General features: G+C 44.9%; 1 protein-coding gene and 4 pseudogenes across 7 annotated transcripts; 3 read left to right on the forward strand and 2 right to left on the reverse strand.

Moving 5' to 3' along the window:
- The first annotated feature begins 8,526 nt into the window (after positions 1 to 8,526).
- On the forward strand, positions 8,527 to 236,234 carry LDB2 (LIM domain binding 2). 7 transcript variants are annotated; one of them, XM_066631799.1, is made up of 9 exons: positions 8,527 to 8,755; positions 99,332 to 99,434; positions 169,759 to 169,931; positions 182,325 to 182,447; positions 184,044 to 184,127; positions 221,560 to 221,683; positions 223,798 to 223,949; positions 227,461 to 227,603; positions 232,861 to 232,942. In XM_066631799.1, the coding sequence occupies exons 1-8, from the start codon at positions 8,624 to 8,626 to the stop codon at positions 227,563 to 227,565; spliced, it is 996 nt and encodes a 331-aa protein (XP_066487896.1). In that variant the 5' UTR covers positions 8,527 to 8,623; the 3' UTR covers positions 227,566 to 227,603; positions 232,861 to 232,942. The 7 variants fall into 7 exon arrangements, with proteins under 7 accessions (XP_066487896.1, XP_066487898.1, XP_066487897.1 ...); XM_066631801.1 differs by having other exon boundaries at positions 223,798 to 223,943; XM_066631800.1 differs by having other exon boundaries at positions 223,801 to 223,949.
- On the reverse strand, positions 115,602 to 115,722 carry LOC136656679 (5S ribosomal RNA; annotated as a pseudogene).
- On the forward strand, positions 147,247 to 147,363 carry LOC136656419 (5S ribosomal RNA; annotated as a pseudogene).
- Positions 184,786 to 184,902, reverse strand: LOC136656157 (5S ribosomal RNA; annotated as a pseudogene).
- A 48,100-nt stretch (positions 236,235 to 284,334) lies between the features above and the next one.
- On the forward strand, positions 284,335 to 284,452 carry LOC136656696 (5S ribosomal RNA; annotated as a pseudogene).
- Positions 284,453 to 288,358: the final 3,906 nt, after the last annotated feature.

Below are 288,358 nucleotides of genomic sequence, written 5' to 3' on the forward strand. Positions count from 1 at the left end.
TAATGGACTAATCAAACAGAATACCGAGTGGTGGAGAGCTGAGGTGGTGCTGCTGTACTTGAAAGGGCTGCTGCCTTAGGAACTGGGCGGAGAGACCCTGCAGCCCCCCAGGCAAGCTACCCCTTTTTGCTGGTGCAGGGGTACAGTGGTAGTTTTTGCAGACTGCTAGACTGAGCTGTGGTTAAGCTGGGGGAACTAATTAAAGTGGGCATAAGTTACTTAGGCAAAGTGTGAGACAGGAATTTGGCAAAACAGAGACCTCTGGCTGCTTCTTGATGTGCACTGGATATAGTGTTAGCTGTTTTGGTGCTACTACTCCAGAATTGGGCTGCCCATGGGCACTAGGAAGCTCTGGATTGGGCAGCCTGTGCGGTATAAATCAAGTCAGTGTTTCCTTCTATGGTGGAGGTTTCAGTGCTTTCAGACTTAACATTCTCGACTGTGGGATGTTTTGCACCAAATAACTTGTTGAGAGCCTGAGGCCAGTTCTATCTACTATATCACTGAATTATTTGGATGAGAATTTCCAAGGGGTTGCTAGCTGGCTGCTTCTGCTAAATCTTTCATTTGCAGCGAGGATTGTATTGGCCTGGTACTAGAAGTCAGCAGCAATTTGAAAATGAAGGTGATCAAGTTAGCAGAGGTTCAAGGAACTGACAAATCAATGTATAAGATACACCTCAGAAATGGATCTATAGATCTGGTTGAATTGAGAAGGGAAAAATGATTTAATTTATTTCATACTGGAACTTGCACTGTACATTTTAAAGAAATATTTTTGTAATGTCTGAAAAAAACAGTGAAATAACTTGTGTTGTTTTTTTTTTAAATGATAGACATCAGGTAACCACAGGAAACCCTAATTTTGTTTCACTGATTCTAATACAAAGCAAGCTAGCTAAAAGCTACTTGAACTGAAAATGGCATGTTCTTGTTTCTTTACACATTGTGTGACCCTGCTAGAAATATACTCTAGGAAGCCTCTGGAAATGGGAGTAAGGTGTTCCTCAGTGGAATTTTTCTTCCCCTTATATTCATAAGTCAGCAGTTAACATCTATAACTTCAGGGGTTGATATTTTCACAAGTTCCACTTTTAATATCTGTGTCTGGTTACTGTAAGTAAAATACTAACAGTGCAAGCCTATGTTTGTCTTCTCAGAAGTAATGTCCCACTGCATACAATAGGACTTACTCCCAGGAAAATGTGTATAGAATTGCAGACTGAAGACCTAAAAAGTTACAATTTGGCACCTAGACAATGCAAATTCTGCATTGAGAAAAAGTGAGTTTTGTCAGTTATGCAAAATGAATGCACTGGGTTGCGTTCATAGGTCAGGGACATGCAGTGCCTCACCTGACCCAGTGCCACACGTGAGCCAAGCCACCCAACTCCAATTGCATCTGAAGGTGTTTGCACATGGACACTCCAGCCCTCACAACAACTCCAAAAGACCTCAGAAAGGTATTTCCAGTGTCATGAAAAGAACCGTGTAATGCAATAACCTTTCTAAGGTCTTCTGGAGACCTCAGAAGGCGTTCTGAGGGCCAGAGAGGCTGCACATGGCCTCTCCGGTCCTCAGAATACCTCCGGAGTGGTTGCATCCAGAGGTGACCCCAAAATGACATAACTTCCAGAGGTGTTGTCATTTCCAAGTCACAGGGCTCAGTGGCCCTTGAGTCTGATCAGCACAATCTGTTACCACACTTTCCCGTGCCTGGTGCAATTCCAAGAACTTTCAGGAGGCACAGATTGCAAACTTGCACCCTTTCCCCATGTGCAAATGGAAGTATTTCAGTTTGCAGAATAACACCTTAGGATACAATCCTTTATTTGATATAATTGATCTTGAATGTTGTTCTTTCCCCTTTTAATATGATTTGGCATATTTTATAGTACAACTCGGTACAGTCTGCTCAAAAATAAAGCCCATTGAGTTCAATGAGACCTTACTCCCTGGTGTGTGTATATGATTTTCACCTGACAGTCCAATCCTATCAGTCCCCCCTTCCATTTCCCCCATTATATGAAGTGAAATAATCAAAGAAGCAAGATCTTCTTTACTGTAATTGATGGAGGTCTCAACTATTGTGGTTCCTCCCTTGCAGTTTTCTGAACAAACTGCAAGACCCACCTACACAGAGGCCAATTTGATGCAGGGCTCTTCTGAACTGCCATTGTTCGGCCGCTGAACGTTTTGTCGTGTTTTTATCTTACGAACAATAGTTTTCTATATATAGTTTTATATGCACTTCTCTGTAAACTTCCTTAATCCTGGGGAAAGGCAATGCAGAAACATTTTAAATACATCAATAATGGATTTGTGATTGCCTACTTTCTCATTCGATCCTAGCCTTTAATAGAATAGAATCTGGGTCTTTTGATGATTACCCTGTTGGTGGCATTCCCTAGGATAGTGATTTTTTTCAACCATTTTCATTTCATGGCACACTGACAAGGTGCTAAAATTTGCAGGGCACACCGTTGGTTTTGTGACAATTGACAAGGCACATCACATTGCAGGTAGGGGGGGAGGCTACATCCCAAATAGCCCTACTAATGAATAACTCTCCCCCAAATTCTCATGGCACACCTGCGGACCATGCAGTGTGCTGTGGAACACCGGTTGAAAATGGTCAACTTAGAAGAATGGGAAGATGGAGAGGGGGATCTTCAGGTTTCAAAGGTTCAGTGGCAAAAGCAAAATTCACAACATGTTTTAATGATCTGCTCTTAAATATGTACAGTATATAGAAAAACACGCACACACTGTATTTGAAGGGCATTTGTTTGGGCAATTTTTACTATGGTCTCATAATCACCACCAGATCTATATATCTGAAGAATACCCATGTATCATGTGAATCACAGTGATTTCCCTGCCCCTGTTGTCCTTAAATGTTACCCTTGGCCCAATGACTGAAGAAGATATTGTCTGTGTACAAGACCGCCCTATATGTTTTACAAGATATTGATGTACTATTATATTAATGTATTTCTTGAAAGCATTATTCATTCAGTACAATGTGCCAAGCAGCTTGAGCACATTCACTTGGAAGGATGTCCACTGTGGGTGTTTCCTCTTGAGCAAGGGTGCATAATAAGTGCATAAGATGTACTTGCTTTAAGGTGCATTGAATTGCTAAAAGGAGTATATGAGTTGCTATTTATATGGGAAAAATAAATTTGATTGAAACTCATGAAAGACTGTTTAGGAGAACATAGAAAATAAGAGCACCCTTTTAATCCAGACAGGTGAACCTTGGTGTTTAATATTAAAAATGACAAGCACTTGCATACTTAAAGGAACATTTAGTTAGGGTTACCTTGGTGTTGCCACAGGATTGGAATGAAGCTGACCAGGAAAATTATAATCAGATAGGAGACCCCATATCCAAACATTACTTGGATGAATTCAGCAACATAGCAGGATTATTTAAATGAAGATATTCCTGTCCTAGCATAAGGGAACATGAATTATACTGGATATTGTAACTGAAATAAAATCAGCAGATAGCACATCATTGAAGTATTGACAGATAGGAAGTGTTTATTTATTACCCCTTGATTGTATCCTTCCTCCAAGGAGCTCAGGTGGATATAATATGGCTTTCCTTCACCATCCCATTCTATCCTCACAACTTCCCCCTGCTATAGTTTAGGGCAGGCTGATATAGAGGGACTGGCCTAAGGTCTGGAAAGCGCTTCCACAGTCTTAACACAGCATCTATCCACTATGCCCCATGCTTTGTAGGTCAAACAGGAGTCCATACAGATGACCATTAAAATCCCTCTTACCACTTGGTAATGTTATGCAATCAACCAAGCTATAAGGCTGGGGTGGCCCAATCTCCTTTGGTCTGCAATGCCCCCCACATGGCTCCCAAAAGTGACTGGTGATATTATCACCAGTTACTACAGGATTCTAGATGTGCAATGGAGCTTCAAACTGCAGTTAAAGCAGTGGTTCCCAACCTTTAGGAGCTCATGGACCACTAAGGCAAAAATTGGAATCACCATGGACCACATGCAGCTGTGGGTGGTCTGGTCTCTGCCATCTCTGGTGGTTTTATCTTCCAAGCACTGCCCTATAGACTTAGAGAGGACAGAGAGTGGACTGCCCACAGCCACAGCTACCACTTAAGTGGTTGTAGCAGTGGGCAGTCTCCACCCTCTTTGGTGGCCTGTGGGAGATTGCTTGCTCGGCAAGACACTGGAAGTGATCAAAGGTGATTTTTTTCCTGAGGACCACTTCTCAGGGTCTTGTGCACCACCTGTGATCCACAGACCACAGGTTGGGAACCAGTGGGTTAGACTCAGGGCGGATGGGCCTTTCAAAGTGTGCAAAAACCATGTGCTGGAGCTCAGCCCACAGGGCTGAGCCTCTTACTGCTGCTTGGCTCCACTGTGGGTCTCACTGTCTGCCTGCTGGTGGCCCACAATGTCCCAGGGTGTTGGGATATATAGTTTGGGAACCGATCTAGATTGATCATAGACTCTCCCAAATGTCACTTTCTAACATTTCTAATTTTATACTTTCCTTGTTGCCCCAAATAGTTTATACATGTCCCCTTGTTCCTACGAGAGTAGAGCCCTCTCCCGATATGGAGTCTGTTGGTAAGTTCCCAACTGCAATACACAAGCATGTGCTTTTTCATCTCTTTCTTAACAGCCCTGTGACTTTCTATACCTCTTAGACTCAAACATAAATTCCTAATTTGCAACCTTGTTTTAACTTTGGTTCCTGTTGATGAACACCACCAACCCTTGCCACCATCTGTTTCCACTAATGGTCTCCATTACTGTATTCACCTACGCCGATTTTGCACATTCGACATACGGTCTTGTGTTTTCCAGAAGCGTCACAGTTCAAAGCTGATGAGTGAGATGCATCACATATACTGTTAATTCCAACACTGACCCTTTGATAATACATTTTGCGTGCGAGAGAGAGCCAGCCAAATGGCTAGAGAGGTCTTTCAGCTCTTGGCTGGGAATAGTGGTTGTGACTTATCTTCTGACTATCACAGGGGGAGCTTTTCACATTGCTGCTGGGTCTTGTGGATTTTCCCAGCTCCAAAGTACGATTGGGTTTTGTTGGGACTTTGTTGCCTGTGCTGCCACTGAAGAGTGAAGGAGAGTTGCATTAGCACAGTACAACAAACCCCTGGATTCTGGATTGCATCCTTCATTGTCTTGTTTCATATGAATTCCTAGCAAAGAATCTGTTTTCATATTTTATACATACATTAGTTCAGTAGCTCCCAAACTGGTGGGAGCACAGCAACTGAAAATAACTGAGAAACTTTGAGGTACTGTGGCTCCGTTTCTAGGATGGGTGCCTGTAGTTGCAAATTGTCATTCCCTCTGGCTCTGCTGGTGGAGAAAGGAAGAGATGGTAGAAGAAGAGGGACAGACAATTCGTTACTACAAACACTTGCCCTAGAAACAGAGCCGCAGAACCTGGAAGAGTCTCCCAGAAGCTCGCAGTGACATCACAAGAGGTCAAGATCATAGAGAAGACCATAGAGGTCAGTGTGCCATTTGAAGAAAACCACTGAAAATAACTGCTCTAGAATGTTCAGATGAATGTGCTACCATGTAAATAGTTTGCAACCTGTAGCCCTAAAAGCAATTGTTTGTTTGATTCTTCCTCATTGTGTTGCCTACAATTCTTGTCTGTTAGAACTGTTGGGAATTCAAGCAGTGCTTCCTAAACTTTGCAGACCAACAACCCCCTCCCCCTGCCCCCAATGTAGGAGCTGTCTGTGAAATAGGGCTCTAGTCCTTGAGAACGTTGGGGTCAAACATGATGGAAAGACTCGCCACAGCTCTTGAAAGAACGGCAGAGTCAGAGTTTATATCTAGCAGCCAGACATGTCACTGAGGACTGAAGACTTGCATTTGATTCAATGAATGGTGTAGTGTAGTGCAGTATAATGGCCAAGAAGCATAGCAGCTATGAATTAGGAAGGCTGTTTAGGATGCCCTAAATATAAGCTGTGCCAGGAACACAATAGGTAGCTGGAGGCTGGAATCCTATGCATGTTTACTTGAGAACAAATGCCACTGAACACCTGGGACTTGATTTTGAGTAGACACACTTAGGATTGGGTTGCTAGACAAGCCACACTCTTGGTTTTGGTCTTCAGTTGGCAATAGGGAAGAATATGGTGTAGTGGTTCAGGAGTTAGACCTAGAAGGTCCAGGTTCAAATCCCTGCTCAACCGTGAAACTTTCTGAGCAACCTTGGGCCAGTCTCTCTCTCTCTCTCTCTCTCTCTCTCTCTCTCTCTCTCTCTCTCTGCCTCACAGGGTTGATGTAAGGCCACAAAGGAGGGGAGGAACTGTGTTCCATGGAGGTACACCAGTATAAAAATGTGGGGAAAATAAACAATACTTACCCACCTTGTAGGACTGTTGTAGAGTTTCCTGTGATAATATGGTATATCCAAAGTGCTTCTAAATGTTCAGAGCAACTTATAAGTAGTTGGTTAGTGTGGCGGCTGAGGAACAGAGCTGGAAATCCAAACTTCTCTGTTTGAACCAAGCCTTTTTCCTTCAGCTGCAATATGGAGACAACACTTTTTAGACCTTCCAGGCTGCTGTTTTAAGAACCCCAATGCGATAGTGCACCGTGAAGTTCTTTGCACATCCAGAAACCGCTATACAAATGTTTATAATTATTTCCAATGGATGGTTTCCATGGTTGTGTCTGCTAGAACCGAGGAAAACAACATGTGCTCTCAAGTTCTGGGGGTGGGGGGGAACGAATGTCGACCTTTCTGACAGTGCTGGTGAAATAAAGCTGTTCCATTGGGTTTGTTACCATTTTTTAACCGAAGAGAAATGCTAGCATGGCCTCCCCTCCAAGTCCAGATCCCACTTTTGCATATTCATTTGTGATTCCCAGAGAAGTTTATGTGATTTGTGTTGGGACTGGAGTTCTTCACTGTGGGGGTGATATTAATCAGATTGGTCCCAGTTTCTTAGTGAATGGGCTGACAATTCACCCAGCCCAGAGGCAGTGGAAGATAAAGAAATACCCCCCCCCCCCCGCCAACAAACTTTTAACTACCTGGGCTTTTTTCCCTGTAGGTTGGGAGAATCCACCTCCCTGGAGGGGGCCCTGAGACTTTTGCAAGTTTAAAAGTTCCCTCAGTGAACTGAGCAAAGGATCACCAATGCAATCAGTGGACAAAAGGCAGTGATCTATTAGGGCAGCGATTCTCAACCTTTTTCATCTCGTGGCACACTATCAAGGCGCTAACATTGTCAAGGCACACCATCAGGTTTTTGACCATTGACAAGGCACAGCCTGCTGCCAGTGGGGGGCTCAAATTCCCCATTGGCCTACTAATAAATGATCTTCCCCCAAATTCCTATGCTGCACCTGTGGAACACACTCTTGGCACCAGTGTGCCACAGTACAGTGATTGAAAATGTCCATGTTAGGGTCTTCCTTTGTTTTATGTTTCACTGTTTAATGTTAACATGGATGTTTTGAATACTTTGTTTGAAGTTTTTTCTTATTCTTCTCACCTGCTACAATACATTGTACATTTATTATAAGAACATAAGAAGAGCCCCACTGGATCAATCCAAAGGCTCATCTAGTCCAACTACCTGTATCTCACAGTGGCCCACCAAATGCTTCAGGGTCTTCAACCCAAGACAACAAGACACAACCTGAGACCTGCTGCCCTCCCCTGTACCTGGCACTCGGAGGTAGCCTGCCTCTAAAACCAGGGGCTTGCCCATACCTCTCATGACTCGTAACTCGTGATGGACGTTTCCTCCAGAAATGTGTCCAATCCCCTTCTGAAGGCATCTAGGCTGGATGCCATCACTACTTCCTGCGGCAAGGAGTTCCACAGCCTAACTACAGGCTGGGTAAAGACACATTTTCCTTTGTCTGTCCAAACTCTCCCAACACTCAGTTTTAGCAGATGCCCCTATGGAGCTTCGTAAGCTGCACTTGGCTTGGGGAAAAGTGGGACAGAAATTTTCTCAAATAAATAAAGTGGGGCTGACTGGATGTACTGTGTGTGTGTGTGTGTGTGTGTGTGTGTGTTTGTTTGTTTGGTGGATGGTGGTTGGGGGTGGGGTGGCTGGGTGGCTGGCAGGTTCAGAAGCACGAGAAGCACTGATGTGCTCCACACCAGCTAGTTCCTACGGGTGGGGGAAAAAAAAAATCAGAATCAAACCCCCAGCCCTGAGCCCATCTCTTAGCCTTCTGGGAGGAAAAAAAACTGAATCTCTCTCTCTCTCTCTCCATGCAGATCAGTGCGGTCAGGAAATGACCCCCTTCCCCCCCCCAACTGCCCCTTTAAAAAAAACAAGCACTGGAGCCTGAAGCCATTCAGCCTCTCTCCCTCTCCATCAGCCTGCCCCCTCCCTGTCTGTAGCTCGCTACAGAGGGCTCCAGCAGCAGTTCCCAGCCAGCGCTGCTGCTGCTGCCTCCCCTCCCTCTCTCCCTCCCTCCCCCCCCCGCCTCTCTCCCTCCCTCCCTGGCTGTGCTGCTTTACTTTGTAACAGTGGAAGGCAACACTCAGCCCATGTGCTCTTCTGGATGGAGGCTGGCGCGAGCCGTCTGTGCGCCTTGATCCTCTGCAAGCAGGCAAGATGTCCAGCACACCACATGACCCCTTCTATTCTTCGCCTTTTGGCCCCTTCTATCGCAGGCACACACCGTACATGGTGCAACCGGAGTACCGAATCTATGAAATGAACAAGAGGCTGCAGTCTCGCACGGAGGTGAGTGCCCTGCGCCTTCTTCTCTCTCCCTCTCTACCCCCCCACCTCCACCCACTAGGCATGTTCAAGCTGCATCCCCCCCCCCCATCCAAAGCGTCCCATGAACGCGATGCACCCATAACATGCAAGCATGAGCATCCCACTTCGCTTGGGACTGTGATTGGGGACTGCCTGCTTCCCTCCCATTGCCATACAACTCTAGACTGCTGGGGGGAGGGAAACAAAAAACATTGTTTTAATTGCATTAATTAATGCAGCATTCATGCAACTGATTTCAGGAGCACTGATTTCATGCTAGGGATCTCTGGCTTTTTTGGGGGGGGGTCACTATTTCCAAGGGATTGTTTGCAGTCAAGAAATGTGTGAATGTGTAGAGAGGCTTCAGTTTGAGCTGGAGGGGGGCGGCAGGGAAAGATTTAAGGCTCCCCCCTCCCTTCTTCCTATTGTCAACACTGAGCAAAGAAGCCTAGAGTTGGTCAAACTTATTGCAAGGGCTGCCTTGTGTTCAGATCTCCTCCAGAAATGAAATGTCCCTTCTTTCCAGCGAAAGGGACAGGAAAACGTGTCAATTTCACCCCCGCAGAATGGAAACTGTCACCACTGTTGTGTCTTTGGTGGGGAGAATGCACTCAACTGGTTTTGCTGTACAGTTTGTGTGTATGTGTGAGGCTGAGTGCAGACAGGGCTGACTCTAGAACGTGTGAACTGGTGGTGGTGGTGGGGAAACAGGACAGAAATACTGGGCTGAAATTCCATCTCAGCATCCACTTGCAATCTGATGATTGAATCCATGGTGGGGGGAGCATAGAGCTGAAAAGTGTGTGGTCCTTTTCAGCAGTTCACATACTTTTTGGCTCTCTCAAGTAGTTTCTCTTGATGGGGGCAGTTGGAGAAGCAGAAATCTGGAGTGGTGTTGGAGGAATCGGAGTTTTGGAGGAGTGAAAATATCTCCAGTTTCAGTGAAAAAAGGGGGGGGGGTGTTTTGTGAGATCCACTCAGGGGATGGGGGCCTCAAGGGTGCCCAAAGTTGTCCTAACAGAAGCACACCTTTCAGTTGTCAAGCACTGCTATAGGCTTGAATGTCTGGGATCTAGTTAACCAGCTGTGACCTGCTTTCTGATTGGCGAATGGGGAAACAGCCACTGAGCTTCAAGAAGCTTTAATGCTGCTTTCAGTGTGTATGTTTAAAAAAAAAAAACAAAACCACCACCCAAAACTCTTTCTCTGTTCAGTTTTGAAAACTTGTGTGTAATAGCCATCATCCTAAGGAGGCTTGCTGCTCCCACAGTGAAGTTCACACAGTTGTTTTTTTTTGTGGGGTGGGGGGTGTAGCTTGCAGGAACTCATACTTCGAAGAGGTTCAAAGCCCTTGCACATGATTGCAATTATTATCATGGGGTGTGCCTACATGCAAAAGTGATTTGCATTTTAGAATTGCCACTGCATTTTGGCTCCAATGCAGTTTTTCTGGGTGATTTCTGCTCAGGTGAGATGGAAAAAGAATTTGGATGGAAGCAGAAGAAATTATGTTGGAGACACTTCCTTGGGGTGCTGGTGCACCCTAGGTGGGGTTGTAAAACTCTCTTGCCGGGTAACGATGTTTTGCAATTTGTGGCATTTTAAAGTCCTAAGGGTTTTTTTTCCTGCTTGCAATACCTTTGTTTCTGAGCAGACTGCTTCTGTTTCTAGTCTCTCCAGAGTAGTGTGACAAAATAGCAGAGCCTGTGAGTATGTGCAGAGTGCTGTTCCAACACAAGCCCTAACCATTAGTCTCCCCTGGTGGAAGACTTTTTTGTTTTTTTGACCGAACTTGTGAAAAGCTGTCCCCCCCCCCCCAAACTAATTTGTGCGTCTTGTTCTGGATTCAGGCTCTGGCCTGCTTAATTTGTTTGCTGTTTACATGTTGCTCTGTTGGGTGTGCCACTTTGTCCTTGGAATGACGAGAGCTCATCCGAATTTCCTCTGTCTTTTGCAGACTTCTCAAAGTTTGCTGGCCTCCTTCTTCCCAAATGTGGGATTTGAGGTTTACCACTATCTCCGTTCCCATACTCCTGCCAGTAGAAAGAAAGCAGCACAAAAAAAATCCCAGCATGCCATTTCACTGTAAACACACATACAAAATCAGATTGGTTACATCCAAGAAGTGGAGAGATAGGACCAGATGTGTACAGGTGGGTTCACACCCAGCCTATTGGGATGACTTCATATTCCATATTATAAATGTGGAGAAAGGAATACCTTTTACATAATCCTTTAAAGTTTTCTCTGGCACTTTTTAAGACATGTCATAATCCTACAAGATTCTTTTCCTAGTCAAGAAGTCAGGAGAGTTTTCAAAACAATATATTCGAGTTTTTTTAAAAACACAATTTTTAAAATTATACTTTCATAGGATTGCTCTGAAAATTACCGTCATACTCATATCTTCCAGTTTGAGGACTGGAAGAGATTTGGGGTGAGAAAAGAAATATTTGTCTTCTAAAAATCAGTATCTGCATGTTATTGCAAAACTAGAAATTAATTAGCATGTGGCATTTGTCTTTTGTGAACTTCTCAGAAATGCGGGATGTTCATTTAAGGAAGAGAGCTTTGGCAGTTAATTTGAGCCCAGCCCTGGAAACCATTTTTTAATGCCAGAGCACTGTGACACACTAGCAGAGTGTTTCTGAGTATGCGTAGAGTGCCATTCCAACCCAGGTCATAACCAAAACCAGCAAAAACACTTCTGTGATTGGAAATAAAGATGTCCAAGTGGAATTGAGCCCTTGTTCCTCTAGTTTTGGTAATTAATTACAGGCCGACTTAAATAATACGAAATGAGATCCCAGTAATGAGAATTAAGTGTTTAATAATTCCAGATGCATGGTGTCCAAATGATCAGTTTGTTAGAATTGCTGTTGCTTTGGATTTCCTAAGCAGGCAGTCTTTTTTAGAAATTTCATGCTGCTGTACTATGTCACTGACTTCTAAATTGTCACATACAAGCTGCCCATCGCAACTTTCCGAATAAGAGCCAATCTCATACATTAAACAACAGACAATCCAAGTTGGCCACTGAGTGGTCACTCAGTAAGGATACTCCTGCAGTCTCAGTTGTCTGGGTGTGCTTGCACAATATCTTACTTTTTTCAAACTCCTATTTCACACATGCATTTTTATCAACCTTGGGTGTACCCTAAAGAGCTTTTCTTTACATGTACTCCTAAATGTGAAAAGTGTGGCAAGATCCTGTGTGGCTTTTCTCTCACATTTTTAATCCTTTTTTGAGTGGATTTGGGGAAATCATGAATAATAGTTCCTAAATATTAATTGCCAGGGCAAGAGCTCAGGTGCAACATATTGGCTGACAGGCTGAGTGGTAGAATCTGTACTTCTCTGGTTTGAGTCCCACCTCCTCCATTAGCTCACTAGGGGCCAAATCCTGTCGGGCCTGTGCTGGCCCTGTGCCGGTGCTCAGTATGGCAAACATGCCATAAGGCACGCCTGTGACACCCTGTACCAGTCTGGAACTGGTTCAGTGCAAGCCTGTGCTGAACCAGTGGCGGATGGAAGACTGCTACCCGTAGCTCGTGGTGATGGAGCAATAAGGTGGGGGGGCAGGGACTGGAGGGGTTTGGAGATGGTGGCAGGCCTTGCCACCATATCCTAGACACCCCCCCCGGCCCAGGAGACCTAATATGGGTCTCCTTGAATCTGCGCCCGCTCAATAGCAGAGACCCATCAGGGCGGCCTGCCCATTGCACGGGATAAAGGAGTGTAAGCTCCCTTACCTGAGTAGCCCTGGTGCTACTTTCCAGCCCCATGGCATGCAGCGGTACCCATTTTGGCGCCGCTACAGCCCTGGTGCTGGGAAGCACAGGATTGGGCTATAGGCGACCTTGAGCAAGTTACTGACTTTCAAGAACACCATTTGCAATATGGGGATGATAATACCGATCTACCCTATAGGGTTGTTATAAATGAACTTTTTGGAACTCTCAAATACTTGCATGTATGTGAATGTATTAATAAGGGTAACATAATAATTAGTTTGAGTTAATCATGCTGGGTTTGCGGCAATAGAAAAAGTTCCTTGGGACACATTGGCTTATATCTTGGTGGTGATAACTGTATTTTTCTCTGTCTTCAAGGTTTTTTTCCTAAAACAGGTGTGGCAAAATGCGTTGTGATGTAGCAGTAAGCTTGCCTTCTATGAAGTTTGGTGGACTTGTGTCACTCTGAAATGACAGACTATCTCTTTAGGGCAAGACCTCTTGCAGGGCGCTTGGCCTGCCTTTTGGGTAGCAAAGTTTAATTTACGTATTTTGGGAGATCAGTATGTTAGCAATGTGTAGTATACACTCTTGCACAAAGCATCTGAAAACAAATAAGTTTGCGATTGGAGAAAAGAGGACCAAGTAGATATGGTTAATCTTGTTTCTGCTTTCCTTAGGATTTATTTTTGTTAAATACAGTAGCAATCAAAACACAGTGATCTTCTTTACAGCTAACAAGGTATTTAGATTTTTGTTGTTGGTTTGTGCTTATGCTCCATTTGTCTAAATAATTTAGACTTTTCTGTACTTAATATAACTTGAGGAATGATCTCTCCTAGTGTTACAAAGTTGATTCCTGTGCTGTACATGTTCTTTCTGCCTTTTACATAATGGGGGCAAACAAGCTTTTTCAGGTAGATTTGATCTTATGGTTTCTATAAAAATAGTGACAAATATAAGAGCAGTAGGGAGAGCAAAAAATATTTTTAAAAGGAATGTATGTGCCTGCAGTGGGGCAGGAGAGCTCCAGTCTCTCCCCCACACCCTTGGAGTCTTCCAATGTACTGTTATGCCCTTAGGGCAGCCATTTTCAACCACTGTGCTGTGGCACACTGGTGTGCCGCGAGTCGTCCACAGGTGTGCCACAGGAATTTGGTGGAAGGTCATTTATTAATAGGGCCAATGGGAGATGTGAGCCCCCACTGGCAGCATGGTGTGCCTTGTCAGTTGTCAAAAACCTAGTAATGTGCCTTGACCATTTTAGTGCCTTGTCAGTGTGCCATGAGATGAAAAAGGTTGAAAATCACTGCCTTAGGGGCTGAGCAGGGTTGTGAACCATGTTTCAGAGTTTCTTCTGGCTTGAAGTTTCAGTGTTTTAGCTTCAGCTTTCTGAGCAGGGGCTAGAATCATGGACTGATGAGCTGGAAGAAGTGAACAAGCTTTCTCCCAAAGGGTCCATCCTCAGCCTTTCTACCAATCTGTGATTAAAATGCTGCCTTTTCCCAGCAAGTTCCTTCAGTATGTTTTTCTGTGGAAGCAAGAATACAATACAGGCATCACCATCAATACATTTTAGAATTTAGAGACATTGGAAAATGTGCGGTGATGATGACCTTCTTTGACTTTTGACCTTCGTTTACATATATAACAAAAAATAAAATCTTCAGGCACCACAAGGTTCTGCCATTGCTCCCCAGACACACCGCTGGGATCCCAGTTTCTACCTTTTAATCACGTGTCCATGATATACTAATTCATTGTGGTTCTTTGTGCTTGGCGGCTTCTTTGCTGTTGCTAAATAGGTGCAGGGTTCCTAATCTGGATTGGGACCACAGCCTGTGTGAGGAGCAGGGCCTCTGAGAGGAATTTCATCAGGGAGTACAAAGTTTCTTTTGGGCTCCTGTGCAAAGGGGGGGGGGGGTCAGACAGAGCGGAGGAGGGTGCAGACAGCTGGAAAAGTCTTCGGAGCCAGGTCTACCCACCCATGTGGCATCGGCAGCTAGATAAAGTAATGCAGAAAACCAAACACACACCTAAGTCTCTCTAAAATCTTCTGAATAGAGAAAATCATGCAGAAAATTATCATCATCATATTTAGGCTCACACTAGAATGGAAAAGTGTCCTGCGCAGGCCAAAACTTGCTTCTGCAGCAGCTGTAGTCCTCCAGCTGTGTCTCTGAGCTCCTATACATTTCTTCATGGTAAGCAGATCCACAAGCCAAAGAGCTACTGTAGCAGGCCAGTGTCCTCCCAGATCTGACACTGTGTTAAGGAGTGCCATGTATGCATTCCTTGACCCAGCACACAGGGCTTGCCAGTAGCTGCCAGTATCCCCAGCAGTGGAGTAGCTAATATAATTGTGTCGCCTGGTGCCAAATTCAAAATGTTGCCCCGGAAGTGATGTCACAACCGGAAGTGACATCACGCCCAGGCTTTTTAAAAAGTGAAAATTGGGAGGAACCCAGCTCCTCTCCCCAGCAGCTCGCCACCCACTTGCTCTGCTGCCTCCCCTCAGTCAGTGGCATAACTAAGGCATCCATCTGCTACCTGGGGTCAAAGATCTTGTAGCCCCCCCTGCATGACAAAATCAAATTTATTTAAGTAAATAAAAAGTTATTGGTTCCATGCTGTATCATCTCATTGGCACTCAGAACAATCAGTCTCATAGGTCAGGTTGGAGTTAAGCAAATCCACTTTTTGTTCCACAAGGCAGTTGTGTTTTCATTTTCTGGTTAATTGGTCATAACTTTTGCTAGAATAAGGATATTCCAGTGCCGTTTGTTGCATTGCATTCCGCATTAAATTACCTTTCCAATGTTATATAACATGATGGTATTATTCATACATACCAAGATTTTCAGTTTTGGTCACTAGTGTCAAGCTCAGCTTGTTGCCCCCCCTAAAGCGTGATGCCCGGTGCAACTGCTACCCCTGCACCCCCTTAGCTTTGCCACTGATCCACAGTGTCCTGTGTGATCAACAAGTCTGAGTAGATAGGAAAATGTAGGATCTCAGGAAATTTCTGGGCCCCCTCCTTTGGCTCCTGTTTGACTCCTTTGGCCCTGTTTGACTATGGGCCCAGGTACAAATTACCCCCTTTACCCCCTCTCCTGGTGAGGAGGACTTAAAACGCTTTGCGTACTACAGTCCCAGGGCCATGGTGAATTTGACTCATTGTAGGATCTGAATGCTTCTGGTCACATCCAGAGGTCTCCTATGGCCCAGACCCACGGATTTGGTCATCTGCAGGTTTCAGGATTCGTGGGAGTTCCACAGATGCTGAGGGCCAACCTGTGTGTGTGTGTGTGTGAGTGTGAGTGAGTGAGAGGTATCTAGACCAAGACCATGGGATTAAAACCCCTCTCCCCACACGCCATGGACAGGATTCGTGGGAGTTCCGCAGATGCTGAGGGCCAACCTCTCTCTCTCTCTCTCTCTCTCTCTCTCTCTCTCTCTCTGTGTGAGTGAGTGAGTGAGTGAGTGAGTGAGAGGTATCTAGACCAAGACCATGGGATTAAAACCCCTCTCCCCACACACCATGGACCCAAACTGAACTGGGAGATCTGGGGCTTCTTTCTAGATAGATAAATAAATGCAAGGGCCAGTGCTGTGCTCTGGTAACTTAGCAATCTTAGGGTGGATGTGAAGTCTTACCAATCAACAGACACTTCATGAGGCTTCTTCACAGGGTCTGCAAAATTGTCTTCTTGCTAGTAACTGACCACTGAATGTGGTCATAGTATCCTCATGAAGTTGCCTGATAATATAAAATATAGGGAATTGGTTGCATGTGAATGTGTATAGGAATAATAGTCTAGATCAGTAATTTTCAACCACTGTGCTGTGGCATATTGCTATGCCCTGAATGGTCCTTAGGTGTGCTGTGGGAGTTTGGGAGAGAGTCATTTATTAGTAGGGCCATTGGGGGATGTGAGGGCCCCACCAGCGGTGTGGTGTGCCTTGACAATTTTAGCACCTTAGCAGTGTACCGTGAGATGCAAAAGATTGATAATCACTGGTGTAGATCAGTGTGTCTAATCATGCAATATGAAGACTCGCCTGGATTTTTTTTTCCTGTCTTGGGCAAGAACTTCATGTTCTGCCTCAACTCTGGTGACTTTGAAACCTGGCTGCTGCTTCTTCTGGGCAAATAGCTGTAACCCCATATTCTGGAAATATAAAATCGGCAGGTTTACTCCATCCAGCCATTACTGCTTCTTTGAAACCTGTACGCTTCTTCCAAAGCAGAGATTGGGAAAAGGCAGAGAAACAGAGTGGAACACCATTGGAGTAAGTGATGAACTTTAGATGTGTTGCACTGGGCTGATGGTGCATAGAGGCCAAACTGAATGTCGGCGGAAATTTCACCCTTTTAAAGCTGAGTTTTGTCATCTGTTGGTAAAACAACTTTTAAACTAAGGAGGATGATCTTGGGAGGTTCAGGTTGTGCTAGAGACTGGAGTGAGTAAACCTTCACATTTTATATGTCCAAAGGATGGGGTGTACAGTTATTTTTTGGGCTTCCTTTACCTAAGCAGCCCTGAGTGTGCATTGGGACTATGTCACACCTTTCAGAGCCTGCTCCAAGTCCACATAAAACCTCCTAAATGCCATCATTAGGTTTTGCAAATTGCAGACGGTTGGAGTAAGTCCAACACGCACCCCCTTCCCCTCTCTCGTTTTTGCTTACCATGTAGCCTGATGAAGAGTTCTGTAGGACCACAAAGCTTGCTCTGTGTTGCTTTCAGGTGAGTCCTATAAATGCAGTACCCTACTTTGGATTGTGGATTTTTCCAAATTCCCTTCAGTATGTGACAGTCGCTCAAAGACAGAAGCTTCTTCTTTTTAAGGCCATTGGGAATTTTCAAAAAAGGCATGTGGTTCATACAGCTTCACAGCCTGACCAGTTAGACCACACTTTACGCTATGGGAAATTACATCCCAGATATGTTGCTTGTATCTATTCTGTGTGGTATGTTGAAATAGAACAGATAATCTACAAAATACAATCAGGGCCCAATCCTATCCCACATTCCAGCACTGATGCAGCTGTAATGCAGCCCTGAGGTAAAGGGGGCATTTGCTCTTGTACCTTGAGGAGTCCTCTGTGGCTCTGTGCCCCCCCGCCCCCCACAGGATGCAGGGCACACCCTGTTTGTCATGACTGCACCAGTGCTGAAAAGTTGGATAGGGTTGGGACCTAAACCCAGGTTAGGTTCCAGGGTTCCGTGTGTAAATCAAAATATCTTGTTCTTGCCAACCCAGAGCTGTTGTTCCTCTGCAAAAGCACCACCGGAGGATGCGTTGTGCCTGTCCGAAAGTGGTGATGCAGCCATCCATTAACTCAGATGTCCATCACTCAGGAGCTAGTGTATACAAATTAATTTTTTGTGACAAGTAGCAATATTACAGGTGAAGCCTCTTTATCCCATGTTTGTCACCCATGAATTTGACTCGGCACAGGTGCCGGACCTGCACTGGAGGACCACACTGACCTCCTCGACATGATGGGAGGTGCCTTCTGGGAGGCTTTCTGAGACCCAGCAAGGCTCTTTACTGCCTCTGTGGGCCTCAGAACACCTCCAGATGTGTCCGAAAGGCACACAGGTCTGTCAGGTCTGGAGATCCTCTGATGTCCTCCACCTGTGGATCACATTATCCATGGTTTATGCGCAGGGAGTCCAGGAACCGATCCCCTGTGAATACCAAGGGCCAACATGTATTCATCAACATTAACTCAAGATATTGCCAGAGCAAGTCCACGCTTGGGCAATCATACCTGAACCTAGATAGACAGACTGTGTTCTCCATCCCAGGGTCCAGTTGCTGCAGCTGGGAACCTGAAGATTCACAGGTAGGAAGTACTGCAAAGACAGAAGGCCAGATGCTTATATTTATACTGTTCCATACCAGTGCAGAGGTTTCACAGTCTCCAGAAGTCAGAATGGTGGATGTTGCACAACCCGATTCCTTTCTGTGCTTCCTTGCGGAGACCTGACTACGCACAGTCCCAGTTAATTTGCCAAGCTAGGTCCTGCCTCTCCTGTGACTATGAGCTCCCTGGTATAAGTCCTAGAGTTGCTGGTCAGGTATTGATTTGCTGTTGAAACCTCTGCTAAAAAAAGACTGTTGAAAATAATGTTTTTTGTTCCTTCTCCTCCCATCACTTTCAGTTCCTCCAATGGGTATAAGGAAATAATCCTTTTCTCCTTGTTCTCTGCTTTTGGAAACCATATCAGTCTTTTGTATGATACCAGACTTGCTCACAAAGCAGCTTGGGTAATGCAAATGACAAACTTTGGAGGCTGACTGCATGGAGATTCAAATTATTTAATTTGATTTCAGATACCTTTAAATGCTTTAAGTAGGAGAATGAAGCATTAGAAAACAGGGCTCTGAGGTGGCACCTCTGTTTTGATGTTATGGTTGCCATTAAACATACAAATTATTGAGAAGAAATAGAGCCACTTACAGGACTGTACAGGTTGGTCCTCTTTATTCACATTCGGAGCACGTTGATGCCGAACTCACCTGGGTTCTAAACCTGCAATGAACCTGCCTCACTATACCTTAAAAAAGTGCCCCTTTAAATTGTTTTTTAAAGCACATTTGTTACCAGTGCAGTCTCTGGCGATTAGAACATCTATATCCGGGTCAATCTGAGGTTGCCACCCCCTCCCTTGGCCGCCTCAGAATGCAACATGGTAGTGTTAATCACTCCCATGTTGCATTGTTCAGTGCACCATGGCCAAGGGAGGGGTGGCTTGCCTTGGCGTGCCTTGAAAAGAGCCATTCTAATCTCTGGAGACAGAGCAGCAGGTAGGCGGTTAAGGTAAGGATTTTTAAAAGGGACACTTTTGGGGGCGCAGATTTGATTATCTGTGGTTTTTGCCATCTGTGGGGCTTCTGGACTGGAACGCCCCCAGATACAGAGGTTAGACTATACTTCAATTTATATTTCTTTACTGCTTTTCAACAAAAACGTCCCAAAGTACCGTAGATACTCGCCTATAACGCGTGAAATTTTTGCCAAGTAATCAAGCTCCAGTTATCACTTTGCCTTATCTCCGGGTCAATCAGAGGGCAGAGCTTTTCAACTCTGAAAAGTTTCCTTTCTTGCTCAAGTTTTCTTTCTTGGCCATTAGGAAAAAGAAAGAAAAAGAAGTTTTCTTTCTTGGCCATTAGAAGCAATGCAGAAATTAGTTTCTATAGTAACTTCGCTGGGAAATTCCAGCCAAGGTTAACCTTTTATTCTCCTCTGTTCCATTTTGCAAAAGCTGTTCCAGCTGATTCTTTTTTGCAAAGGCAGAGATCTGTTTTTTTTAACACCAGGATGGGATCCTCCTTCCCATTGGAAGCAAAGTCCCAGGCTACAATTCAATGCACCATTATTTAAGAATAACTCCCATGGAAAGCAGTGGGTCTACTTCTGAGTAAAAAGCGTTGCAAATATATGCAGCTGCATCTCTCTGCTGTGAATTGAATTGCACACTCCCAGTTATGTGTTATGGGTTGTATGTAGAGCTTCTGGCTTAACACACCAGACACCTTAAAGGTGGATTTGATTCATGGATCTCCTGCAGTGGTTCCCAACCTTTTTCAGTTGCATATCCCTTGGCAGCCCATTTCCATAAATTGTACCCTTCATATTAGCAAAATGTTTGTAATTAATAATACAAGCCCTCATCTCCTCTCTATGAAAGCCCAGACTTCATGTATTTATCACAGTGTTTTCACTTTTTATCTGTTTGAAGAACAAAAGACTCTGCCTTTGCACTGTTTTGCACCAGAAGTGTGCTGAGAAATTCTGGGTGATTGATCACTTTCCATATTATGTTTCAGCTTTTTTACTGTGCTGGTTTTCAATCACTGGTTCATACATGAATTGATGACCAAAAACTAGCTATTGGTGGGGCTTTCACAGCCAACTAGCTACCTTCCTTCCTGCCTTACTGGCCCTGCAAAGCATTCTGGAGCAGGACCTGCCTTTTTCTGCCATTATGCCATTCTTTTTCAAGTACCCCTAAAGGTCTTGTTGAGTGTCCCTGGGACTACATGAATCCCAGGTTGGGAACCACCGTTCTTCTGGTATGTTGTTTACATGGCACGGATAATGTTTACAAAAAGGTGGTGAAGACCAGAATTTAAAAAGAATAAAAATGTATTTTATGATTTTACTAGGTTTTTAATAAATTAGACTGTACAGTTCTTAGGTAACAATTAGTGGTAGGTTATTTTTCAGGATCTGGCCTCGGGTAAAATCAGTCAAACTATAGTCAGACACCCCCCTGAGTTTAACCCCCAACTTATCCAAGGTTCATAGAAAATTTCATGATTTTTTTGCTCACAACCTGCCCTCAGCTTATCTGTGAGATCAACTTATAGGCGAGTGTCTGCGATAGTTTGCAAAGCGAAAGAAATGAAAAGATTGGGACAATCTTTTGGGACAAAGGGGCTCACTGTCTAAAGAAAGTCAAAAGGGAGATACAGTCAATTTTTATTATCTGCTGGGGTTAGGTTCCTGGAAAAAAAAGCGAATATGGAAACCGTGGTTACAGAATTATTAATCCTATGGGAAGAATGGGATTAGGTTCCCGTGGACCATCTATGCCGGAGATGTCAAATTCGTTTCATACAGAGGACTGAAGTTAGCATTTGTGGTGCCTGCTGAGGGCCGGAAGTGAAATCATTAAGTAGAAAGTAACATTATTAAGCAAAATTGGCCAGAAATAAGCACTTTGTTCTCACATAGAAACTCATTCACTGCAAATCACAGAAGAGAAAATGTGCAAATCTTGTTCATATTCTCAAGATATGAGAGATAGAATTATCACTCTGGGAGAACCCAGTTATAACAGGGACCAGAGAAATTGCTTATGGAGGCTGTGTTTGATCTGCAGGCTTTGTTTGACGCCCTTGTTGTATACCATATGGTATATAGCGAAGTATAGTGCAAATACCTTTAGAATGGCTGCTGTGGATAGCTGCAAATGACCGCCTCGGATAGCCGAGATTGGACAACGGAATGGCATGAGGTGACTTGCACTTTTGTTCCCATGGATAAGTGAATTTGTGGTGACGGCATGTGCAGGTAGCGATAATTGACTGTACCATCAAACAGCTGCTAGAAAGATGTTATGCTGAGTTTGGAATGAACAGGGAAGGTTGCACTCCCCTTGCTGAATTTTAAGAGAACTACCCTATGAGAGGTGCCTTTTTGCCCAGTTTAGCAGAGGCTATTCACAACTGGTAACCCTAGAAGTAGTTGCCCCTTAAACAAATGGTATATGTTCCTGACTTTCTCCTGTTTCTCCTGGTCAGGCAATTTCTTAAAAATGTGATTAGTTTACTAATTAATTTGATTGAACATCAGTTGCTGGTTCTTTCCTTTTTTGGGTGGGTGGGTGGGATGGAAACCCCTTATCCATAGCTTGAAAATATGCGACTTTCATTTCAGAAGTGGAATCCCATAGAGATTCACAGCATCCCTAGATGGCACTCAAAAGGGCAGAATTCAGACTGTTTATGGAATTCTGTTTGAAAAATCTGTATTCTTGGTCAGAGTCTTTTGCAGCTACCTTTCCAATTTGATCATTTTTCAGTAACAACTCTCTGTAGCCCTAGACAAGACCACATTCATTTGGTTAGGGTTATGACATTGTTTTTCTTCTTTCATTTAAAATTGCAGGCTTTTTTCCCTAGCAAGTCTCGACTTGTAGTTTGCACATTACCATATTTTATCTCTTTAATCAATGGGAGTTTATTGATCTCAGTTGGACTGCTCCAGCAAGAGTTATATTTACTTTCCATCTGAAAATGAGCAAGTTTGAAACGTCCGTAAATTCTTTCCTACTATATTCAGAGTTTTTAAAAAAAATAAATAAAACTCAGTTGTACAAAGAAGACCAGCTTCATAGACCCAAACATAGCGGAGTATTGCTTTTCTCATTAATGCACCATGTTCAAGTTTGAACTCATTCCTTCAAAAGCTGGTAAATAAGAGCACCAAATGTACACATTCTAACAATTTCAGAATGCACCAGTGTGTTTTTCAAACTTTTTGACCTCCCCTTTTTGAATTCACTTACCTAATAGCGTTCCAACATATATGCAGCTTGTACCCATATATGCAGCATGAAAGAGAGGAGATTTTGGACATCGGGAAGAAATTCTTGATGGGTAAAGGCAATTTGGGAGTGGAACGGATTGCCAAGGAAGCTGGTGGATTCTCTCTCCCTGAAGATGTTCAAGCAGAGGTTTGACAGGCACCTACTGGAGATACTGCAGGACATTGTTCCTCAACCAGTTGTACAGGTACCACCAGTGGTACTTAAGTTGGTGTCTGGTGGTACTTGAAGGACCCCTGCACACCTGCTGCCTGGCAGTGAGACCAGGAACACGATGTAACAAAACGGCGGGAGGAGACTTGCAGCCCAATCCTATCCACACTTTCTTGGGAGTAAGCCCCACAGACTCTAATGAGACTTACTTCTGAGTAGACATGCATAGGATTGGGCTCTTGGCTGGGTGGGCAGAGCTCCAAAGCATGCTTTTCTGCGCTCAGAAAAGCCCTCCCATCCGTTCGGAGCTTCTTACTGATTTTTGTCGTGTCGCATCTGACCTCCCAACCCAGAAGTAACCGGTGATATCATCACCAGTTACTTCTGCTAGCACTCTGAATAGGTGGACCATGTGAAGTGGTACAAAGGAGGACAAACTCTGAGAAACATTGCTTTAGGAGGCTTTCCTGCTACAGGCAGGGGGGTTGGACTAGAAGATCTTGTGGGTTTCTTCCAATTTTATGACCCTGTGATGAAAAAACCAGGCAGGATGTCTATGAATCCCCTTGTCATATCCTTTATTATTTGAAGGGCAGTCAAATTCTAAGAATAGCATTGCTCAGATTTCACAAAAGGTATTGAAAGTTGGCAGTTCTAATGTCTTTTGGTACAGTCAGGTGTGTGGGTGTGTGCAGCAGATCCGCCCAGCGCATTTGAGTGTCTGTTGCGCTCAGCCCTTGTGCTTTCAGTCAAAGAAATGCACCTGATGCTGGAATGCCACCTTTTTTGATCAGTCGACCATAGTATTTTGTATCTAGCAAAACAGCATCCTTTCCCTTGATTGTACATTCATTACCATTGCGATTGCTGTGTGGAATGAGGCAGCAGGAAGCCTATTTGTTTGTATGGAGCTGGTGGCGAAGAAATGGAGCTGTGAATCGAGACTTCCCCAGTCTGGAGTTTCATCCTTTTTGCTTAAACCATCATTTGCTTCAAAATGAAGTTTACCTGGTGTTGATAAAAAAAAAACTGATGTGTGTTTCCCATGGCCGCAAGCTGCGAGAGAGTCCAGCAGCTGCGCTCTAGGTTTGGTTTTCCTTTGAATGAGAGAGTCTTTGGGTTTGTTCGTAATATTTTCTTTATTTGCAAATATACAATGGGAATGTAATGGAAGCAAAGACACTTCCTCCTGATTGCTTTATGCCTGGAGTGTATGTACCTGAGGCCTGTTTCGGATCTCTTCAAGTGAGGGAGGAGAGGAGAGGAAGAAGGTGTGTAACAAATAGAACCAGTGCTAATAACATAGTGTTGGCCAAACTGCAGCTCATGAACCACATGCTGTTGAGCTCCTTTTTGCAGTTATTATTATTACTATTATTATTATTATTGATAATAATAATAATAATAATAATAACAACAACAACAACATTTATATACTGTTTTTAGCAACAAAAAAAAAGTTCACAGAGTGGTTCAGAGAAAATCAAATAACTTAATGGCTCCCTGTTCCGAAAGGACTCACAATCTTAAAAGATGCAGAGGAACACCAGCAAATAGCCCCTAGAAAAGACACTGTGCTGGGGTGAAGAGGGACAGTTATTCTCCCCTTGCTAAGTATAGGAGGAACTAGTTGTTTGCAACCTTCAGTCTCGAAAGACTCTGGTATCGCACTCTGAATGGTGGTTCTGGAACAGCGTCTAGTGTGGCTGAAAAGGCCGATTCGGGAGTGACAATCTCTTCCACACTCGGAGCAAGTGTAGTGTGTCCCTGGTCTGTCTCCCTGGCTATGGGCCTTCCTTCTTTGCCTCTTTGCCTCAGTCTGTTGGCAAAGTTTCTCTTCAAACTGCGAAAGGCCATGCTGCACAGCCTGCCTCCAAGCGGGCTGCTCAGAGGCCAGGGTTTCCCACTTGTTGAGATCCACTCCTAAGGCCTTCAGATCCCTCTTGCAGATGTCCTTGTATTGCAGCTGTGGTCTACCTGTAGGGCGCTTTCCTTGCACGAGTTCTCCATAGAGGAGATCCTTTGGGATCCGGCCATCATCCATTCTCACAACATGTCCGAACCAACGCAGGCGTCTCTGTTTCAACAGTGAATACATGCTAGGGATTCCAGCTCGTTCCAGGACTATGTTGTTTGGAAGTTTGTCCTGCCAGGTGATGCCGAGGATGCATCGGAGGCAGCGCATGTGGAAAGCGTTCAGTTTCCTCTCCTGTTGTGAGCGAACACCACTTGGAAAAGTGCCTCTTGCCCAGTTAGTAGGGGACTACATGTCGGACCTCATCCATGTATTTTTAATCCATGGATTTGACTCAACACAGGTCCCTGACTACCACCGAGGCCCACTTGAACCCTCCAAACGTGCTCTGGTCGCATCTGGAGGGTGTTCTGAGAGCCAGGGAGGCCACATGGAGCCCCTCAGAAGGCTTTCCAAGGCCTCTGGAGTGCCTTGAAATGTCACTTCTGGTTTTCTCCAAAAAACCAGAAATGACGCCAGGGAGGCTGTGCCAGGGAGGCCTCTTTGGTCATCAAAACACTCTCAGGTCATGACTAGAGCACAGCTGCAGCTGCATTAAGAGGGTTGGGTGCACTTACCTTTGGACTTGTTTATCCGTGGGTTTTGGCATCCATGGGTGTTCCAAATCCTGAGGTACCATTTGATTAAAATGTAAGTTTAATGTTCATGGTAAGTAAATACATTTAAGAATTTAAATACTTCTTAGATATTGTGGCTCTCAGACATCTGCAGTTGATCGTATATGGCTGTTAGGTTAAGCAAGTTTGGCCACCCCCTGACATAGTCACTCTGAACAAGCCCTTGGTTCTCTGTCAGTGTGACTGTGACATCAGAGCCTGTCTTCTGAACTTCTTCCAACAAAATCCATGCAATCGGTGGCCTGGTTGGCTCTCAACTGCTTTTCTTCTTTTCTGCATGCAATTAAGACTGCAGATTAAAATTGAAATAAAGTAAATGAAAGCATGACATTCGGTTGTGTGGGCAAAGACGGTTGGAGAATATTGAGCAAACAAAGAGTTGCTTGTTGTGGTTTGTGCCCCTCCAAGTATTCTGCTCAGACCCCCAGGTCTTCTGGGGATCACTTTGCTAACAAATTGCTCCAAGGACTAAGTGTGGTGCTCACTCAAAACAGAGAGATTTTGTTGCAACTTGAACTTCTCTCCATCATACCTTGCAGTTGGAATAAAATGTATCACATGTTTGCCCAGCAGGCCACTGGCGAAAACCAAGGGAAAAAACAAGAGCTTGTAAAAAACAAAATAAAAGATGTATTCATATAGTCACAGAAACTTATTATCAATTCATGGCCATTCTGTGGGCTGAAAGAAGTGAAATCTATCAGGTATGCTAATTATTCTGAACTGGTTTTTAAGTGGCGAGTTTCAGCTTTGGACCTCACAGGCCAGTGACTAGGGGTGGCCCAAGGTTTCCTTTTTGTCTTGCCCTGTGCTTTGAGATCTGTTACATATCCTGCAACATGTAGTTGGAATTTGAAGAAAAACTTCTCGGTTTCCAAATTTGCATACTTAGTCCAGCAGCCACATTCAAAAAGGGCTCTAGTCAATGAGTTACGGTAAGGTGAAAGCTAGCAGAACATCATTGCTACCAGATGTTTGGTGCATATCTGGAGCCCACCATCGGAGTTGAGGCAACGCTTGGAACTTGTGCAGTTTCTTCTGTCTCACGTAATGTTTAAGCGTCCAGTGGCTATAGCTGAGTTTCCTGCAGGGAGACAAAGACTGTGCATTTGGAAAGAGGCTGGTTGTTAGTGCCATCTGCTCACATATTATGTCATGTCTCTGTCTCACCACGATGCCACAGATAACCAACTCACAGGCCTATCTCCCCCCCTCACCCCCCCAAAAACCCTGAAACATTTTTTAGTTGCCAAGGATGTTTGAATGAATTGCGATATTTTCAGGCTGCTGAATCCAAAAATGTCATTGGTTTTGCCCATTTGGCTCTAGTTTTGGGGATACGGCATAGCCACCTTATATGCCAATTCAAGAAGCTTCCTTATGAGGAAGCTGACACCATGGCTTCCTCATGAGGAAACTGCTTGAATCGACATATGAGGTGGTTTACTGTACCCACAAAGCTAGAGACAGTTGGGCAAAACCAATGCCATTTTTGGATTCAGCATCCCAAAAGTACTCAGGAATAGGTCTAACTTTTAAGACAACAATATGTGTGTGTATCCAATGCAGTTCTATGTATACTGCTGTAAATTAGCCCTGGATCTATCTATAGGCGCCTACCTCAGTTAAAGCTTAGGTTAAAAAAAGAAAAAGAGTGATAACTCACAAAACTTTCTGTGTATTATTTACAAAGTAGCATCCTTGCCCCCGAAAAATGATTGTATATCATGGAGGTTATTATGATCTAATTCTTGACAGTGGGGTGGGAAGGAGACAAGGGAAGGGGATAGGGAAGGTAAAGCAAGGGATATAAGCAGTATTGGCTCTATTGTTGAGTTGAATAAAGTCGTCCTCATGGGGAAAGAAAAAGTTCTCCTATATTAGTTAAATTGCATTTTGTTGTACAATTGGATCACTGACAGTCCAGAGTCTTGCTTTTAACCAGTGGATTAATCATCTGATTCAATAACACTGTATCTTGATATTTATGACATTTATAGGCTGTTCCAAGTAAGATAATTGACAATTAATTTGTTTGCAAAATCACCCTGAGCATACAATCTGTTACATATATAATTTACAATAAAACTACCAGAACTGAACAGAGTGCATACCTCTTACAGAGGAGTACCGCAACTGAGAATACCATTTCTAACCTATGGTGAACAACAAAAAGCATTGTTTTCTTTCACCAATTCATTGATTACTGCTTTTGACACTGAACTTAATAGGAGAGGAAGGGTTGCATCAGAAGGGATTGAGGTTTGTTTGTGGATCTGTAACACAATCCCAATATTATAACTGGTACAGCAACTTAACAAAAAATGTGCACTTGTGATAAAAAGACAAAGCTTGGCAGTGGACTAGTGGTAAATTTTGAAGTGCAGGAGCTTGTCTTCACATCCCATTAAGACTAATAAACAAAAAAAAAATTCAACTTTAAACTTCTTCATTGCCAATAGTTCCCAAACTGTGGGTTTGTAGCCTACCAATGGCTCAGAAGGCATTTTGCTGCATGCTTTAAAAATACTTTTTAAACATGTTTGAAGTGGCTTCCTGTGAGGGGGGCGGAAGGGTCTGGAACAGAACCCCCACAGATACTGGGGCATGTCTGTACTTGACAGTCTACAGAAACTTTTTTACACTTTTCTTATTCTGTTTGTCTTCTCCACAAACCTATGACGTAGTTCAGTGTTTCTCAACCAATGCTACAGGTACCACCAGTAGTACTTGAGGTATCCGGTGGTACACACGGGACCCCTGAGCACCTGCTACCCGGCAGCGAGGCCAGGAATGTGATGCAGCAAACAGCAGTAGGCGAGTCGGTTTGACAAGCAGAGCTCCAGGGCATGCTTTTCCACACTCAAAAAACCCCTTCCATCCAACCTGAGCCTCTTACCAGTGTATGTCACATTGCATCTGGCTTCCCAACCCTGACGTAAGTGGCAATGATGTCATCACCAGTTAAATAGGTGGACCATGTGAAGTGGTACGGCAGAGGACAAATGTTGAGAAACACTGCTGTAGTTTAACTTAAAAGTGGTGGTGACCAATTGAGTTTTTCTGGCACAGATGTAGATATATTCATTCTGCTCTCTCGCTCTCTCTCTCTCTCTCTCTCTCTCTCTCTCTCTCTCTCTCTCTCTCTCTGGCTCTTCCATTATGTGTCATCAGATTCGTCTTTTTCCCCCCTTGATGGAGACTTTTTGCCTTTAACAAGCCAGGAAGAAATTCAACAGGTGCAGCTTTCCCCATTCTTACATCTCCCAGCTGGGCAAGCGGCACCTGTTAAAAACGTCTTCATTTTATGCTGATGTTAAACGGCTGAAGGGAAAGTCTTTTGTCACTCAATCTGTTTTTTTTTGTTCACATGCTATGAAATATTCCAAGCATTTATTAGTGTGATTAAGTGGTGACGGATTCAAGATACACATTTTAATCAGAGTTGATTCTGTAAATAAACAGTGCTGATTAGTGCATTGTTATATGCAATAAGTGCAAATCTTCTGAATCTAGTAATACATTTAATGCACTGATGGCACAATCTAAGCATGCCTAATCAGAATTATTAAAGAATTATTATTATACAACTAAGGGCGCAATCCTAACCCCTTATGTCAGTGCTTTCCAGCATTGCGGTGCCAATGGGACATGTGCTGCATCCTGCAGTTGGATGTCACTCACAGAGGCTTCCTCAAAGTAAGGGAATGTTTGTTCCCTTACCTCAAAGCTGCATTGCCCTTATGTCAGTGCTGGAAAGAACTGACATAAGGGGTTAGAACTGCACCCTAAGAAAGGATGTGCTCCCAAATAAACATACTTGAATGTTCCATCAAAGCCATTGGGATTTCATCAATGGGATCAGTGTATAAGGCCACAATCCTGGACACAGTTACCTGGAAGGAAGTCCCACTGAACTCAGTGGGAGAACACCTGATTGTATGTCAGGTACACCTATGTCATCAGTCAGCTCAGTTATTCTGAATGTTGAGGACCAAACTAATCAATACATGGGAGTTCCCCTACCTCTACCTCTTCATCATTTTCAGAAAGTAGCCAGAAGGAATTCCCTTGCAGAATCAGCCCATAGCAAGGAGGGCTGAGCTAATCCTTTGTTCCCATACGGATTGCCCAACTACAATCAAACTCCTTGGATCTGCTGCTAGTCACAGAGGGTAAAATATACAGTCAAGTTTTTTTTTTCCATGGCCATTAGCCGATTGGGGATGGTTGGTGAATGCTTACACCCACTCTACTCTTGCCTGGAACTGCAAGCAGAATAATCAGCAAGTACAGTAAGACAGGTTGGACATTGGTATCCATGGGGGATCCATTCCCATGGATACAAAAACCTGGGATAATGGAATCCCCACGTGGGGTTCAACAGGACCAGAACCAGGGAACATCATCACCAGCACCAGAGGTCATTCACTAAACTGAGTGTCGGAAGAGTTAGAACACACACACACAAATGTTTCTTTACCAAGTGAGTAATTAGTCGGTGGAACTCCTTGCTAGAGGATGTGGTGATGGCGTCTGGCCTAGATGACTTTAAAAGGGGAGTTCTAGAAGAAAAGTCGGTCACATGTTAACAAGCTGTGAAGGGCTTATGCAACCTCCTGGTTTTAGAAATAGGCTACCTCCAAATGACAGGCCTCTGATGGGCCACTGTGAGATACAGGAAGCAGGACTAGATGGACCTTTGACCTGATCCAGCAGGGCTCTCCTTATGCTCTTAGGACCTCCAGACGTGCCTTGCAGTCGCATCCAGAAGGTCATCTGTGGGTCCTCCAGACGAGGGTTTGGAAGCCACAGTGGGTTAAATCTGCGGGTTTGGAATCCCCCGATAGAGAGGACCAACTGTCCATCACTTCCTTTGGTGCTGTTTCACGATAGTGCTGTTCATCCTGGGTTGATTGAAAAAAGGCAAAAAAGTGGTTGGCTGTTCAGAGCAGCATTGCAACCACTCTGAGTGCTCATCAGTGGGGATGGCTTGACACCCCATCAGGTGTGCTACTTGCACCCCCTGGCCCTGCCTTAGCTACACTCTAGGGTTGGTCCTAGAGGATGGGACAGTTACTATAGCCCCAAGTTGTTTTGGGAACCCCCTAAGGCAGTGGTTTCCAAACTATTTTGACTCGCAGCTCAAGTCGAAACTCCCAAGCACATTTTAATATAAAATTACATACATGATATGCCAATAAAGGTTTCAGAACAGAACAGAAATTACATACATGTAAGCCTACAAATAAACAAACAGAATCCTAAAAAAATACATGTTGCATGTATATTTACGTATTTGCCTTTTTGATTTTTTCCTGAGAAATCAATGTTTATGATGTTCTATAATTTAACATATTGTGTAATTCAAGTGCAATTAAAAAAGTCCCAAAATATAAGAAGTATAAAGAAAGACCGCTGATCTTTTAAGAATTCAGAAGAAAATTAAAATTGTTGCTGTTCTCTATAAAACCTGCAATGTGGTGTTAGGTGTCCATTGCAATGTGTTGTTGTATTTGACAAGCCAAGTGTAGGTTACCTTGGAGCGAGGAACAATTGGTCCAATCTTCTTAAAGCCAGCCCTGGTGGGAATGACTCATAGAAGCAATGCAGGCTTTCCTGATTCATCTCCCTGGCATGCAGTGGTGTATTTCCTGTGTTTGTGGATCCCAATAACTTTACTCTTAAGGTGCCTAATTAAGGGCCCAATGCTATCCAGTTTTCCAGTGCCAATGGGGCACGCGCTGCATCCTGTGGTGGGGAGGCAGTCACAGAGGCCTCCTTAAGATAAGGGAATGTTTGTTCCCTTACCTCGGAGTCCCATTGTGGCTGCACCTGTGCTGGAAAGTTGGATAGGATTGGGCTCTATGGTAACCAACTCATGGTCGCATGTTTGAGGGCCCAAAGTCCTGATGTTGGTTGCCCAGAGCTTCTTGAAGGACTGATGTGGTGCAAATTTGACCAATACTATCAAGAATATTTATATACAGGTGGGGCCTCGTTATCTGCGGGTATGACTCGGTGTGGGTGCCGAACCTACACTGGAGGGCCTCACCTGACCTCCCGGATGCGACTGGAAGCATCTTTGGGTTTTGGTATCCTCGGTGTCTCCTGGAATGGATCCCCCGTGGATACTGAATTCCAACCTGTACTGCTTTTCAACAGAAGTAGTTCACAAAGTGGTTTACATAGTAAAATAAATTGGTATAATGTCGACATAGCCGTGACCAAAAATATGAGACAGAAAGCCTCTTCTGAGGTCTTTTGTTCTCCTTCTTTTGCTCTCTCTAAACAAACAAAAACCCTTATGTATGAAGAAACTCATATGTACACATGCATGTTTATGTCCATGTACCTTTCATTACAGTATCAATTAGAAAATGCCCTTTATCTGATTGTTTTCCTACAAGATACTGCCTTGAAATATTGTTCCAGTGCACCAGGAGCATTCCGATTGAGCAGAGTGAACGTACTGTAATGTCTGTCGCCAGGCCTCGCTTAGTCAACCCTGTACCGGATCTCTTTTATCTAAGGAACCCCTGGATTTTAGCTGTGAACACAGTGCTATCAAGTGATCTTCGGAGAGATAAAACAGCTTAATTCTTGCAGAGGGGAAACAGGATAATGTGATAAATGCTAAACACTTCACTGATAGCGACAACCATAGTAGTGACTTACAGCTCTTTTTCCCCCATCGGTGACACAATCGAGTGCAAATGGGAAAAAGACGCTTAGCTCATTACACAGACGGCGTGCGAGGGCAGCTCTCCTTGCTACAGCTGCAATGCAGGCATGTGTGTGTTAGTATTAATTTCGTTCATTGCATTGCTTCTCTGCAACAGTGGAAAAAGGAGGGAGTGACTCATTAAAAAGAGTCCTGATATAATTATACATACAATCCCTTCAATATTGATGAGGGATTCTGGGGGATCCCTGATGAGGGATGAGGGAGTGTTTGATCTGATGAGGGAGTGTTTTTGGGGGGAGCACACTTCCCTCCTGCCTACACCCACACACGTAGACTGGAGGCTGATTTTGGGGTAAATGACAGAAGCGATCCTGAATTCTATGATCTGCTCCGGAGTTTTGGCAGAGCAGAGGGTGTTCTTTCCACTTTCCCCTAAAACACACTGGACTGAAACCAAGTGGTTTCACCCATCCCTAGTTCAGCTCATTGAACAAAATGGTTTTAAACCAGTGGCATAGCCAGAGGGGGTGCAAAGCACTAAGTTTTGCAGGGAGCCTCACTGCGGTGTGCAAGCAACCCCTCTCCCTCCTCTTCAGAGCTGTTCTGGGCCATGGGAGCAAAACAGAGGCTCTGAAGGGGAAAGTGGAAAGAACACCCTCTGCTCTGCCAAAACTCCGGAGCAGATCATAGAATTCAGGATCTTGGTTTCCTAAGGCAGCCAAGAGGGAAGGAAGCCTTCTCTCTGATACTCTGCACCTGTTGCAATGTTGGGAGAGTTAAGACAGACAGAAGAAAATATTTCTTTACTCAGCATGTAGTTTGTCTGTGGAACTCCTTGCCACAGGATGTGGTGATGGCATCTCATCTAGATGGGATTAAGAGGGAATTGGACAAATTTCTGGAGGAAAAGTCCATCATGGGTTACAAGCCATGATGGGTATGTGCAGCCTTCAGATTTTAGAGGTAGACTACTTCAGAATGCCAGATACAGGGGAGGGCACCAGGACTCAAGTTGTATCTTGCTGTTTTTGTGTGTTCCCTGAGGCATCTGGTGGGCCACTGTGAGATACAGGAAGCTGGACTAGATGTGCCTTTGGCTTGATCCAGCAGGGCTCTTCTTATGTTCTTAACACCTTTATCTTGTCTTAGTTACATTTCAGTTTGTCAGTTCACATCCAGACTCTGAATAAAGTTTTTAGTGCTTCCACTATCTGATTTCTAGCTGGCATTTGTATGTGCTGATAAAATGACACACAAAAACAATATTGAAGGGATTGTATGTATAATTATATCAGGACTCTTTTTAATGAGTGTTTATCTGCATCACTAAAAGTCCAAAGTCCAGCTGAAATGTCTGCGTGACTTCCTCTTTGCCGACGATGCAGCTGTCACTGATGCAGCTGTCACTACCCACTCTGCCAAAGATCTCCAGCAGCTCATGGATCGTTTTAGCAAGGCCTGCCAAGATTTTGGACTGACAATCAGCCTGAAGAAAACACAGGTCATGGTTCAGGATGTGGACTCACCTCCCTGCATTACAATCTCTGAGCATGAACTGGAGGTTGTCCATGACTTTGTGTACCTTGGCTCAACGATCTCCGACACTCATTCTCTCGATACCGAGCTAAACAAGCACATCGGTAAAGCAGCTACCACGTTTTCCAGACTCACAAAGAGAGTCTGGTCCAACAAGAAGCTGACGGAACATACCAAGATCCAGGTCTACAGAGCTTGCGTCCTGAGTACACTTCTGTACTGCAGCGAGTCATGGACTCTTCGCTCACAACAGGAGAGGAAACTGAGCGCTTTCCACATGCGCTGCCTCTGACGCATCCTCGGCATCACCTGGCAGGACAAAGTTCCAAACAACACATTCCTGGAACGTGCTGGAATCCCTAGCATGTATTCACTGCTGAAACAGAGACGCCTGCGTTGGCTTGGTCATGTCGTGAGAATGGATGATGGCCGGATCCCAAAGGATCTCCTCTATGGAGAACTCGTGCAAGGAAAGCACCCTACAGGTAGACCACAGCTGCGATACAAGGACATCTGCAAGAGGGATCTGAAGGCCTTAGGGATGGACCTCAACAAGTGGGAAACCCTGGCCTCTGAGCGGCCCGCTTGGAGGCAGGCTGTGCAGCATGGCGTTTCCCAGTTTGAAGAGACACTTTGCCAACAGTCTGAGGCTAAGAGGCAAAGAAGGAAGGCCCATAGCCAGGGAGACAGACCAGGGACAGACTGCACTTGCTCCCGGTGTGGAAGGGATTGTCACTCCCGGATTGGCCTTTTCAGCCACACTAGACGCTGTGCCAGAACCACCTTTCAGAGCGCGATACCATAGTCTTTCGAGACTGAAGGTTGCCAATACAATCTGCATCACTGCATGTTCGTAAAACCACACAAAAAATTTTTGATATAAGTATAGAGACATATGCATCAGGATTCCTTGTGGTGGTGTTTTATTGATGCTCAAATGAGTGCTAATATACAGGAATCTGCCTTGTACCGATTCATCTGGTCCATCTCACACTGGATTTTCATTGCTGGCAGTAGCTCTCGGAGGTTTCGGTCAGGAATTTTGTTCTGCCCATATTTCTTTCTAGATTTTTTTTGTCTAGCAGATTGCAATGGAGGAGCTGCCCCCTCCTCCCTGTCAGAGCCTTTCAGATTTTCCAGTCACCATTTCCTGTCACCATTTCAGATGGTGGAATGCCTCTATTTTGCTCCACCACCTGAATGGCTCTGAAGGTGAGGGGCTGCTTGCGCTCCGTGGTGAGGCTCCATGTAATACGTAGTGCTTTGCACCCCCTCTAGCTATGGCACTGCCTCACTCTTGCCCTCTATGAATTGAGGGTGGATGCTAAAACACACGCAACACCCCCTTGCATTGGTGCAATGCAAGGAAGGGAATCTGTGACGGACAAGTGATCTTTCAGGGAAACCCTCCATTACTGAGCTTCTCATCAAGGAACTCCTGATAAGAGTTTCCTCAAACCCCCGGTGGCAAACTTGCTGTGTGTGGCATGCTGTTTGATTTTGCCTCTGTGTAGGCTTCCTTGGGTAGCGCATTAAGATGAGCTCTCCTTCTGTGAATTATTTTTATGGAACTTTTAAAAATATATAGGCAGTTATGGTGAACAAACAAGAAAATATTCTGTGATCTATGAAGAAATGTTCTAAGTTCATAGCTATCCTAATAGCACTGCAGTCTGGGAATGCTCGTACCATCTTGTTTCAGCCTGCTCTGCATGGCATGTTTGCTCAGACATGATCTTTTTCCATCAGGGATAAAATTGTCAAACAACTTTTGCCAGTTCCAAAATAATAAACCAGAGATTGTCGTAGGAAATGTTTGAAAAAGGAAATGGCTTTTGGAAGTGCCAACGTTTTAATGCCGCAGTTCTGCTTCGCCAGAATAAACTCTTCATCTTCTTCTAAGCATCGCAGCTCAGGCTTTAATTAATTGCTGCACCAGGTTTCAAAAAACTGAAGTTTTAAATTCATCAGTTTGGGGATGAAGACACCCAAATGCTTCAGGTTTGCGTTACTTGTAGAGAAACCATGTTTTCCTTGTGATCTGTTTGAGGAGTATTTAAAAAAAATACTTTGGAGTTATGTCATAATTGCCTTACACCAGTGGTTCTCACACTTTTAGCATTGGGATCCACTTTTTAGAATCTGTCAGGACCTACCGTAAGTGATGCCATGACCGGAAGTGACATCATCAAGCAGGAAAGTTTTAACAGTTCTAGGCTGTAATCCTACCCACACTTACCCAGGAGTAAGTCCCATTGACTATCATTATTCAAAGAATATACATAGTAGCTTGTTAAAAGTACAGGTCTGTAACGTTTCCCCAAATGCAGTCACATACCTTGGTAGCATCAAGTCTAATATTTTAAAAATAGAATATTGAAATGAATGGGGACCCACCTGAAATTGGCTTGTGACCCATCTAGTGGGTCCCAACCCACAGTTTGAGAAACACTGCCTTACAAACGAGCAACTGCACCCAAGTCCTGGAGTTCTTGTGTCAGCTCTAAAATTTCAGCCTTAAGGATTAGACAAGAGGAATATTGAATAATATAGAACAGCATTTCTCAAACTGTGGTTCAGGACCCACTAGGTGGGTTCTGAGCCAATTTCAATTGGGTCTCCATTCAGTTCAATGTGAATTTTATTTTTAATATATTAGATTTGATTATGGTTGTAATGTTGGGGAAATGTTACAGTTCTGTACTTTTAACAAGCTACTATGTATATGCTTTGAACAATGGTAGTCAATGGGGCTTACTCCCGGGTAAGTGTGGATAGGACTGCAGCCTTTGGGATGTTTGGGGAATTGTTTTTTGAAACAGATCAACAACTGTTTGTGAGGGTTGGGAGGATTCTTCTTTATTTTAAATACATTTTTAAACTTATGTTTATTGTAAACTTTTAATTTTCTTAATTGATTTGGTTTGATTTTTGTCATATGGGGAGTATTAAAAATTTTCATGCTTGATAATGTCACTTCTGGCCATGACGTCACTTCCAGGTTAATGACATCACTTCTGGTGTGTCCTGATTGTCATTCTAAAAAGTGGTCCTGGTGCTAAAACGTTTGAAAACCACTGATATATATTACTGGTAAACAATTACCTGATTGGCTCGGTATGAAGGGCTTCTGCTGCAGTCTGCACCAAAAATGGTGAAAAGAAATGGAGAGAGGGAATTGGAGATAAGATTTCCCTTTTGCCTGCTCTGCTTGATTTGTGGTATTTTTGTTTTTGTGCCCTTGGTCACCTTTAATCAACCTTTATTTTAAAGTCTTGTATCGTATTTTCATTGTGTACAATTCCTGTTTGGGTCCCGGTGGCCTTGGTTCATAGAAGCTCCAACCCATGGTCACAGGATGCCTGTAGGAGTTTCCAGATCAAGGATACGTCCCCTACTGAACTTGCTGAGTCTTTCTGCATCCTCTTCCTGTCCCATGTATCTTTTTCTTTTCCCTTTGACGACAATATGTAGACTGAAGTCAGAACTTTTGTCATTAGTTTTTACTTTTTCCTTTGCAAGTTCCTCCGTCACTTAATGTTAGCAATGAAAGGAAGGGTGGATCGCTCAATCTGTGTTCTTTTCCTCTTGTTTCCCCTCTCATTTAAAATGTACCCCCCCCATTTCCTCAAACGTCCATGAGAAAGAGGAAATTTGAGTGTCAGGCTTGCTGGATCTGGGAGCAAATTGTAAATATGCATATAGTATGTAGTTTATTTGCGCCCTATGCAGAAACCACTGTCTTTCAGCTTCAGCAGTGCTCCCCCAGTGCTAACTATCCTAGTGTAGGAATAATAATACTGAACTACTATATAGAACATAAGAAAAGCCCACTAGATCAGGCTGAAGGCCCTTCCTGTATCTCTCAATGGCCCTCCAGTTGCCTCAAGGAGCACACAAGACCACAGGATACCAGTATTTTGTACTCTCTTGCATCTGCTATTCAGAGATAGTCTACTTCATGAACCAGATTGTATATATCCATCATGGCTTATAACTTTGTGATGGACTTTTTCCTCTGAAAATCTGTCCAATCCCCTTTGAAAAAGCATCTAGGCCAGATGCCATACCACAACCTGTGGCAAGGGGTTCCACAGATAAATTACATGCTGGGTTAAGAAATGTTTTCTTTTGTCTGTACTAAACTCTCCAACTGGTCAACTTCAGTGAATGTCTCTTGGTTGTGTGAGAGGGAAAAGAACATCCCTCTACCCATCCCCTGCATAATTTTGTACATCTCAATCCTGTCTCTTCCCCCCCCCCCCACCACCACCAGGTAGTTTTTTCTAGTCTGAAGAGCCATTATAACAGTTATAATGATTGCTGGAAAAGTGTACAGAAAGAGCTTTGAACATTCTCTGGGAAACACAACATAAATGCTAATTAGAGGCGTAGTCCGGTATCTGCGGATTTGGTATCCACGGTTTCAGTTATCCATGGTTCTGTGGATACCAGGGATGCCCTTTCAAAAGATAAAGAAAGTGAAGTGGAACATTAAAAATAGCTGTGTTTAACTTAGGACAGGGGTGCTCACACTTTTTCGGCTCGAGAGCTACTTTGAAACCCAGCAAGGCCCAGAGATCTACCAGAGTTTTTTTTACAATGTTCGCGCCATCATAACATATAACATTTATGTGTACAATGTATGTTGGTGTACCTTGAGCCCCACTGAGTATAACAGGACTTACTCCTGAGTAGACATGCCTAGGATTAGGCTTTGAGGCTGCAATCCTAGCCACACTTACCTGGGAGTAAGCCCCATTGAGTACAATGGGCCTTACTCCTGGCGTTTCCTCCCAGAGGCACCTGAAGGGGGGGGTCGGCACTCCGCGATCTACTCATTTTGCCTCGCGATCTACCGGTAGATTGCGATCCACCTATTGAGCACCCCTGACTTAAGACTTCAGCCTCCGCCTGGTCACTCTGAGGCTCCTTCTTTCCCCCAATGTCGCCTCAGAATGCATCAGAACCAGGAAGAGAATGCATCTTCTTCTGGGGGTGATGGTGGTCCAGAAAAGAACCCCCGTGGATGCCAGGACACATCTGTATTCTGAATCCTATGCTTGGGAAAGAACTCACAGGCAGAACTGGCTGCAAAGACTCTGGTTGCCACTTGTGCAAGTGAGAGGCGCTCTCTCTCTCTCTCTCTCTCTCTCTCTCTCTCTCTCTCTCATTGGAATAGCTTCTTGGCAGTTCTGCCATGCAAGTGGCCCCATTAAAAACTCCATCACTGTGTACCATCCGTCCATCTCCTATTCAAGAGCACAGGAGTGTCATCCTACTGTGAAAAGTTGCCCCTTGGTATATTGAGATTTTGTCTCCTTGATGGAAGAGAGAAAGCTTCTGCTTGAGTTTTATCCCTGGCTAGGAAGCCCAACTGTGCATCTGTATGTTGTTCTCAAGCTTGTTTCTCTTAGCCTCAGGATATTGCAGAATACAGAACTCAAGAGAGAATATGTGATTCAGCTCAAAATGCAGTGTCAAAAGAAATCCCACGAGCTTCTTTTATCAGCCTTGATTTGTAGGGCGTTAGAATCAGTTAAAAGTTACTCTGACTTGGATCTGCATAACCACCTGGGTGATAAATGAACTTGTTGTGTTCAATATTAACACAACGTGTTCACATTTTCCCACAATGGAGCCGATTCTATGCACAAAGATGCATTGGTGATAACTTCTGGTTTGTATTTTCTCCCCTGTATCCTGATTCAGGTAATCCTTCTGATTTATGGGTGGTTTGATATCAGTCATTTCATATATATTCTTTTCTTTGGTTACTCCCAAGTAGAGATACAGTAGTCCCTTGATGTCTGCAGGAATTCAGTCCCAGCCCCCCTCTCCCACGGTGGATACAGTAATCCCCTTTTAAAAAGTTTAAACAGTAAAAATAAGTAAGAAAATAGTCTTCCCTACCTTCTTGCTGCAAAATTGCCCTCCCAGAAGCCATTTTGGTGTGAGCCGTGACCAAGGGAGGAGGTTGTGTGACCCAGAAGAGGCTTCTGGGAGTGCAGAAGACTACCCTGCAGATGGCACAATTTTGTGGCACGAAGGTTGGGAAAGCTATTTTCTTACTGATTTTTACTTTTTAAAATGGTTTTAAAAGGGGACCCAGGTATCTGTGGCATCCACAGATAGTGAATCCACACATACTGGACCCACAGGTTCACTATCAGTGGGTTCACTATAAATGGAATTTCCCCTTTCCTGGGTCCTTTAACAACTAAATTCTGAGCTGTCCAGTGCACTGGGCTGCCACGTCATCCTGGGTATACCGAGCAGCTACCTTGGGGGAATGGGACATTTGTCCCCTTCCCTCGTGTAAGGAAAGTAGCCCCACAATGGGGTTACTCGACTCTGCGCTGCTATTTAGCAGGCACAGAGTAACAGAGTCCCGTGTTGGGCCACAAGGCACTGAGCCAATGCCCTCATTGGCTGGGTGGAATGTGTCGCAGGTGTGCCTTATGGCACATTTGTGACACTGTGTGCCGTCGCAGAGCTGGCAAGCAAAGGTCAGAATCAGGCCCTTACTCCCCAAAGTCACTTTCTCTTAGCAGTGTAACTTCTCTGGTCATTGATTTTTACTGCCTTCTAGATGTGAAGATGGGAATAAGTGTTGGAGTTGGGATGGGAATTGTCAAGAGGTGGAGGTGGATTGATATAACAAAGGCTCTCAAAAGTTATTTCTAAATATAAAGTTAAGACACATAGCATGAAGCCTGTATGTTGACATATTTGCGGCCATGAAACAGATATCATATCTGCTCCTCAGTGGAAAGAGGATGCTGCAGGAAGAATTGTGACACGATGCGATAGTGTACTTTGAATTTAGAAAAATAACAGAAAAGCAAAAGGAGAACAATATGTTGCTCTTTGGGCCATCAGGAAACATCAACAATGCTCCCACCTTTTTCCTGTGACTTACCCAAAGTTCCTTCCAGGCGACATGAATAACTGATAATACTTTGACCTGAACTGAATGCCAAGTGGAAATTCATTTTTTTTTAAGAAATTACGTTTATATCTAATCAACACCAGATTCTGACAACACCCTTCCCATTTGTATGTAGCCTGCAAAGGAAACCTCTCTTTCCAACTCACCAGCTCATTTTGTTTTATCCTTCTTTTCCAAGAATGCAACAGGTGGTTTTATTTTTTTACATTTTCTCCGGTGGCGTACCTGGGGGGGGTCTATGCGTGCAAGTGCTCCTGGGTGGCATGGCTGGGGGGGTGACATCACCCCAAGGGCAGCTTGTACCCGCTTCCTCCCTGTCCAGAGGTGTTCTGAGGGCTGCAGGGAGGCAGCATTTTGCAGCCCTCACCCCAGCTGGCACAGGGGCCAGAACCCACACTGATTTCCCTCCACTTTTCAGCATGTCCTCACAAACAACTAACAGCCGAATCCTCTGCGTGTTTACTCAGAAGCGAGTCCCACTTTGCTAACAAAGGCTTACTCTTAAGTAAGTGGACACAGAATTGCCATCAAATTACCATAAAATTAAGTTGAAAAAAATTATCATCTTGACTTCCGCCCAGTAAGCATAGGATGGCATATATGGGGGTCATCTCGTAGATTTATCCCCACAGTAGCCCAGTACAGTAAGGGTGCAATCCTGAGGTGGACTTTGGCCAGTGCAAGTCCCTTGTGCTGACCCGGGAGTGTCGTGAAGGTGCTGTAAAGCACTTTTGCACTACTTGTTGGGGAGATAAGTTAGAAAAGACAAAAGAAAATATTTCTTTACTCAGCGTGTGGTTGGTCTGTGGAACTCTTTGCCACAGGATGTGGTGATGGCATCTGGCTTGGATGCCTTTAAAAGGGGATTGGACAAGTTTCTAGAGGAAATATCCATTACGGGGTACAAGCCATGATGTGTATGCGCAACCTCCTGATTTTAGAAATGGGTTATGTCAGAATGCCAGATGCAAGGGAGGGCACCAGGATGAGGTTTCTTGTTATCTGGTGTGCTCCCTGGGGCATTTGGTGGGCCACTGTGAGATACAGGAAGCTGGACTAGATGGGCCTATGGCCTGATCCAGTGGGGCTGTTCCTATGTTCTTATGTTCTCCCTGGGTCTCCACTGGCCCCAGAGAGAAGGTGAGTTGTGTTGGCTGAACTAAGCCAATGCAGGAATCTGGAGGACATGGGGAGGGTGGGGAGGAGGCGAGAGGGAGGGGTTTCGCGCCAGGGAGGGCGGGCAGCAGGCAATCCCAGGGGCAGGCAGGCGGGGAGCGGGAGGTGGGACCAGGATCCAGCACTTATGCTGGATCCTGATCCCATTCCCAGGCAGCACAACACAGCTCCAGGCTGCTTGGATCTGCGCCACCTCGTCAGGTGGCGCAGATCCGAGTAGACCCGTTGCGGCCACTGCAGCACAGTGTGGGGTAAGGGGAAACATTTCCCCTTGCCTCAGGCTGCACTACTTTTGGTCCCAAACTTGTGCTGGATGCAGTGCAGGTCCAATGGCCTGCCTGTTTCCAGTGCAAGTTAGGATTGCGCCCGAAGTCTGAGAGTTTAAAAAACTTTGAATGAAATGTGTTTGTGTTTTCACCACCAAGTTCTACATTGTACCACCCTGTAAGAAGAAACATTAAAATGTGGATATTTTTGTTAGCATATAGGCAGACACCTTAGTTTAGTGTGACATGGTCTTCACTTTTGTATAATAATAATAATAATAATAATAATAATAATAATAATAATAATAATAATAATTAATAACAGGTATTTATATACCGCCTTTCTTGGTCTTTATTCAAGACTTTATTCAAGGCGGTTTACATAGGCAGGCTTTTTATTTAAATCCCTTATTAAATAGGGATTTTTACAATTGAAAGAAGGTTCTTTCTTTCAAGAACCACTACATTCAAGGTGTTTCATTCCGATCTGGCTTCACATTCTGGCCTCCATCCTCCCACGCTCAGAGCAGATGGAATAACTCGGCTCAGCTTGTCAGCTGCTTCAAGGTCGCACGGTGCCGGTGGCCTCGAACTGGCGACCTTGTGGATGTTATCTTCAGGCAGACGGAGGCTCTACCCTCTAGACCAGACCTCCTGTCTAACTTTTTTATACCAAAGGAAATTCCAACATAAGCACCACCTTTTGTTTCACTGGAGCTATCTAGCAAGCATGAAGTGTCACTTTTTGAATGGGTTGTTTCAGAATAGCAAACCGCCCATGACCTTTTCCCATCATCATCTTGCTTGCTCTGGTATAGGCTGGATCCATCAGTGACTGGTGTGCAGGGCTGGCAGCTCTTATGCCACTGTAGAAGCATTTACCATGGTGGAACATGAGTTCTGCAGTCATAAATGCCCAATAGAATAGACCTGTTAGACCAGTGGTTTTCAACCTTTTTCACCTTACGGCACACTGACAAGGTGCTGAAAAGGTCAGGGAACACCATTAGTTTGTTGACAACTGACAAGTCACATTGCGCTGCCAGTGGGGGGGGGGGGCTCACATCCCCTAGTGATCCTACTAATAAATGATCCCCCTCCAAACTCCAGTGGGACACCTGTGAACCATTTGCGGTACATCAATGTGCTACAGCACAGTGGTTAAAAATGCTGTGTTGGACAGTCGCTCCCTAGTGGCAGTACTGGAAAAATAATACTTATTTTGCAAAGTTGTCTTAATTACTATATTGAGGCAATATATGTGAAGCCCTTTGCACATTCAGATAGTGTTGTAGAGATGTTATGTACATAATATGTATTATTATGGGTCAGTCCTCTGTATCCAAATAGCCACAGGTGGGCTTTCTTTTCCTCCAGTGCAATTTTATCTGTGAACTTTTGCTTATGATGGAGAGAAGGCAGTTCACGATCACATTAAAAATAAATAAATTTGCTGTAAGATATCTAAAAATTAGTGGCCCATGTTTACTTGTAAGTGGTCCATTGACTTCAGTGGATTTTTTTTTTTCTACTAAAAAGCCAATCTGTGCTCATGCCAGACATCTCTTTCGGTACAGGAAATGAGAGACAGGTGGGGTTAGAGTAGTGGAAGGCTGGTGGGGGTGTATGCTTAATGTTTTGCTCCTCTACCATTTCCCTGCCCCAAACTATGTTTGATCCCAAACCTTGCAGCATATCATTTGGCACCCAGGGCGCATAAATTTTTGGCAACCCCCATGGCAAAATAATTTTCAGTAATAGTCATGACATGAAGAAGAAGAATAGCCAGAGAAGAAGTGCAGACAGAGAACATTTTCTTTTATTGAACTTTGTGCGTATGTGTATAGCTCGTATACACATATATAGTATATAGTATACAGACACAATATAGTATACACATACACATACTATAGTATACATAGTAACTTTGTAAATTTGTATATTAATATGTCTATATTTCTAAATTTATATAATAGTTCTATATTTTGTTCCCAGAATCCCTGTAGATACTGAAATCCACAGATGTTTGAATTCTCAGATTTGGGCCCCCTGAACACCACTGAAATAAGGTTCTGGTCACATCTGGAGCCCTTCTATGGTCTGCAGTCTCCACTAAAGTCTGGGAGGCCTTCAGTAGAATCCAGCCATGGGTTTGGATGATGGTCTAGAGGTTTTGAATTCATGGTTATGGAGGGCCCACTGTATAAGCATGCCAATATGATTGAAAAATAAGTTTAAAAAATGTTTTCTTCATGAAAGAAGTATATACATCTTGGGGCGGCCTCTCAGACACCCCCTTGAAGCCCCCCCCTTTGTACGCCGGTCTCCAAACCCCGCAGGGTACAAGCTGCTTGCAGGAATATCTTGGAGCAAGACAATGGCAGGTGGGGAAACTTTTAAGCCACCTGTTCCCCTCTGCTTCATCTTCATCCTGATTACACTCTTTAGAACTGGCTTTTCCGATACAAAAAAGGACTGTATCCAGCTAACTACAGTGAGCGTGTAGCCCTAAGTGTGTTTAGATTTACAGTCTTGTGACCTGATCCATTTATGTTTGTTCTAAGAAATCAGAGGGCATAAAAGGATAATGTGAAGCAAGGTGTGTGTTTCAAGAGCGAGTTCTAAGGGGTGAGGTTTTTGAAATGCCTAATAGTTGAAAAGTACGAGAACCCCCCCTCCCTCGAAAAGCAAGAACCTGTCCCAGTGCGGCTGAAATAAAGAGATGCTAATTGAAGCATACTCCCTTCAGCTATCAATATAAAAGTCATCAAAGGGAATCTGTTTTATTTAGACATCTGGAAAATGTACTTTGACAAAGATTCACTTGATGACTGTCAGTGGCTTATAAAGAAATTTTCAAATCAAAAGTTTCTTTAAACCTGTCAGCATAAATCATATCTTCTTTATGACATGTGGCTCTTCCCGTGGTACGTTTTGGATTGTCTAGTCAATATATTTGCATCACAATACAAAGGATTACTTCTGAAATGAATGTCTTGCCATTAATGCAGAACAATAACTTAGAACTGCCAATTTCAGTGGCTGTGCAAAGCCAAGGAAGGTAACATGGTGTGTCTCTTGTTTTCTCAGATTCATTTCATTTTATGTTCTCCATGGTGGTGGTGGTGGTGGTTTGGGGCTACCATTTTATATTACCTTGGTTATCATTATTTGTAAAGATCGTAATAGTGCATGTGCTATGCTTATCATTTATCAGTGTTTATTTGATAACATGCAGCAGAAATAAATCACCGCAGACACCTGCCCATAAGTCGATCTCACAGATAAATCGAGGGCAGGTTTTGAGGCAAGAATAATAGAATTTTCTATGAACCTTGGATAAGTTGGGGTCATGAACTTAGGGGGGGTGTCTGATTATAGTTTTGTCTGATTTTACCCTAGGCCAGATCCTGAAAAAATAACCTACCAGTAATTGTCTCCTACCTACCAATAACCTACCAATAACTACCAACCTACCAATAACAGTCTCTACTTTATTAAAAATATAGTAAAAGATCGTAAGATTCATTTTTATTCATAAACTTTTAAATTCTAGTCTTCACCATCTTTTTGTAAACACTATCAGAGAGTAAATGCACTGTAAACAACATACTAATAGAACAGTGGTTCCCAACCTAGGGTTCATGTACCCCCAGGGGCACTCAACAGGACCTTTAGGGGTACTTGAAAGAGAATGGAATAATGGCAGTGCTCCAGAATGCCTTGCAGGGCCAGCAAGGGAGGTAGCTAGTTGACTGTGAAAGACCCACCAATAGCTAATTTTGGGGATCAATTCATGTATGAACCAGTGACTGAAAACCAGCACAGGAAAAAAACTAAAACATAAAAAATTTATCACTCAGTGATCTATCACTCAGAATTTCAGTTGCACATAACTGAAACCCTATTTACTCAGAAGCAGACCCATTGCTTTCCCTGGGTGTTATTCATAAGTAATGGTGCTCTGAATTGTAGCTTGTGATACATTTGATGGGAGGGTTTCCACTTTCAGGGAAGGTGCATTCTGCAGCTGGAACAAGCCCACCCTCACCTGGTCTGAGGGCTGTTTCCTCCCCTTGATTTACAGCAGGATCAAGGCTGTCGGGGGGGGGGTTCACTCTTAAAGAAGTGGGGTGATTCTGGAGAGCGGGTTCAGCTTTGCTCTCTGTCTTGGGGGGATGTGGGAATGGAAACTGTTGTCTGCTGCTCTAGTCAGTTTCCTGGTCAGTTTCCCTGATCTTGTGGCTTGTAAATAGGGGACAGAGAAAGAGGGACAGTGGGGAAGGGAGAAGAGAAGGGGGGCACAGTGGGTGAGGAGAAGGGGGAGAAAACAGTTCAACAGAGTGAAGCCTGGGGGGGGGAAGAGAGGGGCTGGGGCTGAAGGGCAGAGAGAAGCAGGCAGTGCAGGAGTGGGGGCCGGCAGGAGGGAGGGAGGCTGTGTGGGGGGCTCCCCTCCTCCCTCTCTCTTGGAAGAAGCAGATGCAGAGCTGCATGAAGAAGCAGCCCTCTCTCCCCATTTTCAAGCCTTTCCTGGGAGTAAGCCCCATTGAAAATAATGGAACTTACTTCTGAGTAGGCATGCACAGGCTTGGGCTCAAAGGCTGCCATCCTATGCACTTTCCTGGGAGTAAGCCCCATTGACAACACACATGGGATGCACTCCAGGCTCCTGCTCCCTCGCTCCCCCTTGCGAAGACTAGCGGGGGGGGGGCAGAGGAGGAGGAAGTCAGAGCTGAGGAGACCAGGCTCGGGGAGCCTGAGTGGGCAGGACTGCAGTGCCCAGGAGCAGGAAGAGGAGGGAGCAGCAGGCGAGCTGAGCAGCTCCGTCAGGCTCCTCACTTGAGCTTCGGAGTCGAGCACTTCCCCAGCAGCACCACTGCTGCCCCGCAGCATGCCTGAAACCGCTCTGACCCTGAGTGGCCCCGCAGATAAGGCGAAGGGTTGATTCAGGAGCGATCTGCTCGGACAAATTTTTCGCCCTATAGGCGAGTATCTACGGTAGGTGTACAGCTGCTGCCAGTGGAACTGCATGTCTGGTGACCGACACAATACTCCCAATTTTTGTTTGCCACTGAAAGGCAAATGGGGGAAGATTTAAGTACGCCCTCCTGCTCACCACATCTCTCATGCAAATCTCCCCCCCCCCCAATTCTACTTTGCACATTGTTGTCAAATACGGTTTTGGTTGGCAAATACGGATCTCAGAATCCCATGTGACTCACCAGACGTATCATTCCACTCTTGGACCCAGGATCCACGTTTCGTTCTAACTGGGCTGTTCACAGTCATCTACTGTGGTGCTAGACAGCTAAGATGTCACACTAGACCAGGGGTGTCAAACTCTTTTCATACAGTGAGCTGACTAGGATTCATGACCTACTGATGACCAGAAGTGATGTCATTAAGCAGGAAGTTCAGTAGGTCATGATCAGGAACAAGCGCTTTCTTCTCACGTGGGAACTCATGAGCTGCAAGTGGCAGAAGAGAAAATATGCAAATTTTGATCATATTTTCGATATATGGGAGAGCCCAATTATAATGGGGGGAGCCCTTTCAGCCATGACACCTCAGCAGCTAAGAGCAGCTGGCGATGGTGGTGGAAGAGACCAAGGGCTATATAAAGAGCTTCTGTGAGCCACATCCCGCCCACGGGTCTTATGCTTGACATGCCTGCACTTGACTGTTGAATTAAGTCTGCTGCCATAAATTTGAATACTGCTTGAGTGAACTGTTGCGGAGACCGGGGAAGAAGGGGAAACTGAGGCTAGAGTTGCAGCCAAGATTGTATGACATGGTGTGTGGATGAGAGGGCAACCTGCTCTCAAGCCTCCGCTGTCTGTTTGCCATGGAGAGCGGGAAGGTCCATCTCTTTCTCAGGAGATCAGTAACAGGTTGCTGCGTACGTGCTTTGCCTCGTAATGAGACTGAAGTGTGGACTGGCCCAGAGACAATAATGAATGCTAGTTTGGAGGAACATGCTTGATGATGATGATGATGTAGTTGGAAGCAATGCTCAGTGCTAGGGAGAAGCATCTTACATTTATCATGTCTCTTCCTTTTTAATGGCCAGGCCAGACGATTATAATGTTCCCTGACTATTCGAAATGCATTTTTATAAGTTATGGGTGAGAAGTTTTCATTCTTTTCCTTCCCCCAAAATAGCTTGCAAGAGGGAGAGATATTTTTGCCAATCTAATCACTTGATAGTGATTGCTGTTTCTCGCCTAGCTCTCATCCAAATTCTTTCTGCATGCAAATTCTCTAGCATTTTGATGGTGTCATTGCTGTAACTAGAAAGGTTTCGACTATGAAAGAAAAAGAAAATACTCAATGCTTGTTCTGCGGCATGGAGAGTCAACTGTAGAACATCTTAAGTCTTTATTTATACGCTGCCCAGAGTATCATGATCATCACCACCCCATATTCCAGTTCACTATCAATCTCCCCCTCCAGTATGGGTGGAATTCTGGGTGTGTTCTAGAATCTAGAGCATTCTAGATTGCAAGGGACCATTGCCACCAGAATAGTCCCAATCCAATGAACACAGGCTCCCTAAAAAACACTCAAGAAGGAAGTCCCCCCCTCCAAGTTGACAAGGAAAAATGTATTGAGCCCTATAGAAAGTGAAACTGAGCCATATATGCATGTTTACGCATGAGTAGGCAAACATGCGACAGCTCTCATCGAAGACCAGGTGAAGACCAGTTGCAAGGCCACTGGAATGGTCCCAATTCGATGAACATGGAACTCAACAAATGCTCCAGATGGTGGTAAACTCCCACCTTAGTAAAAAGGATAAAAATAGAGGCTTGAGTGACTGATAAAGTGAAAAAGTATTGTAAAATTAGGTGGGTCCTGATAGAGTGTTGTTTTCAAAAGGGGGTCCCAGTGCTAAAAAGTTTGGGAACCACCTGCTGTATACAGGTGTTTGTCACTAAATGACAGGGATATGTTCTCTGATCCTTGTTATGCGATTAGGTCATTAAGTGAACATTCAGTCCAATCTATTGCCTTTGTTGTGTAAACAGACACTCCCTGCCAGACATTAGCTGGCTGCACAGGCTCCTGGAAATAGACTGCCTCTTCCTTGCATTAAGAGCCTCTCTTGTATAAACAGACTCTCTGCTGCAGGCTATGGGAGACGCGATTGCCTCATTAAGAGCATCTTTATTGTGCTTTGACCACCGTCATATATGCAGTCTGTTGTTAAGTGAACGCTTAAGCCTGTACTTTATACACCAAACAGACTCTATACAGACCTTTGCTTGCTCATCTCCAGCTACTCTGCACAAACTATTTGGAAGGAACTTTGTGAATGTTAGGTAAACCTCTGTCGCAGACTATATTACCATATTCTAGTTCCCACAAGGATCACTGGTGATTTAGTGGGATGGGCGGAGTTTTAGCGACTTACCTGCAACAGGGCTAGCTGGGATTACAACTCTTTCACCTTTGCTGCAATCATGTTACCAGGCTCATCTCTCTTGATGTAGGCATTAGAGAAGAGCACGCAATGGTCAAGCCTTTTCTCTGATGCCCACGACTTAGTATATCCTCTGAAGGTACAGCTAAAGTGGGCGGCAGAGGGAATGGGTCCTGAGTGGCATATGGCAAGGGAACCCTATATAAGCTGCCCTAAGTCTGCAGCACACAATTAGATAGGATTGCGCTGTTAGTTCCCAGTGTGTGTGCTCAGACGTCCCATTGTGTCACAGGAAAATGTATATAGGATTACAGCCCAAATCCTGCCAAACTCAGTGGAACTTCATTTGCGGTAGACAAACATAGGATTGTGCAGTAAGAAAAGGAGATCAGGGTACAGGTGGACCCCCGATCCCTGAAGCCTCTTCCTATTTGCACGGAGGCCCTTTCTCTTTGCCCAGGCTTGCATTGCAATGCAGAATGTGTAGTGTCTTATATACCTTTGGAGCCCAACAATATGTTAAGAAATATCATGAGATAGATATAGCCTTCCTGGGTGGAATTGAAGGGGGGGGAGAAACTGCATGTTAGAATGAAATTGCATATTTGGGGGGGGGGATTCATTCCCTGGACAGCTGGTGTGTCATGGTGGAAGGTGCCCTAGAACAGTTTCCCTAGATGAGATAGCTTTTTATGAATAATGAGTTTTTAGCATAGAACAGGGGTGTCCAAAGTTTTTGGCAGGAGGGCCACATCATCTCTCTGACACTGTGTCAGGGGCCGGGGGGAAAAAGAATTAATTTACATTTAAAATTTGAATAAATTTACATAAGTTTACATAAATGAATATATTAAAGATGAACTTATATGAATGAATGAAGGTCTTGCAATAGCTCAAGGCCTATAAAAGGCCTTGCACAAAGCAAGGCTGGCCTTTCCTTTGCTGCCGCTACTGCATCACAGACGTGAAACAAGAAACAGTGGAAGGAGCCCTCATCCCACAGCTCACGTGAGAGGTCAAACAGTCGCGCTCACGCTGAGAGCAGTTGTGTCCGGTCAGTGTGGGCTGTAACAAATCTCTGGAGGGCCAGAGTCTCATTGGAGACTGTGGGCTCCCTGAGGGCCACATTGAGAGGCCTCGAGGGCCACAAGTGGCCCCAGGGCCAGGGTTTGGGCACCCCTGGCATAGAAGAAAGTCTCAAACATATGATTTTTCCCCACTTGTATTTTGAAATGGACAGGACCTGAAAGTACTCTATCCTGGTATTTCTTTATATTCTGCCTTTATAAGGGTCTTGGTTAAGTTAGGAAACATGCTACACACATGTGCTATGAACATGCTATTCATACTCCTTCCTATATTCCACCATTTAGCCCTGGTAGTAAAAGCTCACTCCTGGGGTTAGCCTGGTGAATTAGGAGGGAAGACCTGAGCTGTGACTATAGGGGGGGACGTTGTGTTGGGAGGGGGGAAGAACCAGATTTGTGAGTAATTTCTGGAGGGAAAAATGAAGACTAGATGATTATGTGAAGGTGATCCATATTGTGTGTGCTGTAGTTGTAATTTCCTGGCTATGGAAGGCAGGCACCAATGCTTCATTCTAAAGAGAGCTTTGCAGGATCTTTAGTCTGTACAGGAGGTGTACTACCTTTCACTGACTGATTCGGGCTAGTCCAGGGTTTCTCGAACTGTATGTCACAACCCACTTGATGGGTCGCGACTCAGTATCTGGTGGGTCCTGGGATGGGCTCACCCACCCGACTGTGCGTCTGATTGGTTCCAGACTGGATGCAATTGGAGGTGTACTGGCCTCTGAAGGCCTCCACAGGCTTCCAGAAGCAACCGGAAAGTCACTTCCGGTATACTTGCAAGTTCATGGAAGTGACATGAACTTCGAGGCCTGTGGAGGCCTGGAGCCAGAGAAGGAGGTTGGTCACAGTGCCCTTCCCAGTAGAACATGTTGGTCGTGGCAGGGGAAGTTTGAGAACCCCTTGGCTAATTACTTCTTATAGGCCTCAGTGTTTCCCAGCTGTAAAATGGAACCAGTGGCATAACTTCTGTCTATGTTATGTATTCAACTTACTGTCTACTTGTGACTTGTAGAACCGCTTTTTCATCTGGAGCCATCTGATTCTGTGTACCTTTGAGCCTGGGTGGTATTGATTTGACCGTTACTCTCCAGTTCTGGGTTCCTGGACTCACCCCCTAGCCTCCCTCTCTCATGCATGGGAATATCCCTGCTGTCACTGGTGAAATGTTGGCAGGCATGAACTGTGTGTTTTGGTTTTGTTTTAATAGATTTTACAGACCTCTCAAATCCTTCTGCTAACCTTTCCATACCTCACTGGCTGTGTTGATCGAGCCATGAACCCAATACGGCTTAATACAATATTTAATCAATCCCGAATTGTGGTTGGTTTCTTCTTTTTCAGTTAGAAAGTCTACTTTCTCCCTTTCCTCAGTCCATTTGCCTTCATAGTCCCATGTTCGGTATTTGCTTTTCTACGGACAGAATGTGGACGCTTCAATGAAACCTGCTTTCTTAACTGATTGTATTTTTTATAAAAAAAAGCCCCCAACCAAAAACCCACACCCGGTTAAGCACACTGCATTGTAGATGGTATATAGAACAAAAGTCTGTTGTTGTTTTTTTTGCACTGTTGGTTGGGAAGCTGAGATTAAATTTTAAAATATGCTGGCTAAGCCAGGTCTGTTTGCACAAAGCAGTCTGCAAGAGAAGACTGCACAACAGAGGGAAGCAAGAGAGAGGAATTTTAGTGCATGCAGTTGATATTGCCCCTTGCATAACAATTCACCTGCCTTTGCAACTGCTGAATATTCATATTCCCACAATAAGGCTGTCCAAGTGTGAGATGCCATTAAGCCCTCTAGCGTTTTATCAGTGTAGGTAAGTTTTTCTTTTTTTTATTACCTCTTCTCATCATAAAATAACAGCACCATCCTATCCTTGAATTATGCCTTTTGGAGAGGGATAGAGTCTTGGGGGAACATGACTGAGACATACAAAATTATGCAGGGGATGGATAAGGGGAATAGAGGGATGTTCTGGTGTACACAACACCAGAAGTAGGAGACACTCACTAAAATTGGGTGTCGGGAGAGTTAGAACAGACAAAAGAAAATATTTCTTTAACCAGTGTGCAATCAGTCTGTGGAACTGTGGAACTCCTTGACACAGGATGTGGTGATGGCCTCTGGTCTAGATGTCTTTAAAAGGGAACTGGACAAATTTCTAGAGGAAAAGTCCATCACAGGTTACAACCTGTGGTGGGTATGTGCAACCTTCTGGTTTTGGAAGTAGGCTACCTCAGAATGCCAAGTGCATGGGAGTGGCACCAAGATGTAGGTATTTTGTTGTCTTGTGTGGCTCCCTGAGGCATCTGGTGGGCCACTGTGAGATTCAGGAAGCTGGACTAGATGGGCTTTTGGCCTGATCCAGTGGGACTCTTCTTATGTTTTTATGCTTCTAAATCAATTTTTCCATAGAGATGCCAATGTAAGGGACTATCACTCTGTTATTGCTCTATTTGCATTTAGAGAGCTCCTGGTCCAATTTTTGACCTCTTTAAAGGAGAGAAAAATTCCTGTCTGAAATCTTAGAGGGTTGCTGCCCATTCTTTGTTGTTTACACTGAGCTTGATGGTCCAATGTCTGACGAGCATATGGTAGCTGTCTCTATAAACAATGACCAGCATTTATACAGTGCTGTTGAACCTTCAAAACACTTCATGTACATTGTCATGTTGTAATCCTCACAACAACCCTGTAAGTAAGGCCATTATTATTATTATTATTATTATTATTATTATTATTATTATTATTATTATTATTATTGCCATTTTGGCAGTTGAGAGGCTTCTCAGAGGCAATGGCTTACCTAAGGCAAGCAAATGAAGTTGCAGCAAGAGTGAGACTTGGGTTGGAGGATTTCTGATTTTATGTACACTAACGGAGACAAAAGAGAATGTCAGTTGTGCATCAGAAGTATCCTAACTGTGTTGGCCAATCCCTTAAAAAACTGATGGGGGAAACCAGCACCACAAAAATTCCAAAGGAACGTGCAGAAGGTATGAAGTTAAGGTATAAAAGAGTTGCCCATGGACTGATCTTGGTAGATAGCGATTGGTAAATCTGAGTTGAGAATGATTATTGTGAAGCTTCTAAAAGTTCCCACTGCTCAAATAGATTGCTCCTTCCCTGAAGCTGTTCTGCTGAACAAAATCTGTGTCTTGCTGCTGCTCAGTCAAGAGCACTGTGTTAGGCTGCAGGGACAGAGCTGATGAGAAGCTGCAGCAGTGTCACTCTGCCTGCCCTGCTGCTCTCTCTAAGCCTCTGAGAAAGATTATAATCACCTACCATCCTGAAAAAAGAAAAGAACCCCATACTGAAAATCAGGGCATAGTTTAATGCTCTTTTTAAATTATCTGTAACCGTCTACAAGGACTCTTGTGAGCCATTGCATAGGTTGATCTCGGGGCTGATGCCCTTTTTACCCCACCTGCCCTTCTAACAATACCATGTCTGTGTGAGAAGAAGAGAGATCTGAAGTACTCCATGTGGCCTTTAATCACTGGAGTCTGTTGAGCCTGTGTTAAGTTTTTTTTAAGGGACTGGCCAACACAGTTAGGATACTTCTGATGCACAACTGACATTCTCTTTTGTCTCTGCTAGTTTTTGTAAAGACGAACATCAGGGCTTGTGCTGCTGAACATGTCCACAGCTTCTTGCCACTCTCTTTCTCTTCTCTACGGATTTCCACCGCCCCCGCCCTCTCCTGCAGTTGCTAGCTAATCATCCAGCAAAGCCCAGTTAAACAGCATCACAGCAAAAGCTACGAGGAGAAAATGTGCAAATCCCGTTCTGGCAAGCGTTAGTGAACCTGATGACATAACCATAGACATGATAGATAGACAAGCATGCTTCATGCAGATAGGGTCTCTGGCAGGAGTGGAGGATCTGGTAGGGATGAGTTCTGAGTGGGACTGGAGGAGGGAAGAGGCAGGAGCTGTACATTTAGGAAGACATGATTATGTTCTGCCTTTGAGATAGAGAGAGAGAGAAACCAATTCCAGCAGTAAAGAAAAGCTCAGACCAGAATGCAGATTATCCACTCTGTGTCAGGGACCTCAGAATAGGAACATGAAGTCTAAAGATGAAGCCCAGCAAGATGCAGCGTGTGATCTACTGGGACTGTGCCTGTAAATCTTCTGATTTTATACTGGTGAATGTACAAAGCAAGCCAAAGGTTTTGCAAAGAATGAGATTGGCAGTGTCAGGGACAAGTTTCTGGGGAGGTCCTGGGATACAGCCTGCCTCTGATGTTGCATAATGCCAAGGGTTCAGACGTTGGCTCAACCAGGTGGCATCTCTGAGGCCCTTAGCCTCTGTGCCTCTGACTCCAAATAAGCACACCTTACTCTACTCCAAGGATGCAACACATGTCTACTTGAGAACAACCTTGAGGTTTCTTTGAAGGAATCAGGGTATTGCTGCTGTGAAGGTAACGGTGGAAACAATCCTCATGAAGCCTGATTTTAATAATGTGTTTACTCCAAAATAAAGGTTGCCAAGTTCCCTGGGACTTACTCCAGCTTAATGTGTATTGGATTGCAGCCTCAGAGTTCATTTTGTCTATCTGTCTAATGTAGAAGCCACATGATGGGTTCTCCTTCCTGTCTGTCATAATTGAAGGCATCTCCCTAGTTCCTGATGTCAATCACTTTGTTAATATAGTTAACTGAAGGCTTCAGTGAGCCTTAGCCTGCAGAGACCTTTCATAATCTCAGCCTTTGCACCTTTTGCTTGACTTGTTGACACTTTAGTTCCTTGCTGGCTTTTACTGAAATTAATGAAAAATCCTATCACTTAATATAGCATTGCTTTAATTCTGTTGGCAGTTCTGTGTTCATTTTTCCAGGACATTCCTGCTGGATTTGTAACTCCCAATTTTTTTTCCTTTTAAATGTGTTTTCCTTTTTGGTTCCACTTTTTATTTTTTGAAAGCCAAATTGCAGCCGTCATTAAGCCGTTGGAATAGAAGTTGGAACACAGGAGTGCCAAATTACAACCTGTCATTTTGTGTTTTTGGAGGCCTAACTTTTCATTCTTCTTTCCGAAAAAAATCTGAAACTAAATCATTGGTGCTGGTGAGCTCAGCAAGATGCATGTCTGTTCTAATGTGTTCTAGTCAATATAATTTCACTCGGCTAATTGAAATGCTTCACTTATACTGTCTCTGGAATGCTGGATAGTGATGAGCTCTGGAAACTCTTACTACAAGTTAAAATGCACTTACTAGGAGTTAAAATCCCCTGGCCATGTGGGATGAGGCAAGCTCCAGCTGGCCTGGCAGCCCACCAATTTGCTTATGAGTTTTCTCTTCCAGCTGGGAGATGAAATTGGGAGATAGCCTTATCCTCCGACTCTTATAGTTACAACTTCACTTTCAGTATATTTATTTAATTAATTTATTTAGGAATTTTATATACTGCCTTTCTCTGTATTTTACATGGAACTCAAGGCGGTTTACATACGCAGGCTATTCATAAACCCCCCTTTTTTTTCCAAATGGGTTTTTGCAAGTGTTGTTCTTGAGAAGAAGTTTCAGAACCCTCAATCACATCAGATGTTTCCATCAGACATAGGTAGGCAACCTTCAGTCTCGAAAGACTATGGTATCGCGCTCTGAAAGGTGGTTCTGGAACAGCGTCTAGTGTGGCTGAAAAGGCCAATTCGGGAGTGACAATCCCTTCCATACTGGGAGCAAGTGCAGTCTGTCCCTGGTCAGAGGCCAGGGTTTCCCACTTGTTGAGGTCCACTCCTAAGGCCTTTAGATCCCTCTTGCAGATGTCCTTGTATCGCAGCTGTAGTCTACCTGTAGGGCCCTTTCCCTGCACGAGTTCTCCATAGAGGAGATCCTTTGGGATCCGGCCATCATCAATTCTCACGACATGACCGAGCCAACACAGGCATCTCTGTTTCAGCAGTGCATACATGCTGGGGATTCCAGCACGTTCCAGGACTGTGCTGTTTGGAACTTTGTCCTGCCAGGTGATGCCGAGGATGCATCGGAGGCAGCGCATGTGGAAAGCGTTCAGTTTCCTCTCCTGTTGTGAGTGAAGAGTCCATGACTCACTGCAGTACAGAAGTATACTCAGGACGCAAGCTCTGTAGACCTGGATCTTGGTATGTTCCATCATCATCCTGGCTGTTCTCTGCGCTGTCCAAGCTTTCACAGAAGCCACACTTCACCCTTGGTGGGTTCTCAAGATCCATCTGTGACTCCCCTGCATTCCACAGTTTCTCACAATGCCTTCACAGTGCATTATCTCACAGTGTCTTTGCAAGGTACGTCAGCAGCTTTCCAGCCTCCCTTCCAAGGCAGGAACCCAGGCTGATCCTGCTTCGCTCCTTCAGACAGGGCACTGGCTCAACCTCCAGACCAAACCTCCTGCTTTTGTTTCTGCCGTTATATCTTGTTGTCTTATTGGTATCATATTTGAGGTTATGCTTTTAATTTTGATGTCCTTTTGCTACTTTGGGCATCCTGAGACAGAAAATGTGAGTGCTTTGGTTTTTAAAAAAAACAAATTGATGGAATATGAATCCAGAGTAAATCCATGGAATATGCTTCCATGGGGTTGTCACTTCATAGTCACCCATTCCCTGAACTTAACAATGTGCTCAAGTGCTTTAGCTTTTCTGCATAGGGTAGCAGTTACCAAGACCACAGTCAAAATAAGTGAGGTTTGACATGCAGAAGTCTTCTGACTTTAGAAATGGGTTATGTCAGAATGCCAGATGCAAGGGAGGGCACCAGGATGAGGTTTCTTGTTATCTGGTGTGCTCCCTGGGGCATTTGGCGGGCCGCTGTGAGATACAGGAAGCTGGACTAGATGGGCCTATGGCCTGATCCAGTGGGGCTGTTCTTATGTTCTTATGTTCTGAGAAATTTTGCTTCATTTGTTAAGAAATTAAGAATAATAAGAAATATATTTTTGAATGAGGGATACTGAGTATAATAGTCATTTTCTTTTTAAAATAAAAAAATTCAGCAAGCAATAAGAGAAGCTTCTTAAACTGGAAGAGTTAGAAGTGTGCTTCGTAGATGTGTCCAGACAGCCAAAAGTTTGTAGACTTATTTCTGAAGGTGACTCTGGTAATTTAAGTCTGCTGCAGACTTGATAAATTGGAATGTTTGCTATCCAACATTTCCAGAAATCCATACTTTATGATTTTCAGTCTTTTCTGTCGCACGGCACACTGACAAGGTACTAAAATTGTCAAGGCACACCATCACTTTTTTTGACAATTGACAAGGCAGACCATGTTGTTGGTGGAGGGGGGGCTCACATCCCCAATGGTCCTACTAAGAAATGACCCACCTCCAAACTCCTGTGGCGCACCTGCAGCCAATTTAAGATCATAAGAACAGCCCTGCTACTTCAGGCCATAGGCCCATCTAGTCCAGTTTCCTGTATCTCACAGTGGCCCACCAAATGCCCCAGGGAGCACACAAGACAACAAGAGACCTGCATCCTGGTGCACTCCCTTGCATCTGGCATTCTGTGATAACCCACTTCTAAAATCAGGAGGTTGCACAGACCCATCCCAGCCTGTAACCTGTGATGAACTTTTCCTCCAGAAATTTGTCCAATCCCCTTTTAAAGGCATCTAGGCCAGATGCCATCACCACATCCTGTGGCAAGGAGTTCCACAGACTAACTATACGCTGAGTAAAGGAATGTTTTCTTTAGTCTGTCCTAACTCTCCCAACACTCAGTTTGAGAGGATGTCCTCTGGTTCTGGTATTGTGTGAAAGGGAAAAGAGCATCTCTCTATCCACTCTATCCTTCCCATGCATAATTTTTAATGTCTCAATTTGCGGCACACCAGTGTGCCATGGCACAGTGGTTGAAAATGGTGCTCTATGACATTAACACTTTCTATGCACTATGAGAGAAGTGGGCTAGTTACAACGCACTTAGTCCTCTTTGATTTCTGATGTCTCTGCCCAAATTCCTTTTGTTTCTGTTCTGATTTAGATTCTTTGTTATTCAGTTTAATCTCCTCCTTCCACCCCTGTTCAAAGACGTGTGCAAAGGGGCTGTGTGGAATCTCTAATTGTACTATTAGGCTGAGTGCAAAACACCAGGAAATTGTATTCAATTGCGGTTACATTGAGAGCTAAATATTGAATGGAGCAGAGCCGATTTGGGTGCAAATACAGTGGTGCCTCGCATAATGAAATTAATCCGTTCCGCAAGTCCTTTCGTTATGCGAATTTTTCGTTATGCGAATTGCGTTTTCCCATAGGAATGCATTGAAATTTAATTAATGCGTTCCTATGGGCAAGAAAAGTCAGAACAAAGTCAAATTTGGTTTACAAAGTGTTTATTAAGTGCTCTTTAAAGGCATACATACTGTACTGAGGATTTCAAAAATTTCAAGCACAAAACTTCAACTTTTTAATTTTAAAAATTCGTTATGCGAAGCACGGTCATAAAAAAAATTTGTTATGCGAAGCACGGCCATAGAAAATTCGTCTTGCGAGTCACCGGACAAAATTGCAAAAAAGCTTTCGTTATGTGGGTTTTTCGGTGCGCGGGGCATTCGTTATGCGAGGCACCACTGTATTCTATTTTACCATTAATTGTACCTTGCTATTAAAAACTCTAGGTAATTAGTCAACCTCATAACCTCAATTATGAATCTCAATTAAAAACCTAAAACCTCAGTTTGGCTGTACTTGTCGTAACAGGCGACTAAAAAGCTACTGGGTAGATGGCACTCGTTAGCCTGGGAAGGCAGGTCATCTGAGAGAAGGAAAACTCTGATCCCAAACCTCCACTGCCTTGTGGCTACATCCAGTTATGGAAAAGGCTTCGGGAGTCAACCTCGAGGCAAAATTCGGAGCCGGAGTCCCTGAGGCAGTTCATGGTTGAACACAGTCACGTTCTGGCAACTCCTGCGATGCCGCTGGAACCAATCGTATTGGCCTCTGCCTTTCCATTGGACCATTCCAGCGACGTGGAGAGGGGGAATTTGCTGCATGGGAAACAGTCTATCCTTGTACTTTACACAGGCTTCGCACACTGGAGAGGACACTCTGTTCCAGAACCACAATTCAGAGCGCAATACCATAGTCTTCTGAGACTGAAGGATGCCAACATAACCTCAATAATAAAAAAAGAGGGAGAGAGCCTATTACTGTGTGTTATTAATAATTACTCAATGCCTGGATCATATTTGATAAAATTAGAACTGTAACTACAGTCTCTCAGCAGGGGGTTCTGTGTAAATAAAACAGAGCAGTGTTGAGGAAGCAGGTGTGGAGACATTTCTGCAAATCCTAATCATAATGGAACCTTTTTGTCTAATTAAAAATATGTTATCAATTAAGCGTCTTCAGGAATGAGTTGGGAATCAAGCGTGGGCTAATGAATTCTGGAGAGGCTAAAGAGTTTGATCACAAGCGTGAATCTGCTTTTGCCCTATTAACTCTCTTGACAGTCTGCTATTAACATGGACCTCCTCTTCTGAACCTCTGCCTGACTTCTGGTTTGAGGTCCCTCTTTCAAATGCCCCTTTCCTCTTACGTCCCAAAACATAAAATTCTAATCCAGGACAGTCCAACTTCAGGTAGCCAGGTGGGCCACATGACTCTTGCGTGACCCCCGAGCTATGCCATACCAAAAGTAATTGGCAGTGATGTCATCGCGAATTATTTTTGTGTTTTGAACCACTGAAGTCATTTGGTAGGCTTCGGACGCAAGTGGTGATGGTGGGTGCAGTGGGGCTTTCAGTTAGACACGGATGTTATTGATTGATTTAAGGGATTTTTATACTGCTTTTCTGATACTCAAAGTGGTGTGCAACAGAACGCATCATATTAAAACAACAAAATACAATTTACAAATAAAATTTACAATTTACTAGATTTTTACCCCACTTTCTCTCCCTGCCAGGCACTCAAAGCTGCTTCCAAAAAATTATCAAAAAAAAATGCATATATAAACATTAAAATGTCATAAAAAATAAATAAAAGACCTAAAAAAACTCATCAAAGCCCGGACTAGGATTAAAAACCAGCCACAAACAGTAAAATGATAAAAAAGCAGCCCACTAAACAGCTTAAAAACCACCATATTAAAAGCCCTAAACCTGGAAGGGCTAAAAAGAAGCGTCTTTAGGCCATGAATAAATGTGTTAAGAGATCTGAGTGTGAATTTAACTGAATTGGGGGCTAAAATGCAATTTATGCATAAAGACATCAGAAGAGTCAAGTCATAGGTCTATCTCACTGTTTATCAATGTTTCTTTCCTGCTGTACCACTTTGCATGGTTCACGTATTGGAAATGCCACTGGAAGCAACTGGTGATGACGTAATCACCGGTTACTTTTGGGTTGTTGTTGTGTTTTTTTTGGACATTTACATCCCTTTCATTTGCACCCCAGGGCACCTAACAATAGAAGGGAAAAAGGGGACATTTCTCCCCTTACCCCAAAGTAAGCCCCACCATCCACAACAAGTCAACTCGGACCTGCACTGGCGATATTGCATTGATCTATGCAGGCAGATAAGGACTAGGAAAGGGGGTTTGGATACGGTTCAAGTCCAGCAAGGGGAGTAGACTTTCCCTGTGTTGTGGACGCTTACCTCCAGTTAAGAGAACAAAGAGGATTGCAACTGCCTCCCCCTACAGGATCTATGGTAGCCTTTTGTGGGGGAAGGAATGGTAAGAATTGGACTCTTAAAACCTTATTTAATGTGTGCATTAAGGGGAAGTTCAGATTAACTATCCCAGTATGAGCACGTGGTCTGTCTACACCTGTCCTTTTTCTAAATATAATGGATCTATCTGATTGTTGTCTGAACAAACCCCAGAATAAGAAGGGTTGACAGAAGCAAAAGAACAAATTCATGTTTCATTATGATCACTTGAAAAAAAAAACAAAAACACATTTGGTGGGATATCCAGTAACAGAATTGGTTCTGAAAGAGATAAGCCCAGTGGACACTTCACTGCTGAGCTGATGGAGGGGAGGGGTGTCCTCCCTGTCTTTCTCCTTCTTATGTAGGCAGGTGGAATGGCTGCTAGAGAACACAGTTTTGGGAGGGGTGAGCCAAATGTCAAGTGTCCCAGGCCAGTGTGGTAGAGAGATCCTTATTGCCTCCAGTAGCATAGCTGGGGGGGAGTGATGGCAATGTGTAGGTCTTTACTGAACCAATCACCATTTCCTGTGTGTTGCTGTCGCTGCCTGGAATGGCTCCAGCTGCAAGAGGGAGGGGCCTCTTCCAGGTACATTTGTGGTGCCTGCACTATTTACCCTTTTGACCCCCCCCCAGCTACACTACTGGTTGCTTCATTCTGTTCCGTTCTCCTCCCCGTGATTTTTTTTCACATATGGTGTGACTAAACTATTGCACAAAATAGTGGATGACTTCTGTTTCTGTTGCACAGACATTCTTTAACTGGAAGTCACAGAGCCTTGAATCTGAGCCGAATGTTCCTAATCTTAAAATGAGACGTACCCATTGATTTCTAGTGGGTGGAAGCAGCCTGGCCCACTGAGAGAAATTGAACAGAACCCCATCTGGAGGAGTTCCATTTGGAAAGCCTGTCCGGCTGCTCATTTAGATCATGAACTGTTTGTCAATGCTGACAATTAGCGAGCTAAAGATTCCATTGACCACACAACAAGAATCGATAGACCCGGTTCTTGTTAAGTTATTTACTGCAGAGTGTATTAAAGCTTGTAAGTTTCCCATAAATCCTTTAAAGCTCCCCTGCTGTGATCTGTGATACGCTACGTATTGACACATCAATAAATCCTTTTGACATGGCTGATATGTGAAAATCAATACCAGTTTATCAGCAATTCCCATGTAGTCTTTCCTGACACACCAGCACAAGGTTTATAATCATACCCCAGTGGTACGAGGACAAATCTGCTTTTAAATACACACATGTGTACCTTGATTAACCGACTTTCATTTAAAAGTACAAATGACCACTGAAGGAAAATACAAAACCACAGTGTTACTTCTGGTTTTTATGGGATGAAGGAATCTTTTGCATCCCTTTAATCCAGAGCTGGTTTTGCAGAAGTGTGACTTTAACAACAAACACCAACCCCCCCAATTGCTCATCTGTACCTTGAGGTTGGCAGCACTGAAGGGATGGCTTTGGTGCAATGGCTGCCTGCTGCTAACTCCAGCTTGAGGATGTGCCATGTTTTAAAGAAATATTTTATTCGGCCGCTACTGTCAAATTGATGGCATACCTGCTATTGTGATATTTGTTTGTTCGGTTATGTGGACTGTGATGCTTTAATGTTCATTGATATCCTGCCATCTCGTCAAGTTGCGCAGGGAAACATGTGGGCTTATCCTATCTTTGACCTCACAACAACCCTGCAAGGTAGGTTAGGCTGAGAGATTGCGACTGACCCAGGATCACACATTGTGCTTCATGGCGGTGTTCTGGTTTAAACTGGAGTTTCCACACCTCGACTTTGTAAGAAAATATTTCTTAAGCCAACATGTAATTAATCTGTGGAACTCCTTGCCACAGGATATGGTGATGGTGGCTAGCCTAGATGCATTTAAAAGGGAATTGGACAAATTTCTGGAAGAAAGATCCCTCACAGGTTATAAGCCATGATAGGTATGTGCAGTCTCCTGGTTCTAGAAGTAGGCTACCTCAGAATGCCAAATGCAAGGAAGTGGCAACAGGATGCAGGTCTCTTGTTGCCTTTTGCTCCCTGAGGTACTCCACTGTGGGTCACTGTGAGAATCAGGAAGCTGGACTAGATGGGTCTTTGGCCTGATCCAGTGGGGCTCTTCTTTCTTCTTATGTTCTTAAAGTAGGTTGGACTGAGGGACTAACCTACCTTATAAGGTTGTCAGCCAGCAAGTATAGGATTGGTACATGAATTAATGATGCCTATACAAAAACCTGGAGAGTTAAATAGAGGTACTCAGTTATTAAGAGCCTCCCTTTGGCTGCATACTTACCTAGGAACAAATCCCATTGAACTTGCAGCCCAATCCTGAGCTGCCCAGCTTGTGGGGCTGCCACGGCGCCGAAAATGGTGGCATCCTAAACACACCGGGCATCCCTCAGGGGAAGTAGCCCTGCAATGGTTTTACTTGATTCTGCGGTGGTTCTTGAGCTGGTGCAGAATCAAGGAGTCAAGTGTTGGGCTGTGCAACCCAAGACTCAGGATCCAGTGGAGCTGAGTTCCACCGGTTCATCCCCCCTTCTGCCTTGCTACCTCCCTCTGCCACTCCTCCTCCCTTCTATCCCCCCACCTCCCCTCACCCTGGAAGGCCTCCACCCGTCTCCACCCATGCCCCACTCACCTCTTTGCCAGTTGGGGATTCAGGTGAGCTGCTGGGTGGAGGACTGCGGGCCCAGCACTGGGCTAACTCCAGCTCTGGACCCACAGTAAGGCTCAGTAAGACAGTGTGTACTGGTGGTAAGCTGGTGTGCTAGGCTCTGGATCGGGCCCTTAGTAGGGCTTACTGCTAGGTAAACTTGTACAGAATTGAACTGTATGAGCCTAACAGGCAATCAAGGCATCAGATCACCATCCAGTTTGAAAAGTGTGCTGAAACTCATTGGAAACACAGCTGGTCCACCCATGATCAAATACACGTATTTGTGTCAGGTGGCAGATGGGGGCCCGAGCAGAGGTGTGGCAAACAGATGCCTGCCACTTCCCTCACTCCACCCCTGAGGATGGATGTCGTAGCACAGTGGTGCGCTGCAAATGGTTTGTGGGTTTGCTCCAGGAGTTTGGGAGAGGATCATCTATTGGTTGAACCACTAGGGGATGTGAGCCCTCTATAGGCAGTGCTGCGTGCCTTGTCCAAAAACTGCTGGCGTGCCTTGAGATTTTCAGCACTCTGTCAGTGCCCTGTGAGATGAAAAAGATTTTTAAAATGGCTGGTTTAACTAGTCCAGTGGTTCTCATACTCTCCAGGAGTAAGTGCTGGTGGGGTGGAGGCTGGGGTGGGGGAATGTCCTGATGGCAGTGCAGCGATCGTGGCGCTGCGGACACCCAGGTGCATTTACACATACCTAGGGGGCCTATGCAGCCCCCCAAAGAGTCCTGGAGGCTCGCCGCCCCCTCCGCAAGCCTTCCCTCTGCTGCAGAGGGATTTGCGGTCAGAGTTCCAGAGTGTGGAGTTTCCGAAACCTGAAGTGGGCTCCGACTGCAAATCAGAGCCCGCAGCAGCAGAGGGGAGCCCGCGGAGGGGGCTGCAGGCCTCCAGGACCCTCCGGGGGGCTGCACATTCCCCCCCCAGGTATGTGTAAATGCACCTGGGTGCCCGCGGTGCTGTGATTGCTGTGTCACCCTTGGGACACTCATTTATGGGTCACTCCCCTTAAGGGGAAAGTGACCTGTTTTGGTTCCAATGGTGGGTCTCGACCCATCACTTTGAGAACCGCTGAACTAGTCTATTCTTCTGGAGAGAGCTGAATTATTTACCTGGCTCTTGAGTTTTTCCAAGACTGTTTGGAAATGTTCATCTCTCACGCTACTGACAAATAAACAAGTGTTCACAGTGCTAATGAACACAAGGCAGATGCCATTTCTTACCATGTTAGCCTCTAAGGTTAAGCCAAGCCAGTCATTTAAATTAGCAGCCTTTTTGTTTTTTTCAGTGCTTGACTCCACAGTTCCTAGTGCTGCTTTTCCAAGTAGCTGTCCTTCCTGAAATCCCAGCTTCTGTGCAGACCCCAAATAAAGGTCCTCTTGTATCTCATTAGTTTATCATGGGTCTCAAGGTGCAATAAGAGATTCTTTAGTGTGTGTGCATGGTGTTGCAAACTGAGAAGATAGATAAGGAGAAGCAGTTGGAATGACATCCCCCTGAACAAGTGGAGAGCAGCTATTGCTGAATGAAAAACAAGTTAGCTCTTGGCCACAGATAACCCAAGCTGACTCTGATCTTGACAGTTTGACAGGGTGGCTCACCTAAGGGCGCACACCTTTGTTGGTTCTTCCATTGATTCAAGGGTGAGGGTTATGTTAAGAGTCACTGGAGCCACACCTGTGCCCGCCCGAAGAGTCATGACAGTGTTTTGTCAGAGAAATAATACATTTCTCCCTCTGAGGACCAGCTCACACAAGTATGTTGGCATGCTGAAACTATAGATTAAATGTAGAATTCAGCATTTGACTATGAAAAGGAATACAGGTGTACCCTGGCATCTATGGCTCTGGCAGTGATTTAAGTTACCCATGAACTAGAAGCACTTAGATCTTCTAAGGTCCATGTGGCAGAAAACCTCTGCAGCCGGAGCACCTGCAGCAAGGTGGAGCACGCGCTCGTGCTCTCTCTCTCTCTCTCTCTCTCTCTCTGTCTCTCACACACACACACACACACACACACACACACACAGCTTTGGTAGCAACAGAGGGGATTGCTTTAAAAAACCCAGGGAGTGTTTGCCGAATTCCCCCCCCCCCATGGTCCAGCCCCGGATGCCCCAAAACAGCTCCCAGCAAGGCTACATTCCTCTCCACACTTTCCTGGGAGTTAGCTAGGCCCATTGACTGGAATTGGACTTACTTCTGAGTAGAAACGCTTAGGACTGGACTCTCGAAAGGTCAGCATCCCACCTGTGAAAGAAGCAGGGGCAGCTGGCAAAGGGGAGGGCTGAGAATGGAGGGGAAGGCAGGAGGGGGAAGAGAGGGGATTGCTTTAAAAATCCCAGGGAGTGTTTGCCTAATTCCCCCCCCCCCCCCATGGTGCAGGCTCTCCTGCTCCAGCCAACACCAACAAAATGATCCACACTTTCCTGGGAGTAAGCCCCATTGACTACAGTGGGAATTACTTCTGAGTAGGCAGGCATAGGACTGGACTCTTTAAAGGTCAGCATCCCACCTGTGAAAGAAGCAGAAGCGGGAGGGCTGAGTACAGAGTGGAGGGCATTGATGACAGCTGCCTTAGTTTCCTTCCATCCAAAAGTGTCAGGATGCAGCCTATTTGTGTAACTCTATGGGATTTAGCCCACAAATTTTTTGTTAATCATGCCGAGTCACGGAACGGAACTAACGCGGATAAATAGGCTCCACCGGTATGTGAAAATAGAGGTGTCACTTCAGATTTTAATTTGCGACAGTATGGACTGAATTTTTTTTCTGGGCGGGGCAAGTATTCTTAGTAAGGTTTAAAACCCTTTTTATATACTCATGATAACATTGCCAAGAAAGAGGCATATTTTAAGGGCAGCTATGAGTATTCAAACTTTTTTTTAAAGTCCTTCAAAATAACTGTAGCCATGCTATCAACACAGACTGCAATCCTATCTACATTTACTTGGGAGTAAGCCCCATTGACTACAATGGGACTTACTTCTAAGTAGACATGCACAGGATTGGGCTCACAGTCATCCTTTTCAAATAAAAATGAAAAGGAATTTGTGCTGTGGTATGGGAATATAATGCCTAAGTCTGTTTGATTGTTTCTAGAAATAGTTGCTCTGCTTATACTATCTATGCTATAGTATAGTCTCTGGTAGTCTGAAATATGCAGGAAGAAAACACCCCCTCCCAGCCTTCGCTAAGTGAAGTTCCTGTGTTTCAGGGTACAAGAATTGCTTTCGCAAACAGTACCTAAGGGCTGTTGCCAATGCTCTACTAACTCATGTCTCCTCTAATCCTCCCATAATGCTGCATGTTGACTCTTGTTATTATAGCATGAACAGACTGCACATTTAGTTCAGACATGCTCTCTGATGTTAAAATGGAGAACATTTTTTAATGTTTAATGTTTTAACATTTCTCCTTTTTTAACGGAGAAAAGCAAGTGAAATGTTCTAGGGATGCTTGGAAAATTCTTCCCACCCCAATTTCTTCCTGTGTTTTGGATGTTCTGAATGACCGAATCTGGCTTCCAGAATGTGTCCAAACTACCATGTCTCTGATTTCTAGGCTTTGTTAAGACCTCCACACATGCACAGTTTGTGTCAGTTCCATCCCACATTACTGAGTTGCACAAGTGCATGTATGTACCTCAGAATTCCTTTTAGCACTGTGATACAGTCAGTGCACATGTGCACAAGTAACTTGTAAGAGCAAAAGGATGCACACTGAAAACTGCAGCAAAGTGTGCGTGAACCAGGGATGTGCAAATTCACTACAGCTAGAGTTGAGTTCTGAATCCACAAGTTGACTCATGCACAAGTCTTAATGGGCAACTGTGGGGACACTTCCAGAGCATTTTTGGGACTCTATTTGACTTGGGTCCCGAGTCTTTTTGATACATGTGTCAGGCACAGCTATGTGGAAAAAATGAAGCTCCTGGTGTGTGTGTGTATGTTGGAGTCCCCATTTAATTATGTCCCCATTCCATCTGTAAACGGGGCAGGAGGGGGTAGGACAGACTGCATGAGAGCAGCAAGCTGGAGAAGCAGCGGTAAGCAGGGCAGAAGCAGCAAGTGGAAGGAGGTTCATGTGCAGCAGCTCGGAGGCTTACCAGTATGACCCAATCCTTTGCAGCTCTACTCAGAAGTAGTTCCATTGTGGCCAGTCATTCAATGAGTCCGCTGAAAACATTCCATGGGTTTCTGTTGGATGGCTAGGAACCGCTGCCACCCACCTTCTCCCGTCACTCGTCCAGGGAAAAACCTTCATCCAGTGATCATTGGTTCCTTCAGAGATGGACAAGAGAGCCTGGTCCACCTCCCACTTCTCCTGCTCAATGCAAAACCAAAAACATTAACCTTTCCCTGCCTTGTGGCTGGAACTTCCCTGCTACTCACCTGATCTGAATGTTGGCCCCACAAGGTCTTTTGTGCCGTCCAAAAAAAGTAAGCAAACACAGGGCGCAATCCTAACCCCTTATGTCAGTGCTTTCCAGCACTGGCATAGTGGTGCCAGTGGGACATGCGCTGCATCCTGCAGTTGGGTGTCACTGACGGAGCCCTCCTCAAAGTAAGGGAATGTTTGTTCCCTTACCTAAGAGCTGCATTGCCCTTATGTCGGTGCTTTCCAGCACTGACATAAAGGGTTAGGATTGCGCCCACGCCTAGACACAGACTCAAGTCTGCATGCATGGGGACTCAGTGCCGAGTCCGTGGCCTCAGACTTGAGTTAGTGCCAGAGTCATTGACATACATGACTCTACTGTACACAAGTCAGCAAAACACATGGACTCGAATCACCTGATTTGAGTTCCTATCCCTGGTATGAACCAATTGTAAAATTAGTTTTAAGAAGAAAACCAAGTTAGTATGGTTGATATTTTCTTTGGAGGTCCAGGTGCAACCGCCATTTCCCCAAAGTTTCATCAAATTGTGCACAATGCCCTTCACCAATATTATCTTGGTGTAAAGTCTGTTTATGTCATGTTAAGCAAGTAAACATATCAAATCTCGTTGACTTTTGAAAGGAATATACTGCCGAACAGAAGCGAGACCTTTCAGGTAGCTATTTGAAGAGCTGACAACTTGATGGTTACCAGCTAGAACAAAATTTTACCCCCACTTTTTAAAGCACAATTAATGTTTTCAAAAGAGAAAGGGAGGCAGGCAGGCAGGGAAATCGGCATTAAAGGCCCATTAAGAGCTTGGTTAAGCCCACAAAAGCCAGAAAATTCAAAGATCAAGTTTGTAATTCTGTCTTTAATTCTTCTTCTTGCAATTATAGACTTCATCTCAGGAGACCATAGAGCAGTAGGTGAGCTTGCCTAACCTGTAATTTCTGTTACCCTGGCATAATGGGGTGAGAGAAGGACAGACTTGACTTTGAAATTCCTTGCTTTTGTGGACTTGAGGCAGGCAACCAGTACTATTAAAATGCACTTCAAGCCATTCTGCTTCTGTGTGTGTGTGTGTGTTTTGGAAACAATCCACCACATCCATGCACCAGTTATTATTTACTGAACTATCAGCAAGGTAGATGGACTCATTAAGCTTTTCCTTATGAGCACTGATAGCAGGGACCTTTTTATTTTAATAACCTGTTGCAAAATGAAAATAATATATACTTAGAGAGGCATGGCATTCAATAGCTGCCCAACTGTGCCATTATGCATAGCTGCGCATTAGATGCATTGAAATAGCAAGCACGTTGCTCTTAATAACCTTTGCTTCTCTCGTGATTACACAGTTAACTTTCTCTTTGTTCTGTTCCCAATTATATATAAAGTGTTGGATTATGAGGTTCTGGGTTCAGATTTCAGTTCTGCTATGAAACCATTATCCCCTAAACATTCATCAGGAAGAAATTCTGAATGGTCAGGGTGGTTTGGCAATGGACAGATTCCCTAGGCAGGTGGTGGAGTCTCCCTCACTGGAAATCTTCAAGCAGAGGCTCAATAGGGATGTGCTGGAGAGGTTCTAAGAGGATTTCCTGCTACAGGCAGGGGGTTGGACTAGATAACCTTGTAGGTACCTTCCAACTTTATGATTCTATGACTAACCTGGGAGTAAGTGCCACTGGAAAAAATGGGACTTACAGCCCAATCCTATACATTTTTTACTTGGAAGTAATTGCCCTTGGGCAGGCCATTCTGCTTCAGATTGTCCTCTGTATAGCAGGAGTTTGTTGAGACTGTGGCACAGAATTAAAAGGATGAGAGGAAAAAAATAAATATGTATCCTGTTTATTTCACATGTATATCTTGACTTTCTTCTGGGGATCTCAAGGCAGTAATGTGCAACCTCCTTAGGCAGTCTCTCATCCAGTCACCAGCCAGGTAATATCTGCTTAGCTGCTACATGGTGGTTGTATCATGTGCCTTCAGACCCTCCTGTGGCTATTTAAGGCCCCTGATACAGGAGAAAGTAATGCAGACAAAATTGGTGAATATTGAGCCTCCTTCAAGCAGTCAGGGAGTGAGTGATGGAATAGGAAGATGATGAGGGGACTTCCTAACTGGTACATTCCATGCCTGGTATATTTCATACATGTTATGCAGAGAACATAAAGTCTCAAGTGTACCATCGGGATTAAGAGATCAAGCGGTGAACTTGAACTGGGTGATCAGTAATTCAATATTGCTTCTGCCATGAACACACTAGGTGACCTTAGGCACTTTATAGATCTCCGTTTTTGTCCAGCCACCTGTAGTAACAGTGCCGTTACTAGTATGTAGTATTGTCCAGCCACCTGTAGTAAACAGTGCCGGCCCAAGTGAAGGGCTGGATTGCACCCTTAGAGATTGATTGCGCTTGTTGATTTATCGTGTGAATGTATTCTTGCTTTTTTGACTGGCTGTTTTAAAGCACTTTTGAATGTTATAAAGAAATATGGTATAAAATTAACCTTGACTTGGCTTTGATATAAAAATGGGAGGTCTTTGAATTTGCATTGTGTGTCCAAGTTCACTTTCTAAGAGGTGTCCATTTGACTATTCTGACTGAGGACCCAATCCTATCCAACTTTGCAGCACTGATGCAGCCATAATGCAGCCCCGACATAAGGGAAATTATGTTCCCTTGCCTTGAGACGATCTCTGGAACTCTCCCCCCCCCCACACTACAGGATGCAATGTTGGCATGGATGCATTGGCGCTGGAAAACTGGATTAGGATTGGAGCCTGACTCTCCTTGTACCAGCTATAATTGAAGATGTACTCATTGCAAATTGATTCAATGAACCCAACTCCAAAATTTGAACCATACATGTTAGTTTATATGCTTATTGACAACAGTTCTTTCACCATAAATCAAAGTCAAACAGAATAGATAGTTCCCTGGGTCCTTGTGGGCCAATGACTTAGTAAAAATTGTTGTGAGGCAGTAATTTCTGTGGCTTTATTTCAAGGGTGGCTGTTTCCCAAAGCAGATTAAATCAGAGAAGATAAAATTGTTGCTTCTTTTTCCGCTGAGTCATAATTTTGTGGTGAATGAGCTTCTCATGATCTGTATTTGACTGGATTGAAAATAAATACCCCCCCCCCCCCAAAAAAAAAAAACCAAAACAAAACCAGGGAGTAGCTCACTTCATTTCTGAGCTGATTGGAATTTGGCATCCGAACTCACTGGTCCTCCCCAGCCCCAAAGCTGTCACTTGCAGTAAGGATGAGGGCAGCTTCCAAGACTTCATTCAGTAACAGTTCTGGGGCAAGAGGTGACCTACTGGTGTTACACAGCACCCTCTTGACTCAAAATCATTTTTATACCACCCTTTCCCCAAGGTGCTCAGGGTGGTGTAAATGGTTCCTCTGCTCCTTTTGTCCTTGGAACAACAACCCTTTGAGGTAGGTGAGGCTGAAAGATAATGACTGGCCCAGCGTCGCCCAGAAAGCGTCATGGCTGAGCGGGGATTTGAATCTGGATCTTCCAGGTCTAGCACTCAGATCACTACACCATCCTGGTCCTTCAGCAGCAAGCAGCAAGTCCTTCAGCAGCAAGTTGCTTCAGAAGCAAGTTGCTTCTACCAGGCATTTTCAGAGCTGAGGCCTCATTCTCTTTCCTCCATTGAAATCAATGGAGACATCAATGTGTCTTTCAGTAGGGAAATTTAATCTGCTTTGAAGAAGCATTCAGGTGTTTCTAACACTCTGCTAGAATCTCCAAAACTGGTTTCCAGGCTTTAATGGGAGAAACCTCACCATCATCCCTAGTCCTAACAGTTTTGCTGATTCCCCTGCTGAGCCCCCCCCATTTTTGAGACTAAGCAATCAATATGTCTTCTTGATTGTTTGAGATACAAGAGTGGAAGAAAGCCATTTTTTAAACATTAAAAACATGCAAATGCTAGCCAATGTAGCTCTTTGGTAGGATTTACAGATTGAGGAAATGCAAATGTTGATTTAAGTGTTTATTCGAGCTTGTGCTTGAAATTGGGGCCCCGTGATTAATTGTTTTCCTGAGCCAAAGTTGTGTTTAGCTTCAAATGGCAAGTCTTCTCCAAGTTCATGCTACACTTGTGTGGAGTTTGGCAGAAGGTGTTAAAGAAATACTGCTAATATTAAGGGGAAGCTTCTTTCCCAGAGCACCCAGCAAACTGCCGTCCAGCAGGCTGACTAACTGCCTGCAAATAATTAGACCAGGGTGTTGGGAAAATAATATCTAAAATCTCAAGTAGGCTTGGGTGTTTATAAATCAACACCAGCTGTTCCTGTTTGTACAATAGTTTGTTTTTTAAAAAATAAAAAAATTAAAAGGAATCACAAAATTGATTTGGTGTTATATGTGCCCAAGTTTCATTCAGCTGCAAATACTGAACAGACAAAATGCCAAAGCAAAAAAGAGTGAGAGAGAGAGAGAGAGAAGTGCGAGTCTAATCACAGATATTCTAGCAGACTGATCTGTCTCTCCGTTAATTTCGTTACTAATATATAGCGTGAGACGCTTCACCAGCAAAGCCAATGAGAGTGTCAGGCTAGTGGGATTCTGAATACAAGCACTTTGGCACCAGAACTGTGCAAATTGATGTAGAGTGCTGGTGGGTAGTCCAGTCCTAACTAAATGCCCCCATACCAATGTAGTGGGACCAGCATGGGCTCTGTTGCATCCTGCAGGAGAGTTCTAGCTCCTGGAGATCCCTTCAAGGTAAGGGAATATTTGTCCGTCTGCCCCAGGAACCGCAATGGGGCACCCTGGACCTGCACCAGTGATGTCACTGGCGCAAGTTCAACTTGATTCATGTCACTGGATAAGGCCAGTGGGGAGGGGTGGGATTGGTGATGCCAGCACATGCCATATATCTGCCATTGATCTGCTCTCTCCCTGTTCTGTTACACCCCATATCTGAACTTCCTGCCAGCGTGTGCACCTTTCGCACCATCGTAAAGGGCTTTTGCAATAGTGGGAAGCCTTGCCACTTGGCATGTTCTGCGTGCCGCGTGTGATCTGCCGGCATGCCACTTGGATAGGATTGGGGACTAAGAGTCTGAATGGTAAATTGGAAAGTTCCCAGCTCACTTCAGTGGCACTTTCATTATACAGTGGGCCCTACTTATCTGTGGTTTTGGCATCTGTAGATTTGATCCAATAGAATCTGCGGGGCCCAAAAACTGGAAGCGCCTGTCAGAAGGCTCTGGCGGGCTTTCTGTGGTGTGGCAGACCTAACACAGACACTTCCAGTTTTGGGGCTCCACAGATTCCATTATCTGCAGGGGGTCTCGGAACAGATCTCCCATGGATACCGAGGGCCAACTATACATGCCCCCGATTTGGTTGTAGTAACCTATCTTGGGGACTATGCTTGGGATTACCGTTATGTATTGCCTTGGATATTTGGTCATAACTTCTGAGGAGGAGGAGCCAACAGTGGAAGAACAGACATATCCCCAGGAGCTCCTGGGAGACAATTTGTTTTCCCCCAAATACTGCAGGTTTGAAGAAGACCTGAAGATCTTTGTTAGGAGAGACAAGATCTTCATCGGTGCAGGTATCTGGGAAACTGAAAGCCCAACCGGGGGGGGGGGCTTTCTTCTCAGAGGAATCTAACAGTTTGTGACAGTATTGAGGGAGGTGCAGTGATCTGCAATCAAGCTACTGGCTCCATGCTGAGATGCCATATGGAGGGGGAAAAAAGCGTGACGTGTAAAGTTTAAGCAGGAAATTTAAGATAAGCAAGTGTTAATATTGTCCCCGGCACTGATTGACTGATTTGGCTAAAAGCCCTGGATAAATTGGAGGTGTTAACGAGAGATTTTTTTAAGGAGGTTGAAAGTGCTCTTTTGCTCTGTCGTGGAATAAATTGGTGGTGGATTATAATTACAACTATAACTTGAGTGTGAACTAAAATCCAGAATTATTCTTGGACATAATTGGATATAAATATAATTCTCATTAGATTTGAAAGAGCTTTGTTCTCTCTGCACCAGAGACAGTGAGACTGTTTTTTTTTTTTTTTCCTCTCCGTTAACTGCACTGGACTGTTATCTGCAAGAGGTATGTAAGGAATGCAGATGGCAGAGTAGTAATGAGTGGTGGAAGTGAGGAGAATAATATGTTCTGGACATCTAGTGGACTAGAGAGAAATTGCAAAATGGACTCTGTTCCAGAAATGTGGATACAAAAAATCTTGATTATTATGGAGAGATTGCTTGTTATGGAGCGACAACAGCTGAATTGGTCCTTGCAGATTCAAGCCAGTCTGGAGACTCTTTCCCAACAGATAGATGTCTGTAAGGAACAATTGGAAGATGTGAAGAAACAAGCAGAAGATAAACAAGGGAGTGAAAAAGCGGACAAGGAGGAAAATCAACAGAATGATCAACAGGATGAAGAAGAGGCGCTGATGGAGATTAAGAAAGATAAGATGGACATAGTAACAGACTGCACAAATCACAAAATTTGTTGGAACAAGGAGAAAATATATCCCAGTTAACTGGAAGAATGAACACACCCTATATATGAAAGTGTGGATTTAACAGATTCTGTTATAGAGATAAATTATTAAAGATATTACAGGAGAAAAAATGGAAAGTAAGAAAGAAAAAGAAACTTGAGGGGTAATCTGAGGGTTAAAGAAAATTGGAGGATTTATTCAACTAATAAGGATGGTCCAAATTTATTTGAAGGAAAAAAAAAAGAATACGTATGAAATTGATAAATATGAATTGAAATGTATTTTAAAAATATAGCTGGAAATGTAAACGTGTGGAAGAATTGTTTTATATGTGATTATTATGTCAAAGAAAAAAGTGTAATTAGATTGGAGAATTAGATTGGAGTTGAAATAGCTGAGGTGATAATTTTGGTAATTAGATTATTTTAATATTAATGAGCAATTGAAGTTAGTTTACGCTTGGTAGAAAGTGAATATTTAGAAAATATAGTATAGCGCATTAGGGAAAATTTATTGTATATTATATAAATAAATGGATATATCAATAAGAGGTAGAAATAGATGATTAAGTAGATTAGGAGATATAGTGTGATTAATTAGTAATGGTATATGGTATTTAGCACTCCTAAATGCATGTTATATGTTTGTATGTTTGTGTGTGTGAATAAAAAAAAATTAAAAAAAAATATGTAGTCGTAACTTCTGTGGGCTAGATTTTGGATCTAGTTCTGAGGTACATTCTGCCAAGAAGCCATGACTGGGGGGATGGGGGACCCTTCCCCTTTTAGTGAATCTGGGCCTGCAGATCCTGGTGTGGTACGCTCACTCACTCACTCTTCCCCACCTGTATCCTTCTGCAATTTGTTTTTCTTGCTACTTTGGTCCTTCCAGTTGGCAGACCAGCATTCTAGGCCTGATCCGAAATGGGTCCTCTAAACCAGGGGTGTCCAAACGTTTTGGCAGGAGGGCCACATCATCTCTCTGACACTGTGTCGGGGGCCGGGGAAAAAAGAATTAATTTACGTTTAAAATTTGAATAAATTTACATACATTTGAATAAATTTGAATAAATTTACATACATGAATTTATTAGAAATGGAACTTATATGACTGAATGAAGGTCTTGCAGTAGCTGAAGGCCTATAAAAGGCCTTGCACAAAACAAGGCCAGCTTTCCTTCGCTGCCACTGCTGCATCACAGACGTGCAACAGCAAGTAGTGGAAGGAGCTCTCATCCCACAGCTCAGGTGAGAGGTCGAACAGTCGTCCTCTTGCTGACAGTAGTTGCATCGGGCCAGCATGGGCTCCAACAAGTCTCTGGAAGGCCAGAGGCTCATGGAGACTGGGGGCTCCCTGAGGGCCTGATTGGGAGCCCCCGAGGGCCGCAAGTGGCCCCTGGGCCAGAATTTGGGCACCACTGCTCTAAACCTTAGTGATTTTGGGCTCGGAATGGATCATGCCGCAATCAGCTCATTTTAAATTTGGGCCCATTTTGAGGTATGAACTTTCTGGGTGGTTTTAGACAAGCCAGTGCCTTTCAATCTCACCATTCCTATCTGCTATATGAAGATAACATTGCTGCCATACGTTACTGTGTCATTGTAAGGAATGGTGAAATTATGCTCCAGTGTGCTTTGGGTACTCAATCTTTGAGTAGCAGTAGCCGTGAATGGGAAATACATTTCTATAAGGTCTGGTGTAAATGGCATCTAATATTTGTAAAGTTGAGATACTTTCTTTGGAGTGATTCACTTCCTTCAGCTGTTCTCCCAGGGGACATCCATCTAGCCAATTCGGTCTTCACCTTTTGCAGTCTAGAGAAGACCAACCAATATATGGCATGTGTAATGAAATTAATGTCGGGATACCGTTTTATCAATTTCTGCAAATTAGGGATTTTAAAAATGCATTTAGTAGACAGATGGTGTTTATTTGAACAATACTCTAACAATTACCGTCCTTTGGGTTCGAATCTTTCAAGTCCTGATGATTCACTAATGAAAAGTAAAGAACAATGAGTTCTTGCTATCAATATTCAAACAGCAGAATCTCAGTGGCTATTTAAATGTATACACAATCTTTGAGTAGCTGTAGCAGTGAATGGAAAATACATTTCTATAAGGTCTGGTGTAAATGATATCTAATATTTGTAAAGTTGAGAGATATTCATCTGAATATAACCCACTGGAAACATAGGATGAGAGATGCTAGTTTTTACGACTGTTGGTGATCACTCTTAGGGTGGGAGGTGGCAAATGTAAAAAAAAAATCACAAATAATATGTTTTACTGGTGTTGTAGTTGTACTTCTGGGATATATGGAAGATCTAATGCAGGGGTCTCTAAACCTTTTGGCCGAAGGGCCACATCAAATATCTGGCATGGTGTTGAGGGCCGGAAAAAAAAATTCAATATAAAATTTAAATAAATACATTAGAGATAGATCTTAGATGAATGAATGAATGAATGAATGAATGAATGAATGAATGAACGGGCTCAAATGTCCAGGATTTCTCCAAGCACCAACACAGCCTAAGAAATAAAGCACACACACTTATTGGACCCCCATTCCTCCACCCCACAAGCACAACTCTGGTTGTGTTTGGTCAACTGGGCCAGAGGCTCTCAGGGGATCAGAGGCTGGCTGCAGGCCAGATAGAGGTTCTCTGCTGGCCACATCTGGCCCCAGGGCCGGGGTTTGGAGACTCCTGATCTAATGGAAGAAGATGGTGGGGAAGTGGTGTAGGAATATTTTACGTGCTGCTTGAACAGAGATGGCAACTGAACAAAAGACTTGTCAAACTCCTGAAAGTACTGAAACATTGCCGAAATTGCAGCCTATGGTTGTGGTTGAATTAACAAAATTTATGGACCTTGTGAGACTTTGTGGAGGGAAACTAAGAGTGAGCGACTTGCCTGGGAACAGTTTCTTTCACATTGGAATTCATTCTTAGGTTGTTGGCTAACTTGATGAGGTGTTTTGAGGGATGTGAATTGCACTGGGTGACATTAAATGGAAGTTGTAGCTCTGTTTTTGTGCACTAAACTTTTTTTTCTTTGGAGATGTTTCTGACAAGTTGCATGGTTTTGTCTTTGCTTTTTTCTTTTTTGGCACCAAAAAAGTGCCGGAGGGCTATTCCTCATTTGCTATTTGGCAGGCTTCTAGTTAGGAGGGGAGAACCAGGGCCCCAGTGAAAAGTTTTTTCAGAACACGGTATTTATGCACCCGTAAGTGTCAAGAGGTCAGTCAGAAAAAATGTGTCTCTTTGTATTACCCGTCTGGCGCTTTCTATCAAAGCTTAAAGGAAGGACAGTCAATCTTCCTTTCCCCATCTCCCCCCCCCCCCCAAAAAAAAAAAAATTAAAAAAAATAAAACTGACTTTGCCTTTATGGCTGTAAATTGCCAAAAACTAGTTTGTGAACAGGTATAGAGTATAGTATATAGTATTCCACTGCATTGAGGTGGGAAATATTTTTGTATTATTTTAAATGACACTTTATTGACTACACTTGAGCTGGAGTTTTATGGCAGTTGTGTTTCTTTGGCTATAACCTTTTATAGAATACAGATATTTCAGGGTGGTTTGAGTCTTTGCATTCTGCATTAAATTATTCACTGAGCAATATATAACATGAAGGTATTATTTGGCAAGACCAAGATTTTCACGATTTTGGCCAGTAGTGGTGTCACCCCCCCCAGGGTGTCACCGGTGTAGTTCTAGTGATGCCACTGCTCACTAACACTGTGTATTGGCAGTTGGCAGAGAAAGGACCTAGCCCTGCTCTTCTTCTTCCTTTGCTGCACTAAGCACTCTGTGTATTTGGGTGCTTGCCTGAGTCAGCTAGTGTGTGAGGCTGCTCAAGGCTTCCTTGTGCAGGGCTGGGGCACAGGGAATGGTGGAGCATGGCTGCCTTCTTGGATGAAAGAGGAAAACACATGGATGAAGTTTGAAACACTGTTAAAATTTGAAAGCATCCAAAGAGCAAAGTGACGGAAGTCAAGAGGACCAAAATCAGGATATGTCTGTACAGTGCACCCTTTTTAAACGCGGGGATCCGTTCCAGAACCCCCTGATGGGTTTGCACATCCGTGGATATGCATACCCATGGCCGCTTTCAGTTTGATGAGCAAACTGTATCAGTTCAAACTGGTTTGATACCGAATCCATGGATACTAGTGGAGTACATGCAAAGACCAAAATCATTTCAGGGCTTGATAAATGTTGTCTGGTGTTGGTAGCCAACCAAAATGTGTGATTGTCAAGGGAAATTCATCTCTCTCTGAAAAGGGATGGGCTTTACTCACGGGGTTGCATGCTTCAAGCGCTTCCAGCGTGCAGCAAGGGGAATGATCCAAGGCATCCCTCCTCCAGCTCATCCATGTCATACGGCACTTCTTTACCATAAAGCCCCTCAGAAGTGCGGTATTTGATAGGAAAATCTCACTTAGGTGCTCATCCTTGACAATGCTTGCCAGGGCAAGCAAATGTTGGACACCTGATTTTGCTCCCCTTAATATAATAATGTACAGCTGATTATTAGTGAGTCATGACGCAGGGAACAATTTTTGCTCATTTTGTAATAATGTCATTCTCTGCCCAATCCGATCCTCCATGATTGACTCCAATGCAGTCATGCTGGTGGAACTCACACTGCATCCCGTGGTAGGGAGACAACTGAACAGGCAGCAGGAGGTAAGTAAAAAATGTTTTAGGCTGCTCCAGCCGTTTTACTGGCATTTGTCCGAGGGGCAGGGCAAGCTGGGAAAGAGAGGATAAGATCTGGTGCACACTGATGCCACCAAGATCTGCCCCGATCCTCTCTGCCCATGTCATACCCCTGCCACCAACTTAAATGCACCAACAGAAGCTTCTAGAGTGATTGCTGTGTGTGCTGTCAGCTCGTTTGTGGCACTGGCCCGGAAGCAGCCCAGCTTTTCTGTCACCATAAAGGACCTTGCTCTTGCCTGTGTTTGTTTTGCCTGTGCAAGTCCCACTTGTGTTTCGCTTTCCTCATATGTTACATCCTTCAGTAGGGTGTAACAGTAGCATAGCTAAGCCGGGGCCAGTGGATGCATTGCCTCCTCATGACGAAGTGGTGGTTTTCTGTATTTTGTGTACCTTGGCTCAACGATCTCCAACACTCTTTCTCTCGATACCGAGCTAAACAAGCACATCGGTAAAGCAGCTACCACGTTTTCCAGTCTCACAAAGAGAGTCTGGTCCAACAAGAAGCTGACGGAACATACCAAGATCCAGGTCTACAGAGCTTGCGTCCTGAGTACACTTCTGTACTGCAGCGAGTCATGGACTCTCCGCTCACAACAGGAGAGGAAACTGAACGCTTTCCACATGCGCTGCCTCCGACGCATCCTTGGCATCACCTGGCAGGACAAAGTTCCAAACAACACAGTCCTGGAACATGCTGGAATCCCTAGCATGTATTCACTGCTGAAACAGAGACGCCTGCGTTGGCTTGGTCATGTCGTGAGAATGGATGATGGCCGGATCCCAAAGGATCTCCTCTATGGAGAACTCGTGCAAGGAAAGCGCCCTACAGGTAGACCACAGCTGCGATACAAGGACATCTGCAAGAGGGATCTGAAGGCCTTAGGGATGAACCTCAACAAGTGGGAAACCCTGGCCTCTGAGCGGCCCGCTTGGAGGCAGGCTGTGCAGCATGGCCTTTCCCAGTTTGAAGAGACACTTTGCCAACAGTCTGAGGCTAAGAGGCAAAGAAGGAAGGCCCATAGCCAGGGAGACAGACCAGGGACAGACTGCACTTGCTTCCGGTGTGGAAGGGATTGTCACTCCCGGATTGGCCTTTTCAGCCACACTAGACGCTGTGCCGGAACCACCTTTCAGAGCACGATACCATAGTCTTTCGAGACTGAAGGTTGCCATTACAATACTGGGGGGTTGACAGCAGTTACCAGAAGTGCACTGCAAATGGCATTAGATCACCCCTCCCACCTGCCCTTGTTTCTGTCCAGCTCCAAATGGAGCCATTGCCTGGGCCTTGCGTGCACGGAGAAGGAGGTGACGTGATGATGTGGGGGGCATCTCTGTGTCACCCAGCCCTGGGCACCCCCAGCTACGCTACTGGGGTGTGAAGGAATGTCAAACAAAAAGTATTATCCAGGAGAAGTGACCAAGGGCACTCCATCAAAACCGAAGAAGCAGGAGGTTTGCAGCCCAACGAAGACAACTACTGTGATGAAAAGATATTTAAAATTTCACTAGATGTTTATAAACCCCGAAGTGAAGTCTCAGCAGAGCGTGAAAGCGTTAGGATTTTTTTTTTTTTTATCCTCTTTAACTCTGTGAACTCTCAGTATCTATCATCTGGATTGTGTAAATGCTCAGCCTCAAAAGGGTCCTTTCCTGGGTGACTTTCCTAACAATGTGTGATCCACGTTTACATTATTTTATCAGCCTGGATCCTGTTTTCCATGCTGTCTGGCACCGGAGGTGAGAAGTAACCGGTCTTTTCAGTGAGTCATTGCTTGTGTTGCCACTAGATGAGAAAGTGAAGGAGTTTTGAGCATTTCAGCCGTGGTGACAACTGCTAAGTGGACACTTGTTATGAGACAGCTGTGTTTGTGTAGGGTTTTAGCATACTCATTAAATCATAGTTTTCTCTAATTGCTTCTGTGGCAGCCAAAACTCCACTGGATGGAATGTGAGAGCAAATGGATTTGTGTCACACGCCACCGTCTTAGTGTTTGTTTTGTTAAATGGGAATGCCCTCTGGGGACTTCCATAAAATTTTCAAGAGTTTGTAATGGGTTATAGAGTATATAACAGCTGGCTCTGTGTGAGAACCCTTCTCTGATGGCATTGACTTTATTATTATGGATCCATGCAGTTAAGTTGACAGTATAATGAGCCGGGGCACCATTTAGTGAGGGCAAGGGTGGCTGTGGCCCCCACTCTTCCTGCTTTCAGATGATATGTGATTATTCCTCAGGAGCAACTATATTTCCGGCCAATTCACCAGTTCTACACGCTGAGTGACTCTTGTTATAAATAAAACTTAGCTGAAAGGACTCATGGATTTTTGCTAACATGGTGGGCAGTGTCAAAAGATAAAAGATTTTTTATTTTTTTTTGGTAATGATTTTCAGCACTTCTTGCAAAAACATTTGCCTGTTTTGTTCCAATTGTCTTTTCTTGCCTTGCTCTTGATTGACTTTGCTTGTGGGACCGTGGTGTCGTTAAGTAATCGGATCTGATTGGATGACTGAAACCTCACTCAGTGTGTGTGATCCCTGATTGAACTGTGAATCAGGAACTGATCAGGAACTGTGATTCCGGGGTTATGATCTCACACCTGGAAGAAACGGTAAATGTGTCCGAAGTGACAGGTTTGTAAACTATTCTCATGCATGTCTGTCTGTCTGTCTGTCTGTCTGTCTGCCTGTCTGTCTATATGCACCGTGGCTGAGTAGTTAAAGACACTGGACTGTCAACTGGGGTGTCAGCAGCCCAGGAGTTTGAGACCCTGGTACTGTGGAACACGGTGAGCTCCTGCAGCTCGAAAGCATGTAAATGCAAATAGGTACCACTTTGGTGGGAGGGTAACAGCGTTCCATGCACTTTGGTGTCTATTCATGCCGGTCACATGACCATGGAAGATGTCTTCAGACAACTGGCTCTCTCGGCTTGGAGACAGAAATGAGCACCGCCCCCTAGAGTCAGACATGACTGTGCGGGGAAACCTTTACCTTTTGCCTTATATATATGTGCATTCTGTGCTAACATAAATACAGTTCTATGCCCTGACAGTCCTCATCCTGGGTTTAAAAAAATCTAAATTTTGCAATCTGTACACATTACATAAATGAATCAAATTTGGATGAGCCACAGGAAGCTGATCTAGATGGGCCTTGGACCTGATCCAGCGGGGCTCTTCTTATGTTCTTAAATTTGAATAACTTTGGGCCCAATCCCAACTTTCCAGCACAGATGCAGCTACAGTGCAGCCTCGTTGTAAGGGAACAAAATTCCCTTACCTTGAGGAGGTCTCTATGAATGCCCCCCTCATAAGAACATAAGAACAGCCCCACTGGATCAGGCCATAGGCCCATCTAGTCCAGCTTCCTGTATCTCACAGCGGCCCACCAAATGCCCCAGGGAGCACACCAGATAACAAGAGACCTCGTCCTGGTGCTCTCCCCTACATCTGGCATTCTGACTTAACCCATTCCTAAAATCAGGAGGTTGCGCATACACATCATGGCTTGTACCCCATAATGGATTTTTCCTCCAGAAACTCGTCCAATCCCCTCTTAAAGGCGTCTAGGCTAGACGCCAGCACCACATCCTGTGGCAAGGAGTTCCACAGACTGACCACGCGCTGAGTAAAGAAATATTTTCTTTTGTCTGTCCTAACCCGCCCAACACTCAATTTTAGTGGATGTCCCCTGGTTCTGGTATTATGTGAGAGTGTAAAGAGCATCTCCCTATCCACTCTGTCCATCCCCTGCATAATTTTGTATGTCTCAATCATGTCCCCCCTCAAGCGTCTCTTTTCTAGGCTGAAGAGGCCCAAACGCCGTAGCCTTTCCTCATAAGGAAGGTGCCCCAGCCCCGTAATCAGCTTAGTCGCTCTCTTTTGCACCTTTTCCATTTCCACTATGTCTTTTTTGAGATGCGGCGACCAGAACTGGACACAATACTCCAGGTGTGGCCTTACCATCGATTTGTACAACGGCATTATAATATTAGCCGTTTTGTTCTCAATACCCTTCCTAATGATCCCAAGCATAGAATTGGCCTTCTTCACTGCCGCCGCACATTGGGTCGACACTTTCATCGACCTGTCCACCACCACCCCAAGATCTCTCTCCTGATCTGTCACAGACAGCTCAGAACCCATCAGCCTATATCTAAAGTTTTGATTTTTTGCCCCAATGTGCATGACTTTACACTTACTGACATTGAAGCGCATCTGCCATTTTGCTGCCCATTCTGCCAGTCTGGAGAGATCCTTCTGGAGCTCCTCACAATCACTTCTGGTCTTTACCACTTGGAAAAGTTTGGTGTCGTCTGCAAACTTAGCCACTTCGCTGCTCAACCCTGTCTCCAGGTCATTTATGAAGAGGTTGAAAAGCACCGGTCCCAGGACAGATCCTTGGGGCACACCGCTTTTCACCTCTCTCCATTGTGAAAATTGCCCATTGACACCCACTCTCTGCTTCCTGGCCTCCAACCAGTTCTCAATCCACGAGAGGACCTGTCCTCTAATTCCCTGACTGTGGAGTTTTTTCAGTAGCCTTTGGTGAGGGACCGTGTCAAACGCCTTCTGAAAGTCCAGATATATAATGTCCACGGGTTCTCCCGCATCCACATGCCTATTGACCTTTTCAAAGAATTCTATAAGGTTTGTGAGGCAAGACTTACCCTTACAGAAGCCATGCTGACTCTCCCTCAGCAAGGCCTGTTCGTCTATGTGTTTTGAGATCCTATCTTTGATGAGGCATTCCACCATCTTACCCGGTATAGATGTTAGGCTGACCGGCCTATAGTTTCCCGGGTCCCCCCTCTTTCCCTTTTTAAAAATAGGCGTGACATTTGCTATCCTCCAATCTTCTGGTACCGTGGCTGTTTTGAGGGACAAGTTGCATACCTTAGTCAAGAGATCTGCAACTTCATTCTTCAATTCCTTAATAACCCTTGGGTGTATGCCATCAGGGCCCGGTGACTTATTGATCTTTAATTTATCAATGAGGTCTGAAACATCTTCTCTTTTAACCTCTATCTGACTTAACTCCTCGGTTAGGAGGGGCCGTTTGGGCAGCGGTATCTGCCCGAGGTCTTCTGCCGTGAAGACAGATGCAAAGAACTCATTTAATTTCTCTGCCATCTCTAAGTCTCCTTTTATCTCCCCTTTCCCTCCCTCACCATCCAGAGGGCCAACCGCTTCTCTGGCGGGTTTCCTGCTTCTAACATATTTGAAGAAGCTTTTATTATTCCCCTTAATGTTGCTGGCCATGCGTTCCTCATAGTCTCGCTTGGCCTCCCCTATCACCTTCTTACATTTCTTTTGCCACAGTTTATGTTCCTTTTTATTCTCTTCATTAGGGCAAGACTTCCATTTACGGAAGGAAGCTTCCTTGCCCTTCACAGCCTCTCTAACTTGGCTGGTTAGCCATGCGGGCACTCTCCTGGATTTAGTGGAACCCTTCTTTCTTTGCGGTATACACCTCTGCTGGGCCTCTATTACTGTTGTTTTAAGCAGCCTCCATGCACTCTGGAGAGACTGGACTCTTTTTACCCTCCCTTTCAACCTCCTTCTAACCAGCCTCCTCATTTGAGGGAAGTCCGCCCGTCGGAAGTCAAGGGTTTTTGTTAGAGATTTGCCTGGTATTCTTCCCCCAACATGCACGTCAAAACGGATCGCAGCATGATCACTGTTCCCCAATGGCTCAGTAACGTTTACATCTCTAAGCAGGTCCTGCGTACCGCACAAAATTAAATCCAGAGTCACCTGTCCTCTGGTGGGCTCCTTGACTAGCTGATCTAAGCCACAGTCATTTAGCACGTCAAGAAATCCGGTTTCCTTATCGTGACCAGAACACAAATTGACCCAGTCAATATGAGGATAATTGAAGTCCCCCATGATTACAACCCTGTCCTTCCTTGTCACCTCCCTGATCTGTTTCCTCATTTCAAGGTCCCCATCAGATTTCTGGTCTGGAGGACGATAGCACACCCCCAGTATTACATCGCTGCACAAGCCTGGTAATTTAACCCACAGAGATTCTACGGTGGAGTCGGACCCACCTTCAATCTCTACTTTGCTGGATTCTATCCCTTCCTTAACATAAAGGGCCACCCCACCTCCAACACGCCCCTGCCTGTCCCTCCTGTAGAGTTTATAGCCCGGGACTGCGGTATCCCACTGATTCTCCGCATTCCACCAGGTTTCCGTTATGCCCACTATGTCAATATTTTCCCTTGTCACCAGACATTCCAGTTCTCCCACCTTTGCTCGTAGACTTCGGGCATTCGCATAAAAGCATTTATACACGGAATGCCCCAGGATGGGCTGCTTATTCGCTCCTTTGTCCCCGCATCCTCTCATTGTGCCAAACCGTTTATCACATCCCATCACCCTACCTTTCCCAATTTCTTCTCCTACCCTGCCTTTGTCTTGTTGTTCTCTAACCTCCCCATCCTCATCCCATAGGGATGAGGAGTCCCGAACCGGATGCCCCTCGGCTCCTGTCGGCCTTCCCCCAGGGATCAGTTTAAAAGCTGCTCTGCCACCTTTTTAATGTTATGCGCCAGCAGTCTGGTTCCATTCTGGTTCAAATGGAGCCCGTCCCTCTTGTACAGGCCCCGCTTGTCCCAAAACGTTCCCCAGTGCCTAACGAATCTAAACCCCTCCTCCCTACACCACCGTCTCATCCACGCATTGAGACCCCTGATCTCCGCCTGCCTAGCTGGCCCTGCGCCTGGAACAGGTAGCACTTCAGAGAACGCTACCTTTGAGGTCCTGGCTTTCAGCTTCCTGCCTAAAAGCCTAAATTTGGCCTCCAGGACCTCCCAGCTACACTTGCCCACATCGTTGGTGCCGACATGCACCACAGCCGCTACCTCTCCCCCAGCACTGTCTACTAGCCTGTCTAGACGAGAAGTGATGTCCGCAACCTTCGCACCAGGCAGGCAAGTCACCATGCGGTCCTCACATCCGTCGCAAACCCCCCTCTCTATGTTTCTAATAATCGAATCCCCCACTACAAGAAGCCCCCGACCCCCCTCCCACCGAGGAGTATCCCGAGTGCGCTCGGATACGGGCCCATCCCCTGGAGAAGGGATCCCCCCTAGGGGATTGTTTCCCTCCTCTCCAGGATGACGTCCTCCAGTCCCGAGACTTCCCACCCGGGCAGCCGAGGAGCTGCACGCCTGAGGTTGGGACGAAGCCTGATCGTCCCCGGAAGTCTCCCCACGGTCCTCCTCTGGCTGCCTGCGCTTCTCCAGGTCGGCCACCAAGGCTTCAAGGGAGCGGACGCGTTCCCTGAGAGCCTGGAGCTCCTTGCACCGAGGACACACCCATGACTTATGCCCCAGAGGCATATAATCATACATGTGGCACTCGATGCAGAACACTGGATAGCCCCCACCCTGCTGCTGGCTGTCTGACTGCATAGCTTTTTTGTTGTTGTTGTTTTATTTAGGGGTCCTTTTAAAAACCGTACACTGGATAGCAGCCCTCTTCTCAAGGGAAGAGGAAGGGCAGCGTATGGGGCCCTGGCCTCCTCGCCCTGCTGCTGAACTCGCCCAGATGCTAAACTCTTGTGCCTTACCTGGCACTTGGTTCCCAGAGGCCACATGCGTCTGCAGAGAGCCTCACGCGATGGCCCGCCTAGCTTTATACTCCTGGCTGGCTCTTCCCCCCTCCTTCCTTCCTGATTGAAAGGGGGCTGGCCTTCCCAGGTGAGTTTACAAAAGCTCAGGAAGGCAAATGGCTGCTGATGGGCGTGACCTACTCTGCAGGCTCCTGAATGGACTGCTTGGATTAGCCTACTGGGGCTCTTAATGGGTTGGGAATTGGCCCTTCCTAGGTCCTTTCCCTCCTAGTTCTGTTCTCTTAGGCTGGACTGTTTTTGTAACCTCAAGCTAGTTTTTATTTGGGTTTGTTTAATTATTTATTGCTCTCTAGATCCTGTGTCCCAATTTACTGACCTGTTTAGGTTATGTTCTAACTTAGATTAGGTTTAACCTGGGTTAAGTATAGGTTTAATTTAAACAAGTAGAAAACCTGCTTTTCACTTTATCCTCCTCCCTTCCTTCGATTAAGTGCTACCTTAGGTGCAGCTAACTTTCAACTTTGATTTAAATGCCTGACCCTTGGGCTCTTACTCACGAGTAGGACTCTGCTCTTACTCACGAGTAGGACTCTGCTCCTGCTCACGAGTAGCCCTATGTACCTCCCTTAGGTGCTAACTTTCAATTTTGATTTAAGGTTGCTTTAAAGGTAAGATTAAGGTTAGAAGACAGGGAGTTAGAAAGACAAAGCGTTAGAATGAGTACACTTACCTCCTCCTCCTGCTCCTCCTCCTCTCCTTCTCCAAAACTCAGAGGTCTCCTTGCCTTCTCCTCGCCCAGATGCTAAACTCTTGTGCCTTACCTGGCACTTAGTTCCCAGAGGCACTTGGTTCCCAGAGGCCACACGCGTCTGCAGAGAGCCTCACGCGATGGCCCGCCTAGCTTTGGCCCTCCCATTACAGGATGCAACACAATCTCCATTGCCATGGTTTCATCAGCATTCAAAAGTTGGATAGGATTGGGCCATTTATGTAGTGTAATTGATTTTGGTTTTCCATATAAAGAGAGATTAGGGTCTGAAAGCCCTCTAGTTACCCCTGGAAATCTTATTTATTTCCTACCATGCTTCTGAAATTTCAGTAGACATTGTTCATGCATTTTTGAGCACCTGTGAAAAGCCACAAGTTGGTCTTGTCTAAAAAATGCACAACATGAGAATCTTGGGATTTCCATGCTTAGTACTCTCTTCTGTGTGGTTTTCATGCTCCCTGTTTTGCTGTGATGTGTAAAGTGGCCCTCAGTTGCTATTCAATAAAGTAAAAGTAAGTTTTGTGGCTCTGGCTTTTTGAGGAGATGTTGCGTTAAGCCTACATCTGTTCTTTAGCATCTGCTTGCAACGATTTAGTCTTGATGTTGGAAACATGTTGTATCTTAAGGTAAGGCTGTCTACTGTCCATTATAATGATCAGAGCTGCCTTAGTGAGTGTGAATTGTATAGGCTGCAAATGGGGCTAGGAGGTTCCTTTGAGAAGCCAAGGCAGGCTGGAAATTAAAATCAGACCCTGCTCATGTGTCCCACTGTGTGTCATGGGAAGTTGTGAAAGGCCCACTTTTATCACTGTGTTAATTTGTCAGTAAAAGTGGCAGGTTGTATGTGTTCACAACTGTTTGTTAATGCTTCTCAGCACGGGAGCTTGCTGAACACAATGGGTGATACTGGCTTACAGGCACAAGAAATGGAGTCACACCTGAGCAAATTGAACTCTCAGTGGCTGCCTCGCTGCACAGACGGGATTGTACTGCATTTTTCAATTTGATCTGTGCAGTGGAGGTGATCGCACTATGGAGCAGGGAAAGGTATTGCTGTGACTGTGGGTTTTATGATAATAGTAGGCTAAATGGGAAAGGTTTGATTGGTGCCGGAAGGATGATTTTGTTCGTGTTTTGTTTTGTTTTGTTTGTTTGAATTTATGTTCCAAAGTGTAGTGTGCAAAAGAGCTCTCATTTTTTAGATATTTTTCCAAATTTGAATTCTTTTGCAACAAGCTTTTGTTCACACGTAAAGCTCTTAGAATACTCTGCTTGACATGCTTGTCGCTTTTAGGTCAATTGCAACACTGAATTGCAAAATCTAACCCATGTTGCTGTTCTGCTTTCGGATTGTACACAGAGCATGTTTCTAGTGCTAGATTTCTACAGTGAAGGGAATTTGATGTTTCTTTGGAGTAGTTTTAAAAATACTTTTAATAACTTCTTTCTTGCTAGTGATTTCCTCAGCTGTTACATGAATCTAAACACCTGTTGAGATACTCAGAGCCCAATCCTGAGCTCTTTAGTGCCAGCAGTACTAGTGGAGTATTGAAATGTGCTGTAAGGCACACCTGCAATTCTGTACAAGTCAGCACTGGCACCAGCCCAGCGCCAGTCAGTGCTGAGCCCAATGCTTGCTGGATGCTGCCTGGAGCTAGGTAAGAGCCCCAGGTGACAGTGAGGGCCTAGGGGCCAGGGAGGAGGTGTTCTAGGGCAGGGTGGGGGAGAAACATGGCAGGAGGGGGGCAGGACCAACAGATCTCTGCTCTGCTGGATCCTGAACTCCATGTTGAACCGGAAGGCAGAATTGAAAAGCCCTATTGTGGGGTTTGGCGCTTTTTCAAAAGTCCCCTTCCCCCCAAGAGACCTCTGACAGGTGCAATTGGATGCAGGATGCATGGGGCCTTTAGGACCGAGCTGCCCTCACTAATAACAGCAGTGCAAACTCACTAGGGAGCGACTCCATGGTGTGCTTCTAGATGATCTACATACATGATGAGTATATGATGAGTATATGATGGGCAGGAGGTCTGGTCTAGAGGGTAGAGCCTCCATTTGCCTGAAGATTAACATCCACAAGGTCGCCAGTTCGAGGCCACTGGCACCGTGCGACCTTGAAGCAGCTGGCAACCTGCAGCTGAGCTGTTCCATCTGCTCAGAGCGTGGGAGGATGGAGGCCAGAATGTTAAACCAGATCGGAGTGTAACACCTTGAATGTGGTGGTTCTTGAAAGAGAGAACCTTCTTTCAATTTGTAAAAATCCCTGCGTGGATTTAATAAGCCTGCCTGTGTAAACCGCCTTGAATAAAGTCTTGAATAAAGACCAAGAAAGGCGGTATATAAAAACTGTATATTATTATTATTATTATTATTATTATTATTATGAGTGCCACCATCTTGACTGCCTGTGTTATTTATGGCCTTTAGGAAGCACTTCACCCAAGATGGCAGCACCCATCCTGTAGACTTTCTAGGAGGCAATATGAATGTTCCCTGAAAGTAGGAAAGTCTCACACACCCAGAGCAAGCACTCACAGAAAAGAAAGACAGAGACAATCACCAGGTGTGCAAGAGTTTGACTTCACTCAAGACAATGACAAGGGAAAGATAGTGATAATTTGATGGGGTTTTGGCAAGGTTGTACTCCCTGGATCAAAGTGTCCAGCTGGGTGGGTTCACTTGTATGCATAGACACTTGACTGGTGCCTAGGTTGATGCCGCTCTTGAAAAAGGGATCAAAATGAGAGGTTTGGAAGAAGAAAGGAATTGGAATGTAGGAGGTTTTAATAGAAACTAATCAAAAGGGAAATTGAGGAAAGGCAGCCATTTCATGCTGACCTTGGCTGGCCCTGGGCATGGGCTGGCTTCAGGCTTGTGGAATCTACTTTTTACTTGATTCCCAGAGATCCACCCTTTGCAGTCAGGCGCAAAATAGTTGTGTTGGGAAGCAGAGCCAGAAGCAGAATGATGGTTCAGAGCAGCAGGTTCTAAACCAGGATGCTCAGATCTGGCATCCTGGAAAAGCTGTCCCAGCACAGCGCTTTCTGTTCCACATTGCAGCCTCTGTTCATAGCGCCCGATCTTCCCTCAGCCTTTCGCCGGCTAGCCGCTTTGTATGTTGTCACCCCAGACCCCTCTGCGCCCCGATCTTTCAGGGAGCGTGGCTGGCTGGCCCAAGGCTGGGGGAACATTGGGCACGACAAACTGAGGCTGCAGCACTGAATGGACAATGTCATGTGGGGACAGCTTTTCCTGAATGCCGTGGTCTGAGGTTTGGAGACTGCTGGTTTGGAGGACTGAAATCAGTTATCTGCTCCCCCCCCCCCCCCCGGTGAACCACACACTGGGATGACCTGCACAAAGAAGAGGAAAAAAATGAGTTACTATTGATTAGGAATTTAGTGATTAGAAATTCAAATAACCTAATGGTGGGGAGGGAAAGACTATGTTTCTATTGCTACTGTTGGCAACTCTTTTTGATATTTATTGCAAATCATCCAGTGAGCCCACTTGTTCTCACCCCTGCTCTAGGATATGAGCAGATACAAATAGCTTTCCTGTTATTTTGACTCTGTGCTTTCTTGTAATGCTGGACATGGCATCCTGTTTGGTTTTTAAAGTTGCATCTTATTCCTTTATGCCACATATTTAAGTGGGGGAAAAAAAATATAAATTTACAGATTATCAGATCGCAGCTCCCTCCCGTAGTTTTGCCAGCTCAGTCCTTCCTTCCTCAGTTTGCATGTTTGTGAATAATAATGAAATAATAAATTGCTTCATTTCACAAGGGAATGGGTGTGCTGGATCATAACCTGGTATGCTAGATTTGATCCAATATAGTAACCCAGGCTGTTACTGGTTTTGAGTCGCAGATAATTTGTTTTCTTTCCTGTTCCCTTGCCACCCACAGTGACAGGGAGTGGTGATGTTCCATGTTTTTCTTCCCATGGCACACTGACCTCTGTGGTCTTCTTTATGGTCTTTGCCTCGTGGAATCATTTCTGGCTTCCGGGAGACTCTCCTGGATTCTGCGGCTCTGTTTCTAGGGCATCTGTCTATAGCAGAGGTGTCCAAACTTTTGGGCAGGAGGGCCACATTATCTCTCTGACACTGTGTCAGGGACTGAATTAATTTACATTTCAAATTTGAATAAATTTACATAAATGAATATATTAGATATGGAACTTGTATGAATGAATAAAGGTCTTGCAATAGCTTAAGGTCTATAAAAGTCCTTGCACAAAGCAAGGCTGGCCTTTCCTTTGCTGCCACTGCTGCATGACAGATGTGAAACGGCAAGCAGTGGAGGGAACCCTCATCCCCCAGCTCATGTCATCTTCACGCTGAGAACAGTTGCATTGGGCCAGCAAGGGCTCCAGCAAGTCTCCAGAGGGCCAGAGGCTCATTGGAGACTGGGGGCTCACTGCAGGCCAGTTTGTGAGTCCCTAAGGGCCGATAGTAACACCCCTGCTCTATAGTAACAAATCGTCTGTTTTTCAGCAATTTTCAGCTGCTGTGCTCCATACTCCCATGGCACACCTGTGGACCTTTTGCTGCACACCAATGTGCTGTAGCACACTGGCTGCAAAACTCTGCTCTGGAAGCATGGCTGGTATTGTTCTCCAGCCACTGCACTTTTTCAGGGTTGTTGGAAAACATGGGCCTGTCTGTCAGTAGCATAGCTAGAGGAGACAAAATGGTAAGTAACCCATTCATCATGGGTTACAAGTCATGGTAGGTATGTGCAAGCTCCTGGTTTTAGAGGTCTGCTACCTTGGATTGCCAGATGCAGGGGAGGGCACCAGGACGCAGGTTGTGTCTTGTTGCCTTGTGTGTTCCCTAAAGCATTTGGTGGGTCACTGTGAGATACAGGAAGTTGGACTATATGGCCTGATCCAGCGGGGCTCTTCTTATGTTCTTAAGTATTGCAGGCACCGCAATGCGCCATGCAAGTGATCCCTCCCACTCACCATCAGAGCCATCCTGGGTATTGAAGGCAATACTCAAGAGATGCCATTTGGTTCGGTGAGCGCCTGCACATTGCCGTTGCTTCTGGAATGGCTCCAACAGGGAGTGGGAGGGGCCGCTTACACGGTGCATTGAGATGTACTGTTTTGCCCACCTCTAGATACGCTACTGTTGTCTGTGCTTTCGTAAAATATAAACGTAGTCCTCAGTACCCCATGAAAAGGTAGACCTGCTGCCAAAATAGCCACTTTGTTTGAAATTATCTGCCCCTCCCCTGCCAATAACGCTGATTGAATATGAGTTCAGATGTGTATTCCCCCCCCCCACCCCGTTCACCTCTGCCAGCAAAAAACAGTTCTGTGGAGTAGGGAAAGCACTGAGCATCGTGCTCAGGAGAAACTCCACACAGGGCTGGCATTTTTGGCATCAGCCCTGTGTTTCTTAAGGCATGCAGTTCCACCTAAGTGGATCTAGCAAAACAGCTTGACTACATTTCCCTGTTGCATTTCAGAGAGTCTTGCCATTTAGAGGCTCTCCTCCTTTAAAGACACTTAGCTAATCAAACATAAGTGGGAGTCAACCATGAGAAGGGCATGAATCAATTTGTGCCTCTTTCTGAGCCTCCCTGATGCACAGTGTTTTCCACCCTGCCAGTTTATCATGTGGAGAGGAGAGCGAGAGTTTCAGAAATAGGAGCCATTATGACCTCACATGTGTGGAGCACTGCAGCATTGGCCGGGACTGACTAGGGTGATGCAACCTGATGGATTGCCTGCAATAAGATTAATTGCTCCTGGAAAGGAGTTTGCTCCAAGCACTTGAGTTGTTCTGAAGATTAGAGCGAAGTTATTGGGGCTGGAGTATATTTTTTGGTTAGAGCAGCCATTTTCAACCACTGTGCCATGGCACACTGGTGTGCCGCGAATGGTCTCCAGGTGTGCTGCGGGAGTTTGGTGGAGGGTCATTTATTAATAGGATCATTGGGGATATGAGTCCCCCACCAACAGAAAGGTGTGCCTTGTCAATTGTCCAAAAACTGATGGTGTGCCTTGACAATTTTAGTACCTTATTGGTGTGCCATGAGACAAAAAAGGTTGAAAATCACTGAGTTAGAGGGTATCAGCCTAGTTCTATACAGCAGTGGTTCTTAAACTTTTAGCACTGGGACCCACGTTTTAGAATGAGAATCTCTGAGGACCCACCAGAAGCATGTGAGGTGAGAATCTGCAAGGACCCACCAGAATGTCATGACCGGATGTGACATCATCAAGCAGGAAAAATTTTGACAATCCTAGGCTGCAATCCTACCCACATTTACCCAGGAGTAACTCTCCTTGTTAAAAGCATTTACATATAAGTCTGTTAAAAGTACAGACCTGTCACATTTCGCCAAATGCAGTCACATACCATTGTAGCATCAAGTCTAGTATATGAAAAATAAAATATTGAAATGAATGGGGACCCACCTGAAATGGGCTCGTGACCCACCTAGTGGGTCCCGATGGATAATTTGAGAAACACTGCTATACAATTTGCTCAAAAATAAGTCCCACTGAGGCAGTAAGAATTGCCTTGCTGAATCAGACTAAAAATCCTTCTAGTTCGTAAGTCTCTTTCTAAGAATTAACAGCCAGGTGCCTCTGGATAGTTTATAAGGTGGGCAGGATGAAGGCAACAACCCTCCCCTATTTTTTCCTTACCATCTGATATTGAGAGGTATAGTGCCTTTGAACATGGAGGCTCCATTTAGCTGTGGGGCAGCCTAATCCTGAGCTTCCCGGCAAACTGGGCTGCCACGATGCCTAAATGACTGCCACAGCATCCTGCTGGCAGTGTGCCAGGCAGCTGCCGCCGGCTTCTCTGGGGAAGGGGACATTTGTCCCCTTCCCTTGCATAAGGAAAGGAGCCCCACAGTGGGGCTACTCGACTCTGCACCCGCTATTTAGCCAGCACAGAGTAATGGAGTTCCGTATTGGGCTGAGACGCTTGACGCAAGGCTCCAGATCCGGCAGAGCTGAACTCTGCCAGTCCCGCCTCCTCCTGCCCCACTCCCCCTGCTCTCCCCCTGGCTTGGAACACCTCCCCCTACACCTCCACTTACCTCTCTGCCGCCTGGAGCTCCCACGGAACACCTGGCAGTGGTCACCTGTTCTCCACCCAGCGCTTGGCTCAGCCTGGGTGGAGCTCAGCACCCGCTTTGGCTTTGGAGAATATGTCACTGGTGTACCCACTGGCATGTTTGTGACACTGCATGCCGGCGCTGAGCCAGTGCACGAAGGTCAGGAGAGGGCCTTTAGGGCCCAATCTTGTTGTAGCCTGGCGCTGGATGTTGCAAATGTGTCGTAAGACACATCTGCAATACCCAGAGAGGAGTAAGCACCGGCCTTGCTCTGCCATATCCTATCCTCCATGTCAGGCTGTGAAGCCTGACACAGAGGTTCTCAAGTCTGTCTGGCAAAATAGCTGGCGCAGACTTGAGAAGCCCAATTGTGGGGCTTGGAGCTTTCCCTGGGGGAAGGGGATGAAAGTCCTCTTCTCCTGAGACCTCCAGTGGTCCCGGTGGTGCGATTAGTTTCTTAGCTCTCGGGTTCAGTCTGAGCCCAGGAGAGGCCATGAATGGAGAGAGCGCCTCCAGAGAGGTGCATGGGGGAAGCATGGACCCAATCATGGATAACTGAATCCGTGGATATGGGATCTGCGGATGCAGGGGGGCCATACTTACTTACTTGCAATTTATACCGTTTTATCTCCCTAGGGGGCATTCAAAGCTCTTGCAAAACTTTCGAGATGAGTCATTGGAATGACGGGGAATTTGTGATCCAGAGATATGTGAAACAGCGAATATAGGTTCTGCAGATACAAGGGGCGCCTGTACATTATGAATAATCTGGAGTTCACCAAAGCCACAGTGATAGTGACCGGATTTGTAAGACTGTTGGCCCAGCAGCACGAGAGAGATCTGTGTCATGTACGGAAGCCTCTCCCCAGGCTGCACAAACTAGATTCACTTTCACTTATTTTCTTTTTAAAAGCTTGTATATTGCCCTTTCCCCTTGGGAATCAGGACTGTATCAAGAGAAGACTTATCAAAATGTCACAAATAACATTCAAACCACCATGAACAATCAAACCCAACTGAAGCAGCAATGAAAACCAAAACGCTAAATTGAAATTTTTGATGTGGATGTATGGGATTTACATCCCATACAAAGCCACCAGTTTCTTCCCATGACTAATTCAGTATTGGGACCCAAATATTTCTTACTGAGAAAGCTATCTTTACACTTACCTTAAGCAGTAATTGCAACAAAACTAAAAAATAAGGAGGGGGAAGGTATATTGCATTTTGATATTTTATTGCACCTGTGGACCAATTAAACGGCAAGGTATGAGCAATTCTGTCTTATATAGCCTTCAGACATTTAGGAATATGGTAACAAGGAAATCCAGTATTTCTCTGAATACCCTCTTAAAAAATTTTTTTCCCTGGAGAATGTTCCTGATAGAAAGTAGGAGAAAAAATTAATGCCAACTTCTGTGGCACTTTTTTTTTTTTTAAACATTCGAAAAAAAAAAAAGACACTCCAGAATCTAAAGACTAATAGATGTCAAGGATCACTGGTCACTTCTCCTTTCCCGAACCTGCTGTCAAGTTCCCTCTGCTCGTTTCTTCCTTTTGTCCTTTTGCTTTAAATGTATTTTTTAAAAGTACTTTTCAAAGTATTAATTTTTGGTCCATTATTTCAATGTTGGAGAGCATGAGTGTGCGATGTGAAAGGAGGGTTGCCATGGTAAAATCTCATTATTGCTGAATTGGAAAATAATTACTCTGCCAAAAAAATCCCAGGTAACCTGTCAGTGCATGAGTTAAGGATGCCTGGGGGCAGCCTTGACTCTTTTTGTTGGAAAAAGGAATTTTAAAAAAATCATTTTTCCCTCCTTGTTATTATACTTTCCCCTCCTCCCCCCCATCACACCTTGGTTTCCTCCACCATTTGGTTACCAATGCCATTTAGCCCACCAGCTAACATCAGAACATGTGATTTTAATTGGGAATACGTATTCATGATCGCGCTTCACATTTATGCATGCAACTGGATTTGGTTTTTGTTTTCTTGATTTGAAAGTATGCAGAAAACATCTGATTAAAAATCTTGGATCGCGTTCAAGCTGTAATAGAAATTGGATGTTTATACCTATCCGTACAGAGAATCTATAATTTAATTTCTACTCTTTCCAGCCAGTGGGACTTTTGGATCTGAATGACGGAAAGAAATATACGACTTGCTTTGAGTTCCATTTCCCTTCAATTTCTCAAAGCCCAGTCAGACTGACTTGTCTGAGTCCTAGGAAGTTCCAGGTCTTTCAAAGTAACTTCCTGAAAGACTGAAAACACTTTTCAAAGCATGATTCAGTATCTGGCAGTCCCTGGGTCAAATTTAGGTCCCCTTGGAATAATCTGTCCAAACCTAGAGATGAAACAGGATGTGAAGGAGTACCATTGGGGGTGACAGAACTTAGTAGCAGGTGTTTTGTAGTGGTGGAGCATAGGATCTTCCTTGGCTCACTGTCTCCTCATCCCCTTCTCCGGCAAAACCCGTTGCCAATCAGGACATTAAAATACAGTGTACCCTTCTTATCTACAGGTATTGTGCTCACGTATTTCAGTATCTGCAGATGCCAAACCTGCAGCTGGAGAGCCTCAGAGGACCTCTCGAACTTTATAGGAAGTGCCTCCCGGTTGTGTTCAGAAGATGTTCTGAGGCCCTCAAGCTGCACATTTATTTATCCATGCAATTCAGTATCCGCTGAGAGCTCTCCTTACTGCCATTTGTCCGTTGCTTAGGAAGTAATATACTGTAGATGGTTCAGTGATCTATTAACAAATTTATCAAAGCCGTTGGCAATCATGAGAGTGACAACAGTTAAGTGTGGCCTCCTTTGTCATGATTCGTCTGTGCTTGGGGTGGAATTCTGAACGGAGTTGGTGGGTGGCAGTGCTCTCCTGTTTGGCATTTGGCTGCAGAATCCTGTGAGATTAACTCATGCGCGACATGAGACAGAAGCGGGTGAAGAATGCAGAGGATGGTGTTGGGGGTATTCATTCCAAGAAACAAGGCTGGTCTAGGTTATTGTGATCAGCAGAATCCGTTGTATATTTGGCCACTTGGATGCTTGCTTTGGCCCTGGCACCAGCTTGTGTGTATGTGATGATGTGATGTCTGCACTGTTTTGAGCAACCCTTCTATGCTAGAAGCATCTAGAACAGCAATTTTCAACCTTTTTCGCACGGTCTTGAGGTTATGGGATGGTTCAGACAATATGTCTGACTGGCCTCACCATCCCATAAAGAGGACTGTGTGTTCCTCTTCTCCACACAGTATCCTGTCCTGCTTCACATAGTTGCATTGGTGTGGTGGGGAGTGCAGAGCATCCTAACTGCCTTGAACTATATGGTAGCATTTAAATCACATGGTGAGGGACAGTTTGGGTTCCCCCCCCCCCATGCAATTATGCAGCAATAGGATGCTGGACTGAGAAGTGAAAGAAGCTTGTGCACACAAACCCCCCCCCCCCCCCATTGATCTAGCAGGCTGAACAGGGAATGTTGTTGGTGGAGGAAGGAGGGAAATGGGTCATAACAAGTAACCTCATTATAACCTCATTATCCACAGATTTTTCGCCTGCGTTTTTATCTCAATGCGATGAGAAGGGCCCTTTAAATTAAAGGAAAACAGTTGTTTAATGTGAGAGAGGGCAGCCAGCTGACAATCCATCAATCATTCTCTCTCCAGGCACTTAGAACAACTTCACTCCAAGGCAAGCGACCCCTTCCTTCCCCCTGAGCATGTGAAAGATAATAATCACTTTGCATTCTTTCCCAGCACTGCTCTCTGGGTGAAGGAAGGAGTGCTGGCTCAGAGTGAAGCCTTTCTAAGCACCTGGAGAGGGACCGATTGATGGATTGTCTACCTAATGACTCCGTCTTACATCACAAAGGTCAGCAAGGCTGTTTTTAAATTGCCCAGCAAAGGGACATTATTTTTTAAATGGATTTGCTTTAATGCAATTTTTCCACCCACGTGAGTTCTGGGAACAGAACCCTCTCGAATAACTAGACTCAACCTGTCTAGATAACAAGACAGCGGTGTACTGATGTCTGTGTGATATTCATATTATTATCTGTGGGAGTTCCTTTCCGGGAACCCCCCACAGATACTGGCAGGGCGGCACAGGGACCAATTGGATGACAGTTTGATATTAGAGAGTTGTGTTGCGTATTTTTGGTATGGCATGTCTTTGAAACACCCCAGGCCCATACCAAAATATCAGAACTAGTTTTAATAATCTTCCAGCATTGAAAACGTTTCCCAAAATTGAATATGAAATCTGATTTCTGAGTATTGAGCCTTCTAGGGGACCGGTTAGCGATTTAACAAATGACAACGTAAAACTGATTTATTTTCTTCGTTTTGAATGAATGAATGTTTTATTCCCTCTTAGGACAGTGACAACCTCTGGTGGGATGCCTTTGCAACGGAATTTTTTGAAGATGATGGAACCTTAACTCTTTCATTTTGTTTGGAAGATGGACCAAAGCGATACAGTAAGGGACAAATGTATTAATAACTTTCTATCTTTGCTTCTAAAATAGGTTCAGATGATAGCTTAAGGAAGGCACTGCCATGATAAGCTATTCAATAGAAGACAGGGGTGTTGAGGTGGGTAGAATGTTGGACTTGGATTAGGGATCCCTGAATTCAAATTCCTGTTCAGCTGTGAAACTTCTGCATGCAAAAAAGTCAAATTAATTGCTTTCAAGCCCTGTTCATTTTCGGAGCTCTTGTTGTGATTCATTTTACTTTGCTGCATTCATTTCAGGACTAATTTGGAGGGAAACAGTTCACATTTAGAATCTCATTTATTTTTGAATTTGGTGGATAATTCTTGTTTGTTTTTGTTTTTGCTATACTGACGGCTGTCGGTTTTTTTTTCCCTCATGCTCAAGAATATGGCCATCGCAGAATAAGGGCAAGGGCAACTAAGCACAGGTCCAATCACTGAGCTATGGATGAAATTTATCCTGCACATCCCTGATCTTGTCTGATCTTGGAAGCTAAGCAGGGTCAGGCCTGGTTAGTACTTGGATGGGAGACCTCTTGGGAATACCGGGTGCTGTAGGCTTATACCATAGTCTTTCGAGAATGAAGGCTGCCAACCAGTTCTGGGTTGCTTAATGCTTAAATTTGTTGCACTGTATATTAGGATCCTGGTTTTCTACCAGTAACATTTGGGCAGCAAAATCCTATTCCAGACTGGGCTGCCAGCAGAGGCAATTTGCAACTGTGGAACAGAGTTCCGCTGTCACAAAATGGCTGGTGACGGCGCTCGGAGTGCTCTGTCGGTGGCCATTTTTGAAGTGCTTCCGCAAGAACCAGGTGAGCTGCTAGAGCAGATAAGTCAGCAGTGAAGGTGGGGAAAGGGGTAAAACTGGGTAGAGTGGGAGGACGAATGGGGGTAGGAAGGCCTCAGGAGGGGGTGGACCCAGCTACAGTGGTGCATGCTGGATCGTTCTTATCACACTGATCTACAGGTTGGAGCGCACTTCCAGAAGTGCACTTGGACCTGTAGTTCATAGCAATAAGAAGCTTGGGGGAGACTTTCAGAGGGTCCCAGACCCTCTCTGAGGCCCGCGGATGCCCCCAGGTAGGGAGACAAGCCCCTGTGTCTCCATGGTACTGCGATCATTGTGACGCTGTAGGGACGCATCCCCCCTAGTCCTCGCCCCCGCCAACACTTACCAATGGTTCTCGAACTCCTGGAGAGTTGCTGCTGCCCTACAAAGCCTCCTGATTCCCCCCCCCCTTTGCTGGATATAGCATGCTCCTTTTGGGCACAGAAGGGGGAAAGGATAGGATTGGGTCCAAAGTGATTAACAGACTATCCCGCCCATGCCAAAAGCAAGTGAAAAATCAAGTAACATGATCATAGAACAATACGAAAAGCAGCAACGCCTAGAAACAAAGTGATAACCCGTGGAATTGATGAAGAGCTAGTTTCACACAGTCCTGGCTCCTAATGCCTGACAAAAGTAGAGTTGCTATATTTTGGACCAGTCAGAGTTTCCAGACTGCCTTCAAGGTAAACAGCATTAGAGTAATCGAGTTGAGTGATCAAATACATTCCTGGTCACTGCTGCCATCTTTGCACCAGAAGCAAATCCAGGCGTACGTTGAACCGTTCCCTCCTGTAAGAGAAGTGTCACCTCATTGGAAGTCATCATTTCCCCTAAAACTTAGTAAGAAGAAGCGCCCACCATCAGCACCTCTGCCTTGTCTGAACTGAGCTCCCCCCATTACTAGAGGTGGGGGGAAAAAAAGTGATAATGAAATAAAAACAAATAACACTGTTTTCTGCACTTCTCATTTTTGTAAAGAAAAAATAAGCAGAAAAACCTCTCTTAAGAAAATAAAATAAAACCATTTTATTTGGTGCATGGGGGGGTACAATAGGAAGTGCATGGGTAATGTGGCTGCATCTGCTGACACTATATCGCCTATATCTTCCACCTCGTACACTTTTAAAGCAATTATAGTTTATAATTAGTGTCAATTTTGAATGTGCCACTGCAATCTTCAATAATACTGCTTTCTGCACTTCTAACTTTTGGAAAGTACCAAATTGGCAAAAAAATAAAGCCGTCTTCTCCCACCTCTGCCCATTACCAAAGTTCCTTAAAAGCAGGACAGCCCCCATAATGACTTTGGCGTAGATCACTGACTCACTGACTCGGGAGGGATCTCACCATCATTTCACCTCTCATCAGGGCTCTGGTTTACAAACCTGAACTCACCACGCTGAGCAGCTTGTAGAGCCACTAGAAAATAGTTGTGACAACGGGAATATCCTTTCCTGCTTGACAAATTCTTTCTTGTGTAGTTGTGTTTTGCAGAAGAGCAGCCCCGTCCGATCTAACTGGACACTAATTGCTTTTCTACTGATACATCTGCGCCTGTTAGACTGATAACATAACTAGCAAATTTGATATCTGACAAGTTGACTCAAACTAATTGGGACAGATCAGCCGTTTCCACTTTTGCTAGAGGCTGTAATTTAAGGGCCTGTACAGAGTCGTCACTTGCTTTGAAAGGCAAGAAATAGTAATTCTGTCAACAATGATCCCTTAAACGGTGTTCAAAGTAGCTTTTTCCTTTTTGCTCCTCTGGAAAGAGGCAGGCACTTGTCAAATAAACACCTAGAGAGAACTGATAAAATGAATTAAATGTGTGTGGGTGATATAGTGATGATCAGTCACTACAAGGAAATAAGAATCTTCCAAGACATTTAGCTGAAAGCACAGAGGTGTTCCACTGGTGTGTGTGTGTGTGTGTGTGTGTGTGTGTGTGTGTGTGTGAGAGAGAGAGGGGGGGCAACCAGGATTGCTATAACTGAATGGATTGGAACTCTTTCTCATGAAACTCAATGTTCCCTTCCATGGTTTACGTTGTGAATTATAACTAAGAGGATTGTTCAGTCAAACCAATTGATCAGTAGGTTAAAAAAAATTTACAATGGAAGAAACAAAGCCACCTTTTAATAATTTGAAAAAGAGGTTCTTTTAAACATGTGCCATTCTGCTAAATGTCTCTTCCATAAATAACCCTGTTTATTATAAAATAATAAGAGCAAAGCTACATGTGATGATTAAAACATTACTAGCCTTGACAGTTTTAGTCAGTGGTTCTCAATACTTTTTAGCAGCAGGACCCAGTTTTTAGAATGACAATCTGTTGGGACCCACCGGAAGTGATGTCATTTACGTGGAACTATGTCATGGCTGGAAGTGACAGCAGCAGGAAAACACCCTATACGACAAAATCAAATTTAATTAAGTAAGTAAGGGCATAGTCCTCACCAACTTTCCAGCACTGAGGTAAATGCAATGCAACTCCAAGGTAAGGGAACAAAAATTGCCTTACCTTGAGGAGGCCTCCGTGACTGTTCCCCAATTGTAGGATGCAGCACATGCCCCATTGACATAGCTATGCCAGTGCTGAAAAGTTGATTAGAATAGCGCCCTAGGTAAATTAAAGGTTTACAATAAGTATAAGTTAAAAATATATATATTTCAAACAAAAAAGAACCCTCCTAACTCTCCAAAGCAGTTGCTGATTTGTTTAAAAAAAATTCTCTGATCATCGCAAAGCCTGAAATTCTATCTAAATTTACCTGGGAGTAAGCCGCATTAACTATCATTGTTAAAATGACATACATAGTAGCCTGTACAGATCTGTAACATTTCCCCAAATGAGTTCCCCATTTTCCCATGATAGCATCAAGTCGAATATATTAAAAAACAAAATACACATTGAAATGAATGGGGAACCTGCAATTGGCTCCTAACCCACAGTTTAAGAAACACTGGTCTTCATTAATAGCAGCCAGGTCAGGATTTCTGTGGATCAACTGGCAGATGGTAGGGGAGTTTAACTTGACTTCCAGGCTTGGTCCCAATCTACGCCATGTACCCCCCCCAAAAAAAAATCTGGCTTCTGATTACCCAGGAAGATCCTATTGCTATAAGTATGTGCTTCCCCGCCCCCCCCCCAAGATACATGGCAGCCAGATGCCTCCCCGAATCACAGAACTTGACACTGTGCTGGGGGTAGGATTTAAAGACCCCTTCCCCATCATCATGGTATCAACTGATGAGGGACCATAATTCAGCTGGTATTGATTAAAGAGAAATTAAACCTCTTAGGGCGTTGTCACTTGTGTTTGACCCTAATTTAATGCAAATATTTAAAAGTCTATCCTTAGGTATTCTTAAGACTGAATCATCTGTCATGAATTAAAGACAAGACTGAATTTTTCTCTTGCCTTTCCCTCCGCCTAACTTGCATTCCAGTTGATAGCATAAAAAAGTCTTAGATAGGTAGACTTAAGCTTTAACCTAGTAGTTCCCAAAACACTAGCACCTTAGGGTGTCACAGCGCACTCACAGGGGTGTCGCAGGATGTCTCTGTCCACCTCTCCTACCAACTCTCCCACGCACCACCATCTTGGATCTTGCAAGATCTCACAAAATTTGGACACTGCCATCTTGGATCTTGCAACAACTTGTGAGATCCAAGATAGCAGCGCCCGGTTGAGCCAGGAAGAAGAAGCTATGGGGGCACTGTGAGCCTGGCAAGTTTGGGAATCACTGCTGAGTAATTTGCTCAGCCTTACAAAGTTGTTTGCAGAAGTTACTAACCTGCAAAAACGACAGTGGACTTCAAGAAGCAAAGAATCCAATCTCTTCTCATTTAGAATTGTTCACCTGCCTGGTCACTTGTCCTTAATCTTCACTCACCACAAGCAACCAGAAGAGTTCAGGGCTTCCCTCATTATCTGCAGGGGTTTAGTTCCTGGAACCCCAATAGATACTAAAATCCGCAGATGTTGGAACTGGAGGATTTCAGGGGGCCAGTCTGAGGGATGAAAAGCACAAATTTCAGTTTCTGGCCAAAAACCAGAAGTTGTGTTTTTCAGCCTTCTGGAAGACTTACAGACAACTTTGGTCAGGTTTGGAAGACTACAGGTCGCCCACTCCGCAGGTTTGGTACCCGTGGTATTCAATTCTGCGTGTACCAAACCCACAGATAATGAGAGCTGACCTGTACTTACAAACCTGGATATATCTTATCATTTATCAGAGAACCAGCAAGTGATTCATGCTCAAATAAAAAAAAAATCTGCTTTGTCACATAATCCTCTGTAGTGGAACTTCTTGCTGAACTTCCAGTCTCAGTAGGTGTAGTTGACAACCTCCTTGTTGGTATTCAGCTTACACTGAAAGCCTGATTATTTCAGCCAGCTTAATTGATTTTGGGCACAATCCTAAGCCCTTATGTCAGTGCTTTCCAGCACTGGCATAGCGGTGCCAATGGGACATGTGCTGCATCCTGCAGTTGGGTGTCACTCACGGAGGCCTCCTCAAAGAAAGGGAATGTTTGTTCCCTTACCTCAGAGCTGCATTGCCCTTATGTCAGGGGTTAGGATTGCACTCTTCATTTGCTTTTGTAGTGCTTCCTCTTTTGGGGGTATTTTTAGTTTTTTTTTTCACTGCTGTTTTGACTTTCTTTTCACTTTTTGTTGCATTCAAGTTATATTAAAACTGCCTTTATTTTATTCCCTCCTTTTTTTCTGATTTGGTTGCTGTTTTGGAATTTGTTGTTTTAGGATGATTCGGTTGTTGCTGTGCTTTTAATCACTGGGGTTTGTTTGTTGTAAACTGCCATACAGAAGAAGAGCTATGTATGTATTTATTCACAAATTTATACCCCACTTTATTTCCCTATTGGGCATTCAAAGAGGCTATCTGCTTTTAAAAATAAATAGCTTTTAAAAATAAATAGAAATGCATTAAATTTTGCAAGTTGGTTTGGGCACTTGCGGAGGTATACATTTGGGGAAAAGTATATTTTTTGTCTTGAAGTTGGGTACCAAATCAGTTCAGTAGTGGATTCTCATGTTAATTTTAGGGAAATCACTCCTTTAACCCCCACAGATTCACTATCATAGAATGGGAACAATGGTGACCCACTTTGAGGGATTGCGAGGATAAAGGAGATGAGATAAGGATGTAGCCTAAGCTTGGGGATGAGCTGTAGATCTGAATAAATATATGTAATATAATCAGTGTCACCTGAGTACATTGGTGGTTCATTCATTGCACTCCTTTAATCGTTCAGAGCAATAATTAGCATATATGTCATAAAAGACGATGAGGTGGGGAGAGAGAATTTGCAACTTATCACCATAATAAAGCAGATCATTTTCACAGTTGTAGAAGAACAGAATTGCCTCTCTGTTAAGAGCCTTTGTAATCGCTGTACCAGGAGTAAATACTAGACTCTGATCCGTTGTTGACCGGCTTCTTTGTTTCTCGGAGACAAAATATTTCCAGAACAGAGAAGAGGAGCCCGTTTGATTGACAGTCCTTAGCAGAGTCTCCCCGGCTGCTATGCTGACAGTGTGGTGGTGTGCATTTTGCTGATGTGGTGGAGGCTGACAGCTGATTGACAGCCCAAGACTGTGGAGACAGGGGAAAAGATGAAGCATGCTCAGTAAGAATAATGTGCAGTGTTTATTCAGCACTGCAGAGAAGGGGGGAACTGGGTGGTTAACTCTTTCAGGACCAGGTGGCAGAAAAGAACACATGTCCCCAAAGCAGTAGAAATGGAGGTTTGCTTTTCTGATTGTGATTTATAGTCAAAGCTGCAGCCATCTCAGTGGAACACAAGCTAAATTACACAAACTGCAAAAATGTTATTGCCGAAGCTCCTGTCCAACATTTTCTGAGACAGCTGAACAGGTGCTGTGGCAAATAAGGCATATTTTCTTTCTGTTAATGTCTTTGTTAATAATAAGTTAATGAATATTTTGCTTTATGCTTCATAAGCCAGAAATTGGAACTAGCCAGTCACAGGGACAATACTTTGGGCCTGTAGCTCTCATATAAAGTCAACTACCCTTTTAATAGTGGGAAAGGGTCTTCTGTGACTTCTTCCCCACAGACCTAGAACATTCTTTTGTGTTTGACCTGGTGGCTGTGCGGTTGAGAGTGGGCCAAAGCAAAGATGTCGTTGAAAGAGGGTGAAAGTCTTCTGCGGACAGCCAGCTTCTGATCTGGATGCTTTTAAGAGGGTCCAGGAGGACTAATTGACCTTTTCTGCCTTCTTGATCCAAGGAGACTTCCTTGACCATTGTGGCCGCTGGTTGGCTGGTTAGGTCTTTTGACCAGAACTGGTCGGGGTGGTGTCAGTGATTCCCGAGCTCAGTCTTGAGCAGCGTTGCTAGAAGAGTCAACTGGAGAAAGTCAATTACCTTTAAAGCTCCTGTTTCAGCAGGAAAAAAGGGAACAATGGCACTTCTTGCTCAGTCTGTCCCTGGCCTTGTTGCCCACCCTCGCTCTAAAATACCTACTTAATCCCCATGTTGGCTAAATTGCTTCCTGTTGCTTGGGGCAATTGAAGTGGGTGACAAATCCCTACCTTTCACAGTGCTGTCCAGTGGCATTCTCAGAGGAAAGGCTCAGCACTAAGTTTTGCAGGGTGCCTCAATGCACCATATAAGCTGCCCTTCCCCTTCCGTTCAGAGCCATTCCAGTGGCAAGAGCAAAGTGGAGGAGATGCCCCGCATTGCTCTTATTGTGTGGAATGGCTCTAACAGTGGAGAAGGGGGCTGCTTACAGAATGTGTTGAGGCACCCTTAAAACAGCGCTGTGCCTCCCCTCTGGGAACGCCACTAGTGCTGTCCTTAGCTGAGTGTAGCTGCACCATTGTAAAGTGGATAGGTGCCCCTGATGCCCTGGTCATTTACATCACTGTCCGCTTCATGTAGGTTTGCATGACACTATTTGTAACTTCCTCCACTAGGAGGATGTATGGGCAGAGATTCCTCACCCACCTCAATCACCTTTCTTCAGATGACTGATCAGGCAACCCTAATCTCCGCCACACACCTCTCAGTTCACCAGTTCACGGCTTGTTGCTAGCTCAAGTTTTGACAACATGGTATCTATAAGAACGTAAGACAAGCCCTGCTGGATCAGGCCCAATGCCCATCTAGTCTGGCTTCCTATATCTCACAACTGCCCACCAGATGCCTCAGGGTGTGCACACAAGACCACAAGATACTTGCATTTCACTGCCACCTCCCTGCATCTAGCCTTCTATTTGCGCTCACACCCCCCAGCAAAGACACCAGATTGCAAGTGGGTTTAATTTGTGCTACTTTATTAAACACAGTGACCAATTTTTAATGTATGAAACCTACTGAATATACTTTCCATAAGAACATAAGAACAGCCCCACTGGATCAGGCCATAGGCCCATCTAGTCCAGCTTCTTGTATCTCACAGCGGCCCACCAAATGCCCCAGGGAGCACACCAGATAACAAGAGACCTGCAAGGCTTCCTGGGAATTGTAGTTAAGAACATAAGAACAGCCCCACTGGCTCAGGCCATAGGCCCATCTAGTCCAGCTTCCTGTATCTCACAGCGGCCCACCAAATGCCCCAGGGAGCACATCAGATAACAAGGGACCTGCATCCTGGTGCCCTCCCTTGGACTGGCATTCTGACATAGCCCATTTCTAAAATCAGGAGGTTGCACATACACATCATGGCTTGTAACCCGTAATGGATATTTCCTCCAGAAACTTGTCCAATCCCCTTTTAAAGGCGTCCAGGCCAGTCACCATCACCACATCCTGTGGCAAAGAGTTCCACAGACCAACTACACACTGAGTAAAGAAATATTTTCTTTTGTCTGTTCTAACTCTCCCAACACTCAATTTTAGTGGATGTCCCCTGGTTCTGGTGTTATGTGAGAGTGTAAAGAGCATCTCCCTATCCACTCTGTCCATCCCCTGCATAATTTTGTATGTCTCAATCATGTCCCCCCTCAGGCGTCTCTTTTCTAGGCTGAAGAGGCCCAAACGCTGTAGCCTTTGCTCATGAGGAAGGTGCCCCAGCCCCGTAATCATCTTAGTCGCTCTCTTTTGCACCTTTTCCATTTCCACTATGTCTTTTTTGAGATGCGGCGACCAGAACTGGACACAATACTCCAGGTGTGGCCTTACCATCGATTTGTACAACGGCATTATAATATTAGCTCTTTTGTTCTCAATACCTTTCCTAATGATCCCAAGCATAGAATTGGCCTTCTTCACTGCCGCCGCACATTGGGTGGACACTTTCATCGTCCTGTCCACCACCACCCCAAGATCTCTCTCCTGACCTGTCACAGACAGCTCAGAACCCATCAGCCTATATCTAAAGTTTTGATTTTTTGCCCCAATGTGCATGACTTTACACTTACTGACATTGAAGCGCATCTGCCATTTTGTTGCCCATTCTGCCAGTCTGGAGAGATCCTTCTGGAGCTCCTCACAATCACTTCTGGTCTTCCCTCCCTTGCCAGTCTGGAGTGGGTGGGAAAAAAAAAACAACTACCATCTATGGCCAATTCAGATTAAAGAAAAGAATTCCTAAATGGCTGTTGTAATGCGTGACCAGCTGATCATAAACAGCTACCTGTTCATCCACTCTAAAGAACTGCTGAGTAGAGACAGAGAAAGCCTTCATTTGGGAAAACATCTTAAAACCAAAAGGCAATTTTCAAACCTTGATCATTTATGATTGCAGGCAAATGTGGAAGGTGAATCACTGAAGTTTAGTTACGACAACAAATGGTGCATGTTTACCGTGATGTTTGGTTCAGATGAATCGGTCTGATCTGTTTTATCTATCAGATTACCGATTATAAACCTTCTGTCTGCAGCCAAAGAGCCGCCTCTTGATAATTTCATGTATATTACCCAGTCTGGGGTTATCAGAAAGGCCAGGTGTTGTCAGGGTCATGCAGGCAGCAGGGGGAGGAGTCATTGTGCAACACAATTCATTGATACTCAGTAACTTTGGTGTAGTGTGAGCATAAATCATTTGTTTTATAGCTGATGCTGTAAAAGGCACAATCAGAGGGCCTCCACCATACTTTGCATATTATACTGCATGATTTAGCTTCTGGTTGCTAACAGCATTCCCAAAGCCATAGAATGCCATAGCATTCCCATGAAGTATATTTTGCTTCTCTTTTCCCTGCTCACACTGTGCACCAAGTGTTAAATACACTCTCTGTAGTAGCTTGATAGTACATCTGCTGCTCTTGTTACTGTAAAGAAGTGCTGAGCAGAGGGTCCACTCTGTCACTTGGCATGTCCTCTGCTTTGCTCTCACTGCCCAGAATGGCGCTGAAACGGGGGGGACGGGGACACTTGCTTGGTGCATTCAGGCACTTGCAGAACTTAGCGCTGTGACTTTCCTCTAGCTATGCCTGCTACTCATGATCACTACCTACCAAATTTTCCACACTTCTGTGTTAGGCATGTTAGGAGTCTTCCTTTTGCCAGCAACAGTTTAGCAGTTGCCAACATGTTACTAATCAGTGATCCATTTTCATGCGGTACACAGCCTGTTCTATCCTTTAAAAGAAACAAGTCAAAGCCAGCTTCTCTCTTGTTAATTGGTTCTTTGTTTTACTTTTTTCTCAAACCCCCAGACCTTCCTGCGTATACAGTATGTAGGAGGAAACCCTGCATGTGAGTTTTACTCCTATTCTCTTCATATTCTTGCCCGGCTTCCACTGAGTTCCTAATTACATGCATTGCGACTGTGCTATACAGTATTTGATCTTGTAGCTCATTCCCATCCTATGAATGAGCCCTCTGTAAATAGATAATAAAATCTAGTGAGAGGACACTGGGTCCATCCTGTAAATTGGATCACAGTCCAGCCGTGGTGAAGTCATGGTATATTGGTTCTCCATTCAAATCCCTGACAGGTTTGCTGCTGCACCCTGTTATTGCCCAGATTTGTGCCACTTTAAGAGCCCAATCTACCTGGGCTGAGAGTTAGAGGCACTCCTCTTCTGCGGGCACTGGCTATCATAAAGCCAGTTGTAACAGGTGCTCTGGCAGTGCAAGGTGCTGCTGGGGTGCCAACAGGAAGGCCAGAGCCTTTCCACACACTCCAGAGCAGTGCCAAGGTTATGATGATGGAGGTAAGGTGATAGAGAGATGGGAGGGGGTGTGGCGGGCAAATTGGGGTGGCAATGGGGGCCAGGATGGGCAGATCTGGAACCGGGACAGGTTTGGCGGCAGTGGTAGCCAGTTAATCCTGACTCCCTTCCTGGACCTGATCCCTGGCACAAGTCCACTTTTTGGAACCCTAAAGTCATTTTCAGGACACTTTTCTGCAGCTGCAAATATGTACTTTTTTTTTTTTTTTTTGCTTTGGAAAGCTGAAATGACAATATCTGTGGCAGCCCTATTTTTGTGAGTGTCTGAGGAAAGCCGGCTTCCAGGGCTGCTTTTCTGTGTGATCTGAAGCTTCTCTTTCTTATTGTGTACACCCCGCAACGGTCCATTAATCTCAGGGAATGGAAACCAATACCGTCTGCCAGTCTCGACGGCGCAGAGACTGGGGCTACCCTGGGCAAACCAGGGGCGTATTCCAGGTCTGCCAAGAATTACTCATAAGAACATAAGAACAGCCCCACTGGATCAGGCCATAGGCCCATCCAGTCCAGCTTCCTGTATCTCACAGCGGCCCACCAAATGCCCCAGGGAGCACACCAGATAAATCACCAGCCATCTGCCGTGCTTTTTGTACCTGCTTACCTTGTCAGGAAAAAAAAAATCATTGCCAGCCTCTACCATTCACGTTCTGTTCCTTTTGTGTCACACTCGCCTAGTTCTTCAGTGGAAAATTACATTTGCCCACAGTAATAAATTGCCACAGTTTCTAAGCTGAGGCTCTTCTCTGTACCTATTCATTTCTGCAAAGTCCCAATAATTAAACATCACTCAATAATTACTACATGGCAGAATAATTTCTCCTTTTCTACATGTTGAGATTATTTTCTTTGTGTTTCCATTTTTTCCCCCTGTTCCCCCTCTCTTATTTTTTTTTTGCCATGTTTGGAGATAATTGCTGAGCCTTGTGTGTTCTGCACTGTATGTGGAAAGCTGGAATCTTTGAAAGCCATGAAAAAGAAAAGCCGAGTCTTTCTGACCTTGTACTGTTTCAGCAGTTGCCTCTTGTAATCATATTACAAATCCATCTCTAGTGTTTATTTGTCTGATGCCTACTTTTAGAGCCTTCCATCCAACCGAATCAGAGCATGCCAAGGTATTAGGAAACAATTAAGGGTGGTTGCTTAATTGTTAATTAAGCTTAATTAAGCCTGGCTGCTCCTGTTCTCACAACCATTTCCAGCATCATTTTTTCTCTCTGCGTAATCCAGGTTTGTCCTGGAATGTGTATACAGTACAGGTTGGACCCTGGTATCCGCGGATACCGGGATCCAAATTTAAAACAAAAAAGGTGCCAAAATTCAATGTTTTTATCTTTCTGCAGCCAAACCATGCAGTTTCCAAGAATATAAGCTGATTTTAAGACTGAAAGACCCACTTCTTGGTCAGCGTGGTGGTTAATTTGTTCTCCGAGGCTTGCCCCAGCATGCATCACAAATGTGGGAGAAGGCTGGAACCTCCCTGCAACACAGAAGTGAGTCTTTCAGTCTTAAAAACAATCTTGGAAACAGTATGGTATTGCCCCAAAAACATTTGAGACTATATGATTGCTCTATATGACCAATAATACACTGGCACCTATGTTCCCCTCCTCCCAGGATACCCAAACAGTAAAGAGCTATTTATTTAACCGCATACATTTTAGTTAAATTATATTTGCAGCTACAGCCAGATGCCCAAGGGCTTCACTGTAGTTCATCATACATTTTTGTTTATTTACATCTCGGATAGTTGGCTTGACAGATCAGTGTTTAGAGCATGCATGACTTTTTAACATTTTGAATACCCTTTTATCTGATACATTTCAACTTCAAATAGTACAGAAATGCATACCCATTTTTACTAGTATGACAGCCCAATCCTAACCCATGCTGGAACAGGCAGGCTAACTGGCCTGCCCCTTAGCCAGTGCGGATTTGAGGTTGACTATGGTGCAACCCGGGGCAAGGGGAATCAAATTTCCCCTTACCCTGGGTAACGTGGCAATGGCCCAAATGGGGCTACTGAGAGCTGCGCCTTCTCTTTAGCTGGCACAGATTCGAGAAGCTTGACGCTAGGCCGGGCCTCCAGGGAGTGGGGCACTTAAGCCAGATCCTGGCACCACCACCCTCTTGGGCCCAGACTGTCCACTGACCTACGCACCACCCATTTCCCCCCACCGCAGATTTCCCCAGTTCTTCCCTCCCCAGACCCCTGCGCCAGCATCTTGCTACTGGCACAAACTCGCTGGGCTTGGTCCAGCGTGGGGAGGCTGGTGCGTGTCCTTGCACCAGCTCCTTGAATCTCAAGGAGGTGCAAATGTGTCTTATGGCATGTTTGCGACACTCCTGGGCTGGCACAAGCGACTTGCATCGGCCCAAGAGTGACCCAGGATTGCGCCCTGATTTCTTCTGATGACTCCGCATAAAATGTGTTGCTTCATCAAAAGATAGCTTATCTCTCAAGAATGACAACTGTTTGTTAAAATTATGGTTTAGAATTTTTTACAGTGTTCTGTAGTTTGGTGTATGAAAAATGAACACAAATACGATCTTCCTCACAGAAAGTTTACACAGGATCACTGTTCATATCCGAATTTACACAGATATTATAAGAATATAGGTAGGTTAGGAACAGAGTTATCAGAGGAAAGCAAGCAAATGGTAGACAGTGCTTAGTAAGTAGGCTAGACTTGATACCTATTATATAAAGCTGCCTATTATCAATCATTTTTATGGTCATTGCAGAAAAGCAAAGTGGCAAAGAGGGAGTTTGTAGAAAAAGAGCGGAGTGGTATTGTGGATGTTGTTTAAAGGGAGTGTCTCCCATTTAGAGGATGCAGTTTGCAGTGCTGTTCATTGCAATTTTTAGCTGCTGCTGCTGGTACAGATATTACAAAAATACAGTGTACTCCCAGTATCTGTGGATCTGAAATCTGCAGTTTTGGCTCCCTGCAGATGCTGTGGATACTGGAGGAAAACCACTTCTGGTTTGCTTGTCAAACTAGAAGTATCTTTTTGAGGCCTTAGAAAACCTCAGGTCACGCCCAGAAGGCATTTCTGGTCATGTCCTGATGTCCTCTGAGAGCGCCCCCTGCAGATCTTAATATCCACTGAGGGTTTAGGAATGGATCCCCTGTGGATACCTAGATCCAATCTATACACAAGCCCCATGGAGATGTTCAAAACGGGAACTAATGAATACTTGGGTGGCAAGTATTCTTGGGGTGGCATTGAGATCAACCAGGTTGGTCACTGGCCAAGGCCCTTGCCCTTCAGAGACGGCCCACCCAGCTGGGCTGATCCCTGATGCCTTAGTGCTGGTGGCAGCAATACTGCCCAATGCATCATCAGAGCGGTGGCCAGGAGGCCCTTAGGTGTCATGGCACACGGTTTGGGAACCACCATCTTTAAGGCAAAAGAATCATAGGTAAAAGGGCTGGGGGAAACCCCTGCCCTGCCAGGCAGTATTGAGCTAGATGGCCTGATGCCTTTCTGGAAAAGGCAGCAATATGTGTGGACCTATAGTTTTCAATTGATTTTAACCCCCCCCCCCCACACACACACACCCACACCTCAGTGTCTTGTTACCAGTTCTAATTCCATGGAAACAAGTGGGATAGGAATAACCAAATGAAGACAAATTGAAAGAAATACCCAGTTATCTTGGTCTTTGTTTTCACCACTATGGGGGGAGAGGCACACAAATTGCTAATCAAAACTAGTCCATGATTAGCCAGGTTCTCAAAGCACTCTGCTGATGGAATCACCAGCACAGAACCTTCATCAGCAGGGCCAGCTGAGAAATGATGTATAGGCTAGTAGTAGATGATGGTCAATGATGGTGAAGTAATAAAAAAGGACCCTTGCACAATAAACCTATTGCCAAACATACTGTGAGGGTAGAAGGTCAATGGAGTTTAATTTGTTTCATTGTAAGATGGGAAGTTTTATGTACAGGAGATGAATTGATTGCATTAAAAGACATTTTAGTGTGTGATGCAACTGGTAGCAAAATTAAGCCACAGCTATGCAAAAAATAATCATATTAGCAGGGATCATGCTCATGCCATTATTTAAGCCTTGTTATAACAAGCAGGAGCTACTTCAAGATTTCAGTGACCTTGAAACCGTTTGCAATGGAACTGTTGCCAGAGCCCAGCTCCACTGATTCCTTCAGAGAACTGCTGGTGTTCAGAACACCGTGTGTTCTGGATTGCTGCTAGATTTGCATCGCCTTCTCTGTAAAATAAAGGTGATTGTAATTATGCAGCATTTGTTGTTGTGTATAAAAATGATGCCCGCCCTCCCTCCCCTTCGTATCATGGCACAGTCCCTGATCTGACTGCACTGAGAAATTCATTGTGTAGGCTTGCAATGGTGGAGGGGAATTAGTGAGATTGTGTGGGCAAAGCCATTCAAATGACATCAAACTCACCTTTTCCTACGGTTTTTGAACAATAAATTCTAATGTTACCCAAGTAAAGGAATTAGGAGCCTGGGGTGGAAAAAAAAAATATGCCTTTTGAAAGACTGTTTTCCAGCATTCGTATCCACTGCTCTTAGCAAGAAACACTACTTTCTGGCCTCATGCAAAGCAATAGTTTGAGTCTTTTTGTAATATTTCTTTTCCTTTGTAACATAATTTTGAAGCTTTGCTAGTTTTTCACTTTGGGAAAATGCACCCCTGGATCTGCCAAGTACAATAGTGGCACTGGTAGCCAGCAGACAAGAGGTTCGCCGGAAGTTAGCTATAGTGCAGGGGTCTCCGAACCCCGGCCTGGAGGCCAGACCCACGGCCAGTCTCTGATCCCCTGAGAGACTCTAGCCCAGTTGACCAAACACAACCGGAGTTGTGCTTGTGGGATGGGGGAATGGGGGTCCATTTAAGTGTGTGCTTTATTTCTTAGGCTGTGTTGGTGCTTGGAAAAATCCTGGGCATTTGAACCCATTCATTTATCTAAGTACCATCTCTAATGTATTTATTTAAATTTCATTATTTGATTATTTGATTTTTTTTTCCCGACCCTCGACACTGTACCAGATACATTTTGGCCCTTTGGCTGAAAAGTTTAGAGACCCCTGCTATAGTGAAAGATGAGTCAATACTTTGAGTCTCGAAAGTATTTTCAGTCTCGAAAGACTATGATATAAGCCTACAGCACCCGGTATTCCCCGGCGGTCTCCCATCCAAGTACTAACCAGGCCTGACCCTGCTTAGCTTCCAAGATCAGACAAGATCAGGCATGTGCAGGGTAACAGTTGGCCTTAAGCATGCTCATGTGGTATGTAGTGTGCAACCACTTATGTGCAACACAAGTGAGAGGGCTGTGTAAAGCAGAGCCAGAATAAGAATTATTACTAAGAAAGCCTGTTGTGCTTTTTTGGGGTTAAGTGCTCATGGAAAGGATGTCTTTGAAAACGCCTGGAGAATTGGAATTTTATATACAGTTTGATTACCCCTTATCCGAAGTGCCTGGGACCGGAAGTGTTCCAGGTTTTGGATTTTTGGGGATTTTAGAAATTTTGCTTAATCATAATGCTACCCACCACTGTTAAATAACTGAGAGGCTTGTCCTTCCTGTCACCCTCTGAAAGGTCCCCACATTGAGCTCACTTGGCTCTGCTGCTCATGCTGCCTTCTGGGTTGCAGCCACTTGACACGGTGGGTTTCCTTAGCTGGGTAGCACTAGCCAGCACCTGAACAAAAAGTTACAGATTCTGGAGTATTTTAGTTTTTGGAATTCCAGATAAGTGGTAATAAGTCTGTAATACTAACTATCCTGAGTTTGCCCATACAAAATACCCTCTCTGTTGAAGGTGAATGTGTCTCTCTTTTTTATTCGTATCATAGTGGATGGCTGACATTGCTGCAAGCTAGGGGTAGGCAAACCCCGGCCCCGGGGCCATTTGTGGCCCTCGGGGTCCCCCAATCTGGGCCACAGGGAGCCCCCACTCTCAAATGAGGCCTGTCAGAGACTGTTGGAGCCCGTGCTGACCAGTGATTGCCGGTCACAACCGTAAGACACGAGCTGCGGGCGGAGTTAGAGCAAGACCTTTTATAATCTCTATGTAGTTTCTGCTTTTCCCTGGGCATTATTTTAACCCCCCCCCGCCCCCCACCCAATTGCTTCTGAAAAACTTATGTCTCCATGTGTTTCTGGTTTGGTCTGAATGTTATCTTGGTCTGTATGTTTTCACTGTGCAAGAGGTCTGTGGCACACAGTTCGTAGTTCTCATGTGGTTCTACATGCCTGCATTATAGTTCTCATGTGCATTATAAATAAGCTCTGTAAAATTCATTCATTCATATGCGTTCCATCTCTAATGTATTCATTGATGTAAATTTATGTAAATAATTCAAATTTGAAATGTAAATTGATCCCCCCCCCCGACACAGTGTCGGAGAGATGATGTGGCCTTCCTGCTGAAATGTTTGCCCACCTCTGCTGTAAACTGTTCCTTTCTTAAAGTATATTACATATGCACAAATAAGCCTGTCTTCTGGTTTTTTACCATTCGCCCCTGTAATGCACCTGCATCTCCATAGATGCCGTTAGAATGACCTACTGGGTCCTCTGCTGTTCATCTCCTGTTAGTGTTCTTACCGTTGCCTCCTGTAGCATTCCTCTAGCAGCTATGAGTCTAGGTCAGTGATTTTCAACCTTTTTCATCTCACGGCACACTGACAAGGCACTAATATGGTCAAGGCACACCACCAGGTTTTTGTCAATTGACAAGGCACACCATGCTGCCAGTGGGGGGCTCACATCTCTCATTGGCCCTATTAATAAATGACCTTTCCCCAAATTCCTGTGGCACACCTGTGGACCACTCGTGGCACACCAGTGTGCCACGGCACAGTGGTTGAAAATGGTTGATCTAGGTTCTCGCTATCTGCTTGTGGTTCTAAAGCAGAAGGAAGAAGAATCTTCTTTTTACAAAGCATTTGCGAATGAAGAGAGAAGAGTCATAAACGTGATGGAGGGGATTTAATTAGGGTTTGCTGCTATTCATGGTTTCAGGTATCTGCAATAGCAGCAGGAACCTACCTCCTGCAGATACAAGGGGGGGATGACGCCTGCTTTTTATTCATTGATTCATAACATTTTTAAAGTCTGTGGAACCCAAGGGGAGTGGCTTCCTTCTTCAACACTTCAGTGATGGCAGTGGTTGTTTTTTATCCAGAACCACCCATACACATAGTGCTTTATGAATAATGACACGTTCCTGCCCTGAAGGGCTTGCTTCTATATTGATACAAAGAGACAACAGAGTAATGGAAGGGAAACTGAGGCAGAAGCAGGGATAAAGAAGGAGGAAGTATGCCATTGCTTCAGTTACTTGTACTTCTTATTCAGAGTAGGGATTAATCCCAAATTACCTGTAGCAAAATACAAATTAATTGGATATCCTGCAGAATTCAAGTGCCAAAGGTAAAATATTTTATAGGTAGCTTCTAATGTTCATCAGTGTTCCTGACTACATCTTATTAAAGAACCAGCCAGTTCCCATTTCAGCACATGAACCTTCTCAGGTTTTGTTTTTTTTAAATCGCAAAACCTCCTATTTTAGTAGAAGAATCAGAACGTTCTCTTTTTGTTCCAAGTGCAGGATTACAAAAAGTATCATAGAGAGTTGCTTTAAATATATTTTAAAACACCCAGCCATTCTTGTCTAGTAGCAGCTGTGGGAATTAAGACTGGAAGGTTAATTTTTGAGTACCTTTCTATGTTTTCTACATTGGCAATTTTAGTAGGATGTTTTGCTGGTGATGGTAAACTCAACAACATTTTAGCAATTAAAGGAGATGTTTTGGTATACAAAACTACTCATTACTTCATCAGTGTTATTTATTGTAATGTCTTGATTGGTGGGGAAATTATAACAGTCATCAGTTTCATATTGTTGGCTGTACGTCGGTAACTGTTTTAACTTAATGCCAAAATAGTTGCATGAATTTATTCCATGGATTACAGGCATCTAATCTCCCATTTTAAGTATCTGTAGAAAGGATCTTGTTTTTCTATGCTTGGAAGTGGAAATTTGAAATCGTTGCTTAATAAAAAAGCTTAGGGCAATATTTCCAGCAGCATAAAATAGCCCTTGTTCACATAACCCTTTGGAGAGCGTATTCGCGGTGTGCTAGAAGTTTCTTCAGGTACTCTGCTGGAGTTGGATCAGATCTGATCCTCTTGTTGGTATCTGACCCCGGGGAGATGATTTCACCACTTTGATTTCATGTGGAGAAAATACTGCTCTCTTATGGTCAGAACAGAGGCTTAGAAAATTTGGAAGTCAGGGATTTTCTGCAACATGGTAAAATAACAGCTCTTCTCATGTGAGATGCATGCAAGCAGCACAGGATATGTAGGTAACATAGCAGCATACAAACTGGTCATTACAGGACAGTGCTTCTCAACCTTTGTCCTCTGCTGTGCGACTTCATATGGTCCACCTGGTCAAAGTACCACCGGAAGGAACTGGCAATGACATCATTGCCAGTTACTTCTGGGATGGGAGGGCAGATGCAAGGCGACACACACCAGTAAGAGACTCAGGGTGGGCAAGAGTGCAGATAAGCTTGCTTTGGAACCTTCTACCACTGTTTGTTGGGTCATGTTCCTGGTCTTGCTGCCAGGCAATAGGGATCCAGGGGTCCTGTGAGTACCACCAGACACCACCTCATATACCACTTGTGGTATCCATACCACTGGTTGTTCGTAATCCTTTCCTACCAAATATTCCCATCAAATATCACTTCAGATTCTGGGGGTTTCGAATTAAGGGAACATTTTACCAGGGTGGAATGGATAATGTTGAAATCCACAGTTCCTTTTGGATTTCTGTTTCCAGAACTTGTAGTGCAACTGATGATAAATGGACTCGCAGGGAGGAAGCCAATCTATTAAACTAACTTCTGTGGTCATGTAGAAAAGAAGAAAGACAGAAAAATAGAGTAAAACATTTTCCTCTCCCAAGCTGTTTGGGTCTTTGTTTGTTTATTTATATTCCACAGTGAAGCTCTTCAAGGGAAATGTAAAATATAAGATAGTTTATATAATTTGGAAAGAGGAGCTTTTAAATTAAAAAAAAAAAAAAAGCTTTATAATTTTTGATTTTTTTTTTTTAAAAGTCCATCCCTATTGGAGTGCTGGTGCACTTTTACAGCAAGGGAAAACGGAGACAAAATACATAGCCACGTGTACTATGTGAAGATAAATTTGTTTTGAATTATGAGCATGTGACACCTTGAAAACTTTTAAAAGTAGCCAAAAATGTACAGCCCCGTGTGTTGGAAATGTGGATCTGAATCAGAAATATTTCTATCACGTGTGGGAGACTTGCAGATTTGCACGAAACCATTGGAAACCATTAAGGAAAATAAGTTGATAGTTTTTTAAGGTTTTGGATCTAGAGATATTTTTTATTTTTACTAGAAACAGATGGGAACATAAGATAAATGCTGCCCAATGTGATTTTTCTGCATGCAAAGTATTGGGGAAGGCCTGAAATTCTAGAAATAGAAGAATGGGGAAATAAACTACATGAAATTGTTATTTTAGCAACATGAGCAGCCCAATCCTGTGCTGTTCTCTGCCAGCATTCCAGCCTCACCAGTGGTGTTGGGCTGTAAGGCACTCCGGCGGTGAAGCCTCTGCCGGTGGATGTTTCTCTGAAACACTGGATGGTAAATTTTCCCTCCAGGTGGCAGGGAGGCTTTTCCGGGAGGGAGGGAGGGAGGTTGGGAAGGGGCAGAACAGGGGGAGCAGAACTGGGACTGGGGCAAGGACAGCAGCAGTTTGCCATAGCATCCTATACCTCCTTCTGAGCTGTGGAGACCGACATGGGTCTTCTGTGCCCACTAAATAGTGGGTGCAGATCTGAGTACACCCATTGGGGCTGACTGGGCTTACCACAGGGTAAGGGTACCGATGTTCCCTTTCCCCGAGGAGACCTCTGGGAGTTTCCATGGCCCTACTGGATACAGCAGTGGCCATTTCGGTGCCGCTGTTTTCCTGGGCACTGGAGAAGCATAGGATTGGGCCCTAACGCTTGCGCTCTCTCTCTCTCTCTCTCGCTCTCTCTCTCTCTCTCTCTGTGGGGGAGACCAGATAAACAGTTCTTTTTTGAAAAATAGAAAATGTTGATTATTTATAGGAAGAATGAGACCAGTGTTGATAAGGTGACTCTGAGCTGCTGTGACTGTTGTATAGCAGAAGAATACAAAGAAATAGAAATAAAGTAGCTATTATTTAAATATACAAATATATACACACCTGCGATCGTGCACGTGTTGTATCTGTGGGGTTTTAAACTTTTTTTTATGTAATGGGAATGGAATTTTCTTAAAGCTCCTGAGGATAAAATACGTATTTATTGTTGTTTTTGCCGCAAGAGTACATGAGCACTCTAGTGTGAATGTTAAAAAAAAAAAAAAAATTAAGGACAGATTCCTTGGAAGACAAAAAAAAATGCCTTCCTGTTTATCTGTTTAAAATTTGTGGTTTCTGCAGGGTTGCACCAGCACTCTGGTCAAAGGAATTTGAGGCTTCTTAATGTAATTTTTAATTTGTTGTTATTTTACTGTGTGCTGGAGCTTTGTCTTTTAACGCCAAAATTAGGAAAGATAAATATGGAAAATGTTTTCTAGGGCTGTAGATTTTTTTAATTAAAAAAAAAATATTAGTGCTTTTGTTTTCCTCCGTGCTAGAACATTCATCTATTTGCAGAAAGGAAAGAAAAATAAAACCAAGAAAAAAATCCAAATATCTAAAATGTGCAGCCAGCGATGTGTGTGTGTGGGGGGGGGGGGGGAGATGCGCCAACCTCCCGTTATCGACAACTTGAAATGTTCTTTTCTTGCTGAGTCATAGCCTGGGTGGAAGCCAAGTCCTAATAGAACTGTGGAAGAATGATGGAGAACTGGGGGAATCTGCTCTTCGCTAATGAAAACCTGGCTTTTTCCATAAAGCTTTCACTGCAGGCCATGCTTGGCCATGCTTTTTAAAGGCTATGGTGCTTTCTAAAGTACAGTACAGAGTTTTATTTGGCTGCTTAATTGTTGTTTTTTTTAAGTGCAGCATCATTACTTGATCATGTTATCTGATCCAGATGGCAAGAAAGGTGTCATCTTTCCCTCACGTGCTGTGGAACCCCCCCACCCCCCACTATTTGCTCTAGGACATAAACTGCCCCAGTTGGTTCTCATTATCGTCTGGGGTTAGGTTCCTGGAAACTCCCATCGGATCACAAATCCGCAGATAGCAAATCATTGATCCTATGGGATCATTTGGGTTAGGGAGCGGTGCCAGCAGGGGACCTGCTAATAACTAACCTGCCATCAGGAGGCCCTTGGGGTGGCAGCGGAGACTCTCAGGATGCAGCAGAGACCTTCAAAATGGAGCCCGCGAGTAGCGCGGCACCCTTGAAAAAGGCTGTGAATCTTCAAAATGAATCTTCAAAATAGTTCAGATAGTTTCTCCGCCGGCATTCCTAGGGCCATTTATAGGTCTGCACCTGATTTACGGCACCAATTTGTAGCTCTCTTCTGCATTCTGAAGGTCTCTGCTGGTATTCTGAGTGCAGTGGAGACCTTTAAGTAGTGCCCATGAATAGCATTAGTCTGGTACCAATACTGAATGCTGCAGATAGCCAAAAACAGCTTGCAAATCATGAGAGTCATGTGGCAATTCTGCTCCCCGTGGTTAAGTGAATCCATGGGTAGCAAGTCCGTGAATAGAGAGAACTATTTGCACACGAAGCCGCTTCCCTTATGGGGAAAATAATAGCTTGGGAGCACAATTTTGAGGAGGTCTTTGGGTGATGCAAGTGTCTTGCACTGGCCCAGGAGTGTCACAAATGGACCATAGAGAACAAGTAAATTATCCTCTCCCAAACTCTGGCTGCACACCTGTGTACATAAGAACAGCCCCAATGGATCAGGCCATAGGCCCATCTAGTCCAGCTTCCTGTATCTCACAGCGGCCCACCAAATGCCCCAGGGAGCGCACCAGATAACAAGAGACCTGCATCCTGGTGCCCTCCCTTGCATCTGGCATTCTGACATAACCCATTTCTAAAATCAGGAGGTTGCGTATACACATCGTGGCTTGTACCCCGTAATGGATTTTTCCTCCAGAAACTTGTCCAATCCCCTTTTAAAGGCGTCCAGGCCAGTCACCATCACCACATCCTGTGGCAAGGAGTTCCACAGACCGACCACGCGCTGAGTAAAGAAATATTTTCTTTTGTCTGTCCTAACCCGCCCAACACTCAATTTTAGTGGATGTCCCCTGGTTCTGGTGTTATGTGAGAGTGTAAAGAGCATCTCCCTATCCACTCTGTCCATTCCCTGCATAATTTTGTATGTCTCAATCATGGCCCCCCTCAGGTGTACCTTTTGCTGCGGCACATTAGTTGAAAATAGCTGTCCTAGCTACTTCATTGCAGCTGGATCAGACAGTTGGGGGGAAAAATAGGAAAGTTTGCAAATAATCAGGAACCCATTGTGTAGAGAGAAAGGGGAGATATGAAATACAAAATATATTCTTGAAATAAACAAACGCAGGCTTTAAATCAGTGGTTCTCCAACTTTTAGCACCGGGATTTACTTTTTAGAATGACAATATGTTGAGACCCACTGGAAGTAATGTCATGACTGGAGGTGACATCATCCTGAAGGAAAATTTTTAACAATCCTAGGTTGCAATCCCACCCACTCTTACCTAGGAGTAAGTCCCTTTCACTATCATTGGTGAAAGTAGTAGCCTGTTAAAAGTACAGAGCTGGAACATTTCCCTAGATGCAGTTGTATAGCACGGTAGCATCAAGTCTAATATATTAAAAATAAAACACTGAAATGAATGGGGTCCCACCTGAAATTGGCTTATGAACCGTCTAGTGGGTCCCCTAGATGGGGTCCCCTAGATCGCTTTTTAAGTGATACGTGTAGCTTCACACACAGATTCTCATCTATAGAAAATTTTCTCTTTAAAAACAAAAAAAAGGGGGGGGAACTTATGACATTTGTGCTGGGTGGATGTAAATTTCTAATAGGGTATGCATCAGGCATATGTTTTTCCGTTCATTTTAAAGGGGAACATGCCTACCTGTCAAAGCGAGGAAAGCAGAAGATGGGTTTGTCATTCAGGCTAATTGGACTTGTGTACCTCCATCCTTTTCTCCATGTTCTGCAAGGTGTTCTGCAGGCAGGAGTTTACTGGAAATTAACCTAACAAGTGTGAATTACCTTGCCAAGATTCTTGTCTTCCTCTCGCAGTGCTCCTGCAGCCTGAATCTAATTCACCTCTCTTATCGCTTCCTATTAAGCTGATGTCACTTTTATTCTATTCGGTTATTCATTTCTTTGAAACGAGCCCATAAAAATAACGGAAGGCCCTGTTGAGCTGCTGCTGATAAAACGTTTTGGAATCGTGTGTTTAATCTCGCCCCGACTTACGTTTGATATTTTTCTCCTTACTGGATCACACCAGCTGTTTGTGATCCAGTACAAGTTATAGATACAAGTTATCTATATATGTCCTTATTTTGACTCTGAATTCTTTAACAGCTGGGATTTGGGTGGTGGTGGTGGTGGTGGTGGTGGTGGTGAAATGCTTGTTTCTCTTAAAAGGCAAACACAGTAGATTGATCATCTTTTACTACTGAAGACTTAGCCGCCACCTGTAACCGGCCAGGCCAGCTTGGCTTGCTGCCACCATGACAGCCAAAGCTGCTACAGAGTCCCCTCCATCATGGTCCGAGCTGGGCAAGAAGACAAATGTCTCCTTACCCCGAGGAGGCCTCCAGCCTGCAAAACAATAAATACAATGAAAGCATATCACTCACAAAAGATTACAAAGTTGAAAAATACAAATTTTTTTTTATATAATTACAAAATTAGCAGTGCAAATGTCCAAATTGAAAGCACAGCACAATCCCCCAGTGGGCATAAAACCAATCAGTGAAAGCAGCATCACAACATCTAGTTATCTGGCTTTTAAAAACCATTTTACTATATTTCTGGAAGATGCTCAGACTTTGATAAATCTCCACTTGGAGAAAATTTTATAATTTATTGACTGCTGCTAAGAATGTCTTTGAAAGGGCATCTTGAAGAGGAGGGGGTAAATAAATTGGACAGCCTTTTCAGCCACACTAGACGCTGTGCCAGAACCACCTTTCAGAGCGCGATACCATAGTCTTTCGAGACTGAAGGTTGCCAATACAAAATAAATTGGAGCTCGTTGATTGGCCAAAATTCAGGGTGGTAAGTGCATGTGACATTAGAGATGGCCTGGTTAGTCACAAGTACAGACAACAAAATGCACCAGAAGAATTGTCATTTAACTGCACCAGTGGGCTAGTGTTGGTGTACATAAGTTTACTGCAAACTTGACTTAAAATTAGCTAGAGCAAAACCTTTTGAGCTGCACTTCCAACCACTGCTCATCCTCCCAGAATTGTTTCTGGCAGACAAAACTCTGACATCACAGAAGTACTAAAACAGGACTTTCTCCAACTTCTTGGTCCTTGTACTGATCAAGATTTTCTGGTGTGCTTATTTGTTTTGATGGACAGGAAAATGTTGGACTGTCTTGTGCTAAGAAAGTGTATGCCAGTTGAATTCTCTTCCAGTTCCCCAATACCCCTGGGCTTTATGGTTCCAGGGTTCTACCGTATTATGTTCAATAAATGTGTAGATAGGAAACTGAATTCCTTTTGGGTTCAGGTTGCCTGCTATATTTCCTCCAAGGCAGCAATTTTCAACCTTTTTCATCTCGGGGCACACTGACCAAGTGCTTGAATTGTAAAAGCACACCATCCATTTTTTTGATAATTGACAAGGCAAACCATGCTGCTGGTGAGGGGCTCACATTCCCCAATGGCCCTACTAATAAATGACCCACCTCCAAACCCTGTAGCACATCTGTAGACAATTTGTGGCATACCAATGTGCCATGACATACTGGCTGAAAGTGGCTGCTCTAAGAGGTCTGTACCACTGCGCTGACCCCTTCTTCCGGCACAAGGCATTATGACTGTTCCACGACCCCATCCTCCAACGTTTGGTGATGACATCGCGCATCATCGCTGAATTCTAGGTTGCCGAGCTCTGTGATGTGCGGTAATACTAGTTGCCAGGTTTTAAAAATTGGTGAGTTTACATCTCAAATGACGGCAGTTAGATAATACATTTTCTCAAATCATTATCATGAAGCTCGAATTTCTGCTACCCAAAAATCCATTGCTGATTTATCGTTCTGTGATTTTGCCCCTGGTCTCTCCAATGGATCTTGCTCAAAGGATTCCAGGGTGCCCACAAAACTGACTGAAGATCACATTGATGTGCTGTCAGTGTGCGTGGCGGCTGGATTGTCAAGAAGCAGATGAACACAAATATTTGCCTTGGCTATTCACTGCCTTACCGACTCTTTAGGCAGTGTGAAAAATCAATGCAAATGCCAGAGGTCTTTACTCATTGTTATTTTAGGAAATTCCCAGTCCAAACAGCCATAAGAGTTGGCGTTTGCTGAGCAGTGAGGTTTTTGCCATCCCTTGGAAAGTCTGGCCTCCCTGGGGAGAAATGAAGGTATTAGACACATTAACTGCTTTTTAGATACACCAGCTTTCACACGCTTATGTGCGTGTGTGTGTACCCAAGTCGGCCTGTTTATCAGCTTTATTGCAGAGGTTTCATTTGATTTGTGCAGGGATAATAAGGAGAGGCCAGTGAGCTGATTTTTATAGTCTGTTCCTAGCTTAAACAAAGATCTGGGATTTTGAGGATAAAGACGGACTGAAATACGGTAGATTATGCGGCTTTAGTTTGGCAAAGATTCATTTAATTTCTCTCCACGCTGCACAGTGCCCCTCCTCCCCGTCACTGCCGCTCCAGATAAGAATGGCGGTGAAGGAATTTCAGAACTGTCGGGCTGGGCTCTGCACAGTCCAGAACTCTCTGTGCCTCAGTGTAATGTCACAATTGTGGCAGTCCAATTTGCCCTTGACCACTGTGGATAGTATGAGTTCTGTTGTTTGACATAAGCCTTTTGGTTAATGGACAGTCCATTTCTGGGACACGCCAAAAGGACAGCCCTTTTCCATTTTATAACGTAAAACAGACATTTATACAGGTGCAGCCTATTTATCCTCGGATTTTTTTATCTGCGGATTTGTCCCAACGCCAATGGGGTGGGGGAACCAAAAGTCACACACATCTTTGCCTCCTTTGCCCTGCGCTGGTGTCTTGCTCCATTTCCAGGCAGCCCAAAACACTGCAAAAAGGCTCTGCCTCGCCTAGGCAGGGAAATAGCCCTGGAGCCCTGGAAGAGGTTCCCCTTGCAAAGGAACAGTAACACTCCTGGAGCCCCTGAGCCAGCAAAGAGGCTGAAGAGGGGAAGGGGGGGCGAAAATCTCTGTAACCAGAACACGTGCAGCAAGGTGGAGCTCTCTCTCTCTCACTCACTCACTCACACTCACACAGGGGCAGGTGTGGTAGCAACAGAGGGGATTGCTTTAAAAAACCCAGGGAGTGTTTGCCAAATTCCCCCCCCCCATTGAGATGATGCAGGCAATCACCGACACAAGCAACCCCCCCCATGGTGCAGGCTATCATGGACACAAGAAAGCCTTCCCACCAAGCAAAGCATGAGATATAGCCTACAATCCTCTCCACACTTTCCTGGGAGTAAGCCCCATTGACTACAAAGGGGCTTACTTCTGAGTAGAAATGCATAGGGCTGGACTCTTAAAAGCTCAGCTGGCAACGGGGAGGGCAGAGTACAGAGCGGAGGGGAGGGGATCGATAATAGCTGCCTTAGTTTTCTTCCATCTGGAAGTGTCAGGCTGCAGTGTATTTGCATAACTCTATGGAATTTAGCACAACGTGTTTTTTGTTAATCGCGCCGAGTCACAGAACAGAACTAACGCGGATAAATAGGCTCCACCTGTAGTCTGTGGCCTTCCCCCCCCCCATCCCAGCATGTCACCCTTCCTCATCATGGCCCAATTGCTAGCCTCTGAAAACAAAACTGATGCACAGCTTATTCTGTCTTTATTTCAAGATGATCCGTTTATTTATTGTTCATGTTTTTATGCCACCCTTCCTCCTAGGAGCTCAGGGTGGTGCACATGGATCCTCCTACCTCTTTGTCCTTACAACAACCCTGTGAGGTAGGTGAGGCTGAGAGATAGTGACTCGCCAAGGTCACCCAGGAAGCTTCATGGCTGAGCAGGATTTGAACCTGGCTCTTCTAGGTCTAAGTCTGACTCCTGAACCACTACACCATCCTGGCTAATTTCTAAAATCCAGTGCTCTTCCCCCTTGACCACTGCATCCCTGATGGCGGTGAGTGTTCCATCTGAATTGGGAGTATGTAAGAGCTACAAGCACCTATTGAATTGGGCTTGTGTCCTGACTAGAAAGAAGCAGTCTCTTCCCATGAAAAATAAGTCAACTCCCTCCATGCTACTTTTAAAAGATTAGTGAACTTTAAACACATTTCATTTACTTTTATGTAACTCAGGGCCCAATTCTATCCCCCAACAGCCATTAGCATGCAGCACTACTGATACAGCATGCACTGAATCCTTGGGGGGAGCATCCAGATTGCCCAGAAGAGGTAAGTAAAAATCTTTGTTACTTAGCCCCCCGTAGGCCATCTGGGTCCCTTGGTTTTATGCCAGCTATTTAGCTGGTGTAAGATGGGGGAGATTCAGGGGGCAGCTTGTGGTGGGGAAAAGGGAATAGGATCTTTATGTAACCTATTGCCTCTGACGTCCTTCCCCTCCTGCCTCGAACTGGCCCAGGCCCCCCTGAACTGCCCTTGCTGCTGACCTTCCTACTCTAGTGGGGGCATCTGCAAGCTGCTGCTGCACATGTGGGGTCTCCAACCATTAGCACTGCCAGCCCCAGCATGCATGGCAGCAGTGGGTTTCTCACATTGTTGCGATCTGCCATCGCGAACCCCAGATGTGATTGGGCGGCTGGTGGCTGGGCATTTCTGCCCTGTAGCATTACAACATGTAGAAGTTCTTCTACTCTTGGTGAATTTTACCGCTTAACAGAGATGCAGATGTGGGCTAAACACGCACTTCAATATGTGGTAAATGGGTGAGCTGTGTGCACTCCAGTTTAGGGTCGATCGCATGGTTACACGCTGTGTTGAGGATGCTCAACTGACATTTCAACAGTACTGAAGCCAATTGCCATTTTATTGCATTTGAAATCAATCAGGATTAAGACCTTTTTTTGTGTGCTCGACACAGATGGGTTATGTCATCTAGGGATAAGAGCATGAGACCTGTCTCCCATACTGTGTGGTCAGAGTAACAGCATATGAAGCTGCCTTGTCCTATGGAACAATCCTGACCTACCTTTACGCTGGCAGAGCAAATGCTCCACCAATGTGCGCTGTAGCAAACGTGCCATAAAGCACATGGTGACAGTGCACCATCTAGGCCCACTGGTGGGAAGGCCTGTGCCTTCCCACCTGCTCCAGTGCAGGGAGCAGTGTGCGTTGGAGCAGGTAAGTTCCCACCAGGCAGCACAGAGGTGGGGGATGCAATGGGGAGGGCGGTGGGCGATGGGCTGGGGGTGGGTAGATCAGGAGGGGTATGCCAGTGCACACCTCCCTTCCCAGCGGGGGGAGAAAAACGGCTCTGTTTTGCTCCCCCTGTGCGGAAGGGAGGGGCCGCTTGCCCGCCCCGCTGAGCGCCCCCCACTGGACTGGGCAGTCTGCCCCCCTCCAGCTACGCCACTGATCCCCCTTCGTGGACCTGATCCACTAAAAAAGGGCAATGCGGACTTGCAACAAATCTTCCCTTACCTCTGGGAGACTTTCTACCTCCTAAATTTCCCTCTGGGTGCAGAATGAGCTATGCTGGTGCTACTGCTTTGGTGTGGGGGAATTTGCACTGGACTGGGCTGCCCGTCAGGCCGTTGGTCCGTCTAACTCAGGAACGTCTAGGACCAACAGCAGTGTTATCTCCTGTCCTTCAAAGTGAGCTGAACCTACTCATGAGCAAATACGCACACGCCGCTCTTTTTTGTTTTCATAGGGCTCAATACATTTTCCTTGTCAGCGATCAGCTTGCCAGTTTCGCGACCCATCCAAAACCGGGTCACGACCCACTAGTGGGTCTCGACTCAGTTTGTGAACTGCTGTTCTTGAGTTTCTTAGAAAGAAAGAAAAACTTGTTACATGAGTTGGCGCCTGCAGGACAGATATACCCTGCCTCGTTTTGTGCCTGTGGAATATTTTAATTCAGTCTGGCTTTGTTTGTTGTTTGTTTTTAAACGTAATGCCTTTGGGCTTGTATCTCCTTCCTTTTGATGAAGCTTATGAATACAAAACCATTTGAAAGCTGTGTTTTTATTGTATCGTAGTGACATTTAATTTTTAATGCTGCCGTTTACAGTGTGAAGTGAGCGTTTACGGTGTCCTAGTGTACGTTGATGTGACAAGGGTTTGCTGTTAACGTTAAATGTTTAAACATAATATTTGCACTTTCAAATGATCTCCATTGCTGTGAGAACGCTCGACGGTAAGTACAAGCCGAAATAATTCAATTTTAAGTATTGCCGAACGAAGCCAAGCACCGCTGCAAATTTGAACTCATTATGCAGATATTATTTGAAGGTTAAAAAGCACAGTTTATTTACATTATCCTTCCTTAATTTTATTTATTGTTGCACAGTTCAGAGCATCTGTGAGGAAAAACTGTCAATGCTATGACAATATGTACTTGATTTCTGGTTGGAACTGTTTGGAACCCTTCAAACAGCTTTCCTGTGAAATCATTGAGATGACAAGGCTCCAGAAACAGTGAGAAAAGGCTGCTTCTGACATTATTTTTATTAACGCTTCCAATTCAAGAGTGTTTTTTAAGCAAATATTATAGACAACCAGCCGACCAGTGGAAAGACAGAAATAGGATTGGATAGGTGGGTGGAGTGAAACAAGGGTTGGGAAGGGTGTATTTGTACCCACCCATGCTGGGAGCCCAACCTCAATGAGACCTTCTCCAAAGGGGAGGAGATGGTACCAAATGTGTCCCCCGGGTCTCAGCTAAGGAGGCCAAAATTTTGCTGCTTTTGCTGAGAAATGATGGGTACAGTGCAATGTCCTAATCCATGGGCTTGACACCTTCAGATTTTAAGCCCTCATGAGTGCCTTCATAGGGCCTCCCAGACATGACCGAAACCACTTCCAATTCGCATTTGCAACTTTAGGTCATGTCCATAACGTTCTGTGCCATAGGGAGGCCCCATTGGCCACCCCTCCTCTCTTCCTCCCTCTGCCTTTCACTCCTTCTTGCCCATCACATGCCCCTCCACCAGCTTACATAGCCTGGCACAATTTCCACACCTCTAGAAAGAGCCTTGTGCTGCCGAAATATTCGTTTCGGCAGTGTGAGGCCCAGATAGGACTGGGCCAACAGCCTCTGCCTGCTAACTGCTAGTGGGACAGCTCTGTGAATAGGCCACTTGCCTTAGCCTTTCAGCCCATCCCTGTAACCCAGACTTTGCTGGATAGCTCCCCTGCTGATCCTGGCCTCATCCTGGCTAGTTCCTACTCTGACTGTCCTGACCTTAGTGGAGAGGTAGCACAGTTCAAGCTTGTGGCCAGCATCATTTTCATCTGTCCTAATAGGAAGACCCACCTCCTTTGGACCAGGGATTGGTTATCTCTGGGCCAACTCACAGGCTCCATCAGTTCAGTCTGGAATCCCTGCTGGCCAGGTGACTTCAGCAGCAGGTGGATGGAAGTGGAGGGAATTAGGTTCATTCTTTTGCCATGGACAGATCACTACTTGATAGGGTTTAGGCTGGTTCCTCTTCTAAACCTCCTGCTGTTCATATCCTTTGCGTTACTCAGGATGGGTGAAAATGGACAGTTTAACATCAATATAATAGTTATTCAGAACACTTCGAAATATACACTGATATATGCCATTGCTACAATCAACACAGATAACGTATATCCATTTAGTCAAACTGCAGATCATGAATGTATGTCCCAAATACAACTAATTAAACAAGTAGAAAACTCACAGCATGTGTACCTTATTTATATAGATGTCCATCAGGTGAGAGAACCAAGTTCTCAATCTCAGTTATTTCCCTGGCCAGCAACATCTTGTTAAACAGGGGCTCTATTCTGAATTTAACAAGGACAAAGGAGAGCAGAAACATTGCCTCCCCTCCGTCTTTCTCACATTGGGGGACTCCCGCTCTGTGCTATGACGTGTTGTGTGCCAGAGGATTATATCTTATCCTCCATGTTATTTAGCATCTACATGAAACTGCTAGGGGAGACCTTTGGGGGATTTGGAGTTGGCTGCCGTCAATACACAGATGACACCCAGCTCACTCTCTCCACCTCATCTAATACATGAGTAGCTGTTGAAACCCTGGACCGATGCCTGAGACCAGTAGGTGTCTGGATGGGGGTTAACAAGCCAGAATTGGATGGGGACAAAACAGAGGCTGTCTTGATCAGGAGTTTTGTGACATCAGGAACCCATCTGGATCCATAAGCCTCTGAAGCCATCTGAACTCAGTACAGTAGCTGGGGTTGGCATACAGAGGTGTTGGCAACCTTCAGTCTCGAAAGACTATGGTATCGCACTCTGAAAGGTGGTTCTGGAACAGCGTCTAGTGTGGCTGAAAAGGCCGATTCAGGAGTGACAATCCCTTCCGCACCGGGAGCAAGTGCAGTCTGTTCCTGGTCTTTCTCCCTGGCTATGGGCCTTCCTTCTTTGCCTCTTTGCCTCAGACTGTTGGCCAAGTGTCTCTTCAAACTGGGAAAGGCCATGCTGCACAGCCTGCCTCCAAGCGGGCCGCTCAGAGGCCAGGGTTTCCCACTTGTTGAGGTCTACTCCTAAGGCCTTCAGATCCCTCTTGCAGATGTCCTTGTATTGCAGCTGTGGTCTACCTGTAGGGCGCTTTCCTTGCACGAGTTCACCATAGAGGAGATCCTTTGGGATCCGGCCATCATCCATTCTCACAATATGACCGAGCCAACGCAGGCGTCTCTGTTTCAGTAGTGCATACATGCTAGTGTTGCCTCCCGTAGCTATGCTACTGTCCAAAATGATTCCCCATTCTTGCAGATGTAAGGGTGTGTGTTACCAGCCTAAACCCTATCAAGTAGTGATCTGTCCATGGCAAAAGAATGCACATAATCCCCTCCACTTCCATCCACCTGCTGCTGAAGTCACCTGGCCAGCAGGGATTCCAGATTGAACTGATGGAGCCTGTGAGTTGGCCCAGAGAAATAAACAATCCCTGGTCCAAAGGAGGTGGGTCTTCCTATTAGGACAGATGAAAATGATGCTGGCCGCAAGCTTGAATTGTGCTACCTCTCCACTAATTCGTTGCTGCGCTTCTTCTGTTCCAGTGAAAAGCAGAGTGACAGTTTGTAAGCCCTCTGCAGAAGTCAACTAGCTGGCGAGGGGTGGGGAAGATTCTAGGCCACACATTTTAGAGGTTCCACCAGGACAAATTTGTTGGCCAGGCTGAGTGATATTCCTCCATGGTGCCCCAGCCTTCCTGTCCTCCATCTCGTCTTTCTCCCCACAAGCAGAGTACTGATAGCAAAGCTCCGAATATCCAAGCGAGGCGGGGTGTCTATTACTGATCTCAGCTCTGATACCGAGGTTAAGAGCCAAGAGCATATGTATGTTCATGTATGTGCAGACCTTTTGAGCAGTGTACAGCGAGAAGATCCTTGAGCATTGTGAAATGGGTGTGGGGGGTGGGTTGGCAGTGATCTTTGGTGTGAAAATGGGCTTATATTATATTGGTGCAAGGTTGATTCAAGGGGGTGTTGAGCAATGGTATCTGCCTTGGGGTGCCCACACAGGCTCATCTAGGAAAGTGAAGGTCAATACAAGAGACATTGCATGCCCCAGACTACTTCCAGGATAAGGGGACTCATTAAGGAGTGCCCCCCACAAAGTTCCCCCCCCCCAAAACCAGGTGTTTCGTAGCACCAACTTGCAGGTACAACTGGAAAAATGAAATCAGATCATGATGTAACTTCTCAAACAAAGCTATTTCACAATTTAGGGCTTTCCTTCTTCAAGACATTTCCAAGGATCGATCGATCAATCAATAAATCAACCAGTTTTCTTCTCCAGCACTCTTGAATCAGCTATGAATCTTCAGCCTTGTAGGAAGTTATGATCAAGCTATATAAGCATTCTTAGCCTTTTAAAAAAAATGTTTAAAATAAATAAATAAATAAGAGAGATCAGAGTGAAATAATTTAGTAACCCACAGAATTCATTTTGTTTAATTTATGCTAATCACAGCCTATTGGTGGTTCTGGCAGATAAAATAAAGCCGGTGGAGAGATTGCGCTGAATAAGCTGCAACAATTAACCCTAGAAATTATCACTGGGAAAGTGGGTTCAGCTTTGCTCCTGTAAATAATATGCCCCACAAATGCTGTTAATTGTGGGTGATTAAAGTATTGATTAAATGCTTAGCGTGGAAATTATATGTACAGTATATAATTACGTGTATGTATATGTTTAATCTAAGGTATGTATTTACTTGAATGCATAGCTGTGTATATATAGCAATAATTCCATCTGTTTGGATTGGAAACCTATCATAATCTGTAAACGAATTAATTTGTTCTGCATGCTTCGTGAAGAAAAAAAATAGTTAGCTTTGGCATACTGGTAGTCGACAATAGCCAAAAATCGCAGAGAGAGAAAGAGAGCTAATAAAATGTTGCTTACTGTGTATTTTTATCCCATCCTAAGAATGATGTAAGTAAGATTCTCCAGCCTCCCTGCCTTTTAACTTCAGAACTGTCTTGTATGAGGTAGACTAGGCTGAGATTGACAGCCCCATATGAGTTCATAGGAGTTTAATCCAAGTTCTTATTGATCTGTCCTAATATTCAGTTGACTGACAGTGCAATCCTAACTTGCACTAGAAACAGGCAGGCCAGCGGGCCTGCGCTGTATCCAGCGCAAGTTTCGGGCACTTAGTGGCTCAAACCTGGGCAAGAGGAATCCCCTTTCCCTGGGGAGAGCCACTGCAGCTCCAATGGGGCTACTCAGATCGGAGCCACCTCCAGAAGTAGTGCAAATTCGAGCAACCTGGGGCTAGCGCAGGCTGCCCGGGAACAGGGTTAGGATCCGGCATAACAGCCGAATTCTGGCTCCGCCTCCCACTCCCTAGCCACCTGCCCATGGGACTGTCTGCCCTTCCCAGCCCCAAAACACCTCCTCCCCACCCTCCCATTCCCCTCCATTGGCCGACTTAAACTCATCACCCTGGAGCCCGTGATGGTGCAGTTTGCCTGGTGCAAGTCCCTTGTGCCGGCTTAACTGCCTCCAGGGTGGTGCTTTATGGCACTTTTGCAACACCCCAGGGCCAGTGCAAGGGACTTGCACTGGCCTAACTTCCAGTTAGGATTGTGCCCTAAATCACTCTGAATCCCAGGAAACCCTCAGGCAGGGGTTACATCTGGAATGGGTTCCTTCACCTCCCTCACTAACCTAACCTCTTTCTGAGCTTTAACCTTCAGGAAACCCAGTCCTAACCTGTGCTGGCACAATCAGGCCGTACGACCTGCACTGTATCCAGCACAGTTTAGGAGGCAGCTGGAAGTCTCTTCAGGGTAAGGGGATATATTTTTCCCCTTACCCCAGGTAACGTCCCAGCCACCACTATGGAACTTCTCAGATCTGCACCAGCTATATAGCTGGCACAAATCCACAATGCCCTGGGAGGGGGGTTAGGACGCGGAGAAGTCCTGCTCTGCCAATCCTGCCCCCATTCTGATCCACGCACTCTGCCCCTGTCCAAAATGCCCCCTCCTCACCTCCAAAACACCCTTCTGCCACCCTCCCCATACACCTGCATCACCCAGTGCTGCTCCTGGTTGCAGTGCTGGCATGCTGGTGCAGGCTGTTGGGGCAGCACTGCCCCACACTTGATCACTGCCCTCGCAAGTAGTTGCAAACGCACTTTACAGCATGTTTGCAACAGTCTGAGCGTGTGCAGGGATCGCTGCACTGGCTCAACCGGCAGTTAGGAACGTGCTGTGACTCTGTGACTACTCCCTATGCTGTTATGTTCTTGTAATAATTTTTGTCAACGTTATCTTCCTTTCACTTCCTATACATGTGCCCTCTTATGCACCACCTTCTGAGAAAGCTCCTTGTGAAGACAGTTTGATATCTTGAGGCACCTATTCTTCCTGATCAGGATCATTTGAGATTACACTTTCATTTCTTCCCTTTTAGGGAATTCCTATTCATCCAAGGCCCCTTTCTCTATGAGGGTTTCTGCCTTAGGAATTTCAACCAGTATTGTCTTTCCAAAGTTAACTTTCCTAAAGTCCAGTATGCATATCTGACCCCATTCAGTCCTCCCCTCATCTCTGTATCCCAAGAGATAATGTCACTCACTTATAAGTTTCCCACCAGCTTCACCTTGTCAACGGCGGTTTCTTTTCACTGGTGAGGATAAGTTCTAAGACAGCTGGTTCCTAGATTCCCCCTTGCCAACCAGCCTCCACTGGAAGTAACCTGCGCACTGATTTCTTTCACCTTCCAGCCGAGACCCTCGTCTTCCATCAGCATTTGTCTGAGGATGTTACCTAAGAGTAAATCCCACTGAGTTGTATCGTACTTCCGTATTCATAGGCTTGTGCTCTCAACTGCTGTCCAGTGCTTGATTACTAGTTTAGGCTATTAAATGAGTCTTAAATCCTTGCCAATCTTATAAACAATTTGTTCAGTCTTTCTAAACATTTGCAAGTCAAAGGCAGAAGACTGTAAATTCTTTCCACTGTGGAAACCCCCATAGCTATTTTTCCCTTTCAGGCAGAATTTAAAAAAAAATAAATTAAAAAGGAATGGAAAATTCCAAACCAACAAGAGCTTCTTTTTTTCCTCTTTCTCTCTCTCTTTTTTTTTTTCTGGAGTGATGTGCTTGGGGAAAAAACTGTGCTGTTTTTTTCCAAGGCAAAAAGAAAAAAAAATTAAAGTTGTATGAATATCATAAATATTGCATGCGCAGGGTACCTGTAGTGTTCCAGTTTCTGAGGGTATTTTTTAAATTAACCCTTTTGTCCATCTCAGAATTTTGGCACTGAGTACATATAAATATTCACAGGCTGGGACTGAGGGATATCCTGTTTGAAAGATGCATTAGTTTGCATGAGGGGGAAAAAAAATACGTATACTTTGTTTATAGATTCTTCTTGCAGTGCAGAATCTTGACACTTTTCAAACAGATATTAATTAAACTTTACAATACAATACCTGAACCTCTCCTTTATATACCAGAGTTATTATTATTTTATATATATGTGTGTGTGTTGGCATCCTTCAGTCTCGGAAGACTATGGTGTCATGCTCTGAATGGTGGTTCTGGAACAGAGTGTCCTCTCCAGTGCGCGAAGCCTGGGTAAAGTAGATATGGAGGATAGACTGTTTCCCATGCAGGAAATTCCTCCTCTCCACGCCGCTGAAATGGTCCAATGGAAAGGCAGAAGCCAATACGGTTGGTTCCAGCAGCGTCGCAGGAGTTGCCAGAACGTGACTGTGTTCAGCCATGAACTGCCTCAGGGACTCCGGCTCCGGATTTTGCCTCGAGGTTGACTCCTGAAGCCTTTTCCATAACTGGATGTAGCCACAAGGCAGTGGAGGTTTGGGATCAGAGTTTCCTTCTCTTAGATGAGCTGCCTTCCCAGGCTAAGGAGTCCTATCTACCCGGTGGCTGTTTAGTCACCTCTTACGACAAGTACAGCCAAACTGAGAGCCTATTCTTATCCCCAGCCCCCAGGGGGATAAGAAGAACCATGTTTCAGCCATGAGAACAGCTGTACGGGGGCCCAGCGACGGCGGCAAACCTGTAGTAGTTACTGGCCGCCATCTTGGCGTCTTCACAGGCGTCTTCACAGGCGTTCCATCTTGGCGTCTTCATATATATATATATATATATATATATATATATATATATATATATATATATATATATATATATATATATATACCGTTAATAATAATAATATTAGTAGGATAGGACTCTTTTGAATCTACTCTGGTAAACAGAGCCCCATGTGGTGTTCAGATGCTCTCTGGGTACTAGTCCCATGCTAATATTTCTAGTATCATAATGAGATACTCTGAAATGTGGCTAGAAATGGTAACATTTTGGAACAACTTCTAGCTGTTCTCTCACGGTAGCCCACTATCTTTTGTAGAGGCCATAAAAGTACCAAACAAAAATTGGTAAAATAATCTGGATTTTTGTTTTAACTTGGCCGTGTTCTGAACCCAAACTTGGATTTTGGTTAGAGGCAGCTAGAGGATGTGCAAAGCTCTAAGTTTTGCTGAGAGCCTCACCGCAGTGTGCAAGTACCTTTGGAGCCATTCCGGGTGGGGGAGCAAAATGGAGGCGTTCACCTGGAATGGCCAGAATGGCTCCAAGGGGAGGGGGAGGAACCCCTTGAACACTGCCGTGATGCTCCCTGCAAAACTTAGTGCTTTGCACCCACTTTAGCTATGCCACTGTCTAGAGACAGACAATATTTTTTAAGATTACAGAAGGTAGTTAAATAGTCTTCTCATTGCCCAGAGCATGCAACATATTTCATTTGTTCCACCATCATATTTGCCCAAAAGAGGTGCGGCAGGATTTTGAAATGCTTCAAAATCTTGCACAACGTATTTGGCCAGAAATGATAGTGAGACATGTGCGCATGACATGCTCAGTAATGGTTCCATCAAGCTAGTTTCCATACTCTGAGAAACTTGGTTCTTTCTGTTCTCTTTAGATATGCTGTCAGAGCTGACTTTCCGTGGGTTTGTCTCACTGTGCTGCTGTAATATTTAAAGGCCCAGAGCCACATAGCTGGAGGCAAACAGGAAAGGTGTTGCCATAGAACTGTCAATGAAATGATTCTTTGAGTAGGCAGGTAGTTTATACCCCATGTACAAAAAGAAGAGGAGGAAGAGACACTGTTTACCAAATTACAAGGACCAGGCAGTAAAAGAGTTAGTATTATGCAGTGTACTTTAGGTACTTTTCAGTGCTGTCTCTCTACTTAAGGTATACATACTTCTTGATGTTACCACTTCATGCATCTGATGAAGTTGGTACCTCATGCACAAAAACCTGTGCCACAATCAAACATGTTGATTTTTAAGGTATCATAAGACTCCTGACATATTTAACTGCAGGATAATGCTGCAGTTCCCAAACTGTTCTGGAGTTTGGGAGCCACAATAAGTCTTTGCAGGGGAGGGGGGAACGCAGCGATGCGCAAGGCTACCCCAGCCATGGAGAATCTACCAATAAAGATGGCAACCCAAGTCTGGTTTCACAATCGCAAACTGGAAGTGGGTCGCAGTAGTTATTTTTAGATTCTGCGCTACTTGGGGAGCCCTGCGAATGCTTCCGCAGGGCTCCCTGTACCCCTGGGAGGCTGCTACTCCTTCCAGTGAGTAAAAAGAAAACCCCATGTGCCCCGGCAGCAAGCACAATCCTGGGGATCACATTGCTGCATTCCCCCCTTCCTGTCCCTTAAAGGGGCAGGTGCAGACATCTTCAGGCTGTGGTGTTGCAGCACCCCAGTTTGAGAGCCTCTGGGATAATGTGTGTATCTCTCTGGAATTTTCAAGCACACACATCTGAAATCATGACTATAGCAGGCAGCTTAATCCTAACTAGCGCTGGTGCAGCCAGCTGCACCTATGCTGTATCCAGTGCTAGTTGGGAGTTGGCTCGAGGTCTCCTCAGAGTAAGGGGATATTTTCCCCCTTACCTTAAATAATGTCCCAGCCTGCCTTTTGGGGTTACTTGGATTTAGCTGGTGGAATAGCTGGTGGAAGTCTGTGCTTCTCCATGTAACACGGGCAGACCTGCGGCAGGGGTGAGAATATGGAGGAGGAGGAGAAAGTTATGAAGGTGAGTTTGAACAAAACCTTTGTTAATTTGTGCATTTTTATCTCATTTGATATTTTTAATGCTGACAAGGTTGTTTTTTGTTGAGGAGGAGAAGACTGTTTTGCTTTTTGTCCCACAATCCACTCTGTGTCACCCCTTAAAAGACATTCCTTTTGTACCTCTTCCGACAACCATTTTCCCCATTTACTAATTCTGCTCTCACTTCCTCTAACAGAGGGCGAGACGAGCGCTTGCAAAGCTGAACGTGTGGCATTTGCAGAATGATTCCTTTTCCTCGAAATGTCTCCACTGATACTGTATGAAGCTCATATCCATATGTCCTGACTATCTGCTAACAGCAGAACCCTGCTACAGTTGCTGCCTAAGCAGTTTCTGCCTTTTTTTTTTAATAAGGAGAAAGCAAGGCTTGCAGCTCATTCCCCCAGAAGTATAGTTATACGGGGTGGGGGAAGCAAACAAGGGCACAGATTAAATTCTTTTAACTCCTTTGCTGCCTTGCTTCTTTCCTCCCATCTTTCCGGTTTAAGTTTATAATTTAATTTTCAGTCATTTGCGCCTGGAAGCCTTTTCCATCCAATTCCTCTCCCTCTTGCCTCCACCAACCATCAAGTAGTAGCTATCAAAAGTGACTCTGGTATCTCACTATATTTTCTGCGCATAGCCAATAACTGATTTTAAACTGGGTTCTTTTTTTTCCAGAAGGCTCCAATGTGCCATGCAGAAGGAGAGGGTGGTGAGAATCTTGTCTGGCACGAGCCCTGTTTGGAAGTTTTCTAAAACTGAAAGAATATACAGTGGACCCTAGGTTTCTGCAAGGGATCTGTTCCAGGACGCCCCCCCCCCCGCAAATAGTGAATTTTTCAGATAATGAAATGGGAGGGAGGACATGCCAGCAAACTAGAAGTGCTTTACAATCATGTTCAGCAGGCCTGTTGAGACCGAGGGGAGACCACTGTGATTTCTCCCTGCACCTCAGAAGACCTTCAGGACGCAACTGGAAGCCACTTCCAATTGCATCCAGGAGGTCCTTTGAGACCCTCCAGCCATGTCCTTGGCATCCAAATCTGCATGGGCCAAGCCCATAAATAAGGAGGTCCCACTGTATATAAGTTAGAGCAAAGCTTGCTGCTACCCTACCTGCCTCCAAGTGTTTATTTTTTCATGCAGTAACGTCCAAATAAGGCTTCAGAGTTTGTATGGAATAAAGCCTTGCACAGTAGCCTGTGTCACACTATTAAAAGAGGGAGTAAATATTTATTGGAGCTTAGCTCATAGACAGCTGGAGAGAGGAGGCATGCCATCAATATTTATTAACAGGAAGTAAGCATGAAAAAGCCTGTTCCTGTTCTTGAAGTTGTTGGAGAGAAAAACTTTGTGGGTGTTTTCACCTTTTTTCATGTCCACATTAAAATTCACCGATGGACAAGAAAGTTCTGAATTCGGGGCACAATCCTGTAGAACAGGGGTGCTCAATAGGTGGATCGCGATCTACCGGTAGATCGCGAGGCAAAATGAGTAGATCGCGGAGTGCCGACCCCCCCCACCCTTCAGGTGCCTCTGGGAGGAAATACCGGGAGTAAGGCCCATTGTACTCAATGGGGCTTACTCCCAGGTAAGTGTGGCTAGGATTGCAGCCTCACAGCCTAATCCTAGGCATGTCTAGTCAGGAGTAAGTCCTGTTATACTCAGTGGGGCTCAAGGTACACCAACATACATTGTACACTTAAATGTTATATGTTATGATGGCGCGAACATTGTAAAAAAAACTCTGGTAGATCTCCGGGCCTTGCTGGGTTTCAAAGTAGCTCTCGAGCCAAAAAAATGTGAGCACCCCTGCTGTAGAAGGTTCTCCTGCGGAAGTCCCACTGAAATGCAGATCACTTCTGTGCTCTTGCACAGCTCCGATTCATTTTAATGGGTCTCATGCAGGTGATCTTCCAATTCAGACCATCAGTGGCCCTTTGGTATTCATGGGAGATCTGTTCCTGGTCCCCCCGCGAATACTGATTTCAGTGGGCAATTGAATCTGCAGGGAAGGCCTCAAGGACCTCCTGGAAGTGTGTTTTGGTCCACAGCATGATCCAGAAGTACCTCCTGGATTGCACCCATGTTGAGGGAAATCTGCGAATGCCAAACCTGTGGATAAGGAGGCTTACTGAAATGAGCTCATGAAGCAGGAGGAGGAATCGTGTCCACTGGCCCTGCACTTAATGTTCATGCTAACCTGTGAGCCGTATAAGAAGAGTTTTACTTTATAGAACTTCATCTGTTTGTGTCTCCACTTATCTAGACAGGGACCGGCTGCCTCAGTTCTAGACAACACCTTGCACACCTTTAAATAGATTTTTATATACAAATGGATCTCTCTCCCAGTCTGGCTGGGGTGACAAACCGGACCTTCATCTGATTTTGAGCACTCCCCGTACAATCAGAGACGTAAGCCAATTGTGGAAGCAGGTCACAGTATCTAAATGGAAATGAAATGAACTACAGTATCATCCTATAATTGCCTGCCCTATGAAACACATTACAGATCATAAGGACTTAAGTCCCAACCTCACCTAGTTAGAGGGGAGCTGATCAGGATTTGTTCTCTTTCCAGCCAAACGCTGAAACATTGAAAAGAGCCATTTCCTTCAAAATTGTAATTGGGAAAATTAACTGCAGGCCAAGAATGTAGAATAAAGGTGACTGCAAAAATTGGCATGTTACAATAATTTTTCATGGAGTGAAAGATTGTGTGACCCTGTTCAGGCATGACATTTAAACTTGGTTAACTCAAATCCAGTTGCATTGTCTTGACCTAAAATGTAAAGTTGCTGTAATATAAAAAGAACAAGTGAACTAGATTTCTGATTTCCAAATGAAACCCTGTGACCATTGCTGTGACATTATCCATCCAACTGTTCCTCAAAAAGTCCCAAGATTCATACTCTGTAGTTTTGCAATCCCTGCCTCAACAGGTTCATTCATCTGGGATGTACACAACTTTGGTTTTGTGTAAAAATTTGAATTTTTAAACGTGGCTTGCTGCTGCCATTAATTTGGTTGCTGTTATTTGAACAGAACCACCACAGCCCGTCCTATACTGGATTGCGCTGTCAGGGGCAGGGTGCTATGGTAGTGGAATATTTTTCCGCTGGCATCAAATGGAGGCCAATGGAGTGTGCCGCATTCATGGCACATTCATGGCTGCATTGGTGGCCATGTTGAGATCGCTGCCAGAAGAGGCGGTAGTGCTTCCCAGATGTTGCCCACATGCCTGCCAGAGACAGTAAGGTGGTGGCAAGGAGGAGGAGAGACCAGGCAGGGAGGGGGGTGGAAGGAGGAGGAGGAGGAGTTGGGTTCAGCGGCAGTGGCGTGTGCTGGATCCTATTCCCTCCATCAGCAGTCTCCCTGCCCCCTTTCTCTCCTCTGATTTGGGATAGGTCTAAGGAAACCCATTGCAGAGCAGAAGGCTTACAGAGGGGTAAGGGGAAATAATTACCATATTTTTCGCTCCATAAGACGCACGTGACCATAAGACGCACCTAGTTTTTAGAGGAGGAAAACTTACTTTTAAAGTAAGCCTGCCCTCCCCCTGTGGAGCCTGTGCAAATGAGGACCTTGCCCCCGGTGCGGACCTTGCCCCCAGTATTCGCTCCATAAGACGCACACACTTCCCCCCCCACTTTTTTGGGGGGAAAAAGTGCGTCTTATGGAGCGAAAAATACGGCAAGTTATTTCTGCCCAACTTTGCATATATGCAACAGGAACCAAATGTGTACACCTGTGGGCTGGGCAAAAATGGGTTAAAAAACAGTGAACCGACAAAAAATTTAAGAAAAAAAAAGACTCAGGATAGTCAAACGAAAGTGCAGAAGCAAAGTATCATGTAAGATCATGTGTTTGAATCTAAAATTGGGCAGATGACAGGCTGTGGGGAAGGGAGATGAGAAATCTTCCATTAAGGAACATTTCAGAGTTTTCAACTATTTCTGTTCTAGGGTGAGCAGTAAATCAAAATACTGTGCTTTCCTTGCATACCTGCCGAATTGGTACAAGCAAATCTTACTTAGGATAAAAGGTGGTCTATATAAGGAAAAAGCCCAGGCCTGCATTGCAAATTGCAACATTTTTCTCAGGGATGTGCAACTAGTAAGCAAACACAAGATAAGTCATGAGAAGGCGCATAATGGAGATTCTTTAGTGATCGCTCAAGCTGGGAGAAGAACACGCAGTTACTTTTGGGGTTAGTTCTTACTTAGGGTAGTTCCCAGTTGTGCACTTGTGGTTCTGTTTGGTGGCTGGCTTGAAACTAGGCACCTGTTGTGTTGAAGTACCGTGCGTACACGGGACTCCCCGCATGTCCGCACTTGGTTTCTCAGCATAAATGCTTCCTTGATATGTGTCTGGTGCTCCTGAAGCATTTATATTAGATACAAGACTTTGAGCTCTCTACAGCCAATTCTGTGATGGTTTTGAAACGTAATAATTTTAAGTAGCCCTACATGGTTCTATATAGCAAATGCTCATAGAGTCCATATATCCTATTGTCTCTCCTTCTATCCAAGAGAAATTCTAGGTGTTTTCTTCTCTCGTACGGACGGGGCAGTTCATTCAAAGTGTCATTTGCAGGTGCTGATAAACCTTAATGCACCAGAAAAGCCAAGAACAACAACAACAACAGTATTTATATACCGCTTTTCAACAAAAGTTCACAAAGCGGTTTACAGAGAAAATCAAATATCTAATGGCTCCCTGTCCCAAAAGGGCTCACAATCTAAAAAGATGCAAAACAACACCAGCAGGCAGCCACAAGAACAGACAGTGCTGGGGTGAGGTGGGCCAGTTACTCTCCCCCTGCTAAATAAAAGAGGAGCACCCACTTGAAAGGACCAGGACGTTGTGAATGCACCATATCCTTTATCCCATGGGACTAGTTGGAGAGTAACAGCGCAATCCTAACTAAATTCTCCTGCACCAGTGCAGTGGCGTATGCTACATCCTGCAGGGGAATTTTGGTTGGTGGTTTGCCCTAAGGTAGACCCCAGCAGCTGCTATGGGTCAACTTGGACCTATGCCAGCAGTATCGCTGGCACAAGTCCAAGTTGATCTGTGTTGATCAATCAGGCTTGGGGAGGGGATAGGATACCGCATGGGCTAGCACCACCAATTCCACTGCCTTCCCAGGCCTGGTTCGCCCACCTAACCCCTGCTCCATCACTGCCTTCACCCACCCTGATACTGGTCTTACCTGCTCCGGACTTTCGAGACTGAAGGTTGCCAACCTGCTCCGGACAGCAGTCCTTAGTGCGCTGGAGCCAGTGGGAAGGCTCCGAAAGTGGCAAGTGAGTCTTTTCTACCTTAACCACAACTGGTTAAAGAAAGAACATTTTTAAAACTCTGAGGATAGCATATCAGGCATTGTGTGGAAATGTTTGTCGAAAGGTAGTCTATTTACTGAAGCGGAAATTCTTGCAATCAGTCCCTTGTGGCCAGTTCAGGCTTGTAGCCCAAGCCAAGCATGTTCTGCCCCCCCCCCCCAGTACTTTTTCAAAGGCAGGCCATGGTAGGTGATGTGCAGCTCCCTAAGGCATTGTAGCTGGGGTTGCAGACAACGGATTAGATCCTCAGCCCATTTAAGTCAGCACAGATCTATCAGCTGCAGTGAAGCCAAGCCGACTGACACTCGCCAAGGGAGTGCCCTCATTATTTCTAGGATGCAGACAAGCTGCCTGCTGAAAACCTTTCCTAGGCCCTGAGACGAGATGAAACGCATGGTCTCCCTTTGCTTCTTTATCCCTGAGTTTCTGGAGTTTCTACCCCTGAATGATGCACGGAGGTACCTTTTGGTATTTCTTGATAGGAAAGGAGGCAGGAGTAAAACCAGAGGAAGGTTTTTAAAAGATTAAAAAAAAAAAAAGTTTTCAAAGTATTGACAACATATGTACATACAGGTCCTTCCTTCTCATGCGTGGTTTGATCGTCTGCAGATTTGATTCAACAGCCACTGTGGACGAGAAGCAGCCTGCCAATCCCTGGAGAAGGTGGAAAAAGTGTCCCTTTAAATCCTTGGTTTAAAAATGGCTTTTCTTACCATTATAGGGCACAATCCTAACCCCTTATGCCAGCACTGACATCAGGGCAATGCAGCTCTGAGGTAAGGAACAAACATTCCCGTACTTTGAGGAGGCCTCCGTGAGTGGCACCCAACTGCAGGATGCAGCACATGTCCCATTGGCACAGCTATGCCAGTGCTGGAAAGAACTGACATAAGGGGTTAGGATTGCACCCGTAGAGTGTTAGGCAGGCAGACTCCAACAATTAGAACTGCTGTTACCGGGTTGTGCTACAGTCATGACCCCCCTCCCTTGGTTGCCCCAGAATGACTTAATCACTTCCTCATTTTATTCTTCAGCAAACCTGGACCAAGGAAGGGGGTTGCTTGCCTCGGCACAAGATAAAATAGCAATTCTAGTCTGCCTGCCTCTCTGCAGCATTAAGAAAAGTGGTTTTTAAATCATGATTTTAAAGGGACACAGTTTTTTTTTTTTCATTTTTTAAGCAGATTTGATCTCACGTGGCTTTTAGCATTCGCAGGGGAACCCTTGCGGGTGCTGAGGTCCAACATACAACTTACAATAACAAACTTGGGAGCAAAAAAATAGAATGAAAAATTAGACAAAACGACAATGTTCCTAAAACATAACCCAGACTCTCGTAAAAAAGTGGGGCGCATATCAGAGCGAAACACAACACAAAAATTTCCTCCCCCAGAGACTCATTCAGAAACCTGCAGCGACTAATCATTTCACAAAATAAATGTCATTTTGAGTGTCTCAGGTCATGTATTCAAAGACTTTGTGACATCTGTAGATTTCGGAAATTATCGTTATCGCATTTTTAATTACAGCAGTACCTTGACTTTCATCCCCTTGACTTTAATCACTTTGCTCTTTCACCTGTTTTCAGTTATAACCGCACTTCAAACTTTGTCCTTGCGCTTTCCTCTTTTGCCTGATTTCATCCAACCTTCCACGATGTTTGTAGATGTCCCGATGTTTATTTTTCTTTTATTTATGTTTGTTTAGGTTTTGCACACAGTCTCATGTGTTACGCTGTTATGTACGTTTTTTGCCAGCCAAAATAAATTTGCAAGCTAAATAAGGCCATTCATCCATTTTTGACTTTCATCCATGCTCTGGTTCCTAACCAGATGAAAATGCAAGGTACTGTGTACAAATAGCTATATGTGTGTTTGTTAGAACTTGCAGGGTTCTAAATTGCATGGAAGACTTCAATGTTGTCCTCCTCATACAGGTGAAGTGTGTTGACAGGGGAAGGGCAACACCAGTGCTTGCCAAACTGTGAGCAGTGGTTCCCCAGGGAGCCCCAAAAACCAAGCAGGGGAGCTGCAGAGTTCTCACGAAAACCACAACAATGTGATTAAAACAAAAACAAAAACAGTCTTGTGGCACTTGAAAGATGAACCAAGCCAGAGCGCGCAAAGTGTGTGTAGGCAAAGTTTGAGAGTGAGGAAAAGAAGGCCACTCCTTTTCAATGCAAGTGATGTCTAAACCACGGGATGGATTCTGTGCTTTCAGATTCCCATTAGTTCTCTTGATGTTAGTGAGTAGCTTTCATGTATTCAAACATACCCGTATGCTGTATGTACTAACAAATGGAGAGTTTGGGGGCGCAATCCTAACTTGTGCTGGAACAGGCAGGCTGAGTTGCCATATCCAGCACAAGGTAGGGGCAGGCTGGCGTGCAACTTGGGGTAAGGGGTGTTTTACCCCGTGTCGTGTGCCGGACAGCCCTATGGGGCTACTCAGATCTGTGCCTGTGATCTTACAGGTGCAGATCCAAGCGACTGTTACCCTGCACATGCCTGATCTCGTCTGATCTCAGAAGCTAAGCAGGGTCAGGCCTGGTTAGTACTTGGATGGGAGACCGCCTGGGAATACCGGGTGCTGTAGGCATATACCATAGTCTTTCGAGACTGAAGGTTGCCAACCAAATCCAAGCGACCCATGTAATGTTGTTTGGGCCGGGGATGGGGAACCTGTGCTGCCGCAGCCAGTCCTACCCCCTTGCCAGACCTGATCTGCCTCCCAATCTGCCATCCCCCCCCCCGCAACCAAAAACACCCCCGCCTTCATTCTGCCTTCTCCCACCCTCTGCACCAGCCTTCCCTGGTCAGCACAAACTCTTCTCCAGGGCTGGATTCAGCTCTGGTAAACCTGTGTGCTGGCTCAGCCTTCTCCTGAGTAGGTGTCGTCTGCAAATTTAGCCACCTCACTGCTCAACCCTGTCTCCAGGTCATTTATGAAGAGGTTGAAAAGCACCGGTCCCAGGACAGATCCTTGGGGCACACTGCTTTTCACCTCTCTCCATTGTGAAAATTGCCCATTGACACCCACTCTCTGCTTCCTGGCCTCCAACCAGTTCTCAATCCATGAGAGGACCTGTCCTCTAATTCCCTGACTGTGGAGTTTTTTCAGTAGCCTTTGGTGAGGGACCGTGCTGAACACCTTCTGAAAGTCCAGACATATAATGTCCACGGGTTCTCCCACATCCACATGCCTGTTGACCTTTTCAAAGAATTCTATAAGGTTTGTGAGGCAAGACTTACCCTTACAGAAGCCATGCTGATTCTCCCTCAGAAAGGCCTGTTCGTCTATGTGTTTTGAGATCCTATCTTTGATGAGGCATTCCACCATCTTACCCGGTATGGATGTTAGGCTGACCAGCCTATAGTTTCCCGGGTCCCCCCTCTTTCCCTTTTTAAAAATAGGCGTGACATTTGCTATCCTCCAATCTTCTGGCACCGTGGACGTTTTGAGGGACAAGTTGCATACCTTAGTCAAGAGATCTGCAACTTCATTCTTCAATTCCTTAATAACTCTTGGTTGGATGCCATCAGGGCCTGGTGACTTATTGATCTTTAATTTATCAATGAGGTCTGAAACATCTTCTCTTTTAACCTCTATCTGACTTAACTCCTCGGTTAGGAGGGGCCGTTTGGGCAGCGGTATCTGCCCGAGGTCTTCTTTAGATATACAAACTAAACTTCTTTAGATATACAAAACTGTAGATATAGGCTGATGGGTTCTGAGCTGTCTGAGACAGATCAGGAGAGAGATCTTGGGGTGGTGGTGGACAGGTCGATGAAAGTGTCGACCCAATGTGCGGCGTCAGTGAAGAAGGCCAATTCTATGCTTGGGATCATTAGGAAGGGTATTGAGAACAAAACGGCTAATATTATAATGCCGTTGTACAAATCGATGGTAAGGCCACACCTGGAGTATTGTGTCCAGTTCTGGTTGCCGCATCTCAAAAAAGACATAGTGGAAATGGAAAAGGTGCAAAAGAGAGTGACTAAGATGATTAAGGGGCTTGGGCACCTTCCTTATGAGGAAAGTCTACGGCGTTTGGGCCTCTTCAGCCTAGAAAAGAGACGCCTGAGGGGGGACATGATTGAGACATACAAAATTATGCAGGGGATAAACAGAGTGGATAGGGACATGCTCTTTACACTCTCACATAATACCAGAACCAGGGGACATCCACTAAAATTGAGTGTTGGGCGGGTTAGGACTGACAAAAGCAAATATTTCTTTACTCAGCATGTGGTCGGTCTGTGGAACTCCTTGCCACAGGATGTGGTGCTGGTGTCTAGCCTAGACGCCTTTAAAAGAGGATTGGACAAGTTTCTGTAGGAAAAATCCATTACGGGGTACAAGCCATGATGTGTATGCGCAACCTCCTGATTTTAGAAATGGGTTATGTCAGAATGCCAGATGCAAGGGAGGGCACCAGGATGCAGGTCTCTTGTTATCTGGTGTGCTCCCTGGGGCATTTGGTGGGCCGCTGTGAGATACAGGAAGCTGGACTAGATGGGCCTATGGCCTGATCCAGTAGGGCTGTTCTTATGTTCTTACGAGTAGATGTGAATAATGCTTTATAGCACATTCGCAACACTCAGTAGCCTGCGGAAGGAACTCACGCTGGCTCGGGAGTGAGCTAGGATTGCTCTGCCTGAGGATTACTTTGGCTGAATGGCAGCCCAGGAATGTAATAAGCAGATAAAACAGGTACGACTATTATTAGAGCTGTGATTTTTCTATGATAATGAAATGAAAGCATATGACACCATGTTGTAGACTTCTGATTTTTGTACAAAACATGCAAACAAACAAAAAATCCCAATATCTGCAAAAAGTCTGAACGGGGTGTGTGTGTGCACGGGTGATGTCTGTGGCTGCATCTGCTGACACTATACCACCTATATCACCTGCCTAGTATACTTTTAAAGTAGTTATCCTTTGTAATTACAATTTATAAAAATGTGCCCTTGGAATAAAAACAGAGAACACCACTTTTTGTGTGTGTGTCAAAAAGCAAAATCTGTGAAAAAAATTGAAAAGCACACTTCTAGATATGATCCATGTTGCCCTCCTAAGCCAAGCACTGAGGAGGAGAGCCCTGCTTTACATCAACATAAATTAGTTTCATGCATGAAAGCAGCAACTAGGATGTGTTATGGCAAGTATTGGAAGAGTTCGAATAGCCTAACTGTGAAGGAATTGGAATCTAAGCTGTATGAGTTTACCAGAATGGCAAAGTTAATTACATTAGAGTCATAGGAGAGAGGCACACTCAGGAGATGGCTGTCAGTGTTGGCAATGGCTAATTGTCTTTTGGCATAATAAGGTATATTGCTCCAAAGCTGTAACTTCTGTATTTGTTGTTGGCATCCTTCAGTCTCGGAAGACTATGGTATCGCACTCTGAATGGTGGTTCTGGAACAGTGTCCTCTCCAGTGTGCGAAGCCTGGGTAAAGTAGGTATGGAGGATAGGCTGTTACCTATACAGCAAATCCCCCCTCTCAACATCGCTGAAATGGTCCAATGGAAAGGCAGAAGCCAATATGGTTGGTTCCAGCGGCATCGCAGGAGTTGCCGGAATGTGACTGTGTTCAACCATGAACTGCCTCAGGGACTCCGGCTTTGGATTTTGCCTCGAGGTTGACTCCTGAAGCCTTTTCTGTAACTGGATGTAGCCACAAGGCAGTGGAGGTTTGGGATCAGAGTTTTCCTTCTCTCAGATAAGCTGCCTTCCCAGGCTGACGAGTCCCATCTACTTATGTATTTAACTTCCTGGTTGGCAACCTTCAGTCTTGAAAGACTATGGTATAAGCCTACAGCACCCAGTATTCCCAGGCAGTCTCCCAGCAAAGTACTAACCAAGCCTGACCCTGCTTAGCTTCCGAGATCAGACGAGATTGGGCATGTGTTATTATGTTATATTCTGTAACAGTGTTGATCCAGCTGAGAACACCTTTCTGTTCTTCTGGACAAGGATACTTTAAATATTAAGTATATAAATGATTGTTTGAAGTGGTGACCTGCAAGATGCAGGCCCAGGCAACCCACAAGCAGGACATAGAGCAGGAGTGGAGACCACTTTAAGACCACATGCAGCTTTTTGGAGTACCGGTTGGGGTCTCTTACATATTTCTCTACAAATACTAAATTATTAATTATTAACAGTATTTATATATCACTTTTCAACAATAAGTTCATAAAGCGGTTTACAGAGCAAAATCAAATAACGTGGCTCTAACTAACTAATAAATCTATCTATTGTTTCATGATATAATGCCAAAAGTCAGGGTATTGTATCAATAACTTACAACCCAATCCTAACCAACTTTCCAGCACTGGTGCAACTTGATCAGTGCTGGTTAGATTTCGGTTAGATAAGTTGGTTAGGTTTGGGCTGTTAGCTTCACTACTGTCAGTTGCAACTTGGTAACTGGTGAACTGGCAACTGCCCAGTGACTCCCACCACAGGCCTGAGGGCTTCTTAGGGAAAGAACTGTAATGTATTAAAATAAAAATGTATGCCTTTTCTAGTTAAGGTCAATAATAGTGAAATTATACAAGTAAAATGAACAAGTGTAATCACGGAGGCTTCTGTAACTGGAGTTACCACCTAAAGAAAGATTCGTTTTTCAAGTTCTAAGGCTACAATCACAAAATCTAGATCCTATCCCAACATTTTGCCCTATTTCTGTACAGCAGTGTTTTTCAAACTGTGCGTCGGGACCCACTAGGTGGGTTGCGAGCCAATTTCAGGTGGGTCCCCATTCATTTCAATATTTTATTTTTAATATGTTAGACTTGATCCTACCATGGGTTCTGACTGCATTTGGGAAATGTTTCAGACCTGTACTTTTAACAGGCTACTATGGATATGCTTTTAACAATGATAGTAAATGGAACTTAATCCTGGGTTGGATTTCAGCCTAGGACTGTTAAAAATTTTCCTGCTTGATGATGTCACTTCCAGTCATGACATCACTTCCGGTGGTCCTGACAGATTTTCATTCTAAAAAGTGGGTCCCGGTGCTAAATGAGTGAGGACCACTGCTGTAGAGCTTTCTCAAGGGAATAAAATAAAACTAAAAAGTAGTTAGCTGACACTTAGAACTACTGAACTCAGGATAGGATCTATACTTCATGATTGTAGCTGTAGAACTTGAAAATGAATCTTTCTTTGGGTGGTAAACAAATGACAGCTTCCAGTAGAAAGTGGACCTCACCCATGGCGTAGGGTCAGCAGCTCTCCCCCACTCAAAATCTCCCCCTAAGTGTTTCCATGTGGGATCATGGCAGCTGAGCCCCAGGTTTTCCTAGAGAAAACCAATGAGTTTGTTCCATTTTGGTCTGGCTCCTCATCAGACTATGACAGTGGTTCCTAAACCTTTTTGACTGGTGGCTCCATTAACCAACTGGGCTATTTGTCGTGGTTGCCCATTAGGGCCACAACTTTGCCAATGCCCAGGGTGTCAAACTCATTTCATAAAGTGGGCCGAATAACATTCCTGGTGCCTACTGAAGGCCCGAAGTGACACCATTAGGCAGGAAGTGACATCATTAAGCAGATGATGGCCATGAATAAGCGCTTTGTTCTCACATAGAAACTTATAAGGTGCAAGTGACGAAAGAGAATATGTGCAAATCTTGTTCATAATGTTAAGATATGAGACAGCCCAGTTATCATGCTGGGAGAACCCTGCTATAATGGGAGCCGGATAAATTGCTTCCGAGGGCTGCCCACAGACCTTATGTTTGACACCCATGGCCTATACATTGGGCCTATACATTGTATAGGGCAGCAAATATTAGATTGGTTTCTGCAGCTCCCTGGAGACTGCAGCCAAGGTTTGGGAACCACTGAGCTGTGGAGTAGAAGCTCCCTTGATAATTTGGTTTCTTGTACCTTTTCCAGCCTAGACTTGGCATGGCAGTTGATGGGAGATTATTGACATTAACTAGAATCTTTTGTTCCAAAAACCTCAAATATATAACTGAATAACAATCTCCTGCTGGACTGGGGTTAGAACCAATTTTATCTTGGTATGGCAAAATTGTAAGCAGTTCTAAGCATGGGGTTCAGATGCCAATGTGCTGATGTTACTGTGAGACTGTTGCTGCCTGAATATCTGCCTGTTATGCTTACTCAAGCAATTAGTCCATAAATAAGCAGATTTATTTATGAGTACCGTAAGTCCCAGGTACTTTCACCTCCAAAGGAGGGGTTGCATAGCAAGTATGCCCTGCTGTGAACTTTCCATCACGGTAGTTTTTTTAAAGATGAAAAATAACATTGATAGAAATTCTACAAACTGTCAATGATATCATTGACTGAAGTGCATCTGAAAAATTAACTTGGAATGGTGGTTCCCAAACTGTGCGTCAGGACCCACCAGTGGGTCGCGTCGTGATTTTTGGTGAGTCGTGAAACTGACAAGCTGACAGCTGGCAAAATGTAGTGAGCCCTATGGAAACAGAAAGTGAGCCACATGTGTGTGTTTACTCATGAGTAGGCAACCGTGCCTCGGTTAACTTTGAATGGCAGAACGAGGGGAACACAATGCCACCAGAATGGTCCTGATTCAATGAATGCAGGGCCCAACACTCTTGAGAAGGAATAAACGCCCTCCAAGCCAACAAGGAAAATATATTGAGCCCTGTGGAAAGTAAGACTGAGCCACGTTTGTATATTTACTCATGAGCAAGCAACTATGCCTTAGCTCTTATTGAAAGCCAGGCAAAGAGGAACACAAAATCACAAGAATGGTTCTGATCTGATGAACGTAGAGCTCAATAAACTCTCCAAAATGTGGTTGCCTCCCCCAGTATAATAAAAAGGATAGAGGCTTGAGCAGCTGGTAAAGTGAAACCGTTTTCTTTTTAGTTTCATAAAGCTAGGTGGGTCCTGATCACTGGCGTACTTGAGGGGAGCAAGGGTTGCAGATGCCTCAGGTGGCATGCTAGAAGGGGTGCCAGCACTGCACCTTCCACTCCCCCATGCTGTGCCGAAGGCTTTCCAAAGGCCTTATAAGGGCCTAATATGTCATCTCCAGTTTTTGTCTGAAAACTGGAAGTGGTGGTTAAAGACCCTCCGAAGAGCAACCAAGATGAGAGCCAGGGTGGTGTAGTGGTTTGGGAGGTGGACTTAGACCTGGATGATCCAGGTTCAAATCCTCCCTCAGTCACAAAGCTTCCTGGGTGACCTTGGGCCAGTCACTTTCTCTCAGCCTCACCTACCTCACAGGGTTGTTGTGAGGACAAGAAAGAGGGGAGGAGCAGCTGTGTAAACAACCCCAAGCTCTTTGAAGGAAGGGTGGTATAAAAATGTGAAAAATAAAATAAAAAATAAGATGCAACGATTGGGGGGGGTGGCATTCTGTGGTCCTGGCCCCGAACAGCACAAGGGCCAGGATTGTAAATCGCTTGTTAGAGTATCATTTTAAAAAGTGGGTCCCAGTGCTAAAAGTTTTGGGAACCACTGGCTTTGAATTATTCCTGTATTGTAGGGAAGGGAAGGACTCCAGTTTTTGTGTCCCGTGCTGAATGCAAGCAGGTTTATTAAGTTTATTAAGTTTATTTAAGGTTTATTATTTAAGTTTATTTAAGGTTTATTAAGAATACAAGTCAGGTTTATTAAGAAATCATTTGAAGACCTCCATCTCTGTGAATGGGAAGGAATGATCCATGCATAATCATTTACAGAATGACCTATTTGATTACAATAGCGTTTTTTGGACCCGGCAAAACTGGGATTGAAAGCATCAATCGCTTGAGTGGCACCGTTTTTGGGGTGATTTATTAATCATTGATTTGTAATGTGCTTTGTTAACTGGTTTGGAATTGGGGAATTGCCCTGTAAAAGAGCAGTGCAGTGCCAATAATATAACTAGAAACAATGTACTGTATATAGGCAACTGAAATTATGTGAAGTCTTGAATTGGGCAGTGGCTGTCACATTCCAAGGCCAAGACATTGTTCACTTGGAGATAAAGAGGGTCCCTTCTCTTTATCTGAACCAAAGCACCCCTTATAAGTCACGCAGCAATTTGTTTTTTATCCTTCAAGTGGCATGAAATGAGGCACTTGGGTAGGGGGCTACTGACCTACTGTTGGGGAAAGATAACTAATGTTGGGTTATCTGGACAAGAGCTTTCCAGGCAGACTGAAAACTAGCAATTGATGTTCTTGGTTTATTTTGAGCTTTATTCCTGCTGCATTTCACCTTGCAAGCCCACTTTATTCTACAAAGGCAAGTGTACCTTGGCAGTGATGGAGAGTCTTAACTCTCACCACTAATGGGTGGCTAAAGAATTTATGGGTGGTTGGAAAATCAGTGAGGTGGACCTATTATGGGAAATGAAGACAACTCCTGCAGGAGAAGGGCCAGATGATTGTTTTCCATGCCTTTTGTAGTATGAACTATAAAAAAAATTCAGCAGGCTGTCCATTCCGGTTGCATCTAGGAGGCTTTGTAAGACCCTCCAAGGCCACGCACTCCTGCATTTGGCCTTTGCTGGCCTCAGAAGGCCACCTGAAGGCTTTTAAAGTGAACTTCTGGTTTTTGAAGTACATTTTTAAAGCCTCTGGGCAGCATTCTGCGGCCCACAGAGGCTATGTGAGGTCTCTATGGGCCTCAGACGGGCTGGAGCCATATTCCAGTCGTGTTTGGAAGGTGCAGGTGGCCCAAACCTGCAAATCAAACATCCGCGGACTTCATTATCCTCAGGGGTTCCAGGAATTGAACCCACGCAGTTAAGGGCCACCCTGTATGTAGCATTTGTAGTATTAATAATTTGTCATATGAATAGGGAAATTGTAATTCAATTATTTGTGATGCTGTTACATAAAAGTCCTTTTTCTTTTGTAGTTATTTGCTGTGTAACATATTATTAATGAAATATTACTATTGGGGGGAATCCTAAAGCATTTCTGTGTTATCCAGTGGTTCCCAAATTTATTGGGGTCACAGCACCCCTGCAGCCTCTTCTTACCAGCTCAGTCCATTGCTGCCATCTTGGATCATTCAAAATTTTGAGTATTCCAAGATGGTGGTGCCCAAATCTTGCAAGATTTGGGCACTGCCATCTTGGATCTCACAAGATTTTGCACAATCCAAATTGGTGATGCCCAGGAGAGTTAGTAGGAGGGGCAATCAGGGACATCCAGTGGCGCACCGGCAAGTGCACCGTGGCATACAGTTTGGGAGCCACTGGTGTAATCTCCCATCCAGATGAGGACGGCCAGCTGTATAGCCAAAAGATACCTTAGCATTGTTTCCTTTAAAAACATGTGATCAATTGACTTCAACCACAAAAGCAAACACTTCTGTCTCACTGATCAGTGAGCTATAATGTTTCTGTTCACATGCTGTAGAATGGGTCTTCAACCTTAACTTTTCTGCAGAATTCTCTGAACAGACTTTGAGAGAATTTGCAAAGAGTTAGCTTAGCAGCAGACTTACGTGATTTGACCCAATGAAAAATCAAACCACACTTTTTTATTCATTGCAGTTCAAGTCGCTTTCAGCTATTTGTGGGACTGATTGCCAGTCTTAGAAGAAATACAGTTTATACCTAGCAAATGTTTCAGGCATCTTGTATTATTGATTTGTGATGAAAAAGAATCTATCATTATGTGTAAGGTACCACTGAGAGTAGTTGAAAGTTTGCTTGCATTTTTAGTGCATTTTAAAGAGACTGGACTGATTTTAGAGAGAGAGAAAAATTGTGCATGGGAAGGATGAAAAGGATAGAAAGATGCTCTTTTCTCTCACACACAACACCAGAACCAGGGGATATCCACTAAAATTGAGTGTTGGGAAAGTTAGGACAGACAAAAGTAAATATATCTTTACGCAGTGTGTGGTTGGTCTGTGGAACTCGTTGCCACAGGATGTGGTGACGGCATCTGGCCTGGATGCCTTTAAAAGGGGATTGGACAAGTTTGTGGAGGAAAACTCCATTATGGGTTACAAGCCATGATGTGTATGTGCAACCTCCTGATTTTAGAAATGGGCTATGTCAGAATGCCAGCTGCAAGGGAGGACACCAGGAGGCAGGTTGTGTCTGTTGTCTGGTGTGCTCCCTGGGGCATTTAGTGGGCCGCTGTGAGATACAGGAAGCTGGACTAGGTGGGCCTATGGCCTGATCCACTGGGGCTGTTATGTTCTTATATCAAAATTTTTTACAGTCACATCTAGCTGTATGTCACTCAAGGAAAGGGTTTAACATTCAGCATATTTTGACTGGGTGGGCTGGGATCTGGTTTTATAGGGACAGCATTTCTGTCTAGTTACACAACCTTGACTGTTTGGGCCTCCTTCCTTACTTGTCTTGAGAACTTCAGGGAAGTTTCTGTTCAGGATAACCAGAACATCACCTGAGGTGAGGCAGGTGGCAATAATCAGGACTTCATTTGTGGTGGCACCCTTCCTGTGGAATTCCTCTGCAAGGGAGGTGTCTGACCAGCTTGGTAGGCATCTACAGCAAAGTGGTGAAAATATATACAAGCGGGCCCCTATATCCGCAGATCCGGTATCCACGGATTCAGATCTGTGGATCCAGATCTGGAGGCCTTCTCGGTGTGCCCATTACAAGTACCTTTTATTTTTGTAGTTGCACTCTTGCTAAACTGAAGAACTGGGTGTTCAGGCAACCAGCCTGCATGCTAGAGGGTGACTAACTGAGCAGAAGCAGGAACTCCTGCTTCCTGTTAAAATTCAGGTAGTTTCCTCTGTAGGTTGATTCACTACATGTTCATTTCTTCAGTTTAGCAAAAATATAAAGGAAAAAGCACTTGTGCAGCTACTACAAAAATAAATGGTACTTGTAATGGGTGTGGGGGATGCTATTTATATAGCATTCCCCCACATCAGTGGTTTCCAGTAGCCATTGGTGGGCAGGAAAGCATCCCCATGGATACCAGGGCCCAATTTTTAATTTGATTGGAGGTTGATGACATTTTAAAGCTTCGGTGGGTTGGGGTCTTATTATCATGCCGTCTGATTTTAATATTGTCATTGTTTTACAGTTGTACATGATTTGCTAGATCCCACTAGAGCAGTGTTTCTCAACCAGTGGTATGGGCACCACCAGTGGTACTTGAGGTGGTGTGTGGTGGTACTCACAGGACCCCTGAACCCCTGCTGCCTGGCAGTGAGACCAGGAACACAATGTAATGAACAGTGGTAGGAGGCTCAGCTCAGGGGTCAGAGTTCAAAAACATGTTTTTCCATGCTCGAAAAAGCCCTTCTGTCCATCCCGAGCCTCTTGCTGGTGTTTGTTGAATCACATCTGGTCTCCCAACGCCAGTTTGGGAGTTGCCATCCCCAGTTACTTCTGGTGGTGCTTCAAATAGGTGGACCGTGTGAAGTGGTACGGCAGAGGACAAATCTTGAGAAACACTGGCACTGGAGCCAATTTCAGCCAGTTAGCAACAATCTAACTTATGCATTTTAGAATATAAAAATGTGAAATAAATATCTTTGAATTAAAGGTTTTCAACCTGAAAAAGGCAGGAAAGTGTACTTTCAAGATGTGTTTAGTTTTTGACCTTTCACACGAACTAGGATTCTGTTGAACAGTTTCAAAGGAATGGCCACATTCTGCGCCTTTTTTTTTTTTTACCTACTCCAGACTGGTGAAGGAGGGAAGGTATATTCAGCTTGTTTCATGCATCAAAAATTGTTCACTGTGTTTAATAAAGTAGCACGAGTTAAACCCAGTTGCAGTCTGGTGTCTGCTGGGGGTTGTGAGTGTAAATGGAATGCTAGACTCAGAGGGGTGGCAGCGAGATACAAGTATCTTGTGATCTTGTGTGTGCTCCCTGAGTCATCTGGTAGGCTGCTGTGAAATACAGGAAGCTGGACTAGATGGGCCCTGGGCCTGATCCAGCAGGGCTCTTCTTATGTTCTTATGCGGTTGGAACTACACATTTCACAGGACATCTGGCCAGAGCCAAAAATGACATCCTTGTGTCACATTTTCAACAGGCACATATAGAACCACTTATTGGGTGCCCCTAACAACAAGTGAAGAAATACAACACATAATGGGAGACTATGGTCCTGTCACTGTCGCGAACAAGTGGGGCCAGTCAGACAATTTAAATAGCGTCCAAACTGGCCCTATCATCCCACCAAGTGGTAAGGAGAATTTTTCCCACGTGTCAGGTGGGAAAAGAATAATCTCTAGTCACCCAGTGAGTTCTTCAGCCAAGGATATTTTGTTTTACCCCAGGGGTGTCAAACCAGTTTCACGCAGCAGGCCGAATAGCATTCATGATGCCTGCTGAAGGCTGGAAGTGATGCCTTTAAGCAGAAGGTGATGTCATTAAGCAGGTCATGACCAGAGATAAACAATTTTTTCCCCAGTTAGGAACTCATTAGCTTCAAATGACAGAAGAGAAAATACGCAATATTGATTGTATTTTCAAGATATGGTCCAATTATCATGTGGGCCACTCCTTGAGCAATGACACCTGGGCAGCTGAGAGCCCGGGGGCCAGTTAGAGAGCTTCCAAGGGCAGCATATGGCCCCCCAGTCCTTATGGTTGACACCCTTGTTTTCAAATTAAGATTTTGACACATATTCAAGTAGCAATTTTTGTTGTTACAATATTAAATACAGTTCAGCCTTTCATAATGCACGGTGAGCCCGTTAACAAACTAGCCCCGGGAGACTATTAAAAATGACAAAGACGTGGTCTGGGGCTAGCTGTACACACTGTGTCCAGATGTAGAGGGAGGTATTGCTATATTTATAGGTGGCTGAAGGGCCGCATGTGCAGCCTGAGTAATAGCGAGCCATCTTCCATCAGTCTTTATGGCCCCCGGGTGCTCCTGTTCAAGCTGTGTGTCGCAGCCAATCGCGGCACATACTTCAAGCAAATTTTCACAGTTCTTTGGCTCAAACTGCTGGCAGCTTTCCTAAAGACTCCGAGGAAATAATTCCACAAAGTGGCATAAATTAATGTGACTAATTAACATGATGTTAATTATTTGTAAATTGTATGTTTGGATACACATTACTTGAGAGGCATATGTTACATTCAATGTTTACCGAAACAAGTGACTGCTAATCGCATCTCCTGAGCGTTCTTTTTCAACACAGTCAGCAAACGGAGGCTTTCTCGGGAACTCAAATGGGGCCCCAAGGGAAAGAATGGATTGTAGTACGTAATGAAATGAACAACTAGCAAGTTACCTTTTGTAGGTAACAGTAAAATTTACAGAGGAGTTTGCATAGACAAAGGCAAATTGGGATATATATCCTTGGTGAGTGCTTTTGTGCAATCTTGGTTCCCCACACAGCCAAGCAATAGGAGGTTCTAGCAGCTACAGAATCCGTTTACCTGTGAGAAGTACAGGTGGGGCCTCTTCATCTGTGAATTCAGCATCCATGGATTTGTCTGACCACACATTCCAAACCCCCAGATTGCTCCACTGAAGACGTCCAAGACATGATCGGACTCTTGTTCCGGTCCTGTCTGGGAGGTTTCCCAGAGGCTGTGCACGGACTCGTCAAGGCTCAAAAGGCCACCCAAAGCCTTTTTGCAGCGAATCCTGGTTTTGGGGGAAAAAACAGAAATCTGCTCCGGGTGTGACTGGATTTCATTATCCACGGCTTTTGGTATCCACGTGGGGGGAGGGTCTGGGAACGGAACCCCCACGGATAAGGAGGCACCATCTGTATTTGTTTTTAACTTTATGACTTTTATATTCTGCTTTCCCACAAGGTGCTCAATGAAATGTAAAAGAAAGCCAGGGTGGTGTAGTGCAGGAGTGGCCAACTTTTCAACTTTATGGCTCCTGGACCTTCAACCATTGTGCAGAAGAAGAAATTTCAGCAGGTGCAACTTGTTATCTCACAGATGGCAAGCAGCACCTGCTGAAACTCCCTTTTCTACACAGTTATTAAAGGACCAGGAGCCCTAAAGTTGAAAGGTTGGCCACCCCTGGTCAGGTGTAGTGGTTCAGCAGCTGGACTTAGACCTGGAGGATCCAGGTTGAAATCTGCCATGAAGCTTCCTGAATGATCTTGAGCCAGTCAATCTCAGTCAATCTCACAGGGTTATTATGAAGGGGAAGACTAAAGGAGAGGAGGAATTATGTACATTAGCTCCAGCTCCTTGGAGGAAGGACGGGCAGTATAAAAAGGTGAAAAATAAACAGATTCAGTAGAACCACTTGGACAAGGAAGTCTTGGCCATGCAATGAAAATGCAGAGCAGTTCTAAAAAATTGAAACAGTCTGGGCTTCTGTCAAAATTCAGCCCTGATTCTCTTTGCTTTTGGTGAAGTCCAGTGACAATCTAGTTATATGCAGAAACTTTTTGAAAAATTCTGCTAGTTTCAGTGAAACTTTTCCTTCTGAAATTCTTCAGATTCTTTTCTCCTTGAATAGTAAGTTTTATTTTGTATTTTCAGCATATCTACTTGACCTTTAGAAAACAAAACAAAACACCAGTGCACTCTTTACAGCTAGAAGCATTTTGTGATCTATGCCATTCGTTAAGGACACACTACCAGATTGTATTCTCATAAGTAGCTCTTTCAAAATAAGAGTTTCCAAAGTGCTTGTAACAAATCTCAGGGGTGTTGTCTTTTAATGGGTCCCCTCGATGTAAACAGAACAGCTGGATAGAATCTGCCTGCCATATTTAATAACATCTCAGTAGGAACTCTAATGTAGTCTACAGGTTTAACAGTGGGACGCCTAACAATATGTGTGTACAGTTTACACTGCTTTGGTTTCTAATATAGTTTAATGATTCACATTTGTTTGTGGCTATTTTTGTATCTCTTAGCATCCTAAGCAATCTTTTTGCAACTAACTTGAACTGGGACCGTGTATTTTTCAGCTGACATGAGGTCGGTTGTTTATTGAATTTGTTCTAGCTTACTGTTCTTTCTGGACTGTGTCATGGAGTGCCGGGGGGGGGGGGGTATCAAGTGAAATTTCCTCCCTACACAGGGAATGCTAGCATATTAGGTAGAAGAAGATTCTACCTAACTCTCAGAAGAAGAGATTCAGCTTAGCCTTCTTACTGACCTCCTACCTTTTTGCATGCAGGGAATTTTTTATCTGGCAAATATCAAGACATGTAATCCTCTTCCTGTGGTCTGAAGTAGTGTTGTCAAGGAAAGACTGTGCACCACTGGTGTACCTGGGGGGGGGGTGTCAAAGGGGACAAATATCTTGGGGCGCCTTTCCTGCTAGGGTGGTGGCACCTTTTTTGCCCCGTTCCTGCAGGCATGGATGCTTCAGCCCCCATATGGAGGCCTTCAGAGGGCCTTTAAACCCCACATCCAGTTTTTGGACAAAAGCCTGAACTGATGTTTTAGACCCCTAGAAGGCCTTTTGAGGACCAGGGAAACTTCCAGAAGTATAGTTTGCTTTGTTACAGTGCATAGCACTGGTTATCCTGGCCCCTGTGCTGCCCGGGGCCAGGACAACATAATGCCGCTCCCCCCATGAGGAGAATGCCACCCCTGCATGGAGGCCTTCCGAGGGCTGCAGGAGGCCACACATGGTTTCCATGGCACTCTGAAGGCCTTCTAAGGCCACTGGGAGGCCTTTAGACCCCACTTCTGGTTGAAGAATAATGGAGACCAAAGGACTGATAAGAGGCTGCTAGGGCAATAAGGGCATGCTGTTTGCTTTTGGGACAGTTTGCAGGTGCTGTCTTGAAGATTAGCAGCTTTTGTTGGGGTGCTTGAGAGGTCAAAATAAAACATGACCCCTAATGTTAGTCTCCAGGTTCTTCTCCTTGTCCCAGTGTCCTTTCACACCTATTCTCATAATCCTGCCTTGATGGTTTGTCTGCTAGGCTGCCTCACTGACCTGTCCTGCCCAGCCTGATTGGAAAAATTAGAGGGGTTCTCTCCCATCGGGCTGCTTGCTAGAAATACCAACCAAGAATTAGTGTTTTTCAAACTGTGTGTCGGGACCCACTAGGTGGGTCATGAGCTAATTTTAGGTGGGTCCCCATTCATTTCAGTATTTTATTTTTAGTATAGTAGACTTGATCCTACCATGGGATGTGACAGCATTTGGGGAAATGTGACACATCTGTACTTTTAACAGGCTAATGTGTATATACTTTTAACAATGATAGTCAACGCGGGAAGCTTGGCTAGGACTGCAGCCTTGGATTGTCAAAAATTTTCCTGCTTGATGATGTCACTTACGGCCATGACATAACTTCCAGATTAATGACATCACTTCTGGTGGGTCATGACAGATTGTCATTCTAAAAAGTGTGTCCTGGTGCTACAGAGTTTGAGAACCACTGGCCTAGATTGTTCCTAGAGTAGCTTCTGTGTTTGGATTCCCAGACTATGCAGCGTTCTTGGAATTTAATGTATCTTGGGGGTTTTTAAATTTGTGTTTCCTGGACAAGATTTGGCTTAAGGTTCTGTGACTGAGTTCAACCAGCATGTCCTGGACAATCTAACTTTAGCCAGTATGCTTGCAGTGTGAAAAATGCACCATGAAAGGAACTTTTTTGCATTTAACCTGCTGCAGGAAAGGTTTGGTGGCAACCTATACTAGACCTGTGTAGGTGAGAGCTGAGAGGGAGGCGTTCCGGGGGGGGGGATGGGAGTTATACTGGATCCAAGCCTTTTTCCCGGGCAACGCAGTGCAGCTCCAGGCTGCTCCATTCTGCTCAAATCTACGTCATCTCATCAGGTGGTGTAGATCTGAGTAGACCCATTGGGGCTGCCGCCGCTTTATCTTAGTAAGGGAAAAGTTTTCCCTTGCCTCAGGCTGAGTTACAGTCAACCCCAACCTTATGCTGGGTACAGCGCAGGCCTCTTGCTGACAGTCTCTGCTGACCTCTAGATTGGTTTACTGTCCATCACTGCACTTTATGGGGGAACTGCCTTTGAAAGGTATTCAGAAGCTGCAAGTACAGCATATGCTGTTTAACTGGTGCCAAGTGGCCAGATCACACAACACCAGTTCTCAGGGTATTGCACAAGTTGGGGTTATAATGTGCTTCAAGAGATGTTCTCCAGCTTCCTAGGAAAGACATCAGACAGGCATGAAGAACTATTATGAAGTTTATTAGTTTTAATGTGCACATGGGCCCAGAGCAGCCATTTTCAACCACTGTGCTGTGGCACACTGGTGTACCGTGAGTAGTCCACAGGTGTGCCACAGGAATTTGGGGGAAGGTCATAGGGCCAATGGGAGATGTGAGCCCCCACTGGCAGCATGGTGTGCCTTGTCAATTGTCAACAACCTGGTGGTGTGCCTTGACCATTTTAGTGCCTTGTCAGTGTGCCTTGTCAGTGTGAGATGAAAAAGGTTGAAAATCACTGGCCCAGAGGCTTCTGACTGCTACTGACTGGCAGTGATTTTAAAATCATAGAATGTTAGAGACCTTTTGCGACACACCAATGTGCCTCAACACACCGGTTGAGAATTGCTGCTATAATGTGTACATGTAACATCTAATTGCTGCTATAACCACGACCTGCTGCCCATGGTATTTGTTGAACTGCTGCTATAGACTAACCACTCGTAAACTAAATGAAAATGTTGCCCATTTGCTTTATCATATAGACCAGTGGTTCTCGAATGTTTCAGAACTGGAACCCGTATTTTAGAATGACAATCTATTGGAACCCGCTGGAAATTATATCATCAACCTGGAAGTGATGTCATGGCTGGAAGTGACATCATCAATTGAGGCTTCAAACCTAAGGCTCAATCAGCCAAAGGTTCCATTACACAGTGCACTCATGCTGTTGTTTGATATCAGTCGGAATTCAAACATTCCAGCTCGAAAGTCAAAGCAGAACGCAGACTTGAACCCTTGGAACCACACAGCCTTGCCCCCTTCCCAGTGCACCATCTTGCCACCTGCTCAGGGCAAAGTCCCATGCCTCTCTCCCACTGGGACCCTGGCCTGCCCAGCAGCTCTGTACCCTGTATTTTCAGCTCTGTACTTTCAATGGCAGCTGAACTAGGTGCTATGCGACCCAGCTGTAATTGGCTCGTGACCCACCCAGTTTGAGAAACACTGAAGACCCTTCTTAAGAAAGTGGCAGGTATCTTTTATTTCATTAAGGGGTGAAAAAACCATCAGTTCAACAACAACAACAACAGTATTTATATATCGCTTTTCAACAAAAAGTTCACAAAGCGGTTTACAGAGAAAATCAAATATCTAATGGCTCCCTGTCCCAAAAGGGCTCACAATCTAAAAAGATGCAACACCAGCAGACAGCCACTAGAATAGACACTGCCGGGGTGAGGTGGGCCAGTTACTCTTCCCCTGCTAAATAAAAGAGGAGCACCCACTTGAAAAAGTGCCTCTTAACCAGTTAGCAGGGGTTAGCAGGGGTTCAAGTGTTTCATGTTACATGTATTATTGTTATTCCCCATTCATAATTTAGCGCCCATCCTACCTATCCAATTTTCCAGTTCTGGTGCTGTTGTACCAGAGGGGTGTGTGCTGCATTCTGTGGTGGAGGGGCAGTCACTGGGGCCTTCTCAAGGTATGAGAACATGTGTTCCCTTACCATGGGACTGCATTGTGGCTACACTGGGGCTGGAAAGTTGGATAGGATTGGGCCCTTAGTGGGGAATTCTTTTTCCCCTTCACAGTATAGCAGGATTCTTACAACTTTCTATCTGAATTTCTCCCCAGATTTGGGAGTTCCATATGACCTGGCCTTGTTTGCAGAATGGCAGCAGTGCCTTTGCGATCTACCATAGCTCAGTTTTTGGACTTAGGGATTTTGTTTGGATGTCTGCACGTGCATCGCTTGGTTAAACCACAGCACTAAAAGGAATCCTGACTGTATAAAGACTCCTTTTTGCAGTCCGATTTAATCAATGCGCTTATGCGCTGGTGCGCATCGGTAACTGGAAAAGAGGGGGAAGGCACAAACTGCAAACTGTGACCAATTGTGCATGTGCCAATTTTGAAATTAGTTTTAGAAATTCCCCAAGTTAAACTGGAAGGCAGGTGGCAGGCAGAACACGGGCAGAGAAAACTCACAGAAAAGTAAAATTTGTTCCCTTTTAGTCATAGTCCCTTATTGTTTATAGTTTTATTTCTGTCATTTGGTCGCTCTTTCTGACCATGTATATTTTTATCCTGGGAGCTTTGTTTAAATGAGCAAGTCTCATGGGATAAAGTTCAAGCAGGATATAATTGGGCATATTAAATTCAAATTTATATTTCAGATTCATTCCAGGCTTATTATTTGATGGTGAGAAATTGTTTGCTGAAATCAAACTTAAGTAATCTTTGCCAACTGCCGTGTTTGACTGTGGGAACAAAGTATGTGTGTGTGTGGTGCCTTTTTCATAATCCTTCTGTTTCAATTTTCCACATCCTAGGCAAAACCATCTCTGCAACATCAGTGAAAACAATTAACTGCTGGTTGATGAATGATTGCCCCCTTTTCCCATCACACCACAGGACATTATAAGAGACATCGTAGGCACTTTGAAATTCATTCCCGCGTTCCTCAAAGGAAGAGGATGACAAATGTAATAACACTTTGGGGAATATCAAAGCCTTGCTGTTGCATTTTAGAATTCAGCCTATCAGAGACATGAAACATTGACACAGTGATATGGTCCAGCGATATACCTCTTATTCATCGTCAGATATGTTGCTCTTGTTTTCCTTTTCATTATTTAAAGTCTCTTCCACGATCAATGAGATAAGAATTGCAAAGGGCTTTGATCACCCAAAAGCGGTATAAAATTATTATTAGAACTAAACTGCAACAGTACTACCCCTTAGGATGTATGTAGCATTTTGAGACATTATCCAGGTCAAATCAGAATCAGGGATCTGGCAGCCTGTTGAACTTACAGCTCACACTCTCGGATCTCACTGCTGTCAGTTAAAACTAATCTTTTTTGGTTTAATCTTGAAAACCTTTCTGGGTAAAGTTTTTTTAAAAAAAAGAAATAGAAATATATTAAATAAAAATCAAAACAACCTTGATGCAGTGGTTCAATGTGTAGAGTAAGCTTCTGTTTCTGGATTTCAGTCTCCTGTAAAAATTCCCATAGCTGAGAATGTGGCAGCTCTTTCCTTATCACATGATAGGGGCAGAACAGTGGTGTTCCCATATATAGGGCTGGAGAATGTTTGATTAATGTCTCATTCAGTTCATTGAGTTCAAGCAGGTGAACTCTGGGAAGCAACGCTTGATTTTCTGTCAGCCCAATCCTATTCAACGCTGGCATGGCAGTGTTGCATGGTCTACTCTACACCATATCCAGGACTGAAATGTACAAGATGGAGGTCTCCTCAGGGTAAGGGAACATTTTTTCCCTTAACCCATATCGAGGCCCAGCCTGCCCAATGGGGCGAATCAGATCTGCCTCGGTGAAATTGCTGGTGCAAGTCTGAGAAACCCCATGTAGAGCTTTCAGAGCTGGGATGGGGTTAGGATATGGCGGAGGTCTCCTCCGCTGTCTCTGCCCCCACCTAAGGACCAATCCCCACCATTCCCCACCTCAAAATACTCCCTCCCTGCCTCCATTCCGCTCTGTCTCCATTCCGCCTTCCCTCTACCTCACACTATTTAGCACTGAACCTATTAGCACCAGTTGATGTGGATTCTGCACTGGTGGGATGGTGCAGGCCACTACAATAGGATTGGGCAGGGGGTCTCAGGAAGCGCAGGCAGAATATAAAATGTGCTACATAAGAGACGAATATGGGATGTCAGCATCTCAGAACCCTTTACCCAGCACTGATCTCACCCTTTGATATAAATTGAAACATAACTTTCAGACAGTACTAAGATCATTTATTACACTCTCTTGTTTCTAGTGGATATAAAGAGAAAAAGGGAGTGCGTCCTGTCACTGAACTAATCAGTTATCCCAAAAAATGTACACACATTTTTGATGAGTAATACAAATATATTTGGTGGTAACAGAAAGGAATATTCAGCTTTTATACTACATGTTAACTGCACCAGATGATCAGCATGAAATTTAATTTGTGCTGATTAGCCTCAGGGGAGCAAGAAATTAACTTGACAAAAAGAAATTCACTATTTTTTTAAATGTCATACTGAACAACATATGAATCTGTTAATGCTCTGAAAAACGTGAATGCTTATGCCTTGGACTTTAGTTTCTTTCCTCTCGTTAAATTAAAAGCTATATCAAAGGGAGAAAACACATGGTGTGTAGGTGGGAAGATGTAACAAAACTGTATCAGCCACTGTAATTGTTTTAATTGTACAATAATTAACAAACCACAGCCAAATTCGTCTATGTGTTTGCATGTGTCTATATGAATCCAGTGGGAGAGTTAAGTGTTGTTGTTTTTTATCCTCTCCAACTTTAATCACTAAGACTGAAAAAGTATTTAACTTGAGCAGATCCTGTCTCAGCATCCTGTACTAGTATAGATGGGTAAGACAAAAATCTTTGTGAAGTCCTTATACAGGTCCGGACTTTTTATCCATAGGGAATTTGTTCCAGGACCCACCCACCCCGCTGGTACAGAAATCCGCGGATACATGAATCCCGGCCACCCGGTATCCATGGCATCCGCGGTGAGTCAAATCCATGGGTGCCAGGTTCGTGACTACCAGGGTCACACTGTATACTCTCCAGCTTGTCACAGATTAAATTGGGGATATCCTTGCCAGTTCCTTTTCTTTTCTTTCTTTTTTTGCATGCTTTGCTTCTGGTGTGAATGATTGCAAATGCTTATGTCTGGTAAGCATATCATGGGCATGGACTGAATTCAGTAATAAGAATTTGAGAGGATTTGGGGCATGATAAGCACTAATTCATGCAACATATAATTCTGATTTGATGTACCTTCTGTTTGCATTTGTCCCTCTATTTTAACAACATTGATAGGATCACCTTGTTTAAGAGGACTAGGGTTGCCACCAGTGGCGAAGCTACAGGGGGCGGAGAGGTAAGTGCTGCAGGAGCTGCAACACGCCGTGTAAGCAGCCCCTCCCACTTGCTATCAGAGCCATTCCAGGCAACAATGTCAACATACGTTGCACTCACTGCCCAGACGGGCTCCGACGGCGAGTGGGAGAGGCCACTTGCATGTGCATTGCAGCTCCTAAGCACTGTCTGCGCTCCCTCTTGTAGCTATGCCATTGGTTGCTACTCCTGAGGCTCAAGATAAAGGGAGAGAAGCCTGGGAGCAAAGGGGTGATGTCTCCTGAGACAGGAGGCTAAGCCTGGTAGAGTGGGCAGATAGGTTTCTGGTGGGAAGGGGTAAGGATGACACCAGATGAGTCAGAGGAAATGCCTGGTTGGGGCCTCAGGAGTGAAGCCTGTTAGACATCTCAAAGGAGCAAATAGCAACAGTTCCAAAGCCAAGCAGAAAACAGCCTGTTCTCTTGATTCTAGTCTCTACTATATAAATTAACTGTCTCCCCTAGAGCAGTGGTTCCCAAACTTAACTGGGTCATGATGCTCCTGCAGCCTCCCACAGCCTCTTATTCCTGGCTTAGCCAGGTGCACCATCCTGGATCTCGCCAGATTTTTCAAGATCTAAGATGGGAGCACCCAGGAGAATAGATATGAGGGGCCACCGGGAACATCCCACAACACCCCTATGACTGCGCCGGGACGCCCTGAGGCATGGCGACACACTCTTTTTGAACTGCTGCCCTAGAGAGGCAGAAAAGGAGGCCAAGGCGGAGACTGGGCAGTCCTAGTAAAAGACTCAAGTTTTTAGTCTGGATTTAGACAACTGCCGCTTAGGCAGTGCGTCAAGTTTGCAAAATACACAAGAATCCCAAAACGATCTGAAAGACAAACAGGATTTCTTGTGGGATGACGTAACGTCTTCAGTGGAGAAGGAGCCCAGACCGTAATGAGCCGCGCACAGCCTGTTTCTTATTTGTATTTCGGGAATCAGGAGCAGGATTAAGTTTGCTGCAAAGTGAATGTTGTTCTGGTAAATGATCTTCTGTAAACCAAACTGGTAGCATTTGCTCAGTCTTGCTTTGTATTTTCTCCAACAGCGATTGGAAGGACCCTCATTCCTCGTTATTTTAGCACTGTCTTTGAAGGAGGTGTGACAGACCTGTATTACATCCTCAAGCACTCAAAAGAATCTTACCACAACTCCTCCATCACAGTGGACTGTGATCAATGCACCATGGTCACTCAGCACGGAAAACCTATGTTTACAAAGGTAATAGGAAAGATTCAGGTGAAACGTGCAATTTTCCATCTACTTCAGCAACTTTCAGCAACTACTACGTGCAACTTTCCATCTACATCTACTCCATCTACTATTGGAGGGGGTGATAACTATTGTTTTTCTGTGGATGACGGCATTGAATCCTGATATCTTTAATTTCAAGATTTTCACAAAATGCTTTTATTGTATGACTAGATTCTAGATCGGGGTGGGGTCAAACTTACTGCATATGGAGGGCCAAAGTTAACATTCATGATGCCTGTGGAGGGCCGGAAGTGACACCATTAAGCAGCAAGTGACATCATTAAACAGATGATGGCCAGAAATGAGCACTTTGTTCTCCTATAGAAACTCATTGGCTGCAAATGACCGAAGAGAAAATGTGGAAATCTTGTACATATTTCCAAGATATAAGAAAACCCAATTATTTGGGCCAGATAAATTGCTTCTGGGGATAACATTTGGCCCACGGGCCTTATGCTTGACACCCCTGTTCTAGGTCATCAGCTACCAACTGAGAGAAAGCAGATCTACTACAACTTTTTAAATATATAATTGTATTTGGTTAAAAAAAGCATAACACTGTCAGGCTCAGTTAATGCACTTAGGCTGCAGTCCTAACCACTCTTTCCTGAGAATAAGCCCAATGGAACAAAATAGAACTTACTTCTGAGTAGACCTGGTTAGGATTGTGCCCTTAATAGATTAGTGCTTCAACTGGTGTGTTAAAGGACACACACACCCCAAGCCACCAGATGCGTAACGTAACATGTGAGGCTGGCACTTCATACAGAGCCTTATTTATATGGAGATAAAAAATCCTGTTCTCCTGTTTTCCCCACTTTTCCCATGTCCCTTTTTGAGTTAGAAGTTCTGTTCCCAGAACTCCCATGGATCCCAGAACTCCCAAGGGTCTTGTCACTTCAGACCCTCTAAATGTAACCATGTGTCCAGAGGGCTTTCGGACAGTCGGGGAGGCAACGCGTAGCCTCCCTGGCCCACAGAATGCCTCCGGAAGGCCGAAAATCACCACTTACAGTTTTTGACTGAAAACCAGAAGTAACCATTTTCAGCCTTCTGGAGATCTTAGAAGGCCTCCTGGGGTCAGTGGCGTCACTAGGGTTTGTGTCACCTAGTGTGGGATGCCAGCGCTTCACACCCCCCATGCAGTGGGCGGGGCAACACCCCAGGTGGTGGGCGTGGTGATGTACCATCGCTCCACCCCACTGGTTTTTTGGCTGTACCTTTTGATGGAACAAAGATAGAACACATTCTGCATGAAATTACGCATTGATGGATATATAACATGATGGTATTATTCTTCCAAACTGTGATTTTAGTGATTTTGATCACTAGTGGTGTCACCCCCCCAGGGTGTCAATTTACTAACACCTTATTGCAGCAGTTCTCAAACTTTTAGCACTGGGACCCACTTTTTAGAATGACAGTCTGTCCAAGACCCATCAGAAGTGATGTCATGGTGGAAGTGACATCATCAGGCAAATTAAAATAAATGTATAAATAATTAAAGTAAAACAAATAATTAAATAAGCAGAAGCCAGCCCTGTTCCACCAAGTGAATTTCCTCTGTAACCTGCCTGTAATAACACTTCCCCTCCAAAACCAGTAAGGTTTTCAGCCCTACCCAGTGCCCAGTCCAATTTAAGAACTTCTGTTTAAACCAGATCACTGTCAGGATCCACCTGGCTTTGCAAGTTTCAAAAATGTTCACCTTATCAGCTGAAGCCTCTTTTGATCCTTTTTAGTGAGGGGGGGGGGGGGAGGCTGCATTCTGGAGCACTTGTTTAGCTCCAGGTGCATAGGATCAGGACCATTCTGGTAGCCTTGCACTCTCCTTCACCTGATCTTCCACACCAGCCAAGTCACGTTTGCTTACTCATGAGTAAACACAACTGTGAGGCTTAGTTTCGCTTTCCATAGGGCTCAATACATTCATCTGCATGGAAGGAGGGACTTCCTTCTCAGGTGTTTTTGGGGGCTGCATTCATTGGATCAGGACCATTCTGGTGTCTTTGGATTCGTCTCAGCCTGCCCTTTCTGAAGGACTAAGGCAAGTTCGCCTACTCACAAGTAAATGCATGATATGGCTCTCTTTCACTTTCCATAGATATTCATGCATTTTTCATTCTCCAGTCTTTTGGCCATAACTTTTGAAAGAAAGGAGATATTTCATTCTGGTTTTTTGCATTGCCTTCCGCTCGAAATTCCACATCCAACAGTATATAATATGATGAGGTTACTCCTAACCCCCGCAATTTTAGCCCATCACCCCCACATGCGCGTCACCTGGTGTGGATTGCACCTCCCGCACCCCCCTAGCGACGCCACTGCCTGAGGTTCACCTCCTTGGTTTCAGAAGGCCCTCCTGATGCAACCAAAGCACAGCTCCAGTCATGTTCAGAGGGTCCAGCCAAATCCGTTTGGAACACATGGTAAGTTAAAACCGCCGGTCCCAAATCCACGGATAGGGAGGCACAACCTGTATATGAAGACCACCCATTTTGTATGTTACATTAATTTGAGGCAAGGGAGAGGAGTGCCCCCCTCCTCCACTATGCAGATTGGAACACCAGCCTGGTTGGTGCATAGCTGTGCCTAGAGAGCTTTCCTGTAGAGCAGTGGTCCCTCAACATTTTAAACTGGAGGCTCCGTTGATCTACTGGGCCTTTGGCCATGGCTCCCCATTAGGGCTACAATCTTGTACATTGTATAGAGGTGGCGGGTTTTTCACAAGGATTCTGTGGCTTCCTAGCTGGGGAGCCACAGTTCACAGTTTGGGAACCATAGAGAATCCACTCAGTTGAAAGACCACAGAAGTAAGAAAATATTCACACTGAATATATTTTAAAAAATTTTCATAGGCAGGCATATTTCTTCTCTGACACTTTCCTGAAAATTCTCAGTTCCTGGGATAAGTCCTAAGAACTCTTATGTGGAGAACCAACCATTTGACTCTCATGGCTTCTGTCAAATTAAAAAAAATCTAGCAGCTACTTCCAGTTATAGATGAAGGCAAGAGTCAAAACATCTAATCAAGACTGCCCAGCATGTGCCCGCCAAGTCGATTGCAGTGCACTAGGTATGTGTGGTGGCTTACTATGAACTTGAGAAACATCATCTTTTTTGCTACCTGCTGGGAACTGCAAAAATGGAGAGTTTTCAACCATAGTCAAACCATAGTCTGTGCCTACTGGGCTGAGCTCAGCTTGGTGGGTCATGTTGGGCAGGTCTGATCTAACTAAAATAACAGTTTTTTGTTTTCCTTTTTAAAAAATTTTTAATTCCTTCTTGGCTTTATTAAGGAGCCTCTTTCTGAGATCTGAAGTGTTGGGGAAATTCAGGTAAAGGCAGACATTCCCTCAGGGGTTAAGTCTCTGGAACAAAAATTGTCCAAAGCATTTTACATTACCATCCCTGGCCAATCAAAAGTTGTGCACCGTAGCTATGGCTATAGACTGAAGGACTTCTGGTAGTGTGTGTGTGTTTTCCCATTTGAAGGAATTGTTCAAATATCAAGGGATGGGGCCGTGACATCTCTTGTCATATGTCACTGTCGCTAACCAGTAGGTGTCTCTGATGGTTATAGGTAGAGGTGTTTGAAAATGGTGTTATTTACTTTACTCAGAAGTAAGTCCATTGCATTCAGCAAGACTACAGCAAGGCTGTAAACCTGTGGACCTCAGAATGCCTTAGGGAAGCGATCAGAAGTGCCTTCCAGTTTATCTACAACTTTTGGTTTTCTTCTGAGTTGCTTGCACAAGCATTCTGGGAACAGCAAAGGCCAAAGGAGTGGGTTGTGGGCATAGCATGACCCAGAATTGGCCTCCAGAGTAAGTCTTTGCAGCATGGCAGGGAAGCATTGGGTTGTGACCCATGATGAGGATGAGGTGAGTCATGGTGCTAGAGAGTTTGAGAACCTCTTGCTTAAGGCATAATTCTAGAACCACATGTGTTACTTTGGTGCTTTTCCTCTGTATTGGGCTGCATTAGACCCAGGATTATAGTTGTTTGAGTACAATATTATACAGAAAGTTGGTCTTTTTCTAGCCCTTCACTGGTAAGAAGATTTCTGTTGATGTTGACCCTAAATGGTCCAGATGCTAGGTAACCTAGAGAACATCAGTTCCCATATAGATGTCTTTGCCCCTTCCAATTGGAGGATGAAGCTCTACCTTCATGAGCTCTCCTTTATTGCGTCTGCAGTGCTTTCTCTATAAAATTGCCTACTCTTTAAAACTCCCTCCCTAGCGGCCCCCATCAGGCCACCTGCCTGCTGTTCCTTCTGCTAGCAGGGTAAACAACTTAATGCCCAAATACTTTTCCTAGTTCCTGTTGTATTTCAGTATAGTGTACCACTATTTAACTGTGATGTGTTAGTTAATAACTTTTTAACCCAGTGTTCTGTATGTTGCCCTCCTTTATTGTGAGGGCAATATAGCACAGCAAACAAGCAAAGTCATAATTCCCTTGTGTTGCATGGGTCAGAATGCTGTCTTGCCATTAGAAGAGAACTAGTCAAGAGATGGGAGCAAAACTAACAGCCCAGTCCTAAATTGAGATGGCACAGCCAGGCCACATGGCGTGTGCTTCATCCTATGCAGCTTAAGAGGGGCTGGAGGTCTCCCCAGGGCAAAGGGATATTTTTCCCCTTTCCACTTGTAGAGTCCCAGCCACCCCTGTGGGGCTTCTCAGATCCATGCCAGCTATATAACTTGCACAAATCCTGGAAGACCGTGGAGGGCTGCCCAACCCAGGGGTAGGGATTAGAATGTAGCATGTGCCACTGCCACTGATCTCACTCCCTCCTAGGCCTGATCCTTCCCCATTCCACCATCCCCCACCCAGAAACAGCCCCTCCTCTCCTGCTGAACCTCCTCCTGTCACCCTTTCCCACACACTCACTCCCTGTGCCACTGGTGTACATTTTCCTGCGTCGGCTGGCACAGCATCAGGATCCAGCCTGGCCAAGCCAACAAGGACCTCCACATCAGCCCAGCTGGCTCTCTAGTGGGTGCAAATGTTCCTTATGGCCAGAACAATGGAAATGCTCCAGCACAGGGACAGCTAAGCCATTTCAGCAGCCGGTTTGGATTGTACAGTAAATTGGATTGAACTATGTTCTTTTGGTCCAAAGATGTTAGGCAGTTGCAATGACTGGCCTCATCAACTGCTTGTGTAGGATACCTTTCCCCCTAGGGGAGGATGTCATGTTAAATTTCATAGGGTTTACTAAAGTAGTATAGGTTGATTGTCCCTTATTTGAAATGCTTGTGTCCAGAAGTGTTTTGGATTTTGGAATATTTGCATATGCATAATGTGATATCTTGGAGATGGGACCCAATCTAAACACAAAATTCATGTATGTTCCACATACACATTATACATATAGCCTGAAGGTGATTTTATACAATATTTCTAATAATTTTACGTACAAAACTGCAACCCATCACAGGAGGTCAGATGTGGAATTTTCCACTTGTAGCAGCCCTCAAACAGTTTCAGATTTTGGAGTTTCTCTGATTAGGGAATGCTCAACCTGTATTAGCTATTTTCCACTTAGTTGGGATGACTTTCATATTTGGACATTTCCCTTGGGCAGCCTGCCCCACAGTGTTAAAAGATAAGGCATAATTGACTAAAACATTCTGCCATGCAAGCCACCTTGATATGGACTGGAGTTGCTCCAGGATGACTTCATAGAACAATTCCAATTCCTATCACTGAGGTTGACAGACAAGAAATATATTTTAAGAGAGCTGAAAGTGGATTGCCAAAGAGTTCCCTTTGCCACATTTTTGTACTCCAGCATTTGTCAGGTAACAAGTGGGTTTTCAAGGAGTATAAAATGTCCACCACTTTTCCCTGCTTTGTTGCCAAGTCCACCACTTTACGCAATGGCACCTGAGGATGCTGCAGCGAACTCACAGGGGTGCCACAGGATGTCCCCGCTGTCCTCTCCTTCCCATTTCTCCCAGGCACCACCATCTTGAATCGCATAAGATCTTGTGCAATCCAAGACGGCAGCTCCCAGGAGAGCCGGGAAGAAGAGGCTGCCTTAAGAGAAAGGTGCTGTGACCATGTTAAGTTGGGAATCACTGATGTTGTGAATGTGATGAAATCATGGACCCGATAGGCAATCAGATTTATCAATGTGATGATGTCATTGAGGGCCAACAAAGGCAATTGTCTGCTCTAAAAATGGGTGTGTGGGGTGTGTAGTCCTGTTGTTGACTATCTTGACTGACCCTATAACTATCATGACTGCCCCTGTTTTATATGTCCTCGAAGGTCATCTGAAAAATCACTGCAGGGAGTGCAGTTTTCAGAGCTGCGGAAGCATTTACCGAAATCAGGCTCCCCATTTCTAGTTATCTCTAATTACTTCAGCCCACGGGTAGCCCCCAGTCTCCAATGAGCCTCTGGCCCTTTGGAGACTTGCTGTAGCCCTAGCTGGCCCAATGCAACTGCTCTCAGCATGAGGACAACTGTTTGACCTCTTGTGTGAACTGTGGGACGAGGGCTCCCTCCACTGCTTGCTGTTTCACGTCTGTGATGCAGCAGCAAAAGCGAAAGAAAGGCCGGCCTTGTTTTGTGTAAGGCCTTTTATAGGCCTTGAGCTACTGCAAGACTGTCATTCATTCATATAAGTTCCATCTCTAATATATTCATTTATGTAAATGTATGTAAATGTATTCACATTTGAAATGTAAACCAATTCTTTTTTACTCCTGGCCCCCAACGCAGTGTCAGAGAGATGATGTGGCCCCTCCTGCCAAAAAGTTTGGACACCCCTGCTCTAGCCCAGTGGTTCCCAAACTGTGAGTCGCGGCTCCCTGGAGAGACGTGGAAACCAGCCAAGGGGGCTGTGGAATCCTCTCAAAAAACATGCTGCCCTTTACAATGTATTGGATTGCAGCCCTAATACTTCTTGTATTTTATAATTTTATGTATTTTATAACTTTAAATGTTGTTAGCTGCTTTGGGTGCCCTTTGTGGAGAAAGGCAGATTACAAATCCAATCAATCGTAACCCAGTAGGTCATGGAAGCTGCCAGTTGAAAAAGTCTGGGGACCACTTCTCTAGCCTTACCTGAGTCACAAATCTGGGGATGAGCTTCATTTAACATTAGTAATCTTTTTGTCTTTGGGTAATGTCACATAAATTGAATAGATGTCAGCACTGTTAAAATGATGACACTAGACTTTTCCCCTCTATGAATTCAACACTATGTGCCTCTCAGCTTGGAACCTCCAAGAATCAATTTATGTTCTCGTTACCTTATTTAAAAAAGTTAAGGGACGCCTTACTTTTATGCACCATTTATCATAGAAGGGTTTTTTTGGTCTGATTTGAAAAACTCTCAGCAATAAAAAATGAAGATGAGAAAAGAATTTATTTAAGAATTAATTTTATTTCTTTTAAGATTCACGTTTTGTGCTACAGAGAAGCTAGTGAGGTTGTTATTAGTGGGTTGTTGTGTTTTTTTTACACTAGTCCAAGTTGCTGGATATTTTGCAATTAGCCAAGAGAAGGAAGGAGTTAAAAAAGCTACTGCTTAGTTTTGAGAAATGTTCTTTTTGAGTTTTCTTTCTTTTTTTCCCTGGCCTAGTCTGGAGTTGCCCACGTGATCTCCTGAATGCCTGCCAGCCTCTTTCTTGTTGATCCTCCAGAGACCATCTGTGCTGGGGGGCATTGATTAGAGTGTGTCTGCCGGGATTACATCTTTTCTGTTGCCATGCCAACTAATCAGCTGATTTTGGTTACCACAGAAACAAAATGTCAGAGCTCACAGTACAGCAACATGAATTCAGCACAACAGAAAATGTTTTCTTAATTGGAGACCTTTTCATTTTGGATTCTATGGGAGAGGCAGCTTTTGGGGAAGAAAGAAGGGCAGCCTCAAATCAGGCTCCCTGTTAATGGATTAGAAATAAAGATCGTTTCGTTGCTTTTTTTCTTTAAACTAGAAAGTTAAACATCTTCATGCGGTACGTTTGTTAAGTATTAGCAATATGTGGATTATTCGAGTTTCTCGTCACTTTTTAAAATTGCCTTATAGTGATACTGTAAATGTGGGCTTAAACCAGCCACTATTAAGTCCCATTCATCTCAACATGGAGTTTGCCACATTGGGAACCTGATGCTTTTTTTACTCCTTCAAAGCCGCCAGTGTGATGAAGTGGACCTGGCCCTACTACAGAGCAGGAGCATTAAAAAAGGATGAGGTTGGTCTACACAGCCTTGTCCTTTTGTGCTAAGACTAGTCTCCTCCAGCACCTGTGAGATGCTTCCTTGTTCACTTTCTTTGATCCCCTTATTAGGATCCAGCTACACCCTAATGCAGTGGTTCTCACCCATTTAGCACTGGGACCCACTTTTTAGAATGAGAATTTGTCAGGACCCAACAGAAGCGATGTCATGATCAGAAAAGCAGAAAATTTTGTAACCATTCTAGGCTGCAATCCTACCCATGCTTTCCCAGGAGTCCCATTGACAAAAATTGTTAAAGGACATAAGAACAGCCCCACTGGATCAGGCCATAGCCCCATCTAGTCCAGCTTCCTGTATCTCACAGCGGCCCACCAAATGCCCCAGGGAACACACCAGATAACAAGAGACCTGCAAGACTTTCTGGGAATTGTAGTTAAGAACATAAGAACAGTCCCACTGGATCAGGCCATAGGCCCATCTAGTCCAGCTTCCTGTATCTCACAGTGGCCCACCAAATGCCCCAGGGAGCACACCAGATAACAAGAGACCTCATCCTGGTGCCCTCCCTTGCATCTGGCCTTCTGACATAGCCCATTTCTAAAATCAGGAGGTTGCACATACAGATCATGGCTTGTAACCCGTAATGGATTTTTCCTCCAGAAACTTGTCCAATTCCCTTTTAAAAGAATATACATAGTAGCTTATTAAAAGTACAGGTCTGTCACATTTCCCCAAAAGCAGTCACATGGTAGCATCGTCTAATATATTAAAAATAAAATATTGAAATGAATGGGGACCCACCTGAAATTGACTCGCAACCCACCTAGTGGGTCCCGACCCACAGTTTGAGAAACACTGCCCTAATGTATACAGTACATAAGAACATAAGAACAGCCCCACTAGAGCAGGCCGTAGGCCCATCTAGTCCAGCTTCCTGTATCTCACAGCAGCCCACCAAGGAGCCCCAAGGAGCACACCAGATAACAAGAGACCTGCATCCTGGTGCCCTCCCTTGCATCTGGCATGCAATGGGTTCTCCTCATACGTGGGTTCGGAACCAAAGGATTTGACCCAATGTGGGTTCCCAAACCCGCAACTGGAGGGCCCACAGATGACTTCTGAAAGTGCCTCCTGGTCATGTCTGGAGGTCCTCTGTGTCCCCTTACACAGATCTCATTATTCACAGGTTCAGTATCCATGGTAGGTCCTGGAACTGATTCTCCATGAATACCGAGAATCAACCTGTAATTATATATTAATTATAAAATTAATTATAATTAATTATAAAAAGGAAATGGTGGGGCTAAGGAATGGAGCAAATCTGTGAAGCGGTGATAGGGGGATGTAATAGTTTTCCCCTGCTATTGTTTTGATCTCATGTGTTGTTTTTAAATGAAATAAACGTTTGATAGGAGTTTCCTTTTAAACCTCATTTTTCTTCATTTAAAAATGGGAGGGTGTAATTTGGGACCAAAACCATGGCGGGGCCAAACTGCTAAAGTCCCCCTACTCCCATCTTGATTTCATCCCATTTTGCATACTCCCACTTGCTATTTATAGTCATATCTAAACCCCAAGTTGTGGATTATGTGTTTGCGTAACAGCACTGTTAAAACCCATCTTTTCCATGAAGTCTTTGTATAACTGACAGCCCAATTCTGCCTAAACCTCCACATGGCAGTGCTGCGGCGCTGGTGTGGCTTCTGCTTGATCTTGTTGGGGGCTGATCTTGTTGATCTTGATGTTGTTATGGCCACTGGAGGTCTCCTCAGGGTAAGGGATCATGTTCCCAATCCCCAAGGTAAGCCTCAGCAGCCTCTGTGTATCAGACCCACACCAGCTATATCACTAGTGCACGTCTACGTTGACCCATGAAGGTGAATCAGGCCCATCAGAGGGCAATTCAGGGGGTTGGAATCAGTGGGTGTTGCCACCACCAAACCTGTCCCCTTCCCGAGTCCAATCCACCCATGCGAAATAGCCGGCGTAGACTTGAGAAGCCCTATTGCGGGGCTTGGGGAAGGAGACCTCCGGCTGCTTCCTGCTACCCACTGGATACAGCTGTACCCACAACTGGATATAGCTGTAGCCACTTTGGCGCCACTTTCTGCAATTTTTGAGTGTCTTTCTGAGTGCCTGGAAGCTCAGGATTGCGCTGCCCGTAAGTTAATGTACAAGTGTGAATATATGCGACTGTAAAATGTATTGGATGACTGAAAAGAATAAAATAGTCAAATGATGTGAAAAGCGAAGTTGTATACAAACTATACAGGTGGGGTAGAAACCAATGCGTATGACTTAAGTACATTAAATAAAAAACAACCCTTTAATTCACCTGGCATTCCTTGAAGCTGTAAACTTCTCTTTTATTTTAAACATTTGGATTGACTTTCAGAGATCAAACTTTATATGGAGATTTAGGATAGCTTGGTTCAGACTTCAACTGCACGTATTTTGCTTTGGTGTTTTGTAAATTCTGAAATGGCATTCTGAAACTCCCCCTGATCTGAGGCTTTGGGAGGGGTGATTTAATGAACATTTCAATAAATTTAAAAAAAAATGTATTTTTAAAATACAATAGAAGAAAAATATCTTTTGATAACATCTCCATGCAAAGTGTCAGATGTGACACTCTCTACCACAGAGCATTATGTAAGGTTTCCAAGGGGGGTGGACTGCCTTGGGTCATGTCCCCCCCAACTGTATCAGAGACATCTATCTAAAATCATAGTTTAGTAGTAGAGTACATGCTCTGAATGCCAAAGGTTCCAGGTTCAATCCCTAACATATTCAGATTGGATTGGGGGAAAAATCCATCTCAAACAGCGGAGTGCTACTGCCAGTCAGTGAGACATTACTGGTATAGAGTAACCCAGTGGTTCCCAAACTTTTTAGCACCAGGACCCACTTTTTAAAACAGCACCCTAATGGGACCCTCCTAGGTTTATCAGACTTTTAAAAATGGAGATGAAGAAAGAAATAATATTTCATTCATTCATTCATTTATAAGTAAAAATAACCAGAAAAAGACCCTCAAATATTTATCTCCTTATATTTACACATGCTTGCAAACTGCAGGAGCTGAGCACTTTACAGGGTAATTAGCAGCTACAGTATCTGATTTTTGAATACCCTCAGGGCTTGAAGCAATTAGTTATCTGATCTTTCCATCACCCTTTGGCAACCCACCAAAAATCAGGTCACAACCCACCAGTTTGGGAACCACTGGATTATCCGATGGTCTGACTCAGTATAAGCTGATGTTCACATTTCTTTATCCTCTTCTGGACAGCCTTGTCAGCATCTAATTTTGCTATAGAATCATTTAGAAAAGACAGCGTGTGGTGGAGAGACAGAACACCCTTTCAACATTGCTTCCTCCTGACTCTTGGTTGTTCCAGTTCTCATACAGTCATTGGTGACTCTTATGTCTTACAACATGCCTAGTTTGGGGGGAGCTCTGGCACTTTTGTGTTGCAAGACCTTTGGGGGCTTGTGCCAGTGTTTCATGCAAGTAGCTAAGTAGGATTAGAATAGAGTATCCCAAAATAACACAAAGAAGTGGACAATGAAATAGAGAAAGCAAGAAATCGAAAAGAGATGGGCTTAAATGCTTTGTGAAATTGGTTCGGCTTAAGAATCGGAATGCCTGTGGAATGTGACTATACCAGAGCATACATAACCTGTCAGAACAAACTGAACCTTGCTAACCCAGTTCATTGCCTACAAATATCTTACATAAATAATCCCATAAGCAATATAGGATGGTCTGGTTCAGTAGCTAGATGTCATGCATGCACTTCCAATCTCCCCCAAATGGTGAGGCTTGGTGCCATTAATTAGCAGTGGTTAATTAGAGGGAAACAAAAAAGGGGGCGGGGAAATATGATTTAGTATCCACAAAGCTGTAAAACTTTGCAAAGCCTGCTCAAACACTGCCTATGAATTACTTCCCTTAATTCCTTTTTTTCTAAGAAAGGGACACAGTTACATCAATAAAACCAAACAACAAAGTATATCAGCAAATGAATTCTCTTTTGTGTGTGTGTGTGTGTGTCCCTCCCTCACTTTGCTTGAATTTATTTCTCTGGTTTTTATTTTATGACTGAGAAGTTTAGTGTTTTCCTGCTTTGTCTTTATTTCTGCTTCTAGGTGTGCACAGAAGGACGTCTTATTTTGGAATTCACCTTTGATGACCTTATGAGAATAAAAACATGGCACTTTACCATTAGACAATACAGAGAGTTAGTCCCTCGCAGTATTTTAGCCATGCATGTAAGTATAATTTGTTGAAATATTTCTGTACTGTTTTTCAGCAACAAAGTTCACAATGTTGGTTTCCATAGCAAAATAAATTTTTTTAAAAATGGTTCCCTGTCCCAAAAGGCGTTCATCATCATCATCATCATCATCATCATCATCATCATCATCATCAATAGTTAGTGAGCACCCAAAAATCCTAGTCTGAACATTTGGTGGTCTGTGACACCATTGATAATAAATAGTAGACACTGAGAAAGATGATGTGCTGCAATGAATAGGGTCATTTGTACTCTCCTGACAAATAAATACTCAAATATAAGAGAGCTATCTCATTGCTCAATTAGCAGGGGTAAATGAAATGGTTCCGGCTATGAATTTGGAACCTGTTGGAGCTTCACTGACAGCTGTGTTTTTAAACATTCCAGGAAATTCTGGAGTATGACAATCCAAAACCCAAGTTTTGCAACTGCAGCAAATATATCTTAGGGCCCAATGCTGAGTCGGGGCAGTGATGGTGACCACTGCACTGCCCCAACAACTGACATTGCAAAAGTGCAGCGCTTCTGCCCCTGTGGAGAGGATGCGGCACCAGTGGTGAGGCCAGTCCCAATTGGCACACGAATGGTACTCTCATGGTGTGCTCCAGCCTACTGTTTGGGAAGTCCTGATTTAGTCTGTGTTGCCCCATGAGGTCCATGTGAATCGACTCTAAGGAGACTTCTGCACAACTCAGAGACAGCTTGGAAGTAGTGGAAACCCGCCAGTACTCACTAGTTGTGTTCTTACTATTCTGACACCCATCCTAGCAATCCTTACTCCAAAAAGTGATCAGCCTGCCTCAGTATCGGTGCATGATTCTCTTTTCCTCGCCAAGTGGAGAAATGATACACGCTTCATTTAGGAATTCCACCTGTACCTTTTCCATACTTTCAGCTGGGTTCTACCATACTAGGTCAATAGCATGAAAACAGCCATTCCGATGGGCCCTAAATGTTTTGGGTCTTTTTTTATGCTTGCAAACCTGTCAGTTAGGGAATTGTCCATGTTTTCCTTGGCAACGTCTAAGGCTGTAGCTTTAAAAACATGGTTTTCTTTTTCATTTTGGTTTCAAATTGCGTGTTGTGGCTGTGATGTAACATGTGTAAAAAAACCTTTGCAAACGTGGGAATGATCCAGAGAAAGTCATGCCAAGTCTGTTTGAAATCAGTGGCATTTACAACCAGAGTTAAGCATTCCCAACTTCCAGTAGTGTGGCTCCGGGATGGGGGGCGGAGAGGTACTGTAAGTATTGCAGATGCTGCAATGTGCTGTGTAAGCGGCCCCCAACTCACCATTGGCATTGCTGTCGCTGCCTAGAATGGCTCCAGTGGTGAGTGGGAGGGGCTGCTTGCACAGCACATTGCAGAACCTGCAACACTTATTGCGCAGCCCCCCCATAGCTACGCTACTGCCAATCTTCTATTATGTCCTACCTTTAGTCACAGTAGTCTAGTAGTCTGATGCTTTTCACAAATTACCAGTTTCCTTTTAGCTCCTGACATTATAGTTTTGTGATGCCATTGATTTATCGCATGAACATATGACAATGTCTCCTTGTTTTCTGTACAGGCGCAAGACCCTCAGGTGCTGGAGCAGCTGTCCAAAAACATCACTCGTATGGGTCTGACTAACTTCACCCTCAACTACCTCAGGGTAAGCTTACTGTGAGTAGCAGTTGCAAAGGTTACTGTCAGCCCTCGCGAGTTTTTTCTTAGCCTAAAGACTGTGAGTTTTGTCATTGCCAAGACTAGTTTGATGGTTTGTTTTTACAAACCAGATTTTCTGGAAACCCATGGTTCATTCTGCTGGCTCCTAACTTTCAAATATACTTCCTTTCTGTGGTCTCTTTTGGTCAGGTAGATATAGCACTTAAATGAATATAAGCCAGCAGAAAGACCTCCTATAGCCACTGGGAGTCAACCAGACATATTTGGACCCAAGACTGTGTTTTGCATGTGTGTGCATGCACCTGAACAGTGCTGTCGATCAATCAACTGTCAATGCTGTGCTGTAAATCAGCAGTGAAACCGTGCAAAACAATTAGAATTGCATCGAGATTGTTACTTATTCTGTGTGGCTTCACACTCCTAAAACTGTGTCTCCGCTGTACATACTGAGCCTCCCCTCCTGAAGCTATACCATTGTCCATCTCAAGTACACATAGGGAACCATGACTGTGAGGAAAGTAGCTGGGAAGGGGAATGCAGGGGAGAGAGATTCAACTACTTTCCTCCAGGTTGTGCTCTCTCTCCCCCCATTTCTTTTTCTTCTGGTTGGTTGACAACCTTCAGTCTCAAAAGACTATGGTATAAGCCTACAGCACCCGGTATTCCCAGGCGGTCTCCCATCCAAGTACTAACCAGGCCTGACCCTGCTTAGCTTCCAAGATCAGACAAGATCAGGCATGTGCAGGGTAACAGTTGCTGCCTGGAATTTACAGACCCGGCTCTGCTGTCAAACATCATCTTCAGTCTGAGTGTAGCAGCCATCCTTCATTGTTACTTACATAATAATAGCAGAAAGTGAGAAAAGATGTGGCAGGAATCTACCAGGAGTTACACTTGTGGCATGAGTGCATAAAAAACAGTAGCACATGATGATGTCATTGTGTGCTGAATTCCAGTAGATTTGCAGCTTTGTTAACAGCCTTCCCCACATTTTGAGATATGTGCCATAATGCTTGCGTCTGGTGTGGGTAAATTCAGGTAAGATGCAGTTTAGTGGGGTTTGGCAAAGTGGTTTCTCCAGAGAGACAAAGCAACGGAGACCTTTAGGGTCAAGATAATCACTTGAGATACCTACAGTGAAATGAGTTTTGGGAAGCTTTTGTGCAAGTTTATACAGTATTAGTATTTTCTTCCAGATCAGTCTATTGTTGTCTTTATGAGAATCCTCAATAATTGGATTCTTTCCTGGACCCGATTGTGCAAAGATATACCAAAAAACCCCAAACCAGCGCTATAGCTGGGCTAGCTGGTGCATGCCATTGTGTCACCCCCCATATCTGAACATCACCCCCTCCCCGCATCCAGAATGGTTCCAATTTGGAGCCAAACAGACACTGCTCGCTGCTTTGAATACTCAGGTGGCAAATGCTGTACACTTTCCCATCCCCCCAGAGAGTGTGGCAAACCCATAGAATGCTGTGGGTGACCCCTCCCCTGCGCCAGGCTTGCTATGCTACTGCACCAAACCAAGTTTAATGTAGCCTTTAAGTGGAATTTGGCTATTTATAGACAGACGGACGTCCGTGGCTAATAGCCAAAATGAGGAAGGATTGGGATGTTCTTCTCCTGATAAGTTAGGTTGCAGGAAGGTGGAAATCAGTGGCAGAAAATGATTAGACATGTATGTTTTCAGATGCATGATGGTGGACTTTGCTGTGGTTGGTGAATCATCACTAATTTGAGCCTTTCACTTCAAGTCATCATCCTTCAAGGGTTCTACCAACCAGTAGACCGCCTAAGATAGGTTACAACTATGTCCAAAAGTTTCAAAAGAAACACACTCTAAAGCAGTGGTTTTGTTTTGTTCCAAGAGACAAAATAACCATTCTTTAGCTTTTCATATCTATCAGAAATTTCTTGGGTTCTTATGTTTTCCTCTCAGAGGCCCTGAGTTGTTCTCCTTAGATGTTCAGGTGTTGCAGGTTTTCTGCAATGAATGACATATGTATGAATGAATCATTTTTAGACACCTTGTATAACGGTGAATCTACTACTTTTTTATCTATTCCATTGCATTCATTTTAAAACTGAACATTATTGTAAAATGGCATAGGAAAAAAACCACATGCAGAGGGAATTTGAACATAAGAACATAAGAACAGCCCCACTGGATCAGGCCATAGGCCCGTCTAGTCCAGCTTCCTGTATCTCAGAGCAGCCCACCAAATGCCCCAGGGAGCACACCTGATAACAAGAGACCTGCATCCTGGTGCCCTCCCTAGCATTTGACATAGCCCATTTCTAAAATCAGGAGGTTGCACATACACATCATGGCTTTTAACCCGTAGTGGACTTTTCCTCCAGAAACTTGTCCAATCCTCTTTTAAAGGCATCTAGGCCATATGCTGTCACCACATCCTACACCAAGGAGTTCCACAGAACAACCACACGCTGAGTAAAGAAATATTTTCTTTTGTCTGTCCTAACTCTCCCAACACTCAATTTTAGTGGATGTCCCCTGGTTCTGGTGTTATGTGAGAGTGTAAAGAGCATTTCTCTATCCACTCTATCCTTCCCATGCATAATTTTGTATGTCTCAGTCATGTCCCCCCTCAGGCGTCTCTTTTCTAGGCTAAAGAGGCCCAACACTGTAACCTTTCCTCATAAGGAAGGTGCCCCAGCCCAGCAATCATCTTAGTTGCTCTCTTTTGCACCTTTCCACTATATCCTTTTTGAGATGCGGCGACCAGAACTGGATGCAATATTCCAGGTGTGGCCTTACCATCAATTTGTACAAAGGCATTATAATATTAGCTGTTTTGTTCTCAATATCTTTTCTAATGATCCCCAGCATAGAATAGGCTTTCTTCACTGCCGCTGCACTGCCTTAATTTGCAAATTTTAAAAGTCAGCCCTTCATGTTATTTTATTTTCAAATTTCCAGATTAGAAATTGTTAACGTTCAAGTTAAATAAGGTTTTGAGCTTATGCAAATAAATGACATCTGGTTTATTCCTCAATCACCACCCCCACCTCTCACTGAAAATGTTGGTGATAATTCTAAGGAAAAATTTTGCTGATGGGCAGAACAAATCATTTTCATTCTCTGAGCCCAAAGTAGTTAGCTCTGCAGAAGCAAAAGCAGCCAACTGCAAAAGCAATAGGAGATAAACCTTAGTTGCCATAGGGAGCTGTTCAAAACAATGTTGCCTACCACATTTGTTCTGTAGATACCCTGCACAGAAGCAGTGCACAGTATAGCTGAGAATATTTAAACCCTCATTCTGGACAGGTTCTAAAATATACAGTACTGAATCTCAAGCTTCCCTGGAAACCAAACCCTTTGATTTAGAAGCCCTGCCTGTCTAATCATAGACGTACCTGGGCTGGTTCTAACTACTCAGTGGTAAGGTGAGGTGAAGGAAAGGCTTCTCTATACATGCTTGATGTTATTCTCCTTTTCATCATAACTTTATATCCCAAGATAATGCTACAGTACTGAAAACAGTTTACAAAATTCCAAACCTCTGGATCAATCTATGTTGAATTTCTCCTTCCCTCCCTCCTGCCTTGAAAAATAAAATTATTTTTGTCATTGCTGCTGCTGCTGTTGTTGAATGTTTAATATTTTGTTTTATTTTATAATTTATTATACTTTAGAATATATTTTATTATTTATTATTATGTATGATACAGTAGAACCTGCAAAGTTGACCACCTCTCTATAATGACCACCTCCTTAAGTTGACCTAATTTTCTAGAGCCTTGGGTTTTTCTAGACCTAATTTTCTAGAGCCTTTTTTTCTATATGTTGACCATCTCCCTATGTTGACCAATTCCTCCAGTCCCATGGGTGGTCAACTTGAAGAGGTTCTACTGTATTACCAATTTTTTATTATTATATTATACCCCTTGAAAATAAAATAGTAATACATTGACTCTCCAACCTGGTTTTCAGACTTACAGACAGGCAATGTAACATGGTTGTATGAGTTTAAGGGCTCAGTCCTATCCAACACAGGAACAGCGGTGGTAAACACCATCGGTGTTATTCTGTACTACATACAAGCAATCTGGGACAAGTAATTTGTCCCCTTGCCCTGAGAAAATCCCCAGCCTGCTCAGTGGGGCTTCTTGAATCTGCACCAGCTCAATAGCCGCCTTGAGTCCCTTCGGGGAGAAAGGCGGGGTAGAAATAAATCAATCAACCAATCAACAGTATTTATATACCGCTTTTCAACTAAAAGTTCACAAAATAAAGTTATTATTATTATTATTATTATTATTATTATTATTATTATTATTATTAATCTCTGATGCAGACTTGAGAAGCCATAAGAACGTAAGAACAGCCCCCCTGGATCAGGCCATAGGCCCATCTAGTCCAGCTTCCTGTATCTCACAGCGGCCCACCAAATGCCCCAGGGAGCACACCAGACAACAAGAGACCTGCATCTTGCATCTGACATAGCCCATTTCTAAAGCCATGTGTTGGACTTGGAAGCCCAACTCAGGGGGGATGGGATTCAGCAGAGAAGGAATTCATTGGTCCCACCTCCCTCCTGGGCTGGTTCCTTGTACCATTCCACCCTCCCCTCACCCTTCCCCCACTCAGAAATGCCCCTCCATTCCCTCCCCACGCTCCTTGGCACTCACTTTCTCTCTGCTGGCAGCTTAGGATCCTGCAGCAGTGTTGACAGGGCAGTGCAAGCCTCTCCACAAGCACCATTTACTCGTGGGGTGGTGCAAACATGCCTTTCTGCATGTTTGAGATACCTGGCTTTGGGGCTGCAACACTGGTGCTGAGGCACGATAGGATAGGGCTGTAAGACTTTAGACGTGGTTGACACATTCCTTTCTGGAATAATATAGTGACATAACATACAGCACTCTGTTAATTAGAATGGTTGTGATTAAGCAGATCCATATCAAATAGATTATCCAGGTTGTATGGTGACACCTGCCCCAAATCATTACATGCAGACACCAAACATTCAGCTATTTTAATTAATTAAAATTAGTTCATTTAAGTTAATTTTTTGAAGTAATTTAATTTTTTAATTAAAAATAACTAAAAGTGTGATCTCTGCACTAAGTAATTTGGGGCAGGTATCCTCATACAACCTGGATTACATTAATATAAAATATAATCAATTAAAAAAAAGAATAAAAACTCGATAAAACAAAACACCAGCAATTAAAACATCAAGGAAGGCAAGAAAGGCAATACACCTATATTTCAAATGAGGAAAAGGGAGATAGAAATGGGTTGGAACCAGACAAAGATTTGGGAACAAGTAGGAATTTTTTTTTTTTTTGAAAGATGGCATGAATAATGGTGGTGGGAGTTAAGTCTGATATTTCCTGCTGTTTTGACACTGGAACAGTTGGGGAAACCATGCATAAAATGGTGCCCTGGCAGGAGGAATTTTACAGAGAGGAAAATGCTTACTGCAGAAGAAAAAAAAATGGTTTCAAAGCTATTAAAAATAAAAGACAATCCCAACACAAGCAGAAATAAAATCTATCATTTTTTTTTTTTTTTTTTTTTGAGGCAGGCTCTTATATATGGGACATTGTGGAAAGCTCAGAGGTCTTAGTTTAAATGAGCCCCAAAGGCAAGGTATATTGTGTAGGAACACAATGGGATCTTAGGTGAACTCTGGCCACACTAATGGATGACCTTAGGAGCAAAATCAAGGTCAGGATTCAAGAAGATGACAGTGGAGTCACATGAGAAGGATCTCTGAAGCATTCAGTAGAAACAACTGACAGACTAGGGAGGTATATATTTTTTTTAAAGTGGAAGGCTGGAAAATAAAATTGTAAATGTCTCTTTCATGGTTATCCATAAATCACATGCTTGGTTTAAGATAACACATCAAAATGTTGTTCTTTATGTTTATCTCCTCCTGTAAAAGAAAAAAGAATAGAAAGAACCTGCTAGTAAGATAGATATGCTAGTTATCTTAAAGCAGGACTTTTAAAAGATTTGGGAAGCAAGTTTTATAGAGACAGAGATGAGCATAGACCCGTATAATATTTTCAAGGTAATGAGACTGGCAGAACACCTAATTTTAATATTTTCATGAAAGCTAATCAGGTGTATGAAGCAGATTGGAGATTAAGGATTGTTAATATATTTTCAGTATATTTCTGTCCATCTGTCATCTATACATGTGAAAGACGTATGATCATGGAGACTGTGTGAGCTAGGAACTCCCTAGATAAGTGTTTTCCAAACTTTTGAGCACTGTAACCCACCTTGTGCAATGTGATGGGTCATAATGCAATGCTCAGATTTGCTCCCAAAAGCCATACTTGGAGTCTCTGGAGGCTGCTTCCAGGTTGAACTGGCCCACCACCTTGGTCTCTGCAAAACTGGAAGTAGCTTCCGCAAACTGCAGGTAGCTTCTAGGTGCATCTTGGAGGCATTCAAAGGCCCGCAGAGGCCAAGGGAATGGGTAACAGACCAGTGCAACCAGGAAGCAGCCTCCAGGGACTCCAAATATGGTTTTTGGAGATAGACTTGAGCATTGTGTCATGACCCACCACACATCAGGTCGTGACCCACGGATAGCTTTAGGTCAGCCTCTCAGCCTCCAGTTTTCCATTTTCATTAACAGGATAAGGCTACCTTATAGGGGTGTTTTATTAAGCAAATCCTTGTTGTTTTATTAAAACAAGCGATATGGCCCAGACACAGTTTGACCACTTGGCTTCAGGCGTCTGTTTTCAAAGTCCTTGTAAAAGGCTTTGAAATAATTCCATCAGTGTTGTATCTGCGTTAGCTGTTGAAATGTATCAGTTAAAGGATGTTTTATTCTGAATGCTCCCTTGGCATTAGAAAATACTCTCAGTTACGAAACAAGCCCTTGAGACATGGAGGAGAGGTCTAGCCTGGATGCAGTCCCTGGAGCAATTTATCCAGCCCCCATTATAAATGGGCTCTCCAATTGGGCTCTCTCATATCTTGAAAATATGATTTGCACATTTTCTCTTCTGTCATTTGCAGCTAATGAGTTTCTAAGTGAGAACCAAGTGCTTATTTCTGGCCATCATCTGCTTGATGAGGTCACTTTCTGCTTAATGATGTCACTACCGGCACTCAGCAAGCACCATGATTGCTAACTTCGACCCTCTGTATGAAGCAAGTTTGACACCCGTGATCTAGCCCATCCCAGTTTCTGTCATGCTATTGTTCCTGTGGGTAATAGCTATCGCTATTAGCTCTGTTCCCATATTCTCAGGCTCCTTTCTTATGACTTCAGGCACAACCTGGCTTTGCCCCAATCCACCAGGTGCTGGTTTCTGCTTCCATCACAGTCTATTACAACCATTTTCAACATTTTTCTTCTCTTGGCATACTGAAAATCTCATGACAATATTCTCTAAGCTTGTTGCCTCTTTTGATGTTACATCCTTCTTCCAGGAGACCCTTCTGGGTTCTCGGGCAACTGTCCAAAGTATGGAGACACTGGCAAATGAATTGTCTGTCCCTCTTCCTCTTGCTGACAGAGAACAAGGGGCAGACAGTTGATTACTACAGCCAGTTGTTCTAAATACAGAGCCACAGAACCCAGAAGAGATGGGCCCAGCATAGGAGCTAGCCCAGCACAAGACCATACCAGGGCAGCTCCCATGCTGGGCCCACGTTCCGCTGCTGATGCTTGCCTGGGCACCAGGCGGTGCAGAGGTGAGTGAGGGTGTGGGGGGAGGCAGGGGGAGGTGCTCTGGGGCAGGCAGAGGATGAGCAAGGCATGGCAGGGGGAGGGAGCAGGGCCAGAGGGGGTGGGACTGGCGGAGCTCAGCTCCACCAGATCTGGAGCCCCGTGTCAGGCCACATGGCCTGATACAGGACTCCTTGATTCTGCACTGGCATTGCAGGGCTACTTCCCTTACCCGGGAGATGGGGACGAAAGTCCACTTCCCCTGAGGAGCCGCCAGCATGCTCAGGATCTTGCAGTAGCCGTTTTGGCGTCATGGGAGCCGCGTGTGCCGGGCAGCTCAGGCTTGGGCTGTGAGACTCTGGAGACCTAACCAAACATAGGGCACAATCCAAATATGTGCAGGCACCCACCCCTGCCCTGCCGTATGAAGCGGCTGACCAAGAAACTAAAAGTACATTTAAAAATGGTGCAATAAAATATTGCAATTTTACTTCTTTTTCCGAGGCTCTGACTGTTTTGGGATTACAACATTTGAAGTTTTAATTTTCTTAATAGAGTTCAGCCCAGCTTTGCTTGAAGTCAATGCATTTTTTTTTTCCTCTTATCCGGATAGCCCCACAGTTTTCATTCACTCTGAAGTCTTTTGTACCCGCCAAAAAAAAAGAAAAAAAAAAAAAAGACCCAATTTTTAAAAATTAATTCCTCACGTTCCCTTGAGCTGTTTTTTTCAGGATGGAAATGCCATACTGCGTGTGCAAAATAAATAAAGGAGCTATTTTTATTGTGCGTTTTATTTTTATTTTTTTGTGCAAATGTGCAAATGTGCCAAGGTGCAAACGAATTTCGATTTAGGCATAGATTCTTATTCTTCTGTGAACCCAAAGAAATGAATATCAGCCTTGAGGATCCGACTGGAAGAAAATAACAGGGTTTTATGGCAAATGAGGGATGTTTCATCTTATTAATCATCTAGGCCAAGAAAACAGATTGAGAGAGAGAGAGAGAGAGAGAGAGAGAGAGAGAACATAGGGAGCTGCTTTAATTAAAGTTCTACAGGCTACTTCTGCTGCAGATCAGACTATTTCACATAAAATATGCATGAAAGACATTAAGTAACTCCTGCAGTCCATCCCAGCTCCTGGTCTGATTTTATTTTTTCTCAAAAACGACGTATGGTTGACCCAATCTGGCTGTGTAGAAAAATCCTTTACAAAAAGTGTTATATAGTGGGTCCATGCAAATAAAGGAAGGCATAGAGATAACAGCTCAATGCGTTTATTCCATCTTCAGAACAGGACCTGGCAATGAATCTGACACAAGGCAAACACCCCTGGCTTTTATAGCCTTTAGCTCCGCCCAGACTCCCCATGATTGGCGCAATTGAAACATTAACTAGAGGGCCAGTCGTATGGTAGGATTTTGATCCATCACCCGATTGGCCAGCAATAAGTCTGGGCCAATCAGTTATGCAGGATTTCAGTCCTGCATAACTTGCATAAATAACAAAAAGTATTAAAAGTATGGCATGTCACATGTGGGGTTACCTGGTCCTGGCATTTAATCAGGATTTTAGCCTCCTCCTCGGGTTTTTTTAGGGAAGGAGTGAAATCTGTGGGTTCATCTGCTTTGTAGCTGCATGTGGAAGCTTAGAAAGCACATTACCTTTTTCTTGCTAGCCCTCATTCCTTTGTCTCTAGCCAGCGTCTTCCATCTAAGGCGAGACTTGAGCTCATCCTGCTTAGCTTTTTCAGGCAAGGCAATGGCTCAGCCTTCAGCCCCCCCTCCCCAAAGCCCAAGACCATACCTTCTGCCAATTTTAAGCCCTCAATCAAGACCTGGTTTGGGACCACTTGCATATGTGCCCAAGATGTTCAAGTGGTGCCACTCACAACCCTCTAGCTTGCCTCCCCAATTTGCAACATTCCCACCCATCTGATTAAGATGTACAAAATTTTGCACATTTGGACAGAGTAGATAGAAGGAAATTCTTTTTCTTTCATACAACTCCAGAAACAGGGAACATCCACTAAAATTGAGTATTGGGAGTGTTAGAATAGACAAAATAAAATATTTCTTTACTCAGCATGTAATTAATCTGTAGAACTCCTTGCCACAGGATTTTGTGATGGTGTCTGGCCTAGATGCCTTTAAAAGGGGATTGGACAGATTTCTGGTAGTCCATCACAGGTTGCAAGCCATGATGTTGTATGTGCAACCTCCTGGTTTTAGAAGTAGGTTATCTCAGAATGCCAGATACAAGGGAAGGCACCAGGATGAAGGTCTCTTGTTGTCTTGTGTGCTCCTGGAGGCATTTTCTGGGCCACAGTGAGATACAGGAAGCTGGACTAGATGGGCCTTTGGTCTGATCCAGTGGGCTCTTCTTATGACAAGCAACAGCTGAGGAAGGCTATTGGCATTAGGCTGGACTTATGAACTTCCTCCAGAAGTGGCAAGCATCCTGCTGTAATGCTTAGACTGCTTTCCATGTGGACCTCTCCCCACCATACTGAGTAGGCTCCATGCTCAGTAAGGCACTCAACAGGGAAGGTGACTCTAAGCACTGTGACTAGTATGGGAGCCAGTGCCACAAGGAACCTTATTTCATTGGTATTCCAGTGGTAGCTGACACATTTGCAGCTTGGTGGCTTTTAAGATGTATGAAAATCCAGGCAGAGACGGCTCGAGACTTCTTGCTTCCTTAGGCAGACAAACCAAATGGCTTCTTCCACCATGAAGGTAAAAAAATGTAATCAACAAAATAATTGACAGGTACCCCTAGCTTAATAGTAGGGGTAACTGTGACCTCCTGGAAGGGAAGTCTACAACCTATATTACAAATCAAAAGCCTTTTTTTCCCTCCGCTCATCATGTCACTGTTCTGAAGAATTATTAGCAGTTGAATTGTAGGCCAGTGTACCTTGGAGAAAAGAGATTAAAAATGCATGCACCTGAAAGGCAACATCACTGAAACACGGCCAGAGAAATTGAACTGCGGCCCTTGCAAATATACAGCTGTGTTCCCATACACTTCTCCCAGGGTGCCCATCCTGCACACTGTTGAGTTTGCTCTGATTTTAGTGGGCTGGATCTTTCAAGCACTGTGGAACTAGGTGATACATAGGACTCCCTAACTGGTGCTTGCTATTTTTTCCCCATCCTGCCTTTGAACATGACGACATCTGGGGCATTCTGGTTTTTTTTTTTTAAAAAAAGTAGTAGCTAATGGGAAGGAGTTGCTGAAATTAGTTCTGCTGCTGCAGGGACTGTAGAAACCCCTCTCCAATGAAAATGAATGAGTAATGAAAACCGTCACGATCTATTACTCATTTGTTTCATTTTTCATTCATGTTAGAACACATGAAAGATAAACTGAATGCGTCCCTTTTGGCTCATGTTCCAAAATGAGTGCGTACCTCAAGAGATAAGGAGTGCCATCCAGTGTACTTTACCTCTGCTGAAATCAAGGTAGTTAGAAATCAAGGTGACTCTGTACTACATTGTAGCTAGTGACTATACCATTGTGTGTGGATGTTGGATTATCTATACACCTGAAGGACATTAAGGGCTCCATCCTGTGTTGGCCACTGCTAGCAGAATGGGAACTCGTGATCACAAATGTGCCTTAAAGTATGTTCAGCCATGCTTCGTCCACCAGTGGCGAGACCTGTGCTGGCAGGCCTCTGTGGGTGCTGGAGCATGAACCACTAGGTGGCAGGGAGGTGTGGGGAGGACAGAATGAAGGGTGTTTTGGGTGGGAAAGTGCAGCCCAGGTGCGGTAAAGGCCCGGGAGGAAGTCAGGGATGGCAACAAAGGCTTCTGCCACATCCTATCCCCCGCCTCCCATGCCTGAAAACCCTACATGGGCTATTTGAATCTGCACCACATATTGAGCTGGTACAGATCCAAGTAGACGTATAGGGACTGCCTGGTACTGACGAGGTATGGGAACAAGGTAAGGAAGAACTCCAGCTGCCTTCTTGGCCCCACAGGATACAGTGGCTCTACCATGGAGAGGTAGCTCCAATAGGATTGAGCTGTAATTCATTCAGGGTTTTTCCCACTTAGCTAGTGGACATTATTCTCTTGGTTTTGCTAACTGAAAGTGTGGCAATCTCTCTCTCTCTCTCTCTCTCTCTCTCTCTCTCTCTCTCTCTCTCTCTCTCTCTCATACACACACGATTCATCTTTCACAGTATAAAACTTACTCTGGAACACTGCACTGTTTGCATCTTATTAACACTGGAAACAAACTCTTAACTTCTGCATCTAACAAGAACTAGGGCTGTTTGTGGAATTTTCCCCTGCTAAATTTCTCTCTGGGTTTTTAGGTTCCAAATTATAGGAACTTTTGCTAGAGTAGCACTGATAATGATGGAATCAATGGTTTTTTCCAGGAACTATATTCCTTGCATTGGTGCTATAAGCCATGATGGGCTCAAAACGGGAAGGAAGGAAGTCATAATATTAAGCAAAGTTCTGCTGTTGAACAGAAGGGGAAAAATAATAAATAATTCAAAGGAAAAAAAAAACTTTTTTCCTGGGGCACTCGGAGAAAAACAAAGTAAAAATAAATATAGGTAGATCATTTTTTTTTCCTCTTCTCTGGAAGCAGGAGCTTTAAAACTATATATTTTTACCTATTTCTGGAGTGTTGGGGCTTTTGCAAAAAGGCAAATCTTAAACAAATATAAGAAAAAAACCTTTCTTCTAATAACCTTGAAAAAGTTTTTAAAGGTCCCCATAAGACAAAAAAAAATTGCCCTTCCAAATTAATTTGTTTTCCCCCCATTTCTACAGGAGTGCACGAACACTCCAGGATTAGAGGGAGGGACCTTCTTAATTTTAATATTTTTCAAAAATATGTATTATTATTTTACTCCATGCTGGAGCTGCTGATGCAAAACAGGTTTTTGAAAATACACAAGATTTTGTTGTTGTTATTCTTCAATAAAGGTGGGGTCTTTTACAATATTTTTTCTGATTATTTTTTACTCTGTGCTGGAGTATAGAAAGAAAAAATAAACTACCCTAAAGCTGGACTCCTATACGCGCTTTCCTGGAAGTCCCATTGAATTCAGTGAAACTTACTTCTGAGTAGACATGCACCAGATTGTTCTGTAAAGCATTCAAATGGAGAAACTGTGTTCCAGTTAGCAAAGTGTAAGGGAACATACACAGATGATCAACATTACAATATGTGCTTTTCTTACTAGAAACAGTCATGTGAAACTCATAACACAATGTTGTTGGCAACCTTCAGTCTCGAAAGACTCTGGTATCGCACTCTGAAAGGTGGTTCTGGAACAGCGTCTAGTGTGGCTGAAAAGGCCAATCTGGGAGTGACAATCCCTTCCACACTGGGAGCAAGTGCAGTCTGTCCCTGGTCTGTCTCCCTGGCTATGGGCCTTCCTTCTTTGCCTCTTAGCCTCAGACTGTTGGCCAAGTGTCTCTTCAAGCTGGGAAAGGCCATGCTGCACAGCCTGCCTCCAAGCAGGCCACTCAGAGGCCAGGGTTTCCCACCTGTTGAGGTCCACTCCTAAGGCCTTCAGATCCCTCTTGCAGATGTCCTTGTATCGCAGCTGTGGTCTACCTGTAGGGCGCTGTGTCCCATAACGCTGGTCCCATAACGCTGTGTCCCATAACCTGTGTCCCATAACACAATGGGACCATGCAATGTCACAGGAGAACCAGGGGAAACCACTCATCAGTTTTAAAAACAAAAGCCTCTATGAATGTAAATTCTCAGAATGTGGATGTGAAAGCCTCTGGGATGCTTCTGTAAAAGCCTCTGGGAGACCTTCTGAGGCACAGGGAGGTCATGTGCAACCTCCCCACGTCTCAGAACACCTCCTGGATGCAACCAGAAGCCACATGGTTGCATCTGGGAGGTTCAGTGAGGTCCTCCAGACGTGGGTTGGGACCTGCAGTCAGTCAAATCTTTATTTTAATGTGTATAATTACACACAATAGTTGACTTTGTGGGCTTTAAAGCAACACAGTTGAAAATACTGCAAACTTTTTGTATTCTAAAAAGTTCGAAGTGCTTCACCTTTCGCTTGTAAGGCCTCCAACTCCTTCGTCATTGGGCAGCCCAGTCCTAACCTGTGCTGGAACACAGTGGCCTGTGCCATATCCAGTGCTAGTTCGGTGCAGACTAGAGATCACTTCAGGGTAAGGGAATATTTTTCCTCTTAGCCCACGTCAAGCCCCAGCCACTCTTATGGGGCTACTTGGATATGCACCAGCTATTTAGCTGGACCAGATCCAAGCAGCCCGGGCTGGGAGTGGGGGTTAGGATGAGGCCTTCTGAGTTGGTGCCATAAGGTATGTTTGTGATGCTCAGGAGCTGGTGAAAGGCTCCTTTGCTGGCTTTAGTGCTGCTCTGGATTGTGCTCTTAGGGCCCAATCCTATTGGGCCTGAACTTGCTTAGTGTTGGTGCCTAGTGTCACAAATGTGCTGTAAGGCAGCAGAACAGTGAGTCGGAGCAGGGGGAGACATTCTGGGTTGGGGAGGGCAGGGGGAGGCGGGATGGGGAGTGAGAGCAGCAGGCTCTGCTGCCATATCCTGACCGCCTCTCCCAGCCTGGAAGACCCAACACGGGTCTCCTTAATTCTGCACCCACTCAACAGTGGGCGCAGGTCCGAGGAGATCCATTGGGGCCGCCTGAGTCTTACATGGTGTAAGGGGCAAACGCTCCCTTACCCCAAGGAGACTTGGCATTGCTTCCCAGCCCCTCTGGATGCAGCGGTTGCCATTTTGGCTCCGCGGCAGTCCTGGGCACTGGAAAGCATTGGATTGGGCTGTTTTCCTCCTTTTCTCTGCCTTCTTCAGCTCTTTAATGTCCTTTTCCACAAGGCAATCAGAGCTGAATGCAGTGGTGTCTACCTACAATATATAATGGCATTAGGACAGTTCCCATTTTATTTTGATCCTTTTTAATAATAATAATAAAACTTTATTTTTATCCCGCCCTTCTCCCAAAAAGGGACCCAGGGCGGCTAACAACATATAAAACAAATTAAAACATAATTTCACAGATAAAAACATATTAAAAAACACATTAGCAGAACCCATAAAAACAGTAGTCAGAAGAGTCAGAATAAAAGAGCATAAAACAGCAGTTCTTAGAGGAATCGGGCCTGTAAAAAAGCAACTAAAAGATATATAAAAGATGTTAAAAAAGCCAGAACGTCAGAAGGCTTGGTTAAACAACAAGGTCTTCAGGTCTCGCCGAAAGGACTCAAGAGAGGGAGCCATTCTCAAGTCAAGGGGAAGGGAGTTCCACAACGTTGGTGCCACTACTGAGAAGGCCCTATTTCTTGCCGCCGCCCCACGTACCTCCTTAGGCGGCGGCACTTGTAAAAAGGCCTTCTCTGATGACCTGAGAGGACGAGCCGGATTGTATGGGAGTAGGCGATCTCTAAGATAACCTGGCCCAGAGCAGTATAGGGCTTTAAAGGTCAAAACCAGCACCTTGAATTGGGCCCGGAAACGAATGGGCAGCCAATGTAGCCCCCGGAGAAGCGGGCTGACAGAGTCAAACCGTCTAGCTCCAGTGACCACACGGGCCGCCGCATTCTGCACTAACTGCAGTTTCCGAACCGTCTTCAGGGGCAGCCCCACATAAAGCGCGTTACAATAATCTAACCTCGATGTCACCGTAGCATGGATCACCGTGGCCAGGTCTGCACGATCCAAGTACGGACGCAGCTGGCGCACCAGCCGAAGCTGAGCAAAGGCCCCCCTAGTCACAGCCGCCACCTGGGAATCCAGGAGCAGCTGCGAGTCCAGGTGGACCCCCAAGCTGCGGACCTGCTCCTTCAGAGGGAGTGCAACCCCATTCAGAGCAAGCTGATAATCCAGCACCTGCATCGAGGATTTCCGAACCAGGAGAGCCTCTGTCTTATCCGGATTTAATTTCAGCTTGTTAGCCCCCATCCAGATCCTCACTGCTTCCAGACAGCGCTCCAGGCCCTCAACCGCCACCCTGGAGTCTGGAGGAAAGGAGAGATAAAGCTGGGTGTCATCAGCATATTGATGACACCCCACTCCAAACCCCCGGATGACCTCTCCCAGCGGTTTCATGTAGATATTAAATAGCATGGGGGACAGAATTGAGCCCTGCGGCACCCCGCAACTCAATGGCCAGGGTGTCGAACAGGCATCCCCCAGCACCACCATCTGGGACCGACCTTCCAAGTACGAGCGGAACCACCGCAAAACAGTGCCTCCAACTCCCAACTCGGCCAATCGGCCCAGAAGGATACCATGGTCGATGGTATCGAAAGCCACCGAGAGGTCCAGCAGGACCAACAGGGACGCACTCCCCCTGTCCAGTCCCCGGTGTAGGACATCCACCAAGGCGACCAAGGCAGTTTCCGTCCCAAAGCCCGGCCTGAAACCAGATTGAAAAGGATCCAGATAATCCGTTTCATCCAAGACCCTCTGGAGTTGGGCCGCCACCACCCGCTCAATTACCTTGCCCAGAAACGGGATGTTGGAGACTGGCCGATAGTTGTTCAACACATTGGAATCCAGGGAGGGCTTCTTCAGGAGGGGGCGAACCACCGCCCGCTTCAAAGCAAGTGGCAGTGTCCCCTCCCCCAAAGAAGAGTTGACCACCCTCCCCGTCCACTCAGCCAGTCCCCCCCGGGCAGCTCTTATCAGCCAAGCTGGGCAAGGGTCAAACAGGCAGGCAGACGGCCTCACACTCCAAAGGAGTCTGTCCACATCCTCAGGCTGCACAAGCTGAAAAGAATCCCACAACACTGGACAAGCAGTTGCCAGGGGGACATCATCAGACATTGTCAATGTGGCATCCAAGTCGTAACGAATGCGATCGATTTTATCTGCAAAATGTTGCGCAAACACGTCACAGCGGCTGACCGTGTATTCCTCCTGGTCCACTGGCGGGGCCTGATGGAGGAGGCCCCGCACCACACGGAACAGCTCTGCCGGACGGCTATCAGCAGACGCAATGGTAGCAGAGAAGAATGATTTCTTCGCTGCTACCACCGCCACGGAGTAGGCTCTGTAATGAGCTCTACTCCGTGTCCGATCGGATTCATCACGAGTTTTCTGCCACCGTCGCTCTAGACGCCTGCCCTGCCGCTTCATCAGTCGCAGCTCCTCAGTGAACCAAGGAGCCGCTCCGAGTCTGCGACGTGGCAGAGGTCGCTCCGGAGCAATCTCATCCACTGCCCTGGACATTTCCCCGTTCCAGAGGTCAACCAGGGCCTCAGATGAGACGCCAGTCTTGGCAGTGGGGAAATCCCCCAGAGCCCTCAGGAAACCTTCAGGATCCATTAGCCTCCGGGGGCGGACCATAGAAAATGGTCCCCCGCCTCTGCAGAGGTAGGAAGTCGCAACCAGTCTAAACCTTACCAGGAAGTGATCTGTCCATGACAACGGAGTGATCTTGATCTCCTCTACATCCAGATCACTGCCCCCGTGCCCAGCTGTAAACACCAGGTCCAGCACGTGTCCTGCAGTATGTGTCGGGGCCAAGATCTTCTGGGACAGGCCCATGGTTGTCATGGCAGCCATGAAATCCTGAGCTGCACCTACCGCAGGGGCCTCGGCATGAACATTGAAGTCCCCCAGCACTAACAGGCGGGGGGCCTTCAATGCCACCCCCGAGATCACTCCAGTCAGCTCAGGCAGGGAGACTGTTGGGCAGCAGGGCGGGCAGTACACCAACAGAATCCCAATCCTGTCCGGTCCTCTCAACACAACATGCAGGCACTCGAACCCAGCAGACTACTGGACAGGGCACCTGGTGAGGGAGATGGACTCACAATAGACCATTGCAACTCCCCCTCCCCGTCCCTGCAATCTTGGCTGCTGCAACACCTGGAAGCCTGGCGGACAAAGTTCAGAGAGACTAACGCCTCCCTCCACGTCCAGCCAGGTCTCCGTAATGCATACCAGGTCGGCTTTCTCATCCAGAATCAAATCCTGGATGATACAGGTCTTATTATTCACCGACCTGGCATTCAAAAGTAGCAGCTTCAGATCCAGGGACTCACCGCCAAGACCACCAGGCATCCGAGAATTGGGGGAGGGACCAGAAGGGGAGATGATCTGCCTGTGATTAACTCTCCTTCTCCTGTAACGGCCTGCCCGACCCCCACCGCCATATCTTCCCTGGCCCGTCACTCTCTTGATAGTGGCACCCTTCCCTTCCCCTGAGCTCCCTCCTAAGAGCACACACATGTGGCGAGGCCCGCCTTCCAAAACTGGCCTGCAGGTGGATCCTCTGCTGTAAAAACAATTGTTGCTCCTCTCTCCCCTGCCTCCACCGACGGGGAGGGTATCCGACTACTGCTAGTTGGTCTGCTGATGGAGAGGGCACCTGATCTTCCGGGCACGAGCCCCAGACTAAGAGCCACCGGCCAAGAGCCCTTTGGCTCTTGCCCTTCAGCTCGCGCCTCTGGCAAGCCCAGCAAGCTGGAAATACCTGGGGAGAGAGGAGGAGGAGAGCAATCAGGCAGGCCTGCAGACTCCACCCCCCAGCCAAACAGTCTCCCCAGCTGGGCCTGATGGTCCCTTCCAGAAACTGCCTCTGGAGAACAGCCTCTGGCAAGCCCAATTCCTAACACCAAGTGCCTTTTTTTTTTTTTTTTTTTTTTTGCTGCTACACACTGACATTTCTATTACATTATCTATCATGGCTGCATGATCTCTTTCCATGGTGATTACAGCCAGTTCAGTGTGAAGTTATGTATCTGTTCAGTCCCAATGTCTCACATTTTGTACTTGTACTCAGTGAATCTTGGCTACCATTTTCTTGATTAGCAATTATTCCTGAACTTTCTTTCTTATTTTTCTCTCTTCCTCCCCTTCCTTCACTCTTATTCAGGTGATATGCTGTTTTTCTGACCTTTTTTTTTTAAGGTGATATCAGAGAAAATGTACTGAGCTACACCTATGGATTTAATTCAGTTGTGTACCCTTGTGTAGCTTCCAGTTCAACAACCAGTGTTGAAGTCCTTCAGGGAATTTTTACACACCTTTTGCTGACACTCTGCCCTGGATCAGGAGATAGAATTCATCAAAATAATAGGTCTAGAAGAAGAAGAAGAAAGTCTTCAAACTTAAGAAAAAAATGCTCCAAGAACCACGCTTGCACTTCCACCTCACTTAACAATGCATTTCTTTTTTAATGACAAACGCAATAAAGAAGTAGCCACTGGAGCTTGTCAGAGCCCTCCCTGACTGTTATGTATAGAGCTGAAGATCTGAGCTGAAGATCTGAAGATGGGTTGTAGCTCCTGCCAGATCAAATCTATCCACTGAAATGGATTAAAGTTGTAACCCCATGTAAACACCAGTTAAAGGTGTTTACATGGGGTTGGATAAATAATGAGGAAATAATTATCAGTCCATTTATGATCAATTGTGCCCATTGAAATAAAACTCTTCTATGAAGTTAAGCTGAGTGTACTCTTATGTCTTATGTCAGTGGTTCAACTGGCGGCTCCCTTGACTTACTAGACCATTTGCCGGTGTTCCGCAATGGGACAACAATCCTATCCATTGCGTAGGACAGTGGCTTTTTCATGAGGATTCCATGACTCCCCTGGCTGCTTTCCATGAGCCACAGCTCACAATTTGGGAACCACTAGCTCACGTTATGGCAAGCAAGGCACTGGTGCTGAACATACAATCCTGTGCCCATTTTCTCCTACATAATGTCTAGGGATACTCAATGCATGATATGATGTCATCTTGGGCCTGAGTTTCTCAGCACCCACTGTTACCAAAAGGGCTGTTTTGTTTAGGGGAATTATTACACTGCCCTTATTGGAAACTTAGGATCACAGGCTGGATAACAAGACGGCGTAATGCAGAGAAATTCCCTTTTGCTTAAAGAGGAGACTGAGAGAAAGGTAACTTTTAATAAAAGATTATAGTTTTATTACAAAAGCACAAAGGTAAACATAATGCACATGGAGAAATGATAAGTGTATGTTTCTTGGTCCTAGTATTTGAATCTAATGTACCTAGCTTTCATGGTGGTTGTGTGTAAAGAGTATTTGGTGCATCTGAGGAAATTGGAAAAGGAAAGGTTGTAGGGAAGGATTTTAGGGGTCCCTGATCTGCCAACTCCAGCTGCTAAATAAAGATGGTGAGAGAAGGGGAGAAAAAGGGGGCAGGGAAGAAGGGAAAGAGTTTCAGGTGCAAGATAGTTACCTGTCCTGTAGAGCAGTTGGAGGGGTGGGGGAGAGTCCTGTGTGGAGGACCCTCTGACACAACACAGATGTGTTGGTCCTTGGAGAGAGAGCCAGGGAGAGCATGTGGCAGGAAGCCCTCTTAAAAAGGGGTTTGCAGACAGTGCAGGTAGCTTCATTACTACCACACAGCAGGGTACTTGGAGTATGTAAAACATTGAAAGGATCAGGATGTCCCTTATCAGCAAAATTCAATGGGGTCTATGGCTGGTTTCCTAGCTGGGGGAACTTAAACAATACAATGAATCAGCAACACAAGAAGGCAGTTCAGGTTTGCATACAGTGCTTAAGCAGTGATTGGGTTAAAACAATACAATGAATACAGTAACGCAGGAGACACTTAAACAATGATTTACGATGCCAGCCTTCCTCCCATAAAGTGTGACCATAGGGAGGTGGTGGTTGTGGAACCAGGAGCCTGCGACTTGACTTGATTGTGGCCTGTGTGCTGGGAGAAGTTTAGCCTGCATGATATTTTAGTCCATAGTAACATAAGCAAATATAGAGAAAATCACAACTAAAAGGAAAAAGGGGATTTTCACATAACACCACTCCATTTCAATGTCAGTTTCTTATAGGGACAGGGAAGGCACAAGGTTGTCAGGTCACTCATTGACTATACCTAAGCATTATGGAGGAGGGGGGAATGAGGCATGGGGGCTATGATTTTCAACAGCAGTCCTCCTTCTGCTGTAATGTTGAGTTCAAGTATCTATTGGGAACATATGCCGAATAACAACAGATGCTCTTATTAATGTGGACAACAAGCATTAATGTCAGTGTGAGCTTTGGTAATAAGAATATATTTAAATTATTAGATATTTGTTAATAGGCATAGTCAATTCTTGGTATCAAGAAGGTTAGGTTCCTAGAAACCCCAGCAGATACCGAATCTGTGGATAGGGAAGCAATTATCTTATGGAATCAATGGGATTGGGGGGCTGGCTTACTTTCCAGAAGTGGAGACCCTCAGCAAGGCAGCCCAGACTTTCAAAACGGTACCTGCAAATAGCATGGAGCACTTTAAAATGGCCATGGAAAGCTTCAGGATGCCAGCAGATAGCCATCTGAAGCTTCCCATGGCCATTTTAAAGCTCTCACTCTATTCACAGGCACCATTTTGCCTTGCTAAGGTTCTCTGGTGCCTTCTGAAGGTCTCCACTGGCATCTTCAAAATGGTGCCATAGTTGAGTGGGGATTTGAGCCTGTTTCTCCCTGTTCATAGTCTACTAGTGTTCTTTCTAAAGACCAGGGAAGGTTAATATGTTGTTAATATGCTTTTATCTGTTTTCAAATTATGTTTTTTTAATTTGTTTTAACCTTGTTGTAAGCCACCTTGAGTCCCTCCGGGGAGAAAGGTGAGGTAGAAATAAAGTTAATAATAATAATAATAATAATTATTATTATTATGGAATGTCCCTCCTCCTGCTGCATCACAAATGCCCATCACTAATGCAGTTTTGTTTTCAGTTTCAATGAACTTGCTCAATTCCTCCCCAAAACACACACACACACACACACACACACACACACACACACACACAAACTAGAAACAGATCATCTTTGGAAAGCAGCAACACCTGCAGGTATTACATCAGTGAATGAACTGTGGTTCATAGGCTAAAGAATTCTACCATCTCCAATATGCTTTAAAAAAAAAAAAAAAGAGGGAAAGAGAACCTGTTCACTTAGAGACCTCTCTTTTCTCTCCTGTTCTTTCTCTCTCACCAATTCCCATTTGATTTAGCAAAGAGGCAGAGTTCAGAGTTCATCTAGATCTCTGCTCCAGGCATCTGTGGACCAAGGAAGCATTCCATAGCAGCTTGGCTCTCTGGTTGAAATTCTAAGTAGAAGAATAAAGGACGTGTTTTTTTTTCTGCATTCTATAGCTGAGATTTCTTCTTCATTCAACATGTAGTGGATGGAACAAATGCCGTGATTCTAAAATATTTTCACTACCAATCTGTGATCGTATCCTTTCTGCTATTAGAGAGGAGCTGTCAAAGTGGAGATAATAGCTCACTGTTGTGCAAGACGTATGGCGTCTAATATTTGTTATGAGGTTGTAGCAGAGACTTATAATATGTGTAGCCCTCCGATTTGCTGACACTGTTATATGCAAAGATGTTCTACTGTTGGCAACCTTCTGTCTCGAAAGACTATGGTATCACGCTCTGAATGGTGGTTCTGGAACAGCGTCTAGTGTGGCTGAAAAGGCCAATTCGGGAGTTACAATCCCTTCCACACTGGCAGCAAGTGCAGTCTGTCCCTGGTCTGTCTCCCTGGCTATGGGCCTTCCTTCTTTGCCTCTTAGCCTCAGACTGTTGTCAAAGTGTCTCTTCAAACTGGGAAAGGCCATGCTGCACAGCCTGCCTCCAAGCGGGCCGCTCAGAGGCCAGGGTTTCCCACCTGTTGAGGTCCACTCCTAAGGCCTTCAGATCCCTCTTGCAGATGTCCTTGTATCGCAGCTGTGGTCTACCTGTAGGGCGCTTTCCTTGCACGAGTTCTCCATAGAGGAGATCCTTTGGGATCCGCCCATCATCCATTCTCACAACATGACCGAGCCAATGCAGGCGTCTCTGTTTCAGCAGTGCATACATGCTAGGGATTCCAGCACGTTCCAGGACTGTGTTGCTTGGAACTTTGTCCTGCCAGGTGATGCCGAGAATGCGTCGGAGGCAGCGCATGTGGAAAGCGTTCAGTTTCCTTGTACTAGTACTCTTATTGTAGGCACCCTACACTGGACCTGCTTTATCTGTGGATTTCACTATCTGCGGATGCTGGGTCCGCTTTTAAAAACTTTTTTTTAAGGTAGGGACATGAAGGCAGGGAAGGCTATTTTCTTACTGATGTATACTAAAAAAAAATATGTAGGAAAATAACCATCCCTACCTTCATGCCATAAAATTGCACCTTTTGCAGGCCAGTCTTCTGTGCTCCTGTGAGCCACTTCTGGGTCGCATAATGCATTCTGGGGCAAGCCAGGGCCAAGAGAGGGAGTTATGCGACCCAGAAGTGGCTTATAGGAGTGCAGAAAACTGGCCTGCAGCACTGCAAATGGTGCAGTTTTGCGGCACGAAGGTAGGGAAGGCTGTTTTCTTACTGATTTTTGCTTTTAAAGCATTTTTAAAAGCGACTCCAGTATTCACAGAGTATCCGAGTGATACTGAGAGATTACTGTAACCTATACCAGCAATTTTCAATCTTTTTCACCTCATGGCACACTGACAAGATACTAAAATGGTCAAGGCACACCACACCATTAGTTGTTTTTTTTTTTTTTTTTAACAATTGACAAGGTACACCATGCTGCTGGCGGGGGGCTCACATCCTCCACTGGCTTTACTAATAAATGATCAAACAATCCCCCCCCCAAATTCCCACGGCACACCTGTGGACCATTCGTGATACACCAATGTGCCTTGGCAGACTTGTTGAAAATCAGTATAGCATGGGGATCTGCAGTGCCCACTCCCCGAATCAATTCTGATTCCAGAAGGATGGTATTGGCCATCAATTGCCTCTCAAGAGTTAGGTGTTGCACATAGTACCTGTGACCATGGGATTGGCCAGAAGTTCCCTTTCAGGAAGAGTGAAGTGGGTCCTTGGTCTGCCACCTGTAATGGAAATGTGCAAAATCCCTAGTGGAGATAGGGTGTGGTGTCAACAGTGGCCCTTGTTCTAGCAGGCAAGCATGGGATTAACAGTAGGGCAGTGAGTGAATGTGTGTGCAGTGAGTAAGGAGGCAAAAAGGTCCTCAGGGTTAAAAGCAGCACCTGCAGGAAGGAAAAGGAGTGTGGGTAGTCGGAGGAGGAAAGCTTGGAGAAGGAAGAGTGAGTGAGCTAAACTGAGGGATTAATGGACTTGAGGAACTAATGGACTAGCTGATAAGACTACTGGACCTGTTGACTGACCAATGGACTAACTGACAGATGGGCAAATGGATTTCTGAGGATTGCTGGAACGGGGACTGCTGGAGACACTGGAGATTGGTGTGTGGCTGCCACACCCAAGACCTGCTGAGGACCAAGGGTCTGCTGTAGTGGCTGGAGAAGCTGCTGGCAGAAGAGGGGAGGAAGGAGAGCCTCTGCAGGTTGAACAGGCGAGCTACCCTGGTGGTGGGGTCCAGCCATGCTGCAGTGCAGAACTAGGGTCATTGTTGGGGACCGAAGGTGAGCTGATTAGCTTAAAGTGGACATAAGTTCTCTAAGGGCGAAATCCTAACCCACTTTCCAGCACCAAGGTAAGGGCAATGCAGCTCTGAGGTAAGGGAACAAACATTCCCTTACTTTGAGGAGGCCTCCGTGAGTACCACCCAACTGCAGGATGCAGCGCATGTCCCATTGGCACCACTTTGTCAGAGCTGGAAAGTTGGCAAGGATTGTGCCCTAAGTGAAGCTTAGATCAGGAATCTGGCAAAACACCATCTTCCCTTCTTTCCCCTCCAGTAAAATTATTTGCAGATGAGACACCGAAGATGCCTTTCAATATAAGTTATATCAGTTCTAGAAAGTCTTGTTGAGAACCAGCAGGGATACAGCTTCAGTGGGGGATGATCCATGGCTGTAAGCATTAAATACTCTCCTACTTTAAAGTCATTAATCCCTTCCTTCCTTCAAATACATTTAATTAAAAAGTTCCATTTTGTAGTAATTGCTGCTTATTTTATGTAACCTCAAAATGGACTTTTATCGCTGTATAAGTGTGCTTATGTAAACATCCATCTGACCACAGGGCACAAATCTAGACATTTGTAATGAAGTGGGGGAGATTAAAGAACCAATATCCCTGAAAGAACTCTGAACTGCAATTCAGTTTGCTTGTAATTGTGGGCCAAACAATGAAATCAACGTAGATGGAACTTTTGGGGGTTGGGGTTGGGGGAGATTGAGCATGGCAGAGGTAAGATTTCAGCATGCGTCTTCCAGATTTCCTGCTTAATCCTTTAGCCCAGCCATGGGTCGTGACCCAGTTTTGGGTGGGTCACTTGCACCTCTGATGGAAACATCAGATAACTAATGACCTCAATCCCCTGAGCAGCTATCAGAAATCAGATAGCTGGTAATTGCCCTGCAAAGAGCACAGCTCCTCCAGTTTGCAAGCTTGTGTAAATATAGGGGGAAAATGTTTGAGCATCTCTTTTCTGGTTATTATTACTTGTAAATAAATAAATAAAATTATTATTTCTTTCTAGATCTCATTTTTTTTAAAGTCGCGTAAACCCAGATGGGTCCTGATAGAATGTCATTTTAAAAAGTGGGCCCCAGTGCTAAAATGTTTGGAAACCACTGCATTTGCCCTTATGCTAACTGGGCAAAGAAGCACTTTTTAAAAATTTATTTATTGTTATTGTTATATTTTTGCACATGTGTTATTGACTGGTTTTTTAAAATCTAAACATCGAGTCCTTCCGAACGGCCTGGGATGCCTGACTTTTATCCTATTTTGATATTATAAATATCTTTGCAAGATGTAAGCTGTTCCCAGTAAAGCTGCTTTTTGTAGTTGGTGGATGGCAATTTCTGTGGCCCCAATGCTGTTCAGGCGCTCTTCAAGGTGTTTTAGAATAGCACCGAGGGTGCCAATCACCACTGCGATCACTTTGGTCTTCTTCTGCCACAGCGTTTCAATTTCTACTTGTAAATCTTTGTATTTCGTTATTTTTCCAGCCCTTTTTAATCTACTCTGCTATCACCTGGTATTGCTATATTGATGATTTTGACTTGTTTTTCTTTCTTCTCGACTACAGTTATGTCTGGTGTATTGTGCGGTAGATGTTTGTCTGTCTGTAGTTGGAAATCCCATAATATTTTGGCATCTATAACAGGGGTGTCCAAACTTTTTGGCAGGAGAGCCACATCATCTCTCTGTCAGGGGCCAAATTAATGTACATTTCAAATTTGAATAAATTTACATAAATGAATATATTAGAGATGGAACTGGTATGACTGAATGAAGGTCTTGCAGTAGCTCAAGGCCTATAAAAGGCCTTGCACAAAGCAAGGCTGGCCTTTCCTTTGCTGCCACTGCTGCATCATAGACATGAAATGGCAAGCAGTGGAGCGAACCCTCATCCCACAGCTCATGCAAGAGGTCAAACAGTCATCTTCATGCTGAAAGCAGTTGCATCAGGCCAGCATGGGCTCCAGCAAATCTCCAGAGGGCCAGAGGCTCATTGGAGACTGGGGGCTCCCCATGGGCCAGATTGTGAGTCCGTGAGGGCCGCAAGTGACCCCCGGGCTGGGGTTTGGGCATTCCTGATCTATAATAATAATAATATACAACAGGAGAAATGTATATTAATATTTTTAAAGACTCTTATTTTTTTCCTTTCTTACCTTATAAGCAGTATTTCTCAGACTGCAGGTCGGGACCCACTAGGTGGGTTGAGAGCCCATTTCAGGTGGGTCCCCATTCATTTCAATATTTTATTTTTAATATATTAGACTTGATGCTACCCTGGGATGTGGCTGCATTTGGGGAAATGTTTTAACAAGCTACTATATTTGTATTGGCAACCTTCAGTCTCGAAAGACTATGGTATCGCGCTCTGAAAGGTGGTTCTGGCACAGTGTCTAGTGTGGCTGAAAAGGCCAATCCGGGAGTGACAATCCCTTCCACACCGGGAGCAAGTGCAGTCTGTCCCTGGTCTGTCTCCCTGGCTATGGGCCTTCCTTCTTTGCCTCTTAGCCTCAGACTGTTGGCAAAGTGTCTCTTCAAACTGGGAAAGGCCATGCTGCACAGCCTGCCTCCAAGCGTGCCGCTCAGAGGCCAGGGTTTCCCACTTGTTGAGGTCCATCCCTAAGGCCTTCAGATCCCTCTTGCAGATGTCCTTGTATCGCAGCTGTGGTCTACCTGTAGGGCGCTTTCCTTGCACGAGTTCTCCATAGAGGAGATCCTTTGGGATCCGGCCATCATCCATTCTCACGACATGACCAAGCCAACGCAGGCGTCTCTGTTTCAGCAGTGAATACATGCTAGGGATTCCAGCACGTTCCAGGACTGTGTTGTTTGGAACTTTGTCCTGCCAGGTGATGCCGAGGATGCGTCGGAGGCAGCGCATGTGGAAAGCGCTCAGTTTCCTCTCCTGTTGTGAGCGAAGAGTCCATGACTCGCTGCAGTACAGAAGTGTACTCAGGACGCAAGCTCTGTAGACCTGGATCTTGGTATGTTCCATCAGCTTCTTGTTGGACCAGACTCTCTTTGTGAGTCTGGAAAACGTGGTAGCTGCTTTACCGATGCGCTTGTTTAGCTCGGCATCGAGAGAATGAGTGTCGGAGATCGTTGAGCCAAGGTACACAAAGTCATGGACAACCTCCAGTTCATGCTCAGAGATTGTAATGCAGGGAGGTGAGTCCACATCCTGAACCATGACCTGTGTTTTCTTCAGGCTGATTGTCAGTCCAAAATCTTGGCAGGCCTTGCTAAAACGATCCATGAGCTGCTGGAGATCTTTGGCAGAGTGGGTAGTGACAGCTGCATCGTCGGCAAAGAGGAAGTCACGCAGACATTTCAGCTGGACTTTGGATTTTGCTCTCAGTCTGGAGAGGTTGAAGAGCTTTCCGTCTGATCTGGTCCGGAGATAGATGCCTTCTGTTGCAGTTCCAAAGGCCTGCTTCAGCAGGACAGCGAAGAAAATCCCAAACAAGGTTGGTGCAAGAACACAGCCCTGCTTCACTCCGCTTCGGATGTCAAAAGGGTCTGATGTGGAGCCATCGAAGACAACAGTGCCCTTCATGTCCTTGTGGAAGGATCTGATGATGCTGAGGAGCCTGGGTGGACATCCAATCTTGGGGAGAATCTCGAAGAGGCCGTCTCTGCTGACCAGGTCGAAAGCCTTTGTGAGATCTATGAAGGCTATAAAGAGTGGCTGTCGTTGTTCCCTGCATTTCTCCTGCAGTTGTCTAAGGGAGAATACCATATCAGTGGTGGACCTGTTGGCTCGGAATCCACACTGCGATTCTGGATAGACGCTCTCTGCAAGTACCTGGAGCCTCTTTAGTACAACTCGGGCAAACAGCTTTCCTACAACGCTAAGGAGAGAGATGCCGCGGTAGTTGTTGCAGTCACCCCTGTCACCTTTGTTCTTGTACAGCGTGATGATGTTTGCATCCCTCATGTCTTGAGGTACTCCACCTTCTCTCCAGCAGAGACAGAGGATTTCATGCAGCTCAGTGACGATGATCTCTTTGCAGCATTTTAGGACTTCAGCAGGGATGCTGTCTTTTCCAGGTGCCTTGCCAAAGGCAAGGGAGTCCAGGGCCACGTGAAGTTCTTCTAGGGTTGGTTCACTGTCAAGCTCTTCCAGCACAGGCAGGCACTCAATGTTGTTCAGTGCTTCTTCGGTGACTACATTATGTATATTCTTTTAACAATGATAGTCAGTGGGACTTACTCCTGGGTAAGTGGGGTAAGATTGCAGCCTAGGGTTCTTAAAAATTTTCCTGCTTGATGATGTCACCTCAGGTCATGACATCACTTTGGTGGGTCCTGACAGATTCTCATTCTAAAAAGTGGGTCCCGGTGCTAAATGTGTGAGAACCACTGCTTTAAAGATTTCTACTATTTCGTGTGTGCTGTTTTCCTATTGATGTTCCCTGTTTGAGATTAGAATGAGCCCTTCTGCACTGCAAACATAAAAGTGCTTGGTTTGGTGATAACACTGAAAACATCTTGCTGTTGAAAGAGCCGAATCACCAAAAACTTTGAACCGCGTGCCCAAGGGTTTGGCAGCGTATTAATCATTCCATTAGAAGTGGCGCTTTGACTTCCAAGGCTGAGGCCCAAGCAACAGCTCGCTGGCAAAAGGCCAAGCCTTTGCATTGCCACATTACCAGCCAGTAGAGTTCTGTGCTTCGCTCCCATTTATTAATGCGGCAGGTTTCCTACTATTCAGTCTAAAAATAGAACCGGTTATGTGAAGAAAAAAAAACACATGACATTTGTGCTTGAGCTGCAGTGTAGAAATGAGATTATTTTGTGCGGGCCTAGAAGGAGATTTGTTACATCGAGGCTGGTTGCTGGCCTTCGCCTTGTTTGCTGGGGGACACCCTCATGTTATTTGGCGCGATGGATGAGGACGGCAAGCTTTAATTGGTCTGTTTAATAGATGAATCAATTAAAACATGGGTTGATTAATTGATGGGGTGCATTTTCAGCTTGTGTGGACGGATTTCAATCAGCTACAATATAATAATAATAATAATAATAATAATAATAATAATAATAATAATACAGGTATTTCTATACGCCTTTCTTGGTCCTCAGATTTCTCCTCGGACTTTATTCAAGGCGGTTTACATAGGCAGGCTAATTAAATCCCCGTAGGGATTTTTACAATTTGAAAGAAGGTTCTATCTTTCAAGAAACCACAACATTCACATGTTTCTTTCTGATCTGGTTTCACATTCTGGCCTCCATCCTCCCACGCTCAGAGCAGATGGAATAACTCGGCTCAGCTTGTCAGCTGCTTCAAGGTCGCACGGTGTCGGTGGCCTCGAAGTGGCGACCTGCGGATGTTATCTTCAGGCAAATGGAAGCTCTACCCTCTAGACCAGACCTCCTGCCCTCCTGAAGAGTGAGATTCTTTATGTTTGGAGGCTATTTTGGTCCTAGTGTGTTGCTGTAAATATGAAATGAGAAAGAAACTATATATGTTGGACTTCAAGCCGTGATGACTATGTGCAACCTTCAGGTTTTAGAGATAGCCGGTCATTGAATGGCAGATGCATGGGAGTGGTACATGCAACAAGATACATGCAACAAGATGCAGGTATCTTGTATGCTCCCTGAAGCATCTGGTGGGCTGCTGTGAAATAGAGGAAGCTGGACTAGATGGGCCCTTGGCTGGATCCAGCAGGGCTTATGTTATGACTTTCCTGCCTCTGACAACCTGTGTTCCCTACGGTTGTACTCTTCTCCTGTATCTGAGTGCAAAGAGCCTTGGCTGTGTGGGAATGGATCTGGAGTGCTTGGCGGTTATGTCGCTGATACCTCCCTGGTCTGCCTCCCTCCTCACCCCCGTTCACTCCGTCCCTGCCTCACTCTGCCCCCATCACTGTCACACCTACCTTTGAAGGTCTGGCAAGTCGGCCTGTAGCACTGCCTCCCAGTGCGGCAGTACATCTAACATGGCCACAGCAGGAGGCCATTTTACGACAGCAGAACTGTGCCCCGCTGTTGTAGAGACCTCCACATGCCAGACCAATCCCTGATAGGATCAGACCATAAGTAGTCTGATCCAGCAAGAGCCAGGTGTTCTTGTTGCACACCTGTGTTTTCAGTATTATTTAAAACAAAATGATACCTTCTACACTGTGCTGTATGAATCCCAAAATCCTTTGGCCATTTGTTCGTCCAGTATCTTCTCGTGCCATCTGCTTTGGATGATTTAATTTTTGGATGATAATTTTTAAGTTTAGGGATGATCTTTAATTTTTAAGTTAATGATCATGCATATAACAAAGCATGAGTAATTTTACCCCAGACTTTCTCAGTTATTCTTCATAACAATTATGCGCTATAGATTGTAATTATGTGCATTAGGATGAGGAGGTGAAGACCATTTCACACATTATATTTTAAGAGTCTATCTAAGCTGTTCTAACTCTGTTTCCCACCCATGTGAGTTGCCTCTGCCCAGTGGTGGGCCGCGCTGAGTCAGCACTGGCCAGATGTGAATGTTAGTCTTCACATAATATATGTAGGACATTTTCTGACATCCCAGGAAATGTCTGGCTCCTTTGGCTTCTGGGCCCCCTTTTTGATCTTGGGCCCAGGTATGACATACCCCTGCACCCCTCTCACAGACCCTGCCAAGAATGGAAAATGTAAGAGCCCAGGAAATTTTGGGGTCCCCTCCTTTGACTCCTGGGCTCTCCTTTTGACCCCGGACCCAGGTACAATTTACCCCTTGCATCCCCCCCCCCACATTGGACCTGCCTGGGAATAAGCCTCATTGAACAGAATACAGCTTACTTCTGAGTAGACATGCATAGGATTGGACTGTAAGGGTGCATCCTAACTTTTGGTTAGGCCAAAGCAAGTCCCTTGTGCCAGCCTAAGAGGGTCACAAACGTGCCATAAAGCACGTTTTCACCTCAGGCTGGCTGCATCCAGCCTCTGCGCTGACTTGGGGAGGGAGGGTTGTGTTGGTCAAGCTCAGCTAATGCAGGGGTCTGGGGAGGGCAGGGAGGAGGCAGGATGGAGGCATTTTGGGGCGGGCAGAAGGCATTACAGAGAGCGGGCAGGCGGGAAACGGGAGGTGGGGCTGGGACCCAGCTGTTATGCCGGATCCCAGCCCTGTTCCCTGAACAGCACGGAGTGGCTTGAAGTCACTCCGTTCTCCTCGGACTTGTACCACTTCTTGATGTGGCACAAGTCAGGGGAGACCCATTGGAGCCGTGGTGGCTTACCTGAGGTTAAGGGGAAGAGTTTTCCCTTGCCTCTGGCTGAGCCACTTTTGGCCCAACTCTTGCGCTGGATACAGTGCAAGCCTCCTGGCCTTCCTGCTCCAGCGCAAGATAGGATTGTGCTGTAAATTTCTCGGATGTCAGTCTGCCTAAATACTTAAAAATTGAGATCAACGTGCTTGTTTCCTGGCCTCATTTGTTTTGAATTTCGATGACCGGGACAAGACAAGCTGCTTTCTGGAATCCTTCCAAACCCCAGCAAGATGCCAAGGACACACATCAAGGGTGCCAGTGGAAGCGCTTTGATAGTCAAAGTGGAAAGCAGCATAACTGATAAGGTCTCATTGTTGCACAAAGAGGAAAAGCTGGCAGTTTGCATATCAGAAACATCAGGTGTTAGGATCTGAGTCAGAACTGCTGAATAGCGGATTGTTTGCCTTTTGGAGAGACCGAGAGGAAGGAAATGTCATACGGTGACACCGTATATGAGAGTGACAGGAAACGGCCTTTCCCATGCTGTTTCCTATAGATATGGTTTGTATGGGAATCTCTGGTAGCTTACAAATCGGTGGTTCTGATTAGCACTTTTTTTTTTTAAGCCAGCATTCTCAAAAGCTAGAAGGGTATTTTCTAATCTGTGCATTCTCCATGATATCATTCTGGTATGCCGCAAATATTGATTAACTTTACACCAGAAATAAAGCACCAATTGCACATAAGGCAGAAAACTGAAATGACTACAAACAAGCTGAAAATAATACTCAGGGACTATTATTACAGGTTGAGTACCCCTTATCCCAGCTATTTTCAACCACTGTGCCATGGGACATTGGTGTGCCGTGAATGGTCTGCAAGTTTGCCATGGGAGTTTGGGGGAGGGTCATTTATCAGCAGGGCCATTGGGGGATGAGAACCCCCCCCCACAGGCAGTATGGTGTGCCTTGTCAATTGTAAAAAAAAAAAAAAATGATGGTGTGCTTTGACAACTGTAGCATTTTGTTGTTGTGCCGTGAGATGACAAAGGTTGAAAATCGCTGCCTTATCCACAGTCTTGAAATTCTGAAATCCTGAATTTTTTTGAGTACCAGTATTGGAATCTTGAAAGATATTGCGAGGAGATAGGATGTGGTGTCTGCAGTGGCCCTTTGCTCTGGTGAATTTGGGAGACAAGGGGTTAAAGCCTGGACTTTCAGCAGTGGTTAATAACAGCTGGAGCCACTAGAGGTCTTTAGGGATAAAAGTAGCACCTGGAGGTTGGAAAGACTGTGGGTAATAGAAGGAGCAGAAGGTTGGATTGACTGGCTGACTGAAGTACTGACTGACCTGGCTAATGAACTAACGGACTGACCAACAGACCTGCTGATTGTTTAATGGACTGGCTATCTGTTTAACGGATCTGCTAACTGACTGATGGACTGATTTGACTGGCTGGCTGATGGACTGGGAAACGGGCAATTGTGGACTACTGAAACTGCAACAGCTGGAGATTGCTGGTTGGTGGAGAGCTGGGGGAGCTAATTAGCTTTAAAGCAGACCAAATTTATCTGGAAAGATTGGAGAGGGGACTTGCGCAAAACAGTACCAACATGACTTTTTTTTTTTTTTACTTTTTTACCTAAAGAAATAAAATCACACACTGTGTTTCAAATACAAACCTTGTTTCATGCAAAAAATTATTTAAATTATTGTATAAAAATAGCTCCAGTCTATGCGTATAAGGGGTACGTGAAACACAAATGAATTTTGTGTTTAGACTTGGGCCCCATTCTCAAGATCTCTCATTATGTGTGTGCAAGTAGTCCAAAATACAGGAAAACCCTAAATCCAAAACACTTCTGGTCCCAAGCACTTCAGATAAGGGATGCCCAACCTGTATTATCATTCTTTTTAGAAACATAAATAAAAGAAATTCCTCAGGGTCACATTATCCTCTCTGTCCCGTTGCTGTCATTTCCAAAATAAAAAATGTGGTTTAAATTGGGGCTGTGGCTCAGAGAGATGCTTTAACCTCTGACTTCTCCGGTCCAGAGGATCTCAGGTAGCCAGGCTGGGGGGGGGGGGGGAATCACTGCCTGAGTGAGACCTTGGAGTGATGCAAACAGTTGAAATAGGCAGTACAGAGCTGATGGACCAGCAGTTTCAAATATTTTTTTTGTCAAACTAATAATTTATGATTTCAGGTGTAAATGTAAGAATAAGGCCAAGGCAGAAGCCGCCTTAAGAGAATTTGGGGTTCTAACTTTGGGGTCTTGGCGATTGTGTCTGTGTGTGCATGTATGTGGCAGGTTCCTCCTGCCACAGGATGTGCCACAGGATGTGGTGATGGCGACTGGCCTGGATAGCTTTAAAAGGGGATTGGACAAGTTTCTGGAGGAAAAATCCATTACGGGGTACAAGCCATGATGTGTATGTGCAGCCTCCTGATTTGAGAAATGGGCTATGTCAGAATGCCAGATGCAAGGGAGGGCACCAGGATGAGGTCTCTTGCTATCTGGTGTGCTCCCTGGGGCATTTGTTGGGCCGCTGTGAGATACAGGAAGCTGGACTAGATGGGCCTATGGCCTGATCCAGTGGGGCCGTTCTTATGTTCTCCTAACTACCATATGGCTTACAGTTTTGCTGCTGACATTGCCTGTTTTGAGGTCCTGCCAAAAGTGGCTGTCCTGGGTCTCCCGGCAACCAGTCAGTGTTAGCACAAAGTTGCTGGGGGCTCTGGGGCAAAGTCCTACATTGGCCACCTCATGGCACCCACGGCTTGCCCCAGTGGTGCATTGGGTGCTACCTCTATCACCAGTACTGAGAGTTCAGGAGCAGCCCACTGAAGTGGCCCTCTGCTTGGTATGGGCCTACAACCTGTGTCCCACCTGGGTGACCCCTGATGCTCTTCCAGTAGTCACCACTGTTAGAAGATAAACACACAAAGAATTGCTGAAAGTTTGCAACACCCACTCCAACACACTTCTCACTAGGCTCCATAAGATGAATAGTGGTGGCCCTTGCAGCCACCTTCCAAAAGACAGTGAAGTATTGTGGTTAGAGCAAGCTTCTCCAAACCCTGGCCCAGGGACTGGATCCAAGGTTTGGGGAAAGCTCCATGAGCGGAGCTTACCATTCCACCTCCACGCAGCTTGTCTTCTGAGTTGATCTGGGCACCAGGACACTCTGGGTAGTTATGTATGCCCAGACATATTGCACAGCCTTCTGGGATGCTGGACAACAGATGTGAGTGCCCAGGTCTACTCAGATGATGAGCCGCACAGAGGCAGAATGGTAAGCTGCGGTCTGAACGAGCACCACTTTTTTTTGGTGTGCATCAGTTATGAGTTTGGTGACTACTAGATTAGAGCATTGGACTAGAGCTGGGTTGGAATCATTGTGGCTGATTAGATGATCTTCGCGCAGTCACCTTATGTCTCTCTCTCAGCCCAACCTACCTCATAGGGTTGTGGTGAAGATAAAGTGTCTGGGTTGATAGGACAGCCAGCGTATTCTCCTTGGAGAAAGAAAGGGATTTAAATGTCATGCATCAGTAAAATAAATAGCTAAAAAGGTGGCCCATGAGATGGCACCACAATGAAATATAGAAAAGCACGTTGATGCTTACTGCTTTTGTTATAATTAATAATTGTTCCTTTTCTGAGTTTTAGGTTCTGTAGTTCTGCAACCATACAAGTTGTCTGAGCTGTATGCAAAGAACTAAGTGTGCTCCTTGCTCTAAGATACAGGAACACTGAATATACCCAGCATATGGCATGCATCTTACGTGCCTCTAAAGCACACTGTATTTGTTGCTTAAAATGCAAAGACCAACTGACATGAATTAACTCAAAGCAACTCAGTTTACATTTGCGTTCCACCACCACATCTTGCGTAAAAGGGTTTAGGTGCCTTAACTGAGTTATTTCTGCCACCTGGAGCCCAGAACTGGTACGACTCCTGTAGCTTTACAGCTTGTCTTATTTGTAAGGGCTGTGCCTGGAGCTAACTCATGAGTAAGTGTTTGAAAACAGTGTTATTTTATTCAGAAATAATCCCATTGTGTTCAGTAAGACTTAAGATGTAATCCTATCTTACTCATTGGAAACAAACACCTCTGCTCATGAGTGACCGAGGATGAGAAACATATGAATGAAGAACATAAGCAGACAATATTTATGTTACACCTTGTATTGTACACCTGTACAGTACAGGTGTATGCTGCAATAACTGCTCAGCTTTGATATGTGTTCCCCACTAACTACTGAAAATCATCAAACAAAAGGAAAATTGGGAGGTTGATCCCTTTATTATTTCTTTAGTCACTAGTGCTTACTCGACCTTCTCTTTGATGTCATTATTTTTAACTATAATAAGTTTATTGAGATTGCATTAAATTTGTTGGTGTGCTAATTATTTTTGATACGGTTACATGGTTTATGTTTGTTTATGCATATGTTGCCATTGAAAAAATAATTGAAAATTGGATTAGTTTGCCATTGAATATCTTTCAAAGTAAAAATCTGAGGTCCCTGCCCAAGCAGAACTTCTAAGGGATTTCAAAGGGCAACTGTATTACAAAAGAATAAATGCCCCCCCCCCCCAAAAAAAGTATAAGTAGATGTCTTCATATTTCATAAAGTTTCCAAGCATAACACTTTCCCCATGAACTTAAATATCCAACACAATACTGGAAGCCTCTGAGATAATCACTGAGTTAAAATCTGAGGCAGAGATTGAATGGAGAAAAACTGAACACAAAAGTTTAAAAATTGTCTTAAAGAAATCACTGGGTGAAAGAGATGGACTTCAAGGAAGATAGAGTAATTGACAACACTGAAAGTGGAAGACAGACCAAGAAGAATGAAGGCTGAGAAATGAAGTGAGAGTCAAAAAACAAAAGTATGAGAAACTTTGATAAATCCTGTTTTTGTAGAGAGGAATAAGCAAAAACCAGATTTTTCAGAGGGTCAAAGTAAGACTTGGAGGGAAAGTGAACGCTTTAGTTTACAAAAGCATTTGCACGGGAAACGATATAGGGCAAAGGGGCATGTCACTGATGCTAAAGCATCAAAAGACAACTCTTTAAAGGTAGGAAAAAAGATAGTATTCCAGCATTTTTGGAAGCAAGAGGGAAAAACAACTGAGAATGGCAATAAGAGACAGGAGAAATGGAAGTGAGGAATAAGGTATGGATAAGGCATAGAAATGGGGATAGAAAAAGCCCTTAATGATCAGAGAGGAGTGCATGGGAGGCAGAGGGGCTAGAAGACAGAGGTACAGATGGGAATACAAGGTAGAAAAAGAATGTAAGAAGAGCCCTACTGGATCAGGCCCAAGTCCTATCTAGTCCAGCTTCCTGTATCTCACAGCGGCCCACCAAATGCCTCAGGAGCACACAAGACACAATACCTGTATCCTGTTGCCACTCTCTTGCATCTGGCATTCAGAGACATCCTACTTCTAAAACTAGGAGGTGCTTTTAGAGGGGCAGCTTTCCTGCAAGCATGGATTTTTTTTTTAAAAAAAAGGATTTATGAAGTCTGTGTATTACAAAAGGTAGGATACAATATTTAGACAGAAAGAAAAGTATTAGCCTTCAGACACTAAACCAGCCATTTTCAACCACTGTGCCGTGGCACACTGGTGTGCCATGAATGGTCTGCAGGTGTGCCGCGGGAGTCTGGGGAAGGGTCATTTGTTACTAGGGCCATTGTGGGATGTGAGCCCCCCACCAACAGCATGGTGTGCCTTGTCAATTGTCAAAAAACCGATGGTGTGCCTTGACAATTTTAGTATCTTGACAGTGTGCCTTGAGACGAAAAAGATCGAAAATCACTGCATTAAACCTTTCCTTTTGAATATTTCTCTCCATTCATCATACACCTGCTCAGCAAATTATCATTGATTACTGTGTGATGTAAAAATAAAATTAAATTTTCCATACCTTTGCTCTGCAACCTTCCAGCTGAGCTGCACTGAAAAAACACAACTCCTGATTTTCCATTTGCTTTTCCATTTGCTTAGCAGAAAGAGTGGAGGTAAACAACTGACTTTCAGTTCGGTGTTTAAAGAAAAAGAATGCTGTTCCCCTTAAATGTGCTTTGGTGTGTTCTTTCTTTTGCAGTTGTGTGTAATATTGGAGCCAATGCAAGAGCTGATGTCAAGGCATAAAACGTATAATTTAAGTCCTCGGGATTGCCTGAAAACATGTTTGTTTCAAAAATGGCAGCGGATGGTGGCACCGCCAGGTACAGTCTGCAATTTCAAGTGATTTCAAGAGAAGGAATGCAGAAGCTTGGAAGAACCACTGAAGACCTCTTACCAACATGGAACAATGTTAGAAAACGGAGAAAACACAGTATAGAGGTGTCTCCCCGTATCTGCAGGGGAAGCAGCCCCACGCCCCCCCCTTATGAATACAGAAACTATAGATAAAAGGAGACCCTGTACAGTGACGTACATTACTTCTTCGCACTTCCCACCCCAGCTTTGTTTCGTTACCTGGCCCCAAGCAAATCTGTGTATTCCCTTTTTTTTTTTACTGTGTCCCTGCAGCATGCAGGCTGCCTGCCTGCCTTTCATGCTCCTGTTTTAGCATTCAATAAAAGGAAAACACAGACTTGTTTGGTGCCAGGGTAAAGTTGCTAAACAACTGTAATGGGCACGGGGAACCACGGAGAACTGTGGAGAATCAGATCCACAGATAAAGGATCCACAGATATGGGTGGGTGCATGCATTACCTCTACATCAGTGGTTTCCAGCTGTGTGCTTTGCAGAGGTGTTCCTGGTGGGGAGGGGAGAAACAGTAAGTGTCTTCAGGCGCCCGGATGCCATGTAAAGTGGCTCCTCCCCCTCCACTTCCAAGCCAGTCTGCTTGGCTACAATAGCAAAGCAGAGGCATCTCCTCCACTTTGCTCTTGCCTTCCCGAATGGTTCAGAAGTGGAAACCGAATGGATTCCAGCTGTGTGTTTTGCAGAGGTGTTCCTGGTGGGGAGGGGAGAAACAGTAAGTGTCTTCAGGCACCCGGATGCCATGTAAAGAGGCTCCTCCCCCTCCACTTCCAAGCCAGTCGTGGCTACAAAAGCAGAGGGATCTTGCCTTCCCGAATGGTTCAGAAGTGGTGAGGGAGGAACCACATTACACAGGTAATGCGTCCGGGCTCCTGAAGTCACTTACTGTTTTGCTTCCTCCAGGAACGCCTCTGGTGCTTGGGAACCCTAGGGGACACACCATCAATATAATCAGTAAGAATGGATAGTCTTTCCCAGAAGACAACTTGCCACCACTGTTGAGCTTCTCCTGAAATGGAAAGCCATTGGGGAGGATGGGGCATGTCTCAAGGTTCTTATCCCCACATTTTATGCAGTGTGCACCGGTTTTGCAAACAGACCGCTCAGCAAAGTAGTTGGTGTGAAAAGGATTTCCTTGAACGTTTCAGGTTTGAAAACTTAGGGCCCCGAGAGTGTACAGATTTGAACGCGAAGCCCTGTTCTCAGTACCATATAGGATAATTATCCACCTTACCCATTTCTCTCATTAAATTTTTTTTTAAGTTACATGAAATTCAGCATCAGAAAAGGTACCAATTGCATGTCTTCTTAATACTGGAATACCCTTGTTTTATTTGTCAGAGTTACATCTAAACCTTTCATATCCCTTGAATTAGTAGTTGTCTGATCATTAACTTTACTATTATTAACTTTATTTCTACCCCACCTTTCTCCCCAGAGAAAGGCGGGGTACAACAAGGTTAAAACAAATTAAAAACATAATTTAAAAACAGATAAAAGTATATTAACAACTATCATAAAAACAGTAGTCAGATAAAAAGTAGTCAGCTAAAAGGAGCATAGAGCAGCAAATCATAAAAGAATCAGGCCTGTAACCAGGTATTTAAAAAGATATTAAAAGATTTTGAAAAGATGTTTAAAAAGGCTGAAAACTCAGAAGGCCTGTCTAAACAGAAGGGTCTTCAGGCCTTGCCGAAAATTCTCAAGAGAGGGAGCCATTCTTAAGTCAAGGGGAAGGGAATTCCATTGCGTTGGTACCACAACTGAGAAGGCCCTATTTCTTGCCGCCACCCCACGTACCTCCCTAGGTGGCAGCACTTGTAAAAAGGCCTTCTCTGATGACCTAAGAGGAGAAGCCGGATTAGTCTGATATAACTGATGATGATGATGATAACTTAATATGACCTTTGGCTCTCATCTATGAATGGTCACTGTTGTAGAGAAGGATTATTGTTTTCCTACCCCTGGATTTAAATGTGCTCTCAGCTCCAGGTTAATGTTCTTCGTTGTATTCCTCCGCATGCATTAAGATATCTATAATTGGCTTTATTTCCTATGTGTCTCCTACAGCAGAGCCTACAAGACAGCCGACGACCAAACGGAGGAAAAGGAAAAATTCCACCAGCAGCACTTCCAACAGCAGTGCTGGGAACACGGCAAACAGCACCAGTAGCAAGAAAAAAACAGCAGCTGCAAACCTGAGTCTTACAAGCCAGGTACCTGTAAGTCTCGCTTTCCATTGAGGCCTCCCTATAAGACAGTATTGTTCTTAACGCTATTACATATCAGCCAGGATCCAAAGCACCACAGAGTGATTTCTGCACCCGCACCAGGACTTTTCAGGCACCCCACCCCAGCCACAGCAGACCCTTGAAAAACTACTTATGATGGTCAGGAACCCTCTAGCACGACATCTGGTGTGATGCTCACATACGTGTGCACATCCCTGAAATGTGTGTTGAATGAGGCAGAGAAGGCTCTATGGAGCCTGAGCAGAGTGTCGCAACTGTTTTTACTTCTTGTGCTGAGCCCAGAAAGGTATCTGTTCACTACTGTGCAAATCAGAACATGGGCAGGCCGATCCTAAACAGTCCCGTGCTGTGATAGAGCTGCGCCGGTGCGGCCTCCGCTGCATCCAGCATGGGAATTGCAGCTGCTCTAGGTCTCCTTGGGGTAAGGGAATATCTGCCCCCTTACTCCAGATAAAGCCCCAGCAGCCGCAATGGGGCTACTTGGATGTGTGCCAGCAGTATCGCTGGTGCAAGTCCAGGCAGACCCATGTCAGCCAAGCAAGTCCAGGAAGGGGGAATAGGATATGGCAGAAGCCTTCTTCTGCCAATCCAGCCCCTTCCCAGGCCAAATTTGCTCTCTTCCCCAGCCTCTCCCATCCTGTTATACCTCCTCCCTGCACCCATTCTACCTTCCTCCTGCCCACCCCCCACTGGCCATCAAATGCCTACCTGTTCCAGCAGGTGCAAGGCCACCAACTGGTTGTGGCAGACTGGTAGCGGCCTCACTATTGGGGCAACACTCCTTCAAATTGCCACAGTCTACCTTATGGCACATCTGCAACAGTGTGCATGCCGTTTGCTGGCATGTTGGTGGCCATAAGGCTGCAATCCTGTATGCACTCATTTGAGAGTAAGCCCTATTGAACTCAGTGAGACCTACTTCTGAATAGATGTGCATAAGATACTGCTGCAAGGGTAAATAGTGGGGGGATTAAAACATCCACAGACTGCAAGGTTCCTCGAGCAATTTTGGCTGGTCCTACAGCTAAGTCATTGGGGTCCTGGTTGAACTCCCGATCTGTGTCAGTGCACAGCATGATTAGAGTTTAATTGTTTGCACATGTCCTACTCAGGGCTGTGTGTATATTCTATGCTCAGAAACTTAAAAAAAAATTAAGTTCTCTTCCAAGTCAACCCAAATTCTACCTCAAGAAAGCCAAGTACTATGACCTCAATAATTACTCAAAATTAAGCAAAATGTGCACAATTAATATGATATTGTATTTATTCTGGTTTTGCTATCAGTCTGAAGGAGGCACTTAAATCTCACTCCCTACATAACTATTGAAAGTGTTATTCAGCAGTTCCTCTGGTTTTTGTAAGGTTTCACAATGCATTGTCCACACGCACTTTCAAGCATATCTCTGAAACCACATGTGCTAGAAACTTCCTTTTAAAACAATTGAGATTCCGAGAAAAGTATTTTCCCCCCCCCCCAATGCCATATTCTGTGTTTGCACAGTATTGAGGCACACACACAACCCTGACATGGTTGTTTTGCCAATACTAAGTTCTTCACTAAATCTGTGACCCTCTCTGACAACAGAGTTTTGTTCCACTGTCTCCTGCAAAGGTATGCTGTCCTCAAGCGGAGACTGTTGATTAAGAGGAAATTCCAAAGACATAAGAAACGATCCAACCATAAGAGAAAGCATTTTCCCAGCAGCCATGTCAGAACTTCATGGCATGAAGCTCAAGAGCTGGTACTTTTAAGAACTTGCAAGTTTCTCTATCAAAATTTTTTTTATTTTAACTCCTATGAGCCGTATGTTGTGGAAACCGTTAACCCTGTGCATATCCCAAAGTTGATCTTCACAAAAGATGTAAGTCATTTATGAAAGGCTAGGAGAATTCAGAATTACAGTACAGCTCAAAACTAAGGACATTCTGAACCATTGCTTGTTGTCCCATTTGTAATGTTTTGGGTTTGTCCTTCATTTGTTCCTTGATGTCCCACTGCTAGCCTTTGTGTATTACCCATCAGAGGTGAGCCATCCATGCTTTTACTGTTCTGGCAGTAGTAGGGGCTGCAAAGCTAGCTAAGTTCAGAACCTGCCTGGCAATGTCCTCGCCCCAGGACTTGGCCAACGTCTTTTCATGACCCAGTAGCATAGCTAGAGGTGGGGCAAAACACTAAGTTCTGCAGACTCTGCAGAAGAGGCCCTCCCACTTGCCATTGTAACCATTCCAGGCAAGCGAAAGCAGTGCACAAGTGCTTGCCAAACTAAATGATGTCTCCTGCACATTGCCTTTGCTGCCCAGAATAGGCCGGGGGCATGTACATGGTGCATTGCGACACCGGCAGTAGTTAGCATTGCCCCCGCCCAGCTATGCTGCTGTCAAGACCCACTAGATTTCACTCTCCCGCATAGCAGGTTCATCGTTTTGAAATGAAAAGTTGGCAACTCTGTTTCCCATACATATTTGCTTCCTGCTCTAGAAATTATGGATTTATAGATTAAAAGAGCAAACCATAGCACTTAATGTTGCTCGGATCAGGTCACTTGCTGTGGTTCTCAGTTCACAGCCCCCAGACAAATGGTTACTCTAAAAGGAAAAATAAGCATAAACCTTACGAGATCAGTAATACGAATACACAGAGAATCCATACGCCTTCCAAGGAGGGCTTCAGCATCACAGAAAGTTCAAATCTGTGTTTTCTGTTCTTTATAACTAAATGAAATCTAGCAAGATTGCTTCAAAGATAAAAAGAAATATTCCCCACTGGCATGAGGTTGCACAGAGCCCAGACTGGCACAACTTGTGACCCACCAAGCCAGGCACAATTCATTGATTGTCGTCCACCTGGTGGTTAGCAATGCTCCTTGTTCTAGGGAGTGACCCAAGCAAGTCGCAGGATTTAGTGAGCCATTCTTGATTATTAGACTTGGCTAGTGAGCTGCACTTGGCTTGGCAGCTGACAAGTTCTGCAAGCCTGCCTTCTCCGCTCCCGCTTGCCTGACCCCAGACCTTCCTGTTAATTCTAAATCAGCCATTTTCAACCGGTGTGCTGCAAAAGGTCCGCAGGTGTGCTGTAGGAGTTTGGAACACAGGGGCTGAAATCACTGGAAAAACTCCTCCACATTCTGCGGCTCTGCTTCTAGGGCAACTGTCGGTAGCAACGGATTGCAGAGCCGGAAGAGGGATCGACAGCTTGTTACTACAGACAGTTGCCCAAGAAAAAGAGCCGCAAAACCTGGAAGAGTCTCCTGGAAGTTGGAAGTGACATTGCAAGAGTCCATAGAGAAGTCCATAGAGGTCAGTGTGCCATGAGAAGATAAAGGTTGCAAATCACTGTTCTAAATATTGCTCTTTCTAACCATGACATGTGTGAATGTCGCTGAAATCTTACAAGCTGCTTAGTAACCCGTGGCTGTGTGTGTCCCCATGCGAAAACCAAAAAAAATCTAGGGTTTAATTCTGCTTCTCACTCCATGAGCAGGAGCTAGGAGCACTCCAGAACTGCAGCCTCAACCCTGGGAGGGATGGAGCCTTGTGTCATTCGACAACAGTGACCCCTACTGGCCAATTTAAGGAGAAGCATTGAGGGGCTCTAAAAGGAGTCACTTCCAGTCCTCCTCAGAGGTTGGTGGCAATTGCACGGGAACTAGTGAGTGGAGATTAACTGGTGTTTAATTGGTGGGTGTCGTTAGCATTCCTCTCTAAGGATCGGAAAGGTCCTGCTGTGGGACAGAGGCAACACACCCAATCCCAAGAAGGTTGGTTGTGCTGAAGCTCCATTGAAATCAATGGGATAAATTAGTTGCAACTAAACTTTTTTCTCTCTCATTCATTTCAATGAGGTGCAAGCACGACTGATTTCTCAGGATGAGGGCAGCATGTTGTCTTCTCCCTTGAGGGGTTATTGATTGTCTGGTATGTGGAGTAGATGCATAGAGCATTTGCACCCTGTCGTGAAAACTTTGCAGTCTTTATAATAATATAAGTTAGCTGTCAGGATGCGACATGAAACTACGGTGTAGCTGCTAGGTAGACCTTAGAAGTCATGGACAGCACTGGACATAGCCAGCTGTCATTATTGGTGGAAGGCATTCTCATCAAGGGATAGCAATCAGAAAAAGGGAAATCACCCCAGCCTGACTGTTGAGCATTTGTTCGCACATAATGATGAAGCCCTATGTTGCTTATTTTGTGGTACTGTGCCATTCACGCATTCACCTGAGTGTTTGACGATCCACCTTGACAAGCTTCAAAAAGCATGAATGTGGGGGGTTTTCAAGCTGTCTTCTCCAAAGATCAGTAAATGCCATACAGCTTTCCTGAAAAAGTACCTTGCTCATCAACTTCTCCTGCAATGTAGAAAGTGCAGGAGACTGTGGAGTGTGTTCTAGAGTGCATTCATCATGGCTTTCGCAGGGTGGTGCTGCGCTCCAAGAAGTCTGCCACAAAACAGAGTGTATGTTTTAATTTAGAACGGTTCCCAGAATCCTTTGCAATACGATTAAAGTTCTTTGGTGAACAAGGGTCTTTGGAGGTCAACAGTTTGAAAACCACTGCATTGATGGTTCACTGTGAATTAGTAATTCCATGCTTTCCATTGCAAGCTACTGAATTTTAATGCATGTGTTCCTACCCATTCAGAACTGTAACAGTTATATAACATGGAGTTCAATCCCTTTTTAAGGAATTCAGGTGGCTTACTTCTGCCAGCCTTGGAATACCGGGAAGTACACTGCTTATTAGCTATGGTTCCTCGCCTCACAGCAGGACATAACTTCAGACCATGGTTGAATATATGAAGTAAAAATAAAGAAAGGCTCTGAGCATTTCTTTTACCAACTAGAATCAGTCCTGAGGCTTCAGGAATTGGATCATAGGGCATGGCTCCAAGAAGACAGGAGCTCCAGCACCTCTCTTTTTTTAGGAATTACCTACAAGCCACATTAAATAAGAGCCACTTCAGACAGATCTGCGTGGCAACTGAGTTTGCATGGCAGAGGAACAGTCGTGTCCCTTCTCTTTGTCACAGAAATAATGTCATGCAAGTACGCTACCCAGAGTAAGCTAGTAGTGAGAGCCACTGGCTTAGATGGCTTTAAAAGGATAATTCATAGAGTACAGGTCCATGCTCCTTATCTGTGAATTTGGAACCTGTGAATTTGACCCAACGTGGCTCAAATCCACAGATCCCAACCCACGTCAGGAGGGCTGACCTGAAAGCGGTCTGAGGCCCTGGAAGGTCTCAGAAATGAACTTCCAGTTTTCAGGTCACAGACCACCACTTGAACATGAATGCTGGCCCCCATCTGCGGATTTCATTGTCTGTAGAGGGTGGGATTTCATTGTCCGTGGGAGTTCCAAGAATGGAACCCCCACAAATGCTGAGCTTGGACTGTACAGATCTATCAAACACAATAGCTAAATGGAACCTCCAGGTTCCAAGGCAGTGTACCACTGAATGATCGTTGCCAGCTCTTAGGGAGGGTTGTTGCACCTTGTGCTGCTTGTTGGCTTCCAGAAGCTTCTGCCTGGTCTAGATGGTCTTTTGGTCTGATTCAGAAGATCCTTTCTGATGATAGGAATGCTAAAGCCTGATCCATGTGATCTTTCCTCTTCCCTTCTTAAGTGGAAAGAGTTGTGGAAATTGATTGTATGTCTGGAAGCACATATCTGGAAGTTGTGTGCATAGTGGTAGGGAGGGACAAACTCCTCCCCTTGCAGACTGTTGCCGTCAGAATAGCCATCTTCTTCCTCTTAATAATACAATTATCTCTGCTTTTTTCGCAGTTGTTTAGTCATAAGAACATAAGAACAGCCCCACTGGATCAGGCCATAGGCCCATCTAGTCCAGCTTCCTGTATCTCACAGCAGCCCACCAAATGCCCCCGGGAGCATACCAGATAACAAGAGACCTGCATCCTGGTGCCCTCCCTTGCATCTGACATAGTTCATTTCTAAAATCAGGAGGTTGCACATACACATCATGGCTTGTACCCGTAATGGATTTTTCCTCCAGAAACTTGTCCAATCCCCACCTTGGTATCTGTGGGGGATCTGTTCCCAGACCCCTGCAGATACCGAAACATGCAGATAAGTGTATCAGTGGGTCTGGTCCAGTATTACCTCTGGATGCGACCGGAGGTATTATTGGACCAGACCCACGGATTCAGTTATCCATGGGTTTTGGTATCTGCAGGGGTCTGGGAACAGATCCCCCACAGATACCAAGGTCCAACCTGAACTTTAAAACCTGGAATAAAAATTCAGCTGCACGTGCACCGTAAAACTGTAGGATTGGGCCATTAAGTTTTCATGCTGCAGTCTGAAATTTGTCCAGAATGGTGACATTCTGTTATTTCAGTGTCGAAAAGTGATATACAAATATGGATAAGGTAGTAAATAAATAAAAGATGCCCTGAGTACTAGAAGAAAGCCACTTTGTAGCAGGTTATATGGAAAAGAGTGATCACCTCTTCTAGGTGAGTTTTGCTCAACAACTCCAAATAGCACCAGTCTGTGTTCTGTGACCTGCTGACTTGATCCTTGCACAAAAGTTTCTACTTCACTGCTAAATCGCTCTACGTAGCTGCTGCAATCTGTTAAGAATGGTAGCACAACTATATTTTAATTAACCTCACCACATGTATAGTTAGTTGTTTGGGGGAGGTGGTAATTTCATTTTGGTACTCTTTTGTGAACGTGTTTATTTCTATTGAAACGCTATAGCAATATACCTGCAGAAGAAAATATTCAGTGTTTTCTATCCCTGCCCCCAAAGGAGCTTGCTGTATAAATTTCAGCCAAGACAAAGGGAGACGCAATGGAAACAAAAGATGAATACAGGCTTGCCCCAGTATCCACCGATCCAGTATCTGCTGTTTCAGTTATTTGCAGGTGGTGGGGATGCTGGAGACCCACTCCAAACATATTCAGAAAGTTTTTTAAAAGCCCCCATTAATGCATTCTGGGGCAAAGAGACAAGGGCCTCCAGCCAAGCCGGAGGAGTCTAGAAGAAGCCCAAGAGACTGCCTAGGATTCTGCAAACACAGAAAGGCTGTGTGACAATTGGGCAAGTTAGTGCTTTTTAAAAGCTTTCTGAACATGTTGGAGTGGATCCTTGGTATCCACAGTTTCCAGTATCCGTGTGGGGGGAGGGGTCCAGATCAGAACCCCCACAGATACGAAGGCAGGCTTGTTATGTCCAAGTGACATTACACAGTTACACTTTGTTTCCGTAGGAGGTGGGGGCTAGGGGATTAAACCAGAGGCATCTTGAAAAAAGGTAGCGTTTGACAAGGGGGATTTGAAGGAAGTGAATGAGATGACGCATCAGAAATGTTAGGAGAAGATCCTGTATCTTCTGCAAATCCAAGAGGTTCGGGGGCAGTTGAAGGTGATAGGACTGTAAGAAAGTAATAGATATAATGGGTTCTTTCTTGCTATGGAAAGAGCATTTGCAATTGTATAGGAAATATTGGATATCCAGATGCCTCTAGAGCTTTGAATGGCTCATTACGTTAGTATGTACAAATCTGAACATCAGGAATTACTCTTTCCTGGGAAGTGTTTCAAGAAGCCTTGCCAGGGAAACAGCATCAAAGCAATCGCCCCCCTAGACAATTCCCTCCTCCCCTGGATACTGTGTTGTGTCCGGCAAGCTGGCAAGGTCAAGCAAGCTCTCCGGTTTCTTGCCTGGCACATCTCTCTGTACTCCGTGCTGGCTAAGGATCAACAGCGAGTCCGTGATCCACACTTGTACTGGGGTACTTACTGTGCATGCCTTCATGAAAAGGATTCTTTGCACTCCCAGCAGCCATGGGACAGATCCTTTCCCTCTTGTCCTCTTCAGCTTTTGAAAACTGCGAGCTTCCTCGGTGTAATTATAATTAGCACTCTGTCTTCCTTTTCATGATACCAGCTGGACAGATTGGGCCTCCTTACCACACAGATTGGCAGCCGTGTTGCCTACACAGAGAGAGGTGACAGGCACCACGAAATAACAGATGGCAAATTCAGGGCTTGTTGGCAATCAGCAGTTTTTTTTGCTAATGACTTAATTAGCTATGCAAATTGTCAAATCAGTGCGAACATTGTTTTTATCAAAAAAAAACCCTCTACCTAAATTAATTATCATAATTAAGTGGCGGGATGTCAAGTGCACTGGTTAGAGATAAGAGGTATATTCTGTATTCCGATAGCTGGTATGTTAAAGGTAGGATTTTATAAATTTAATTTTAACTGCTATGACTACTGGCTGGAGAAATAAGAGTATGAAGTTGAGAACCAAGGGCACCACCCACCAGGAAGTTCTCCTGCACAAGCTCTCTTGAAATGAATGGGAGCTGTCCCCCAAATTGGTAGTGGATCCATTTCAAGGGAACTGTGCACCAGAACGTCCAGATGTTTTTGCATTTAATCTGAGTAGTGTGGTAGTTTGTCGACTATATTGGTAGGTGTGTTGACATGTCATTGTTTTGTTCCTTGTAAACAGAATAACATACATTAATTTGCTGAATCTGAAAAAGGTCACATGATCATTTTAATCCATGGCTGAAACTCTATCACTGTGAAGCTGTAGATGGTTTTTAATGCAAAGGTTATTCCACCTGCATTGATGGTGTTTTGGATTCCAGAACTAACCAGATGCAATGCAGAATCCTAAAACCAGGTTTACACCTACTACAGAGGGGTCACTTAGTTTCACTGTTGAGCATGGCTATCATGAAGGGTGCAATGATGCATCACGTTGATGGGGATTGCATGAAAGTAGCGCATATGTGTCTCATATGCAGCGGTCTCTTATAGACCCAGTGGCTCTTGTTAAGACGGGTTTTGCTTTCTCTGATTTTCCATATAACAAGATGTTGGGGGCCGTTCACAGGATGTGATGGTGGTCGGGGAGCCAACTCTGATGGGAGGAGAATTTGGCGACGAAGACGAGCGGCTCATCACCAGGCTAGAAAATACGCAATACGATGCCGCCAACGGCATGGATGATGACGAAGACTTCAACAATTCACCCGCCCTGGGGAACAACAGCCCGTGGAACAGCAAACCCCCCACTAACCAGGAGACCAAGTCTGAAAACCCAACACCGCAGACCTCTCAATAAGTCCATCTGAAGCTGCACCCCCGTTGCATATAACAGCAGGTTACAGTTACTATCTCACAGCATTCTTTACAAATAAAAACCCTCCCAGTTTTCCACAGATATACAACCTATTTCTAGATGTACAGCTATCTTTTCTTTTCTGTTTTTTTTTTTAAGTTAGAAAAATAATTTATAAGCTTCTGGGAAGTTATCTCAGAAGCCCTTGCACATAACATGAGAGTGGCACTGACCTCAATGAACAGAACTGAATATGTGTCAGTTTCATAAACATTTCTAAATACATTTCAGTGAAGGATTTTTTCCCAGCTATTATTCCCCTTGCTCTATAAAGATCATATCTTACAGACCATCAGTGCTCAGGATCTATTAACTGTGTTTTGTTTTTTTAAATGGTGAAATGCATCCTGATTTTTGAACTTGCTCCAGAGTTGTTTTGTTCTAGAACAGGAGTCTCCAAACTCCGGCCCATGGTGCTACAAGAAAGATCCCTCGGGCATGGTGTTGACAAAACCTTACCTTTCCACGCCACAGCCTACTATCTTTGCACCTTATCATTGCAGAAACGTACACCAGGTAGCTACTTCCATGGCCAATCACCCCAAAAGCCTCTGCACATTGATTTCCCAGTGGAAGCGACTGCCAGGCACAAGTTTCTACAGCTATTGGGAGCATAGATATCTGGCTATGGCACAGAACAGTAAGGATTCACCACTTTTCTTGTAACACAGGATGTGGCCCACCGGTCATAGTGTTCTAGAACAGGGGCATCCAAACTTTTTGGCAGGAGGGCCACATTATCTCTCTGACACTGTGTCAGGGGCCAGAAAAAAGAAAGAATTGTGTCTGGCTCCAGCAAGTCTCTAGAGGGCCAGAGGCTCATTGGAGACTGGGCGCTCCCCACGGGCTGGGCTGGGGGTCCCCGAGTGCAGCAAATGGACCCCAGGTCGGGGTTTGAGCACCCCTGTTCTAGAATATGACTTATGTGGGGGGGGGTAATGACTTTTAGTTTCTCCTCATTCAGTTTCTTTCTTCGATTAGCCATTTTGAGGGCAGGAAACAAGAGAGGAAAGCACTTTCAACGGTTTCCAGGAAACTATATAGTCAGCCTGCTTCTTACATGCACCTTACGTGCATGAATTCAACTACTTGCGCCGGCCAAACGAAAAGGAAACAGAAAAGCAACTATTTAAATAGTCCACCTGCCGTTCCATTTACTAAATACGTGCCCTGGAGTGAGCCTGAGATCAGAGAATGAAACTACTGTTCCCTTCGTGGGTCTCGATTCCCACCTGCCTGTTGTAGTTTTTAAAGAGACAGTGTGTATTTTTTTCAGATGTAAGGAGTTTTCACACATCCCCTTCCCCTTTGCTGTACTGACCTCCACTGGTGACTGAATGCATCGCTGGTGGGGTGGTGCAGGCCTCAGTGCAAGCACTGCCTACTCACGCTTTGCTGTGCATGTGCTTTATGGCACCTTTGCAACACAAGGACCGCTGTGCCAGCGAAGGCTCCAGTTAGGATTGTGCTGTGAATTGTACACAATTCTGTGTATTGTGGTTTGGGAGTTGGACTTAGACCTGAAAGATCCAAGTTCAAATCCCCCCTCAGCCACAAAGCTTCCTGAGTGACCTTGGTCCAGTTACTCTCTCTCAGCCTAAGAACATAAGAACAGCCCCACTGGATCAGGCCATAAGCCCATCTAGTCCAGCTTCCTGTATCTCACAGCGGCCCCCCAAATGCCCCAGGGAGCACACCAGATAACAAGAGACCTCATCCTGGTGCCCTCCCTTGCATCTGGCATTCTGACATAACCCATTTCTAAAATCAGGAGGTTGCGCATACACATCATGGCTTGTAACCCGTAATGGATTTTTCCTCCAGAAACTTGTCCAATCCCCTTTTAAAGGCATCCAGGCCAGTCACCATCACCACATCCTGTGGCAAGGAGTTCCACAGACCAACCACACGCTGAGGAAAGAAATATTTTCTCTTGTCTGTTCTAACTCTCCCAACACTCAATTTTAGTGGATGTCCCCTGGTTCTGGTGTTACGTGAGAGTGTAAAGAGCATCTCTCTATCCACTCTGTCCACCCCCTGCATAATTTTGTATGTCTCAATCATGTCCCCCCCTCAGGCGCCTCTTTTCTAGGCTAAATAGGCCCAAACGCCACCGCCTTTCCTCATAAGGAAGGTGCCCCAGCCCAGTAATCATCTTAGTTGTTCTCTTTTGCACCTTTTCCATTTCCACTATGTCTTTTTTGAGATGCGGCGACCAGAACTGGACACAATACTCCAGGTGTGGCCTAACCATCAATTTGTACAACGGCATTATAACATAAGCCTCACCTACCTCACAGGGTTGTTGTGAGGAAAAAAGGAAGAAAGGACCCAAGTACATGAATCTGAACTTCTTGGAGGAAGGGTGGTATAAAAATGTGGAAAATAATAAAAAATAATTTGTCAGCTAGCTAGGGTTATGTATCGCCCCTAGCTGAATCATGGCATAGGCATGTAGGGTATTGCCCTATTCCCAAGAAGCTGCTTTCTGGCTCCAGTTGTGGTTCTATCCTCTCTTGTATTCTCTGCTCACTGCTGTTGCCCTCCGTTTTTTCTTTTCATTTCAAGCATTCAGTATTTTATCTTTTAGATTGGAATCAGTTCCCATTCTACTTCTTTTACCTATCAGAAGCACTGAGACAACTAAACAGGTTTTTTTTTTTTTGTTTCATCAAAAGAAAAGACGTCACAAATATTTTTATGTGGAGAAAGTCACCCAGTCCCTATGAGAGTTTACGCTTTGTAAAATTGCTGTTGATCTGGATTTTGAAAGCCATGTAATTCATTAATTTTGTGAGCAGTTTAACTGAAGGCTAATTATTTCTTTTCCCCGTGTTTTTATTGTATCTTGAGTTTATTTTGTTCTTTCTTTTCACACTCTGTTTCTTGTATAATACTTTTTGTAAAGCCCTCAAAACCAATTAATTTTTGGATTCCAGTATATTTATGTGAAACTTTATAAAATAAACTAACTTTTTTCATTTGCATATTAATATGTTCAAATCAAATCATCATGTAAAAAAAAAAATACAGTGAGTTGGTGTGTTATGATACAACTGTATTTTATGTATGCTTTGCCAATACGTGTGCCAATAAACTGTGTTAACAGAGGTGCTTTGTGCGTTTCCTGAGCCACGAAGAGAGAGAGAGAGAGAGAGAGAGAGAGAGATACCAGAGTAGAATATTTGAGGAACATTTAGTTTCTGTAACAAATGGTTCTTTTAACAAATGTTTCTTACAGCCTAATCCTAACCTGCTCTGGAACAGGCAGGCCAGATGGCCTGACCCATATCCAGCGTGGGGTTGGTCCTACCTGCAGTTCAGTCTGGGGCAAGGGGAATTCATTCCCCTTACCCCAGGTAACACAGCAGCAGCCTCAATGGTGCTACTTGCATTTGTGCCACCTAAAGAGTCTCCGCGCTGAATTGCCCAGGAGTGAGATAAGATCCAGTGGCTGGATCCTGGCTCCATCGCCCACCTGGTCTTCGGCTGCTCACTTCACTAACAAATGGTAAAGGAGCTATCAGTGTCTTTATTAGCAATTCCCCCCCCCAGTAAATTATTCAATCCCAAACCCACTCCATTAATGCTCGCTATCTCCACAGCAGCCACGATAACATTAAAATTCTATGCTGTAATTGTAATGTTTTCTAAGGGCTAATCATTTGTATTACATTTCCATGAGAGCACACTTAGGATGCCATCCTTCATTATTCATAGTGATGACTGATGCCACCTTTTTAGTTTTTAAAAAGTTTGCACATGCATTGTAACACCCATCCTTTCAGTAAGTAAGGCTGAAAAGGTGGAACTGCAAGCAGTTCTCAAAAGGGCCTCTTGGAACCACTCCGCAAGGAGACCGCGTGTTCTTTTGCAATACCCTTTTGTAATAATCACTCACGGATGTGGTGGAGCATCTAGGCCTCGAACATCAACATGGACAACCCTTATGAATCCCAACTGTAGGAGAAGAAATGGGGATTTTGCATTCCAGCCATACTACTTATTCCTATAAAATCCTGTAGAAACACAGCAGGTCATAGGATTAGGATGGGGAGTACCCAATGCAAAGGGTGGGAGAAGGGGCGGAGCTAGCAGAAAGATATAAGAACATAAGAACAGCCCCGCTGGATCAGGCCATAGGCCCATCTAGTCCAGCATCCTGTATCTCACAGCGGCCCACCAAATGCCCCAGGGAGCGCACCAGATAACAAGAGACCTGCAAGGCTTCCTGGGAATTGTAGTTAAGAACATAAGAACAGCCCCACTGGATCAGGCCATAGGCCCATCTAGTCCAGCATCCTGTATCTCACAGCAGCCCACCAAATGCCCCAGGGAGCACACCAGATAACAAGAGACCTCATCCTGGTGCCCTCCCTTGCATCTGCATATGCTGCTTTACAATGTCCTAGCTAGTGCCACTGGTACCCAAAGTGGACTGCTGCACCCTTGGCTGCTGTAAGCCATGGGTAGACCTGGCCTCCACATTGAGATCCTCACTGGGGAGGCCAGATCTACCCAGCATATGAAGCAGCAGGTAGACCTGGCCTCTACTTTGAGATCCCCAGTGGAGCCCAGTCTGCCTAACATTTGAAAACCCAGCTGGGACGCCTCTGCTCCTGTACTCATTGGGGCCAGATGGAGGCAGCAGTATCCGGCTGCTAAGAGGATTAATTGTATATACAGACAAGCAACGTGGGAACCCCCTATTGCTGGCAGCTCAGAGTGCCATGTGACAGGCAGGCAATGCTGGTAACCCACTTACGGATGGCACCTTGAGTGGACTGCCTCTGGCCCCTTGCTATGCTATTGCTACATTACAAAAGACTCTTTCACCATGGGAGTGTAAGGCATAGTCATCCCCCTTGTACGTCAAGGCTGACTGCCTAAGATATTTGCCTGTTCTTGCACAGTGTACTCTTAAGAGGAATCAGTGAATGGGCTGCACCGGTTCAGACCGCAGCTGGGAGTTGATGATATGGAATGTGGCTCCATACCGGTGGTCTCCAACCCAGAGCTAGCTGTGCAACTGAAAAGCCCTCCCTGTCCTGGCCAGCATTTATGGTGCTGCTGCAACTCCTGGCACCAACTCTCGACACATGAACACTAGGCCAGTGGTTCTCAAACTTTTTAGCCCAGGACCCACTTTTTAGAATGACAATCTATCAGGACCACCAGAAGTGATGTCATTAACCTGGAAATGATGTCATGGCTGGAAGTGAAATCATCAAGCAGGAGAAATCTTTAACAATCCTAGGTTGGAATCCTATCCATGCGTAGCCAGGAGTCAGCCCCATTGACTATCAGTGTTAAAAGCATATACACTGTAGCCTGTTAAAAGTATAGCTCTCCCCAAATGCAGTCACATACCGTGTTGGCATCAAGTCTAATATACTAAAAATAAAATATTAAAATGTCACCTGAAATTGTCTCACGACTCATTAGTGGATCCTGACCCACAGTCTGAAAACCAGTGCTCTAGGCAGTTGCATCTATTGCCCATCACCCCAGCAGGCATTGCAGTAGGATGTCTGGAAAGATGCGACTGCCCAGAGTGTCCCTCTGTCGGAATCGGGTGCCAGGAGCAAGCAGCAGCGCGGCAGAACAGTAAGCGCTGCTCACACAGGGCAGGGCTATCTCCGAAAGCCAGATCCGCCCTGTGGACTGTAGTTTGGAGAGCCCTGATGCATGCAAAAAAGTACGTATGTAAACACACATAAAAAACGATGAGTCAGGCTAGATCCTTTCCTAGGCATCTGGTTTCCTGTGTGGAAGGATAATTTCCATCATCTTGCCAGATGCAGGGGAGGGCATCAGGACGCAGGTTGTGTCTGCTGTCTTGCGTGCTCCTTAAGGAATCTGGTGGGCCACTGTCAGATCCAAGAAGCTGGACTAGATGGGCCCTGGGCCTGATCCAGCAGAGATCCATCTTCTTAGGTTCTTATTTAGCTATCAGAGCTGCCTGCTGCCCCCCCCCCCAAGCTGTCTGCAGTGGTACAGCTCAAGCACAGACCTATCCCCCTCACTGAGAATTAAGCTATGGTTAATCTTGGCAAGTGGCTCCCCCACCTTTCTCAACTGTTATCAAACTCATGATGGAAGAAGTTGTTTTCCACACTGCAAATGGGCCTTGCAGAAACCCTGGGGGCATTCACAGGGAGACGTCATTTGCATAAAGTAGAAGCTCTGCATATGTCGTTGCTACAGTGTCACTGTGTTCATAACAAATGCCATATATACATTCTCTAAGTGTAGCTGCCTGTTCACAAAAAGGGTTGCATGTATCCACACACCCACATGTATTATCATGTAACTCTCTTCAGTTTAACGCAACCTTAGAGATGTTGTCCTGGATTCCTCTCTCTCTCTCTCTCTCTCTCTCTCTCTCTCTCACACACACACACACACACACACACACACACACACACACACACACACACACACAGTTTTTATATTTGACTCTGCAAACCCGCATCGAAGCGCATAGACGCAAGGATGGCATTCCAAATATATGGTTCAGATATTGACTGCTAAACCTTTTCTTCACACTGAGTCTCAATATCTTTGTCCAGGCTAGCATCTGAATGTATACAACTAGGTAATATTTTGGTCACGCTTGCTTTTTATGTGGCCCTTGGCAGCAATATTTTTTTTTTACTATCTCAGCTCATCGGTGGAAGTGTGCCAACTTTAGAACCATTCCTTTGCCATACAACCACCACCACTGTACGTATTGCCACAGCTGTGACTTATCCAACACAAACATCTACTGATGGAGAGGGGGAAATGTTAATATTCCATAAGGGAGCAATTTCTCAAGTATTAGTCATCCTGCAAATTCTTCTGTTCTTCATTTTTATAGCAAGATTATCTTGCATAAAGGGCTAACCTGCTTTTTGAGGCATTTGGTTATTTTTGCAGGCATCTGGAGGGCTGTGGACCTTAGTTAAAAACAGACAAGGATTATTTTAAGTAATTAGCTTCCAACCCTAACTTGAACCATGGGTTTCTTCCTTACAAAATACATAAGAGGGGCCTGTGACTGTGGCTGCTACATCTAAACCAGGGACCTCCAAAATCCAGTCTGTGGACTGGATTCGGTACTCCAGCATAATTAGCTTGGGCAGCACGGTGGTGGTGAAGCCTTATCATTGCTCCCTGCAACCCCCTGTCTTTGTGCCAATCTTTGCAGAAACTCACGTCGTGCAGCTGCTTCCCCTGGGAAATCAAGGCTCAGAGCGTTCTGGGGCCATGTGTAGCAGAAGTGGCTGCCCAGCACAGTTTTCTGCAAAGATTGGAGGCTGCGGTGCAGAATGGTAAGGCTTTGCCACCACCATGACACACCCGGATCAATAATCCTGGTGTGTGCCACGGGCCAGTTTGGAGACTACTGATCTGAACCAATCAAAGATAAAGGCCATCCAAGTGGTTAAGGTTTGGAGGAGAGATGTGGATATTTGTTGCTTCAGAGTAATAGTGTTCGTTAGCCTAACAAAGTTTTTGGACTAAAAAGTTCAAGCGCATCCCATTCAGACTGAGATGAGAACTGACCAGTACAGCCTGGTAGAACCAAATCAAGCTATACTAGATCAACAACTGGGTACTATTACAAGAGCAGGAAGCAAGTTGAGGGAGCTGCTGGCCAAGATAAGGAAACACAGGACCTTAGACAGCTCCCAGGAACAGAAGGATGTTGCTCTGAAGAATTTTCAAGACAACAAACCCCAAAATACATTTATAAGGGCCATGCTGTGTCTCGGTGCAATTGAATGGCCTCAGAGTAAGCTTTCCACTTTTTCTGTGTCCAGCCAGGGCATTTAAGAGAGCAAATAGTTTTGGTTGGGTTTGTGAATTGTTTCAGGCTCCTCACCCCAAAGATCTGGTAACTTCACGTTTACTCGCCCTTCAGAAAACCTTGTGAAGACTCCCATCAGGTTAATCTGTGGGCTGAGAGAACCACTCCCCTCCCCAATTAGAGGATCATGACTCAAATATTGGAGAGTCACTATTGTTGAATGCCAAGACTGGGTCACAACTTCAAGCTGCTGTTCAGCTTCCTAAAGTAGCGTATGTAGGTCCATTGACAGACATCTTCTATCATTATAACATTTAAAAAACCCTTTAGTTTAAGATACTACAAGGCTGGTTGCACAACAGGCAACTTAAGACATGCCTTCACTTTCATCATATTCAAGCAACCATTTTTGCCCAATGTTGCATATATGCATCAGGGATCCAATGTATACACCTGTGGGCTGGGCAAAAATGGGTTAATGATGATTTGAGGGAAGTGATTCCCAAACTTACCAGGGTCACAGTGCCCCCTGCAGCCTCTTCTTCCAGATTTAGCTGGGTGCTGCCATCTTGGATCATGCATAATCTTGTGCCGTGATTTTGTGCCCAAATCTCATGAGATATCTTGTGATCCAAGATGGCAGATCTCACAATATCTCGCGCAATATCTCATGCAAGATGGTTGTGCCCCTTGAGTGCACCCCAGGTCACCGTGATGCTTTGAGAACCTCTGGTTTACAGGGTCAGTATATAGATCACATAAGTTAGAGGAACAGCATGAGGTTAAAAGATGAAGGGAGTGTACGAAGCATGTTGGAAAAGTTTATGTGAAAGCATTAGGTGACATAAAGCATCTGTATACCATACATAGTACATCCTGGAACCCATCATTTCATACCTTTGGAAGCAGAAGTAAAACTGGGGCAGCCTTAATGGGATCTTAAAAGGTGTTTTGATTTTATAATTTCCATTCTTTTTGCAACAGAAGAATGGAAAGGAACAGCTCCACCCTTAATATACAGTCACCCTGTACCTTTATAAACAAACCGTGCAGCTAGCCCTGTATCTTTCTTTTGTTCTTAGAACAACCTACTGTTGTCCAACCTTCCCACATTGGAGAATATCTATATGCTACCCACAGACTTTGCCTCGGTAATTTTGCACAATTACCCTTGTTTGACTGACATTTGCAAATGTAATCTGATATTTGGTTCCTCTTGGTCCTTGCACGAATTGCACATGCTGTGCAATCTCAAGCATGCTTACCTAGAAGGAAGCCCCATGCCTTCTGTCAACTCCTAGGAAAATGTACGCAGAACTTCAGCCTTAATTACATCTTTTATGTCGTTGGCCTCTTCCCTGCCAGCATTGCACGGGATAAAAGAGGGAGGCGCATGGAATCACAACACCTCAATTCCCACAAGTCTGTGACTCCACTTTCTTCATGCCTCTTCTAATTTGATAAACCTCTGTCATGTCCCTCCTTAGTAGTCTTTTCCCCCCTAATCTAAAAAGCCCCAAATGCTTCCATTGTATCATAACATCCCATTACCAATTCCTACATCAACAGGTGTGGCAAGGAAGCAATTAGCAAAAGACACAAATAACACCACCAAGAAATGCTTTCTTGCAATGAGCCCACCTATCTCCCTGTGCTCTGGTTCCCTTTGCACATAGCAGCCTACACTGTATCTCTCTTAACTAACTTCTTTGACAAACTCTCCACCACATCTCTATGGCCTGGCACATACAGTCCCTCATCTCTATGCTAATTTGACCATGTCTGCTTCAAAGAGGGAGACTGTTTATTTAAAACCACCCTCTTCCAGCTCTGTTTGGAACCCGCTCCTTATTTACCCATGAAGTTAGGGAAGAGCCGAACAAAAGCACTGTTTCTTTTATGAGCTATTCTCTAGGTGATCAAAGGAAGTCATTTAGCAAGCTTTGAAGATCAAAGGCTGTCCGGCTGACAGCAGCCAGCTGATGAGAAATTCCCAGCTTCCTACATGTATAATTAAAGAATGATCTGACTATTAAACTTTTTTGATTACAAATAGAAGAACTTCTCCTCTTATGTTACCTTCACAACATCTTTATCTTGATTACAAGAAAAGTGCTACTTACACCCACACCCCACTCATCACTTAGTTTACATCCCACAGTCTGGTCAGTATCACCTGATCAATTGCAACCAGCCTGCTTTCTGATCCCAGTTGCTAGCATCCTATTCAGATAATATTTCCTTGCACAGGAGTACCTGTTTGCTTCAGTTTCATTTCTTTTTACCAAAGCAAGACGTGGGGGGGCTGTAGGCTTAAAGGACAAAGTAAAAGCTGGCCAGACCAAAAGCAAGACACCCAAACAGTTAAAGACCGTTTCAAAAAGATGGTCAGAAAGTGAGAACTATTGGGGGGAAATCCAAAATGCCCCATGCACTTCACAGTGTCAAGCCTTCATCAGAGGCACACCAGATCCATGTGTTGCTTGCCAATTTCTACTGGTGATTAGGAGAGGCTTTGGTTTCTTGGTCAAGCACATGTTGATCATGCAAAAGGTCTCAGATTTAATGCTTTGCATTTTCAAGGGCAGGCAGGGCAGATTTCTTAGGGCAGGAGGTGGAGCGGCCTGAAGCCCGCCTGAAGCTAAACAGGATGAGCCTGATTGTGCCTGGAGGGGAGACTGGAAGCCGCTGACAAGCTGTCATGACCCTCGGTGACAGAGAGGAGGTGCTGTGGTGAGAGGGCAGAATGGAGTGCAGAGAAGTCAGTCTGCAAAAGTGAGAACAACATGAGATCCTGCCTGGCATGATTTTTGGCTGTCCGTAGACGCTTGAGGCATGTGCTGTGCCTACGCTGTGGAAGGGAAGCATCAAGTATACATGAACAGAACAATATTGTACAGACCCTTATTGGATCTAGGGTAGCCTGCCTGTGTATGTTAACTACCTTGAGAGTATCTGATGACAAATTTGATGATGAAGAAAGGTGGCATGTAAATTCAGAAATAAATAAACCCACCAGGCAATATGGCAGCTTCCAAAGTTCCTAGGAAAACTCAGAAAGGCATGATGTGTTGAAACATTTTTTTTTTCACAAATAAGTAGTAAAAAAGTGATTCTCCCACACTCCCTTCCTGCTCCTCCCTCCCCCACTCTTTGTAGAACTGCTCAGGTTCTTGTTCAGGCATCGGTTCCTTGTATTAATCTTAAGCCTTCGACCACTGGCAAGATTTCAACATAAAACAATTATGTGGAAAGAAAGGGGAAAGGGAAGGGTGCAGTACCCAGTGGTTGCAGTACTCAGCGTGTGGTTGGTTTGTGGAACTCCTTGCCACAGGATGTGGTGATGGCATCTGGCCTAGATGCCTTTAAAAGCGAATTGGACAAATTTCTGGAGGAAAAATCCATCACGGGTTACAAGACATGATGAGTATGTGCAACCTCCTGATTTTAGAAATGGACTATGTCAGATGCAAGGGAGGGCACCAGGATGCAGGTCTCTTGTTGTCTTGTGTGCTCCCTGGGGCATTTGGTGGGCCGCTGTGAGATACAGGAAGCTGGACTAGATGGGCCTACGGCCTGATCCAGTGGGGCTGTTCTTATGTTCTTAACTACAATTCCCAGGAAGCCTTGCAGGTCTCTTGTTATCTGGTGTGCTCCCTGGGGCATATGTTGGGCCGCTGTGAGATACAGGAAGCTGGACTAGATGGGCCTATGGCCTGATCCAGTGGGGCTGTTCTTATGTTCTTAACTACAATTCCCAGGAAGCCTTGCAGGTCTCTTGTTATCTGGTGTGCTCCCTGGGGCATATGTTGGGCCGCTGTGAGATACAGGAAGCTGTACTAGATGGGCCTATGGCCTGATCCAGCGGGGCTGTTCTTATGTTCTTATGTTCACCTGTTTGAAATGCATTTAGTGTTCACTGAACCATTGTCAGGATTGAGACACAGGTCCTTGTTCTTCCTGACATAGTAAACTTGTGTCTTGGCTGTACAGTGTCAAAACTGCAGGTGGTAAATCATGTGATTGAAGGCTCTTTCTTTAAAAAAAAAAAATCTGTCTCCTAAGGAAGACAGGCTGGATGTCCAAATGGACTCAGGTGTTGCTCCATCAAGGATCTGGAATCCACTGAAGATATCTGTGTGTGTGCTGGCTATCAGGGCTTCTAGGAGGGATATTATTGGGGGTACAATGTTCCCTTTGGGCCCCCCTTTTTTAGGAGGGGACAAAGTTTCTTTTGAGCCCCGTCCATTTTCCATTGAATCATTATTTCATATGATCATTGGATAAGAACTTATACAAAGAATGACATAGAAAACTATCTAGCCTTACGCAAACTGCAAATGCTAGTCTAGTCTTCACACAATACATTATATGCAAACATTTTCTGAGATCCCAAGAAATTTACGACAACTCGTACAACTCCCCTCCATTGGCTCCTGGGCCCTCCTTGTGATCCAGGCCTAGGTATGCTGAACCCCCTGCACACCCCTCATGGTCCCTGGTGAGATGGGAAAAGGTAAGATTCCAGGAAATTTTTGGGCCCCCTCCTTTGGCTCCTATGCCCCCCTTTTGACCCAAGCCTGGGTACAATTTACCCCCTGTACCCTCCTCTCATGGGCCCTGCTGGCTATGTAACATGGTTAATTCCACCACTTGTCATTTTGCAGGATTTGGTACTGGCGGGGGGGGGGGAGGAGGAGGAGGTTGACTTCTGTGCAGTACCCTCAAGGGAGGCCTTGGAATTGAACAAGAAAAGCAGAGCAACATCCTCAGACTGAGGCACAGGTGGTTGTTCAGCTCCTAGAAGTGCCCTCGTACTAAGGGTTCAGGTGGGCTAGAGAAAACCAGCATCCGCTCCAAGTGATTGCCCCTCATCTGGGCTGCCTTCTCTCCTGGGTTTCCCCTCTCGTTCTTGGTTCGAGGGGCTTCTGTATCTTGGCTCATGGTAGGGCACTCCCGTGGACCCAGCTTGCCCATCCTTCACTGATGGAAAAGAAAAAACTGTTTCACGGATTTTTTTGGGTAGTGACACAGTTGAATATGCTGGAATTTGCTGACTGAAGGCCAAATCCTATCCAATTTTCCAGTGCCAGTGCAGCTATGTCAAGAGGACATGTGCTATATCCTGTGTTGGGGGGGGGCAATCATGGAGGCCTCCCCCAGGTAAGGGAATATTTGTTCCCTTTCCTCAAGGCTGCACTGTGGCAGCACCGGCACTGGAAAATTGGATAGGATTGGGCCCAAAGGCGTCAAAATAAAATCCACTCGACCCCTCATTTATTTCTTTTGCTGTACGGCTGATGGTGTTGTCTTTCAATTTGACTCCAAGTGTTACACTCCTATCTTATTCCATTAGCAACAGCAGTCTAACAGCCTTCTCCTCTCAGTCCCAGTAATTCTCTGCAATTCATTATAACACAAATTTTTCCATCTGTGCATTAAGCAAAATTGATTTAGTACTGAAGTTTTTAACCTTTTTTAAAATAGTTTGAAGGAGAGTATCTATGTAGTATTTGTGTTCTGCTAACTGGTTTCTCAAAAAAGATGTACGTGTCTCGGTGCGTCTGTGTACGTACGTGCGTTCATTCCACTCTTGACTGAAGTTTTTTGGGACAAAGTGACTCTGGTAGCTTCCTCCAGAATCTTTATGTCTCTTTACTCAGCGTGTGGTTGGTCTGTGGAACTCCTTGCCACAGGATGTGGTAATGGCATCTGTCCTAGATGCCTTTAAAAGGGGATTGGACAAATTTATGGAGGAAAAATCCATCACGGGTTACAAGCCATGATGTGTATGTGCAACCTCCTGATTTTAAAAATGGGCTATGTCAGAATGCCAGATGCAAGGGAGGGCACCAAAATGCAGGTCTCTTGTGATCTGGTGTGCTCCCTGGGGCATTTGGTGGGCCACTGTGAGATACAGAAGCTGGACTAGATGGGCCTATGGCCTGATCCAGCAGGGCTGTTTTTATGTTCTTGTGTCAAACCCAGGGTCAGAAAAGAGCACATACATTATACAGGCATGCGCCCTTATCCGCGGGGGATTGGTTCCAGAACCCCCCACAGATAGCTGAAACCATAGATGCAGGTGAAAACCTGTATTTGTGGCCTGGTGACTGTCCCCCCTCTCCTCACATTCCCCCCCTTCACATCCAGAGCGGCTTCTGAGCTTGGTAGAAGAAATAACGCGACTTTCGATTACATGGAGAAACCGGAAGTGATATTTTTCATGCCTAATAAGGCCTTGGGAGGACTGGGGAAGGGGCTTCTGCAGAAAAACTCAATATAATTCTGCAGAAGACTCAATAAAGGTTGTGCTGTTATGGTGCCCGTGGTAAGGGACAGCAGGGGTGATGGGGGGCGTCTTGGAACACAGTCATAGCACTTGTCCTGTTCACTTTTAATATTAAAGATCTGATGAGAGAAAGCGTGTTAAGCTCTGCTATCCAGGCTAAATTCCAAGATGGGTAATTAAATTCTGACTGTTTACACCTCCCCTGGTGCATTTCTTGGCTCAGATACTCTTATCTCTCCCCCTTTTAAAAATGCTGTCTAGTTTTGCAATGTGCCGTTTTGCTGCTGTTGCCAACAGTTGGATCCGAGTCTAAGAATTTCCAGGTTGCATCTTGGCAGTGCGCGCAATGACTCTGCATGTGGGCTGCTTTCTGCCCTGGGGTATGACTGAGGAACTCCTATGAAAGGTCGCTAAGTACACATTCCCTGACAAGATTTAAAGTGGGAAATGGTAGAGGACTGAAAGACGCAATCACGAATATTACAGTGCTAGCCAAATGCCCATCATTATGACTGGCAGAGGGCCTGGCTGTGAGTCTACCACAGGGACCTTGGGTGGCGCAGTGCATTTCAGTCTGTATTGCTTCAGAAATTCATCAACCACTGCATAACATGCTCCTTCCCACATTGCTGGCACTGGCTAGGATGATGCTGGCGGTCATGGCATCCAGGGGCATCTCCATCTAAATCCTGAACTCGAAGATTCAATCTGAGGTGCAAGGTGTCCATGAGCTGTGGTCTGAGCAAGGATCTGGATCCTGAAACACACACGGTTAAGCATAGCAGCTCCACTGAGCAGATAAACTTGATAGGCAAGTCCAGAATCTGGCTAGTAACTTAAGCAAATGCATTGCCAGCCCAGATCTGCCTGGGAGGACACCAGGATGCAAAGGGAGGGCACCAGCACACAGGTCTCTTGTTATCTAGTGTGCTCCCTGGGGCATTTGGTGGGCCGCTGTGAGATACAGGAAGCTGGACTAGATGGGCCTATGGCCTGATCCAGCAGGGCTGTTCTTATGTTCTTATGCCTGTGTAGGTGGTCCTATTCTGAAACGTGTACATTGGTACAGTGGCATTCCCGAGGCAGCAAGGGGGACAAATAACTCAGAGAAATAACCCAAGAAATAACCTTGGGGGTTGCACCACCTTCCTTTCCCCACCCACCCCCCACCGCCTTCTGGGGGCCTTCAGAGGACCAGAGAGGCCATGCACAGCTTCGCTGGCCCTCCAAAGGTCTTCAGCCTCCAGAACTCACTTCCGGTTTTTGGCCCAAAACCAGGTCTTTAAGGCCTTCTTTGGAGGGCAAGGGAGGCAACATGAAGCCTCCACAACCCTCTGGAGGCCTCCAGTAGCCCTTTACACCCCACTTCTGGTTTGCAGCTGAAAACCAGAAGTGGGGTTTAAAGACCTTCTGGAGGGCCAGGGAGGCTGTGCCTGGCATCCCTGGCCCTCCAAAGGTCCCTAGGTGGTGCGGGTTAGGACCTCAGCAGGGGGTGTGGCACCCTGCGGGCCTAGCCCTGGCTGACACCCTGAGGTCCTGACCCTTCATCAGTACAACCTTCAGCCACCTTTCTACACTCTGCAGGAGCGATAAAGCACCATTTGGACACTCCCGGCTGATCCTGAGTAGATTGTGTGCATGTAAGATGCAGTGATCTCGTTACTAGGCAGAGCGCCAGTTTCCTGGTCTCCAACAGATAAGATTTAGGATTTCATGCTGGGAGTTGCAATCGTTCTGAGCTCCCATTGGCACCATGGGGTGTGCTCCACACAACCCTGAATGGGACTGAGCCCCCCCCCGTTCTTTCCTCCCTGCCCCCTATATGCTAGCAAACATGGGGCAATTAAAGCCCAGTTTATCATGTTAAATTATCGTAACCCTAACCCCCTTCAACATATATCAGGCTAATTTTAATCAATGGGAAGGAGGCCTCTGGATGGCTGTTCACCATCTGCAATTGATTGTGAAGACCCTCACATAACACTTTGGCAATATATACCAGCATAAATCAGAATTCACCTTTAACAAGGCCTTAAGTCAGGAGTCCAGGAGCCTGTTTTTAATCTCAAGGACTTGGCCCTGAAGCAACATGCAATGCAAGGAACGGAGGTTTGGACGGGCTTGGGCAGTAATATATCTGAGGAAATGCATGGCTTTCCCCTCCTCACAAGAGGCTCACTCCCCTACACACTGGTCAGCCTACAGGGCTTGAACCAAATGCCTCAAACCAGGATCTAATCAGATGAGTTACTGTGCTCAGTAGTGGAGCTGGGGCAGGGGGCAGAGCTGTAAGTCTCACACAGCTTGAAAACCTGCTGTGGTAGGCTTCCTCGCTCTTGGAGCCATTCTGAGGAGGCATCTCCTCCACGTTGCTTTCACACCCAGACAAGGTCCAAGAGCGAGCTGGAGGGACAGGGGCCATGTGGGACTTACAGCTCCACTCCCCCTCTGGCTCCGCTACTGACTGTGCTCAAGCCTTAAAACCTGGCTGGAAAGCTTTGAGAGGCGATAGGCAAGCACAACATGGGGGCATTTCTACTACTTGGTTTCTACTACTACAAGGGAGGGCACCAGGATGCAGGTCTCTTGTTATCTGGTGTGCTCCCTGGGGCATTTGGTGGGCTGCTGTGAGATACAGGAAGCTGGACTAGATGGGCCTATGGCCTGATCCAGTGGGGCTGTTCTTATGTTCTTAAACTACAATTCCCAGGAGGCCTTGCAGGTCTCTTGTTATCTGGTGTGCTCCCTGGGGCATTTGGTGGGCCGCTGTGAGATACAGGAAGCTGGACTAGATGGGCCTATGGCCTGATCCAGTGGGGCTGTTCTTATGTTCTTAAACTACAATTCCCAGGAGGCCTTGCAGGTCTCTTGTTATCTGGTGTGCTCCCTGGGGCATTTGGTGGGCTGCTGTGAGATACAGGAAGCTGGACTAGATGGGCCTATGGCCTGATCCAGTGGGGCTGTTCTTATGTTCTTAACTACAATTCCCAGGAGGCCTTGCAGGTCTCTTGTTATCTGGTGTGCTCCCTTGGGCATTTGGTGGGCCGCTGTGAGATACAGGAAGCTGGACTAGATGGGCCTATGGCCTGGTCCAGTGGGGCTGTTCTTATGGTTCTTATGGTTCCTTCTCTTCTCCCGTGGTCTTCTTAGCCACTACCTTTCAGTATGGCTTCCTGCTGTTAGTTAAGACCTCCTCCTCAGTCTCCCATCCCCTTTTGTGTGTAGCAAAGAGATTATAGCAAGCCACTCTAGCAAGATACCCTGGATCACCCACTGAGACACCAAGCTGCCACCATACAACTTCACTGTTGCCCAACTCCACATCCTTGTCCTATAATCTTCTAGCAGCCTCACTGGGAAATTCAGACCCCTCCCACACTGCAAGTCACTAAAACCCACGAGACAAGGGGTCTTAGGTTTCATTTGCAGGACAGGAATCCCAGAAGTAGATAGTTTTATCTACTTAGGGAGTACAGTTACATCCGGTACACCATGCAACCTGGAAATAATTAAAAGGACTGGCCTAACAGCAGCATCATATGCAAATTTAATTAAATCAGTGTGGAATAATAGGCACCTTTCAAGAAGCATGAAAATTAAAGTTTTCAAAACGACAATCATCTCTACTAAATGGCTGCGAGACCTGGACTCTAAAGAAACATGATCAACAGAAAATAGCAGAGATGGCCAAATTCAGTACAGCTTGACTCAAGTCACGAGTCTCTGTCCTCTTTAACTCGACTCAAAAATGAGTCCTAATGGGCGGACTTTCCGAGTCACCCAGAGCATTTTGGGGACTCTAAAAGACTTGAGTCCTGAAAAATGTCCGCTGCAGCTCCATGGAAAACACAGAGCTGCTGCCAGGGTGTGTGTGTGTGTGTGTGTGTGTGTGTGTGAGAGAGAGAGAGAGAGAGAATTCTCTTTAAAAACTTCCCTGATGTCTCCACCCATCCCATCAGTAAACAAAAGCCATGCTGTTCTTTAAGTGAAGCAGCAGTGCAGAACATGCTGATTGGTTCCTTCCATACAATCCCCAGCTGTGATGAAACCCACCCCCCTTCACATCATGGGCATGGATGGTACTACAGCTGCGGTTTTCAAACTCTCCGGGAGTTTGAAACCCGCAGTAAGTCTTTGTGGGGGCAGCGGGTAGGCAGCAGGGGCAGGGGGAAGGCAGCAGAAGCAGAAGCGGAGCGTGATCGCCCCACTCTCCCTTTCCCTGACCTGGGGTGCCCTGCAGGCGCTCGCGCAGGGCTCCTCGCACACAGGGATGGCTGCTGCAGGGACTGGAGGGTGTACCCCAGTACCTGCAGCCCCTGTCAGAAGGGAAATTGGAGCGATCGTGCTCCACTTCCAGTTTTGTGGAGTGGGGCACAATCGCTCCGCGTTCACTTTTCCTGACCTAGGGAGCCTTGCTGAAGGTTGCGCAGGGCTCCCCGCACCCCCAGGAGGCTGCAGGAGGCTTGGGCAAGTGCACCCAAGCCCCTGCAGCCCCCCTGAGTGGCGCAATCCTGTGGATCGCGCTGCTGCCTTCCTCTTGTCTCCTGGCTGCCCCCACCCCTTAAGGGGGCAGAGGCCAGGTCCCACAGTCTGGGGTGTCGCGACACCCCAGTTTGAATACCACTGTACTACAGGGAAGGAGGGAGGGACACATCCCTCTCCCAGAGACACAAAATCAGGACACATCCTCCATCCAATCGATAGTCCAGGGGACAAGAAGAAGCACCTTCCTCCCCCATGTTCTGGACAAACGCAGCACCCACAGCCTAATCCTATGCATGTCTACTCAGAAGTAAATCCCATTCTAGTCAATTGTACTTACTCCCAGGTAGGTGTGCATAGAATTGCAGCCCCAGTTAGTTACTTCTGCAACTAGTGACTTCTGCAACCCGACACCCTTAAACCTAAACACACCTCCATTTCCCTCCACCCCCAAACCATCTCTGCCTCCTGACGTACTCTGATTGCTGGTGCTCCCACAGATCCGAATGCCCCACTTCTGGATCACTACACAAGGACGTTTCGGCGTCACAGAAGCAGCGCAACATCAGAGTACACAAGCAGCACCCTCAAGCCATGTCTGGGCTACACAAGTCATTCAAACACATGGCGCTTTCTGAGTCAGTAGCCTCAGACTCGAGTGTTTGCCTGAGTCTTTGACACACGTGACTTGAGTCAGCAAAAAACGTGTTTTCACAACCCTGACTCGAGTTTCCATTCCTGAAAAACAAACAGTTTAGTGAAAGATAGGTGCCAGCAACGATGGAGGAATAAAGACATATGGATTCAAGCAGATGAGGAACTACCTTCAGTGCTGGTTTTAAAATCTAGGCTGTATACTGTGTATTGGAAACTCTTGCCTAGTCAAGCAAGTATACGATGCCAAAAGTACTGAAAAAGACCAAGAGGAAGGCCAAAGCAAAGATGGCTTAACAACATCCTAGAGGATTTGGAATATGCAAAAAAAAGGTTTACAAACTGCCATGACCTTGTCAGTCTTGTACAGGATGGCTTAATATCAAGGATGCTTCTATGTTGTTTCAACGGGAACTTGTTTTATAACATGGCCATTGGCAACACATGGGGAGAGAGAGGGGGAGAGAGATATCAATCCCATACAAGTTGTTAGATTATTCTATGTATCTATATAGGAAGGCTGTGATTCTGGTACATGGTGTGGGAATGACAACTTTTCCATATCTCCTTCCTCCAAATGTCAAAGATATATTTTCCAAAGGATTTGACCCATTTGTATGGGACCTCAGGAGAAAGTCTGGATGTTTTATGGTAGATTAATGAGTCAGAACGTTTTATTACCAAGGACTGGAGAATGCTTAACCTCATTTTCTGCAAACACTATACACATATTAACTCTTTGGTCCTGTGGACGTGCCAGGAATGCCTCATTAGGACTCTGCTTTTCTGTCAATAAGAATATTGTATTGAAATGTATCAATATCATAAGTGAGTATAATGAGTAAAAAAGTAAAAGTTTAAAAGTAAAAGTATAACATAAAATAGAATAAAAAAGGAAATCAGTCAGTGAGAGAATAATGATTAATTTAGGGTCAAGGTAAAGCATGAGCAAAGAACAGACATCCTTTAAACAAAAGTTCAGCACACATGCTGGTGAATAGAATAGAGTTGATTAGAATAGAATAATAACAGAATAATTATGCAGGGGATGGATAGAGAGATGCTCTTTACACTCTCACATAACACCAGAACCAGGGGACATCCACTAAAATTGAGTGTTGGGCAGGTTAGGACAGACAAAAGAAAATATTTCTTTACTCAGCGTGTGGTTGGTCTGTGGAACTCCTTGCCACAGGATGTGGTGATGGCATCTGGCCTGGACGCCTTTAAAAGGGGATTGGACAAGTTTCTGGAGGAAAAATCCATTACGGGGTACAAGCCATGATGTGCATGTGCACCCTCCTGATTTTTAGAAATGGGCTATGTCAGAATGCCAGATGCAAGGGAGGGCACCAGGATGAGGTCTCTTGTTATCTGGTGTGCTCCCTGGAACATTTGGTGGGCCACTGTGAGATACAGGAAGCTGGACTAGATGGGCCTATGGCCTGATCCAGTGGGGCTGTTCTTATGTTCTTAATAGAGTCCATTAGAAGGTGATAAAGAAATGCAAGTTTCATGTGAATGGACTATTTGTAGATTTAAACCGCAGGTATTTAAAGTTTGGTTATCTGTAACTATAGTTTATCTGTAACTATGGTTTAACTATTCTTTATTTTCAACCTGAGGAAGGAAAGGGTGGTGGTTGGTCAAATATCAGTGCTCAGTTATGAATCCATTTTCAGCTGATCATTTCATTGGTGTCGATTTCATTTCTGTTTTTAAGCGGAAAGCAGGAGCCAAAGGACAGGTTTGGGTGATACTTTACCATTCAACCAATCTCAGGTGTTAAAAAAATGTGTGCGCACATGACAGTGCACACAATCCTGACCCCTCCCCTCGCATGTGGGGGAATTCGAGGCCTGTTAATCAGAAGGGGAGGCAGTTCTAATGAGCTGCCACTCTATACATGCTCATAAACCTACAGCCCAATCGTAACCAACTTTCCAGAGCCAATGCATCCCTGCCAACAGGGTGCGCACTGCATTCTATGGTGGTGGGGCAGTCACAGAGGCCTCCTCAAGGTAAGGGAATGTGTGTTCTTTTAATTCAGGGCTGCATTGCAATTGTATTCGTCCTGGAAAGTTGGTTAGGATTGGGCTGTGCTAGTTTAAAAGTGGGTTTCACTTTAAAACCCAGCGCATTTAGACAATACATTTTAGATTCCCCAGATATGGGGGGGACGACTGTGTGTGTTCCATAAGCGTGCCCTTCTCTGTCTGTGTGGGGCAGGTCTGATTAATAAAGTATTGTCTGAATCAGGCAACACAATATTTTAAGAAAAGGTTACATCAATTTTCGTTTACCACGTGTATACAATCTCCTTAGTATACAATGCTGTTTACGTGTCCTTTACTGCATTAATCTGTGGAAAGAGAGTATGTACTGCTGAAATGATGTTGAAGAATGGAAGTGCAATATGATGGATCAGAGCAGAGGTTTTCAAACTGGGCTCCAAAGAACCTTGAAGTTTCTCAGAAACATATTGTGGGTTTCTCAATGAATAAATCAGTAACAGCAGACACGTTTCTCCGATAGGCAGCTTGCTCATCACTACACAGGTAGCTGCTTTTCCCTGAATCAGACCATTGGTCTATCCATTGTCTCCACCAACTTGCAGTGGCCGTCCAGGGTCTGCGACAGAAAAATTATCCCAAGAATTGAACATGCGACCCATTTGCAAAGCGTGGCCTCCACCACTGAGCTATGGACCCATTCCCAAGGACCAATCTTGCTCTGTAATGTACACTCACGGGAAAGTTTTGAGTGTGATCAAGGCAGAGGCATAACCAGAAGACCTGGCATAAGAACATAAGAACAGCCCCATTGGATCAGGCCATAGGCCCATCTAGTCCAGCTTCCTGTATCTCACAGCGGCCCACCAAATGCCCCAGGGAGCACACCAGATAACAAGAGACCTGCAAGGCTTCCTGGGAATTGTAGTTAAGAACATAAGAACAGCCCCACTGGATCAGGCCATAGGCCCATCTAGTCCAGCTTCCTGTATCTCACAGCGGCCCACCAAATGTTCAGCACAGTGACATCATGACTGCAAATGTGACATTGTAGCATCACTTCTGGGTTCTCCCTACTGGTGGCTTCATGCCTTCGTTCCTTCTCCTGTGGAAGCCCCCCTTTGAATGGCTGCCCCCCTGAAGGAAGAGCCTCCATAGGAGAAGGAATGGGGGTTCAAAGCCATCAGTGCCTCCTCCTTTGGGAAGAACCTGGAAGTGACTGTCTGGTGCTTCCCTTGGCATAGTGCTGGGGCAAGTGTCCCTCAGGCTCCACCCTTATTACAACTCTGGGTCTACTCATGGTTGACAAGGAACAGTGGTTTGGACAGGCGTGGACAGCACCGTCGCAGAACTGAGTGGGTGAACTAGAATATTTCCCAGGATGCTTCTCAACAGAGTAAATGTGGAAAGAGTTCCTGAAGATAAAGTTGGAAAGCCCTCGGATGGAGGTTTAGGGTGTGGATGTGGTCTGTATTGGCCCCAAGAATCAGATGGATAGCAAGCATGTTTTCAAGGGAAGAGGCGAGGTATTAAAAGGTTAATATTGGATGGTTTTGTGAAGAAGTGTGTCTTGTTTCTCCATTCTTTGTACAAATGTAAAACCATGGGAACGTTCTTATGGGCTTCTGTTTTTTAAAGTGTAAGCTGAGCACCTCAAACACAGCAGGACAGGCAGTCATTAGCATAATTACAACCTGACATTTTGAAAATAAGGCTCAGTCTAGGGAAAAATCTCTCCCTATAAATCAGGCCATAGGAAGCAATACAATATTAGGCTACAAGAACGTTAAAGAGTCCACAGAACAAGAATCAATCAGAGCATAATTTCAAGAACTGAAGAAACTTCTCAGAAGCTTTCAGGAAGTTCATAAAATGGAGGGCAATCATATTCCTCAAATAAATTATTCACTGAAATTATACACTCTGCTCTGGTGATTAATCCAGGATAGAACATAAAATATTTAGTTATATGCTTTTGTGGTCCACAGGAAGGTTAATTGAAATACTTTTATTTTTTTTAAAAATGAAATAAATAATACAATACATACAAGCAATGGCAAAGTGGCAGCTTTTTAAAGCACTGCTGGAGATTCTGTGGTACAACTGAACAGTACACTTGGACATGCAGATTTATGCATATAGGACTGTTAGATATCATTTTGGCCAAGAATCCAGAATTTATGGGGTGATGACATGATGGGGTAGCCATGCTTCTTGTTCATATAAAGTAGGGGGTGGATGGGTGTAATTTTACATCCAAAGGGATGAGTGAGTAAGGAGATCTGAATTCTTCCCTCTCTCCTGCTTTACCTCCCCACTTTGTCATTTAAAGCTAGGGTCTAGCATACTTCTGGTATCAAAGCTGGACAAAAAAAGCAGTGCCTAGGCAATGAAGCATGAGGTGGCAAGGGATGGGGAAGGATTAAGCTCCCCTCAGTCACATTCCTCATCTGATATAAAAATTGGGGCCTCACCCCTACTTTACACGAAAGCCTTGTGAAGAACTAGTGTAGTTTTCTGTCACATCTAGTTTTGCCTCCGCAAACTGGGAGATATTCCTTGAAAGTGGCAATTTTCAACATTTTTCTTCTTGTGGTGCACTGACCTCCATGGTCTTCTCCTCTTGTGATGTCACTTTGGGCTTCCGGGAGACTCCGCTGGGTTCTGCGGCTCTACATTTAGGGCAACTGACTGTAGTAAAGAACTGTCTCCTCTGGTGTGCTCCAAACTCTTGCGGCGCACCTGCAGACCTCTTTTCCAGCACACCAGTTGAAAATCGCTGTAGAAGGTTCAAATGAAAATATCACATGTTGTTTTCCCAGCTAAAATCCAGTCTGAATTTGTGCTGAAAAACATGGAAAGCTTTGGCAGGGGTGATTTTTCAGTTTGATCACGTAAGCTGAGCTGAAGAGCCATTTGTTTCCCCTGTTTGGTGTGGGAGGCTGGATATAAATGTATTTTGATGTTAATTGCCTGTTTGCTTTTCGATACTGTGATGACGTACAGCCAAGGCAATAAAGCAGAAGATAACTCTGATTTTTTTTACATTAATGCTGAATTTTTCTTCTTCTCACTCTCTCTTTTAATTTTTAAATGTAATTGAAAGCTGTGTGCTTTTCAGAGCGCACATCCAGTTTTCACAAATAACAAAGGTGATGTGAATTACACGTAGCTCTCTCTGTGACACGCAGACCCATTCTTTCTTTTCCCCCTTTTGTCCTAATTGAGTTACACAAGGGTGTCATCCCAGTCCAAGAACTGGATAACTGATCAGTTGCTTGGAGGAAAGAGTTGGCAGGACTGGATCCAACTCTTGTTCATCTTCCCAACAGCTGTGTAATGCTACTATTGATTTTATGAATGGGATTACCTTCTTAGCTGGATTGGGGTGACTATGGACAGATAGGAAATCCTGCAACTGGCACTGATTCTAGTGCTTATTGTTGATCTTCCATTAGAAATAGAATCCTTAAGGGTAGTGTTTTTCAAACTGTGGGTGGGTCACGAGCCAATTTCAGGTGGGTTCCCACTCATTTCAATATTTTATTTTTAATATATTAGACTTGATGTTGCCATGGTATGTGACTGCGTCTGGGGAAATGTTACAGACCTGTACTTTGAACAAGCTACTATATGTTCTTTTAACAATGATAGTAAATGGTACTGATTCCTGGGTAAGTGTGGGCAGGACTGCAGCTTCAGATTGTTAAAATTTTCCTGCTTGATGATGTCACTTCCGGTCATGACATGACTTCCGGTGGGTCCTGACAGATTCTCATTCTTAAAAAGTGGGTCCCGGTGCTAAATGTGTGAGAACCACTGCTTTAGGGTTTGTTTTGTTTTGCTGAAAGGTTAAGGGACCAGGTCTAAGCATACACTATGCTGCTAGAATGCATAATATCCTTTCCAGCTGTTGCAGATATGACAGAGACCAGAAAGAGTGACCAGAGAGGAAGCAGCAAACAGCCAGGTCTGTGGACAGCCACAGACCACGGACACCCACCAACTCAGGTAAGACTGTGTAGGGCAGGGGTGCTCAATAGGTGGATCGCGATCTACCGGTAGATCGCGAGGCAAATTGAGTAGATCGCGGAGCCCTGTCTCTCCAAACTGTTAATATGTCAGTTTCGTCCAGTGACTAGAGGAAACTGACATATTTAGCTGACACTAAACTGACACTGAAACTGACACTTTAGCTGCTCTTCAGGCATGCAGCAACAAAACTAACGAAACTGACTAGACTCCAGCAGGGGCTCCATACATTAAAGGGGGTGTCTGTCAGACGCTTCCTTCCCCCCTGGTAGATCTCCGGGCCTTGCTGGGTTTCAAAGTAGCTCTCAAGCCAAAAAAGTGTGAGCACCCCTGGTGTAGGGGGAAGGAGGGAGACTGGGAGGGGCTGAACAGAGCAGGGATGGATGACTGAGGAAATGGGGTGGGGTATGCCTCCATTTTGCAGCCTCCACCCAGAATGGTTCTGAAGGGGAGGAGGAGGATCTGCTTGCATGGTGTGTTGAGGCACATGCGAAATTTAGTGCTTTGCACCCCCTCTAGCTATGCCACTGGATGCTACCTGAGACTGTTATATCTAAAATTTGCAGCAACAGCGGCAAACAAGCATTTCCAATGGAACTTTGCCAGGATGTCACCACAATCTGTGATGTTAACGAAACTGATGTTTTTGCCACCCAGGTTTCCAGCCTGGGTACATGTGTTTTTTAATCAAGCAGACACACTCTCACAATACTAACCAAAGATTTCGCCATACAAAGTTCACTCTTCAGTGTATGGAAGCCCAGCATGTCTGTGCATGCATTCATCCTTGTTGTACAACTGTCTGAATAGCCATGACAAGGGAAGATATATTACAGTTTACAAGCTACAACACACTAATGAACAAGGTTTGTGTTTTGATTGAATCTGCCACTAATTAAAATTGATCACCATTTTGGATGACAAGCAATTATGTTTCCATTTTCTTCTTAGTGCATGTAATGCTTCTTAACCATATCATCAACAGTCATGATTACACCTAACTGATTACTTTTCTTTTTAAAAAATACTGTTCATTGACTAACATTATTTCCTTTCCTTTCTTTTTCAGATACAATAAAGCAAAAAAAAAAAAAAAAAAAGTGATATCTATAGATCCACTTTGTCACAAAGTATGAATACCAAGAGTTGAAGACAACATAGATCTATAAGAACATAAGAACAGCCCCACTGGATCAGGCCATAGTCCCATCTAGTCCAGCTTCCTGTATCTCACAGCGGCCCACCAAATGCCGCAGGGAGCACACCAGATAACAAGAGACCTGCATCCTGGTGCCCTCCCTTGCATCTGGCATTCTGACATAACCCATTTCTAAAATCAGGAGGTTGCGCATACACATCATGGCTTGTACCCCATAATGGATTTTTCCTCCAGAAACTTGTCCAATCCCCTTTTAAAGGCATCCAGGCTAGACGCCATCACCACATCCTGTGGCAAGGAGTTCCACAGACCGACCACACGCTGAGTAAAGAAATATTTTCTTTTGTCTGTCCTAACCTGCCCAACACTCAATTTTAGTGGATGTCCCCTGGTTCTGGTATTATGTGAGAGTGTAAAGAGCATCTCCCTATCCACTCTGTCCATCCCCTGCATAATTTTGTATGTCTCAATCATGTCCCCCCTCAGGCGTCTCTTTTCTAGGCTGAAGAGGCTCAAATGCCGTAGCCCTATGGAAGATATGTTTGTCCATGGTTCAGATTCAGAGATAGGGTGCCTAAGTATCCCAGACGCGGGCGAAAGGGAGCAGTGGGGAGAGCTGTGGACTTCATACCAAAAGTGTGGTCATATGGTACAACCTCTAGCTCTAGCACTACCCCAAACTGATGCTGCAGCTGCCACCTCTGCTGCGGCACTGTAAAAAAGGGCAAATAAGACTCCTTGCCATGCTTCATGCCTTGAGTCAGTGGTTCCCAAACTGTGGGCTGGAACCCAGCAGTGGGTAGCAACCTGATTTTTGGTGGTTCGCCAGAGGGTGATGGAAAGGTCAGATAAAGATCATATACTGTAGCTGCTAATCACCCTGCAAAGAGCACAGCTCCTGCAGTTTGCAAGTAGGTGTAAATACAGGGAGACGAGAGTCATTTCTCTGGTTAGTATTACTTATAAATAAAATATTATTTCTTTCCAGATCTTCTTCTTAAAAAAAAAAAAAAGTCTGGTAAACTTGGTGGGTCCTAAGAGTGTTGTTTAAAAAAGTGGGTCCTGATGCTAAAAAGTGTGGGAACCACTGCCTTAATCTGATTCACCTCATTTCACCAAATTGGGCCCCATGCTTTAGGGGGCCCCACATGGATCACCCACTGCCACAGCCAGGATCACGAGGCTGGCATGGTGTGGAGAATGTGTTCCTGGCCCACCCACCCAAAATGGGCCTTCCAGAAGCAGTTGGCAGATACGTTATCATGTCACTGCCAACTATTTCCAGGTGCCATACTTTGCTGTGGCACCATCAGTGCTCGGCTCGCCCTGACTGCAGTCATATGGCTGCATGCTGAGGGGGGCCAAGGTGAGGACGGAGAACCCACACAAATGATCCCATTGGATCTTGCCACTTCTGGAATTGGCTCTGGCTGCTGGCACAGTGTTGTCAAACACAAGACTTCCAGTTCTGTTCAAAGGGATGGAACGCAGTGTCCCTGAAGAAAAAAAAACAACAACCTAGAAGCCGTGCACTTCTGACTTCAAGGAAACTACACAGAGAGCAAGGTAAGGAAGGGGAGTAATCTGGTTCTGGTGTTCAGCGTAGGCAGGCTGGTGGGAGGTGGCAGCAGACCCAAGTTAATTGCACCCTGAATCCACCACCCCAACCTCAGACCTCTCGCAATTCACCTCTGCTACAAAAACCTGTTTAATCCTGCCCCGTAATTGGGTTGTAGTTGGGGGAGTAAAGTTCTGGGACCCTTCCTACAGCTGTGATGTCATCAGCAGGACCAATCAGGTGCTACCTCTGAAATTTTTTTCAAATGACCTCATCTGAGAAGAAGGATCAGGCTCTCCGGGAGCCCTCGGACTTCTTTAATTGAGTCATTCTTCAAATCTAATGTTTCAACAAGAGGCTGTTGCTTTCTGAAGATACCCCCCGTTTCTCAGAACGTAAAATTCTGCCTTTGGTGATATGCAAGAAGGTGGAATTACCAGCCAGTATATGACTAGATTGCTACTCAGAGATGTTTCCTACCTGCCCTGGAATTCATTATTCTTGACAGAGCTGTTTACATGCACTCTGTGCTAATGTAAGAACTGGGGTTTGTTGAACCTGAAAATAAACGTAATAACTAAGGAGATATTTTTTCTCATGTGTAACACTCAAATGATTAGCTACATGTCTTTCACAATCCATTTCAGGGAACATGGAAGAAAAGACCTGATGTTTCTTATCTATTATTCTTTTCATCTCAGTGGACAAAAGCCTGGATGTGTAGGGTTGAAAAAAATCCCCTGAATGAAATGTAAGCAAACAATGGCATTTACACTGATTACAGAGATGAATTCGACTGTGCCTGACACAGAGGTGAGAACAAGCTGTCACCGAAAAGCAATCACAATAAGAGGTTTTGTTGCTTCAGAAATGTAAATAAAAGATATATATTAGTACTAAAAACGTCACTCGGAGCTTTGCCACTGAATCCCTTTCCCCTTCTCTCCTCACAGTCCATAAACCCAAGGAGAGGGGATCATATACATGCAAACCTAAACTGAAGCAAAGGACTGGATTCTTCAAGTGCATTAGGTTAGTAATGATCACACTCTCACAACAGGATTTTGATATCCAAAGATTTGAATGAGAAGAAGAATCTTTTATTACGGTCACTGACCAGTACATAAAATATAAAACTATGCACTTGAAAATATCAGTGCACAAGAAATAAAATTTAACAATTATACAATTAAAAACACTGAACTAAACAATCACTGTCTTCAAAAGACCCAAACCCATCACCCATTCTCAGCGGCAAACTTCCCAACAAAGGCGGCAACTCTATTGAATTTAGTCCACTTTCAGTATCAGTGTCCTGATGCGTATCGCTGAAGCAAAGAATCTCACAACACTAAAAGTAATAGCTGGACTTGTGTCAGAAAGCAACAAGTTCATATATTGTTGTTGTGTGTGTCCCAAAAAATGGATCAGCAATGGAGTGATAAAGATGGCACGAATGTTCCTGTAAAAGGAACAGTGAAAAAGCACATGTTCGGTTGTTTCAATATCTTCTGATCCACAGGGACATAGACGTTGGGACCAAGGTGATTTGAATGAGAGAAGGACCCACCTCGAACCAGGAATTCTGACCTCAGAGGCCAGGCACCTTACCAGCACTGGTAGCCAGCTTGCTACCAGAGAGTTTGCTAGCCTGAATCTCTGCAGCAGTTCAGAAAACATCACTGCTAATGGCCAGTAGCAGTGGCGTAGCTAAGGGAGGGGCAGGGGGGTAAATTGTCCCAGGTCCTACGCCTTGAGGGGGTGCCAACCCGCACTCCTCATGGCAGACATGAGATGAAAACGCGCCCTTCTGAGGCCTAGGGAGGCTGTGCATGGCCTTCCTGAGCTTCAGAAGGTCTTCCAGAATCCCTAGAGAGGCACTTCTGGATATAAATGAAAAAGTGGATAAACAAAAGCTGCCATCCATTCTTGGAAGAAAACGTCATTTTTAATATCATTCCCTGTTACGGTAACACAACGGAGACACAGTGCCCTCCAAAAATAAACAAGAGTGCCTTCAACTCTCATCCAAGCAGCCGGTAACATTTTCTCTTACTGATGAAAATTGACTTCTATCAGTTAATCAGCTGTGGATGGAGTCACAGAATATCAGAAATATGGAATTGGAGGAACAGATTATAAGTCTTTTATGACTTGCTGCTGCTCTATGCTCTTTTTATCTATTTTTTTTACTCTGACTGCTGTTTTTTATGATGTGTTAATATGTTTTTATTTGTTTTTAAATTGTTTTTAATATGTTGTAAGCCGCCTTGAGTCCCTTCGGGGAGAAAGGCGGGGTAAAAATAAAATTATTATTATTATTATTATTATTATTATTATTATTATTAACAATAGAGAAGAAAAAAGAATGGATCAGATGTCAGGTGAAGTTAAAGAAGTGGAGTATTTTGAAATGGGACACGAGATGGAAGAAGCAATTGTCATAATAACTGGGAATCTTAAGGAAGAAAAAAGACGAAATGTTCAGAGAGCAAGCTGTCTCAAGAAGAGGAAGAATTTATGGATTGAATTCAAGAATATGTATTGGCAACCTTCAGTCTCGAAAGACTATGGTATCGCGCTCTGAAAGGTGGTTCTGGCACAGCGTCTAGTGTGGCTGAAAAGGCCAATCCGGGAGTGACAATCCCTTCCACACTGGAAGCAAGTGCAGTCTGTCCCTGGTCTGTCTCCCTGGCTATGGGCCTTCCTTCTTTGCCTCTTTGCCTCAGACTGTTGGCAAAGTGTCTCTTCAAACTGGGAAAGGCCATGCTGCACAGCCTGCCTCCAAGCGGGCCGCTCAGAGGCCAGGGTTTCCCACTTGTTGAGGTCCATCCCTAAGGCCTTCAGATCCCTCTTGCAGATGTCCTTGTATCGCAGCTGTGGTCTACCTGTAGGGCGCTTTCCTTGCACGAGTTCTCCATAGAGGAGATCCTTTGGGATCCGGCCATCATCCATTCTCACGACATGACCAACCAACGCAGGCGTCTCTGTTTCAGCAGTGAATACATGCTAGGGATTCCAGCACGTTCCAGGACTGTGTTGTTTGGAACTTTGTCCTTCCAGGTGATGCCGAGGATGCGTCGGAGGCAGCGCATGTGGAAAGCGCTCAGTTTCCTCTCCTGTTGTGAGCGGAGAGTCCATGACTCGCTGCAGTACAGAAGTGTACTCAGGACGCAAGCTCTGTAGACCTGGATCTTGGTATGTTCCGTCAGCTTCTTGTTGGACCAGACTCTCTTTGTGAGTCTGGAAAACGTGGTAGCTGCTTTAATTCAAGAATAACAGAATGAAAAAGAAGAAAGAAAAACAGAGGGGGGGGGGACTTAAGAAGAAAAAGAAGAAAAAGAAGAAGTGGAAGAACCAGTAGGAGGACTAAGAGGGAACACCAATAAGATAGAGTACGAAGTAAACAATAAGAAGGGCAAAATGGTTGAATAAGAAATAGAATTTTTTTAAAAACATATTAAATTAAAATAGATGCAAATGAAAATTTGAAATATAAATATTGCAGAAATTAAGTGGTATTAAGATAAATATTTTATTAATTAGATTAAACTAAAGTGGATGAAAAGGGAATTTGGAATATAAGTATTGTGAAAATTAAAGTGGTAAATATATGAAATAAATTAGATGGAACTGCAATTTTGGAATATAAGTATTGTGTAAACTATAGTGGTATTAAGACAAATAAAAGGGTTATTTTATAAAAAAGAAGGTAAATAAAATAAATTATAGATGTCAATTTATTTTGGAGAAAATATTAAACCTGTATTTTGGGTTAATAAATATGTGGTGGATAAGCAAAGTATAATATTATTGTAGTTGGAGATATTTGTTTTTAGATGTGATATTAGAAATTAAGAATCAGATAAGAGATTGTATTTTAGAGGTTAGTTTAGTGGTAAGAAGAGTCTATAAGTAAAAATTTGAAGCCTTTTTTGATTGGATAGTTATGGAAAATGATGTATAACATGTTATAAGAGATACTGAAGGAGGTAATACCATGGTAATCGGAGACTTCTTTTTAGATGTCATATTAGAAATTAAGAATCAGATAAGAAAGATTTTATTTTAGAGACTAGTTTAGTGGTAAGAAGAGTGTATAAGTAAAAGTTTGAAGTGTTTTTTTTTTTTAATGATGGGATAGATAAGGTTAGAGGAAAAATATGGAATGTTAAAATATTAACCAGTTGGGTTAAAGAATATGATAATTTTTGTATTGATTATTAATTTCGTTTGGATTAATGTTTGTTGTAATCGATGGCCACCACCCTCGTGTGTAACCTATGTAGTCCTAGCCCTAAGTCTATCCAATTTTCCTTACCTGTATCTGTAATAAATAAATAAAGCATTATATATTAAAAAAAAAAGAAATATGGAATTGGGAACTGCTGTTTATCTTGTTCCAACCCTGCCAGCAGCAATGATGACCTGGGCAAGGAAGCCATCAGTGTAATGCCATCAGAACAACAGTAAATTCAATTACACATTGTAAAGAGGGAGGAGGTACCATCACGGAGCTGCCATTTTCAGCTGCAAACCCATGTTTCAGAAAATCCCTGAATAGTTAGCCATTTCACCTGTCAATTGAAGGTATTAAAGCTTGCAGCCAAAGTCACTGGGGTGGGTGCCAGCCATAAGAACATAAGAACAGCCCCACTGGATCAGGCCATAGGCCCATCTAGTCCAGCTTCCTGTATCTCACAGCGGCCACCAAATGCCCCAGGGAGCACACCAGATAACAAGAGATCTCATCCTGGTGCCCTCCCTTGCATCTGGCATTCTGACATAACCCATTTCTAAAATCAGGAGGTTGTACATATCTCCTGATTTTAGAAATGGGTTATGTCAGAATGCCAGATGCAAGGGAGCCAGTGTGATACTTGTAGAAGGTCAGTGTTCCGGAAGTTCAGGGATAAGATCATGATGTAATCATGGTGCCTCCGACCTTCTAGGCTATTGCATTGCTTTAAATGCAAAGAGTTCATCTCTGGACTGCCTCCAGTCCATGATCTTCAGCCCACTCCAGGCCCAGATGCTTCATGTTCTCACCGGCATGTGACAAAAACACAATCATCAGTGATAGTGCGAGGCAGCTGGGCCTGGATCGGGCCAAAGATCACCAAATAGAGGCTTGAGGGTGGCACCCAGCGTGCTATTCAGGAGTAAGCCCTATTGAGTTTAATGTACACCCAAGATAAGGGTGTACAGGATCGCAAGCCTAATCTCTTTAGCTGAAATAAATCTGTTACTATAGTTGCCTATAGCAACTCTTTCCTTTCATGCTCTTATAGCATTACTCAGTTAATGAGTTTGGCTGCGGTCCTCAAAGCAATGGACAGGATTCCCATTGATGCTCAGGGGACTCCTGCTGGCTCATATGCTTTGAGCATTCACCTGGGCTGCCCATGGCCTACTGAGCATGAATATTGCAAAATGCTTCTGGGAGTTGTAGTTCAGCGTGCATTACTTTAACCACCAAAGGCAGTGGTTCAAATAAAATATATGATTTGCCTTTTATGTGCCTCAAGTCTTTTACAGGCATCAATATATTACTAAAATCACATCCATCCACTGGGAACTAATTATATATATGAAAACAACAAAGTCCAGTGATACTACTTAACATAAAACAAAGGATACCGAAGCTCCATTGGTTGAGGGAATGTATAATAACTGCAGAAAATCTTTTTGATTCACTGGCCAGGTCCCCATCCTGGAGAGCTCCATAATCTTGAATCATAGAGAATTATGGGCTTGACTTGTAGCGGGCAATTATTTATTCAGAGTTCCCATGGGGTGCGTTGTCACTTGGTGATACTATCTGGCATTCCTTCCCCTCCATGACTTTATGGTGAGCTTTGTGATTTTAGGAGTTTATAAGATTCGGAGACTTTCATCTTGCATACTAAAAATGGATCTGTAGCTCACAGCTGCCCTTAAAAATGTGAGTACTGTGCTTGCTGATGTGTTTCAGAACTGGAAGACAAAAATAAATCCCAATGTGTGTGGTGTGTGTGTGTGTGTGTGTGTGTGTGTGAGAGAGAGAGAGAGAGAGAGAGAGAGAGAGAGAGAGAGAGAGAGAGAGAGATGCCTGATTTTTTTTTTTTTAATGTGGTTTGGAGTTGGAGTTCTGCTCTTGGGGCAATAGTGCAAGTTGCACATGGGCCAAGAAAATCTCAAATCTTCGCATGATTCAAGATTTTCAAAGTGGAATTGAATGAGATTCTCTGAGCAGCCTTCTAGAGCAACCCCTATTGAGAGCTAAATGCTTCCTCTTTCCCTTCCCCAAAGGCCAATGGGGTTGGTATACTTCCAGGCAATTGGTATATCCAGGGTAGGGCAGGAAGTTTGCATTCATTTAAGGAAGGTGTTCATCACTAGTAGGCAAAAGTCAATCTTAAAAATCATTAGTTCATTAGTTTCTTGTTAGTTTCTGATATTGGCAATTCATATAAATCAGGGCGGTCCAACCATGGGCAGCCGGGAGGGCCACATGACCCTGGTGTGACCCCCATACGGCTCCGTTTTGCCCCTCCCCCCACCGGGAATGGCTTTGAAGGGAGGGGCCACTCGCCCACCTCCCTGCCAGGCTGAGTGCGCTGTCCCCCCTCCAGCTATGCCATCGATGATCATTCATTTATTTGAAGTCCCACATCGAAATATGGAAGTCCCACCTAGCAATGAAAGTTGGGCTGACTCTAGAGACATGCTTGAAATTAAGTGAACTGTGGTTCGATATTCTTGTTCTTACATGTGACAGACTTAACTCCATGCGAATGACCATCTTGTCCTATTCTGATTGCATTCAAATAACTTCAAACTGGGAGCTTGACGCTGTGTTGAATTTGTGTGGTTGAAACAAAAGAAACTCCCTTTTAAAAGAGATTCAGACACACCAGCCTTCTTCCCAAGTGAGATTCAGAGACAGACGAGCAAGGCAATTCTGTTTACGTGATGCCGGATCCTAAATAAAAATACGGTAGCAGCTCAGCCTTTTCAAGACTACCCTGCTATCATGTGAGCAGCACTGAAGCAGATCTGAATTTAACCAGACTGGCACTATCAAGACTGTGGGTTTATTTTGAGCAGCCTGTCCCCTCAGGTATTTCAGATCGAATGCTAATGCGCTTGAGAATCAACTCGTAGAAAAAAAAAATGCACACCACTAGCGCCATTAGCCCAGGCAAAACTGGAGAGATCCAAGACTGTTGAATCTATGCAGATAGATTTCCCTCCCTCTCTCTCTCCCTCTGCACAATAGTGGCACCTTTGGAGAGGGTGGGATACAGAGAGCTATAGAAAGAAAAAAAAATGTTGAGATATTTTCTTTCCAAGCATGTCCTGCTGTTTTAATACAAAGCACCTTAGTTTTAGAAAAAGTAAACAAAAAAAGGCTGTTCAAGCACTGCCCCTGCAGTTATAGTAGCTGTCGAGTGCTTTAAAAATCTGACTTTGAAAAGAAAATGTTTACATGTTAAATATACTGGCAGGATGAAGCCTCTTTGACAACTAGGAGTCCACGGGAGGGGGGAGGGGAGAGATGTAGAAGTTTTTGTTTATTTTGTAAAGCTTAATTCAGCTATTTTGGGAAATGCTGTAAGTTCCTATGACGGAGGGGCAAAGGCAGCAAGCCGATCATTGTGATCACACTGCTGCCAGAGGTTGAAGAGGCTTTTTTGCCTTACCTGAGGCAGTGCTGGCCTTCTCAGGGGTCTGGGGAGCCTGCGGACCTCTCTGCAGGGCTCCCCACACTTCCAAAAATAATAAAAAGGCACTTACTGTTGTCATTGCAAAACCAGAAGTATCTGTTTTTTATTATCTTCAAAAGTTTGGAAGTGCAAGGAACCCTGCAGAGTGGTCCGCAGGCTCCCCAGTCCCCCCCCCCAAGGAAGCCAGTACTACTTCAGGTAAGGGGGGAAAGCCCCTTTAAACCCCTGCAGCAGTGTGATCGCACCAATCATGTTGCTGTTTTTGCCTTCCCCCTGCCCCTTAAGGGAATAGAGACAGGGCTTCTCTGGTTCAGGGTCATGACCCTCCAGTTTGTGAACTCCAGGCTTAATTCAAAGGAATTTTTTCCTACAGTGGTCAAAGGAATCCCTGGGTACTTACTGGATCAATAGGATGTAATGGCTGTAGTAGACAAAGGAAGGGCCCTGGCTTCCAGCACCCTCTTCCTCCCCCCTATTCACTCTTAGTCTGGGAACAAACAGTAGTTATCTCCATTACTACCAACACTAAAACCAAATAGGGGAAATGCACCTTCCCAGTTGCACAGCAGAAGTCTTTGGAGGTCCCCAGGACAGATGTAACAGCATAAGTCGAACTATCAAAGGGCCAAGACAAACAGCACTCCTCGCCACGGAGACAAACAGACCAGGCAGGCAGAAGATCAGAAATAAGTGAGCTAAAACATGGGTAGCAAACAAAAATAGTTACAAGCAGGCAGAGGCATCACTAGGGTTTGTATCACCCACGATGGACCTCCTCCAATACCAGACCAAGCAAAATAAATTAGGGCTGAATCCTATCCAATTTTCCAGTGCCGGTGCAGCTGTGCCAATGGGGCACGCACTGCAGCCTGTGGTGGGGAGACAGTCTCGGAGGCCTCTTCAAGGCATGGGAACCTTTGTTCCCTTACCATGGGGCTGCATTGCAATTGTACCGGTGCTGGCAAGTTGGATAGGATCGGGCCCTTGCACTATCATACGTACAACCTAAATGCAGAGATTACCACAATAGCAAGCCATGGTTTGGTAATCAGGAGTGTCCTCATGTATCCTGGCACGTAGAGGCTCTCTCCTGCACATGCTGGGTTTTGCTCTTCATTGTTCAGCATGTTGTCTGAATTGATCGGCATGTTGTCTGAATTGACCCTCATGTACAACATATTACAGTAATCTAGACCAGCATTTCTTAACCAGTGGTACTCGTACCACCATTGGTACTTGAAGTGGTGTTCGGTGATATGTGTGGGACTCCCAGATCCCTGCCACCTGGCAGCAAGACCAGCAATGCCATGCAACAGGCAGAGGTAGGAGGTCTCAGCTTGGCAGGCAGAGCTCCAGCATGTGCCATTTGTGCACTCAAAAATGCCTTCCTGTCCGCCCTGAACCTCTCACCGGTGTTTGTCACATTGCATCTGGCCTCCCAATCCAGAAATACCTGGCACTGACATCATTGGCAGTTACTTCTGGTGGTACTTCCAATAGGTGGACCATGAAAAGTGGTTTGGCAGAGGACAAATGTTGAGAAACGCTGATCTAGAATATATCAAACAGCTAGATCCGTTGTTGTTGTTGGCAACCTTCAGTCTCGAAAGACTCTGGTATCGCGCTCTGAATGGTGGTTCTGGAACAGCGTGTGGCTGAAAAGGCCGATTTGGGAGTGACAATCCCTTCCACACTGGGAGTAAGTGCAGTCTGTCCCTGGTCTGTCTCCCTGGCTATGGGCCTTCCTTCTTTGCCTCTTTGCCTCAGTCTGTTGTCCAAGTGTCTCTTCAAACTGGGAAAGGCCATGCTGCACAGCCTGCCTCCAAGCGGGCCGCTCAGAGTCCAGGGTTTCCCACCTGTTGAGGTCCACTCCTAAGGCCTTCAGATCCCTCTTGCAGATGTCCTTGTTGAGAAACGCTGATCTAGAACATATCAAACAGCTAGATCATCTCTCTGCAAAACAGGACACAGCTGATACGCCAGCCAGAGCTGAAAAAAGGCACCTCAAGCTACCCGATGTAAGTTTCTAACAGCAATGCTGTTCAAGCAGCATAGTCTGTGAAACTGATCCTTAAGGAGGAGTGTGATGCACCCCCCCCCCAAATCAAGAGGGTGAATGCCACTTCTTTGAATGGCTAGCCATTCACCAACAGTAACTCTGGCCAGGGATGGACCACAACTCAGATGACTCCAACTCGAGTTACGATAACACACGTTTTTCACGACTTGTACAGACTTGAGTTACCTGTTTCTTTTGAACCCAGAACTGACTCGAGGCTTGTGCCTTTTCTTGAAAATGAGTCTGGACTCATTGAGTTTTAGAACTCAAGTCTATAGCGCAGCAACTCAGTCCACTGTGTGCTTGCTTACTTTTTCTTTCACCGCTTCTGCAGCAACCAGAAAGTCCTCGTGGGCAATTTGGAAGCCTCATTCCAAACAGGACAAGCAATAGACTTGGTGAGAGGAGGGTGGGTTGGCTCCAGGAGGCAGGGACTGGTGGGAGGAGAGAGGAAAGCTGCACTAGACAGGGGGGAACTAGAGGAAGGTGGGGCAGCCAGGACTCTTTTCTTGAAAAGACTGATTCGAGTCAAATTGAGTCCAAAAACGACTCTGGATGAGTCACCACAGCTGCCCATTGTGACTGGAGCACGAGTTGAGTCAAGGGAGGGGTGGAGACTTGTAACTCAACTTGAGACTTGGCACTGTAGTTCCAGCACATCCCTGCCTCTGTTTTATTTGACCATCATCTGCTTGCTAGCCATCATCCAGATTTCATACTGCCACACTGATTTCCTACGTATTTCTCCACCGACTGCTAGAAATCTATACCTCCTTTGAGATAAGATTTTTTTTTTCCCCATGTTCACTTTGATTATCACCCTGATCTAGACTTAACGTGCATAGCCCTGGTTGGATGGGGAAACCAGCATGAAAACAGGACCTCTCCCTTTAGTGTGACGAAGCTACGGAGGCTACATAGGCAGAGCTTTGTTGGCTAATGTGCATTTGTGCCAATCACGCATGGAGAGCATGAAGCTAGATGTAGTCAGACACACACACACAAAACCCTGGCAAATTGCTGATTGGCACGACTGCAGCTCAGTTGACAAGGCTGCGCCCACACACGTTTGGATCACAGCCCGTAATGGCAGAGGATTTTTGATGCCTGTCAGCTTTTCTGTTTAAAATGTGATATGATTTCCAGATTACTGAGATAATGAACGTGATGCACGCCAAACACCCTAAAAGCACTATAGGATGGCTTTGCATCACCGCTAACAATGCATAGCCAGGCTGATTAAATGCAAACAAGGGGTGGGTGGGAGCAGGTGGCAGGTGAAAAGCTTGTCATGTAGGAGCTAGACAAGCCGCAAGTGCTGAAATTTCTTTGGTGGAAATGTCACCGCTACCCTCCTTTGCATCCTGGAAGCAAATGTACAGGGCTAAGCTTTTAAGGCCACAGTCCTAAATACACTTACTAGAAAGAGATCCCATTGAAACGAGTAAGTTTTTATTTCATGGGCAGCCCGATCCTGACCTGTGCCAAAACGGGGAGGCCAACTTCCCTGCCCCCTATCCAGTGGAATTCACTCCCCTTACCCTGGGAAGCACGGCAGCAGCCCCAATGGGTCTACTTGGATGTGCGCCACCTAAAGAGATGGTGCAGATCTAAGCAGCCTGACACTGAGCCGGGTTGCCCAGGAGTGGGGTTAGGATCTGGCCCAAGGGCTGGATCCTGGCCCCACTCTCCCGCCCAGTACTGGGTCGTGCACAGACCTGCCTGCCACCCACCCTTCCCCTGCTTGGGAACACCCCCATTCTGTCCTCCCCAAGCTCTCGTGCCAGCCCAACTCGGCCAGCGATCGCTTTCCACTGCACCATTGCTGTGGGGCCTGTTCCTGCTTCCCTCCTCTCTCAGTGGCATGAAAGTGCTTTATGGCACTTTTGCGACACCTCTGGGCCAGCGGAAGGGACTTGTGCCAGTCAAATGCTCAGTTAGGCTTGGACCCTCAGTGTGACTAGGATTCTTGTTCAGGGTACCAATAACATGTGACAGATACTCCTAATCCTCTGATTTAAATAGCTTCTTAATGTTATATCCCACAAACATACCAAAGGTCTCGGTGAGATACTAGCTGCAACCCAATCTGAAATATCTGACACAGCAAAGAGCCTGGCTCTTCTTGGGTGACATGGGCTGTGGTTCCTTCCTGTGTCGCTAGAGTAACATGAGAAGACATGGGCTATGTGGGAGATGTGCCACAGGTAGGGGAGTAGGTGGGTGATGTGATATATCTAGGAACGCTGCCATGACAGTGATTCATTATAGTCACCAAAGCATTCCACAAGTGGTTGTATGGAGGAAAGCCTTCGGGGAAACACCATTCAAGGATTAAAACAAGCACATCAGCCATTTTATGTCATTGCTGTAGGAGTTGCACAATTTGGGGTGGAACATTTGGTTAATGGAATCCATCAAGCAGAACAGGGGTGTCAAACTTGTTTCACATAGTGGACTGAATAGCATTCATAGTGCCTGCTGAGGGCCAGAAGTTACATCATTAAGCAGGAAGTGACATCAGGAATAGCATTCATGGTGCCTGCTGAGGGCCAGAAGTGACATCATTAAGTAGGAAGTGACATCATTTAGCAGATGGCCGGAAAGAAGCACTTTGTTCTTACATAGAAACTCATTAGCTGCAAATGACAGAAGAGAAAATACACAGACGTGGATCATATTTTCAAGATCTGGGAGAGCCCAATTATCACACTGGGATAGCCCAACTATCACATGGGCTCCCCTTTTAGCAGCGCAGCTTCTGCTGAGACATCACTTTAAGTGAACAGCATAGCCCTACCTAAGCATTACAACAGTGGACCAGAGGTTCTAAATGGCTATATGGCAGCGTGTGCAGCATGCTGATGGAGGCCATTTTGGACCCAACACCACACACGGTTGGTTGGTGGCCTGCTGCCACATTTGTCTACCAGCAAGAGCACATGTAAGCAGGTGAAGGGGGCAGTCAATCGGAGGAATGGGGCAGGGAGGGGGAGGAACAGGGAAGTGTCTGGGTGCAGAGGGGGTGGGCAGGAGGTGGAATGGGGGGAGGAGGTGAATACTGGTGGCACTGGCATGTGCCAAGATGCTATCCCCATTTCCTCTCCTAGGAAAGGCATTCAACAAGCAAATCCTGGCTCTCGTATGTGTGAAAATAATGCTCTCTCTCGCTTTCCCTTTCCCTCTCTTCCCTTTCACTTGCCCTCTCCCAAACTCTCGCAGGAGCCATAAATGCCAGCAGTAAATATCCCAAGTCTTTGCAAACAAACAAGTGCTTGCATCCAAGCTTTGGGCAACATTTTGCATTCCAAATGGAAACCAAGCCATGGTTGCCCCTGGACTGTACTCGATCATCATCATATTTCAACGACAATAATTAAAACGTATCTGCATCGATAAAACCAACGGCACCGTTTCCAGCATGAGCTGCACACCCCATAAATTTTGTATAAGGTAAAGCTGCTTTGTATTAGAGAAGGATACATTTTTTAAAAATGAATGAATGAACATTCCGCACAACACCTCTGCTCTCCCAGGCGCAAAGAGCACTCTTTTCAGGAGGCCACAGCGCCACCTTGTGGAAGACTGAAGATGCATTTTTATTTTCTGCTCCTAATGCAATGCCTTGCTGCTGAATCTGTTTCCATTCAACTGGAGGCATTTGCTGGGATATCATAATGGAAGATGAATCCAGTCATGTAGGCTGGAGAAGGAGCAAAACAGTAAGTACTGAAGGTGCTGCAATGCCGGGATGAGCGACTCTGACTACCACTGGGGTGGGCCATTTACACACCACTTTGTGGTACCTGCAATACTTTCTGCACTGCTCTCTGTAGCTATGCCACTGTCTCGATGCTCTGCTCCTTGACACTCCCAGAATTTACTGTCCTTTTCTGATTGTCATCTCCTTTCCAAGCAACCAGACTCCACCAGATTCTAGCCGTAATTTGCCCAACCCACAGTCCAGTCCCTGCCGAGATTTGACCCACAAACTTGGCAGTTTTTTAACTCAATGGGAAGCAGTGGCACGGCAGATTATGCCGCTGAGCCGACGACCGCAAGGTTGGCAGCTTGAATTCGCGTGATGGGGTGAGCTCCTGTTGCTTGTCCCAGCTCCTGCCAACTTCGCCGTTTGAAAGCATGTAAAAATGCAAGTAGATAAATAGGTACCACCTCAGCACCTTCCATGTGCTTAGGCATCTAGTCATGCCAGCCACATGACCACGGAAACTGTCTATAGGCAAACACCAGCTCTCTGGCTTAGAAATGGAGATGAGCACCATCCCTGGGGTTGGACACGACTCGGCTTAACGCTGGGGGGAACCTTTACCTTAAAATCACGTTGGCACCTGTAAGCCTGGCAGAGTCTGGGGCACAATGGAGAGAGCCTGAAATTTACAAGCATTCAGAACCCAGTCTTGGCTCCCTGACCGGCCCAACGGAATGGTGGCTGACTTGCAACGTCCTACAGATCTTCCAGCTTGCACACTTGGCTCAATGTTGTCCACCACCACTACTTTTGTATATTTTGTTGATTAGTTCTGGAAGAAGATTGTCATTGTACTTTTCCTGGAAGTAAGCCCCATTGAGTTCAATGGGACTGACTGCTGAGTAAATAAGCACAGGATTGTGCTATAACAAGGCAATGCAAACTGGCAGAGCGGGGATTTGAACCTGGATCTTCCAAGTCTAAGTCCAATTTCTGAATCACTACACCATCCTGGCTCTCATTATATGAGCACTCATTAATCAGCACTGCGTTGTGCAGACCAGACTGTGCACTCAAGGGAATCATGCGGTAAAAAGCTTCCTGGATTGTGGCTGGAATCCCAAACACACTTACCTGGGAGTAAGCCCCACTGATCACAATGGAAAGGCTCCACACAAATAGCAAAGTAGCATGGGAGAATAACTGGATGGAATCCTTTCCCTGGCATGCTATTTTTCTGCTTAGAGAAAGGGTTTCTTTGTCTGAGGAACTCAAGCATAGAGCCTCCCCACCCCAACACACATGCTGGTCTGAAGTGTTATAGTTGAGGAACTGTATTACCGCTCAGTTTTGCCCAGTAAATCACCTGGCCTTCTGTCAGCTGTACATAAGAACATAAGAACAGCCCTGCTGGATCAGGCCAAAGGCCCATCTAGTCCAGCTTCCTGTATCTCAGTGGCCCACCAGATGCCCTAGGGAGCAATAAGATACCTGTATCCCTGTTCCATTCCCTTGCACCTGGTATGTCACTGATAGCCTACTTCTAAAATCAGGAGATTGCACATGGCTTGTAACTTGTGATGAACTTTTCTTCTAGAAATCTGTCCAATCCCCTTTTGAAGGCATCTAGGCCAGATGCCATCACCACATCCTGTGGCAAGGGGTTCTGGAGACTAATTACATGCTGGTTAAAAATATATTTCCTTGTGTCCGTTTCTTTTATCTGGTCTTTTGTCCGTTCTCTCTGCATGAGAGCATCTCTCAGGAATCACTGAGACATCACAACAGAGACATTTTTCCTATGCAAATTCTTAGCTCTGGGACATGTGAACCAAAAATGAAAAGAGTGCTTCTGAGCAAATGCTGAATGCTTTCTTTGCGCACCAGGATAGCCATAATGAGTCTTCATTTCTGTGAGAGGAGAGGCAGAGCCATAACATGTGTGCAGCCGGGGGTGGGGGGGGCAACTGCCCCAGGTGCTACACCAGTGGGGCACATGACTGCCCCTCAGGCTCTGCCCTAATTACAGAGGAGGTGCTGGCGGCTTTGTGCCCCCCTTCCCAGTGGCAGGCTTCCCCTTCCCGGGGCAAAGGTTCATGAAGCTGCCCCCCTTCTCAGCTCCCCCAAAGTTCTTGTATTCAACAGTTGCCTATGGAAGATTTTGAGCTGGGTGTTTTTTTCCTATATTTCACTTTTAAGTTGTATCAATGCACGCCCATTCCTTGACCCTAACCCACAACTTTCCCAAAGAGCTGCAAGAAACAAATAGCAAAGTGAAGAAAAGAAAGTTGTTAACAATTATCTGGCAATATTAGTACTCTGACACGGATAATTACGCACTTTGCCAAAGCGCAGTGTCAACATTCCCATGTATTAGGTGGACTTGTCGGTCTCGTGTTTAACTAATCTCGTGGTTCATATTTTATGAAGTGTACAGTCTTGTCTGAAAAGACTTGTCAGATACACTGAAATGCATTCAAGCATTCTCCTGCTGCCACCCCGCTTCTCTGCCTCATATTTCATCAATAAATCATGCTCTCTCATCCTCTGAATCTTTTATCAGATTATTTTACAGCTTTGCTTTTGTGAGGTCCACAAAGTTCTGTCATTTTCTTCTAAATCATCCCTCTTCCTCATTTACTTGCATTTTTCTCAGCCATTTAAAAAAAAAAAAGTATAAAAATGCTCCCTCACAGCTCAGTCCTAACTGGGCTGCTCGTCCTGCTGTACAGCACTGCTGAAATGGCTGTTGCTGTATCCCACTGGGGCCGGGAGACAGCTGGAGGTCTCCTCGGGGTAAGGGGACACCAGTTCTCTAACCCTGAGTTGGGCCCTGGAAGCCCTTATGGGCCAACTCACCAGTCCAAGTAGACCAGCAGTTCCCAAACTGTGGATCAGGACCCAATGGTGGGTTGCCAATGGTGGGTGATGGAAAGATCAGATAACTAATGCCTCAAGCCCTGACGCTTTCAAAAATCAGATTGCTATTTACCACTGTGAACAGCTCAGCTCCCGCAGTGTGCAAGCGTGTGTAAATATACAGAGTTAAATGATTGTTGTTACTTATAAATAAAATATTATTTCTTTCTAGATCTTAAAGCTTGGTAAACCTAGGTGGGTCTTGATACAGTATCATTTAAAAAGTGGGTCCTGGTGCTAAAAAGTTTGGGAACCACTGGAATAGACTGATGTAGGGCTTTGAGGTGCAGGAGGGGGGGACTAGGCAGCGCACACCATATCCTAACCCTATCCTAACCCTATCCTAACACCGTACCCTAACCACTAAATAGCTGGCCCAGATCCAAGTAGCCCCATAGGGCAGGCTGGGGTGTTACAGGGTAACACCCCATTACGGGGTGATATGGGGTAAAATATCCCCGTTACCCCCGGGGTGACCTCCAGCAGACTCCCAACCTGTGTAGCATATAGTGCAGGCCATTCAGCCTGGATGTACAGGTGCAGGTTAGGATCACACTAGAACTTTACAATCCCAACCTTGAAAGTTGCTGGGGTCCATTACAATGGGTTATAATATGTTTCAAGATCTGTGCACACCGTGGTTCACTCAACATCAAGACATTTAGGGCCTGTGGATTTCAAAAAAGGAAGATTTTCAGCACAAGCTTTAGCATCCCCTTGCAATTAACGGGGCACAGAGATCCACAAGCCTGATCGTGCTTTATCTGTGCTTACCATGGAGATTCCCCCCCTCAGGAGATTCTCTTTAAACAGCCACCTTTAGTAAAATCCTAAACTCCTCTTCAGTTTCACTGAGGAAATCTCCAAAGCACTTGCAGATGTTCCTGAGAACACAGCTGGCTTGCAGCCACTAATCCCCAAATGAGCAGACCCCCCTCCCCGCCAAGCTGAATCCTTACATGACAATCAAAAGCAGTGTAGTTTTCAGAGACAGACACTGCCCAGTCTCTTGCTGATCATTTAAATTGCATACAGCTGAGGTCTTTCCTTTTCATGGCCTTGAAAAGGTCTTTAATGGCCTTGAACCAGTGGTCCATTCATCAGGGGACAGAATGTTGCCACTTTCCTTGTTGTGACAGGCAAGAAGTCATGCCCTGTGATGAATGGGAACTCACTGACCTAACAAGATCAACAGGGAAGCAATTCTAATTACCAAGATATGGTAACTCATCATTGCTATGCAAATAATTTAGGGAAGAGCTAGTCCGTTCTGAGCTGTGTGACAGATCAGGAGAGAGATCTTGGGGTGGTGGTGGACAGGTCGATGAAAGTGTCGACCCAATGTGCGGCAGCAGTAAAGAAGGCCAATTCTATGCTTGGGATCATTAGAAAAGGTATTGAGAACAAAAGAGCTAATATTATAATGCCGTTGTACAAATCGATGGTAAGGCCACACCTGGAGTATTGTGTCCAGTTCTGGTCGCCGCATCTCAAAAAAGACATAGTGGAAATGGAAAAGGTGCAAAAGAGAGCGACTAAGATGATTACGGGGCTGGGGCACCTTCCTTATGAGGAAAGGCTACGGCGTTTGGGCCTCTTCAGCCTAGAAAAGAGACGCCTGAGGGGGGACATGATTGAGACATACAAAATTATGCAGGGGATGGACAGAGTGGGTAGGGAGATGCTCTTTACACTCTCACATAATACCAGAACCAGGGGACATCCACTAAAATTGAGTGTTGGGAGGGTTAGGACAGACAAAAGAAAATATTTCTTTACTCAGCATGTGGTCAGTCTGTGGAACTCCTTGCCACAGGTTGTAGTTACGGCATCTGGCCTGGATGTCTTTAAAAGGGTCAGATTCAGATTGAGACATCTTTATTAGGCATTATTGAAAATACAAACAGAGAACATACAGATGTGCACAAGTATAACGTGGCAGACTACAAATGACACCTATAAACCAAGCACTTCAACTAGTAGGGGCACGCTTCAGATTAGTCGCCACAATTTGTAAGATAAATTTAGCTATCTGAGAAACAATGTCAAAATCAGAGGAGGTTAATAAAAATTGCAGTATAGCAATATCCTCAACCTTTAAAAGGGAATTGGACAAGTTTCTGGACAAAAAATCCATTACGGGTTACAAGCCATGATGTGTATGCGCAACCTCCTGATTTTAGAAATGGGTTATGTCAGAAGGCCAGATGCAAGGGAGGGCACCAGGATGCAGGTCTCTTGTTATCTGGTGTGCTCCCTGGGGCATTTGGTGGGCCGCTGTGAGATACAGGAAGCTGGACTAGATGGGCCTATGGCCTGATCCAGTGGGGCTGTTCTTATGTTCTTAACTACAATTCCCAGGAAGCCTTGCAGGTCTCTTGTTATCTGGTGTGCTCCCTGGGGCATTTAGTGGGCCGCTGTGAGATACAGCAAGCTGGACTAGATGGGCCTATGGCCTGATCCAGTGGGGCTGCTCTTATGTTTTTATGTTAAACAATTCGTAACATTAATTGGAGTGCATTGGCTAGCCAAGAATAGATAGTATTAGTCATTAAATAAAGCTCAACTCATATCAAGGAATAAGCAGTGAAAGTATTTCTCGCACCCCCATTCCTTCCCCGGTGGAGGCTCCCCAAAGCAGCCACAGCAAGCACTCCCTCCTCCACGGTGAACCTAGGAGCAACATCATGACGTGACCTTGTGATGTAACTTCCCTGGGTGCCAGGGGCAATGTGTTACAGCTCTGTCCAGATCAATCCTAGAAGGTTGGCAAACCTCCCCATCAGACAAGCCAAAAGGTGCCCCATGCAGTTAAGAACATATAAACAATGACCATAAAAACCTAAGTCTAGAAAATATATTAAAAGCAAAAGCCAACCACAAAGCTATCAAAGGTAAGAAGAATGCCACAGTAACATTGCATATAAGAACCAGCTTCAAAACCACAGCAATTAAGAAGTTATGCTTGGCAGAAGAGACATGACTTGCTGGAGGAAGGCTGTCAGATAAGGCCTGGATCGAGTTTACAATCTGGGGGTGCTCCTAGGTGCATTATTGTCACTGGGTGCCTGGGTGTATACAGTGGCATGAACCACATTTCATCACTTGGCATGGACCACATTTCATCACTTGGCTAGAACTTGCCTGGCCATGGTTCTCCAGGCTGTGATATCATCTGCTTGATACCACTGCAATGTATTCTAGTGGGGCTGCCCTTGAAGACTGTCCAGGAACTTCAGCGAGTCCGGACTATGGTGGCTAGAATGGAATGGAGACCATGCTCTGCCTTCACAGTTTGCCCGTGTCCGAAGAGTTCAAGGCACTGGCTGCTGGTCTGCTTCCAAGACCAGTGAAGGGGCCAGTGCAGTAAGTATTGCAGGTGTCTCAATATGCTGTGTAAGTACTCCCTCCCAATAACTGTCTGAGCCATTGGGGCAGCAATGGCAATGCTGTGGGTTGCCTTCGCTGCCCCAATGGCTCCGATGGCAACTGGGAGGGGCCTGCTTACATAGCACATTGCAACGCCAGCGATACTTACCGCACCACCTCCGAATACACTACTATTCCAAGCCCAATTCAGGGTGCTGGTATCTATCTTGAAAGCTTTCTGTGGTGTCCAGGGTGGTGTCTGGTCCTCATGGGCCATTCTGTGGAGCCCCCTTGACAGTTGGTTTGCCACAGCCTGCCTGGGCCTTTTGTTGGGTGGTCCAGGAACAGCGACCCCCCTTGGTACAGCAACACCGTCACTGCTGGGATGAGCCCAGCTGGCTTACACAATCAGTGCCTGACACAGCAACCACTCCCAGGCTTGCTGCAAGGCACCTGGGTCATAGACGGCCCCACTCCTGCTGGAAAACGGGCCGATGATAAAGCCACACAGCCTCAGCAAACTGCTAACAACCAGGCAGGGAGAGGCAGGGAGAGGAGGCAGGGACAACCAGCCAGGGAGAGGAAACTGCCTTCAGGATCAGTGCCTGTGAAGGGAGCAACACTGACACCAGGGCAAGGGCAGCAAGGGTGGGGTGGAGACCAGAGGTACTTGTGCATAAAGGTTCCCCAACAGCCAATGAGGAGGCCTCCGTGACTGCCCCCCAACTGCATGATGCAACACATGCCCCATTGGCACAGTTATGTGAGAGCTGGAAAACTGGTTAGGATTTGGCCTGAGCTCCCCTTCATTCACCAGCAACAGCCCTAGCTCTGCACTGCTGGACCCCACCACCAGCGTAGCTCACCTGTTCATCCTGCAGAGGTTCTCCTTCCTCCTCCCTTCGGCCAGCAGCTTTTCCAGCCACTACAGCACACTTTGGTCCTCGGCCTGTCTTGGGCATGGCAAGCACACACCAAACTCCAGCAGTCTCTGTTCCGGCAGTCCCCATTCTAGCAATCCTCAGAATCTTTTGCCCATCTGTCTATTAGTCAATTAGTCCATCAGCCAGTCCATTACTTCCTCAGTCCTTTAGTCCATCAGTTCAGTTCTCTCTCCTTCTGCACTGCACCCAGCTCTCCCTTCATCAGGTGCTGCTTTTATCCCCTAATGACCTGCTTGCCTCTAGTGGCTGCAGCTGTACAGCATCCCCACTGCTAGTTAGAGCCCTGGGATTAACCCTATGCTTGCCTGCCAGAGCAAGGGGCCACTGTTGACACCACACCCTATCTCCTCAAGGGATCTTGCACATTTCCATTACTGTGGTTTAAACCACATCTGAGGCTGCTTGGGCTCCTTCTGAGCACATTTCTTACATTCCTGAACACACCCTCAGTCTCCATCCTGGACACCTCTCCCTCGTTGTCAGCAGTGTCCTCAATCGAGCGGCCAGCACCAACGGTCCCAGCCGCCCAGACCGTACATACTCAGACCTGGTGCAGGCCTCCTGCACCAGGTGACGCAAACCTTGTGAAGACCAAAGAGAAGACTAAAGAGGTGAGCATGCCTTGAGATAAAAAAATGTTTAAAATGGCTGAGTTTTGTCTGCCTGTTTCCTTCCCCTACAATGAGTAGTTTAGGGTTGCCGGCTAGCCAGAGTTTTACTGGCCTAACTGGAATTTTACGCTCTTGGTTTGCCACTTTTGGAGTTAGAAACACAACAGTGTCACTGGATTGTTTGAATGAGTTCCTTTACTTGACTTTGGGGTTGGTAGTTGCCTTGGCAAAATTGCTACGCTAAATTTTTGTTGAAGTTCAGTTTTCACTGTCGAAATGGACATTTCTGGGGGCCTGAAATGGTTCACCAACACTCTCTACATTCCACCCTTGCTTGCGGTTTTTTCACACTTGTTTGCAGCCTTCCCCCCCCCCATTTGCAGCTGCCAGCAGAAAAGGATGGCGCTTCTCCCCATCGCCCAGGCAACCCTGCCAATGCTCTCTCACATTGGGACATACCTCCCAATGTGCATGCTATTGAAAGTATATAGTGCAGAGAAAAAAGTCAGGTTGCCTTAGTAATGGCGATGCAAACTCTCCCTCCTCCTGCCTCCCTCTGCCATACACACACACACACAAATGCTGTTTTCCAAACCATTCCCCCCCTACATGGATGTAATCGTACACAAGCAGAACCCATGGAGACTTTCAATGGAACATGGGTAGATCCCCCTCCCTGTGTGTCCTAAATGTATCACGAGAATGCATCTAATAAAGGTTCTTTTTCAGACATTGTCAAATGTTTCTTCTACTATGGAAAAAACAGCAGATATCTAATGTTGGTCTTGAATATAAAGGACAAACCTTCAATATATAAAAAAGTCACACCTTCAAAATGGTGTGTCAAAAATTCTATCTATCTATCTATCTATCTATCTATCTATCTATCTATCTATCTATCTATCTATCTATCTATCTATCTATCTAAAAATACACGAGATTGGGGGAAGTGGGTGAAGAGATTTTGGAGTTTTTCTTTTTTTAGCTCTCTTTAATTCAAACAAATGTTTTAAGTAAGTCAACAGAACTGCAGGGCATATTTATGTCCACAAGGTGGCAGCAAAGATGTAAAATATGGTAGCACATGGCCGTGCTGAGCTCTGTGTCGGATTGTGACCAGTGTGGGGAACTTTCTCTGCGCATAGAAATTCAATTTCTCCCAGATTATTTTTAAACCCAAAAGTTTAGTGGCTTCATGTTTTATTTTTGCTGCTACCTACATTCCCTAGCACAATTCTCTTTTATTGCACGCCTTGCCCTTTTTTTCAGGACTGACAGTTGTCATGTGTCACTGCTTACCTTGTGGGATTGTTTTGGACTGAACATGGGACAGAGAAAGGAATTTTCTCGCATGATGGAGAGTTGATGTTGAAAGCGAGTAATCGCAGGCAACAGACATTCATTTGAAACCTCTGTGCATCGCGTTTGGAAGCCACAAAATACTGTCACCAGCAGCTGTGGAAAAAAAAAAAAAAAACGAGTGCGAACAGACTGTGCGCATATACAACAAAGACAGCCTACTAAGCAGTGGTTATATTATAACATAATTAAAAATTGAGTTTGGCTCTGGCTTGAAATGAAAGGAGAAGCTCTTTGCTATTCTGTGAGTGACTTGGGACAACTTGATTTCTACTTTACTTGCTTTTTGGTAACCTCCAGAATTTCATATACAGGCTTGGCTAAAGAGTGGACTTTAACATCTATATCTGCAAAAGCCGAATCCCAATATTACATCACCCTCTAGCATGATCGAAAACCAGAACTCAGATGGGGTTAATTAGATGGAACCTCAAATGAATGGAGGTTCCAAATGAATGGATGTGGTGATTGGCTTGGGCCAGAAGGTATGATTCCAACTCTTTAGGTCACACGCGCATTGCACGTTGCAGCAACTGTTACCCTGCGCATGCCCAATCTCGTCTGATCTTGGAAGCTAACCAGGGTCAGGCCTGGTTAGTACTTGGATGGGAGACCGCCTGGGAATACTGGTTGCTGTAGGCTTATACCATAGTCTTTTGAGACTGAAGGTTGCCAACCACTGCTGTTTGAAATGGCTCCGATGCAATTGGGAGGGGCCACATACACGGCACATTGTGGCACCTGCAATACTGCACTGCCCCGCTCTGCTACGCTACTGCTTAAGGCCCAATTCTATACATACTGGCTGTCATCTTTCCGCCTCTTCTTTCAGCACGGATTGCTGTAAAGCAGTCAGTGCCAGTCATAGAAGGTGTTCCAGCAGTATGCTGCCAGAGGTGCTGATGGAGGAGACAGTGGCATAACTAGAGGGGGCACAAAGCACTAAGTTTTGCAGGGAGCCTCACCACAGCATGCAAGGGGCTTCTCCCCTTCCCCTCTGAAGCCAGGTGTATGCCTCTGTTTTGCTCCCCCACCAGGAATGGCTACAAAGGGGGGGGAGAGGTCCCTTGCATGATGCAGTGAGGTTCCCTGCAAAACTTAGTGCTTTGCACCCCCTCTAGCTATACCACTGGTAAAGGTTTTCCCACCAGTGTCAGTGGATCCAGAGCCACCCACTGGTCCAGATAAGATGACTGGAGAGGCAGAATAGGGTGGTAGGAAGGCAAAATGAGGCAGTAATGGAGGTGGGGGAAGGGTGCAACTTGGTGCATTGGGTCTGGGACGGGCGGGTTTGGTGGCAGTGGTGACCACTGAATCCTAACCCCCTTTCAGGTCCTGATCCTGCAGTAGGGGTCCACAAGGACCTGCACTAGCTATTTAGCTGGTGGAGGTCCAAGTCGATCCTTTACCCAGAGGAGACCTCCTGGTAGCCATTTTGTCACAGCTGCATCAATAGGGAAGACACAATAGGATTGGGCTGTCACACCCTGACTATCTGGAGAAACTGATAGAGAATCTGTTGGTTGAATCCCTGGTGGGAAGAGAAACCATTTTAACTGGTGGGCAGCCCAACCCAAGTGTGCCACCGTGCCAGCACACCCCCCCCCCCGGGCCAGCTCCCGAGAGTTGCAAATGTGCTATAAAACATATTTACGCCAAGTTGGGAGCAGGCTGTGCTGGTACTATGATGTGCGCCAGGCTGCTGGCACCAGCTCTGATTCTCATGCAGGCCGCCACAGGTGAGTGTTGCGAAGGGAGGTTCAAGGGATGGGAGAGTGTGGTGGGAGGGGCTTTTCAGGGGTGGGGAGGGGGCATTTCAGGAAATGGGGAGGGTGGGATGGGGGGACGATTGGCGCCAGCAGTGCCTACCATTTTGTAACTCCCGATCCCAGGCCTCGGAGTCTTACATGGTCTGCTTGGATTTACATGGCCTGCCAGCTAAATAGCTAATGCAGATCCGAGTAGCCCCATAGGGCACACTGGGGTGTTACATGGGGCAAGGGGGGAAATATCCCTTTACCCAGAGGTGACCTCCAACAGCCTCCTACCCTGCATTCAGTGCAGCACAGTGCAGGCCATTTGGCTTGGCTGTACCAGTGCAGGTGAAGATTGCTTTGAGGCTCAATGTCCCTTGAGCATTCCTGCTCTCCTCCCTCCCTCCCTCTTTTTCTGTCCTCCCCACTGGCTCCTTGGATCCTCATTATGAAATTCCTTACTGCTTTAGGTTCCCAGTCCTATTCAACTTTCTAGCACTGATGCAGTCATACCATCGGAGCCTTTGCTGCATTCTGCGGTGGGGGAGGCAGTCATGGAGACCTCCTCAAGGTAAGGGAACATTTGTTCCCTGCATTGCAGTTGGATCGGTGCCGGAAAGTTGGATAGAACTGGATAGAAAGCCCAATCCTGAGCTTCCCAGTAGATCTCAGTGCCAGCATTGAGCACCTTTAGAATTGGGCCTTTAATCTATTCCACAAAGGAGGTTCCAGTCCAGAGCTTTATAATTGTTTGATAGATTTCTCAGCTGTGTTTAGGTCATGGCAACAGAGGGACAGGTGCTGACTCTGAGTTCTTTGAAAACCTACTTTTTATTATCTGTTCCTGGGTTTAGTTTATATGCCGTGTCAAATTTAATGTTTATGCGCTTTCTGCCTGCAACATTAATTTAGAAAATGAATTAAATTAAAACAAATTGAATGCAAGCCATTCTTTTGCTAGTAATTGGTGATGATTTAGTAGGTATCGCAAATATCTGTGCAATTTGAGGCAAGTGACTGTTGGATAAATAGAAGACATTCTGCACTCAGTCCATCATCTTATTTATTTAGGACAGGATCCAACTGATCCCTTTTAAGTCTCATTGATTGCATTGGGAAGGAATTAAGCCTCTATTTAACTCTTTCATTTACATCAGTTGGAATCCAGAGGCTTAAATTCAGCTGGACCAGGCCCTTCTTTAATCAGAGAATTGCTCCTCAACTTTATTAAGCTGTCCAATTCACCTGCAGAAAAGATACATTATCATGGAGAAAAGGATTGATGTAAATACAAACAATTAAAATGTACTAGTACAATCAAGATGAAAGATCCAGCAGAAAGTTGAATATCAGTACCTGCAGAAAACTTGAAAAAACTGTATAAGATGGTCTTCTATTTGTGGAAGGATAAGGTGCAGTCCTATCCACTATCAGTCTGTGGTGTACAACTCACAGCTAGGCTGAGTGGCTTCCCTACAAAGCAGTAGCGGTCGCCATCTTAGACAGGCTACCCTGGACATTCCCCCACGTGACATTCCGGGGTGAAAGCCAGGGTGCCCTGCCCCCTGTGCCCCCAGCTAACCACATTCACACACACTCCAGGCCTACTGGTATGGTTTATTTCCTGACCTGTCCCCCTGCCACTGCCTGCCATATATCATGGCAGGAGAGAACAGGGTTCTCATGAGCACTGGGGAGCATTCCACCCTTTTTGGAGCCCAAGGGGTCAGAGAGTGAGGCTGCTGCAGACCTGGAAAGGAGAGAGTGCCCCATTGCAGAGTCCCATCCCAAAGCCAGCTGAGTGAGAAACAACTAAGGTGGGATGAAGGGACCTCCGTCCACTAACAAAGAGACAATAGGGGTGATCCAGACAGAGTTTTTATTGAACTCCATCAGTGATGAAGCATCATCTCAAAGAGAAACACACAGCTGGGGTTGCCAACCATCTTTTCCCAGCAAGGCTGTTATGTCATTGCGTGTTTTCCCACAGACAGCCAAGAAACAGTGCCTGTGAGTTCTGGATGCACCAGTGGATTCACTTTCTGCCATGGAGTTTGCAAAGCCACAGGGGCCTGGCTGGAAAAAGTCCATACTGTTACCGAAAGAACAGGAAAAATGCAGGAAAACATGATAAAAGCCTTTCTCCCCATATGCTGGTCTTCCCTTTCAAATTGCAGCCACAGTGGTTCAAGCTGTGTGAAAAAAGTCTGACAAATAACCATGAAACTACACATGGTGTGCAGTTCTAAGAGCGTTGTTCGTATGGATGTTTGGAAACTCTAAAACACTGGATGATCATCACCGCATTACGGGTTGGCCCATGCAGGAGTCCAGCTGAGGCAGTTGCATCAGGTAGTAGATGGGCTGTGGAAGTCCAAAGAGTCCCTGGTCCTGTGTGCCACAGATTCTAAGTCAACAGAGCAGAAGGGGCACTATCAGGGGCACAGAGCAGACGATGGCACCAGGCACTTCAGTAATGCGGGTTGCTCAAACCCAAGTCTTCAGACTGTTCAGACTGGGGACCATCTGGGCAGTGAAGGCAATGTGCGGGCACTTGCTGAACCAAATGGCATCTCCTGTGTGTCGCTGTGGCTGCCCGGAATGGCTCAGACAGCAACTGGGAGGGGCCGCTTACACAGCTCATTGCAATGCCTGCAATACTCAGTGTTTTGCCTCCCCCCCAGCTATGCTACTCTACCTTAGGCAGAGAGAGAGAGAGGGAGCCTTGTGAACTTCTGCTGAGAGGGAGATGCACTCATTAATAAATTCTGCCTGTGGGCCCTTCTTAAAAAA

This window comes from Tiliqua scincoides, chromosome 6, assembly GCF_035046505.1.
Source record: "Tiliqua scincoides isolate rTilSci1 chromosome 6, rTilSci1.hap2, whole genome shotgun sequence".
Lineage (NCBI taxonomy): Eukaryota > Metazoa > Chordata > Lepidosauria > Squamata > Scincidae > Tiliqua > Tiliqua scincoides.

What these genes read in the sequence shown, in the direction of transcription:
- LDB2 (XM_066631795.1), top strand. Translation starts at nt 8,624, where the DNA reads ATGTCCAGCACACCACATGACCCCTTCTATTCTTCGCCTTTTGGCCCC. An exon ending in TCACCCTCAACTACCTCAGG is followed by an intron (nt 184,128 to 221,559) that starts GTAAGCTTACTG and finishes TTTCTTTTGCAG; the next exon opens with TTGTGTGTAATATTGGAGCC. An exon ending in GTCTTACAAGCCAGGTACCT is followed by an intron (nt 223,950 to 232,860) that starts GTAAGTCTCGCT and finishes GGCCGTTCACAG; the next exon opens with GATGTGATGGTGGTCGGGGA.